Below are 246,123 nucleotides of genomic sequence, written 5' to 3'. Positions count from 1 at the left end.
AGGGAGTGAATCATTGAACGGAAGATCATCCTCTCTGTCTCTCCTCTCTGTATATCTGACTTGCAATAAAAATAAAATAAATCTTAAAAAAGAAATAATAAGGGAAAAATAATAAGACTTCAGGAATGAGGTCATCTTCACAAATAATGAGGCATGAATAATAATGAATATCACTTAGCAAACGTTTCAGCTGCCCCAAGGCCAGGTGTTGTGAGAAACTCTCCACTATTAATGTCCCAGCTGCCGGCACGCACCTCATACAGCTGGTGCCTCTACCGTACCCAGAGACAGGGAAACTGAGGCACGGAGGCTAGAAGGGCTGCAGCCGGAGCAGCAGAAACCCCACTGCTGACTCCGAGCTTTTCCTTGTTTAAAGATTTATTTATTTAATGGGGGTGGGAGGACGACAGACCGAAAGATCTTCCATCTGCTGGTTCACTCCCCAAATGGCCACAAAAGACAGAGCTGGCTGGAGCCGGCAGCTTCTTCTGGGTCTCCTACGTGCACGCAGGGACTTAGGCCGTGCTTTGCTGCTCCCCCAGGCCTTAAGCAGAAAGCTGGATGGGAAGTGGAACAGCCGGACACAACCCGCCACACATGTGGCATGCCTGCCCTAGGACACAGCACTGGCCTGTGTTCTGCCCCAGGGCACAGAGGAGGCGGTGGGAGCGAAGGGGGCGGAGCTTGGCACCTGGTGCCTGGCGGTGACCTGGCTCAGGGCAGTCGGTGCAACCAGGACAAACCTTGGAGCCTTGGGGACCGGCTGTTTGCCTGAGGAGAAGGCAGCTTCCCACAGAGTCCCAGCGCCCCAACACCTGGGGAGAGGGTGGCCTCGCCCTTCGCGATCCTTCCCCACCCCAGGATCTCTAGAGAGGTGAGGACAGCAGGGGATCCCCACTGGGGACTTCACCTCCCCAAACATCCCCTCCCGACTAACCGGAGGTGCAGCTCTGTCTCACGAACAAAGGACTGGGACATGGATACCCAGCCACAAAACAGGCAGCTCACAAAACAGGCATTTCTGGCTGCATCGGTGAGAAGCAGGGGGAGGCGGTTTTGTGAGCAGCATTTACAGTGCGCAGGCGTGCAATGCAGGTCTCGCGGCTCCAGCCGCGCTTCCAAACTCAGAGCCTGGGTGGCCGCCCACGTCTCCCCACCCTGCTGCCGGCCCTCTGCTGTCTCGTCCAAGCCTTGGGGGCCGTCAAACAGCAATGTGCTTAGTGAGTAGTTAGTTCCACACCCTCAGGTTTAGGCAATGACAGACACGTGGGAAGGAGCCTCCCTCTCGACCTGCAGAATCCGGGTGGGCGCCTGGGGACCCCAGATGGTGCGTTGCTAGGGGGAGGGCAGAGCCGACAGTGGCCTCCATCGGCCACTGAGATGAAAATGGATGGATGGATGGATGTTGTGTTAACCCTTTCACTGCGGAGGTGTCGAGGTTGGGGATCTGTACCCCAGGAGCTCCCAGCCTCCTTGGGGAACGGGGGTGGCTGTGAAACGAACTGCTGTCTATGGGGTATTCAGTCCAGCCTAGGTTGACTTTGTAGAAAATATGTATTCATTTCCTAGTGAGAGAGAGAAGTCTTCTACCTGCTGGTTCACTCCCCAGATGGCCACAGCTCCTGGGGCTGGGCCAGGCGGACCCAGGTGCCCCAGCTAGCTCTCCCAGTGGGGCAGCTAAGCTGAGCTGTCTTCTGCAGAATGGGGAGTGGCCCCCCACAGGGAGAGGAGAGGATGAGCAGACAGGTGCAGTAGTTTGGAGCCAGATGGGGTGCGGGGGTGAGTGGAGCTGGGCTAACTTCCCCAGCTGGCCCTGATGGCCTGGGAAAGGCAGCAGGAGTTGACCCAAGGGTCTGGGCCCCTGTACCCACACGAGAGACCCACACGGGGCTCCTAGCGTTGGCCTGGCTGTTGTAGCCATCTGGGGAGTGAGACCAAGGGCCAGAGGCAGATTACCACTACCCAGGCCCTGCAGCAGCCCCTCCCAGTGCCCAGCTAGCCCTGCCCCTGGCAGCGCAGCTCTGGTCACTACAGCAGGAAGGAGGCCTCGGTGTTGCTGGCCAGCAGAGCTGACCTCAGCTGTCCGGGCTTGGCTAATGCTCCCTGCACCAGATGCGGCCAGGTAAGAGCGGTTTTCAAAGTTGCTTGAGACAGACGACCCGTCAGGGGCCACTGCCCAATTTACCATTTCCTGACATAAAAAGCCCTGCCAGTTCCCATCTGATTGGCCTTTTAATGAGTGTCCTTTAAGGAGCAAAAGTAAAACTTGACGACTGGAGAGGGGGGTATAGGGCAGGGAGGAAGGGTGGTGGAGGTTACAGAAGGAAGGGGGCCCAGGTGGAGCCTCACACCTGCCCAGGCATTAGCTAGGAGCATCTGGGGGCAGCCCAGGCCTGAGGGCTGACCAGGCCAGGGCCTCCTTCCAGAGACAGGGAGCAGAGACCCCAGGCCTCACAACACAGCCACTCCCGCATTCTGACCCTGGACCCAGAGCCCAGCAATCCATTCTTGGCGCTGTAAAAGTGGCTTGTGGTGACACATGGCACTTGGGCCTCATGAAGAAGCTGCCATCATTACAAGACACAGAGGAGGCAGGGACTTGGCCAGGGCCACCCAGCTCAAAAACAGCAGGGACGGGCTTGGGCGCAACCACCCTGAAGAAGCCACAATACAGAAAAGAGGCCTGCTTAGCCCCGGCTGTGGGACACACGTGACATCCTCTTGGCTGGGCCTCCTGGCTAATCATGGCAGGGCAGGTGGTGTCAGCAGGAGCAGGTGAGATGGCGGACCATATGGGGAGACAAGGCAGGAGTAGAGGAGATGGGGAGATCATGATGGAAATGGGGTTGGTATAGGTGAGATGGGGAGAGACAATACGTGAATGAATGAATGAATGAATGCGTGGATAAGAATTCCCAAAACCCACCTCTCCCTGGTCCATTCCCCTATCATCAAACAACATTTGGCCCCCACATTGCACCATTACCCCACTCCTTCAACCAAGGCTAGCCTGTGACTGACACATCCTTGGCTGAGAGGATATGAAGAAGTGAGAGGTCATGTCACCTCCCCCAGCTCCCTCTGCCCACACCAGGCTGCCTGGGGAGGATGGCACAGCCTCTGAGCTTCGATGAGGCTGCCCTGTACCACCATGCCCCAGTCTCGAACCTGTGGCCCAGAACTACAAACCGCATCACCACCCATGGTGGGGAGTAGATGACACTCTACCCCAGCCAGACTCTGTGGGTGAAGGGGTAGATGGGGCAGTCACCAACCCAGATGCCAGCAGCCACTCCACTCGGGAGCATCTCCTGGTGAGCTGGGGGCTTGAGAGCCCTAAGAACCCAGGGGATGGGCCACAGGACTGGAGGCCATCTCTCGGGGGTGGGCACCTCTGGATTGAATGCCTGCTCTGCGCACCGGCTGATGGAGAGAACAGGGCAGGGCAGCAGCAGGCAGGAACCATCCCTGGGACCTATGGCCCAGGCCACCAAGACAAGGACCACCGGGGGTACTCGCTGTCGACCTCTGTGACCCCTCACCCAAAGTGGGTTCCAAGAATCCCCACCTGGTGGACAAGGAGCTGAGGGACAAGGTGGTGGCCACAAAGTGGGAGACGCAGGATTGAACTGGCTGCTGTGTGACGGCAGTAGGCACACAGCCTTTACCCTGCAGCACGCATGCTCTGAGTGATGGCCTCTCACTGGGGCACAGCAGCCAGTGGCTATGTTGGCAGTGCCCGGCACAACATGGGCATACCCTGTGCATTCTGATGGGCAGGTGCCCACCGTGCCAACAGATGGAGTCCATGAGGCATTCACGGTCTAGTTCACACTCCCACAGGCAGTCACGGCAAAAATAGCCATCGCATTTGAGCAAAGTTACAGCAGAAAGCAGAGCCCAACCTCAAGTGAAGGCTTTCTTGCAATTTTTTTATAGATGTTTATTTCTTTTTATTGGAAAGGTAGATATTCAGAGAGAAGGAGAGACAGAAAGATCTTCCATCCACTGGTTCACTCCCCAAGTGGCCACAATGGCTGGAGCTGAACCGATCCAAAACCAAGAGCCAGAATCTCCTCTGGGCCTCCCACAAAGTCCCAAGGCCTTGGGCCGCCCTTGGCTGCTCTCCCAATCCACAGGCAGGGAGCTGAAAGGCAAGTGGAGCAGCCGGGATACAACCCAGCACCCATATGGCATCCTGGTGCATGCAACACAAGGACTTCAGCCACTAGGTTAGCATGCCAGGCCCCAAGTGAAGGTTTTTGAGAGAAGCAGCAGCCTAAAGCAGTAGAACCCAGCCCCAGCCAAAACTGTAGCCCCGAGCTGATGTCATAGCAGGTGCATGTTCACAAGCTGCTCTGGGTATTGCTGGCTCATTATAATCAGTTACGAGACTGGGAAATGTCCCCAGGGAGGAGCCAGGGCGCCCAGCGTATCAGAGAGGACTGTCCCAGGGTGAGGTGCGTGGTGTGACACAGTGATAGTTAAGTTAGAGAAGAGTAAACCTCAACGGCGCTGAGCAGGTGACAGTGCTGGGGTTCAGACTACATTTCCATGGCCCCCGGTACTGATTCTCGGGGAATCTTTGCGAGGATTCGTGTCATGATTGCCCCAAACTCAGCCCAGGTGTAGACAAAGAAAACTTAGAAAGCAAGGCAAAACCCCGGAATTACCAGCCCTGACTTGGTCCTGTGATGTAGAGAACCTGGAGGAGAGGAACTGAGTGCGTCATGCAGTGGGAGTAGAAGGAACCTTCTAGACCATGTTCCTTTCCATGGGTCAAGCACGGAGCTGAAGTCAAGCGTCATACAGGGAAAGAAAGGCAGGGGCCCACATGCGCCTGCCAAGACAAGAACAGGAGGGGAGGTGTTCTATTGGCTTCCAGCTTACCTGTTGGTAAGGGAAGCATGGCCACTCTGAACACCAGGGGGTGGCTGGACAGGTGCCCTGGACACCTGGCAGGTGTGACAATAGACATCCTGAGTGGGGGGCAGTGCAGGAGTGCAGCGAGCCAGCAGGGCAGTAGGGGAGACCCTGTAGCAGAGGAGGCGAGAGCCTGCTGGTCCCCACCAGAGGACATGCTGGTCCCAGTGGCTGGCAGAACAAGAGCACCGGGCAGCAGAGAGCAGGTCTGGTCAGAGCCAGGCCCGAAGAACTTCTCAGAGCTCGAAGACACCACACAGCACCCAATGCTGCGCCTGGATCTCAGGCCGCCCACCCCACCCAGGGGTGCTGGGAGGTGGGATTGGAGGCCCAGAGGCTGCTGACGAGGGTCGGCTCTGCAGGGTAAGTGGCCCCGAGAACTGGAGTGAGAGAAGGCCCAGAGGCAGGGCTGCAGCAAGGGCTGAGAAAGGCAAGGCCAGAGGGAACATGGGGGCAGAGCAAGAGGGCTGGGGGAAGGTGAGGCAGACTGCGGGGGCCAGGGGGTCATGGGAAGGAAGACAAGTCAGGAAGAAGGTGGCCATGACGGGCCATGACGGACAAGGACAGGATGGGCTAGGGGACCACCTGGGCTGGGGGTGGGGTCCCCGTGTCATAATTCAAGGTGGGGGGTCTCCTGATGTGCAGACTGGGGTGCCCAGACAGACTTCATCCACTGCTCACCTCCCAGGGACAGCTGGGGAGCCAGGCACGTGTCCAGCCGCTCCCCGGGGAGGCGGATGGTCACTCCGACTCACCCGCAGACCTGAGCAAGCACTACGCTGCTGCATGGCCACGAATGCTCCATCGTCAGGGTGCCTGTCACGTGGGCCTAAGTGTATTTCCAGCCTCATTCACCATCACGCTCCAGAGGCTTACTGCACCATGCCCGGAGAGGTGCCAGCCAGCACCCTGGTTCTGCATCAGGGCATCAAGGCAGGCAGAGGCACAAAGGGGTCCCTGCACTTCTGCGGGCCTTTGTTCTGTTTTTCTGCCAGGAAGGAGGCTGGGGAGCACCTCCCACCCTGGGATTCCTCCGTGGGATCCGAGCAGGCTGCTCTGTGCCTTGCTGCCGCTGGCACACACCTGGGAACCCGCGGGATGTGTCTGTCTTCCCAGCTGCTTCCCAGCCAGAGCCCCGTGGCGGTGCTGCGCAGGAAAGACAGGATGGCACGCTACGCTCTGCTCCCCAGCTAAAGCAGCTGCCAACACCTCACAGACAGCATCGTGTTTAGTAGCTAGCCAGCTGGCCGGCCGGCGTTTGCATTCCAGGTGCTTCGCTCTTCCCAGCCCTCGTGACACACTGAAGATTCCTGCGCAAACACAGCTGCCTCTTCGAGACATCCTTGACAGACTTGACAATCCCTCTGCCCGGCGGTGATGGAGGCCTGGCAGCCCTGCCCCCCTCAGGGCTCTATAAATAGAGGGTGAGGTGTGCGCACACAGAACTGCTCAGCTGAACAGAGCTGCTGGCACCTTCCCCCAGCCCCAGGGCTTGCCTCTACTCAGGGGATGGCACCCCTTTCCTGTGTCCTCATACCCCCAGGGAGGCTCCAGGAGCTGGCAGGGCCCGAGCTGGGGCCTCCCTGTGCACCTGCTAACTGGAACGTGTGCACAGAGTCTCCCCTTCCATCAGCCTTTCCCTCCAGACTACCGGGGTGGGGGGAGCATTCTCATTCATTCTGCACGGCTGTGGTGAGGTGTCCCCCCGACTTCCAGTGTGAGTAGGATGTGTCCCTGAGTCACTCCAAGTCCAGAAAAGGTGACAGAACCCAGGCCAGACAAGGACCCACAGGCAGCTTGGTGCCTCCTCTCAACTGAGCCCAGGTAATATCAGCCAAGCCTTCCCTGACTCGCCAGTGCGTGAGAGGTGCCCGCAGTGCCCAGGCCACTGAGCTTTAAGCACTGGGTGAGCCCATGTTGCTCCAGTGTGCTCCCAGCTGTCTTTCGAATGTGAAATTGAGAACAACTGGTGTGACTGATCACCCCAAAGATGAGTGTGCTGGGGAGTAGCTTTGTCAGCAGGAGGGGGTGTCCCATTGCATGGAGCCATGCCCTTATCTTCCTCAGGCTCCCTAGCGAGTAGTCACCCCTACTATTTACCTGTATGGTTATACATGGAGCCCAGTGAGCTCGGTGCCCGAGGAAATCGGTCAATGCCAGGTTTGGGGCTGGAGCCTTGGCGTCCTTGACAACAGGTGCTGACCAGCGGGTCGCTAGGACTGCACACAGTCAGGAAGTGCAGCCTTAGAGCTGCCCTCGGTTCCCCATCCCCCCCCACCGTGGACAAAGTGGACCTGCACAGGTGCTCAAGTGACAACCTGTTCTTCCGCAAAGTTCCGAGGAGCAGGACCTCAAGGAGTGAGACTTCCAGGGGCACCCAGGCCTTCGGACACTGCACAGCTGCCTGCTGCCCCTCCCCTGACCCTGACCGCTCTCTCTCTCTCCTGCCTCCTCGCCTGACCCCAACATCTCTTCCCCCAGCACAACCCTTGCTGTGGCTTTGATCAATCACCTAGGAAAATAAATGTTCGCCTAGGGAGCTGACTCCTCAATCACCTGGAGGATCAATACTCGGCTATGCGCCTATGGAGCAGAGATCAATTTCCTACCAGCCATCGCTAAGCAACCGGAAGCACCCACACTGTCCTCACTCAGCAAGGTTGGGGCACGGGGACCCAGGGAGACACAGGTGAAGAGGGGCTTGCTGCACTTCAGACGCTGGCTTGAGGCAAAGCACCAGCACAAATCCCTCTATGGTAAGCCCTTTCCGATACCCAGAGAGGGGCGTCCTGTGGTGAACACCCACATTCTCATCACCAGCTCTTGAAAAAAGGCTATTTGCTTATTTGATATGGGGAGAGGGAACAAGAGAGAGAGTTTGACCCCCTGGTCCATTGCTCCATAGACCTGCGACAGCCAGATTAAAGCCCAGAACCTGGAGTTCCACGCAGGTGGCGCACACAGATGGCAGGGACCCAAGTCGTCAGGCCGTCAGCGCCTGCTTTCTGAGGCAGGAAACCCAACCAGCCACTCTGAGACACAGGTTCCCAAGCAGCAACTTAACCTACTATGCCACAACACTTACTCCCAAGAAAGTGCTCCATTTTTGTGTGTAATGTAGAATACACCCAGTCAGCATTCGCCCTTTTCTTAGGGTTTGTTTGAATCAGGATGTGGACGCGTCTCAAACACCGCAGCCAGAGGTGCCTGCGGTCCTCCTGCTTTTGCAACTGTGTATCTGTTGGTGGGAACGACTGTCCCAGAGCCAATGCCACAGCCTGGGTGCTCCAACTGGGGGTGTAGTTTCTTGGGTTCCTCCGCCCCTGGTTTCCCTGGAGGGAGGGAGGGAGGCCTGGAGCTTGGTCAGCTCTGGGCCTGGTGTGGTGGCGACAGCCTTCTCGGTGCGCGGGAGGCCGCCTGCCCATCCCACTCCTGACCACTCCTGATTGTTCCGCAGGGGCCTGGCTGCACAGAGCGGATGGGGGAGTGTGCACCACAGGGGGTGGCCAAGCTTCATGTCTGTGACGTGCCAGGTGCCTGTCGGATCCCAATGGGAAGATGGTCACAGTGATCGGCAGCATTTCTGTGGACAAGAAGCTTCTAACCCGTTAACTCCAGGCCAACAAGTAGGTATGGTTCAGCCCGCGTTTGGGACAAGGGTGGGGGGTGCGGCAAAGGCTCCCGCCCACCCGCACCTGCCTCGGGAGCCAGCGTGTTCCTGTTCCAAGGGGCAGGGAGGACTACCACTCTGTGTTTCGACTCTGACCCTGGGGAGTTCTCCGAGCTGCCGCGGGCGTCCCATGAGGTCAAAGCCAACGTCAGCTCTGCACCTGGCGGGGTCTACTCAGTGCTGTTAGAACCACAGTCCCAGAATCCGGCGTATCCGTGGAGACCATGCAGGCACAAAATGCCTAAACACCGCTAAATTGCCTCAAAGCTTTTCTGGTTTTTGTTAATTAACTGAAGTCATTTTGCAATAATCCCTCCAGCCTGTGTGTTCAAACAGGAATCTGTTCTGGACTAAATTCTGGCACCCTTCCTCCAGTTCTAGGGAATGAAACATGAGCGTCCAGTCCCACACAGAGTTGGTGGGGCCTCGGACGATCTGAAAAAACACACGGGCTGGCACTGTAGCAGAGTGGTACTGCCACTGCCTGTGACTCGAGCATCCCATGTAGGCACTGGTTCGAGTCCTGGCTGCTCCACTTCCAATCCAGCTTCTTACTGATGTATCTAGGAATACAGCAGAGGGAGGCTCGCGCAGGGGAGACTGGGTGAAGCCCTGGCTGCATGCTGGCCATTGCGGTCACTTGGGGAGTGGACCAGTCGGGGGACTTCCTGACTTTGCTGAGGCCCCACCAGATGGAAGCAAGCATTAGAAGCATTGCATTAGCTCCTGACACACTTTCTGCCCGCATCCCCACGAGGTGGCTGTAAGAAACTGTGAACATGGTGGTTCCAAGCGCTTCCCGCTTGCAGGCTGTGAAGGCAGAAGCCAGGCCCCTCTCCCCTCCACCTGGCCCCCACACACATGCAAACGGGGTCCCCAAAAGCCATGTTCCCACGTGCCACGGAAACCACATGCTTCCCGGCACTACGAGACAGTGGGGCCACACTCCCTCTGCAGACACACTCTCATGGTACTTCCCGCAACCATCCACCCACCTGCTCATTTCTGAGCCCCACACATCCTCTCAAGCTGGCAGATCTCACCCCGTTTGAAGTCCAAGGTTATCAGCAGGTGCATGATCTCATCCCCCCAGTGCCCCTCCGGACCTGAGCGGTGCTGGGGACAGGGTCTCCAGGGCAGGAGAGAAGCTCCACTGGGCCGGTCCCTGCCCCCATCACTACTGCGGGTGAGCTCGGCAGAGGACCAGCCTAGGACATCACCATCTTGATGGGCAGGGTGCAAAGGCCAACTGTACTGCTTACAACACTTGTCTGCCCTCCGGAGACCTGGAGGTGCCCGCCCAGGCTTGCTGCCCCTTGGGGAGCGGACTCCTCAGACAATGGCCAGGCTCCCTCCTGGAGTCCTGGTCCATGGGGTGGGGGTGGGCTCTGTGCTGGACCTCAATCCTTGCCCTCCACCTGGCCCCTCCCACACATGAGATGGTCCCAGCTGAGCCACGAGGGCTGGTGCATTGGGCAGAGGTGGCGACAGAGGAACCATCTGGAGAGAAACAGCAGCATGAACAAAAGCAGCTGGGAGGAAAGCACAACGCCTCCCAGCCTCCTCAGGCGGAGCAGGGGTTATACCCTGGACCCCACAAATCCCAGGATGGCCACCCTAAGCATGACAGCTGCCTCCCAGGAACCCCAAGGAGGTAAACGCAGCCCAAGCCCAAGCATTCGGCACCTGCCAAGGCTGCTGTGGCCAACAGCAAGCAAACCCAGTGTCCCAGGTGGAGGCTGCAGCGGCACTGGGCTGTACAGTCCTCTCCTCTCTGACCAAGGGAATCAGAACTCCCGGGTGGAGATGGGGAGAGCCTTTCCCTCAGGGCCCCCCAAGCAGGAGCTTTGCAACCCTGGCCACTGCCCAGGCCGCTGCAGAGTCCCTAAGCTGCAGCTGGGCGGCAGGATCCCAGAAGCCCTGAGGTGAGGAGAAGGCCCAGCTGAGGCTGAGCTCCAGCCCTGGCCATGCCAGGAGTGCTCAGGGCATTGGACGCCTCTGAAGCACTAGGAAGAAGCTGCGAGAGATGCTTGGGACAGGCCGCGCAAGGAAGAGCCCCCTCCTTGATGACCAGTTCCCTGCCGGGCTGAGCCATCTTAAGTGGCAAGGACAAGGCTGGCGCCAGTCCTGGCCACCTGCATGTGTGCACACACAGCACCAGAAACTGGGGCTGCCTCCCCGCCCGGTCAGGCACTTGGAGGCCAGGGTCCAGGGCCCTAAGGTCAGGCCTGCCTGCATCCCCTTGCTGCCCAGGAGCCCCTCCCGAGGCTTAAGGAAACAAGGACATGGAGCCACAGGGCGCTTTGGGGATGGACCATGGGGACCCCCACCTGCTGGAGGCAGCCGGGCCAGGCTCATACGAGGTCTCTGCAGCCGAGAGAACCAGGCGCTCCCCGCTCTCCAGCCTCACACCTGGGCCCCTCCGCTCTCTGCCTCCCTGGCTATAACATGGGGGCCAGAGAAACAGCACCCCCAGTGTGGTCTTGAACCAAATGGCCTAACCCAGGTCGTGCACGGCCATAGCCCTGAGCCCTCTCTGATGATCGGTCTAAGTTCTTCTCCCTGGGTTCACGGGAGAACTTGGCAAAGACAATGTCTTCCTTTCTCTCCTGCCTTGGTTCTCAGGCTCCTGGCACCGCTTCTCCAGGCCTCTGCGCCCTTCCAGGCCGGCTTCCCAGGGACACCATAAGCACCTCCCACTGTCTAGCTCTGCCCCTCCTCAGAGCGCTCCTCACCACACACACATACACACCACGAAGCAAAGCCACAGGCATCCCACTCATGACCTTGTTGGTGAGGAGAGTGCTCCCCGCTGGGGCTCTGGGATGACGCCTCCACCTGCGGCACAGGGCGAGGCCAGCTCACAGCCCCAGGGAGGGACAGAAGGAGACCTGGGAGTGGGAGGGTGGGGACAGAACCGGACAGCAGTGGGGACAACACTGGGAGACACTCAGGCTGCATGGCTGGGAGGTCTGGGTTGGAGCAGTGGGAGACGGAGCCCAAGAGGTGGGCACAGGACGGCATTCCTGGGCCAGCAGCCCCGCGGGTCAGAGACCCTGCCCCCAGGCCTCTTTTCAAGATCATGGGCAACAGGCTGAGGCAAGCTACATGGGCCCGCAGAGGAGGCACAAAGGGCAGGTTCTGGACAGCTAGTATCCCCCTTGCACTGCCCCCATCATGTGGCCACCGTGTCTCCCTTGGTGGCCCCTCATCTGTGCCTCCCTTGGCTGTATACACATGTGTTCATGTGAGTCCATGTGCCTATGTGTGCATGTATGCTTGCATCTCTTTGAAGGGCCGCATGTGCCCTCTTGTCCACGTGTGTCTGCTACTGTCCCTACAGCCCCTCAGAGCCTGCCCTCCCAGACCCCCACTCTCGGACGCCCTCAGGGAGACCCCCGCGCAGCTCTGCTGAGGGTGGAGGGCAGGCAGGCGGCGCCCCCAGGTTTACATCTGCTCTGGCTGCGGATCAGGAGCACCCTCGCGCCCTGCAGCACAGGTCGAGCACTGCCCTCAGGGCGTGCGGGGCGCCAGAACAATGAGGCTTGGCTTCAGGCCCGCTCCTGAGCGCACCACCAGGGCCCAGGGGTCCACTACCCGCATCACCGGTTTTCTCGGGGCTGCACCTGCCGGCTCCGCGCGGTGCCCGCAGCGCCCCCTGGTGGCGACCCACAGTGTGACCAGCAGCGGGAGGGGGCAGCGGATCACCCTCTCCTGGCCTCTGCTCTCAGGGTCGCAGCCTGCTCTGCCTCACACAGGGCCCTAGCAACGACCTAAGGACCTGCCTCAGCTTCTAGCAGGACCACCTGGGGTCCGAATCTGCAGAAGACACTGGAGATTCAGATGGAAATAGGAATGTAGCAATACACAGGAAGGATATGCAAAGCATGCAGAAGCCAGGACGAAAACCGCACGCCAGGGGCCCGGTGTGGTAGCCTAAAGTCCTCGCCTTGCATGCGCCAGGATCCCATATGGGAGCCAGTTCTAATCCCAGCCGTCCCCTTCCCATCCAGCTCCCTGCATGTGGCCTGGGAAAGCAGTTGAGGACAGCCCAAAGCCTTGGGACCCTGCACCCGTGTGGGAGACCCGGAAGCAGTTCTTGGCTCCTGGCTTCGGATCAGCACAGCTCCGGCCATTGCAGCCACTTGGGGAGTGAAACATCAGACGGAAGATCCTTCTCTCTGTCTCCTCCTCTCTGTATATCTGACTTTCTAACAAAAATAAATAAATCTTTAAAAAAAAAATAAAAAGAAAGAAAAACAAAAGAAAGAACCACCCAGCAGGAACCTCCGGGCTGAGGCAGTGTGCCCCCACACCCGCACTCATGGAGGCCCACTCTGTCTCAGGACAGACCACTCAGCTCAAAGCCCCCAGTCCCAGGGCTACTCGAGTTGTCACTCGAGTGTCTCAGCAGTGGGACTGTAGAACCAGTTCCCGCTGGCACGGAAGATGACCAGATGTCCAGGACTGGGGCAAAACCACTGTCAGCAGCGTGTCATGAAAAATGCAAATAACGAGTCGGCGCTGCAGCACCGCAGGCTGAGCCTCTGCCAGGGCACTGGGATCCCATGGGGGTGCTGGTTAGAGTCCTGGCTACTCCACCTCCCATCCAGCTCCCTGCTTAGGGCTTGGGAGAGCAGCAGAAGACGGTTCAAGTGCTTGGACCCCTGCACTCACACGGGAGACCCGGATGAAGCACCTGACACCTGGCTTCAGATTGGCTCAGCTCCAACCGTTGAGGCTATTTGGGGAGTGAACCAGCGGATGGAAGATTCTATGTGCCTCTCTCTGTAACTCTGCCTTTCAAAAGAAAGGAAGAGAAAAGAAAAAACAAAAGGAAAGAAGAAAAAACAATTGATTAAAAATTCAGAGCCAGCCAGGCCTCCAAATGCGCACGTGACTGCTGAGTTGTCCTCTGGCTGTGCCCGGAGTGGCAGCGCTTGGCTGGGTGGGTGACGGTCACAGCTCTGCCCTCAGGGGCATCAGCTGGATCACCTGAGATCCAATCCTGTGGGAGGAGGACTACCTGGACACGCCACGGACACGGATAAATCAATCATGACTACTTTTCTTTCTGTGACCTGGGACACCGGTTAAGCTGCACCATCACACGCCTAGGGGCGAAGGAGACAGCGGCCTTTGTCGGGGTGTCTAGCCTGCACCCACAGGTGCCCACAGGCTGCTCCTTGGAAGCCTCGTGGGCCCAGCTCCCTCCCAGCCGCAGCCCCAGCTTCCCCGTCCCTCAGGCCTCTCGGCACAGCCCCCTCCCCTTAAGGCTGCTGCTGGGAATGGACTCGGTGCTGGAGCCTTGGAGTACGACCTTAAGCTAGACCCCCCTCCCCAGCCTCACATCCTGTCCGAGGCCCCCAGATCCGGGCCTCCCGGGCTGCCAGCTGCCAGCTCAGCCATGAACTCGCAGTGCCCTTGGAGCCCCTGCGGAGACAGCATTTTTCATTCTCTGCCAAGCTGAAGCCAGGGGCTGCTCCGATACTGTGCTCCTTCTCATCTGTGACACGAATGCAATTTGTGCACAGTGAAATACAGCTATACCAAGTATGCACTTTGGCGAGTGTGACAAATATACCTCCAATATACCGCACACCATGACCACAGAGAGCATTGTCCTCGTTCCAGAAAGTTCCCTCACGCCCCCCTCCCCACAGGCGACTATCATTCCTCCGTATTCCGTGCTACGGGAAGCCGGGTCACCCAGAGCAGACCCTGCTGAAAGCCAAGTCATTATCTCCCAGCAATTTGAATTTGGATGAAGTCTAGTTACCAGAGAAGATTCTAGATCGGAAATCTTCATGTCAGAATTTAAAATGGCCCAAGTAAACCTTGTCTGCCTTCCCTCCTCCCACTGTGGGGTTACAAGACCCTGTTCTATATGGAAAACAGCATAAGGAGCTCTGAGCTTTGAGCTGTTCCCAGGGGCACCAGGTAGAGTGGCAGGCCCTGGGATCCAGCGTCAACCCACGGCCTTTCTTCCTCTCTGTCTCCTCCTCTCTGTATATCTGACTTTGTAATAAAAATAAATAAATCTTTTAAAAAAAAAAGAATCCACGGCCTTGAGTCCAGGCTGCTCCACTTCCCAGCCAGCTCCCTGCTAATGTATTTGGGAAAGCAGTGGAGGGCGGCCCAAGTGCTTGGCCCTGCCCATGGAGGAGATTCCAGTGAAGCTCCTGGCTCCTGGCTGCTGCCTGGCCCAGCTCTGGCCATGGCGACCATTTGGGGAGTGAAGCAGCAGACGGAAGATCTCTGTCTCTCTCACTGCATTTCAGATAAAAAAGAAATTATACATATATAAAAATATACATGTTTATATACATATATATAATCAACAGAGCTACGATCTCACTGCACCTCACCGGACTGATTGCTGAGGTCCCTAGGCCTGGGGGTGCACAGCTGTGGGGCCTCCAGGCCCAACGCTCTGCAGTTCCCAATGTGTCCTCCAGGCCCGGGCTCAACAAAACCGGGAGGACTGTGAGGTCAGCTGTGCTCACCCAGCCACCCTCACCTCACACCCAGCCAGCCTCACACCCCACCCGCCCGGACTCACCCGGAGCCTTTGTCCAGGGTGCCACGGTCTCTCCCGCCCTCTAGTGGTGACAACGCTCCTTGCAAGGAGCAAGTTTCAGAACACAAAGGATTCCTGGCCCCACATGGGCGGTTACTGACCCACCACATGGACCTGTCCCCTGCACCTTACAAAGAAGGCCATGGGGCTAACGGACAGCGACTGGGAGGCAGGACTGGAAATTCGGTTCTGGATCCCGGGTGCCCACCCTAAACCCCCAGGCCGCAGGGCCGTGGACGGGACGCTGTGCCCTGGGGTGGGTTGACTCGCCCTAACCCTAACCCCTTCCCTGTCCACAGCACGGTAGCCATGGTCTGGAGTCATCTCAGGGACAGACATCACATCAGGGCTCAGATGTGTGCTGGGAGCTAGGGACTACCCAGCCATGCTTGGTGCAGCGTCAGCCTGGAGACCACAGACTGGACTTGACTCCAACAACTTGCGGCAAAGTTCCCACGAGTCCCTGGGCTCCCACAGCCTGTGTCCGGCCCGCCCCAGGGCCAGGCGCTCTGGAGAGCAGTAGGCTGTGCAGGGCAGCAGGAGGCCACAGGCTCTTCCCCTTCCTGCTGGGAAGGCAAGGATGGAGAGGCAGGGTGGTGCTGTCAGAGGAGGGAGAGCCGGTGTGCCGGTCTGGGGACATCTCAGGCCTGCCTCGGGGCCCAGAGGGGAAGGCAGAGGTGAGGAAGGGGGCCAGGGCTCAGACCCCCACCGGAAGCAGGTGGACGTGGCGGGGACACGGGGAGCAGCAGTCACCACGGCGATGTCGGGGTGCAGGAGCGCTAAGTCACCATCAGTCACCTGTAATCAGGGTCAAGGGCGAGGCCGTACTCCGAGCCCTCGTGCCACGTGCCCTGTCCTTCCTCCAGGGCCAAGCACCCAAACCCGACCGTGACGGGGTGAGGGCACCAGGCAGCTTGGGAACACGAGCTGGCCTCGAGGGAGGTAGCATCCCCTTAGCCCTTGCTGCTCTATTCTTTGGCCCACCTACTCCTGGAGCAGCTGATCCAGGGTAACTGACAATGGACAGGGACTTCCTGGCTGCAGGCTGGGGAGACCAAGAACAGGGACCAGGACCTGACGCGGCCGTTCTCGCTGCTTCCTGCCACGGTGGAAGGTAGGGCCCGAGAGGGGACGACGGGCGGCCCAAGCTGGCCCTCCTACCCGCCCCTCCCTCACCAACAGCTTGGCTGGGAACAGGGGGCTTCCCCTGGGTGACTCCCAACCCCAGCTTCACAGGGAGGCAGCGGTGAGACTCAAGTGACCAAGTCCCTGTCCTCACGCGGGGGACCAGAGCTGAGCTCCTGGCTTCCAGCTGCAGCTCCCGCAAGGGAGCCCCTTCTGAGCTCCATCGCTGGCAGGGACAGAACTCCCCAGCAGGCGCTGATGGCGACCCTCGGGAAAAGAAAAATAGCCTAACCACACAGGATGGGGACTGGCGCTGTGGAGTAGCAGGTTGACACCTCTGCCTGCTGCGCCAGCATCCCATACAGGCAGCTGTGCACCATCAGGTTGCTCCACTTGGCTGCAGTTCCCTGCTGATGCTCCTGGGACGGCAGCAGAGGGCGGCCCGAGGGCTTGGGGCTCTGCACCCCACATACAAAAGCCAAATCTCACTCCCTCTATAACTAGGCTTTCCAAACAAAGCAGTCTTTATAAAACTAAAATATAATTTGGCTTTGCTCACAGGCCCTGTCCCGTGGAACGTCACAACAACAGCACACGGCGGCCTCGAACCGGGCCTGTGCGTCCAGCCCTGGAGGACGCCCCGTCCTGCAGCTCCAGCCGTCGGGTCCAGCTGCCGGCCTTCTAGGACGTCTGACCTGGCAACGCCCTGGGAACCCCGTGCGAGGCCCAGCCACGGGAGCCGCAGCAACTGCACGGAGCTGCTCCGTTCACAGGCCCGAGCCTGTCCATCTCTCTGTCGGCTGCGGCCCCTTTAAGACCGCCTGGGAGGACTCGGATTCGAGGCGGAGGGCGCTCCTCTAGCCGCCGTCTCTGTGGTGAGCACCCATTTCCGCCGGATGTGCTTGCTCGGAGCCGCTTCCGCCCGGGCCTGAAGGAAGAGAGTGGAAGGCGAAGCACGCGGTTGTCGGGGTACGGGCAGGTGTCGGGGGACGTCGGGGGCGTCCGGGCCGGCCTCTCCCGGCTGCCAGTCAGCCGCGACCCCGGGGCTGCGAGGGGCGGGGTGTCCTGGGGACCCGCGTCCTTCTAATCCGCACGTGTCCTGCGCTTCCCGGGGACCCCGGGAGGCGAGGAGTAGGGGCTGCAGGTGGGTGACCCAGGGGCTGCAGGTGCGTGGGTTGGGGTGCTGGACCTGGCCCTGGGGGCTGCAGGTGGGTGACCCGGGGGCTGCAGGTGCGTGGGTTGGGGTGCTGGACCTGGCCCTGGAGGCTGCAGGTGGGTGACCCGGGGGGTAGGTGCTGGACCTGGCCCTGGAGGCTGCATGTGGGTGACCCGGGGGGTAGGTGCTGGACCTGGCCCTGGGGGCTGCAGGTGGGTGACCCGGGGGGTAGGTGCTGGACCTGGCCCCGGGGGCTGCAGGTGGGTGGCCTGGGGTGCCATGTCTGGCTACAGGGGCTGCAGGTGGGTGAGCAGGGGCGGCCCTGGGATGGGCAGCAGGCACGGTGGGGTGGGATGGTCTGGGAACCGGCTCCTGTGTCGTTGCACCTGCCGGCGGTGGGCGCAGCACCGATACCAGGCAGCCCGACCCTGACCTAAAGTGAAGGCCCAGGGCGACGACAGCCCCAGGGTTGACTTTGCAGTAAACAGGTGTGAGCATTCTAGCAGCCGCTTGATGGTCATGTATTATACTGCAAACAGGCCACGCACACACAGCACTGCACGCAGGCTCCATGCTCGCCACACATGACAAAGTACCTGGGCTCTACTTAGCAATGCTTTGGCTGGGCACCCAGTCAGGCATCCTGGTTCGGGGTGAGCGGGGTGGCCATGGCCTTGCTTGTGGGGATACAAGGTCCCGTGCTTGCCCTGACAGGGTGCGGGTGGCCTGGTGGGTGCAGCTGGGCGGGGTCCAGGCTGGCCACCCGCGCCATCGGGGTTCACCTGAGCATCTGCCTCTCGGCCCCTGGATAGTGGGATGCTGTTGGGGTTAAAATGGGTCCCTGCCAGGACCTGAAGTTGCCCTCAGATGCAGTATGCGGTGTGACAGACTGCAGTCATTTCTTATTTGAAAGGCAGACCCCACCGTGGTGAGGGGTCCCTGTGCTGTGTGGGCCTTGCAGTCTGTCAACAGTGTGTGAGTATGTGGTTCCAGTGTGCCCGGCTGGGGGCGGCATCACATGGGAAAGGGGCTGGCATGGGCCCCCCCCCCCACCATGTGGCTCAGCACCCCAGGAGGTGTGCCCCCGGGGCCTCAGGCCAGCCTGCCGGGAACAGGGCCTGGTGCTGTGAGCATCTCACCTGGGTTCCCGCAGCATGTCCGATCCAGCTCCCAGCCTGTGTGTCTGGGAAAGCGGTGGAGGGTGGTTGGAGGGCTGGCCACCCATGGAGGGGACCCAGCTGGAGCCGCTGGTCACAGGCTGCAGCTTGGCCCTGGCCTGGTGCCCACAGCTGTTCAGAGAGAACCAGTGGGTGTTAGACCTCTTTCCCTCTGTCCGCTACCACTTCTTCCGCTGGTTCTGTTGTACTGTTTCAGACAGGAAAGAAGGGAGAGGCCATGAGATCCCATCATTGCTGCACCCGCGACGGGCTTAGATGACCCGTGCATGCCCAGCCATTGGGGTGCTGAGAGAGGTGCCCAGACATCACGGGGCAGTCCACAGTCCCCAGCTGGCCCCTGCCGGTCGTCCATTTGCTGCGTCCTGGGGCAGTGGGGGTGGGGTGTCAGTCCCCACAGCCCGTCTAAGGCTGCAGGGCAGAGGGCAGTCCAGGTGTGAGAGTCCCGCTGCCTGGATTTGCTGCACAGCTCCTGGTCAGGCTTCCTGAGACTGCAGCTCCAGGAGGCAGCCTCGATGGCTCAAGGGAGGGACGGCCCTGGCTTCCCGGCCCCAGCCTGGCCCACGGGACTGGGCTGCCCTCTACCTCACACGCTCGGGAGGCATCAGCATGGCTGTCCTGCATGGGTCTGGATGAGTCTTCCTGTTGCTCTGGCCCACAGACCAGAGCTTCCAGAGCAGGAGGCCTGTCCCTAGGAGATGGGAGACTCTCCGGAGGAGCAGGAAGGCTGTGATTCAGGGTAAAGATTGCTGTGGAACAGCCCCTGCCCCCTGCACAAGGGCTGAGCTTCCCTCTCTGTCCACTAGAGGGCGTCCTCCGCCTGACTGCCTTCCCCTTGCTCGGCAGCAGTGAGCTCACCAAGGCCTCCTTCGGCTGCATGGCCCAGCTGCAGGTGCTCCGTCCCATGTGGGGCTCTGTCCATGTGGGTGCTGAGCCTGGGCACTGCATGGAGCGGCTGGCTGCCCCCAGGAGGCAGGCACATGGGCACGCTCAAGCCCAGTGCCCACGGCAGGGCATATGTCGGGAAAGGTCTTCCATGTGGTAGATGCAGCTCTGAGCAGAGAAGCCTCACTCGCAGTGGTGGACCTGCTCGCCAGGCTCCCAGCCAGCTTCCTGTGTTCCTGGGGGCACTCAGCCACGACCCTCCTTTGGGGTTGGGAGGAGATGCCACAATTCCAGGAAGATCCAGTGCCATCTGCAAAGCCAGCTTGGCTTCAGTCCCTGAGTGGGCCCGGTGGGGGAGTGCCAGGGAAGCGAGTTGGTCACCAGGGGGTTCTGTGCACTCTGGGGACCTCGGCAGCTCTCTGATTTTTATTGGAAAGTCAGATATACAGAGGAGAAGAGACAGAGAGGAAGATTTGCCGTCCGATGATTCACTCCCCAAGTGGCCGCAACAGCCGGAGCTGAGCCAATCCGAAGCCAGGAGCTGCTTCTGGGTCTCCCATGTGGCTGCAGGGTGCCAGATCTTTGGGCCATCCTCAACTGCACAAGCAGGGAGCTGGATGGGAAGCAGGGCCACCAGAATTGGAACCGGCGCCCATGTGGGATCCCGGGCGTGCAAGGCGAGGACTTTAACCACTACACTATCGTGCCGGGCCCTTGACCAGCATCTTCTATCCACATGTCTGCAACAGTCATGGGCTGGGCGAAGCAACTGGGAGCCAGGGGTTCCGTCCAGTTGTCCCTCATAGGTGGCTGGCACCACGTACTAGGGCTGTCCCCTGCTGCTTGCCAGGACACACAAAGCAGGAAGCTAGGATGGGAGGGGCTGAGACTCGAACCTGGGCTCTTAGCTAGGCCTCCAGGGCCGCAGCTAGGCTGGTAAGTGCAGTGTCCACCAGGCGCCCCGCAGCTTCCAGGGGTTTGCAGTGCTGTTGGGCTGGGCTCGCTGGGTGACTGCATGGAGCAATCGCTCGGCCCAGGCACACATCAGCTGCCGTGCAGGGACATGTTGAAAAACTGTTAAGGGTGCAGTGGGGGAAGGGAGCCCCTGGGCCCCATGGGTAACGGTCAGGAAGTGCTGGCTTTGGGGTGTGTCCTAAGACGGTGACAGGAGGGACTTAGGGGGCCTTTGGTGCCTCTCGGGAGTGGGCAGCTCCTGGTTCCTCTTGTCTCCTTTGTGGGGTGTGGTTTGTTCTGCTCTGCTGGCACAGGTGTGTCTTACACCCGGGCGGTGGTGTTTCTCACTCCTGCTCTGTCTGAACCACAGGTCCTGGGGTACACACATCCCAAGAGGCGTCCAGATGCAACTTGCTGACCTTGCGCCTGGAGGCTGCCCAGCACGGTGACAGCAACGACCGCTCGCCGGAGCCCTGCCCCTGCGAGTGTTCCGCCGGGCTGGCGGGCATGCCCCATCAGTACTGACACCATCAGCAGGAAGGCGGCAGAGTGTGCTGTGAAGCAGGCACTGTCGTGGTGAAGACATGAAACACAAGGCATGTTTCCTGGTGGGGTTTCCGTGTTAGGTGTGTGGCTAGAGCTAGTTGGCTCCTTCAGGGCCATGGTGCCAGGGTGGGGGACCTGGCGGCCGCCTGGCAGCTGGCTGTGTAATGGGCACAGCCTCACCCTCTCCAGAGACGTGGAAGGCAGAGAGCTGCAGGGGCCCAGCTGTCTTCCCTAGGGGGGGGCTGGGGGCAAGGGCCCCAGGTTCACGGCTGGTCCTGGCCTCTCTGCAGCGCTTCGCTTCTGATCCCCATTGCCGGACAAGGAAAGGCATGAGGACAGTCCGGGCCTGCAGCTGCTGTTTAACCTAAATAGCACACACTGGTTCACAGGCTGAGTGGTTGCTGGAATGTTATTTTCAAGAGATTTCTTCCACTAGCTGCTTCAGCCTGGGCCCCACATTGTAGGAGCTCAGCCCGAGACTCCCGCGGGGGTGGCCCGACCGCTGCTGCTGAGCTGTCCCTGGCTGCCCCCCAGCGCAGTGGGGAGCTGAGGCGGCAGGCTGCCCTCCGGAGCGCGGCGACCCCGGGAGGTGGCCATGTGCCCTGCAGCCTCCCCGTGCCTGTCGGTGTTCCTTCCGGAGCTTCCTCTTGTCCGCCCTCCCTGGGCTGTTTCTCAGATGGGTGAAAAAAGATGTGGCTAGCAGGGCTACGGGCGTGTGCAGGCCCGGGGCCACAGCAGGCCAGGCCCAAAGTGTGCTTCAGGATGGGGTGCCGTAGGGGATCATGGGCTTCTTCCAGGAGTACAGTTCTGCTCTGACAAGAGAAAGAAAATGAAACCAAGCCAGGTATGTGAGTGAAGGCTGAGTCTTCATGCCAGGCTGCACAGTAGACATTGCTGGGGGCGCCGCACCTCAGGGTGGAGCAGAAAAGCAGGGCCTACAGCACCTGTGTCCCCCAGAATTGACTGCTGTGCTTCCGCCCCAGCTCCGTGTTGATGCACCTGGGCGAGCAGCAGAGCATGGCCCAAGCACTTGGGCCCCTGCATCCGCGTGGACGCCCAGATCTGGCTCCTGGCTGGCCCGGTGTTGGCCTTTGCAGCCTAGGAGTGAACCAACACATGGAAGACCTCTTTCTTCTCTAAGCCTGACTTAAGAAAGAAACCGCTGGCCCAGAACCTGACCGCAGAGGGACGGGAGCTGCTTTCCCAGAAAACGCCTTCCCGCTCCTCTTGGGAGAAGTCCTGAATTAGCGTGGGCAGGGCCTCTGCGCTGCCTGGCTCTGGCTCCCAGCAGGGAAAGGGACGGTCATTCCCAGGGCAGCACTAGGGGTCTGCATTTCTCATGCTGCTGTCGTGGGGCCCGCACTGTGAGGGCTCCGAGCTCTGGTTCCCCGTAAGGCCAGCCTACTTGGTCACACACACACTGATTCTTGTGTTGAGATTGGTTGGTATTTTGGAGACCGAATGAGAGGGTGTCCTTCCTCGCACGGCCGGGCTGCAGCCCAGAGCCGGAGCCTCGCCCACCCCCTGGTGGTAGGAGGCTGCACCGGAAACAACCCGCAGGGCCACAGCACCCACTCGCATGACTGCTTGTGGTCTCGCATGGGGAGCAGGCTGGCTTCTCCACATTGCGGCCAAGAGGCCTTTTATAACATCCTAAAACAACCTGTGTGTGCGTGGTAAGACCGGAGTCGTGTGTAGAGGACGTAAAGATGGCCCAGGAAAACCTCTCGGCATATTTTGGGAGAAAGGGAGCCATTTTGTTATTGGGGACCCTGAAACCAGCTGTCCCGCTTGGCCACGTGGGGATACGGTCCATGCCTTGGGTCGTGGCCCTCCTGCCTTGCCCTGGAGAACACACACGGGCGGGCAGATGTCCGGGCGGTGATTGCCAGCCAGCCCTGGTGCCCGAGACCCCAGGCACGCGTTCCTGCTCAGGACTCCCACGTTCCTCCCACGTTTCTCCGTGGGGCGGGGAATGGGGAGGAGTTCCCCGTGGTTTCTCTTTAAAGATTCCTTTATTTGAGTTGGCCCTGACGGGCTGGGCTGGGCCTGGCTGGAGTCGGGGACCAGGAACTCCATCCAGGTCTTCCACTGCTCTAGACACGTCAACAGGAGCTGGATCACACATGGGGCTTCTGGGACTCCAACCAGCCCCCCGGGCTCCGAGCGTCACAGGCAGCAGCTTCACGAGCTACGCTACAGCCCTGGCCCCACTTGGTGGTGGTTTGTTTTTTCTCAATATTTATTTAGTGCAAAGTCAGATACACAGAGAGGAAGATCTTGCGTCTGTTGATTCATTCTCCAAGTGGCTGCAATGGTCAGAGCTTTGCTGAGCTGAAGCCAGGAGCCAGGAACTTCGTCCAGGTCTCCCATGCAGGTGCAGGGTCCCAAGGCTTTGGGCCATCCTCAACTGCTTTCCCAGGCCACAAGCAGGGAGCTGGATGGGAAGCGTTGCCCAGTGGGACCAGCACGGTTGTCTTGTGATTGCCCTGTCAGCCACGGCAGGCGGACAGGCCCAGCCCCACCATCAGTCACTGTGGGACTCTCAAGTTCAAAACCTTTTCAGGTGCAAGCCCAGGAAGGTAGCATTTCCACAGAAGGGAAGCTTCCTGGTTGTGCCTGAGCCCCTCCCCACCCGGTGCCCAAGGAGATAACCTTGAGATGTTAACCTTCAGCACAGGGCAGCCGGCTTAGCAAAGAGAAGTTCTGTTTGAACTTCAGATTAACACATAATCCTGCATGCCAAATTAAGTGAAGGGCAGAGGAGTGTGTGGGGAAGGGGAAGTCCCCGTCCTGGACCCCACAAACCACACTTCTGCTGCCAGTGGAGGGCCTGGCACTGAGCACCGCGTCTCCAAGCTGCTGGCTCGCTCCTGTCCCCAGTGGGCCACCTCCCTTAGTTGTGACCCTGAGGGGCTACCTGTGCCACGACCCTCGCCCAGGAGGGCAGCCCCTGCTCAGGTGGCCCTGTTCTGTCCCTGGCTTCCCCACCTTACATGGAAGGTGACTGGTGGGGGCTAGAAAAGGCGAGAAGCAGCTCTGGAAAATGCCAGAAAGGCCTGGAAGCAGGAGTCCCAGCCAAGACCTTGGAGTGGCCTGGCCCCGACTCTGACCCCCGTCCTTGAAGAGGACACGCCCTTATCGGGCGGCTAAAAGTGGCCAGTTATCATCTCTGTTTGTCCTTAACACAGTCTCCACCTGGTAAATTGAATCTGGGCCTGGTGTGTGTGTTGGAGGAAGGGGTGGGCAAGGGGGCTGGTGCCCTGTGCCCGTCAGAGCAGGGACCCTCCCCAAGGCCATCTGTGTGTGTGTGTCGCTTCTGTTGCCTCTTGTGGGCCCTGGCGAGGGGTGCACCCGCCCCTTGGTGCGTCCCCCTCCCCCAGGTCGAAGCTGGAGCCAGGCCCAATAAAACTAAATCTTTTAAAAATTGTACCTGGGGCTTGTGGTCAGCGTGGAGGCTTAACAAGCTCACCCTCCTGTGGTGCCATACATGTTCCAGCTTCAGTCCCAGCTGCTCCAGCCCTCAGGCGACTTCCAGGCGGCACATCACAGTGGAAGGTGAAGGTCACAGGAGAGCTTGGGCTGAGAGGTTCCGCAAACCGCTGCCCCTGGCCGTCCTTGCAGGGAGGGCCTCTGCCCACAGCTCCTGGGAGCATGACCCTTGGGGGTTGGCATTCCTGTCAGTGTTGTCGCTTTTTAAAAAGATGTATTAATTTTGGGGCCTGGCGCGGTAGCCTAGCAGCTAAAATCGTCACCTTGAATGCACCAGCATCCCATATGGGCGCTGGTTCTAATCCCACCAGCCCCGCTTCCCATCCAGCTCGCTGCTTGGGACCCTACACCCATGTGGGAGACCTGGAAGAAGTTTCTGACTCCTGGTTTCTGAGCGGCTCAGCTCCAGCTGGGCCATTGTGGCCACTTGGGGAGTGAATTAGAGGACAGAAGATCTCTGTCTCTCCACTCTGTGTCTGACTTTCCAATGAAAATTTAAGAAATTTATTTATTTTTATTGGAAAATCAGATTTACAGACAGGAGAGACAGAGAAAGGTCTTACATTGATGGTTCACTCCCCAAGTGGCCGCAACAGCCAGAGCTGTGCCAATCCGAAGACTCCTGCTCCCGAGGTCTTGGACCCTCCTCGACTGCTTTCCCAGGCCACAAGCAGGGAGCTGCATGGGAAGCGGGGCTGTTGGGATTAGAACCAGCGCCCATGTGGGATCTCGGCATGTGCAAGGCAAGGATATAATCACTAGGCTATCGTGCCGGATCCTGTGCCTACATTTTTGCCAGCAGTGGCAGAATGCACTGGAATTGGCTTGCTCAGAGCATACTGAGTCTCCTGCACTGGCGTGCTCCATGAGTCTTGGTGAGGAACCCAGTCATGGGAACTGGGGGTAGGCCAGCTGCTTTGCTCCCCAGCAGAGAGGTGTGGGCCTGTGTGCGTGGCTTGCACGCAGTCGCCCAAGGATAATGCCCCAGAGGGGTTACCGGGGGCACAGAACCCCTGCAGGACACAGCCCCCAGCCTAGGCTGTCAGGTTACAGGGAAAGGAATGAGTCAGGGGCACCAGAAGGAGACAGTTGGTCCCAAGGGTGGGAGAATCCTGGCCCTTCCAATAGCCCTGGAGTGGTGCCAGGAAAAGCTACTTGAGGTGGGTGTCGAGGGGTGGCCAGGAGCCAGCCCCAGCCATGACCTGGACACCCTGCCCCACAGACCTGCCTGTGTGCACAGAGCTGCCCTGTGCATCCCGGTACTCCTCCAGGCCAGCCGGCCACTGAGACACAAAGTCGGCTAAGGGGAGGACGGCACAGCCGCATGGTGGGAGGAGATGTGCCCAAGCCTCGCGGGCTGCGTCCCCTGTCGGGCAGCAGCCAAGGCCCCCAAGCCTTTACACCCTGCCTGCGTCCCCTGTTGGGCAGGAGCTGAGGCCCCCAAGCCCCCGCACCCTGCGTCCCCCGTCAAGCAGGAGCAAGCAGCCAAGGCCCCCAAGCCCCTACACCCTGCCTGTGTCCCCCGTTGGGCAGGAGCCGAGGCCTCCAAGCTCCCACACCCTGCGTTCCCCCGTCAAGCAGGGGCCGGAGCTGAGGCCCGCAGTGCCCTGCGCACTGTGTCCCCCATCAGGCAGGAGCCAACGCCCCAGTCCCTGTCGGGCAAGCAGGGCTGCCCACCTGCTGATCTCTCCTCAGCATTTCTGGGAGAAGGGTCTGCCATATCAGAACAGGAGTTTGTTCTGCTCCAACGCCTTGCTGCCTTTGAAACCGATCTCTTCCCAGCTCAGCAGGACACTGTTCTGGGGAATGAGGTGCTGCCCACTTCTAGGATACAAAATAAAACCTAGTAAGAACTTGTAAAAAAAAATTAAAGATCTTATATTTATTTGAAAGAGCTACTGAGAGAGAAAGAAGGATCTTCCATCTGCTGATTGACTCCCCAGATGGTCCAGGAACCAGAGCTGATCAAACTGAAAAAGCCAGGAGTTCATTCTGGTGTCCCACAAGGCTGGCAGGTGCTCAAGGCCTTGTGCCGACCACTGCTACTTTCCCAGGCCATCAGCGGGGAGCTGGGTTGGAAGTGGAGCAGTGGGGATTTGAACCGGTGCCCATATGGGATGCTGATGTCGGTGGTTTTACCCTCGGTGCCACCACACTGGGCCTGTTGAGCTCTCCCTTGCCGTCAGCTTTGTCCCTGCCAGGGGCTGTGTTCCTGCCACCCACGGGCACACGGCCGGAAGCTGAGAATGGCAGTGTCTCGGAGGCAGGCTTTCCTGTGTCATCTCATGCTCTGTGCTCCCTAGAAGTCCTCCCGGGCCCACATAGCCACAGACGGTCCTGGAGGGGAGGCCGGTTAGGCCTATTGGTCACCTTGGCGGTGCTGCCTGCCAGGACAGCCCTGCACACCTCCTGCGGACACACGCTTCCCATGTGGAAGCTCCTAGGCCGAAGCAGAGTCCGCTCTCCCCGTGGTCTTTGCATAGCCAGACCCCCTTTCCTGGGCACTATCAGGGGGCACAGCACCTGAATGCCTCCACAAACACATCTGCAATAGAGTTCAGAGGGCCGGGTGTGGTGGCCTAGCGGCTAAAGTACTTGCTTTGCACACACCAAGATCCCATATGGACGCCGGTTCTAATCCCAGCGGCTCCACTTCCCAGCCAGCTCCCTGCTTGTGGCCTGGGAAAGCAGTCGAGGACGGCCCAAAGCCTAGGGACCCTGCACCCGCATGGAAGACCTGGAGAAGGATCTGGGCTCCTGGCTTCAGACTGACTCGGTTCTGGCCATTGCGCTTACTTGGGGAGTGAATCATCGCATGGAGGATCCTCCTCTCTGTCTCTCCTCCTCTCTGTGTATCTTTCTCTCTTTCTTTGTTTTTCTTTCTCTCTCTTTCGTTCATTCGTTATTGTTGTTGGGCTGGCAGCACGGTGGCTTAGTGGCTGAAGTCCTCACCTTGAACATGCCGGGATCCCATATGGGCGCCGGTTCTAATCCCGGCAGCTCCACTTCCCATCCAGCTCCCTGCTTGTGGCCTGGCAAAGCAGTTGAGGACGGCCCAAAGCCTTGGGACCCTGCACCCGCGTGGGAGACCTGGAGGGAGGTTCCTGGCTCCTGGCTTCGGATCGGCACGCAGAACTGGCTGTTGCGCTCACTTGGGGATTGAATCATCGGACGGAAGATCTTCCTCTCTGTCTTTCCTCCTCTCTGTATATCTGACTTTGTAATAAAAAATAAAATATTTTTTTTTAAAAAGTTATTGGAAAGTCAGATATATAGAGACGTAGCAACTTAAGTTGATGTCTGCGACACCGACATCCTTCATTAGAGCTCAGGAGTCCTGGCTGCTCCGCTTGTGGTCCAGCTCCCTGCTGATGCGTCCCAGAGAACAGCAGAAGATGGCCCAGAGGCGGGGTGGTGGGCTGCCACCCCCTGGGAACCCCAAGTGGACCAGCAGATGGAAATGTCCTTCTGTAACTGCCTTTCAAATAAAGAAATCCCTAGAGGGTAGTGAGAAAAAAAAAGTGAAGCTCTTGAGTCTGCCGCTTGAGGAGTGTGACAGAGGCAGACTTGTGCAGCAGAGCCTGGTGCCCGTGGGCAGTCGCCTTGACCAGGCTGTAAGTGTGTCCTCTGCCTGCCCTTGCCGCCCCTCCCTGTAGAGAGCCTGGCTGCCAGGGAGACAGGGAAGGGGACAATCGCCCCTGAAGACGGAGCACTGGTGACATGGCCTGAGGATCCACTCCCACCCCAACCCCGCCTGCCCAGATCAGGCTGTCCACCCTCAGGAAGTCCCAGTAGCCCTTCCGGGAGGCTGCAGGCCACTGCCACGTAGGAACCCCCGGCTCAGTTCCGGATTGCAGAGCGGCTTCCTTGCTTAGCCTCTGGGTGTCGCTGCAGAGCTGCCCCTTCCCCGCTCCTGCCCGTGACGTCCTGCGTGTGGGGTCTTACCCCGTGGCAGGGCCTGAGCAGCCGCGTGCAGCCCCAAGCCTTGGCAGCCAAGTCTGGGGAAGTGTGCTGCCTGAGAAGCCTGAACTTCTTTGCGGCAAGATAAACATATCCCTCAACCCTGTCTTTCCCGTGAACTGTCCACAGCTGTCTTCAGTGGAAGCCTGGGGTCACTGACCTGGCATCTCCGTCCAGGCCACGTCCCCCTGCGAGTCGCCACAACGCACAGAACACAGGGAGGGGCCGGCTCGGTGACACAGTAGGTAAAGCGCTGGTATCCCATGTGGGTACCGGTTCGAGCCCCGGGGCTTCCACTTCCGATCCAGCTCCCTGGTGTCGCACCTGGGGACAGCAGTAGAAGATGGCGCCATGTCTATCCCAACCTGCCCCTTGCGGGTGAAACTCCTGCCTCCAGCCCAGCCCAGCTCTGGCTGCTGCAGCATTTAGGCAGTGAGCTAGATGACGAAGATTTCTCTGTTTCTGCAACTCTGGTTTCCAACTGAAAACACACACACGAAGAGGAAGCAGGTCACCACCTCCCAAGTGGAAAGAAACAGAAGTCAGCAGTGGGCGGGGCCTGCGGAGAGAGATTCTGAGTGCCCAGGAGGTGGCCGGGCTGCTGGCGTGTTCACCACTCAGTAAGGCCCGTCTCCGAGGCCGTCCACCATATGATGGAGAGCAGACGGCGACATTAACTGTCCTGTAGGAGGCCACGTCCATTCCGCCCCTGGGGCTGTGAGTTGAGAGTGGTACCTGGGGAACCAGTGAATGAAACCAGCTGTGATGACCAGAGAAGAGGTGTAAACAAAGCCAGGGCCTGAACCCGGGGCTGGTGGACTTTAGCTGAAGAGCCCAGGGCCGGGGCGGAAGGAGCTGGAGGTGGGAGACAGCGAAGCTGAGGCTCTGGGGGGAGAAGTGGACAGGACCACACGGACAGCCCCACCCCTGGGCCAGAGTAAACCCAGCGCCTTCTGCTTCTGTCCCCCATCGCCCCGGTTCTCGAAGTCTCATCTGTGCAAATGTGACTTTCCTGGGAAGCCGGGAATTCCAAGGGCCTTTAAAAAAAAGATGTATTTACTTTTATTGGAAAGGCAGATATACAGAGAGGAGGAGAGACAGAGAGGAAGATCTTCTGTCCTATGATTCACTCCCCAAGTGAGCGCAACGGCTGGTACTGCGCCGATCCGAAGCCAGGAACTTCTTCCAGGTCTCCCATGTGGGTGCAGGGTCCCAAGGCTTTGGGCCATCCTCGACTGCTTTGCCAGGCCACAGGCAGGGAGCTGGATGATAAGCGGGGCCGCCAGGACATGAACTGGCACCCATATGGGATCCTGGTGCGTTCAAGGCGAGGACCCTAACCACTATGCTATTGCACCGGGCCAAGGGCCATTTTATCAGTCCCAGGGTGTCCCAACAGCCCAAGCCAGGTTATGTCTCACAGAGTCAGGGTCACAGGATGGCAACAGTGACCTGGTCTCCCTAGCACACTCTGGTGATCCCAGGGCCCTCCCTGATGCTGGGGCAGGTAGCTGTCAGGAGCTGAGCTGTGCCCCCACCCCATCACCTCGCCCTCCTCCGCCTGCTGCCCAGGTCTCTCTGGGACAGGCATGTCCAGAGCTGCCCAGCCTCCTCTTCCCTTTGTCCTTGAGGTCTCTGAATGGGTCACCTTGAAGGCCACATTCCTTCCAAGAGTGAAAGTGGGTGTTGCTAATAGTCACCTTTGGTCTGTTGTCATTAACCGAGACTATCTCTGCGGCTGCTGGGACCGTCTCTGTCGTCCTAATGACAGGGGCCGGGGAAGGAAGGACTGTGTGACTCATGGTGAAGGCACCGTCTCCACCCAGCTCCCTCTGAGCCTAGCACAGGCAAGTGACAGCTCACGCTTTCCCGTTACGTAACTCCTGGATGCCACCAAGTTCAGAGCGTCCCCAGCCACCGGCCCAGCCAGTGCCGTCTAGCACCGGGGAGAGACCGGATCCCCACCAAATGAGATCTCGCTTCCCCAAAGTCAAGGTTGTAATTGGCCTCCCAGAAGCCGCCTTCCCATAATTGTTGTAATGTGCGTGCGGGCAGGGCACTCGGGAACGGACTATTTTTAACTGCTGTTTGCATCACCTCTGTACAGAGTTCCTGAGTTTGTACGCAGGGGGCGTAGGTTTGATTGGCAGGTAACCCGGGGACTGCCTGGAGCATCCCCCAGCTGCCCTTTGCCACGTCCTCAGCGAGTCCCCGGAGCCACCCTCACATCCGGGACAGTGGGGCTCAGCCAGCAGCCACAGTCCAGGAGGCACCCCAGGCTCCCGTCCCATTTTGGGAAAACACACTGGGCTCTTTCAGGTGTGGGAAAAATGAGGGTCAAATCACCCAGGATTCTCTAAGCAAGAAACACAGGAGGTAGAAACGAGACAGGAGCTGAGCAGGTGAAAAAACCCACTCTGGTTTCTCTGCGTCATCCCCACAGCTCAGCTTCCAATGGCAGGAGGTGGGAGCGGGGTTCTGCCGCTGGCACCCCTGCCGCGGCAGGCACAGCAGGCTCCTCCCCTCGGCCCACTCTGACCCCATCACCTGCAGACGTGGTTCTCTGTCCCCTCTGACAACACCCCCTCACCCCATACAGTGACCAGTACACACCACTCTGGAACTTCTTACCAACCAGCTACAGAGTGGGGTGCCCACGATCTCCTCTTTGGGCTCCAGGAACTCACTGGAGCGCCTCAGGGCACCCAAGGAGGCATGGTGAAGGACACCACAGAGGCTGCAGGTGGGGGGAGCAGAAGGTGTTGGGGGGATGAGTGGGGTGGAGCCTCTGTCTCCTGAGGCGTTCTCCCTCCAGGGCCTCTGTCCTCCCAGGCCCTGGGCTGGAGGGGGGTTGCAGTCCCCGTGTGTGAGTGTGGCTGACTGTGGAAGTGTCATTGGGCCAAGGTTTGTGGATGGGGCACCCAACACCTGTTCAGTCTTCTCAGCTCTCCCACACAGCATTCCTGCCTCCTGGGCTTGGGGTGGGGCCCCTTTCAGGGACGGAGGGGCGTGTCTCAGGAACTCCTATCCAAGTAGGGGCGAGAATGGGCAGGTGACAGGAGGGCAGGAACCGGGTCAGTCACATCCATGTCACCCTCCGGTGGCTTGGGCCACAGTTAAGGGTCAAGGGGCTGGCAACGGCTGACACTGTTGCGTGGGACACTGCCATGCCATTTCCCAGTGTCTGGTTTGAGTTCCAGCCACTCCAGCTCCCTGCTCAAACAGCTGGCCAGGCAGCAGGCGACAGCCCTAGTACTGGGGTCCCTGGAAGGAGTTGCTGGCTCTCACCTTTGGCCTGGCCCAACCCTGGCCAGTGCAGGCATTTAGGGAGTACCCAGAAGATGAAGATCTCTCTGTCTACCCCACCTTTGCACTAAACAAATAAATCTTAAAACAAACAAACAAAAACCCTGATATCAGCTCTGCCAGAACAAGCAGTAGCATTTCTTGTACTCACCCACAGGATAGCAAGTATGTAATTGATGCAATACTTTACTCAGAGGGTGTGCCAAACACCCTCTGTAATTGTGGGTTATTTATCCTGTCCTGCTTAAGAGGCGGGCGGGCAGCCTGGCTTGCCTAGTGGGGCCCTCACGCGCCGGCAGTTCATGCTCTGGCTGCACACGTAATCCGCGGCTTACATAAACGGCCCGAGCTGACACCCACCAGCTCCAGCCACCCTGCAGACAGGGCTCAGAGCATAATTAATGGCTTCGCGTGTTCGCTTAGCACAGGGACTACAGGGACCTGACCTTGGTCTGACCTCCCCACTCTCCCAGCACCTTTCCACTTGGTTAGTTTCACTGAGTTACCCTTGACATGAGATTGGGGTTAAGGAGGAGGGCCTTCTTAAAACGAAGGTAGCAAGGAGGGCCTGTTAGCCACTCAAGAACAAGTAGGGACTTTTTTTTTTTCCTTTTGAAGTTGACACATAGTAACTGGACGTGTTCACAGGATAAGCTGAAGGCCATCTCCTGCTGCTTTCCCTGACTGGATCGGAACTGAACTTGGCACCCTGTAGGCTGCTGGTACTGCAGGTGGTGGCTTAATGCCCTACCCACAGCACCCAGCCCCCAGGTCATGTTTCTGTGCTGAAAAGCCAACACTTAGGATCGGAATACGGAGTGCAGAAGCGTCAGAACCCCGGGGGAGCCTCCCTGTGGTCTCAGTCCCAGCAGGCATGGGGGATGCAGGGGGGACTGTGTGGTGTTCAGGAGGGTCCAGCTGCAGAGGTGGTTGGCTGCACAACAGGTGGCCAGCTCCCAGAGGGGACAGTACCAAGTAGGAACACATGTTGGCAGTGATGGAGAGACCAGCTGCCCTAGTGTGACGGGCATGCACCAAAACATCACACTGAGGGTGGGCAGGTGGCACAGTGGTGCCCACCCCCACATCAGGGTGTCTGGGTTGGACTGAGTTCCAACTCTGCTTCTGACTCCCACTTCCTGTAACGTGTACCCCGGGAGGCGGCAGGTTAGGAGCTCAACCCTGGTTTCTGTCGCCTGTCTGGGGAGTGAACCAGTGAGAACTTCCCCTCTCTCCCTCTCTTACTCTGCCTTTCAAATAAATATTAAAAGAAACAAAGGAAAGGAAAGAGAAAAACAACTCAAATCCAGTGCAATGGCTCACAGGTGGTGGCTAATCCTGCACTTCCAAGTGCCAGCATCCCATATGGATGCTAGTCCCGGCTACCCCACTTCCCATCCAGCTCCCTGCTTGTGGCCTGGGAAAGCCTTGAGACCCTGCACCCACGTGGGAGATGCAGAAGAAGCTGCTGGCTCCTGGCTTTGGATCGGCTCAGCTCAGGCCATTGTGGCCACTTGGGGAATGAACTAGCGGATGGAGGATCTTTCTCTCCTTCTCTCTGTAAATCTGACTTTCCAATAAAAATAAATACATCTTATTTAAAAAAAGAAAACCAACTTAAAAACAGCCTTTTTTAAAATTTCAAATCATAACGGGGACCTTTGGGAACACCCCGCCCCCTATTGTGTTAATGAACTCCTCTATTAGAATCTCTTCGGCTCATCCTGGAAAGCAGTTGTAGCATGAAAAGCCCCCGTATGTTTCTGCCCTGGGAGCATCGGGCAGTGCGTGGGTCCCTCCTGGCATCCGCGGGTGCTGCAGGGTCACTGTGGCAGCTATTGAATGGGGCTCCCAGGGTGGCTCGCAGCCACGAGCCTATCAAGCTCAGAATGCCGTGAAAGGCACGGCGCCGTGCTACCAGAACGCGCTGCAGACTTGGTGAGCACGCAAGGGCCTAGTTGGCCAAGGCAGATGGAATGGTCTGAGTGCCCTGGGCGCAGCGTGGTGTCTGAGGGTTGCATAGAGGCTGAGGGCGTGTGGAGGCAGCCTGGGTTTTACTGACTTTGTAGCTGTCACTCTGTCGCTCCTATGCCACACTCACTCACAGGCTGCCAACAAGGGTGGCAAAATCCAGAAGACAGAGTCGCTGTCACCTGCCAGAGAGCAAGGTGGACTCTACCTGCCGCAAAGGCTGCTGGGGTGTGAGAAAGAGAGAACGTGAAGAAAATGAAAGGAAGGAGACTTTCCCATTTTTTTTTTTTAAGATTTATTTATTTTTATTGGAAAGGCAGATATACAGAGAGGCAGAGAGGAAGATCTTCCATCCGATGGTTCGCTCCCCGAATGGCTGCACTGGCCCAGCTGAATCAGCTGAGCTGATCAGAAGCCAGGAGCCAGGAGCCAGGAGCCTCTTTCCGGGTCTCCCACGCAGGTGCAGGGTTCCAAGGCTTTGGGCCGTCCTCGACTGCTCTCCCAGGCCACAGACAGGGAGCTGGATGGGAAGTGGGCTGCCAGGATTAGAACTGGCACCCGTATGGGATCCTGGGGCACTCAAGGCAAGGACTTTAGCCACTAGGCCACCATGCCAGGCCCAGATGTTCCATAAGTGCCTTTCATTTTATGCAGCACCCCAAGACTGTACTCCAGTGCACAGGTTCCAAAGTCAGTTTCAGGCTTATTTATTTGTTCCTTCTCCTGCCCTGTGACGTCATGCGGGGGGCATTTGGGAGCTATGATGTGAACCTCAGAACACTCAGTGGACGAGGGTGAAGGAACTGAAGAGCCCTTGGCACGTGCTCTTTGAAAACATAGCACTCAACACACTCCCACGGTTCACACGGAGTTATGGCTCACGAAGGGCTGGTTGGCCCCACTCACCTGAGGGTCATCCAGCACTCACTGTCCTGAGCTGGGTGCCCCCTGCTCACATCACATTTCCTTGGATGGGGTGATATGTGTGTGGTAGGTGACGTTTCAACATGCAGATCTTGAAGCAGTGAGCCAGGACAAAAATGTCAAGCAGAAAAATAGTGAATGAGGGCAGGAGAACTCACTGTGCTCCCAGACCTGCATTGTGAAATTTGTTCACTTTATATAAAGATAACATTTTAATATATATTTTTAAAAAGCGGTGAATGCAACAGAAGTAGCCCGGTGAGCGTGGTAGATAGCGTGTTGGGCCCAGAGCCTCCGCCCTGGAAGGAAGCTGCTGACCTGCTCTGTGTCTCTGCGATTCCCCCGTGACGCAGGCCGGCTGGGAGCTCCTCCGCACCCCGTGAAATTGCCGAGTGACAAAGGGCACCGTTTCTGTTCCCAGGAGGAGCCGTTACCAGGTTGTTACTGACTAAACAGTGTCCAGGGTTTAGATGCCCACGGAGAGAGGGAGTGCCTGCTGTTCTCAAGGCTGAGTGAACTATGCCCCAGGTCCCCTGGGTGTGCCACATGCTCAGGATGCCCATTCGGGCTTCCCCAAATGTTCCCCTGAATAGTGAAGGGCCTGCTCCCCGGAGGAGCCCTCTGTACAGCCAAGCATGTCACTGGGTCTCCAGGAGCACGGGAGCCTGGCCCTGGTGGCTGAGGACAACAACATCCTGGTTTTTGGACTCTTTCTGAGGTCCACCAGGGGACTGGCAGGCCGGCTCGGCTCCTCCTTCAGCCTCCTGGGCAGGAGTGAGGGCCAGCAGGGTCCAGAAGGCCGAGCTTGTCCAGGTCTCTTCCTCGCTACATGCATCTGAAAGTTCAACCTAGGACAGGTTGTCAGTGCATGAGAAAGAAATGGCACCTGTGTTGGACATGCCACTGTCCCCTAAACCGGACGGTGTCACCACAGTGCACACAGTACCCACTCTGTGTTAGCTATTAGAAGTGAGTCGGCGGCTGCATCAGGTGCTGGGGGGGCAGGGGGAAGGGAAGGAAGGGGGTTGTGTACATGTGCTTTTCACGGGCAAAGACCACTGTATGTCACAGCAAGGGCCTTACACCTCCATGGTGTTTGACGGCACAGGGGGTACCTGGAGTGACCACCCCCTGCAGTGAGCAGGAGCATACCCCTCCCTCACCTACAGGGGCCTGAATGTGGTCCCCTGCAAGTTGTGTCCAGTTCCTAACTCCCAGTCTCGGTTGAAGGGGTTTGGAACATAGTCCTTGAAGATGTACTTAGGGACCTTGGGACCTTTGTTGAGTTTAGAGCAAATCCTCCATCCAGCTGACTGGTGGCTTTAGAAGAGATAGGGGGAGGGATGTGGCACCCAAGGACACGCAGGGGAGACAGCAGGTGCAAGGGCGATACGCCAAGCAGCACCCGAGCCTCCAGGAAGGGTTCTCTCCTGGACCCCCTGGTTTTCTTTCTTTTTTTTTTTTTTTTCAGATTTATTTTTATTACAAAGTCAGATATACACAGAGGAGGAGAAACAGGAAGATCTTCCTTCTGATGATTCAATCCCCAAGTGAGCCGCAACGGGCCGGTGCGTGCCAACCCGATGCCGGGAACCAGGAACCTCTTCCAGGTCTCCCACGTGGGTGCAGGGTCCCAGTGCTCTGGGCTGTCCTCGATGCTTTCCCAGGCCACAAGCAGGGAGCTGGATGGAAGTGGAGCTGCCGGGATTAGAACCAGCGTCCATATGGGATCCCGGTGTGTTCAAGGCGAGGACTTTAGCCGCTAGGCCATGCCGCCGGGCCCTACCCCCTGGTTTTCACCTTTAGAACTCTGCATGTGGGCCCGGCACAATAGCTTAATGGTTAAGGTCCTTGCCTTGAACACCCCAGGATCCCATATGGACGCTGGTTCTAATCCCGGCAGCTCCACTTCCATCCAGCTCCCTGCTTGTGGCCTGGGAAAGCAGTCGAGGACAGCCCAAAGCCTTGGGATCCTGGACCCGTGTGGGAGACCCGGAAAGAGGTTCCTGACTCCTGGCTTCTGATCAGCGCAGCATCGGCTGTTGCGCTCACTTGGGGAGTGAATCATCGGACGGAAGATCTTCCTCTCTTCCTCTCTGTACATCTGCCTTTCCAATAAAATAAATAAATCTTACAAAAAAAAGGAACGCTACATGTTTCTGATGCCGGAAGCTGCCCAGCCAGTGAGGACTTGCCACCATGACTGCAGAGGCCAAGTACAGCTTCCTGAGCCTGGCAGGTGGCCAGAAGGCACCTGCCTGGTCCCTGCTGTTCCTGTGTCCCTGTGGGTTGAAGGGAAGGTCAAACAGGCTCCTGGCTCCGTGGCAGTGCATTCCTGCAGGTGCAGTAGGACCCCTTGGGCGTCCTGCAGGCACAGGGCCCAGACCTGGACACGTGCACACAGCACCTGACCAGAAGCTGCGCCTGGGAGGCAGAGTGGCAGGCAGACTCCCTTGGGGGATGGATTATGCATTCCCACTGGGGCGTTTTCAAGTTGAGTGAACTTGCTGAGCTTAGAAGGGACTCAGAGACTGCTGTGCCCAGCTGAACGAGCCAGGCGACCCCTCAGCATGTCCTTTGCACCCACGGGCCTCACAATTCTGGACGGTGGGTTACCGGGAAAGATCCCCTCACCTCCATCACCTGCTTCAACACAGGAGAGAAATGGTCATTCAGTCGTATTTTCCTATTGTTCTGTTGAGCGAGTTTCATGTCGTTTTTCTGCTTGGGGGAATTTAAGATGGGGATTGGTTCAGCTAAATATAGCGGCTGATGCTGGTACCCAACTTGTGGGGTGGGCAGGATGACAATGCTAATCTATGCACATAGAACATTCTGGAGGCAGAACTGTAGGAAGTAGGCACAAAGAACCCAAGCCTTTAGCCTGCTTATTCAGAGACATTCTCGTATCAAGTGCAACGCCCCAGTGGTGTGCATCTTCCAACACCAAATTCCACCAAAATCCTGTTTTGTTTGTTTTTTGAGGAGAAAAACCCTCAGAGCTGCTTTGGGCTTCCAGGCCCTGCTGAGGGGAGAAGGAACAAGAGAGTTCAGGCACGCCACTGGGGCCCGTGGCTCTCCTGCGTGCCCTGGTCTCTCTCGCACCCCCACTCCGAGCCTGCCTTGCTTCCACTCCTGTGATGTCGCGAACTTCTCAGCTTCTGCCTGCCCCTACACCCCCAGCGACCCCCAAGGCCGTGCAAAGTTCAGTGGTGACGCCAGGGCTGCAGAAGCCATTGCCACGTCCCCCCATCAGGTGAATCCTGGGTTGGGGGTGTTCGTGGAGAGAAGCTGCTGGAGCTAAGGCAGGTGCCAGCAGGCTGTTGGCACTCCTCGGTGGTGTCGCCAGAGGCTGCTAGAGGGAGAGCAATTGCAGCCTCAGGCTCCTAATGCAAACTTGGCTGAGCGATGCCAAGGAACCGGAGGGCTTCGCTGGATGCCAGGACTGCACAGCCTCTGCCCACAAGGCTTCTGATAGGTGGGGCCTTGAGCAGCACCTCCACTGCACATACACCACAGGCCGGTGGCGTGGCCCAGGCTGAGCCACCATTTGCCATGCTGGCACCCCACACTGGCATGCCGACTGCTCTGCTTCTGATCCAGCTCCCGGCTGGTGCACCTGGGGAGGCAGCAGGTGGCAGCCCAAGCCCGTGGGCCCCTGTGAGACCTGCATGCTGCAGTTCTGGCCTCCTGGCTCTGGCCTGGCCCAGCTCTGGCTGTTGCAGGCATTTCCGGAATGAACTAGAAGATGGCAGATCTCTCTCTTCCTCACTCATTTTCTATTCTGCCTTTTGAACAATAAGACAAAAAGAAAATGTTCACACTGCAAAGGGCACACTCTGGTGCTTGGGAGGCCAGGGAAGCTGCACAGAGGGCTAAGCCTCTGCCCACAGTGCCGGTACCCCCATGGGCACCTGCACAATTAATGCTAATGTACCTGGAAAATCAGCAGAAGCTGGCTCAAGTCCCTGGGCCCTACGTGAGGAACCCGGAAGCTCCTGGCTCCTGCCTTGGACCTGGTTGTTGGCAACCATTTGGGGAGTGAACCAGCAGATGGAAGATCTCTGTTTCTCTATAACTCTCTTTCCAAATAAGTTAAAACAAAACCACAAACCAACTCTGGTGAGAGGACTGGCTGTACAGAGAGGAGGTGGGAGGACTGCCGTCCCACTCTGTCCCATGTGCGCCCCGCACACACAGGCTGTGTCGCAGCCGGGACCTTCCCTTTCTCCATCCTGTCCCTCACCAGCACAGCCTGTGGTCGGTGCGGATGCTGGTGCTCCCGCACCCTCGTTGGGACACCACTGACTCTCACCTTGTGGGAGCCTGAAACCACTCTCCATTTAAGTCCTGCTCCCTGGCCTGGGTCCTTGGTTCCTTGTCTGGGGACCCTCTCCTGGCTCTCCTCCACACTGCCCCAGCACGCTCCCTCTCGCTAGACCATGGCGAACTCTGCAGTTCTTCCGAATGCTGCCCTGGGGTGTGTGTCCATGGTCCCACACCAGCACTCGTCCTGGAGGGCCGGGATGACTCCACTGGGGCCTGGGTTTCATCTTTGGCTACGCCCCCCTGTCCCCATCACCGGCTCCCCTGCCAGCTCTCTCCCAGTCTGATTTCTACCTTGGCATGTTCCCCTGGCTTTCCTGCCAGCAACTCAAGATACAGCCAGCCAACCTGTATGGAGACATTGTTATAGCTGTTACTAGTATGTGTCCACTGCTGCTGGCTTAGTAAGAGAACTCATCCTTCTGTACTGGGTACTGGGCACTGGAACTTAGGCTGTGTGTCGCTGCCCCCGCCCCTTGTGATTAGGTGTGGTCATGTGGCCGAGTTCAGCCAACACAGGGTCAGGGGACCCATGCGCCTGCATGTGACTTCCAAGGACAGGAGGGGAGAACTCCTGGTACCCCTGCCTGGGTGCTAGCTGGCTGTGAGCAGAATGTACACGGTGACACTGGGCAAAGAAGGAACTGCCAGCACTCCGTGCTGTGCAACTCAGGAAGTCCTAGTTCGGCAAGAGTACACTGTGAACCAGGAACCAGCCTCGCTGTTTGCCTCGGGAAATCCACAGAAGAGAATCTGTTCTCACAAAAGATCACTGCTCTTGGCAAAGGAGCCCCAGCTTGGATGACAGATTGCTCAAATGCAGCAAACGGCTGCTACTCGGCCTTGGCCCGGCCTTGGCAGTGTAGCACTCAGATGCCTTTTGAAAACTGCTTATTGATCCAAAAGGCAGAAGGATAGAAGAGAAAGAGAGATAGCTTTTATTTCCTGGGCCCCTCTGCAAACGGCCTGAACAGCCAGGGACTCCATCCGGGGTCTGCCCTGTGGATGCCAAGGCTTCAGGTGCCTAGGCCGTTTGCCACTGCTTTCCCAAGCGCCTCAGTAGGAAGCTGAAATGGACGTGAGCCAGCTGGTGCTTCGATATGGGTTGTCATTTTATTTGAACAAATGCAATTACAGCCATTTGGGGAGTGAACCAGCAGATAGAAGATTTCTTCTCTCTCTGCAAAATTTACTTTCCAAATAAATCCCTAAAAATTTAGTATGGAGAGCCTGAAGGAGATGCACCAGAGGGCAGAACAGTCCAGCAACTATTACCTCAGGCCCAAGCTGCCATCCTCCTCCCTTTCTCCATCTGGGTTATTTACTGAAAGCCAGTTACTGAGAGAGAGAGAAGCATTGGTTAATTCCCTCACTGACTGCCATGGCCGGGGCTGGGCCGGCTTGGCGCACCAGCGGGTCTCCCACACATGGCAGGGTCCCGAGCCTCCCGGCCGTATGTGCTGCTTCCTCAGCTGCGTGAGCAGGGAGCTGGATCGGAACCGGAACTCCAGCCAGTGCTCACAGGAGGTACTGGGTCACAGGCTGTGCCCCAGCCCCTAGGGCACACATACCTCCAGCCTCAGCCAAGCTGGATTGTTTTGGGCTAATCCTAGACAGCCCATTATTTCACCCAAAAACATTTCATTCAGCCTGTGTCCTGAAAGATAATGCTTCTTTTAAAAAGTGGGCCTGGCAGGACAGCTCAGTGACTAAATCCTCACTTTGTACATGCTGTGACTGTGGCCCCGGCTGTTCTACTTCCTACCCAGCTCCCTGCCTGTGGCCTGGGAGCGCAGTGGAGGACGGCCCAAAGCCTTGGGACCCTGCACCTGGTGAGAGATCTAGAAGAGACTCCTGGCTCCTGGCTCCTGGCTTCGGATCAGCTTAGCTCTGGCAGTTGTGGCTGCTTGTGGAGTGAATCAGTGGACGGAAGATCTTCTTCTCTGTCTCTCCTCCTCTCTGTATGTCTTTCTAACAAAAATAAAATAAATCTTAAAAAAATTTAATCATTGCTAAAGGTTACTGAATACTTTGTTCAAAGCAATGCCATTCAAATTTCTTTTTCACCACTTTTAATGGAAGGATAATGTACAAGGGAGAAAAAAAACCCGCTGTACACTACTGTCAAACGAATTTCCTCATCTTCTTAAACTACGGATCAGCCCTTCTCCTCAGGTTCCCTTGGAATTCGCTTGCAAGGAATGTGGATCTGCCAGTGGTATCTGGTGCGTGCACGTGTGGCCACCCAGGGCGACTCAGGCCCGTGCAAGCAGCGACCCGACCGCTATGGTGACCAGACCGTGTCCCCGGCCTTGGCTCCCCACGCAGTTTTCAGGTGCCCGCGAGCCCACGGGGCAGCCCCCACGAGCGCCCCTCCGGCGGCGGGGCAGGCCCAGCGCACACGCCCGGAGACACGTGGCCCGGGGCGAGGAGGAGGTGGCCGCCGCGCTGTGTCCACCCGGCCAGGCCCGGCTGGCCAGGACAGCGCAGGGAGGGAGCCGGCTGCTCTGAGGCGCCCACGACCCCCGAGGAGGTGCGGGGTCGTCGCCCGGGCCCGGCCTTCCCACTCGGCCACGCGCGTAGCCCTCCGCCTCCACCTCTGAGCGCCACTCCAGGAGCCACGCCCCCGCTCACCCCGCCCCGTGACGCACGGCGTGGGCGGAGCCACCGCGCCTCGCCGCTCCAGCTGCCTCGAGCCACGGCCGCCGTCGACCCGGAGCTCCTCCCACGCGCTGTCGATCAGGGGCCCGCGCACGCGCGACGCGGCCGCAGTGCCCTGGCCCTCCCCTCCCCCCGCCCGCTGGGCCGCGCCCGCGCATGCGCGCCGCCCCGCCCTCGCCGTCACCCGTAACAACCACGGGTGCCCGGGCCTCGCCCCTCCGCGCTCCCGCCTCAGCCCGGAACCCGCGGGCGAGCGGCGGCGGCGGCAGCCCGGCGAGGGGAGGGCGACGGCCGCGCGGAGCCGCCGGCATGAGCGAGCCCTGCCGCCCCGCGCGCCAGGCCGGGCCTTTCTGAGTAGAGGTAGGCACGCGGGTCGCCCCCGGGACGCTCGGCCGGCCGTCGGCCGCCTCCCCTCCCCGGGCCGCTCTCCCCGGGCCGGCTGGGGGCCCCGAGCCGGCGGGTGGGGCGCCCCTGGGGCTGGCGGATGGCTCGAGCCCGATTGTCCGGCAATAGAGGATGCCGCCCGTCCCTGTGGGCGCCTCTCTGGACCAGAGCATCCCTGAGCCGGGAGCTGGCTGGGGTCCGGAAGCCTTGGGATGCCGACGGCTTGCCGGGACCGGACCCCCTCCTCCCAAGTTGATTGTCCCCGGTTAGATGTTTGGAGAGATGTTGGACTCCCCTGTTGGAACGGTGGAATGTGGCCGCCGGGGCGTGTCGGTCCGGGAATCCCAGATGGAAGGCTCCCGGCTGGCCGGGAGTTCTTCCTCCCGACTTTACAGCTGCAGGTCTTGGAGGATCGTTTGGCCCTGCAACGGGGCGGCGAGTTCATGGTCTGTCTGAGGTCCCCGGACTTGACTCCCCAAGCAGTTTTCTGGCTGTCGGAGGAGGGGGTTGCCAGCACAACCCCACCTTCTCTGAGAGCCGTGCCAGGGAGAGCTCCAGATCGGCCTCAAGGGCCCTACACTCTAGAGAGAGGAATTCTGAGCCCATAACATGGGGGTGTTTGTTCTGGTGTGGCAGCCAGCCGTCGGCTCCTGTGATCGATGGCTCCCTGGATGAAGGGTGGAATAGCCTTGCTCCCCGGTTACCCTGCCTGGGACAGGCTCCCTGGATTTCTTTCTTTTTCTTCTTCGCGACTTTGAAGTGGGGGAATCAGCATGTTTTCTAGAAGATGTCCTTTGGCGCTGGCCCCTGGAGCGTGGTTGGGAGCCTGCAGGAGTGCGGGGCTGGTGGAGTGTAGACTGTTGTGCTGTCGCAGCCAGTGGGGGCTGGAAGTTTCGGAGGAGCCAAAGAACTTGGGCTTCCTGCCCCACTGAGGGAGAGTTCCCCGAAGCTGAGCTGTGCGCAGCTAGAAAACAGGAAACGGCTCAAGGTTCCTCCAAAGGCAGCTGTGGAAAAGTACGCTGTGCTGTGGCATGCCCCGGTGTCTTGGTTCCTCCCCTCCCCATTTTCATTTTTGTATTCCCCAGAACTAACCTCTCCACATCTTAGGAGTTCCTATTTGGCTGCTGGTGGAAATGGCTGGCGAGAACATGATGGAAGCCCTGGTCCTGGGATGGGATGGTTGATTGGGAAAGACCGCCGGTCATCTGGCCCAGGCAGTAGCCAGAGCCCTCTGCTCTTGGGCCTGCCCGTCCCTGTGGCCCTCTGCCTTTGGTCCTGGCTGCACTCCTGTGGTCCTCCGCCCTCCAGCCTCAGACTCTGGTCCTGGCTGCACCCCTGTGGTCCTCCGCCCTCCAGCCTCAGACTCTGGTCCTGGCTGCACCCTGTGGCCCTCCGCCCTCAGGCCCATGTACCCCTGTGGTCCTCCGCCCTCCACCCTCAGACTCTGGTCCTGGCTGCACCCTGTGGCCCTCCGCCCTCAGGCCCATGCACCCCTGTGGCCCTCTGCCCTCAGGCCCATGCACCCCTGTGGTCCTCCAGCTGTAGGCCTGGCTGTGCCCCTGTTCCCCCTGTTCCCCCTGTTCCCTGCCTTTCTTCCTCCTGTCCCTGTGGATGCGCGTGTCACCCTTTCAGTCCGTGTGCGACCTGGCATGCCTTTGTGCCATGGTAGGACGTGTTCATGCCTGCTCAGTCGTTCTGTAGCTAACTGCTCATGTGTGCTTGTGTTTCACAGGTGTGAAGGCACTGCTGGGAGTTACAATCATGGTGCAAAAATACCAGTCCCCGGTGAGGGTGTATAAACACCCCTTTGAGTTAATTATGGCTGTAAGTACCCCACGTTTCCGGTTACTCTTGGCTTCTTTTCTGAGCATTGGAGTTGGATCTGTAAGCCCAGCCTTGCTGTTACTCTGTTTTCATGCTTAGAAGCGTTACCTGGAATGTATCAGACATTTTAAACATTGAAGCTTGTGAAAGCTGAAATCTGCTTGCTTGTTTTTGAAAACTGCCCCATGTTTGTGTTGATTGTCTCTAAAATGCAGAAGTAGCGTTGACGCAACACTTCCTGTTGGTTTTGCTGTCTCCTTTTTCTGCTTGTTACTGTAGAAAAGGGATGTGGAGGTGGGTTTCTTGGGGTGCTGTGTTTCCATGAGCACCCTGCTGATGGGTGTCCTGGGACGGACTCTTCACCTTAGTCAGGGCTCTGTTGAGTAAGTTTTTCCTCCAGTGTAAAATCCGTGAGTCACATGGGAATTCCACCAGTGGGGTGGCTGAAGACTGTCTTTGTGGATGTCGCTTGGCTCAGTATGGCCAAAAATAGGTCTTTTACTAGCTGCAAACCAAGACTGCAGGCCATTGTTAGATTCGTGTGGGGAATTTGTACCTTCTCAGTGTGGCTGTGGAGGGACAGGCCCCACACACGTCATGCCACGGCTCCACCAGGCAGCCAGGCGGAAGCGTGTCACAAGGAAGAGGCACAGGCTGGTGCAGGGCTGTGATGGCCCTGGGGGAGGCCTCTGGCCCTGCCCTCAGGCCCTTCACTCTCACCCTGTCTGGACTGTTAGCCAGTCTCTTCCTGGTGTAGACAGGAGCTCAGAGCCCATGCGCCTGTCTGCTCCTGCTTGGTGTGGGAAGGGTCTCCGTCAAAGGTGATGAAAAAAGCCCAGAAAGACAATCATGCCTTGTAAATCAGAGGGTTTTTTGTTTTGTTTGTTTTTAAGTCTGATTTGTATACAGCCAGTGGCGGGTTGGTCTGTGTGCAGTGTGGTCTGACAAACCAGCGACCCCGCTGGCTCTGTCAAGGTGTACAGAGTACAGAGGTTCCCCTGCAGCAGGTGGGAGGTGTGTGTGTGTGTGCATGCATGTGCGTGTATGTTCCTTTAAGGTGTCCTGGGGCCCCCCAAGCATGTTTGGCCAGCGCTGCTCTGTGCTTCCTGCTCCTGACTGGAGAGGCTGTTTCCGGTTGGCACACCGTCTCTGCTGCTTTTGGCTTTTGCTCCTCGTATGGAGCACTCCAGAGGGCTTGAAAAGGAGTTTTGTATGCGGGACGCATGTGGCGTGACAGGAATCGCACACAGGAGGAATTCTGGCCAGGCTGGGCTGGGTTCCAAGAGCCCAGTGAGGAGGCCGGTTCCTGGCACGCGGGGTGCAGCCGCAGTTGTCCTGGGGCCTCACTCAGCAGTGAGGCTCTGCCTGGCTCCTGTCACCCCTCCCCCGTGGGGCGTTTGCTTGTTGCATTCTTTCAGTTTCTAAGGGAGCAATTCACATTCTGATTCCTTCCCGTCCCAGGCTGGGCTGGGGTGCAGGGGTGATGCCTGACCCTGCTAACCTAGAAGGCCTGCCGAGTTGGGTGCCCGAGTTGGGTGTGAGGGGAAGGCAGTGCCCTGGAAGTGGAGGTAGCTGTGGCCCCTGCTGCCCTGCCTCGCTACTAGCTTCGATTGTGTGAAGGTGCTTAAGACATGGCAGTGACACATGCCGGGAGAGCAAGGGCTGTTTCGGTGTGAAAGTTGAAATAGTGAAAATGTATGTCGCGAAAAGTGCTGCCTGGGTCTCAGAATTTTTGGTACCAAATTAAACTTATTTGTGATTTTCTTTCCCATGAACCTTGTGAGGTGCTCATCTATTCCAAACCTGTGAGTCCCGCCTTGCCTGTCTTGCACGTGAATTGACAGAGAACTTGGAATTGGCCCTCAGGGCCACCCGCTGCCCTTCATGGCTCTCAGACTGCCCTTTGAGGCAGTGTTGCGCTTTCTTTCCACAGCCTCAGCGTCAGTGGTGTTTACTGGGAAGGTGGGCTGTGTTTCCCCCAAACGTCGCCTTTGCAGAGCTGGAATGCGGCTGCTGACCTCTGTGCGGTGGCGTTGCCCGCACTGTCATTGTGTTGTGTGCCAACCTCAGAGTGCACTGCGCCGTTTTCTGCTTGAGGGAGGAGCACAGAGCCCTAGCATCAGGCTGGGACTGGCCCCTCGCGCTCATCCTGTCGGTTCAAGCAGGAACCCTGGCTCCAGGGAGACATTTGTGCCACCCTGGGCAGGAACATGTGTCTGTGGAAGGCAGAGCCGGCGACAGGAGGCAGCCCTGGCGGGTGTGGGTGGTGCTCAAGGCTGGAGCGGCTGTGTGGGTCCTGTGACTGAGAGAAAAACCTCACTGCCTGCAGTGCTCCTGCCTCTGTGTGTGTGTGTGTCTGTTCTCAAAAGACTTGTCTGTTTGAAAGAGTTAACAGAGAGAGGGGAGAACTTTCATCTCCTTACTCCCCGGATGTGGCCGCACAGCAAGGGCTGGGCCAGGCTGTTGCCAGGAGCCTCTTCTGAGTCTCCCTCATTGGTACAGGGGCTCAAGTGCTTGGAGCATCTTCTGTTGTTTTTCTCATGCCATTAGCAGGGCACCGGATAAAATTGGAGCAGCCAGGACCTGAGCTGGTGCCCATCTGGCTGGCAAGTAGCAACTCTGCCTGTACCCAGCACTGTATGCCCCTGACCCTCCTTTTTTTTTTTTTTAAGGCCCGTGTATTTTAACCAAGAGTTTCATTGTCGGGGCAGGCATGGTGGCACAGAGGGTTAAGCTGCCTCTTGAGATGCCTGCGTCTTACATTGTAGGGTGTGGGTTCACATCCTGTCACTGGCTGCTCTTCAGCGTCCTGCTGTGGTTCTGGGAGGTGCAGGTGACCGTGAGAGACCCAGATGGAGCGGTTGGCTCCTGGCTTCCGCCTGGCCCAGATTGCACTGCCTGTTGGGGGTGTTTGGGGTGTGAATGGAGTGTGAATGGGAGAATGGAGATTTCTCTCTTTCCCACTTAATCACTCTACTTGTTCAGACAAAGGTTTCACTGTAGTTTAATTTTTTTTTAAAGATTATTTTTATTGGAAAGTGAGATTAACAGAGAGTAGGAGTGACGGAGAGAAAGATCTTCCATCCGTCGGTTGACTCCCTAAGTGGCCACAACAATGGGAGTTGAGCTGATCCAAAGCCAGGAGCCAGGAGCTTCTTCTGGATCTCCCACAGGGTGCAGGGTCCCGAGGCTTTGAGTTGTCTTCTGCTCTGCCAGCCACAAGCAGGGAGCTGGGTGGGAAGCCGGGCCACCGGGATTAGAACTGGCGCCCATACGGGATCCCGATGGATGCAAGGCGAGGACTTTAGCCAGTAGGCTACTGTGCCAGGCCCAGTTTCACTGTAGCTTAGAATTGCCCGGAAATTGTAGGTAAAACTGTTGGTGTGTACATGGCTTCCCAGGACACACGTGACAGGAATTCGTTGTATCATTGCATTTTACATTAAGTATGTTCACTGCATTTCACCTGATTTAGTGAAAATTGCAATTTGTCTTGGGATAATAGCATTAAAAAGTCACCCTAAAAGTTTCATTTAGTCCTTTGGACTAAAGAAGGGTGTTTCTATACTCCAGATGGGATCCCGATGGCCTGCCGGCGGGCACTGGCGACTTGAACAGGACTCAGACACGCACGTAAGAGTGGAGCAGGGGCCAGAAATGAACATGAGAGTGCTGTGGCGCGCGAGACAGGAGAGCTTCGAACTCCTGCTCTGCTCTGTGTGTGTCCTAAGACATGCCTGGAGGCTCTGGGCCCTGGAGAGACCTTGAAGCACCTGGTCTCAGCCCGCAGCCTCTCCTGGGCTGATCTGCTGTGGCTTGCCGGCAGGAGAAGGGATCTAGGGGAGAGCCTGCTGGCTGGAGTGTCTTTCGTGATGCCAGGAGGGTTTCTGGGCAGGAGGCAGAGCTCTGAGTGCTGCACTCCGTGGTTGTGGGCTTTCAGACAGATATTGTGGGGCAGCCCTGCCCCCGCACCAATGGCCCCTTCATAAAGGACTGAAGTGAGGGAACCCAGAGGAGACCCAGTGGGCATGGGCAGGGAGGGGGTGCCTGGCTAGTACCCGTCAGGGCAGCACCCGAGGTCCTAGCTGTTACTGCTCCGACCCCCCTTTTGTATACCCCAGAACTCACCCCCTGAGCAGTGCGCCCCTGCCTGTCTGCCGTCACAGGGCAGCGCTGCTCCGTCCTCTTTCCCTGGTCTCCCTGAGCCTTCGCCCTGTCTCCCGCAGCCTGTGCAGCGCACGTGCAGTCACACACCCCTGTCCTCTCTGCTCTCGGCCACCATCACAGCCCAGGTCCTGTGTCCTGTCGCCTGGGCCTTTGCCTGCTTGGCTCTTCGACTCCATCGGGCTGTAGTTCCATCTCAGACATGTGGAGCCCTCACGTCTCTCTCTGCGCTCCCTTGGGCTGCCCGTGACTGGTGCCCTGGAGGTGCCCTGTGGGTCCCACTGCTTCCCTTGGACGCCGTCTTCGGCAGGTGCCACTCCTGGGCGCCTAGGCTTCTGCTTGGAGTTCTGAGTGTGGCTGTCCGAGCCCTGGCTGTCCCCACCCAGAGCCAGGGTCAGCACACAGGAGGGGTGTGTGCATGTGTGTGTATGTGCGGCGCCAGCTGCACACATGAGGACGGGCTGCTGGGGCTGCTGGAAGCGGAGGGCTCGACCCTGGAACTCTGTCCTGGTTTCTGACGGAGCTTTCTGTTTCCTGCTTGGAAGAGAAGCAGTTCTGCTTTCAGTTAACCCTTGCCTCCCCTTGAAGCAAAGTCCTTTTGGGAGGAAGGATTGGCAGATTTCTTTTCACATCTTTCTAAATCACGCGCCCTCCTGCTGGTAGACCCCGTGATTGCTGCTTTAGTTGTGTGCTTTCTGGGTTGAGTAACTGGGGACCCACTTGCCAGCGCATGATTGCTGATTAAATGCTTCGGTACAGTAAGCTTGCATTTGGCCCGCCTCATCTTCCTGCTTTATTTTGTTTGCTGCTTTTGTTGTCTGGCCTCACAGGCAAGTTTCCTTTCGGCTCAGGCGTCTCCTGTCTTCCCGCAGACAAGATGAAAGGAAGAGGAGGCAGTGGGTACCCCAAGCTTGGGTGTGAATCTAGCCTGCCCCAGGCCAGCTTTGTAGCATGGTAGCCAGCAGGTGAGGGTGCTGTGCTCCCCCCACCCCCTGTACCCCACATGTGAGGTGAAAGGACTCCATTTGTAAATCAAGGATCCTGCTAGGATTCCCTCTGTGTCTTTGTGATCGGGTGTTTATTCAGGCTTTATTTCATCCGTTCCATGGGGGCTGGCAGGAAAGCTGTGTGTGTCTGCAGGGAGGAAGGGGTGGGAGGGTGGAGCCTGCCCTGTGTGTGTTGGAGAAGTCTGGTCCTGGTGCAGAGAGGCTGCACCGAGCAGAATCCGAGGGCGGGAAAGCGGCCCACCGAGGTGTTCTTGGAACAAAGCCGCCCCTCGTGCAGCTCTTTCCAAACTGTTTCTGCTTGTTGGGAGCAGGGAGCACCTGCTGGAGCCTGTCCCCACATTAGCCTCTCTCTGTGTGTATCTGGCACTGGCCTGCCTGCCGGAAGTCCTCCTGGACACCTCCCATTCCCTACCTAAGAAGCAGGCGCCACTATTCGCCCGTGGCTCTGTCCCCTCGGGTTCAGTGCCGTGTGCACAGTTGCCAGTGCTGCGTTCGTGAGCCTAAGGGTTTTCATTCCGTCTTTTATCTTTGTACAGCTCACCCTTCCCGCTTACCCCACATCTGGTCCTGGCCCTTCCTGGATCTGATTCTGGCGCCCAAGCCTCCCAGGCTCTGTGTGAAATGGGCGCACATGCTTTCATAGAGTTGCTGTTAGATCCTCAACAGGCTTCTTTCTCAGATAAACAGGCTATTTTAGGGGTAGCCAGCTTAAAGGGGGAGCTTAGGGGGTGGGTGCCAAGACGGAGCAGGGTGAGCAGCATCATCCCAGGTGTCTGATACCACTTCAGGTCCTGGCTGTGTCACTTCCAGTCCGGATCTCTGCTGAGGCGCCCCCAGGAAGCCTCGGGTTCTGTTCCCCACGGGAGCCCCGAGGGAGCTCCTGGGTTCCGCTTGGCTGTTCTGTTAGAGGAGTGAGGCAGTAGATGGAAGATCGATATTCTCTGTTTCTAAAGTCTGCCTTCAAATAAATAAATGAATTGAAAAAAAGAAAACAAAAACAAAAGGCAAGCCAATCTGTTCAAGTCTGGAAGTGAAGGAGAAAGCTGCAGTTTCTGGAAGCGAGGTCCCCATCAGTCCTTGGGGGGAAATTGGGCTCCTTTGAAAAGTCAAACTGATGCCAGCGTGGAGGTGTCTGTCTTCAGTGAGCCGGGATGAGATGAATCAGCCCTGTTGTGTTGGCTGTCCTTGTACACGCTCTGTGCAGAGGCGGGCCTCGGCACCCCACCGCCCCTCTGCCCTGTGCAGAGGCGGGCCTCGGCACCCCACCGCCCCTATGCCCTGTGCAGAGCCGTGCCTCGGCGCCCCACCGCCCCTCCGCCCTGTGCAGAGGCGGGCCTCGGCACCCCACCGCCCCTATGCCCTGTCCCTTCTGGGTGGCTTTTTACTTGTTACTGCGAGCATCGCAACTGTTGAGCACTGTGCCTGGACCTCTTTTTTTTTTTTTAAGAAAGATTTTTATTTCAAAGAGTTGAAAGAGAAGGAGAGATAGGGCAAGAGGCCTTCTGTCACTGGCTCCCTCTCCAAGTGGCTGCAGTGGCCTGGCACATACCTGTCTCCAGCCAGGTTTTCCGTGTTGAGTGTGGGAGAGCGGGGAGGCCCGAGTGCTTGGGCCATCTTGCGCTGCCATCCCAGGCTCATTAGCAGGGATCTGGGTGGAAGTGGGGCAGCTGGGGTGTGAACCAGGACACAAGTGGGATGCTGCCATTGAGGCAGCAACTTAACCCGTCATGCCAAGTGTTGGTTCTTGATTTTTATAATTTATTGATTTGAAAGGCAGACTGAGAGTGAAGGAAGGAGGGAGGGGGAGAGAGGGAGTGTGTGTGTGTGTGTGTGAGAGAGAGAGAGAGAGTTGTCTGCTATCCCATGGCTTACTTGCTCAATGGCTGCAGCAGCTGGGGCTAGGCCAGACTGCAACCAGGAACCTGGAATCCATCTGGTCTCCCCAGCACTTGGGCCTCCTTCAGCTGCCCTCCCAGGTGCCTTAGCAGGGAGCTGGATCAGAAGTGGAGCAGCCGGAGGCAGAACTGGCACGCTGGTGCAGGTGCCACACTGCCAACTGCTGCCTGACCTCCTGCACCGCAGAACCAGCCCTCTGAAAAAACAGACCAAATGACCCGAAACAGTTTACAAAAACTCAGAAACTTATCATACCATGTCATGGACAAATCCAGGCACGCACACTGGGATGGCACAGCAAGTGCCAGATTCGGCGTGAGCCGTGAGTGGTGCAGGGTGTTTGCTTCTGTTCTCTGCCTTCCCCTCCCCGTTCATTCACCGCTGTGGTCTTCAGTGAGTTCTCACAGCGAAGAGCCTTGCGCTTTAACGGGGCCGCTGTTACCGCCTCTGACAGGTGCGGATCTGCCCGCCATCCTCGGATCTGGGAGTCTGCTGCTGGAAGGCCCTTGTGCCGCGTTTTTGTGTTTGTGGGTCCTCTAGCTGCTGGTATTGTTCTTCCCTTATGCCTCCTTTCACACCGTTGGTTTGTTAGGGAAACTGGGTCATTTGTCCTGTTGGGTCACCTTAACCTTTCTCTGGCTTAATTGTTCAGCACGGCAGACAGGCGCCGACCTCGATTCTGACCGTCCCTGCTGTCGCGGGTGTTAGCGGACCAAGGTGGGAGGGACAGTTAAAGCTGACTGTTCCCTCTGTGTCCCCAGCATGATTCTAGGTACTTGGGAGTTGCAAATAAAATGCAAATTATTTTTTCCTCCAAATCAAACTAGGACATCCTATTTATAGCTACTTACAAGCCCACGGCGTTGGCCCTCCTATTTTGTCCTGAGAGCGCTTGAGAGGGATTAATTTATGGGCAGGGTTTCTCTGTGACACACGCAGCAGGTATGTCACATCCGCCCGGGACAGGGGCCGCTGAGCGGGCGGGTAGGGGGTGGCCTGTGTGTCCCCTCGAGCCTCGTCTCTGCCCTGTCCCATGCTGCTCTAGGGGCGCTGGGTGAGGCTGGTGGGGGCGCTCCCACAGAAATCTATCATGAGAGGGTTCTAGAGGGCAGTGCTCTAAGTCCCTCCATCTTTTGTTTTCTTGGGGGGGTGGTGAGCTCAAAACATTATATTGAAGAATCTGTGAGGGTGGAGAACTTGGAGTGACCCTGACAGACCAGCCTGGGTCTTCCTAGCGCCGTAGTCCCCGCTGTCTTGTTTAACCTGAGCCCAGTGACCAAGAAGGTTCCTGTGTTTCTAGTGAAATTGGTTCACCTGTTGCAGCAGAAGCCTGTGGTGCGTGGCAGCCCTTGTGAAGGGCGCTGTGTGATGTTAGGACTAGCCCTGTGTAACACTTTTTATGGGATTAGGTATTATAACTGTTATATAGGCGGGTTTTAAGACATTTATGGAAAATGGAATTAAAAGGTGTTTTTTTTTTTTTATTGGAAAGTCAGAGATACGAAGAGGAGGAGAGACAGAGAGGAAGATCTCTGCCCATTGATTCATTCCCCAGTGGGAAGTGGGGCCACCGGGATTAGAACCTGCGTCCATATGAGATCCTGGCACTTGCAAAACAAGGACTTTAGCCACTAGGCCACCACGCCGGGCCCAAGGTGGTGTATTTTGCGTTAACTGTTTGAAGCCCCTTCATTCGTACCTTCACGTGTCCCGAGTCTGTTCTGTTGAGGAGCCTGCCCTGTGTCACAGCCCTGCCCCACCGTGCAGCTTGTCCTTGTTGCGCGTCCCGTCTGCAGAGGCCTCGGCTGTCTGCTTAGATGGCTGCCCTTTTGGCTCCCTTCTCTTCGGCTCTCTGGATTCTGTCTCCCCGACTTCCTTGCCTTCCTCACCACAGATGGCCCATCCTCTCCTTGTGTCCCTTGGTTGTACACCTCGTGCTTCCTGGCCATGCTAGGTGTTCGGATTTGCAACCCATGCTCCCCATCTCTGGCCTCTGTGCCTGGGCATCTGCGTTGAGGCCTGGGGCTTAAGCTGTCCCTGGCAGACCCTAGAGCCTAGAGCTGCGGGCACAGACGCCGCTGGGGAGCTGGGAGTCGAAGCTGTGTGTGCAGTGAGAGACAGGGCCCAGGCCCTGGGCCATCCTCTGCTGCGCTCCCAGGTGCATTGGCAGGGAGCTGGGTCAGGAGTGGAGCAGCCGGGACTCGAACCAATGCCTCTATGGGATGCTGGTGTTGCATGAAGTGGCCTAGTGTGCTGCGCCGCAGCGCCAGCTCCACAGAGCCCCCTGTGCCCCTCATACTCGCCTCTGCAGTTGGGCTTTCCACACGTGCTCCTCAGTCTTGCTCTGTTTCATCTCTTGCTGTTCTGCAGCCATCATCTTCCCAGGCTTTTGTGGCCTTTCCACGCACCTGCCTGGGAATCCTTCCCTTCCTTCTCCCCTGCTGCTGGTCTGGGAGTTCCCTTTCTGCTCAGAGGACGCCGTGAGGCCCTTTGTTTCCCTGATCATTCCACTCCATAGTGTGTATGTCCCTGCGCTATGAGGACCTTGCTTTGTAACCTAAATTTGTATGAAGGCCTCAGAACTAGGTTTTGTCTCAAGAATAAGCAATTCTTGGGGCTGGTGCTGTGGCATAGTGAGTCAAGCCATTGCCTGCAGTGCCAGCATCCCATATGGATGCTGGTTTGTATCTTGGTTGCTCTACTTACAATTCAGCTTCCTGCCTCCGAAAGTAGTGAAGGATGCCCAAAGTGCCTAGGTCCTGGCACCCAACTGGGAGACCCAGAAGGCGGTGGTCTTGGCTCCTGGCTTCAGCCTGACCCAACCCTGGCCATTGCAGCCAGTTGTGGAGTGAAGCAGCAGATGGATCTCTGTCTCTTCCTCTGTGTAACTCTGCCAGTCAGATAGATCTTTAAAGAGATTTAAAAATCTTCCATCTTATGATTCACTCCCCAAGTGACCACAATGGCCGGAGCTGAGCCAATCTGAAGCCAGGAGCCGAAGGAAGGTGGACCAGTGTTTGGCATGGGGCTTCCACGTCCAAGTGCCTGGGTTCAGGTCTGAGCGTCCTGTTGCTGTGCACCCTGGCGTGTCAGCTGATGGCACGTGTAGTTAGATTCCTGGCACCTGAGTGGGAGACCGGGAGCAACTCCTGGCCTGGAGGATGCCTGGGCCAGCCCTGGATGTGGAGACCTCTGGGGAGTGATGCATGGGAGAGCTGTCTCTCTCTGACTTTCAAGTAAACTTCCTAAACAGATCACTGCAAATGAAAGCCGGTTTCCAGAAGCGTGGGTTCCTTACAGGGCTGTGTGACCGGCCCGGTGTGTGTTGTGCGTTTCTGTGAGATGTGTGACTGCCCTGGACGGACGCTGTAGGCTAGCACTCTGTTGCTGTGGGGTGGTGGACCCGAGGTTTTTAGTGGCACCAAGATTCTGTTCACAGCATGTATTTCCTTCAGCTTCTCTGCCTCAGTGTGGCTTTGTTGCTGGTTTTCAGTAGGGTGACCTCAGGTGTGCAGTTATTCCTTGGGGTGGTACAGCATGCAGAACACCATCACGCTGATTCCCATTTGTAAGCAGCGAGGTGATGGGAAGAGCCTTCCCGCGTTGGGTGGCTGTCACCGCTGGCTGCAGAGCTCTCGCACTGTCACTAAAACACTGTCCCCCTTGAACACTGACAGCAGCCCTGCCCACTGGCTGCCAGTCACTCCTCCCTCCCCACCCTTCATTGTGAAACACAGGGACACACAGGGACAGATGGTCCATCCAGATGGCCACAGCAGCCAGGGCTGGACCATGAGGAAGCCAGGGGCCCGGAACTCCGGCCGGGTCCCCCCGTGGGTGGCAGGGACATGGGTACTGGAGCCTTTGTCTGCCTGCCGGGGGTGTACATTGGCAGGAAGTTGGCTCAGAAGCAGAGCTGGTACCTCCACTGAGCACTCCGTAGTGGAGGTGGGCAGACACCCGTGCCAGTGCCTGCTGCCATCGCTTCTGTCTGTGCGAATCCTCATGTGAGCAGAATCATGTAGTGTTTGCCCTTTGCCACTGGGGTTCTGCACTCTGTTGTGTCTGCATTCCGGTGTGTGTTAGTATGTCTTCCAGGCTGGCTGGTGTTGGCTGCTTGGAGAGGTACTGCTTTCTCGGCCAGCTGACGGACGCCTGGCCCGCTTCCTCTGCTCTGTGGTCTGTACCTTGTGTTCTTCAGGTTTTTATGTGAGAGGCGCAGAAAGACTGAGAGTTGCATCCCCAGACTGTCCAGTGCTGCTCTGGCCTGGGCCGCCCTGGCTTGTGGAGGTGTGGGTGTGAACCCAGGACGGGGCCACACGCCTCTGCACCCTCACGTGTGCGGGTACGGATTGCATGCTGGCTGCAGCCTGGCGGAGCACTGCCCCCGTCCACGGGGGAGGCCAGGTCCTTTTTGTGCGTGGCTTCCCTAAGCTAGCGGCTGCAGTCCCTGGACGCTAGGTGCTTCTCTCAAGTCTATGTGCATCTGCACTGGGGAAAGGCAGTGAGTCACGCCAGGCCCAAGCTGCTTGGCAGAGGAGTGTGCCACGCTGCGATTCTGTCGTTGGAGATCTGTAGGTACCGTCTGCTGGGTGTCAGAGTAACGTGTAAGGGTTAGAATGCGTTTGAGAATCCTGGCAGGTTTTGGATTTTTCTGGATCCATTTAGCACCATGTGATTGCCCCTTTTTTTTTTTTTTTTTAAGTAGAGGTATTATCAAGCAATCCCTTTTTAAAAAGCTTTTAAAAAGTTATATATTTTTATTTATATTTATTGGAAAGGCAGATTTACAGAGAGGAGGAGAGACAGAGAGAGGGCTTTCATCCACTGGCTCACACTCCCCAAATGCCCAGTCACAACAGCCAGCACTGAGCTAGGAGCCAGGAGCTTCTTCTGGATCCCCCTTGTGGGTACCGGTGCCCAAAAACTTGGGCCATCCTCTACTGCTTTCCCAGGATATAAGAAAGCTTGATCAGAAGTCGAGCAGCAAGGCACAAACTGGTGTGCGTGCATTCCAGGCAGTGGATGAGCATGGTATACCACTGCGTTAGCCCCTCCCAAAAGTTTATTTTGTTAATGTGAAAGAAAGACAGCAGGAAAGAGCCAGCCTCCGTCTACTGTTTCACACCCCACATGTCCATGAAACCAGGAGCCAGAAACTCATTCTGAGTCTCCTATGTGAGCGGCAAGTGCTCAGGAACCCGAGCTGCCCCGGCTCCCTGCAGGCGCACAGGAGCAGGAAGCTAGCTCAGAATGGCACCGTGGCGCGGGATGCGGGTGTCCCAGGCGCTGTGCGGTTGTGTGAGATGCAGGGTCCAACCCCTGAACCGCCAGCAGAAAGAAGGCCTTTTGTAGCGCATTGTGTGTGTTTGCCCAGGGTTATGTATTTATAGAGTGGAAAGCATTGGTCGTTCAAAGTTTATTGATAGAGACAAGATACCTTGAGAATGAAATCTGTGTGTGACTGAGCAGTGTCCTCCTCCCAGGGTCTGGTGCCTGGGCCTCCTTTCAGCAGTTGACAGTGCTGACCCTGGCCGCACAGCTTGGGTTTGCTTTGTGTTTATTTATGAGTGCCAAGTAATGCTTCTTTAATGACTAACAGCAGATGCAAAAATATCAGAAGTGGAATTAATATACAAGTGGTGTGTCTGAGCCAAACATAGCCCATGTTCCTTGGTGGCCAGATGGAGAGCTGTGCAGAGGCTGGACTGCAGCTGAGTGCTGGGCGCCGGACGTCAGCCGGGCTCCGCGCCGTGGGGCCAGCCACACGGTCCCAGCTTCATGTTGAGGGGGAGTTTGTCCTCAAAACTTGCTCTTCCCCATTATGTGTATGCTGTCAGCTTGAATGGTATCATTGGACAGCAGAGGGCTGTGGAGGTGGCCACGGCAGAGCCTGCTGCGTGTTCACGACCTGACCAGCCACAGCCTGCAACCCCAGTGCTATGTGAAACCTCCCATGAGGTTGAGAGGGGCAAGGGGCAGCTGCTGCCTCAGCTTGTTGGCTGCCGGCCCCAAAGCACTCCAGGCAGTGACCTGTGAGGCCAGCGTGTCCATCCTCTGTGTGGAAATGAACACGTGTGTTGGCTGTGTTGTCACCTTGCAGTGTGAGGGCTCAAGCTTGTGTCTGGAGTCTTGTGATCATGGAGTGCTTTGAAAGCGATGTTCTAATCCTCAGATGACAAAGGTGCTTCAGAGCGCGTGCACAGTGTGTCTCATGCAGCCTGTCGGCAAATCCTGGGTGGGGCCACCTTCGTAGTTGTCACCCCTCTCCTTCTGGGGTGTCACTGGGCAAGGGTTTCTATGATGTGGAATATATGAAGCTACTTTTGCGTTTTATTGGGGCGCTGTTGGTGGACCAGATAGCCCCTCTGGTACAGCTGGGGAAGATTTCCCTAAGATGTCTCCTGGGGAGGGTTGGGCGCCGCCTGCAAGGTTATTGGATGTAGTCGGTACTAATTTTTGTTTAAAGATGCATTTATTTGAAAGGCAGAGTATAGAAAGGGAGGGAAGGAGAAGGGAGGGAGAGAGAAAGCGAGAGAGATTTTTCCCTCCACTGGTTTATTCCCCAGTGGCTGCCCAGCTGGGTCTGGGCCAGGCTGAAACCCAGAGCCGGCGCTCCCTCTGCGTCTCCGCTGGACTCAGGGTCCCGAGGACTTGGACCTCTTCCTCTGCTGTCCTAGGCACAGTGTTCGGGAGCTGAATTGGAAGTGGAGCAGCCTGGTCTTGAACAGGCACCCATACGGTGATAGCTTAACAAGCTGTGTCACAAGGCCAGTCCTGTGGTGGGATTTGGATGTGTTGGCGCTGGGCTGCCTCTAGCCCCTGCTTTTATGGTCACCCAGGTTTCTTTATTCAGACCCTGTCACCACGAGGTCTCATGTCGCCTGGCTAACCTGATGCTCAGCAGGTGTCCAGAGGGGGTGGGGCAAGGTGGCAGCCCCTGGTGTTTCCTGGAAGTGTGTGTGTCTGCCGTGTGCACAGCTGGCGCTCTGTAGGAGCCGCTCCAGGGCAGCAGCTCTGTTACTTGCTTTGTTTGTCCTATTGTTACCCGGTGGTCATCCCTGAGCTGCCATGGGCTGCATGGAAGCCACCGTCCAGCAGGCCCCGCGTCCCAGACTTGATCATGGCCTGCCTTGTTCGAGGCTGTTGATGGCTGTCCTGGCTCTGAACAGGGCTAGCCCTGTGAAGGACTGCCCGACTGCCCCCACCTCTGTCCACCTGCTCTGCTCCGGCCGCTGTCGTGCAGGGCAGCTGTGGGGACACCATCCCTGGCTTCTGCAGCCAGAGAGCTGTGCCTCCTGCGCTGCTGCCTGCCCTGCTGGCTCAGGTCTCAGCCCAGAAGACAGCACTGGTGGGGTGGTGGTGGACAGCGGGCACCGGGCGCAGAGTCTGTGGGAATGCGGAATTGGAGACCGTTTGTGGGCAGCGGCGGTGCTGGTTCTGGCTGAGGGTGTGTGTGATGGAGCAGGACTGTGCAGAAGGCCTGCTGGGCAGCGACAGGTGCCTGTGTGCATCTTCAGGGCCTTTGTTCCCGGACTTGACTGCTTTGTCTCTTAGACTGTGTTTCTTCCTTCTTTGGATAACGGAATGCTGTTACCATGAAGCCTGGGGTCAGGGCCACCTGTAACCGGCAAAGTGTCAGAGAACGCGTCGTGTCCAGCCCCTTCTCGGCTTTGTTGATTTTGTAAAAATTCTTTTCCCAACTTGAGTCATGTTCTGCCCATGGCCCAGTTGTGGCTCCCAGCAGCTGATATAAGGCTTACCTAACTGACAGGTTGGATAACCCACGAGGCTTTGGGCCATAAAGGGAGTCCTCCACTCTGCTGCCTCTAACTTCTTCTGTTCTTTTCTTTGCCTCGGGGGAGGACGGAGGCCTGGCTGCTCCTAGCTGGTTTATACACTGAGCTTTGGCACGCTGACATCTGCGTTTTGAGGGTCATTGTTAGGACATGTGAGCGTTAGGTGGTGCGTTCTCAAAGTATAGTACAGGGCCCCGGCGGCATGGCCTAGCTGCTAAAGTCCTTGCCTTAAACGCACCGGGATCCCATATGGGCGCCAGTTGTAATCCCGGGAGCCCCGCTTTGCATCCAGCTCCCTGCTTGTGGCGTGAGAAAGTAGTGGAGGACGACCCAAAGCCTTGGGACCCTGCACCCGCGTGGGAAACCTGGAAGAGGTTCCTGGTTCCTGACTTCGGATTGGTGCGCACCTGCCGTTGTGCTCACTTGGGGAGTGAATCATCGGACGGAAGATCTTCCTCTCTGTCCCTCCTCCTCTCTGTATATCTGACTTTGTAATAAAAATAAATAAATCTTTAAAAAAAAGTATAGTACAAAGACAAATGTCTGCTTTTCAGCAGTCTGCATGAGAAAGGTTCCCTCTTGTGAGCTCGCATGGCTCCTGGTCTGTGGAGCATATGCTGTGTGCTTGCTGCTGGGCCCTCCCTCCTGTCCGAGTGGCCTGTGTGTGGTGTGGAACCGAGGCCATGTTTGCGGTGGCTTGAGTGGCCTTGCGGCAATGCTGTGGGGTGAAGAGCTGCAGGAAGTGCAGTGCAGTGCGCTTGCCTGGCTGGTCTCGGGGCAGTCTGGGAGTGCAGCCCGCTCCTCTCGTCCTGGAGGTCAGCTCCGGGACGGTCCTGACTGTGGGGATGGGCCTGGTGCCACGTCAGCTCCCCCAGGATGAGGAGCAGCACTGTGTCAGAGCACATGCCTGGGAGCCCAGGGGTCAGGGACAGCTGATTTGGTGCCTGCCTTTCCCCCAAGTCTGGAGCTGCTGGTGTCGTTTCCGGGACGGGCCTCGTCCTCTGAGGCCAGCTCCTGGTGGGGACTCAGGGCCTGCCATGGAGGGGAGTCTCACTGTGTTAGGCAGTTTTTGATCCTATGGAGTCTCCGGGCGGCCCCCCTGCCCCTCCGGATCTGTGTTGCTGTAGAGCTGCTGCTGATTTCTGATTTTTTAAAAAAGACTTGTTTACTTTTATTGGAAAGTCAGATTTACAAAGAGGAGAGACAGAGAGAACTCTTCCATTTGCTGGTTCACTCCTCCCCATGTGGTCACAACGGCTGGAGCTGCGCCAATCCAAAGCCAGGAGCCAGGAACTTCCTCCAGGTCTTCCACGTGGGTTCAGGGTCCCAAGGCTTTGACCCGTCCTCAACTGCTTTGCCACGCCACAATCAGGGAGCTGGATGGGAAGTGGAACAGCTGGGGCACAAACCAGCACACGTATGGGATCCTGGTGCGTGCAAAGTGAAGACTTCAGCCACTAGGCTATGCCACTGGGCCCGATAATCTGCTTGTTAAGCAAATTGCATGGTTTACATCTGGTGCCTTCTCCCTGGTACCCGCCTGCCGATCTTGGCAAGTGCATCATGTTCACCCACCCTTACACTTTCTTATAAATAAATAATTCTGCTTACTTAAGGATGGAGTAAAAATAATTTCCCCTGAAGTGTGTTATTTTTTTCAAATGGTTACAAATGCTTTTCTTTTTGCCTTCAAGATTTATTTGAAAGGCAGAGCCCTGGCAGTAAGGGGGAGCTGGATATTCCATCCACTGCTTTACTTTTCAAATGGCTGCACCAGCCCAGGTAGGACCAGGAGCTCCTCCAGCTGGGTCTCCCACGGTGGGCTCAGGGACTCAGGCTGCTTCTGCTGCCTTCCCAGGTATGTCAACAGGGAGCTGGAGGCAAGTGGAGCGACTGGCACGCGACGGCAGTATATCCTGCTAAGCCACAGTGCTGGCTCCCACAGATGCTCTGCACTGCATTGGCCTTGAGGCATTGTGGAGAAGTTCCTGAGACCCCAGGCTTGCGGTGGCCTCCTGACAGCTCCATGTGACAGTACCTGAGGCTAGACGAGCAGAGCTGGCCACTGATCATCTGTGGACAGCAAACAAGTTGGAGCGCTGACACTTCTGGCCGTTTTCTGCGATGCCAGTCAGTCTTGATCTTTTAGAAATACAACAGATGATTGGACAAATGTGGATCTTTTCTTATTTTATTTTAAAGATTTATGTGTTTGGGCCCGGCATGGTACCTAGTGGCTGAAGTCTTCGCCTTACATGCGCCAGGATCCTATATGGGTGCTGGTTTGTGTCCCTGGCTGCTCTACTTCCCATCCAGCTCCCTGCCTGAGGCCTGGGAAAGCAGTCGAGGACGGACCAAAGTCTTGCACCCACGTGGGAGACCTGGAGGAGGTTCCTGGCTCCTGGCTTTGGATTGGCTCAGCTTCGGCCATTGTGGCCACTTGGGGAGTTAGCCAGCGGATGGAAGATCTTTCTGTCTCTCCTTGTTTCTGTAAATCTGCCTTTCTAAAAATAAATAAATAAAAATAAAAAAGATTTATGTGTTTATTTGTTAGAGTTATAGAGAGGAAGAGACAGAGGCAGACCCCCACACACTCACACAGAAGCTTCTATCTTAATGGGCAAGGCTGAGGCCAGGAGCCAAGGAATCGCTCTGGGCCTTGCACGTGGGTGCAGGGACCCAAGCACGTGGGTCATCTTCTACTGCTTTTCCAGACATAGGTAGTATTAGCCGGATCAGAAGTGAAGCATCTGGTCCTGAGCTGTCACTCCAGTATGGGATGAGGCAGGGGTTCCCCGTGCTGTGCCACAACACTGGCTCCTCACAAGTTTCTAATTGACACACAGTAATTGTATATGTTTATGGGGTGCAGGTAGACCAACCATGTTGTGATCACATCAGAGTAACTGACCAGTTGCCTCAGGCAGAGCGTAGATCATCCCCTTGTCTTGGGTCAGGAACTTTGTTTTTTTTCCTTAAATTTCATCTATCTATCTGTCTATCTATCTATTTATTTATTTTAAGATTATTTATTTGGGCCCGGCGGCGTGGCCTAGCGGCTAAAGTCCTTGCCTTGAACGCCCCGGGATCCCATATGGGCACCGGTTCTAATCCCGGCAGCTCTACTTCCCATCCAGCTCCCTGCCTGTGGCCTGGGAAAGCAGGAGAGGACAGCCCAAAGCTTTGGGACCCTGCACCCGCGTGGGAGACCCGGAAGAGGTTCCTGGTTCCTGGCATCGGATTGGCGCGCACCAGCCATTGCGGCTCACTTGGGGAGTGAATCATCGGACGGAAGATCTTCCTCTCTGTCTCTCCTCCTCTCTGTATATCCGGCTTTCCAACAATAATAAATCTTTAAAAAAAAAAAAGATTATTTATATATTTTTATTGGGAAGTCAGATACACAGAAAGGAAGATCTTCCATGCACTGACTCACCCCCCACGTGGCTGCAACAGCCAGAGTTGAGCTGACTTGAAGCCAGGAATCAGGAACCTCTTCCAGGTCTCCCACATGGGTCAGATAATACAGATATACAGATATAAAGCCATCCTCGACTGCTTTCCCAGGCCACAGGCAGGGAGCTGGATGGGAAGTGGGCTGCTGGGATTAGAACTGGCGCCGATATGGGATCCTGGCATATGCAAGGCAAGGACTTTAGCCATTAGGCTACTGTGCCAGACTTGAGATTTATTTATTTTTATCATAAAGACAGATCAAATTTATGGAGAGAGGGAAAGACAGAAAGACCTCTGTCTGCTGGTTTACTGCTCAAGTGGCTGAGATGGCCAGAATTGAGCTGATTTGAAGCCAGGGTCCCAAGGCTTTTGGTCGTCTGGCTTTCCCAGGCCACAAACAGGGAGCTAGATGGAAAGTGGAGCAGTCTGGACACAAACTGATGCCCATATGGCATCCCAGTGCATACAAGGCTGGGACTTAGCCCCTGAGCCATCGTGCCGGGCTCAGGAACAGTCCTGTTAGGACCTGCGCCTGGCCTACGTGCAGAATAACATCAAAACCAGAACTGTGTGTCCTGAGGGTGCTCGGGTGGCCTAGTTCCCTGCCTTCCCCGGCTGCCCCTTTGTTCCTGTGCGCTGGCTTCAGGGAGGGCTTCCTGTGGCTAACCTTTGTTTTGGGTTGAGCGTTGTTGATGGCAGACAGCCTGGAAGTGACTGGAGCTGTACCTCTCACCCCCAGGAGGAGACAGCTGTCAGCAGTGTTGGTGTGGAGCTGTGGGTTGTGTTGCCAGCCGCGGCTGCCGGGGCCCTGCCTGTTGGAATGAAGTCAGGCACAGTTGGGATATTATTAGCTGGAATTGGTGTTTGTAAGTTCTTTAGGGGACCAGTTGAGATGCAACAGGTTATGACACCGTTACCTGTGACATCAGCATCCCATATAAACACAGGTTCAAGTCCCAGCTGCTCAGCTTCGCATCCAGCTCCCTGCCCGTGGCCTGGGAAAACAGTCGAGGACGGCCCAAAGCCTTGGGACCCTGCACCCATGTGAGAGACACAGAAGGAACTCCTGGCTCCTGACTTCAGATCGGCGCAGCTCCAGCTGTTGTGGCTGCTAGGGGAGTGAGTCAATGGACAGAAGATCTTCCTCTCTGTATATCTGACTTTCCAATTAAAAAAAAAAAACCCTGTCGGAGCCAAGAATGCAAAAAAGAGATTTTTGAGAGACATCATTTCCTAGCCGTGTTGCCCGGTCTCTTCCCTCTGCATAGTGGTGTGTGGGAGTGGAGGCTTTACCAGGAACACGGCTGACTGTGGGCAGGGCCATCGGCAGGGCACTGTTCTGATGGGAGGCAGTCCGCAGCGCATGGACATGGACCTGTTGCGGTGTGTGGTGCGTGAGCACACCTCTGTCGTCTGCCTCCTGCCTGCCTCCCCGTCGTCTTCCTCGCTGTGCCGCTTCCACATGGGAGCCCTGGCTTCTGGCCTGGGCCCATGGCAGGCACGTGGGTTGGGTCATGAGTTTTCCAGGTGAGACGTTACTGCTGGAAGATCACAGAGCTTGAGGCTTCCTGAGGTGAAGTTAATAATTTAAACTTCCAACACATTTGAACCTGAAGGAAATGGCTGTGAGGAGAGGCAGGAGGTTTTATGGATTCCATGCTGGTTTTGGTAGAGCCCGTGTGTTTCTTGTTTGGGTGTTCTGGTGTGCCCTTGTAGAAGTGATGGCTTTGTTACCCTGCAGCCCAGCAGCCGAGGAGGGTGACTCTGGCCCAGATGTGGCACTTGCCTGCCGTCACCACACAGGCTCTTCAACAAATGTCACTTGTCCACCCCTAAGATGGGGCTGTCTGTAGTATCTGAGTAAGTGACGAATGCTCAGTCAACTGGGTTACAGGTTTTCTTGAAGAGGGCTTGGGTTTTTGTGATTTTTAATTTTCATAAGCAGCTGATGAAGTATGGGTGATGTGCCGTTTTCCTAAGTAGTGGGCGGGTGGGCGGCGGCAGCCCACCGGGCACCCTGCTTGCTGCTCTTGTTGGCTTGCCGCTTACCTGCCTGGGCTCCGCCTGCGGGAGCCGCCTGTGCAGCGACCCAGCCGGCCACTCTGCTCTCTCCACTTGACCTCACTGGAGCTCATCCAGGCTTCACCCCCTCAGCAGTTTTGGATTTAGGTTGCTTTTGGTTTTTTCTTTCCTAAGGTTGTTTATCTTTTAAAGAATGCATGTTTCCTATTTGCATATGGTCTCCCAGCAGGGGTGCCCCTGCCTGCGCTTGGGGCGCCCTCCACATCCCTGGCAGGGGCACCTGGCAGAGCCCTCCTCCCAGCCTGCATTCTGCAGGGTTTCTCAGTATCAGGCTTGGCTGTTGCTGTGGCTCACCCGCAGTTGGCCTCCGCCTCCTGCTCCGCCTCCTGCTCCGCCTTCCTCCGACTGTCAACTTGCCTGAGTCTCTCCAAAATGGAAGAGTTCTCTCCCTGCTTCTCTCTCTCCCTCTCCCTCCCCACTCCCTCCTTCCATCCCTCTCTCCCCTCTCTCTCCCTCTCCCTCCACGCTCTCCCTTTCTCTCTCCCTCCCTCAGCTTCTCCCTCCCTCAGCTTCTCCCTCCCTCAGCTTCTCCCTCTCCCTCCCCTCTCCCTCTTCCCCTCCCTTTCTATCCCTGTCTCTCCTTCCCTCCCTCCTTTTCTCTCTCTCTCGCTCCCCCCCTGGGTTGCTGGGGCTAGGCCATTGTAATGCAGGGTCTCCCAGCATGGTTGGCAGGGATTTCTGGTACTCGACCATCTTTCACAGCTTTTCGGAGCAAGGAGCAAGGAGAGAGAGAAGAGAGGGTAAAGAGGGTGAAGCAGGGGACTGGATCAGAAGCAGAGGACCAGAACGCGCTGGCAGTGCAGGTGGCATTGTGCCTGCCTTGCCGCAGTGCTGGCCCCTGCCGTCGCGGCAGTCACTGAAGCACAGGATGAAGGCTCAGATGGGCCCTGGTTGCCTCATGCATTTTCTTGATTGTTAAACAGTTGTACCTTTGTTCATTGGCAGCAACCAAGAGTTACACCACAGTTCCTTCAGTGCTCAGGGTGAAACCCAGTGTGTCTGTAGCTGAGGAGCCATGGCCAGCAGGAGCCGGCCTGCTCTGTTGGCGGTGCGGGGCCCAAGCCCACTGCCAGGCAGCTTCTGTTGTGGGAGTTTCTTTGAGCCAGGCTCTCCTGGCAGGGGGCAGCATACCAGCCCTTGCCCCTCCAGGGGATGCCTGCGCTGCAGATTGCTGGTCTCTGTACAGCGCTGTCTTTTACCATGTTGGAATTGCATAGAGAGGCTGGTTAAAAAGGGAAGGCCTAGCGACACACTTCCAAGTCACAGGCTCAGAAATCTTGAAAAGAGAAGGAGTGGGTGTAGGAAGGTTTTGAAAGAGCGGGGATGGGGGCAGCTTGCTTTCCAGCGACTTGAAGCCTGTGTGGTCTCCATTGTGACCGCACAATTGCTGTGTTAGAGCAGAGGGAGTGATTACAGTTCTTTCCCTTAGAAAGTTTTTTCCTTTAAAAAGGAAAAGAGCTCCCCTCCCCTCCTCAGAGGAGTACATTCGATTCAGCCTTTTTAGGGTTTTGCGTTTGCTGAGTATTGGATGTGGTTAGGAAGTGGGCACATGATACTACGGAGAAGGTGGCTAACCCTAAAGTGACCCCGGCCAAAGCTGAACATGGCTCTTATGAGGTTCTCCCAGCCCCCAACCCCCCTTTATTTATTTTTTAAAGATTTATTTATTTGATTACAAAGTCAGATATACAGAGAGGAGAGACAGAGAGGAAGATCTTCCGTCCGATGATTCACTCCCCAAGTGAGCCGCAACGGCTGGTGCGTGCCGATCTGAAGCCAGGAACCAGGAACCTCTTCTGGGTCTCCCACACGGGTGCAGGGTCCCAAAGCTTTGGGCTGTCCTCGACTGCTTTCCCAGGCCACAAGCAGGGAGCTGGATGGGAAGTAGAGCTGCTGGGATTAGAACCGGTGCCCATATGGGATCCCGGGGCATTCAAGGCAAGGACTTTAGCCACTAGGCCACGCCGCCTGGCCCCCCCCCCCCCCCCGCTTTCTTTTAAAGATTTGTTTTGGGGGCTGTGCTGTGGGTAAAGCCGCAATCTGTGATGACAGCATCCTTTATGGACCCTGGTTCTAGTCCCGGCTGCTCCACTTCTGATCCAGCTCTCTGCTAAGGGACCTGCAAAAGCAGCAGCAGCGGAGGATGGCCCACTTCCTCGGGCTCCTGCCCCAGTATGGTTGACCCAGAAGAAGCTCCTGGCTTTGGACAGCCCAGCTCCAGCTGTTGGGGCTATTTAGTAAATGAACCAGTGGATGGAAGACCTCTCTCAGATTTGTGTGTGTGTGTGTGTGTGTGTGTGTGTGTGTGTGTGTGTGTGTGTAAGTGTATGAGAGAGACTCTTCCATCCATTGGTTAACTCCATCAGCGGCCACACTGACCAGGGGCTGCACCTGGATCTGCCACGTGGTCGCCGGGACCCAGGCACATTCGTAGGAGCTGGATTGGAATAAAACAGCTTGGATTCAAAGCAGCGTCCATGTGGGATGTTGGCATTACAGGCAGCGGCCTTACCTGCCGTGCCACAGTGCCAGCCCCTACTTACTCCCGATTCACAGGTCAGAACTGGGAGCCTAGCGGTGTGGAGGCCCAGATGCTGGTCTCTAAGAAGGTGCTCTGGATGCCTGTGTCTGAACCGAGCAGTGTGTTGTGCAGTGAGGCCCCTGAGGAAGCTGGGAGAGGCCTGGAGTCTGATGCTCCATGTGTCAAACATGGCAGCTGCGTGCAGGAGGTGTGGAGATGACGGTTGCTTTCTGACTTGTGCCGGCCCCTGTAGGCTGTGGCTCGGTGCAGTGAAAGCGCACGCTGCCCACTGAAGCTCTTCTTGTTCTCATGATTTCCCAAGCTTGCATTTGGGGAAATTCTGTCTGAAGAAAAGTACAAGAATATAAACAGCACCTTCTTCATTCCACCTGGGTGAGCAGCACACACTTCGCACACGCTCACACACAGTCCCCTACGCCGGGAGCCAGGGTCCCATCCAGGTCCCTCCTTAGGCCATGCCTTGTTGCCTCTGGGGGCCCTGGCAGAGAGCAGCCAGGGAGCTCACAGTCTCTGATGGGAGGAGCAGGCACCCCCGATGCTGTGTCCTCAGGCCTGGGGTGAGCCTTCCTGTGGTGTGGGCTCTGCAGGGTCAGAGTGGTGGTGAATGTATTCTGGACAGGCACGCCCCCCAGGAGCCCAGTGTCCTGCCATGAGGGGCATAGATCAGCAGGTGGGCAGTGTAACAACATCTGACTGGCAGATGGGCTGAGCAGGGGGGGTTGCCTCCTTCCAGGTTAATGTTCTGAGGATGGCACTGGGGTTGACCCTCCCCCTCCTTCCCTGCGCCCTGAAGAGGCGGGGCTGGCTGCCTGCTCCTGGGCAGGTGCTCAGTGCTCACAGGGACTTGGCTATGGCCCCCCACACCCCTCTCAGCCACGGTACTCTCATCTGGCCCTCACCCCGTACCCTCCCCTACTCCCTACTCCCCCTGTTCCTCCTCCTCCCATCTACACTCTCCCCTGCCCCGTGTCCTCACCTGCTCCTCCCGTTCTCCCCCGACCCTCATCTGCACCCTCCCCCGCGCCCTCCACTGCCCTTACATGCCTCCATTTCAGCTAGGAGTCACTGCTCGTAACACTGTCCCCTGCTGTCCCTCCAGGCTCTGGCTACATGAGTGTCTGCTGTCCCCACCGTCTCCCCGTGCCCCCCAGGGGTGTGGTGACAGCTCTGCCGACCTCATGTTCCCGTGCTCAGATGTGCAGGCAGGCCACGTGAGCAGCAGACAGCTCCCAGAAGGAAGATTTTCTGGAGAGTAGCCTGGAAGCCGCTTGTGCTTGGCTGGAGGTGAAACCAGCATCAGTTATGCTGTTGTCATTCAGCTTTTCCGTGCTTCCTTAAATCTGTCTTGTGAGTCACTTAAGGTAGAAGTCACTGTCCTGTCCTCACCGGGCTCTTAGGCCAGGAGTGTGCCTGCCACCTCAGTGGCCAGCCCGAGCTGCCCTCGGCTCGCTCCTGCAGCTGGGCCCTGGGAGCCGCTGGGAGCGGAGCTTTCCGGGTGGCCGTGTGTAGACAGCATGTGCAGGTTGGGGGTGGGGGGTGCGGCTCTCCATCTGGCTGCCTAAGCCTTAATGACACCTAGAGGTTTTTTTTTTTTTTAAAGATTTATTCATTTTTATTACAGCCAGATATACACAGAAGAAGAGAGACAGAGAGGAAGATCTTCCGTCTGATGATTCATTCCCCAAGTGAGCGCAACGGCCAGTTCTGCATGCCGATCCGATGCCGGGAACCAGGAACCTCTTCCGGGTCTCTCACACGGGTGCAGTGTCCCAATGCATTGGGCCGTCCTCGACTGCTTTCCCAGGCCACAAGCAGGGAGCTGGATGGGAAGTGGAGCTGCCAGGATTAGAACCAGCGCCCATATGGGATCCCGGCGCGTTCAAGGCGAGGACTTTAGCCGCTAGGTCACGCTGCCGGGCCCACCACCTAGAGTTTTGACAAGCTATATGGTGCCTTGCTTTTTAATTAAGCTTTTCTTGTTTTTTATTTATTTTTTTTTCTTTTATTTCTAAGCTTTTCTTGTTTTTAGATAATTATAGAACCACAACATACCCATTCACAAGTTGAATGTCCCTTATCCTATCCTTATCCTGCTCAGGCAGCAGGAGCCTCAGGGCTTCCTGTTCTTGGTGCTCTGGGAGGGGGAGAGGAGGTGTCTCCCAGTGTCCCTGGTAATGGTCCCTGTCTCTTCCGTCCCCGCCCTGCGTGTCCTAGCGACTGCTGGTCACACTGAGTTTCTGTGCCTGGATTTCTGGGACCCCAGGGGCAATGGAGAGCATTTGGCCAGCACAGTTCTCAGGTTCGTCCTGGGTGGCTGAAGGCTGGGCCCCTTGTCGTTCACTGCCTGGGGCTGGGCTGAGCGAAGCTGCCAGGATGCTAGCCTGAGGTTTTGGGGGACCCCCTCGGTGATGAAGACCTTGCACCACGCAGGGTGGTGTTTCGGTTTAAGGTTTAAGACCACTGGCCGCTCCTTGGCTTTCTCGAGTGGTCTGCCGTGGCCTGCCAGTCCAGCCCCGTGTCGCAGCCCGTGTGCCGGGAGCCCCCTGCAGCTGCGTGCCATCGACTGACCGGTCCTGCGTCTGCGCCGTGCTCAGGCACCTGCGGGTCTCCATCTTCATGTTTCCTAATTGGATTTTAAAACATTATTCAAAACATTATTTAAAATTATGGGGCCCGGCGGCGTGGCCTAGCGGCTAAAGTCCTCGCCTTGAAAGTCCCGGGATCCCATATGGGCGCCGGTTCTAATCCTGGCAGCTCCACTTCCCATCCAGCTCCCTGCTTGTGGCCTGGGAAAGCAGTCAAGGACGGCCCAAGGATTTGGGACACTGCACCCACGTGGGAGACCCGGAAGAGGTTCCTGGTTCCTGGCTTCGGATTGGCGCGCAACGGCCCGTTGCGGCTCACTTGGGGAGTGAAACATCGGATGGAAGATATTCCTCTCTGTCTCTCCTCTCTGTATATCTGACTTTGTAATAAAATAAATAAATCTTTAAAAAAATTATGATAAAACACATACAATTTTACCATTTTTTAAAGATTTATTTATTTGAAAGGCACAGTGATATGAGAGAAAGAATCTTCCACCCTCTGGTTCCCTCTCTAAATAGGACCAGGCGGGAGCCAGGAAGCAGGCACTACATCTAGTCTCCCATGTGGGTGTCAGGGCCCAGGTACTTGGTCCATCTTCTGCCACTCACCCAGGCATGTTGGCAGGGAGCTAGATGGGCAGTGGAGCAGCCAGGCCTTGAACCAGCGCCCCACTGTGGAGGCACTGGAAGCCTCGGCTCCTCTCGCTGTGCCAGCGTGCCGGCTGTCCCATTGCTTGTCTCTGTCTGTGCCGTTGTGTGTGCCGTGTGGGTCTGGGTGTTGGTCTGGTGACAGTCCTATGGGAACCCGCCGGTGTGAGCGTTGTCCCTGTGGGTGAGCCTAACCGCTGGCGTGAGCACGTCCTCTCGGCTGACTTCCAGAAGCCTGCTCGCTGATCTAGCTGCTTTGCTTTTCCAAGTACACTTTAAAATAATGTCATTCATAGCTACAAAAAAAAAAAAAAAGAAAAGCAAAAACTTACTGGGATTTTGGTTGGAATGACAGTGAACTAGCCATGGGAAGAGTTGACACCTTTCAGTCTGTGGGCATCAGGTCTCTCCTTTCCTTTTAAATGGTGCTTGTTTGAGAGACTGGGAGGCAGAGAGAGCACGCGTCCTCTGGACAGTGCCAGGCTGCTCTGAAGCTCGGCCCCTCTGCAGCGTGGGTGCAGGCCCTGCTCGGCCTCCCCAAGTCTGCACAGCAGGTGGCCGGTGGGCTTTGCGGCTGGCGAGTGGACGGGGAGCTGTTTCTGGGAGCAGCGTCTGGCAGCTGTCAAGCGGCTCCTTGTCCATTTTCTGCTTTTTCTGTTTGTGCGCACAGGCCTATGAAAGGAGGTTCCCGACCTGTCCCCTCATCCCCATGTTCGTGGACAGCGACACTGTGAATGAGTTTAAGAGCGAAGACGGGGCCATCCACGTCATCGAGAGGCGCTGCAAGCTGGACGTCGACGCCCCCCGGCTGCTGAAGAAGGTGCCTGGCTTCGGTTGAGGGGCTGCCACCCCCGCCGGCTGCCATGGCAACGGGCATCGCTAACAGGCTCCTCTCTTTCTGTTTTCAAGATTGCAGGAGTTGATTATGTTTATTTTGTCCAGAAAAACTCCCTGAATGCCCGGGAACGCACTTTGCACATTGAGGCCCATAACGAAACGTTTTCGAATCGCGTCATCATCAATGAGCACTGCTGCTACACTGTGAGTGACCGTGGCGATGCAGGCCTTGGGCGGGCAGGGCTGTCTGTGGAGGAGGGCCCTCGGCCACAGGCCTGCAGCTCGTGCCCATGCAGGCTGCTGACCCCCTCCACAGGCCGCTGCCACTGTCCCAGTCAGTCCCCTGGTGGTGCTGCAGAGGGACCGCCATGCTGGGTGCTGGGGGCATCCGTCTTGCCGCTGCACCACCTCCAGCAGGAACGGCTGTCACTAGACCCTTCCTGAACCTCCTACCAGCTCTTTGCACTCAGCCTCCCCCTGCCACAGCATGTCCCCCCACCAGGGCTCATGTGCTCCCCAGAGTTGCCTCACACCGCTTCTCAGCCCAAAGCCATACAGCCTTGTTTCCTCAGGGGACAAGCCCCAAGTCCTCGGTGTGGCCCATGGAACCCCGTTCTTACCCAGTCACTTCTCTGCTGTCCCTTTGCTCTCGTGCATGGTCTGTGGCCTTCCGCTGCCGGGGCCAGGTTGGCTGTCCCCATCTCCTCCCGCCCCGACTGCAGGGGCCAGCTTGGACCCTTGGTGGATTTTGTTTTTCTTTAAATCAAGATTTACTTATGTGTTTGAAAAGCAGAGTTAAAGAAAGGGGAGAAGAGACATGAAACAATTTTCCACCTGCTGGTTCACTCCTTAAATGGCCGTAACAGTCTGAGCTGGGCCAGGCTAAAGCCAGGAGCCAGGAACTTCATCCGGGTATCCTCCATGGGCAGGGTCTAGTGCATGGGGCCCTCCTCCACTGCTTCGCCAGGTGTATTAGCAGGAAGCTGGAGGGCAGGTGGAGCCGCCAGGACTCTAAAACTGGCCCCAGTTGGGGTGTCAGCCGTGATTTTTTTTCTTTCAAAGATTTATTTATTTATTGGAAAGGCAGATTTACAGAGAGGAGAGACAGAAAGATCTTCTATCTGCTGGTTTATTCCCCGCATGGCTTCAACAGCTGAAGCTAATCCAAAGCCAGGAACTTCTGGGTCTCCCACGTGGGTGCAGGGTCCCCAGGCTTTGGGCTGTCCTCACTGCTTTCCCAGGCCACTTGCAGGGAGCTGGATGGGAAGTGGAGCAGCTGGGACGTGAACCAGCTCCCGTATGGGATGCCGCATTTGGAGGTGGAGGATTAGCCAACTGAGCCATTACATTGGCTCCTGGGTCTTTTGAATCTTGGCCCAGCTTCCTTTTTTCCAGTGACTGTGTCATTGACCTGCTACGTCTGTGCCTGGTCATCTGTCGACCTGCTAGGCTGGAAGCACAGGCGAGCCAGGGCTCTGTCCGATTCAGAAAGAAGAGACGTTGGGTGGAGGAGTGGAGCTGGGGTGCAGGTGGAGCGCTCCTTTTCGAGTTACTGTGTGATTTCCTGGAGAAGCCACAGGGAGGCTTCCCCTGCATGTGTGTCCTTCCGGTCAGTGGTGGGTCTTGGGTCAGGCTGGTCAGTGAGCGTGCCTTCTCTCCGTCTGCAGGTTCACCCCGAAAATGAAGACTGGACTTGCTTTGAACAGTCTGCGAGTTTAGATATTAAATCTTTCTTTGGGTTTGAAAGTACTGTAGAAAAAATCGCAATGAAGCAGTATACCAGCAACATTAAAAAGGTGACTTGGCCTTGGGCTGCTGCGGGCAGGAGTCTCTGAGTCACCCTGTGTCACAGTGTTTGGGGGGTGGGCTGGGGCTCTCCTGGAGAGAGAGGATGCCAGCAGTTTCTTGAAGAGGAGACACTTTGAATCCCAGCCCGTGCCTCATCCTCATGTGTCGGGGTTCAGATGATGGGGCTCTCCTGGCTGTGCCTCATCCTCATGTGTCGGGGTTCAGATGATGGGGATCTCCTGGCTGTGGCCGACTCTACCAGATGGCAGCGTCTTACCGCGCGGCTCATGGGGTGCCCCGCCTCGGGTGGTTAGTTTGCCCTTCCGGGAGAGCCTAGTGCAGTTGGTGCCATCCCCTGTTGGTCAAGTGGCAGCAGTGTGGGTTAAGATGCTCTCAGAAGGCTGGCTGGGGGCACGGCCATGCTGGCGAGTGCTGGATTGGTGTGGGTAGGGTTCAGGTGGTTCCGTGACACTTCATCTGTAGTGTTTGCCAGTGCACGGGGCAGGCCTCGTTTCTTCTGGGGTTCTCTGAGTGTGTAGAGGACAGGCGATCCGGGTGCTGCTGGGTGCTCACCTCCAGGTGGTCCTGCAGGGCAAAGAAATCATTGAGTACTACCTGCGGCAGCTGGAGGAGGAGGGCATCACCTTCGTGCCGCGCTGGACCCCGCCTTCCGTCACGCCTTCCGCAGACACGTTGGCAAGCAGAACGCCAGCAGTGGCCACGGCTGCTGTCACCCCAGATGCCGTCCTCAAAGAGGGGCTGTGCAGCGAGGCCTCCAGCACCCCTGGCGGGGGGCCCGAGACCCCTGCGGGAACTCCTGACGGTAAGGCAGAGGCTGCTGCCTTCTTAGGGTGGGCTTGCCCCGCCACCACCTGACCTGACGGTGACACACAGAGAAGGACCGCCTGCTAGCTCGCGTTCAGCAGTGCCTTCTGTAAGGCCAGGGACTCTCCCTGTCAGGGAGGGGGTGTCTCGAATGGATGGGAAATAGCAGCTCTTCCACCCCCGTTCCAGCACTAGCAGACTCATCATTGGCTCGCTGTCTCGTAGGCCGTTCCGAGCTCTGGGTTGATTCTGCTCTGAAATCCGTTCTGAGCGGATCCGTTTGGTTAGGAAAGGCTTGCAGTCCACGTATTTATGGATGAGCTGAGGCCCAGAGAGGCCTGCCTGCATAGGGAGTCCCCGCTGTAAAGCACTGAAAACAAGCCCACCACTGGGAGATTTTAAAAACACACTTAGTCGTTTATTTGAAAGACATAGAAAGAGACATTCCATCTGCTGGCTCACCCCCAGATGACTACAATAGCTGGGGTCAGCCCAAGCTCAGGCAGGAGCCAGGAGCCCCATCCTGGTCTCTGACTTGGGTGGCAGGGGGCCAGGCACTTGAGTCTTTTTTTTAAAGACTTATTTATTTTTATTGGAAAACAGGTAAGATTTTATGGAGAGAAAGAGATAGAAATCTTCTGTCTGCTGGTTCACTCCCCAACTGGCCACAGTGGCCGGAGCTGAGCTGACCTGAAGCCAGCAGCTTCTTCCCGGTCTCCTACCTGGTGGGCCGTCCTCAACAGCTTCCCCAGGCCACAAGCAGGGAGCTGGATGGGGAGTGGGGCTGCCAGGATATGAACTGGCACCCATGTGGGATCTGGCACTTTCAGGATGAGAACTTAACCATTGAGCCGTCATGCTGGACCCACTTGGGTCATCTTCTGCGACCCTCCCAGGTCATGAGTAGGGAGCTGATTAGAAGCAGAACAGCCTCTTAGTGTGTAGACATTCTAAATGCAACCAGCCCTCTGATGTGGATGCTGGTCTCCCAAGGCACAGTTTGATGTGCTGTGCTGTCGCGCAGGCCCCAGGAATGGCCAGCTGGGCCCTGTGTGTGCTGGCCTCCTTTGTGACATGTGGTGCTGACCTGTGCTGATCCCTGTGACCCCTGTGCACAGTGGCTCTATTTGCAGTGAACGGAGGTGCGTTTGGTTGGCTAAGACCCAAGTTTCCCAGGTAGAGGTCACTGGAAGGTCATCTAGAATGGGCCGGGGGCCGGCCATGGCGGTCTGGAGTCTGACCCCCAGGGGCTGTGGCCGTGGCCAGTCTGGAGTCTGACTCCAGGGCCCATGGCCGTGGCTGGTCCAGAGTCTGACCCCCAGGGCTTGTGGCCGTGGCTGGTCTGCAGTCTGACCCCAGGGCCCGTGGCCGTGGCCGGTCTGCAGTCTGACCCCCAGGGCCCGTGGCCGTGGCCGGTCTGCAGTCTGACCCCAGGGGCCGTGGCCGTGGCCAGTCTGGAATCTGACCCCAGGGCTCATGGCCATTTCGGTCTGGGAGTCTGACCCCAGGGCCTGTGGCCATGACCAGTCTGGAATCTGACCCCAGGGCCTGTGGCCGTGACCAGTCTGGAATCTGACCCCAGGGCCTGTGGCCGTGACCAGTCTGCAGTCTGACCCCAGGGCCTGTGGCCGTGACCAGTCTGCAGTCTGACCCGAGGACCCGTGGCCGTGGCCGGTCATTGTTTTCTTCTCACTTTATTTTTTAAGTTGCTTTAACATTTGTGCATGTTTGTGCAGTTGTTTGGGGCACAGAGCCGTATCCTGCCCCATCTGTGCAGGTGCCCAGTGAGACCAGGTGGCCAGCCTGCTGTCTCCTGGGTGGTTGTCACTGCAGACAGAGCCACCCGTCAGCTGGGGACCCTGCATGGTTCCTGAGCAGGCTTGGGAAGTGCCCGGTGGCCGCCCTGCTGCCGCCTACACCACCATCTTCTCTGTGTTGTAGACAAGCTGGATGCGGACTACATCAAGAGGTACCTGGGCGACCTGACCCCGCTGCAGGAGAGCTGCCTCATCAGACTGCGCCAGTGGCTGCAGGAGACCCACAAGGGCAAAGTGAGTTGCAGCCCAGCCCAGGGCTCTCTGGTCCTGGGCACGTACCCAGGTCCACACTGCGGGCCACAGCCCAGGCGTCCTTCCCTCTCAACAGCTAGGACAGGCTGGCGAGTCTGCGGCCTGGGTGGCAAGTCCTGTGCCCTCCCGCACACGATCAGCTGCTCTCCCCCAGGTGCTGGTGGCTGCCATTGTGTCCAGGCCGCACACGGGCTGCCATGTTTGCCCCCTGAGGCAAGTCTGCTTTTAACGCCTGTGTTTGATGTGGGAGAACACTGAGGTCCAGGCCCCAGTTTGGCCATTGCTAGCATCAGGATTTGAACCCAGGCCCTTCGGTTCCAGAGCCCACCTTCTTTTTTTTTTTTTTTTTTTGTTTAAGATTTATCTTTATTGGAAAGCCGGATATACAGAGAGGAAGATCTTCCGTCCAATGATTCACTCCCCAAGTGAGCCACAACGGGCCGGTGCGCGCCAATCCGAAGCCGGGAACCTGGAACCTCTTCCGGGTCTCCCACACGGGTGCAGGGTCCCAATGCATTGGGCCGTCCTCGACTGCTTTCCCAGGCCACAAGCAGGGAGCTGGATGGGAAGTGGAGCTGCCGGGATTAGAACCGGCGCCCATATGGGATCCCGGGACTTTCAAGGCGAGGACTTTAGCCGCTAGGCCACGCCGCCGGGCCCAAGCCCACCTTCTTCTTAACCACCTCCGTATAGCTGGGCCTGTGGGCTTTGCCTTGGGCATCCAGGGCTGGGCCGGCCACGTGTCAGCTCACATCTTAGTCCCCCAGGCCCAGCTGCCCATCCACATGAGCCACATGTGGCACCTGGTGCCATGAAGATGCGGAACCCGCCCACGCCTTGCTGTCTGCCCAACAGCCTGTTCTCTGATCTGGAGAAGGCTCTGGAGCATCAGCAAGGCTGCCAGAAACACAGTATTTCGTGTTCTGGGTTTTTTACCTTTTTAATCAAGATTTATTTATTTGTTTATTTGAAAGGCAGAGTGACAGGTGGAGAGGGACAGAGAGATCTTCCGTCCATGGATTCGTTCCCCAGATGCCTTTCATCTCCAGGCTAGGCCAGGCCATGGCCAGGAGCCAGGAGTTCCACGAGCCTCCCACTTGGGTGGCAGAGGCCCGGGTCCTTGCAGCCTCCTCCCCCTTCCGCTCAGGCGCATCGCAGGAAGCTGGATTAGAAGCAGAATGGTGTTTGGTGACTGGGAGTGGGTGTTGTGCCTGGTGGCTCACCCACTGTGCCACACCGCCCTGGAGCGTCACCTTTATGGTCTTGTCTGTGTGCGCGGTGGTGCCCAGAGCGGCATAAGCACCGGAGCCTCAGGAGTTCATGACCACCTCTTTTTTTAAAAGATTTGGTTATTTTTATTGGAAAGGCAAATACACAGAGAGGAAGAGAGAGGGGGGAAGATCTTCCATCCACTTATTCATTCCGTAGGCGGCCACCATGGCTGGAGCTAAGCTGATCTGAAGCCAGGAACCCGGAGCGTTTTCTGGGTCTCCCATGCAGGTTCAAGGTCCCAAGGTCACAAGCAGGGAGCTGGATGGGAAGTGGGGCCACTGGGATTAGAACCGGTGCCCAAATGGGATCCCAGCGCATCCAGGGGAGGACTTTAGTTGCCAGACTACTACACAGGCCCTGTTTATCTTTTTTATTGGAAAAGCAGATTTATAGAGAGAAGGAGAGATAGGGTGGTCTTCCATCCTCAAGCTGGGCCAGTCCAAAGCCAGGAGCCGGGAGCTGCTTCTGGGTTTCCTCTGTGTGTGCAGGGACCTAAGCCCTTGGGCTGTCCTCTGCTGCTTTCCCAGGCCACAAGCAGGGAGCTGGAGGAGAAGTGGAGCAGCTGGGACTCGAACTGGCGCCTGTGTGGAGTACTGGCACTGCAGGTGGTGGCTTTACCCACCATGCCACAGCACATGCAATAACAAGGCTCCCTGGTGGTAGGAAGTGGGAGTTTTAGGAGTCTGATTGCCTTAGCAACTTTGAACGTTGCCTGGAAACCTTTTGTTTTCTTGTTAGATTCCCAAAGATGAGCACATTCTACGATTTCTTCGCGCGCGGGACTTTAACATCGACAAAGCCAGGGAGATTCTTTGCCAGTCTCTGACGTGGCGGAAGCAGCACCAAGTGGACTACATCCTGGACACCTGGCACCCCCCGCAGGTCCTGCAGGACTACTACGCAGGAGGCTGGCACCACCACGACAAAGGTAGCGTCTGCCTCGGAACTGTCCACGCCTCGCTCTGTGCCACCAAAGGTGCCAGAGACCTCTGCACTGGGTGGGGTTGGCAGGGCCCTAGGGCATGTGCCCTCCTGCCTTATGTGGGGGCAGATCCCATCCCCACCATGACAGCAGCAGCCTGTGCTGTCCTGGGCATGCCTCTCTGTCCTCGAGCGGGGAGGGCAGGGGCTGGGGGGTGCAGTTTTTTCCCATAGCACAGTGCTAGGCCACAGAGGACTCACTTCTTGCCGTGGCGTGCTGCTGGGCAACAGAGGGCCGTCACAGGGACAGAGCCTGTTTTGTGCTCAGCTCTGCAAGCGTTGGTCCTGCTCGGAGACTCAGCAGAGCCAGGCCCCGGGGGCTGTGCGGCCTGTCCACCACAGGGGGAGATTGCAGAGCCGTCTGGCAGGAAGCCGTTGTGTCGGCATTCGTGCTGACTCCCTGCTCAGACCAGCAGTGTACAGCGTGGAGGCCGAGCGGGATGGGTGTCCGGGAATCGGGACGGCTCCCCGCTCTGCTTGCTTTGCTTTCCTGACTTGAACCTCTCCACATCACCCACTGCTCTATTTGAGCTGGAAGCCTGTGATTGGCATTCACTCCTCTGGGATGCATCCCTTAAAGGGCTACATACCTTGGTAGCAAGACCCAGCAGTGTTCAAGACTGGCAGACATCCTTGCTGTCTGTCGCCACCCTGTGGTGGACGACGCCCAGTGCAGTGCTGTCCAGCCCCCTGCCTGCTGGCACAGAGTAGCAGGAACTGGCCAGCACTGACCCTCATTGGCCATGTGGCTCGCTAGCCCAGGGTAAAGGCAGGTGGCTGTGAATGAGCTGGGTCCTCTCAGGCTCGCCCCGGGAGAGCTGCTAGGAAGCAGAGCCAGCGTGGGCCAGCCTGGGGATTTTAGATTTCCACACTCTTCACACTTATCTTGATCCTTAGGGTGGAAGTTGGAAGAGGTTGGCTTTTTAGAAATCTTGAGTTATTTATGTTTATTTCAAAGTCAGATGTACAGAGAGGAGGAGAGACAGAGAGGAAGATCTTCCATCCAGTGGTTCACTCCCCAAGTGAGCGTAACAACCAGTGCTGAGCTGATCCAAAGCCAGGAGCCTGGGAGCCGCCTCCAGGTCTCCCACGCGGGTGCAGGGTCGCAAGGTTTTGAGCCGTCCTCGACTGCTCTCCCAGGCCACAAGCAGGGAGCTGGATGGGAAGCAGGGCTGCTGGGATTGGAACTGGCGCCCATATGGGATCCTGGCACGTCCAAGACGAGGGCCCCAGCTGCCAGGCTACCACGCCGGGTCCTTGGCATTAACTTTTTAGGAACCTATAAAATGAAAAATAATTCTTTGTCTAAGGAAAGAGATTTTAAAAGCACTGCATTCACAAAAAAAGTGTCTGTAGAATCTGTCCATCTGTGGTTTAACCCCCCGTGGCTCCAGGAACTCCCAGCTCATTTCCTGGGGAGGCAGCAGGGGACGGCCCAAGGACCCCCCACCCACGAGGGAGAGCTGAGTGGAGTTCATGGCTCTTGGCTTTGGGGAGTGAACCAGCAGGTGGGAGGTTCTCTCTCTCCCTCTCCCTCCCTCTTTCTTGCTCCTGCTTGCTTTTCATACCCATGCTCAGTTTGTCTGCGTGGGTGCTGTGCTGTTGCTCACTGCCAGCAGGCAGCTCCTGTGTGGAGCACAGAGGCTCCTGGCAGTGGCTCTGAGCGTGTTCCTCTGTGGCCCCGCCCCGCCCCCAGGTAGTTCTGCTTCCTTGCATGGACGCGGTCCGGTGCCCCGCAGCTCCCCCGGGGCTCCTGCTCATGCTGTCTCTCTTCCCTCCTGCAGACGGGCGGCCGCTGTACGTGCTGCGGCTGGGCCAGATGGACACCAAGGGCTTGGTGAGAGCCCTGGGCGAGGAGGCCCTGCTGAGATACGTGAGTGTGTGCCAACGGCTCCGCGCGGCTCGCTGCTGGAGGGACTGGCGCGTTAGCATGGCCCCACACGTCATGAGTGGGTGTCGCCTTTGTCATTAGGAAAGAAGCTCTGTTGAGATATTCTCAAGATTTCAGAAGAGGGCACACGAGTTGGGACAGTGATTCTCACAGTGTTGGCCTCAATACAACACTGAATGCATTGGGGTACACCCCCACACTTGGGCCAGTGCTCTCCCCACCTTCCTCCCACGCTGCCCACCCGGGCTCCTCCCAGCCAGTGCCCTGTCCCCCACAGCCACCCCTGTGCTGGCAGCTACATCGCCCCCCTCCTGAAAACATGGCCCTTCAATGTAAAGTTTGTAGTAGATGCAAACCTTAAAAGGCATAGCTACAGCCCCTGCCCCGCCAGTGGCGGTTCCTAGTGTGTGCTGTTAGGGTCTCTGTGGGCTGCCCCCGGTACACGGAGGCCTGGGGGGCCTCTCCTGGAGGCTGTCGGGCTTCCCCAGCCCGTGCGCAACATCCGCTCTGAGATGGACCCTTCTGAGGGCTGCTGCGTGGAGTGCAGTGTCCCCATGCTGGGCGCTTCTCTCTGCTGTGTCCCCCCCCACATGCTTGTCCTGGGGACAGGGCCCTGCTCTGTGTCCTCCCTGCTCAGCTGCAGCTCCCTTGAGCCTGGCCTCGTGTGGGTGGCCGCCGCCTTCCCTTGGGGGTGTAGGTGCGCGTGGCTGCGGGGAGCCCTGGTGCTGAGTGTGCACGGCCTTCCTGTGCCCAGGTGCTGTCCATCAATGAAGAAGGCCTGCGTCGCTGTGAGGACAACACCAAGGTCTTCGGCCGGCCCATCAGGTGGGTGCAGGAGAGTCACTGGTTTCGCTTTTTCTCTTTTTTGCATTTATTTATTTGAAAGGCAAAGGAACACAGAGGATCACACAGAGATCTTGCATCTGCTGGCTCACTTCCCAAGTGGCTGCAGTGGCCTGTGCTAGGCCGGGCTCTTTCGTGAGCCCCGTGCTGGTCTCCCCCGTGGGTGCAGGGGCCCGAGCTCTTGAGCCGTCTCCCACTGCCTTCCCAGGAGCTGGCTTGCTGGTGGAGCAGCTGGGCTTGAACTGGTGCTGACGGGGGCTGGGTGCACCGGCAGAAGCACTGTGCCCAAGCCCAGAGCCGGCCTGCCTGTCAGGGTGCTGGCGCTCAGTGGCTCAGCCTCCCGAGGGCCCAGAGGCACAGTTTGCTTCTCACACGCACCAACAGTTACTCAGTATTCCTGATGCATACTGTGGCTGTGCCCAGCTGTCCTGAAGACGTGACGAAGAGGGGACGGTGCTGGGAGGCCGTCAGACCCCTGCCAGGCCATGGGCTTCCAGGGCTTTTTATTGGCTCCTGTGTTCACAGCTCCTGCGACACCCCTGACTCAGTCAGTCTTTGCGGTGTACACCAAAGTACCTATGCGGTGTCTGCTGCCAGGGAGCAGGTCAGGCTGGGGCTGGTGTCAGGAAGCTGTCCGGAGGCCCTGTCCCCCAGAGCCTGGAGGGCTTTGCACAAGCAGCCAGAACTCAGTCCACAGCCCTTGTGCATGCTGGGCAATGGCCAGCTGTGTATATCGAAGTGAGAGAGGTGCAGGACAGGTGGCCGAGTGCCTGCTGGCTGCTGGACGAGACCCCTGTGCCCCGCTGCAGCTCCTGGACCTGCCTGGTGGACCTGGAGGGGCTGAACATGCGCCACCTGTGGCGGCCGGGGGTCAAGGCCCTGCTGCGTATCATCGAGGTGGTGGAGGCCAACTACCCGGAGACGCTCGGCCGCCTGCTCATCCTCCGTGCGCCCCGCGTCTTCCCCGTCCTCTGGACCCTGGTGAGTCCGCAGGTGGAGTGCAGTAGCTGGGGGCCACTCGGAAGGCACCTGCGTTTGTACCCTTGGCCCTGACCCTAGGTCTGCATGCAGAGGCAGTGTTCTTCAGAGAAGCAACATGCAAGGTCTCTGTCCCCGACGCTGAGCGTCTGTCGATCCCTGGCCCTGCCTCCTGCTCCAGCAACCCCCCTTTTTTTCTCTTTTTATTTGAAAGGTGCAGAGAGACAGATGGGGTAACCCCTCTGTTGACTTAACCCTCAAATGCTCACAGCAGCTAAGTCTAGGCCAGGCTAATGCCAGAGCCCAGAATCCATGCCAGGTGTCTTGTGTGGTGGGCTGGGAGCAAGCGTTTGGGTCCTCCCCCTATTGCCCCACCCCAGGCTGCAGGAGGCTGGGTGGGAGGTTGTGCAGTCAGGCTCAAACGAGGATCCTGGGTGTAGGTGGTGTCCGACACCTACCCCACCCTGCGCCGGCAGTTGGCACAGAGGGTACCATGGGGGACACCCACCCATCCTGTGGGTCGGGAGTCGCTGGCGGTCAGCACAGGGGTACGATGGCGGTGCTTCCTGCTTCCTTACAGGTCAGCCCGTTCATTGATGACAACACCAGGAGGAAGTTCCTCATTTACGCAGGCAATGACTACCAGGGGCCCGGAGGTCTGCTGGACTACATCGACAAGGAGATCATCCCAGACTTCCTGAGCGGGGAGTGCATGGTACGGGGCGGCCGAGAGCCGCTGCCTGCTGCCTGGCATGGGTTGGGGGTGGCGATCGGAATGTTTTGTTGGCTGCCACCCCTCCAGTACCAGCCGACACCAAGTGTAACTGCTGAGGGTGCCCGCGGTGCCATTGCTTCGTTGTGCGGGCAATTCCCTAATGCAGGCTTGTTCCGGAATCTGATGGAACTGTCGCTGTTACCCGCACAGCTCCGTGGGACCCATCGGTGGCTGTCAGAGCAGCTGCGTGCTGTGAAGTGCCTGCTTCTCTGCCTGGACAGTATGGGCTTAAGAGTAGGAGTCGCCAGGTCGTCATGCAGACCCTCACGTGCCCTGTTCTGGTGGGAGTCAGAGCGCAGAGCTGGGGGCCCACAGCCCTCACACCCACCCACCTAGCGGGACGGTTGAGGAGGCCACAGCAGGCAGTGGATGCCCACGGGACTTGCCCTGTAGTTCTGTGGCCACGCAAGGGTTAGAGAACCCAGAAGCCAGCAAGGGGCAGCCCATGGGGCATCAGATTTACAGAAAGAAGTGGCAGGCCTGGTCCCAGGGTAGTGTCCCGTGCCGGGAGAGAGGGGAGGATGGCGCACAACTTGCAGCCCGGCCCCTCAATGGCACTGGGACTCTGAGCAGCTGGCAGACCTGCCCAGGCTCCCTCTGGTGCAGTTAGAATCAGGATGGGGGAGATGGTGCTCGTGGAAGCCACACCCACGTGCGACTACCCTAGACCCAATGCCTCCCTCTTGTGTCACTGCCCCCAGGAGTGGTGCCTCCCTGCTGTGCCATCCCCCTCCCCCCCCCAGAGTGGTGCCTCCCTGCTGTGCCATGCCCTCCCCCCCACCAGAGGGGTGCCTCCCTGCTGTGCCCTGCCCTCCAGTGACTGCTGGGGTTTATGCCCTGGGAGAGATGGTCAGCCCAGCCACTTAGGATGGGGATGACTTGATCGGTTTCAGGCCGAGTCTGCAGGAAGTTCTCCGTGTTGGACGGCTGGGGATGGAAAGCTCTCATTGGCCTTGGCTTCCAGTGAGGCCACACGCGTTGATGCTTTTTATTCTAACGAAGGGGAGTGGCAGGGCGAGTGCGCTCATCCTGCGGCTCACTCCCTGAGTATCTGTACTAGGTGGCTCTGAGCGAGACCAAGGCCAGGAGCCAGGAACTGCATCCCACCCGGACCGTGTTCTGGCACTTTCCCAGGGGCGTTGGCAGGGAGCTCGATTGGAAGGGGAGCAGCTGGTAACGGATGCTGGCATCATGGGTGGCAGGGTAACTGGCTCTGCCAATGCCAGCTCCCAGTTCTGTCTCTCGACTAATTTCCTGTTGCAACACAGAATGCCAAAGCTGTTCATAACAGGATTTTTCTTAGCATGTTCCCCTTTACAGTGCAGTAGGAATACTTCTGCAGGCTCTTACCTAAACCAGCCTTGCCGAGTCCGGTGTCTTGAGCGTGGGTGTGAGTTCTTGGATAGACCAGCTTCAGCTTGTGCCTGATAGACACGTGTGTGCATGCGGTGCAGGGAGCAGGCGACTGTGCTTGGTGTTCCTCTGCCCACGGCTCGGGGGCCTGGCATTGGTGCCTGGTGCCGCCTGCGCTCCGTTTGGGATCCGCAGGGCTGCTCTGCGGGCCCAGCTTTCACTGCCTTGTCTGTTTCAGTGTGAGGTGCCGGAGGGCGGCCTGGTCCCCAAGTCTCTGTACCGGACGGCAGAGGAGCTGGAGAACGAGGACCTGAAGCTATGGACAGAGACCATCTACCAGTCCGCCAGCGTCTTCAAGGGAGCCCCGCACGAGGTACCTTTCCCCCCAGTGCTCCCCCATCCCCATGCCGGGTCTGCTGTGGCTGAGGGAGCCCCACGCGAGGTATCTGACCCCGTCCCCTCCCATCCCCATGCTGGTCAGGCATTGGGGCATTGCCGACACCGGCCTCGCTCGGAGACGGGGGGCGCAAGACTGGGTGAGGCCGGCAGGGGCCTCTGACTGCACGCCCTTGATTCAGGCGACAGCAGATCTGGCTCTGGGGGAGGGTCTTTCTACTTCAAATTCAGTTTCTTTTTCTCTGTATCTCTCTCTTTTGAAAGATTGATTTATTTGTGAGGCAGTTAGAAAGAAAGGTCTTCCATTTACTTGTCCGCTTCCCAAATGGCCACAACTGCCAGGCTGAAGCCAGGAGCCAGGAGTGTCTTCTGGGTCTCCCACATGGGAGCTGGGGCCCAAGCATGTGGAGCACCCTCTGCTGCTGTCCCAGGGCACAAGCAGGAACTGGATGGGAAGTGGAGCAGCCAGGACACGAACTGGCGCCTTATGGGATCCCAGCGAAGACTGAGCCGCTGAGCCACTAGGCCAGGCCTGTGCTTTCCTAGGCTTGTGTGGGTCTCTCCTGTGCCTGACTGGCACAGTGCCGTGCTCACAGGTGCACCACGATGGACGCCAAGGACATGGCCTGTGTAACCTTTCAGACCCTCTGTCCGGGGCCTGTGGCTGAGAGTTCCACTGTGGGCCCACAGCAAGGCTGAGCCCAAGGGTGCTGTCTGCGCTGGGCGGAGCAGGTCTCAGGACGGTTGTGCCCAGAGTCACCCGCTGTTCCCAGGTGGGAATGTGGGTTGCTTTATTTGGTTTGGGTGGCTGGTTTTTTTTCTTTTTGATTTTTTTGTCTTAAAGATTTATCTCTTTAAAAGATAGAGTGGTAAAGAAAAGCAACAGAGACAGAGGTTTTATCCACTGGTTAACCCACCAAGTGGTTGCAGTTGCCAGGGCGTGGCCAGGCCAAAGCCAGGAGCTTTATGTGTGTCTTCCTGGTAGGTGCAGGGGCCCAGTGACGGTGGCCATCTTCTGCTGCACTCGCGGGAAGTGGGTTGGAACTAGAACCAGAACCCATATGGAATGCTGGCATTACGGCAGCAGCTTAACCCACTGTACCACAGTGCCGGCCCCTTGGATGGGACTTGTGTGCTTCCTGATACTGGTTTAAGGAAATTCCAAAGTGGCACTTGGTGGTGAAGGGTCCGTAATGGACTTAGGAGAAGAGGGTGGCCTGGAGGGGCATGCTGGGTTGTGTATTTATTCATTCACTTGAAAAGTAACAGGGGGTGGGCCTGGTACAGTAGCCTAGTAGGTGAAGGCCTCACTTTGCACACGCCAGAATCTCATATGGACACTGGTTAGTATCTCAGCTGCTCCACTTCCCACCCAGCTCCCTGCCTATGGCCTGGGAAAGCAGTCGAGGACGGCCCAGAGCCTTGGGACCCTGAACCTGTGTGGGAGATCAGAAAGAGGCTCTAGGCTCCTGGCTTTGGATCCGGCTGGCTGTTGTGACCACTTGGGGAGTGAACCACTGGATGGAAGATCTTTCTCTCTCTTCTCTGTAAATCTGACTTTCCAATAAAAATAAATAAATCTTTAAAAGAAAAGAACAAGAGAAACTGGCTTAACCCCCTCTGCCCTAGAACAGGCCCCCAATTGGTTTGGCTGTTTTTGCATCTGGAAGGCGGATTGTCAGGGGGCTGGCTGTCCCTCCTGGCCTGCTCCCCAGGCACCCTGGCAGGAAGCTGGGTTGGTAATGGAGCAATGGGGACTTGCTCCGATATGGGGTGCTGGTGGCAAAGCAGTGGCTTAACCCACTGTCCCCCACCCGCCGGTACGTGGAAGCTTTGCGAGCAGCCCCGCAGAGGGATGGCACAGCTCGGCCTCTGGCTTCCGGGGTGGGGAGTATGCTGTTCACGGGCGCTGTGGTCCTGCTTTACCTCCCCTCGTCACTCCCACACCTTGGATTCAAGGTCAGGTGTGAGACCTGCACCCCTGCCCCGTCAGCCAGCACTTCCGCTGCCATCCCACCCGCGAGGACTGCTGTTGAGCCAGCGTGGACCTCCTGCTCCCCGTGTCCAGCCCTCCCCTTTCCACCCCTCGGCGCCATGGGCTCGGCTTCCAGGGCCCTGCAGTGCCCCCAGCATCCACTGAGCCCCTGGGGACAGCCTCACAGGCACTCCGATGTGTGTGACAAGGTCGAGCCCGCTAGAATGCCATCTGACGATGGTATGTGGGTCCCTGTGCAGACCACAAGAGTACAGGTAGTGGAGTGTGGCTCATAGCTTTGCAGGGACCACTCATTGAAGGGAGGAAAAGGGGGTGCGAGGCCAGGATGGCTAAGAGCTCGGGGGCGGATGTGTTCCCTGTGTCGGTCAGGTTACGAGGGCCTGAAGCAGCCACTCTGTAAGAGGCCGGCTTTGTCTCCTGTGGGATCTGTGGTCGCCTATGGGTGACTAGAGAGTAGGAGTGCCTGTCTGCTCAGGAACCTGCCGTCCTTACAGTGCCAGGTGCTGCCCACCTGCCACCCAGCTACCCCACCACCTCGCTTGGCCCAGCATGTTTTCTGCCCTATTGGTACTGACTCAAGTAGTGCGTGATGCAGGACACACTGCGATTGCTCCTGCCCTGCCTGGTGGCAGAGAGCCGAGGGCAGCAGGCCAGCCCCCTCCAGGGGGCCCGGCTTGTGCACCTGTCGGCTGACACAGCTGCTTCTTCCAGATCCTAATTCAGATCGTGGACGCCGCCTCTGTGATCACGTGGGACTTTGACGTGTGCAAAGGGGACATTGTCTTCAACATCTATCACTCCAAGAGATCGCCACAGCCACCCAAAAAGGACTCCCTGGGCGCCCACAGCATCACCTGTCCTGGCGGGAACAACGTGCAGCTCATAGACAGGCTGTGGCAGCTGGGCCGGGACTACAGCATGGTGGAATCGCCCCTGGTGTGCAAAGAGGGCGAGAGTGTTCAGGTACAGTGGCAGCTGGCAGCCCGTGCTCCTTCCCGGCCTGTGCCGCTCCTGCCCGTGTCCGGCCGCAGTCCTCAGGACAGCATGTGAGCGCCAGGGGAAGGGCCCGGCCCAGCCTCCCCTGTAACGGGCGTGGCAGGAGGGCAGAGGCCTTGCAGGCACCCACCGCAGGGCTATTGGAGACTGCTGTGTGTCGTCCTCCAGAGAAGAGTGCCCTGAATAGCCACGGGAGGCAGGGGGACAGACCCTAGGGGACCCTGAGCACTCATGGTCAGCTTTCTGTCAGCGCCCACTCCTGCCCCAGCCCGTGCCCCACAGCCTCCCCCGTGCTGTGGCCTCCACAGGCGGTGGCACTCTGCCGCCTTGACAGTCTCCAAGCAGCAGCCCAGGAGGCTTGCGGTCCTAGATACAGCCCGAGGGAGTGTTTCTATCCTGTTTTTACAGCCAAGGGCATTTCAGAGCTGTCGCAGTCTCTGCACAATGGCTGAGTGGGAGCTTTAGAGCCACGTCTGGGCAGCCAAGTATAGGTGGGGATGGGTGGTCCAGCCCCGGGGCCTCTGCCAGTCCTGTCAGGTACCTGCGTGCCCAGGCGAGCGGCTCAGGAGACACGGCCCCTCCAGCGCCAGCCGGCGAGACCTCATCCCCAGGTGGCCAGTCCGTGGGAAGAGGTCGGGCTGGGCCTGTTGGGAGGACAAACACCCATAGCAGTGACTGTGAACGCAGCCAGAGCGCTGGCAAGGCCTGTTCTGGGGGGCTGGCAAGGAGGTGTCCCCACCAACGAAACGTCCCTTGTCGCAGGGCTCCCACGTGACCCGGTGGCCGGGCTTCTACATCCTGCAGTGGAAGTTCCACAGCATGCCAGCCTGCGCCACTACCAACCTGCCCCGTGTGGACGATGTGCTGGCATCCTTGCAGGTGTCCTCCCACAAGTGCAAGGTCATGTACTACACGGAAGTGATCGGCTCGGAGGACTTCAGGTACTGGCCGCCCACGGTGCAGCAGGGGGCACTGTGGGACCGGGTGAGGGCCGGGCGAGATGGCGGCTCAGGGACTGCCCGGGCGTGGTGGGAGAGGGTGGGACAGGGCCACGCCGGTGACTGTCCCCACTTGGCAGCGCTGAGGGGCAGTGTGCGGGGGCACAGGAAGGCAAGCTGGGCAGGTGCACAGTGCCCGGGCTGGGCCTCACGCTCGGCCCCGGCTGGCTCTTTGCAGAGGCTCGATGACCAGCCTGGAGTCCAGCCATAGCGGCTTCTCACAGCTGAGCGCCACCACCACATCCTCCAGCCAGTCGCACTCTAGCTCCGTGGTTTCCAGGTAGTGGTGCGACGCCCGTCGAGTGCACCGGGGCCAGCCGGCCGGCGGCTACGTCGTGCCCTCCTCTCGCCCTCTAGATAGCAAGTAGCTGTTGAGGCTGTCAGTGTAGCCATTGACGCCGAGACTGCGGCGGGCAGTTGTGCCTCCAACCCTCACCCCACGTAGCCATAGACTGCCATGCCCACAGTCTGCAGCCGGAGCCCAGGGGTGCTCCGTCGGGGGAAGCTGCGGGGAGCCTGTGGAGGGACTCCCGTGCCAGGCCCGGGTGTTGGTGCAAGCGTGTCCCAGCCAGCTCCGCCGTCTCCGCCTCCCCCAGCCGTGCCAGCCTCCTGCACGAGTCCTCACCAGGGTCCCTGCGGGAGCCCGCCACCCAAGGGGGGGGCGCTAATGGTTCCAGAAGGGTTCTTGTCCCCCCTACACACACACACACCAGGAAATCAGCGCCATCATTAAATGTCACTTCCTCTGTCCTCCTTTTTCAGTACTTTGGTGTTTTTCTGGAGCAGGGCTTTCTGAGCCTGACCCTGGGCGGAGGGGACTCTCCCCTTGTCCCGTGTGGGGCTCTCCCTGCACCCAGGCCACCAGCTGTGCTGGCTGCAACAGCCGTGCTTGCTGTGGGGGGGCTTACCTGGCAGACCACGGCTGGGAGGGGCCGTGTGCGTGTGCACGTGTGTGTGGTTGTGCGGTGCTGGGGCAGGCAGTATGCATGACGCGGGGCAAGGAGGGGGCTGTCCGCTGAGCGAGTCAGCATTTCTCCTGAGTGGCTGTCAGGCCTGCTCTGGTCAGCTTTCTGTACGGGAAAAGCATGTTGTCTGTGGGTATGTCCAGAGGTCTAGGAGTGGTGGTCTCTGCTGAGGACAGGGTGATGTGTGGGAGTGTGAGGGATGAGGGCGAGTGTGTGGGAGTATGGATGCATGTGGGGTGTGGGTGCGTGTGGGGGTGTGGGTGCGTGTGGGGGTATGTCTTCATGGGGGTGTGGGTGCATGTGAGGTGTGGGTGCGTGTGGGAGTGTGGGTGCGTGTGGGAGTGTGGGTGCGTGTGGGAGTGTGGGTGCGTGTGGGAGTGTGGATGCGTGTGGGGTGTGGGTGCGTGTGGGGTGTGGGTGCGTGTGGGGTGTGGGTGTGTGTGGGGTGTGGATGCGTGTAGGGTGTGGGTGCGTGTGGGGGTGTGTCTTCATGGGAATGTGTCTTCATGGAGGTGTGGATGCGTGTGGGGGTGTGGATGCGTGTGGGGGTGGAGGTGAGTGTTGGGGACGCGGCAGAATTTGTACCGTGAAGGTGGTACCAGACCCTGGCCGCTGTGACAGGCCTCCTCCCCTCTGGGGGGCACCGGAGAGTGTGCGCAGGCCGTGTGTGTCCTGTGGGGGACTGGGTGGGCCCAGACACTTGTGCCCTTGGCACCTGCGTGGTGGAGCGCGTGGGCCCTCTGGGCTGGCCGGCTTCCGGGTGTTGCCTTTCAGAGGCCGGCCACGTGCGAGGGGTGTCGGCACTAAATCTACTGTGTGGCTTCCAGTCAGTGCTTCTGTCTCCCACGATAAGGACCTGAAGTCGGTCCCCTCTCTCTTTCTGTCTCTTTCTCTCTCTCTCTGTCTCAGATGGCGATTTTGCTGACAGCTGCCAAGGAAATGCTCCACTCAACAGTCCTCATGTGCCCGAGATGTTTCTAGAACTGTTTTGACTTACAGCCATGCCCCTACCCCCAGGCTGAAGATCTGCCCTTGTCAGTGGGTGGGTCCCCACCCAGAGAGAGTGAGGCACCCTTAGGAGAGCAGGCTCAGCGGTGCCCCGCCTTTGGGCGTCCTTCAACCTGGCGGTCACTCCCCTTTCCAGTTCTCCAGAGTTTTTGGGCTATCCCCTCCCAAGTTAATGATTTGCATATCGGATTCTGTAAATGTTTTGTAAACCTCTTACCTCACTCTTGGTAATACAATACTGATAGTCTTTAAAAGATTTTTTTATTGTTACTGATAATAAATGTGAAGCTATTTAAAGAAAAGGCCCCGTCTTCTCATTGTGAAAGGCACCGGCTTCTCAGAAGGCTGGTACATGGGAGCTGGTGGCCACAGCGAAAGCCCAGGACTTGTCACCCCTGTGCCATGCCTGCAACAGCCAGAGCTGAGCTAGACCTGCCACAAGGGATGCGGGCAGCCCCCAAGGCAGCTCAGCCCAGTGCTCTGGCGCCCGCCCCGCAAGTCTGGCTGGCGTGATGTGCAGCCTGCACTTCCCTCTTAGTGAAGTGGGTCGCTTTCCTCAGGTGCCTCAGGAAGGAAAACAGGTACAGGCCTGTCCAGTTTGCCGTGGCTTACGTTTGGGCCTGCTTGTGGCCCGTGGCGTGAGCCCGCCCAGTTTGCCTGTGGCCCGTGGCGTGAGCCCGCCCAGTTTGCCTGTGGCCCGTGGCGTGAGCCCGCCCAGTTTGCCTGTGGTCCGTGGCGTGAGCCCGCCCAGTTTGCCTGTGGCCCGTGGCGTGAGCCCGCCCAGTTTGCCTGTGGCCCGTGGTGTGAGCCCGCCCAGTTTGCCATGGCCTAGGGCCCAGGACACCCACAGGAGAACTGCCTGGGCGGAGCACAGCACCGACTAGCCAGAGGCTCTGAGCAGCCAAGCGCCCGCCGCTGCCTCCCCTGCAGGGGCTGCAGGGCTGTTTGCTGGTTGGGTCCTGCCGAGTGGGACTGTCTGACACCTTTGTCCGTGGGCAGTCAGGATGGGTCATTTCCTCACCCACAGTAGCTGCATGGCATTTCCTTTTTTCTTTTTCATTTTGTTGGCAAGAGACAGAACGTTCTATCCAGCGTTTCACTCCTCATGTCCGCGGCTGCCAGGATCAGGCTGGCCAAAGCCAGGAGCCCAGACCTTCCTGTCCAGCTCTCCCCTGTGGGCGGCGGAGCATCACGGACCTGGGCCATCCCCTGCCCCCTCCCACGGTGGCACTACAGGGGCAGGAATGGGGAGTGGGCTGCAGAGACCTTACCGCATGGCAGTGTCACCCAGCCACCTGCTGAGGACCCAGCCTGCCGCTGGGGCGGAGGGCAGGCCTGCAGGGTCTCCCTCTCCTGCTGGGTGTGTCTACTTCGGTGATGTGGGACACCAAGGGGGTCGTGAACATCCTCCCCAGATAGAAGGTTCCCGACGGCATCTGCCTGCCATCCTGCCCCAGCCCCAGGCAGCTGTGGTCTTGGCAGAGCACTGGCCCAGCCTTGCAGCAGAATGCCTTCCGGCTCTGGGGTTAATGACAGATGCCCGCAGTAATGGTGTCTTTGAACTCCAGGATAGAAGTTAGGGCTTTGGGAAGCAAGGGATTCTGGGAAGGTGGCCATGGCATCCCACCTACAGACAACTACATCACGAATCACAAAACCTGTGGAACAGTCAGGTCTGCACTTTGGGGAGGGGTAAGCTTTATTTTACTTATTTGAAAGACAGCTGGAGCTGGTGTTGTGGTAGAGTGGATCAAGTGATCCAGTGCCATGCTGACATCCTGTGCGGGTGCCAGCTTGAGTTCAGACTACTGCCCTTTGTAACACCTTCCTGCCGTTGGCCTGGGCAGACAGCGGAGAATGACGGCCCAGGGCTCTGGCCCAGCTTGTTAGGGAGGCCAGGGACCAGGATGTGGTGTTGCAGACAGATGGGGAGAGCTGCTCCCAGGCCGGCCTCCCACCGCCTCTGTTGCCACAGCCCTGCCTGACATAACCAGATACCTGCCACCATGCCTGCAGCCCAGCTGGAGCTTCTGTTGGGCGTCTGGCTCCAGACCCCGACTTCCTGAACGTATAGACCCAGGAAGGCAGCAGCCATTGCTCCAGTGGTTGGGCTGCCGTCACCGGGGACCCAGATGGTGCTCCCGGCTCTGGCCATGGCGGCATATGAGGAGCAGGCCAGCTGCTGGGACCTCTGTCTCCTTGTCTCCTGTGCCTTTCACATAAACAGGAAGAAACAAATACACGCCAGCTCGTGTTCCGTGTGGGTTCAGCCATTGCCTTTTGTTGTTGCTGCCGTTTTGTTTTTAAGATTTTATTTTCATTGGCAAGACAGATTTACAGAGAAGAGAGACAGAGAAAGATCTTCCATCTGCTGGTTCGCTCTCCACATGGCCATAATGGCTGGAGCTGAGCCGATGTGAAGCCAGGAGCTAGAAGCTTCTAAGTCTTCCACGTGGGTGCAGGGTCTCAGGACCTGGGCCGTCCTCCACTGCTTTCCCAGGCCTCCAAGCAGAGAGCTGGATAGGAAGTGGAGCTGCCGGGACACAAAGAGGCACCCGCATAGGGTCTCTGTACTTGCAAGGGAAGGATAAGCCAATTGAGCCACTGTCAGGTCCTGCCTTTGGTCTTAAAATGGGGTACAGTCTTTGTGGCACAGGCCACACTGCTGTGGCACTCACATGTATGGGGCGCCTGGAATTGGCTCCTAGCTCTACTTCTCGTCCAGCTCTCTGCTCATGGACCAGGCAGTTAGGCCCCTGGCACCGTGCCAGTGACCTGGTGGAGCGCTCTGCTCCTGGCTTCACTCCGGCCCAGTTCCCACCTCTTGTAGGCATTTGGGGAGCAAACCCACAGGTGGAAGATCTTTCTCACACTTTCCTGTGAGCCGACTCTCCCTAGCCCAGAACCCCAAATGCAGAGGATGAGATGGGGTAACAGGAGTTTTTGCTGAGGGGGTGGCAGCACCCCCCTCCTCCTGTGAGCTCAGGCCCATGGGTACTGTCAGCCCAGTAGCCTGCATAAGGCTGCTGGCTTTTCCTAGGGCAGCAATGCTGTAAGCCCGCTGGGGAGCTGGTGGGGAACCGGGAGCTCCTGCTCTAACTAGTGGGGACCCAGGGCCTGGTCGCCCAGCCCACCCATCCCCACAGACTCAGGCTGCCTCCTGGAGGGAAGAGCCAGGCCCAGACCACCTCTGCCTGGGAGGACTCACTACTTCTAGAAGGTTTCAAGGCCAGCTGGGGGGAGCCAATCCCTGAATCTGCCCACCTTGGCTTGCCTGGGCTGCCCTGCTCACTGGTGGAGGGCTGACTGGGGTGTGGGTGAGGTTGTGGTCCTCCCCTCCACACCATCCCTGCTTGCTTCCCATCTCTGCCCAAGACCCAGTAAGTGACCTTGAGTGCCAGCCCTTTGCTGGGCCTGGGGGCAGTGAGGGGAGCTGCCAGGAAGGCCATAGCTGGCTGGAGAAGTGGGCTGTCTCCTGCCAGTCTGCCTGGGCCTGGGAATGACAGATGGGCCCTGCTGTGAGGGCCTCAACCGTCCTGACTGGTTCACAGACATGGAGTTGCGGCTGAACCCGGAGGAATTAATTTATTGTTATCGATCATCAACTGAAGGGCTGAGACTGGGCCTTCTGGTCCTTAAAGCGCTTGTTGATTGTCAAGCGATTGGAGTTGCCAAGCCACCAGCTAGCCAAACTGCCCACCGGCCAAGCCACCCGCTAGCCAAGCCGCCTGCTGACCAAGGCACCAGCTGGTCCCAGGCAGTCAGGACACACCCCCTCCCTTGCTGCGCTTGGTTTTGCTCTTGCCAGCTTCCCTGTACCTCCTGCTCCTGTGGCTGTTCCTGGCGCACACAGCCTAGGTGTGATCAGCACTGTCGCCCACCGCATACAGGGCCTTGCAAAGCATGTGGCATGTGCGTGCGTGACGGCTCCTCTCCCATCTGCCTCCCTTGGCTGAGGCCAGGCGCCTCCCAGAAGCCCAGGGTCCTGGCTCCAAACAGTTAGGAGCCAGTGCAGGGGTGGGTGCTGTGGCTGCCTCACAGCATGGCAGAGGAGGGGCCGGCTGCTGGCAGGGCACCCTAGTGGAAACCATTTGTCAGGAGGGGTGCCCCTGCCTGGTGACCCCGTCCAGGGCTCCACCATCTCCACCCCGCTGGGACCATTCATCCAGCACGGGAACCTGCAGACACACCCAAATCTTGCCAAGCAGCGCCATGCCCGGGCAACTGCTGATGTCATTTCTGTGTGAGAGAGCAAGGTGGTTGTTTTCATTTATGTGTCTGCAAGGCAAAGACCCAGAAGAGTGGGAGAGAACACTTCCATTCGCTGCTTCGTTACCCGGATGGCTGCAACGGCCAAGACTGAGACTGTTCAAACCCAGGAGCCAGGAATGCCATCCGGGTCCCCCACGCGGGTGCAGAGGCCAGGCACTTGGGCCGTTTGCTGCCTTCCCAGGAACGTCAGCAGGGAGCTGGATCAGAAGTGGAGAAGCCAGGACCTTTATCGGTGCTCTGATACGAGATGCGGGCGTTGCAGGCAGAGGCTTCCCACACTGCGCCATGACACCGGTCTGGGTGTGTGTGCAGAAAACCAGCTGCTGGATGCACAGCCAAGGCGTGCCTGGCTGCGTTGGGTGGCACCTGGAGGCACCATCCTTTTCCTTCATGGCCGCAGCCGGGCATGAGCCAGCCCCCTTCTCCACATGTCCACCCATGCCTGGCGCTGTCACTGAACTGTGTGCACGTGGCTGGGGGCACTGCCGTGTTGTGTTTCCAGTGTGCAGTACCACACATCCTGTGGCTGCTGTCTGCCCTTGCCCGTTGGCCCAGGATGGCTGCTGGCATCAACAGGTGACAGCTTGACTTGCTGCGCCACCTGGCCATTCCTCCCCCACTGCACGGAGTGTGTCTTGTGTCCCATCTCGGACATGGCGTGGTTGTCTGCAGCCAGGACTCGGCCTGCAGGCTGGAGAGAGGAGGTGGGAGGTCAGAGGTCAGGGGAGGGGCGGTCAGGTCCTGCTCCCAGCTAGCTTAGCCCCTTGAGCCCTCCCACTGCCCACACGGTGGGAGACCTGCCTGAAGTCCTGGTGTGAACCAGGGTACAAGAGCTGCCATGTTAGAGCTGTTGGCCCCTCAGGGTGCCCCCCAGACCCAGCAGGGGGCACAAGACTCCAGGTGTCTTCCCTGTTCCTATGGGTTCCAGTGCTGAGGCTGGTGGTCCTGGTGTCCCCTTGCCTGCTCACGGCCGCCACGCCCTACTCCCTTTCCCACGTGCCCCCCCCCTCCTTCGCTGCCTCCCCAGCCACTGCTGTGGGCAGGGAGCTCTGGGTTATGACTGGCTCAGCTTGGGGTGCGCAGGCTGGAGCCCAGAAGGCCCTGACCTCTGCTCATCTGGACATGTTCTCTGCTCTTCGCTGGGGCCCCAGTCTTGTGAGGCTTTGTGGGAAGGGGAGGGGGGATTGGAGATCAAAAGCTCCTAGCAGGAAGCCAGACTCCCACCAGCTCCCGGCTCAACCCCAGACTCCCAATGGCCCCCCTTTCCTGCCCACTGTGCTCAGCGGGGGCCCGAGCCCACAGGTCAGATCCCAGCAGTCACTTGTGGTCCCTCACGCAGGGGCCCAGCTCACCCCGCTCCCTGCTGTGCGAGGCCCTGGGCAGAAGCTGGAGGGGCTCCAGAGGTAACTACGCGCATGCATGCACACACACTGCGGTTTCTACCCACCCAGGCTCGCCTGAGCCACCTGCTGTTGGGGCCGTGGGATCAGCTGACATCTGTGTTTCCGGTACCTGGTGTGGGATTCACCGGGCTCCAGGAACCCGGTGGCCGGGCTCCAGTCCTGCAGGCCCACTCTGAGTGGGGATTCCACATCACCCTCCAGATCACCCTGGGTGAAACCCAGCTTGTACCTTCAGCCAGTGCCACCCACAGGCTCTGCCACCAGGCCTCTGCCCCTGCACCTGGACTCGCGTGGGGACAGATTCCGGGGTTGGAGGGGGTATCCTGCTGGATGGGGCAGAGCCCGTGTGTTGTCATCACCAGGAGGCTGCCAGTACAAGGCCTGGGGAGACCCAGTGCTGATGCCAGGCAGCAGCCTTCCTGCTAGGAGCGGGTGAAAGGCTAGGGCGCTAGCCGGGACACCCTGCCCACCTCCCGCGGCAGGCTGCTAGGTCACTGAGCTTGGCCGGAGCCTGGCAGGTGGAGTGCTGACCACACAGTGGAAGGGGCATGGGAGAGAGGGGATGCCACGTGACTCCCCAAGTCCCCTCATGCTGCCCCATCCCCTGCACGTGGGCCTCTCACTCCTACAACATGGATGTCCCGAGTTGGAACAGCAGGCTTCATGGAAATTTTCAGGCATATGGGGAAGAAGGGCGAGCAAGCGAGGCGGGCGCCCTGTACCGCCTGTGAGCACTTGCTAACACTGGGCCACATTTGCTTCATCTGCTGTGTTTTGTTATTTTTTTTTCTGAATTATTCTCAAGGAAGTTACTGTCTTCGTGGCATTTCCCCCAAAATATTTTTAAGACATTTGCTTTTAAAGCACTGTATGTCCTTTTTGTTTTTAAAGGTTTGTTTTTGAAAGGCACGGTTAAAGAGAGGAAATACAGAGACGAAAACCTTCCATACAGAGAGATCTGCCATCCACTAGTTCACTCCCTAAATGGCAGCAACTGCCAGAGCTGAGCCGATCCGAAGCCAGGAGCCAGGAGCTTTTTCCAGGTCTTCCACACAGGTGCAGGGTCCCAAGGGTTTGGGCCATCCCCGACGGCCTTCCCAGGCCCCAGGCAGGGAGTTGGATGGGAAGCAGGTTGAATCTACATGAACGACAGGTGGAAGCTTAGCCTATTATGCCACAATTCTGGCCCCCCAGGAATCCTTCTGAAAGGAGAGACCGAATTGCTCATGGATCCCTCTGCTCCTGAGGGACTCCCCCAGCAGTGTTACACCCCACTGCCGCCTTCCACCCTGCCTCCCAGGTAGGAAGTTAGCTAAGCCTTCTTCCAACAAAGTTTAGCTCATCTTTTGTTTTCTGATTATCATATGGACTCATGGCTTTTTATGCTCCTGACAGGTTCAAAATCATTATTCTTTTTCTAAGAATATTTTTTTAAAGATTTATTTATTGTTATTACGAAGTCAGATATACAGAGAGGAGGAGAGACAGAGAGGAAGATCTTTCATCCAATGATTCACTCCCCAAGTGAGCGCAACGGCCGGTGCTGCACCGATCTGGAGCCAGGGAACCAGGAACCTCTTCCGGGTCTCCCAAGCAGGTGCAGGGTCCCAAAGCTTTGGGCCTTCCTCAACTGCTTTCCCAGGCCACAAGCAGGGAGCTGGATGGGAAGTGGAGCTGCCGGGATTAGAACCAGTGCCCATATGGGATCCCGGCGCATTCAAGGCGAGGATTTTAGCCGCTAGGCCACGCCACCAAGCCCTTTTGCTAAGAATACTTGTTTGAGAGTTAAAGCAATGGGCCAACACAGCACCCAGCTGCTGTCCCTCCACACTCCCACAACCTGGGTTGAGCTTGCGGACTTCCTTACACACAGTGTGGCTGCCGGGGGCCAGCTGTGTGCCCAGCTCTGAGACCTGCTGGTCTGACAGGGGCCTGGGTAGGGCACTGCTCCCACCGGCTGTTTCACAGGTGACAGTGCCACCTGCTGGAGGCTGCATGTCTGCGCACTGGGCTGGTTGCCGTGGCTCTGGGGTCTGTACCCCAAGCTCTCCCTACCGCCTCTGGTGTGTCCTGAGGCTGGGAGCCAAAACCGCTGGTGCAGGGTCCCGGGGCTTCCGGCCTTGTTCTAGTGCTTTCCAAGCCACAGGCAGGGAAGTGGAGCAGCCGGGTTATGAACCGGAGCCCATATGGGATCTCGGGCAGGGAAGGTGAGAACTGAGTCACTGAGCCATCGCACCAGGCCTGGATCTACTAATTCTTTAGTGTGCGTCACTGAATTCCCAAGTGCTTGGAGATTTTCCTGTGGTCTTTTAAATTGATTTTTAAAAAAAGACTTACTGGGCCCGGCAAAGTCAGCTGTACAGAGAGGAGAGACAGTGATTAAGATCTTCCTTCTGCTGGTTCTTGAACCTGTGCGGTCTCCCACGTGGATGCAGGAGCCCATGCACTTGGGGTTGTCTCTCATTGTTTTTCCAGGTGCATTAGCACGGAGCTGGAGCAGCTGGAACTCAAACCAGTGCCCAGAGGGGATAGTGGTGCCACAGGCGGAGGCTTACACCACAGCGCTGGTCTCCAGTTTGCTTCTCAGCTAACTCTGCCCATCTCTGCCTTCTAATTGGCAGGTAAGGCATGTCCGCCATCTTCCGGTTTTCAGTTCATTTCATCGGGTCTCCTGTCTTGCTGGTTCTGCCTGGCTCAGCTGGAGGTCAGTGGGAATCCTAGCGATCACTAAGAAAGAAGCTTTTCCTGGGAGGAGGGGTCCTGGGAGCAGCAGGCCCAGCGGGGACGGTCACCTTCATGGGATGCCTACCTGTGCATGCTCAGACCAGCCTGGGGAACCCCACCAGGGGCATCCATTGCTCAGCTGGGCGGTGCTGGGAGGCAAAACAGCACCTCACCCACGCCCTAGGGCCCTAACTGCGGAGTGTGCGCCCCTGGGAGCAAAGGCGAGGCTGCAGACCTGGGGCCAGGAAGCATTTCCTGGGGAAACAGAGGACCTGGCCCTGCGGAGTCAGTTCTACTGGACACTGAGGCTAGCAGCTTCTCTCAAGCCTTCAGTACCCCCTGCTTGCGGCAGTGGGCACTATGGGTCCTGTTGGAGCCCGGGCTGACCCTCAGCTGGGGAAACCTGCAGAAGCCCTGCCCCAGCCCCTCTCTCCTGTATGGTATCCCCCAAAGGGATGCCAGATCACTTGAGGTCAGCCTGTTTCCAGACCCTGGGCAGGCTGGGTATGGAGGATGCTCACAGGCCACCTCTGCTGGCACAGAAGCTTGCTGTGTCCAAGGGCTAAGTCAGCGCCAGTGGCCAAGCATGCCCTGAGCCACTGGGTCACCCCCCTGCAGGGAGGGGCCTCCACTCTGGAAGAGCCCTCACCCCAGTTCCTGGGACTTGGGAGGCACTTGGACGCAGACACAGCAGGTGTGCACTGGGTGTAGACAACGGGGGGGGGGAGGGGTATTGGGAGTCCTGAAGTAGGCCACAGGAGCTGGGAGCGAGTAGGTGGGTAGCCGTCAGGGGCAGCAGTCAGGCTCCAAGCCACAGAGGGGCGCCCTCCTGCCTCTTATGTGCGGTGGGATGAGACAACCGTGAATCTAGGGTGGGCGGTGGGAAGGGGGCTGGGCAGGTATTCAGGAATGGGAGTAGGGGTGGGTGTTTCCCCTGTCCCAAGCCAAGAGGGGAGTCCCCAGTGAACTGCCCAGAGTAGGGTGCCCGATGGGGCCCAGGATGCCCGGTGGGGCTCTGCCTGCCCACCTGTCTCCATCTCCGTATTTTCCCTCCTTGTCCTGGATGCAGCTTTGCTACAAAGTGTGCCGGTGTGAGCAGATGCTTGCTTGTCCTGTGGGCCTCTTTGGGTTTGGAAAAATCTCAGCAGTGGGGCCTGGGATGTGATACAACAGGTTGAGTTACTCCACAGTGCCGGCATACCACAGGGGTGCTGCTTCAAGTCCCGGCTGCTCCACTTTCCATCCAGCTCCATGCTAATGGCCTGGGAAATTAGCAAAGGATGGCTCAGGTGCTTGGGCCCCTGAGCCCACACGGAGACCCAGGAGAGCCTTGCTCTGACCAGGCCTGCTGTGGTGGGCATCGGGGAGTGAACCAACACTTGGGAGATTGGTTCATGCACTTCTTTTCTTTTTTAAATTAAAAAAAAAAATGTTTTAAATTGGAAAGTCAGATATACAGACAGAAGGAGAGACAGAGAGAAAGATCTGCCATTTGCTGGTTCACTCCTGAAGTGGCAGCAATGGCCAGAGCTGAGCCGATCTGAAGGCCAAAGCCAGGAGCTTTCTCCAGGTCTCCCACGCGGGTGCAGGGTCCCAAGGCTTTGGGCTGTCCTCGACTGCTTTCCCAGGCCACAGGCAGGGAGCTGGATGGGAAGTGGGGCAGCCAAGATATGAACTGGTGTCCTTATGGGATTCTGGTGCACGCAAAGTGAGGACTTTAGCCACTAGGCTATCACTCCTGTTCTTCCTGCATTTAAGCCAGTTCTTGTCTGACAACTGCTTGTTGGCTTTGATGACCCAAAGTACATTTATTCTGCAGCCACAGTGGAATTCTCCCATCAGGCTCCTGTCATGGGGTCTGAGGTACTCTTTGTTAACAAGCACATGTGTGTGCTGGGCGTAAGGCATGTGAATTGGCTCACCATGCTCACCTGCACTCCATTTCAGTCCTGGGTCTTCTCCCTCTCCTCACCCAGAACAAGTCTATGACCTGCCTCCCAGGGAGTCCTGGGACACCCCTTACCCCAGCCGGGATCAGCAGCTGCAGCTCCCCATCCTGGTCCCAGCAGGTGCACAGCTGATTGCCCCGCCCCCACGCTGCGCAGAGCTGGGCCTCATTTCTCATGCCTGTCACATAAAGATGGTTATCTGAGTATTTAATTTATCATTATGGCCCTATCTTTTAATTTTCTCTCTTTGAAGTTGACCTGTGTTTGCTGTGCGGGGTGACTTGAAAGTAGAAGACGGCATTTTCTGATGCTTTAAGTATTTGCTTTTATTGGAAGGCCATTAAACTTAGAAACTCAGTGTAATTTGGCAACTTCTTGGAATGCAATGGGTTTGAAGGTTAATTTTTCAAACAAAATCTCAGCAAACTGACCCCAACCGAGCTCAGCTGAGGGCTGTCCCTGCCACCCTGGCCCCTGACCTGCCAATCACACACCAGCTAGGAAGAACCCCTGCTCCCCCTTGACAACCACAGGAAACAGAACATCCTACGGGATACATTGTGTCACTGTGTGTCACTTTGTATCTACTGGGAGCCACGCTGCGAACCTGCGTGGAACCTGCGTGAACCTGCGTGTTAGGATCCAACTCCCTGCTAATGTGTCTTGTGCTTGGGCCCTGCCACTCATGTGGGACACCCGGATGGAGTTTCAGGCTTCTTGCTTTGAACTGACCCAGACCTGGCCACTGTGGGCATCTGGGGAGTGAACCAGGGGATGGCAGATCTGTCTCTCTCTGTGTCTGCCTTTCAGATAAATAAGTAAATCTTTAAAAACGAAACAAAAGCTGAGGCCTCCAGATGGGGTGGCTAGGTTTTTATTTTGTCAGGAGTGTATATATATATATATATATATATATATATATATATTTTTTTTTTTTTTTCCCCCAAAGGATATTTATTTCAAAGGCAGAGTTACAAGAGAGAATCTCCCAGCTACTGCTTCTCTCTCCAGATGGCAGCAATGGTCAGGAGTCAGGAGTTTTAGCTCTCCCATGTGGTGCAGGAACCCAAGCTCTTGGGTGGTAGATTCCAGTACAGAGGGAAGGCTTCCCCTGCCAGCTGCTGGTGGGCTCCTCGGACCAGACCTCCCAGGGGGGCAGCAGATAGAGTGAACGCAGCAAGAGGGTGGGAGTGGGCCTGGCGCAGTAGCCTAGCAGCCAAAGTCCTCGCCTTGAACGCACCAGGATCCCATATGGGCGCCGGTTCTAATCCCGGCAGCCCCTCTTCCCATCCAACTTCCTGCTTGTGACCTGGGAGAGCAGTCAAGGACGGTCCAAAGCCTTGGGACCCTGCACCTGCTTGGGAGACCTGGAAGAAGCTCCTGGCTCCTGGCTTTGGATCGCTCCAGCTGTGGCTGTTGTGACCACTGAGGGAGTGAACCAGCAGATGAAGCACCTCTTTCTTTTATCTGGCTTCCTCCTCTCTCTGTAACTGTGCCTTTCAAATCATTCAATCAATCTTAGGTGCTGCTGAGGTGGCAGCCAGGTGCCAGCTTTGGAGGGCACCTGTGGACTCAGCTCCTGGCGCAGTCTCCTGGAGGGGGAGCAGCCTCCCAGGGCTGGGGGGTGGGGAGGCCAGCAGGAAGTGAGCCAGCGGAGGCTGGCAGGCCATGGCGAAGGCTTCCCCTGCCAGCTGCTGTGGGCAACCTGACAGATCCCTGAGGTGCACAGCCTGCTGTGGCAGCGGCTGCTCTTCCACCCATGTGCCCATGTGCCTGTGGGCAGACAGGAGTGGAAAGTTCTGGATCAGATACGGTGGACGAAGCTGCATGCCCAGAAGCCTGGCTGCAGCGTGTGGACTAAAGGCTCTGAGAGGGCATGTGCCAGAGAGACCCATCATGGCTGGCTCAGTGCGTCCACGCAACCTGACTGCTGTAGGACAATGAGACCTGGCTACATCAGGCTCCTGGACGCTGCCGGCAGGTCCACCACACGATGCTCATGTCCATCTTTCAGGAGCTCCGCTGGGGTCTCCCACAGGGTGGCAGGGGCCCAAGCACTGGGACCATCAGCCGGGAGGCAGCTGTTTTAAAGTGGGCAGGCTTTTGGCACCCTTACCATGAAACGCCACCTGTGTGTGGTGCCGTGACACCTGCTGGGCCTCCACTGGCTGCAAAGCCGGGGAGCTCCTCTCTTTCCTGTTGCCATGGGTATTGGTTCACAGGGATCCCGGGCTCAGCACCAGGCTGCAGGCACCCTCCATACTCATGTCCCAACCCGCCTGGTTGCCCGGCTGATGGCCCTTCCCCAGGGCCCCCGGCAGCCCTGGCCCTCCTCCTGCTTGACTCTGCCCACAAGATTCCTGCAGCTGCTCCACCACACTGTACACCACCTGCCAGAGAGCTCTTCCGGGGTGCACCGGGGCCTCCTGGACACAGTATGCCCAGACCCTCCCACCCCCACTGCGAGGGTGGCCGCTGCCTCTGTGCCCGGCCCCCACCTGCTGTCGGACCGCTTCCCCTGAGTCATCTGCACCTCGCCCCCTCTCCGCCCCCGGCCACAGCTGGTCCCAGCAACCGGGGATTGATTCTATCTCTGGAACGTTGCTTGGGGACATGCACACCTCTCTGCCTCCCCCAGTTTGGTCCACAGCACTGGCATTTCCTCTAGGCTGCAGGCACATCCCGTGTCTGCTGGGGGGCTGGCCACTCAGCCTGCCCTCTCTGACTCTTCCCTGGTAGTTCTTGAATAAGACAAGCCTTTGGCAAGGCGTAGGTCTCGGGCAGGGGGAAGGGACTGCGGGCTCCAGCCACAGGCCCTCTGCACAGCAAGGCTGTCCTTTATATCTCCTGGTTCCTGACCACAGGCTCCCCAGAACGACCAGAAGGGAGCCCCTGTACCCTCACTGCACCTGCCTCGCCTTTAGCTCAGGCGTCCTTTAAAGCAGAAGTACTATGGCTGGTGCTGTGGCACAGGAGGCTCAGCCTTGGCCCGCAGCACCAGCATCTCACATGGACACCAGTTCAAGTCCTGGCTGCTCCATTTGTAATACAGTTCCCTGCTAATGGCCTAGTGCTTGGGCTCTTGTACCCACGTGGGAGACCCAGAAGCTTCCTGGCCCGGCCCTGGCTGTTGCAGCCATTTGGGGAATAAAAGAACAGGTGAACAGGTGGAAGCTTGCTCTGTGTAACTATGCCTTTTAAATGATAAATAAATATAATAATAATAACAATAACACAGAGGCCCTCCATCCCCAGGTACTACATACACATATTCAAAACATCCACGTGGGCCTGGCGTAGTAGCCTAGTGGCTAAAGTCCTCATCTTGCATATTCCTGGATCCCATATTGATATGGTTCATGTCCCAGCAGCTCCACTTCACTTCTGGCTCCCTGCTTGTGGCCTAGGAAAACAGTACAGGACAGCCCAGGGCCTTGGGACCCTGCACCCATGTGAGAGACCCGGAAGAGCTCCTGGCTCCTGACTTTAGATCGGCTCAGCTCCAGGCCTTGCAGCCACTTGGTGAGTGAACCAGCAGTCGGAAGATCTTTCTATCTCTCCTTCATTCTATTTATCTGACTTTCCAATAAAAAAAATAGTAAATATATTTTTAAAAGATTTATTTATTTTTATTGGAAAGGCAGATATATAGAGAGGAGGAGAGACAGAGAGGAAGATCTTCCGTCCGATGGTTCACTCCCCTAGCGGCCGCAATGGCTGGAGCTGAGCTGATCCGAAACCAGGAGCTTCTTCCAGGTCTCCCACGTGTGGGCAGGGTCCCAAAGCTTTGGGCCGTCCTCGACTGCTTTCCCAGGAAGCTGGATGGGAAGTGGAGCAGCCGGGACTTGGACTACAACGCCAGCCCCTGTAGGTCACCTTACACCCTTGAACTTGGAACATCTGCAAGTGTGGAGGCCTGGGGCGGGTGAGGTGGTGGGTGGCATCTGCTTTCCTCACCCAGCCCTGGAAACTGCTTCCACCTGCATCTGTTGGTGACAATCAACTGGGCCCCACTCCACTTCAAAGGGAGCAGACACAGGTCCTCCCCAGGGACTCAAAGACTCAGGGGGATGGTGAGCTCTGCCCCCCGGCCCCCGGCTAGCATGGCTGAGCCCCAACTCAGTACACGTGTAGGGGTGAGGGGCTGCAAGGCCTGCGCCTCGAGGCCGCTGCCCAGGGGACTGGGGGAGGTGCGTCCCAAGTCCTGCCCTCTGTGTGCTGGCCCTGTCCTCCCGGTCACCCTTCCCAGCCGCCTGGGAAACCAGAGTTTGCAACGCAGCAGCCCTGTTTCCTCTGGAAGGTTGAGTAGCGTCTCATTTCCTCTTGCCCTCCTCGCAACAGCCTGAGATTTTGAAGAACTTGGGAGGGGCTGGCAGACCAGCCCTGCTGTCTGTCCGGGACTCCAGCATCCCGAGCCGTGGCTCAAGTCGCTGCACTGAGATGCTGGCCCCTGAAGGACACATTTCAGAGGGACGCAGATCCGCGGAGAGCTGCCCGCTGTCACCTATGGGTCCCTGGCCTCGGTGCTCCTCCCTCCCTCTCTCTCTCCATCTCTCCTCTCTGCATATCTGACTTTCCAATAAAAATAAATCAATCTTGGGCCCAGCAGGGAGCTGGATGGTAAGTGGAGTTGCCGGGATAGAACCAGCGCCCATTTGGGATCCGGGTGGATGCAAAGTGAGGACTTTAGGCACTAGGCTACCACGCTGGGTCCCTTTAAAAAATAAATAAATACAATTAAAACCATTTGAGACCGAGCATTGGGCTTAGCAATGAAGATGCAGGTTAAGAAGCCCTGGGGCCCCGTGGGAAGGCCTGGGTTCAAGTCCCACCTCTGAATCCTGACCAACGGAGCAGCAAGTACTTAGGGAAGTTTCCAGTTCCTGGCTTCAGCCCAGCCCCGGCCTCACAGACAGCTGGGGCTCCAGCAGGTGCGGGGGCTTGTAGACCCCTCTCTCCTCTTTGCCTTTCCAACAGTAAACCAATACTGCTGTACTGGGGATGTTTTCCATAAGGAAACCTTGTTAAGTCCCTGCCTGTCCCCAGCTGGCCATGGACGTAGCAGGGCCCCCGCGTCCTCAGCCTCTCTTAGGCTGACCGGAGATGACCGGCTGGACAACAAGTCTATTTCACGAGGCCCTGCCCCGTTACCACACCAAGCGGGGGCTCCTAAGGGTCCTTGTCTGTTCCACGCAGCCGTTGCACCCAGGCCCGCCACTCCGGGCGCCCCCTCCTCCGGCTTCCACCTGGTCGGCCGCCCCGCCCCGGCCCGACTCCGGACAAGGAAGTGGCCGCCGGCGACTCCCGGGACGAACCACTCGCGCCAGGGGATAGGGGGTGTGGCGGGCGGCTGCTGGCCGAGGACGCGTGGACGCCGATGGCGACTCGGCAGCCGGGGTCGCCCAGCGCGGGGCGAGGCTCGCGTGGGCGCGTCGCGGGGGGCGCGGCGTCCAGGCGGTGGGCTCGGCAGGTGCCGCGCGGCGTCGGGCTCGGGGAGGCGGGACCGGGCGCACCTCGACGGGGCGGGGCGGCGCGCCGTTCTCCTCCCACCCGGGCCCGGGCTGGCCGACCTGGGAGCCCTCGGCCCGCGGCCTCGCCGCCACACAGTCCAGGAGCGGCAGCCGGGCGGCACCATGAAGAAGTCGTACTCAGGTGGGTGCGCGCCCGTCCCCGCCCCGCGCTCCTCACCTGAGCCGGGCGGTTCGCGCTCCGGACAGGCGTTGGCGCGCGGGGTGCGCTCCCCACGGCCCGGGGCGGGGGGCATTGAAGGCGCCGAACCCCAACCCCGGCGCCCCGGGCTTCCCGCCGAGCTCCGAGCGTGCGGGGCCTGGGGAGTCCGGCGCCCGAGCCCTCTGACCCCTGCGCGGCCGGTCCCCTCTTCGCCACACTCTCCTCTCCCCCGCCACCCCGACCTTGGCCGAGACTGTGGCTCTGGTAGACGCTCCCGACCCCTGGCCCTCCCTGCCTCCTTGCCCCCTGGCCCAGGGCACAGCCGGGGGAATCGCTGACTCTGCAAGGTCGGGGTACTCCGGGGCCCCGCACGCGTCTGCGCCTGGCAGGGTGGGGGCTGGGAGGAGGGCTCTTGGGCTCAGCCTCCCGGGCGGGGGCGGGGACGGGGTGGTTGCGGGGTTCCGCTGGCGGTGGCTTCTCTCCCAGTCAGTCCTTTACAGAGAGATCTGCGAAGGGGGAGGGAAGCAGGTGTTTCATTGGCGAGGGTCCCAGCACAGCTCGACTCATCTTTGGGTCTCAGGATGCCAGCCCTGCGGGCACCCTAAGTGCCCAGAATACATCCGGAGGCTCCTTTAGGAGGAAGGAAGGCCCGTTTCACAGATGGGCAGACTGAGGCTGCTGGGCGGGGGTCTCATTCTCTGCGGTGTCCTTTACCTGCTGTCTCCTTGCTTGCTGGATCCAGGCCAGCTGCTCTGTCCTCCTGGGCTCTCCAGCAACCCACCCGGGCCTGCTCTTCTTTCTCCCACACCCCCGACCTGGCTCCTGTGTCTCTCAGCCTGTTTGGACGCTCTGCCAAGCCTAGGGCCCGTGAATGAACTGCTGATAAGAGTACGGGATCATGGGACTGGGTCGGGGCTGGCCAGGTCATCTGAAATGGCCATCCTCCTGTCCTGGGGCCTGTTGGTTTCTTCCAGCTTCCCACACTGGGACAGACCCAGCCCCACTTCCCCTCAGATGCCCTGCTGGCCGTGGGCCTTGGGCGTCCTTCGCCGGAGCTGGGCTCTGTGTTCCCATGCCGTGCTCGGGGAGGGGAGGGGGCTGCCAGGTGGCACCGGCTCTGGCTGGGCCCTCGGCCTCCCTCCTCCCCAGCATGCTCCAAATACTTGGGATGGTTGCGGGCACCTGCCGTGCACAGCCCCTTCTCTGGGTCTCCAGCCGCCCACCCACTAGGGTGGGGTGCCCTGGGTTCCTTATTCTTGGGGGTGTCTGAGTCCATTGTAGTGCTGAGGAGGCCCTGGCTCCCATCCCAGGGGCCTCTGCAACGGGCTGAGGTCCCTGAGCATGGTTCCTGAGCTCTTCTGGGCAAATTCGGAATTTCAAAAGACCCAGCCTGGTACGTGTGAGTGCGTGTGGGAGGTGGACGCCCAGTTGCACAGCGACCTCTCCGGCTGCCCGTGTTTACCGAGAGGGGCAGGGCCCCTTCCTAGGATGGGGAGCTGCAGGGTCCGGGCCACTTCTGTGCGGTTCTGGCTCCTGGCAGTGGTCCAGCGAGGGGCTGGGGGTGCTGGGAAAGCTGGCCCAGTGAGAAGGGCTGGTCGGGCTCCGGGCTCCATGTCCCTGCTCTGAACGGGGTCCCTCGCCCAGGTAGCCATCTGTGCAGTGAGAGGGAGGGGTGGGAGGCAGGGGAGGATACAGCTGTGGGGTGCCTCCTTTGTCCCCCTAGATTGAGTGGGATTATTGTTTGTGGGCCTACTTATGGGATGGGAATAAATGGTGCAGTTAGGGTGTCGTGCCTGGAGCCCCGTTGAAAAGGGGCGTCCTGTCCATTTGCTCCAGGGTGCTGTCAGGGACTCGGGTATAGGTGAGGCCCCCAGCCTCTCGGGGCTGCCTCCATTGTCCAAAGGGTTGTGGTGGGAGGGAGGGCTTGAGGAGTGAGAAGTCGGGACTAAATGCAGTCTTTGCAGGTGGGGAAACGAAGCAAAGACCCAAATGGGACTGGGCACCTGGGCGGATGGGCTCCGTTCTCTCTGGGCCTTTCCCTGTCGCTCCAGTGGGCAGGGCTGATGGCAGTGTGTCTCTGGTTAAGGCAGCAGTGGGCTTGGGGCCGCCGCCCCCCACTGTGAGGCCTGTCCTGCAGGTGCCTGTCTGTGGAGGCTACATTGCGCTGAGTGAGTGACTGAGTGAGCTCCCCACTGGCCTGGGGCTTCTGTGGGAGGCCACTTCCTGGCGGTGGTGACTCCTGCTGGGAGGGAGGCTGTGCACCCCCATCTCTAAGGAAGCAGCCCAAGTGGGAGGAAGGGGTCACATCCGTGGCTCCCTGGCAGCTCTGCCGAGCAGGGGACAGGGTGGGGAGGCTTTCTGTCCCTTCTCCCAGCTACACGCCTGCTCGGCCAGCCTCTTTCCTGCTCACGCCCCAGCTTGTCTGCCTTGGCATGTTCAGGGGACTTGGGCTGCACAGGAGCAGCCACCGTGGGCACCTCCTCCTGAGTCTGTCGTGCCTGTCCCTGTCCCCCAAGTGTGATCGAGGAGGCAGGGGCGCACTCAGACAACTTGCCCTGGACCACAGTCACCTGCCCATTGTGGGCTATGCGGTGGCCACCTGCCTGTCCTAGCTCTATCTGGGACAGGTGTGGGGAACAGGGGATCCCTGTGGAGGAGCAGAGATGTGGAGTGCCTGTCCAGGGGGCCTTGGATTGAGGAAACAGGTGCCCCGCTGGCCAGCTGAGCCCTGGGCCTGCCTTCTGCTGACTCCTGCTCGGTGTGGGTGGGGCTGAGGCAGCCCTTGTGTGCGTGCTGGTGCCCGTGTGTGGCTTGCTGTGATGGGCGTGATAAGGAAGGTTCTACACACATCCACGTGAAACCAGCCCAGGGCGGTGGGCCCAGTTCCTGGGGGGCCGGGCGGGTGGAAGGCACAGAGAGAGAGAGAGGCCCCCAGGGCCCTTGAGATGGGCGTCCTGGGTGGGGAGGGCGGCCCCAGGCCAGGAGCCGCTGCCTGTTTGTTGGGCTATTGCCTTGGAAACGTCCTGGGTCTGGGCTGTTGCCAGGGGATTTATGGGGACCAGCGGGTGTTGCTGGCGGTTGAAGTCCCCTGGGGCCTGTGCAGAGTGCACAGGTGACCGTGAGAGGCCCCAGTGACTGTCCAACACCAGAGTCACATGACCTGGATTGGGCTGTGGTGGGTCCCGGCTCTGGCTGTGGTGGGGAGCTGCTGTGGTGTTGGGCACGGAATCAGGACAGTTGAGACTGGATGCCCTGCAGTGCCCTGTATCAGGCTGCTGGTTCCCTGTCCCCAGCCCTGCTGGGGCAGCCCTGCTGAGCTCGGGGCAGTGTCTCTCTGTGGTGCCAGCCTGCTCGTGCTCCTTGTGGGAAGTCAGCTGGACCCTGCCAAGTACCCGTCCCTGGCCACAAGCTCTGTGCCCAGCCCCCTCTTCTTCAGCCTTATTACCCTGGCCTCACCCTGGGCCCTGGGGTCCACTTGCAGCCCTGTGAAGGAGTGCACTGATCACTCCTGGCGCAGCAGGTGGCGGCCCCTGGCGCCTTGCTTGGTGGTGGCCTCTAGGCAGCTGGCGACAACCGAGCTTTGTTCGGGCCTGAGCTGACCTGGTTCTGTGGAGCGTGACTGTTGGCAGCCTGGGCAGGAAACGGGAGTGGCGCTGGGCAGTGTGTAAGCCGATCCTGGCTGCAGGTTACTGGGTGGGGTTTAGACCCGGCTGCCCGCCCTCGCTGGTGGGAACCCCAATCCGGGGCACCCCTGGGGGCACTGGGTGTGGGGGCCAGGAGAATCTGCTGGGGTGGCTGGCTCGCTGCCACCCTACCTGGACTGAAGTTCCGGAGAGGTGTATCTGCCATCCAGATACACCTGCCATCCAGAGGCCAGTGTCCTTGCTCCTGCCACTCCATGTAGGCTGTGGCCAAGACCTGGGAGACGGGTGGGGGTGGGGACAGCCATGGCAGAGGAGGAAGTCCCCGAGGGCTGTGCCCGGGCACCTGGCGGGTCCTTGCTGGGCCAGGCGTGTCGGGGCAGTGGCTGACAGGAGCAGAGCCAGCTGCCTGCCAGGTCTGAGCGGGACTCCATGCGAGTGTGGTTACTGGGCAGGGCGGGCTGAGGCAGAGCTGGCAGGCTGCCCCCCGCCCCGGGCCCCGTGTGGCACCCAGGGGCCTCCTTCCACACAGCCCCGGTCCCATCCAGAACCAGATCCCAGCGGGTATAACCCAAGCCATTTTGAAGTGGGTTTGAGCCAGCCGCTGCCGGCTGCTCGCCTGCGGGGGACTCCTGCCGACAGAACTGAGGGGGTCCTCTGGCAAGAACGACACACTGGTGCTTGTGTGACTGACTCTGGGGACTCTGCGTCACAGGTGTGTCAGGGGGCTGTTGCTCCGATGTGACTGTGGGGGTCACCAGGGCCTGGGCGGACCCAGGGGCGCACGGGCCTGGGGAGGAGGAAGCGAGGCAAGCCTTCCACAGCCTCCCGGCAGCCGCAGCCCCAGGCGTGTGGCCAGTGAGTCATCCTAGGCGGCAGAGCTTCCAGGCAGCCCGGGCTGAGTGTTTCACCTGCGGGGCCTGGACTGGCCTTTGGGAAACGCCTCCCAGGGCGTACCAGCCCCTTTGCCCTGGTTCTGCAGTGTTATCTGTCGCCGAGCCACGGGAGCAAGGAGCAAGCCAGCAAGCCCAGCCCCCGTGGGCTCTGGGCGTGTTCCCCTGGGCACCGGTGGCCACGTGCATCCCGTGTGTTCCCAGACGTGCGGGCCCCATAACACCGTGCCATTCCGTGCCCGAGTTCGGGTGGTAGGCGTGGCTTCCATCTTCATGCCTTCCGCTGTCTGGAAGTTTCCTTAACCGTTTTCTTTTCTCTTTTTTTTTTCCTTAACCCTTTTCTTAGCAGCTCCTGGAGGTGTCCTTGCGGCCCTGGCCATGGTGAGCTGGCCGTGCCACCAGACACTCTCTTTAACCCTAGCACTTGAGTTCTTACAATACAGTGACCGCTGGGTTCTGTAGATAAACACCTCAGAGAATTACTCAAGTGAGAGACCCGGTCGGTCCCTTGTCCTGCCTTCCCCGGGCTTGTGGCTGGAGTGTGTTACAGCCTGTGTGTCAGGCAGCTAGAAGTCACTTCTGTGGCGCCCAGGGTCTCTCCTTCCCACCACCTGTTCCTCACCCCCTGGCAGGTGCCTGTGTACCCTAGTGGGCGCCTTCTGCATACAGGCCTGAATGCCTGGTTGGGAGACAGGCTGGCGCTGGTGGTGCCGCCTGCTTCTCCGTGCTCACTGTCAGGCTGGCTAATTGGGCAGCAGCTTCTTGAACACACAGGCTGGTCAGCAGTGCTGGCTTCCGGGCCACCCTGCGTTTGAGGGGCCCCTCCCTACCCCCACCCCGGGCCTCTGTCTACTTGTCAGGACCTCTCGCTCCTGCACAGCCCTGGGTTATGAACCGGTGGCCTGGAAATGCCGAGTGGGTGACTTGGGGACCCAAGGGCCTCCCTTGGCTGACGGCCTCTCTCCTGCTTACCCACTCCACCTGCCCCGCCTTGTCCTGGGCATTGTTTGGGCTCGAAGTTGTGCTGGGCCCTAACCAGGAGCCAGAAACCCCCAGAGGGTTGGGAAGTGAGGGAGGAGTGAGGCTGGCAGCGGGGCTCCGGCCACGTCAGCTCTTCACCTGTATGACATGACGAGTCATCCTGGGCTGCGGAGCGGAGCGGCATGTGTGCGGGGGTCTCTTTCTCCAATTCTCCAATCAAATTAACATGTATTAAAAAAAATGTCCCTCTAACCCGTGTTGTAAGTCACAGACTCCAGAAAAGTGACATCGTTCTTTCTTCAATCTACTATTTCTTGTGCCTCGGAAGGGATTTTCCCGTTGGGTTTTTGGGGCTCACTGCTTTCTGGGATGGCCTTGCCATATCGTTTGCTGTCAACACACTGGGCGTTAATTCTCCTTCTTGCTCCATCCAAATGCCGTTTTGGCTCTGGGTACTCAGGAGGCATCTGTAAACGGAGGTTCACCCAGACTGTGTGACGCCACTACAGTTTCTGGTCCAAACCCAGAATTTTGAGAAGTTCTGTTTCCCATGATTCGAAAAAGAATGGGAAAAGTGCTGGGCATTTGGAGCTGTGTTTTTTTTTAAATAATTACTTATTTTTTATTACAAAGTCAGATATACAGAGAGAAGGAGAGACAGAGAGGAAGATCTTCCGTCCGATGATTCACTCCCCAAGTGACTGCAACAGCCGGTGCTGCGCCAGTCAGAAGCCAGGATCCAGGAACTTCTTCCAGGTCTCCCACGCGGAAGCAGGGTTCCAAGGCTTTGGTTCATCCTCGACTGCTTTCCCAGGCCACAAGCAGGGAGCTGGATGGGAAGTGGCGCTGCTGGGATTAGAACCAGCGCCCATATGGGATCCCGGGACGTTCAAGGTGAGAACTTTAGCCGCTAGGCCACGCCGCCGGGCCCATAGAGCTGTGTTTTCATGGTGAACGTGCATTAGACTCTGTGTGTGGATACTGCACTCTGCTCCCACCCGGATAAACTGGTCTCTGATATGCCTTCCTTGCGAGGCCCTGCAAGGGCCCAGGCGACTGCTGCGGGCCCGACGCTGAAGCTGCACCTCTGGTGCGTGGCCTTGTTCCCCATGTGCTGCTGGCTCCGTGCGTCTCAGGCCTTGCCTTCCCCGGCGCCAGGCACCGCAGGACGCGGTCACGTCTGATGACTTTGGAATCTGCACGGGAGGTGGAGTGGGAACAACTGGCGCTTCTGCATCTCACTTCCACCTTGGGAGACAGGGCATGGCCAGGCTGCATGCGGAAGTCGTGGGATCCATGTCGCCAGGCCAAATATCTCCCCTTCTTAGCTCCTGCTTGGCATGAGTCCCCGCCTGCCAGCAGCCCAGCCTGACTGCCTGCCCCAGGAAAAAGGGAGGTGGATGGGAGGCCAGCGGGAGGCGGCAGCCAATTGTAACCAATTGCGTTCAGCTTCAGCTTTTCTGCATGGTGCAAGCTTTGCTAAAACCAGACCTTTCCAGAGGCTGGAGAGGGGAGCCCACCAGGAAGGAGGGGAGCTCTCAGTTGGGCATGTGCAGCAGGGAGCCCTGTGTTTCCTGTAGGCATGACTTCTTTCCAAGTTCTGTAGCCAGCACTGGGACCCAGCAGTGAATGGACACTCTGCTCTTCCTTGGGACTTCTGCTCCGTTGAGGCAGGGTGACAGGACACAGGCTGTCAGTCTGTCAACAGTGCTGAATACCAAGTGAACAGTTAGGAAGAGTGATCCATATGAGCTCAGCGTGGTGGGCTAGCTGCTAAAGTCCTCGCCTTGAACGTGACCCGGGATCCCGTATGGGTGCCGGTTCTAATCCCGGCAGCTCCACCTCCCAGCCAGCTCCCTGCTTGTGGCCTGGGAAAGCAGTCGAAGACAGCCCCAATGCCTTGGTACCCTGCACCCACATGGGAGACCTGGAGGAAAGTTCCTGACTCCTGGCTTCGGATCGGTGTAGCACTGGCCTTTGTGGTCACTTGGGGAGTGAATCATTGAACAGATTTTCCTCTGTCTCTTCTCCTTTCTGTATAACTGACTGCAATAAAAATAAATAAATCTTTTTTTTTTTTTTTTCATCTTAGAAGGTTTATTCCAGCAGGGCAGGAACGGGATGGGGTGGTAGGAGAGCAGTAGGAAAAAAGGGGAGAGGAAGCACCTGGGGCCCCTTACATTCAGGTGAGCCCGCTAGGCGTGGGGGGCGGGATTGGGAGGGATGAGGGCAGGCCCCAGGGGATTGGTGCCTGCAGGTGAATGCCTAGGGTTGATTGGCGAGTGGGCGGGGTTGGGAGATGGGGGTGGGATTCTCAGGCGAAACGCCATGTCACGTCTGATTGGTGGACGGGCAGAATTACGCGAATTTCGTGAGCGGTGAGGAAGAGGAAATGGCGCCTGGTCCAGGGTGGGGTATTTGAATAACTCGTTACATTCCTCCCTTTTGTTTTATATAAGGGAAAAGGGGGAGTGTTGTCTATGGCTTCTTCAAGCTGAGTTTTCTCTTGGCAGTGGTTGCAGCCTGGTGGGAGGAATGGGAGGTGGAGGGATGCTCCTAATCCTGCAAAAGAAATGGGTTAATGGTTTGATTAGAAAAAAAAATTTCTACATTTGAGTGGAGGACACGGGAATGGGGGAGGGGTTACTAAGAGTCCTTTTGAAAAGGTGGCTGGAGTTCTCTTTCTCTTAGGCAAAATAAATAAATCTTAAAAAAAAAATAGTGATCCGTGGGAGAGTGAGCAGCGGCTGCTTTGAGGTTGGCTTGTTTATCTGAAAGGAATGAGCCAGCAAGCGAGTGAGTGAGTGTGTTTCCATCCTCTGGTCCACTCCCCAAGTGGCTGCAATGGCAGGACCTAAACGAGAGTGTCGCCAGGAGCCGGGAACTCCATCCTGTACCCACAGGGCCCAAGCACTTGGGCCATTGTCTGCTGCTTTCCTAGGTGCAATCAGGGGAGCTGATTGCAAGGTGGAGCAGCTGGGACTTGCACCTTTAGCACAGCGCAGGCCCCGAGCCATGGCTGCTCTGGATGGGGTCAGGTGAGGGGTCTCGGGGAAGGTGACAGCCACGCTGGGGTCCAGGAGACAGGACAGGGCCAGCCGTGCAGAGATTCGGCTGATCCTAGGAGGGGCAGCAGGCCAGAGAAGGTGAGGGTACACAGGAGACTGGGGTGTGTGTCGGCTTTGCATCTGCACACAGTGTCCTGTGCATCCTAAGCCGACAACGTGACGCCACACACCCCGGGAATTCCAGGGTTGCTGTTGGTGGCAGAAGGTCAGAGTCATGAGAGCTGAGGCATCCCCATGGGCTGGACCAAGGTCCAGGGTCCAGGGCCCGTGGTCCCAGAAGCAGCAGCTATTGGAGAAGGGACCCTGGAGGGGGTGGCTCCATTGTTCACTGCCGCCTGGGGGAGCTTGAGCCGGCAGGCACCCATGGTGGGCGGGGAGCTTCCTGTTAGCTCTCACCATCCTCACTTGCCCCCACACCCAGCCTAGGTGACATGGTGCTGGTCGCCTTACGAATCATTGGTGGCTTTTGTGACACGCAGGTCTAACTGGGTGTCTGTGTCTCCCTCGTGACTGTGGGTAGGAAGACCCGAAACCCAGACCCTCGCTGCCACGCTTGGAGTGAGCAAGGGTGCTGGGACACATAGGTGCCTGGGCGGTTGTTGCATGAACCATTTTGTCAATGTGGAAACTGAGGATTCGTGAGCCAAAATGAAAAATCCCTGGGACAGTGAGAGCTGGAATATCCGCACCCAGATCCCTGTCCCTCTGTGACCCGTGTCACTCCCCAGATGTCCCCAACCCAACCCCACGCAGTGGTGGGGCAGGCAGCTTGCTTCTCAGCTGCACTTGGAGTTGGCAGGCAGAGCCCCTGACCTTGAGGCCGAGGCTCAGGTCAGGTGCCGAGGACAGCCCAGGGCACCCCTGGGGAACTTGCCTTTGCCCACAATGTCAGGCGTGGCCATCCGGGGCTGGACTGTTCTGTATCTCCCCGGCTGTGCACACCTCACGCTTCCGCTGCAGCCAAGGTCTCAGTAAGAGGGGATACCATCCCCCTGGCCCCAAGTGGTTTGGCTGTGGGAGATAAGCCTGGAATGCGACTCGGCTTTTTGCACCCACCCGGTGACTTCGACTTTGATCAGGTTTAGCACTCACAGCAAACAAGCCCCGCTGGGCTGGGGGGATTGTGCCATGCCACCTGGAGCCCCTCCCCCAGCTCAGGTCCTCCCTGCCCTGGGAGGCAAAGCTGCTTGCAAGCAAGGGGTCCCGGGATCCCTCTGACCCCTGCTCTTTCCCCAGGGGTGGGCGGCTCTCCCCTGAGTTTCAGGAAGAAATGTCTTGATTGGAGATGGATGTTCACGATCAGTGAGGAGACAGTGGGCGCGTGGCCCAGGCCCATGAGTGGGCGTCTCAGGGCAGAACCAGGATGTGCTGGTGTACCTGGCCATGACCTGGAGCCCAGGGGCCTGGGCCACGTGAGAACCCGAGGGGCTGGAGCAGCCATAGGCAACCGCCATAGGGAGATGCAGTGCCTGGAGTCCGTTGGGACGGAGCCTGGTGAGGCACTTGACCTTGTGGCTTCCAGGGCTCCACCCTAACAGGGCTGGAGGGAGAAGGCGTTCCTGTCGGCAGATGACATGTGTCTCTGAGCCGCAGGCTCCCCATCTCGTACGCAGAGAGTGGGCGCCTGGGCTACTGGGCCTAGTAGGGGCGTGGCACCTGCTGGAGCTCGGGGGCCACATCTGGTTGAAACAGGAGCACCCATTTTCTTGTCTTGGGCCATCTCCTTTCTGTCCTTTTTTTAAAAATGATGATTACATGGTTGACCAGGGTAGGAAGGATGGAGGATTTGGGAAAAGTGGGTGAAATCATTGTTTTCAAATTCTCCATTTCTTGTTTCTGGGGAAAGGGGAGAGATAAAGGGGGAAGCCACAGCCAGCCTCCCAAATGTCCCAGGACTCAGGGATGGGGAACCACCACCCAGTATCAACCCAGGGTCCTGGCACAGTGCATGTCCTGAGGGTTCTGACCAAGTGGTTTGGCTAGTTCTGCAATGCTGTCGATGTCGCCGTTCCAGGGGGAGGCAGCCCTCCCAGTGTCCACTGGCCGACACAGTCCGCCTCCAGTTTCCATTCAGCCACATTTGTGCTGTCATCGCTTGCTGGGGTAGTTGTCCGGTTTGCTCCGTTCTCCTTCCTCTCCGATGGTGCCAAATGGGCTGTCCTATTCTCCATGGGTGTCAGGGTCGGCGTTCACTGCTTCGCCTTTTTCACTCGCCCGCAGGTTGTAGGTTGAAGGACCAGGGCCAGCTGACCCAAGCCCTACCGGATCCCCCACCCCTGGGGTTTCTGCTCTTTTTTTGAGAAATCTTTTTTTAAAGGTTGATTTTTGAAAAGTTGGAGTTCCAGGGCAGGGGAAGGCAGAGAGAGATTTCCCGTCCATTGGTTCAATGCCCAAATGGTTTCAACAGCCTGGGCCAGGCCAGGCTGAAGCCAGGAGCCAGGAGCTTCCTCCATGTGGGTGCAGGAGCCCAAGGACTTGACCATCCACTTGGACCATTCCCAGGAGCACCAGCAGGGAGCTGGGTGGAAAGTAGAGCAGCTGGGACTCGAACCAGCACATGTGGAGGATGTTGGCCTGGGGCTGGTCTCCCTCGGCTCTGAGGGCTAGCTTTTCCCTCTGTCTGGTGCCTCTCAGGGCAGGGCCTGGGCTTCCTGCCTTCCGCTGTCGCTTGTCTCCTCAAGACCGACTTTTTGGTGTTTTCTGCAGACGACCTTGGCCGGGTTGTTCACACGGGAGGGATGTTCACGGGTGCCCTTGGTTGGGGAGGGTCGTGGTATGTGTTGACCTCCGAGTTGCCCACGCATGTTTGTCCCTGGCCCGGGGCTTCTGAACTCTTTGAGTAGGTCTTTCCCTGGCTCAGATGAGCAGGCAGCCCCTGGGGAGGCTCTGGGAACCCCTAAACGCCTCTGGATCACTGGAATTTCCCATCTTCCCCTGGTGTGCCCCCCACCGCCAAAGGGATGGGGACAGGCACCAAACGGGCAGCCTTGATCGGTCAGGCCAGCAGCACCCAGGGGCCTTGGTTCTGACTTGGTGTGTCCAAACGTGTCAGCCAAGCTCTGTGCATGGTTAATTATAGAGCCCCGGAGCCCAGGCTGGCGGTCGTGGCTGGCGTGGCATAATAATAGGATAATCTGGTATGATGATTATAATGATATGACGGTCATATTTGTGATGAGTGTTTGTGTGGGGCACTGTGCTGAGGGCAGACGGAGAGCTGAGGCGTGGAATGCGGGACCCCCCAGTTAGCGTGAGGGGGAGAACAGGATTTGAACTGGACTCCAACCTCAGGGCCCACACCCCGCTGTCTCCTTGGCTTCTGGAATGGCGGCGATCCTGCCCAGGATGGCTCCAGGCAGCTCCATGGCGCGTCATCCCGCTGCTTCCGAGTGTGTTTTATTTTAAAATCCCATAAAAATAGCACAGCTCTCAGCTGGAACGGCTGTGTCTTCAGATGCCTCTGGGGCACTTCCAGCTGCTGCTTCGCTGGACTCAGAACCGGCCCGCCCGGGTTCTTGGGCTCCTGTCCGCTGGTCCTGTTCACCCAGCATGCTGGCAACTGCTCTGTACCAGGGCTGCCTGGCACCTGGCACCCCAGAAGTCCACGTTGTGTTCTGTGTGTCTGCCCCGGGGTTGGGGTGAGAGTAACGACTCTGGCGCCTGGGGGCTGTGGCAGAGGTGCGTGTCCAGCCACCCCGGGGGAGGACAGCTCAGTTCGTGTCCCTGGCAGCCCCCACGGAGACGGCTTCCTGGCCGGAAGTGACTCAGCGTGCAGGAAGCTAGGGCCCCTGCCCCTGGGCGGGCTGGCCGATCCTCACCCCGTGGTGTTTCCACGGATGACGGACGGGGCTGCCCTTGCTGGCTGCTGTCCACACAGCTGAGCTCGGAGCAGTCCATGGGGGAGGGGTGTGGAATTGGGGGCAGGTGTTGATCCTGGATCACTCTGTGAGGTCAGGGGTGTGGTGGGGGACATGAACCTCCCATACTCAGCCCCTGCCCCAGCAGCCTTGGGGGCCAAGTGCTGTCACTTCCCCGTCCTCCCACATCGAGGGCTGTGGTCAGTCCCTTGGTCTCCTCAGGGTGAGTTGGAATCCCTGGGCTCCCTGGAGGGGTCTGTGTGGCTCAGCCGTCTGCAGGCCCCCATCCCCCTTTGTGTGGGCTCCCTGGGCTCCCTGGAGGGCTCTGTGTGGCTCAGCTATCTGCAGAGGCCCCCTGTTGTGTGGGATCACAGCAGAGACTAGTGGAGGTGGGACTCTGTCGGAGGAATCGGCAGCTGTGTGGCCTTGAGCAATTTTCTCATCACTCCAGCCTCACTTTTCTGCTCTGTGAAATGGACACAGCAGTGTCTGCCTTCTGGGGAACGCTGAGCTAAGTGACACAGGGCATGGGCAAGCAGCTGCAGCCTGGGGGAGCCCTGTCATGTGGGGTCAGGAGGTGTTGCTACAGTATCCCCCAAGGTGTCTGTGGGGTCCTGGGCTGCCTCCTGGAAGCCTCCCTGCTCACCACTGACCCGGGAGCCTTGTACCACCTGCCTTTCCGGCCGTGTGGCTTTACATGGGGGTGACTGGGGACAGGTGTTGGGTTTACCTGACTGTGGCCCCAGGCTGAGACAATAGCAGGCCCTTGAGGGATGAGGAACTGTGCCCATCCGGGTGCCAGGTTCTCTGCCAAGCCTGGGGCTGGGGCTTGTGTGTGCATCTGAGGAAGGGAGACGTGTCGGTCCTCTTACCTCCACTCCGGAACCTTGCAAAGCTGTGTTGTGTCTAGCCTGAGAAGTGGGTTTATGTGATGGATGGGTGGGCGAATCCCAGAGGATAGCCGGGTGGGTGAAGCCAGCGCCAGCGTGGGTGTTCAGATGCCGGGAGGACCTGCAGGGTTGGTCTAGTCAGGGCTGGGGGCTAGCTCAGGGTGTCCCTGCAGCCCCACGGACGGTGGTGGCGTGGTGATACCTGGCAGGGCACCACTGGGGCTCTGTGACCTGGCAGCTGCAGGGCCGCCTCCTGCCGCTCCTCTGGCTGCTCGCCCGGGATCAGCACGTTGGCAGATCCCCTCCAGCTGGGACTCGCCCGCGGTGGGGCGTGAGCCGGCAGAGAGGGCACGTGTGGCACGAGGCGGCCCTTCTCTGGGCTCCCGCCCATCCTGTGTAGCCTCACCCTGCCCTGCAGGCAGGAGCCTGGGCCAGGAGGGCCTCCGGTTCCCAGGTCTGGGGCCAGGCTGCCAGGGGTACGAGGTGCTGGCACGTGCCTGGCCGGTCCACAGCCTCTCTCTCCACCATGTCATGGTGTCTTGAATGTGGCAGCTCAGCCCAGATTGGAACTGGGTGGACTTGGGTTCGTCCTGGGCTCGGCCAGCTCCCACGTGGCCGGAGAAGGTCCCTGCTGGTGGTCAGCACCCTCCCACACAGGAGCGGCAGAAGGGGTGGTGCTGGGCTGAGTGTGGAAGGCTTGGCCCAGTGCCAGGGTCTGGGTGGGTGGCTGATGGTGCTGGATTTCCCGGACAGAGCAGGGCCTCTGACCCCAGAAGAACCCTTACCCCCATCCACCTGCAGGGAGAGCCCCAGTGGCTTGGCATGACCTCTGCACTTTGTCTCTCTCCTAGGAGTCACCCGGACCTCCAGCGGCCGGCTCCGGAGGCTGGGAGACCCCTCAGGCCCAGGTAAGTGGCTTAATCAGCCGCAATCCACCAGGCTCCGAGCCCTACTTGTTGTCCAACAAAGATGGCCCCGGATGCAGGGCCTTCCGAGCCGGCTAGCGCCATCCGCGTGTGGGTGGAGGCTACCTACCTCTGGCAGCTACCTGCGTGGAGGGCAGGGGACACGGGACATGGCGCCAAGGGAGGGGCCACTCAGCTCTCTCTGGGGTACGTCGCAGGTGTCTGGCAGCCCTGCTAGACGGAGGATGCGCCTGGCACAGGTGGCGCTTGTTACCTGGGCTCACAGACTGGAACTCTGGGTGCATCAGCAGGGAGGGGACTGAGGTTCCGAGCTCTTCCCCTCTGCCCAGAAGGAATGCTCAGGGCCAGCACAGGCCGGCCAAGGGGCTCCAGCAGCCGCGGAGGACCCCTGGACCTGGCCCAGGCTGGTTGCTGCAGGCTCTGCTGTCCCAGAGCCCGTCCTGTGCTGTGCTAGGTGACCAGGCTGGGCCGAGGGGACAAGTGTGTCATAGAGAAGGTAGGAGCTGCTCCCTCGGGGAGCAGGCCTGTGAGAGGAGGAGGTAAGAGTCAGAGAAGGGTCATCAGGGCTCAGGGCTGCCGCTGGCCCTCCTCAGGCCACCCCATCCCCTGCCCAACCTGTCTGGGTGCTATGCTGGGCTGCTGGAAATACTGTTTGCATTGTCCACGGGATGACTGCCCATGTGAAATACAAGGGTGGTGCTGTGGCACAGCAGTCTAATCCTCTGTCCTTGGTGCCTCATCCAATGTGGGTGCTGGTCTGAGTCCTGGCTGCTCTGCTTCCCATCCAGCTCTCTGCTAATGGCCTGAGGAAGCAGCAGAAGATGGCCCAAGTCCTTGAGCCCCAGCACACACATGGGAGACTGAGTATGGAGCTTGTAACTTTTGGCTTTGGTGTGGTGCCTCTCTCTGTCTCAGCCTCTGCCTTTTATACAAATAAGTGAATCTTTTCAACAAGACGGTAAAGTTTGAGAGGCAGAGAGCGGAGCGCGTGCGCATGGGCATGCACGCACAGTGGGGGCTCCCACCCACTGGTCACTGGGCAGCTGGAAGTGGGACTGGGCTGCGGACAGGACTTGGAGCCTGGGCCGGGTCCAGGCCTCCCAGCTACTCAAGTCCTCACCTGCTGCCTGCTAGGTACACACTGGCAGGAAGCTGGAGTTGGGTACCCTGACATGGACACGGCATCTTAGCTGGTGTTTTAACTGCTAAGCCATGTGCACTCCTGGAGTACAAAATGTAGCGTATGTTAGACATTTGTTCGTTTGCATAGAATTATTTACTCTTGGTTGACCTCCACCAAATAGTGACAAGCGACTGTGAGACGGACAGTACTGGGGCCCTTCCTGCCAGCCACCTGGGAACCCAGGGTCCTGCTCCTCAGGTGCCCCCCGAAACTCCTGAGCTCCTTGTTCTGGGCTGGGGCCCCTGTTGAGGACAGCGGGGGTGGCAGTGGTGTTGGCATGCTGGCATGTGGGAGATGAGCAGACTGCAGGCGTGTGAGCGTGTGGGAGGTCCCTGTGGTGCAGGGCGGGTCTGGGTGTAGGAGAGGAGGGTGCCGCAGGGGGCGATGAGTGACTCAACGCCTGCTGTGGTTCCTGCGCGCCTCGCCCCTCGCAGCCTCGTGGGGCGCCAACCACAGATGCCCCCGCTGCATGCCTGTGTCTGGGAGCCTGCGTCCAGGGCCGGCCTGCTCGTGGGCTGGGCTTTTGGGGAGCTCCTGGTTCTGGGAGCCACGGGGCCTCGGGACACCCCGAGGCTGTGGGGACACAGTTCTCTGCTGGCAGCCGCTCCCTCATGCCCGCCCGGCCAGTTCTGTGCCGTCAGCACTTGGCAGCGTAAGGCATAATTTGCCGAGCCTTGAGCTGCCGGCCTGGGGTCTGAGTCTCGCGGGGTTGCCTGCTGACACATGCAGTCCAGCCCCAGCTGCCCCGTCTCAGACATGTGGCTTCCCTGCTGACAGGTCCAGGGTCGGGGGGCAGTTCTTGGCCAGACCCCATGCCTCCATGTGACCCTGTCTCCTCTCCTGGATGCTGAAGGAGCCCCTTGTGGCTCTTGCTCTGTGGCTACCCTGGGGCAGGTGGGGCTGAGCCCCCATGGGACCCTCTGCACCCCGCCCCTCCTCCGTGGTAGGGTGGGGGGGTCACATGCGTGCTGAATGGGGTGGCCTGGAATGCACCCTGCCTTGCCACGTGTGTTGTTGGCAGCACGCCAGGGCTGTCCTGCTGCCACGCCTGCTCACACGGGAGCCCTGGATGGTCACCCATGCAGGCCCATGTGTTTGCTTTGTTCTGAGCACATTTTGGGAGAGACCAAGTCTGCCCCTCTGGCCCACGGGTGGGCTGTGATGGGGGTTCCTTGCTATAGCTGCTACTGGGAGCATTTTTACACGCATGTACATATGTTTCCCCGGTGAATCAGACTGGCCACAGGGATGCCTACCTCCCCCGTGTTGCCACAGCACCCACGTGGACAGTTTCCGGTTTGTTCTGCACGTACTCAGTTGCTAATTGTCCCAGCGTGGGGCAGTTTCCGGCTGACCTTTGCCCTGGTTCCCACAGTGCACACGCAGTCCCCTGGGTCATGCCCGAGCTTTCCCACCTCTGCTGGATTACGAGAGCCTTGTCCTTCTGAATGCCCACATCCGGTTAGCTGTGGTCTTGCCCCTCCTCACCCCGTACCTCTGGGGCCCACGATCCCACACTCACTTGAATCCTGCTCCCTCCGCCCTAGAATCTCAGATTGTGTCCTGGTCTGGAAATGGGGACTTTGCCGATTAGGACGGCCCAGTAACCAGGGCACAGGGAGGAGGGGGCCCGGTGAAGGCAGAGCTGGGGCAGGGAGTGCCTGGGAGGGTCAAGGCCAGACCTTCCCTGGGGCTCTCGGTGGGAGCGGCTTTGGCCAGCACCTTGACTTTGGCCATCCCGCTGTGGAGGCAGGCCAGTTCTGCAGTCAGGTGTTCTGTGGCAGTGTCCCCAGCACCCTGCCCACTCCCTGGAGGCCCTGCTGTCTCTACTAGAGCCTGCTGGTTTGGTGGCCATGTCCCCAGAGGTACAGGGGGTGGGGCTGCCAGTCACCCCTGCATCTGGGGCACTGCCTGTACCTGCCTGTGCACAGCTCAGCAATGAAGCTAATGGCCCAGTGCCCTGTGTCCAGCACTGGAAGACACCCCCAGATTTCGCTTGCACTGAACGTCACCATCCTTGTCCGTTGATACCTCAGCCTTCCCACTCCCCCTCGAGCAAAGTCTCGGCCCCCACAATACCTTGGGGTTACTGAGATCTCGTCAGCTCCCCTCTCCCCCGACCCATGCTGTGTCCCTTGGATGGGCCACCTGAGACTTGGGTCATGCGCTGGTCAGGCCTCCCTTTGCTGACCCCAGGTGGTCCCTGTCCCCCTCACCGTTCCTCTGCAGACCCCTGCACATTCAGAGGATGATTACCAAGTCCCTCCTCGGTGCAGGTGATGGAGGGCACTAGGTTACTGACCGCACACCTGGTTGCACCCTTGGCCCACCCCTTTTCCAAGCCCTGGGTCCCTGGTTGGGGAGAGGTGGCTGATGGCACTCCCCCATCCAGACCATCCCTGCCAGCTCCTGTCCCTGCCCTCTGCCACACTGCTGGGCTCCAGAATAACGTTGAGGCCCCCACCTGTCACACCCCGGTCGGTCGGCAGCTGCGTTAGGCTGGGCCGCCTTCATGGCACGTGGGGCAGTCAGCATGGCTGCAGGCTTGGGAGGAGAATCCTGGGCATGGGCTGGGGGATGGGCTGGGCACTGGTTGGGAGGAGGGGTCTTAGCCTTTCTTTGTCTCTGGGGAAGGAATACACAGAGGGTGAGTAGGGAGGGGAGCGGGGAGAGGCAGCCACAGCACACAGCTGCGTGTCACCTCGGCAGGTCTCTGCAGTCGCTGGCTTGGCTCACCTTGGTGTGGGGAAGCCTCTGCTCGGTTGTCCATCCAGCAAACACGAGTGGTCAGCACCAAGCAAGACAGAGGGTGGGGTCTGTATGTGAGGTGAGAGACGCCAGCTTGTGGCGGGGAGACTGTGGCGCCCTGGGCCGACCGGACCCCTGTATCTGTACACCCGGATCGAGCTGAGCAGCCCGGGGGGGTTGTGCCGTGCCAGCTCTGGCTCCAGGCAGGCTGCAGGCGGCGATGCGTGCACGTGTGGGCCCCATCTCAGTTCCAAATGGAGCTGGATTGGCTCCCGTGGCAGGCCGGCTAAGGCTGCTGGCAGCGTCGAGCCCCTCAGCAGCCTCCAGGGCAGGGAGTAGCATGTTTTCTTAGGAGCAGCCGAAGCTCACGGCGTCGGCCTGGGGCTCTTGAGGCCGGAGGGTCTCGGACTGCTGCCCGCCCGGCTGGCAGGTACAGTAGCCGTGGCTGCCATGGCCGCACAGGGTCAGCGGGAGGTCTTGGCGCACCGAGCTGCTTTGGTTTTTTGTTCAGGGAAGCAGACACGAGTGGTGGGATCTTGGGGTGAACAGAAAGTGAACAGAATGGCTGTTGGTAGCTTTTGGGGCCTCATGGAGCCCTGGGTCGGGGAGGGACAGCGGGTCAGGGTGGGAAGGCCACCGCAACCCAAGGCACCAGTCAGCGTCCTTCGGCCAGGGTCCCCACTCTGCGTGCCAGGGCACGCACCAGGAGCAAGGCAGTGGCCGACCCAGGAGCCTCCTCTTCCATGGTCCTTGCTGTCTCCAATAGTATCACCCCTCCCCCACCTGCTGGGCAGAGAGCTCAGGTCACCCCGAGGTCACTGAGCACTTTTGAAAAAAATATATGCTTTTACTTGAAAGAGAGAATCAGCCCCCTGGCTCACCCCCGCAAATGCCCTCACAAGCCAGGGCTGGGCAGGCTGCATCCTGGAGCCTTGAACCCACTCCGGTCTGCCACGTGGGTGGCGGGGGCCCAGGTGCTGTCCCTTGCTGCCTCCCAGGGTGTGTTTTAGCGGGAAGCCAGCTCAGAAGCAGAGCTGGGACTTGAACCAGTCTCTCTATGTGGGCTGCAGGTGTTCAAGGCTGCATCTGATTCAAATGCTTGTCCCACCAGGCAGGTTCTGTCCCCTCCCCGCTGAGTGCATGGCACTGCCAGGATTTGGGCTTCAAATTATCCCTTGCTTGGGCCAGAAATCTTGGATTTTGGGGCATGGTGAAGAGATGGACCTGGAACCAAACTCTGCCATGAAGCGCCCAAGGTCAGGGCTGCCAGCCACTGCACCAGCCCCACAGGGAATCTGGGGTGCTAGGTGCACGAGGCGCCCCTCTGCCACAGCCCAGTCCCTCCCCCAGCCGCTCCTGGCCGGCTGGACCGTGCTGGAAGCTGGTGTTTGGATGAATCGGATTGATTCGTCCTGATTTTTTTTTTCCCTGTGGTGACTGAACATGAAGGTAGTGGCATTTCCAATCAGAAAAAACAAAAAGGAAAGTTTTTTTTCAAAATCAGAAGAAGTAAACAACCCCAAACCCTCTGTGGTCCGCGCTGTGAGCAGTCAGGGGAGCTGATGGTGTTAGAAGGAAGAGCAGTGGAGAGCGGAGTGCGGGGCCCAGGCCTGACTGGGTGTCTGGCTGTGCCTTGGCCTTGTCCCCTCGTGGTCCCAGAGGCCCTGAGCTAGCCGTGTTTCCTCAGAAGGCTGCTGGCCTCCGTGCTCTTCCCCTCCCAGCTGCCTCACACTCCTCGGCTTGCGGCCCCACCCCTGCCGCTGGCGGGCAGCGCCGGGCTCCTCCTCTGCGCGTGCCCATGTGCAACCTCTGCCTCGCAGGCTAGCTAATCCAAGATGCTATTCCCAGCTTGGGGGCCTTCCTGGATGTACAGGGGCAGACCCCCCACAAATCTGGCAGCATTTGCAGGTATGGGATGGGGGCACTGTTGGCCCCCAGTGCCACAGACCCCCCCTCCCAGGGAGATCCCCCTCCAACCCTGCACCAAGCCATCTTTTACCGCTTTTCCCAGGCGCATTTTCAAGAAGCTAGATTGGAAGTGGAGCAGCCAGGACTTGAAGCTGTGCCCTGGTGGATGCCGGGTTCACAGGCAGCAGCTTTGCTTGCTGTTCCAAGCCTCTGCCTGTGCAGGGCTGTTTGTAGACCTTGCCTGGGCACAGGTCCTTGGCACGCCTGTCATGCAGAGGCCCCCTGAGGTGAACATGTGCATGGGGGCAGGGAGGGGCCCCGAGGTGGGGCAGAGCAGCAGGCAGCCTCCCCCTTTCCTGAGAAGCTGGAAATCAGGACTTGGCGTCTTCCTGTTGGCACAGACACATGGGTTCCTTAAGTAGGACCAGGCGCCTGCGGCCGCCACGGGCCTGGGTCTTCAGGTCAGACTGAATCCTTGAGGGGCAGAGTGCCCCTCCCCCACAACTCTCCATGGCCCACCCACTTTCTCTGCTGCTGACACCCTGAGGCTGGCTGGGTGCCGGTGGGCACCTCCCAGGTGACCAGCAGGCAGCAGCCGCTGAGCCCCCGGCCCAGCCCAGCCCTGTGGTTCCCAGGGAGGCGCTGAGTGTGGGGAATGTGCAACCAGAGGCTGTGCCCCTCCCAGGGGACAACGAGGCTGTACTGACTCATGCCTGTGTGGCAGGAATCTTCCAGGAAGTCTCCCTCCCGGCTCCCGGGGTGGGGACAGCAGCTCCGCGTGTCACCGCGGGCTAACGGACAATTGCTCAGGGTTCATCCTGGGGAGGTGCTTCTAGAACCTTCTCTCGGGCCACCAGCCTCCCGTGTGTCCAGTCAGTGAGACGAGGCAGGCGCGCCAGGAGCCAAACTTTTGGAGCGTTCCAACCCGAGGATATCACCACATCCCGGGCCGGGGAGAAATGAAAGGCTTTGGAAGTCGCCAGGAATTTGACTCTGCGAGTTGGTTTCTGAGCGGCTGAGTTAAGTGTCTCCAAGTGGATATTAAAACGGAGCAGCGGCGGGGGCTGGAGGGGGTGGGGAGAGGAGGCCACGCCGTCCCGCCGGAAGCCACACGCCGGACCTCGGCAGCCAGCGCAGGGAGCACCAGGCGGTTGTCCCCGTGCGCACGGGAGGACTCTGGGGGCTGCCGGGTCCCCTTGAGTCCCATCCCAGCTCCGTCTTCCTGCCTGCTCGCTCCTTCCGCCCGATTTGAGGACGCAATGCTACTTGATTGCGGCTACACATGAGCAGCACATGGAAATGTGGTAATTTGGATACATTTGTGATTGCAACAGATTGAAGGCATTAGACCAAAGAGTGTCTCCCGAGGAGGAGGAGGAGAGAGGGCGACAGGGGTGAGAAGGGGGAGGACTCCTGTGAGCAGGCAACGCCAGGACGCCCGCGCTGCAGCCCAGCGGCTCCATAGGAATGGAGAGGGACCGGATCGCAGGTAGGCGGACGCTGCCACTGCCCCAGATGGGGAGCCCCTGCTCCTCACGCACCCCCATCCCTGACCCTGGAGTTTGATCCAGGCTGCAAGGGAACAACCCCCAAGGGTCACTTGCACTGGTTTCTGTGGGAGTTTTTCTTCTGCACTGTTCCAGGTTTGGGCCACACAACCGTTCCAACAGCCCCACGCTGTGGACGCGAGCCCAGCCCACCTTCCCTGGTACCGTAATGATGCTCACCTCCTCTTGCCCCCTCCCCCATGTCACTCCGTGTCCTCCCCAACCCACGCCATGGCCACCGTGCACACTGCTCAGACGCATGGCTCGGGGTGAGGGCGGGGCGCCCTGCGCCTGGCGCTGGAACCTAGTGAGGTTTGTGCACCCTGTGGTCAGGGCTTTGCTGCCAGCCGGAGTCCAGCTTCAAGGGCACCTCGGTCTCCTCCCCAAGTTGGCGTTTCTGGCCCTCCCTAGCTGTTGATTATAGAGACGGGGGCTCCCAGTGCCCAGAGGAAGCATGTGTGCGTGGGTGCGCACGCGCCTACGCATGCATGCACGTGTGGACGCGCGCGTCCATCTGGGCCTCGGCAGGAGTGGACATGCGCCCAGAGGGGCGGAAGCATGAATAGATGGGTTAGCAACTTGCTTGGCTTGTATTTCTCATTAAGACAGGCACCTCTGTGAGTCAGGTGCAGGGCTGCGCGCTGTGGGCTCTGCTGGTGGCCTGGGGTGACACGTGGGCTACTGCGGGGCTGCCCTGTCTGTTATTGCCACTGCGTGAGTGGTCGTGATCCTCTAAGGGACTGGGGAAGAGAAGCCCACCTCTGTGGATCTTCTGTAAAACACACCCCCCCGCCCCCGTGCTGCTCCTGGGGCCACTTGGATTCCAGAAGTGACATCAGGGCTTGGGTGGCAGCCCCGGAGAGAGGAAGTACCTGGGGTCCTGCTGATAGAATATGTTTGTGTGTGCGTGTGTGTGCGTGTCCACGTGTGTGCAGAGGTGAACACACACACAGGCACAGCAGTCAGACCCCAGTAAGGGGGACGGCTGTGCAGAGGGCCGGAAAGCCCATTTGTCAGCTTGGAGCTCAGGGGCAAGGACCCGCTGGGAATTACTGGCTGCTGAGAGAGAGACCCTCACAGACAGACTACCTTGCAGGCATGTCCCTCTGCTGGGCTGGTGGTGGGGCAGCGGGGTGGGCCTTGGACAGCCTCGGGTCTGACCTGAGGGAGGCTGAAGCAATGGGCACCTTTGGGACCTCCTGCGGTGGTTAGATTCAGGAGTTTAGCACAAGGTGCTGCAGAACTGGCCGGCCCCTGTGCCTCACGCTGCCGTGCCCTCGGGCATACCCCTCCCCATGCTCTCGTGCCTGTCCTGTTGGGTTGCGGTGTCTTTCTGTCCAACCTCAGTGTGTGAAGCTGTAGGATGGGAATGAATGCGCTGGCCAACCCGGAGTCACGCCTGCACCTTGCTGGGTGGGGGGGGTGGGGGGCAGCCCGGTCTCCCTTGCTGCCAAGCACAGGCGAGGGGCAGCAGGGCCCCGAGGCAGTGTCCTCTGCAGGATGGGCTGTTGGGCAGGCCTGGGCTATGGCAGGCTCCCTCACACCGGCCTGGGTCCTCTACCCCTCCACCAGGCAGCACCCATACCCACCTGCTCATACGAGGAGGCTGCCCACGACAGATGCTCCACGCTGGCTTCTAGATGTGCTGCTGATGCTCTTGCTGGCTCCTGGGCAGGTAGCTGTGTCCCCAGGGCTGCCCAGGATTGGTGGGAGGGCTATGGGCCTGCTCTGAGAGGCCACGCCAGTGGAGTGAGCCCAGCCTGGGGCAGGCGCAGCCCCTGGGAGCCCTGGGACCCACACCCTGCTCCCGCGCCAGGGCCTGGGGCTCCACACTTGGCTGCCTGGGGAGGATGCTCCCGGCCGGGGATTGTCCGCAGGGCCAGTGGTACTGCGAGGCACTGACTGACTGACCGGGGCTGGGGAGGCCACATCTCCCTGCGGGGTTGGAGTTTTCTGGCTGGGCTCCGTGGCTTCTGCAGCTGTAGCGGGTTCTATCTTGTTCCAAGGGCTTGCATCGTAGCAGGGAATAGTCTGCTGGGGAACTTTCCACCAGGGACTGTTGCTCAGCCCAGCGGGCCCTGGTGCGGGAGGCGGGGCTGGCCAAGTCAGGCCAGGGCAGGCTGTGGGGGCCTGATTTCCGGAAGCCAGAAGCCCTCGATGGAAGGCGGGCTGGCTGGCGTGCCTTGGCTTGCGGCTGCACCTCCCCAGCCTCCGCCCCTCTCCCGGGACCCCAATCTTCCTCTGCCTCTCCCTGATGCTGACACTGGGACCTGGAGGAAGACCACAGTGCAAGACCCTTCCCATGCTTATGTGTGCCAAGATTTTGATCCCCAAAGCGGTCATGTTCACAGGCCTGGGTGTGCGTGTGACCATGGCAGGGGGAGGGCACCCCCACTCACACTGGCCTCCCGTGGGCTTCCATGTGGCCGTCTGTTTGCATGACCCCGTCTCTCAGCCCCCAGCAAGATTCCAGAAACCACTGGGAGCTTGTCCCGCTGCCCTCTCTCCTGGCCCCTCACCCAGTGGTGGGGAGGCTGAGGCAGAGGCGTGCCAACCAGCCGTCCATCTGCCTGGCGGATCTGAGGACCGACTGTGTGCACTTGACACAGTTGTGAGTTAGACGGCCACGCACTGCGAGACTGGGGCCCTCTGGGTCACTGAGGCCATTGTGCTTTGAGGGCGTGGGCGCCTGGAGATGCTTTATATAAAATTCATGGTGGGGGCTTGCGTTGTGGTGTGGTGGGGCAAGCCACTGCCTGCCTTTAACACTGGCCATCCAAACCCGGAGAGCCGGTTTGAGTCCTGGCTATTCCTGTTCCGACCCGGCTCCCTGCTCCCTGCTAAGGCCCCGGAAAAGGCATTGGAGGACAGCCCAAGTGTCCACCCACATAGGAGAGCCGCGTGAAGTTCCTGGCTTCAGCCTGGCCCAGCCCTTGGGAGCCTGAGCTGAGTGCAAGCACAGCGGGTTTGTTTGTGTGACCAGCTCGTTTTGGGGGGCACTGTGTCCGCTGGGTTCACCCATGCGGGCTGATCCAGAATTCTCATCCTGGAACATCCAGTGTGGGACCCCTGCGTTGAGGGGTGCTGCCACCTGCTGACTGTTGCAGGTAACGCCGTCACGATCCTGGGTGTTGGTCCCTGTCAGTTCTGGTTGGTGCCCAGAAGGGGTCGCTGCATTCTGGGTCTTTCTGAGGAGCTGTTTTGTTTCGTTTTTAAGATCTATTTTTTTTTCTTAAAGATTTATTTATTTTTATTAGAAAGTCAGATATACAGAGAGGAGAGACAGAGAGGAACCTCTTCCGTCCGATGATTCAGTCCCCAAGTGAGCGCAACGGCTGGTGCGCGCCGATCCGAAGCCGGGAACCAGGAACCTCTTCCGGGTCTCCCACATGGGTGCAGGGTCCCAAGGCTTTGGGCCGTCCTCGACTGCTTTCCCAGGCCACAAGCAGGGAGCTGGATGGGAAGTGGAGTAGTGGGGACTTGAACCAGTGCTGACGTGGGAAGCAGGCATGGCAGGTCTGTTAACCTCTGCCCCACACCATCAGCCCCTGGGGCTGCCCGGTAGCCTCCCCCGTGTCTGCTGGCCGTGTTCCCAGCAGCAGTGCACAATGTCAACCTCCCCTCCTCATTTCACCCGCTTCGTCTTCTCTCGGTGGCGATGGCAGTCCTGCCGTCTGTGAGGGCAGAGTGAGTGTCCCTTCCCAGTGGCCTCCTGTGCCAGGCCCTCGGCCTCTCTGTGGTGGCCCCCTGCGTGCCCCTGGGAGAGGGGGTCCATCAGGCCCTTGGCCTCCCTGCTGGCCGCGGGTGTTCCCTGTGTGCCCGGGCAGGGACTCTTGTCCTGCAGACACTGTTCCTGCACAGCCTGCCTTCTCCCGGTCCAGGCCAGGCTGTGGGGATGTGGCCTTGTCCCACGTGCAGTTGGCAGATGTCCGCCCCCAGCCCGGGACGCGCCTCGCTGCTTCTACTGAAGTTGGGTCACCTGTGTTCCCCACTGATACTCCTGCGGCCGAGCCAGCGTTTCCAACTTTGCCACAGCCTTCCCTTCCGACCCAGGACAAGGAACATGGCTGCTGAGCCGCGCACAGGAAAGCCCAGGCCTGCTCCCCCTGGGCTGGCGGGGGCAGTGCCCAGCTGCAGCCCTGGTTGCCAGACGGGGCAGGGTGGGCTCCCAGCCTCCATGCCTTCCCGTGCATCAGGGCGTGGGTGGGGCACAGCACCCATTGCCTGCCCCCAGCCGTGCTTCTCTCGACCTTGTGTCCACAAGCGGCCATCCTCGTGGCCTCCCTGGACGTGGACACTCGTGTGGAACTCACTGGGACTGTGGCCCTGAGCTTTCCACCTTCAGGGCGTGGCCAGCTGCCCTGAGCGGGAGCCAGGCAGGCTCGGCAGCCCTATCTTTGCCTCCTGGCACTCGTCACCCAGGAAGTGCCTGCCCTGTGCACTCGCTCACATCCTTCTCCCTGCCCCGGCCACCCCTCGCCTGCCAGTCACACTCCCGTCACTCGTTCCCTTCACCCCTGCGGCCTCCCACCTTTGATGTGCGCTTTGCCCGCTCCCGGGATTTGGGCCTTTGGCTTGCTGCCCCCACCCCTGGCCCCACCTTGCATGTTGTACACATGGGAACTCCCCGGGCTGAGCCATGCACCCCTTAGAACTACTGCCCAAGTGTTGCCAAGCAATGGGGAAACATGCTGGGCCCAGGCCACTCCATGGGGTCCTGTGGGTGTGGGGGCCTAAGTGCATCTGCAGTGGAGGGTGGGGAGACATCCTGGGAGCCCAGCTGCCCCCTATCCCCGTGGCCTCGCTGGTGCGGACAGGCCAGGGACCTCTGGCCCCACTGGACACAGCGGCCCCAGCTCACCTGGCCCCACTGGACACAGCGGCCCCGGCTCACCTGGCGCGTGGCGGTCAGGGTCCTGCCAGCTGCAGGCCAGGGCTTACTGAGGTCTTGCTAGGCACTGGACAGCTCCGTGTATTCCGCCTCTGGCAAGGAGTGAGACACGGCCCCTGGTCACTGTGAACCGGCCAGCCAGCAGCTGTTCTGAAGTCGGGGCCAGGAGGCGTCGGACAACAGGGGGCCAGATGCTGGGGGTGCCTGGGGCATGAGACTAAGGGGAGACCCACCTGGGAGATGGCAGGGACATAGAATGACCGGAAGGAGCAGCTAGGCTTAGGGGACAGCAGGCGCAGAGGCCCTGAGGGGGCAGCTGGAGTGGCCAGAGGGCGTGGCTAAGGAGGCGACACGAGGTCACTGGGGACATGCACTTGTCCTTCTGTGTGACCTCAGTGGCCGGGAGTGGCTCTTCTGGGTGGGTGGCCCCGTGGTTGGAAAGGCCGCAGGCTAGATGATGTGGTGGCCAGCCCTGCCCAGCCCGCCCAGCCCTACCCTGCCTTGGAGGCCACTGTCTGGGTGCACTTGGGTCAGGCACAGGTCGGACCCATCGGAGCCTGGAGTCTTGCTCCTGGGCGCCCGGTGGCACATGCTTTGGCCTGCCATCGCCCTGAGCCCTCCCCCCCGACCAGCCATTGGGGCTCCTCCCTCACCATGGGCCCTTGGCTCTGGGTTGCTCTCATGGTTCTTGGAGCTTGGGGCAGCAGGAGGAGCTGTGCCCCACGGTGGGAGCCCAGCCAGGGCCCTGGGGAAAGCCAGGTGGGCAGGGTGGCGGTGCCCCCCCAGCCCTGGCCTCCCTGCCTGAGGCCTCCAGGACTGGCCCCTGCAACCATGCTGCTGCCCAGCCCTGTGCATGCTGCCCTGAGAGCTTGGGCAAGAGGCTGTGGCTGAGCGGGCGTTGGGGAGCGGGTGCCTGATCCCACACAACAGATGTTTGGTTGAAGCCCCCAGCCCCACATGGAAAGTTCTGGGGGCTGGGGCACATGAGAGCAGACAGGTGCTCAAGCAGCCAGGGGTAGTTCATCCTTTCTGCCTGTCTGTCCATCTATCCCCCAGGGTCCCCATACCCTGCCCTGGTGTAGGGGTCTGGTTCCTGGGGTGGGAGGCCAGTGTTCTGGACCACCCAAGGCGGGTGTCTAAGGATGGCCTTGGGGTCATTGTGTCCCGGCAGCTTCACACGGAGGGGGTGGGCTAGTGCTGGTGAGGGTCCGCCTCCCTGGTTGCAGTTTGCCGCTGCCCAGCAGGTGGCGGTGCAGGTCCTCGCAGCGCGACCACCCTCCCAGCCTTGGCGGGAAGCGGGAGAACCGAACCCCCCACCCCCCATCCGGCTTGGTGGGCGAGCCCTTGCGGTCCCCTCCGGACTGGGGGGCACGGCTGGACCTCGGACCTCCACCCTGGCCGAGATCAGAAAGGCAGGAAGGAAGGAGCGAGCTGTCTCCCGGACCTTGTTTCTGTTGTTTTGTTTTGTTTTGTTTTGTTTGCCTCAGAAACTTTTCTATCCTGCCTCTCTGTTGAGACATCCAGAAAAGGCGGTGGAGGGGGCCGTGTGCCCACCACCCCCTCCTGTCCCTGACCCCAGCCCTCTCAGGTTGAGTGACAGATGGTTGCCCCGCTCATGCGTCTACTGGGGCTGGAGTGGGAGATCTCGCTTTCAGTGAGGTTTAGTCATGTCCCCATGAGTGAGCCTTTGTTCCTGTACAAGCCTGTGGGCGCCAGAGCTGGCCTTCCCTGGGTAGAGACCCAGATGTGGGAAGCAAGCTGCCATCCGGGTCTTGCAAGGAGCTGCTAGGGGCCAGCACTGTGGTCCAGCTGGTTAAGCTGCCACCTGCAACACCCATGTCCCACGTGGGTTCCAGTTCTAGTCCTGGCTGCTCCACTTCCCATCCAGCTTCCTGCTGGCGCACCTGGGAAAGCAGGGCCGGAATGCCCAAGTGCTTGGGCTCCTGCACCCATGGGGGATCTGGTGAAGTTTCCAGCTCCTGGCTTTGGCCGAGCCAAATTTTTAAACAAAATTTTACAAAAAAAGAAAAGAAACTGCCCCCTAGTGGCCATGCCTTCCCACTGGCCTCCTGGCTGTCTGTACCCTTGCGCTGTCCCTCTGGCATGGCTGTGTGGTGTGTCCTCCTGAGGCTGCCACGTGTGTGCTGGGTGGCCTGGCCACAGTCATACCCTTTCCACGCCCAGGGACTTGCAGGTCCTGCACCCGGCAGGGTCACTGGGGCTGCAGCCAGGGAGCTGCATGACCCCCGGGGAGCGGACACTTGTTTGCTGTGGCTCTGCAGGCTGCACAATCCGAGGCTGCGGGCCTCGCCTGTAGAGGCTGTCCTGCTGGCTCAGCCCGCGGTGCAGGTGCAAGGCGCGAGGGCAGGACCGCCTGTGGAGGGGGTAGGCAGCGAGCACACCGTTTTGGCAGGAAGCATCCTTCAGTAAGGGTGCCCTGCTCACATTTTCTGTTCCATCCCCGTGGAGCTGGTGTGTGCCACCCTTCTGGCCCGGGGCTGGTTCTTGGTGGTCCCCGGGAAGCCTACTTAGCTTTGTTAGCCCTTTGGGTTTTGGCTGTGTAGGCTCAGTTGATGATGTCACAGGTCCCTGGTGATGATGTTACAGGCTGCTGGTGACGATGCAAGTCACCCGTGATGACATCACAGGTCCTGGTGATGACATCACAAACCTTGGCGATGACACCACAGGCACCTGGTGATGAACTCCACCTCCAGCCTCCTCTCCCTGCAGACTGAGAAGTCAGGTGGCGGGTCCGCCGTCCTAATCTCAGGGTTGTTGGCCGCAGAAACAGCTGCCTGCTCTCAGTCCGGCCTGCGGAGTACACGGGCGGGGTGTTAGGAGCTTGTTTCCTGCGGTGTTGCGACGTGAGGCCTCGCTGCTCTCGGTGACTCGGTGTCTGGGACCCGCACGGTCCCAGCTGTTGTCCAGTTGTTGTTGCCAGGTGATTTGTGAATCCTGGCGGGGCCCCAGCGAAAAGCCGGAGTCAGTGGGGTGGAGGGGATGAAGCGGTGGAGGTAATGGCAGAAGGTCAGGGAATGAAAAACAGAAAAGCAAAGTCAAAAGTTGTTTCTTTAAAAATGATCCACAGCTGGATAAACCTACCATGAGAAAGAGATGGAGAACTTAAATTCCTGGCTGTGGCTGGCACCATGGTATAGCAGGCTAATCCTCCGCCTCCCGTAGGGGTACTGCTTCACGGCCCTGCTGCTGCACTTCCCATCCAGCTCCCTGCCTGTGGCCTGGGAAAGCAGCCGAGGACGGCCCAAAGCCTTGGGACCCTGCACCCACGTGGGAGACCTGGAGGAGGCTCCTGGCTCCTAGCTTCGGATCGGCTCAACTCCAGCCGTTGCAGCTGTTTGGGGAGTGAATCATCGGACAGAAGATCTTTTTCTCTGTCTCTCCTCCTCTCTGTATATTTGACTTTGCAGTAAAAATAAATCTTAAAAAAATAAGTAAGGAAGCTGACAAGTCATAGCTCTAATTTTTAAAAGATCATTGATTTATTACTGGAAAGTCAGATTTACAGAGAGGAAGATCTTCCATCTTCTGGTTCGTTCCCCAAGTGGCTATAACAGCTGGAGCTGAGCTGATCCGAAGCCAGGAGCTTCTTCCAGGTCTCCCACAGGGTACAGGGTCCCAAGGCTTTGGGCTGTCCTTGACTGCTCTCCCAGGCCACAGCAGGGAGCTGGATGGGAAGTGGAGCAGCTGAGATGTTAACCAGCACCCATATGGGGTCCCGGCACTTGCAGGAGGAGTATTAGCCAGTTGAGACATCATGCTGGCCCCAAGTTCTCTCTGTTAAATGAATTGTGTAATTAAAAAGCAAACAAGCAAATTGCAGTAGGTAAACTGAATTTCTGGATTCTGTGAGCTACTCTGGCAAATGACTGAACCTGAAGAGCAGACGTGAGGTCTTCCGGTGGTAGCCAGCAAGACGTACGCACACGACTGTGGGCACCACATGTAAACACACACATCTGCACACGTGCACACAGCACGAGTGTAGGTAAGCACAGTACACACCTGCACATGTACCTGCACACACATGTATGTGGGCATCTACACACACGTGAGTATACATTGCGTATGCATGTGTGTACCTAATGCATGTGTGTGTGTACACCTGCCATACAGAGAAGCAGTTACTGCCCACGGGCTGCAGGACAGGGCATGAGAAGAGGGCTGTGCCCACACTGTGCAGCAGGCCTTGTCAGGGAACAAGCGGCCTGGTGGCAGAGCTGTTCTCGCCTGGAGCTGGGGAGAGGACGGGTCAGTCGCAGTAGCTTAGTGGGCACCTGGGGAACTCAGGAGGTTGTATGGGAAGGCTGGAACGGTCTCTAGGAGCTGTCCCAGAGGTCTGAGTGGGCTCCTAGCCCTGGCAGCCATGATGGAGAGGGGAAGGAGGCAGCCTGGAGCCAGGGAGGAGCGGCTTCCCTGCAAGGCCCGCATGCTCTCAGGGCCGTCATGCTCGAGGCTCACATGCCCTCAGGCAGGGCCGCCCCCGTGCACGAGGCCCAGCCCCACCACCCGTGTCCACCGTCCACTAACGTAGAACAGGTCTGTGCAGGTGGGCTTAGCACTGAGCCTTGTCCCGGCTGCTTCGGGGGCAGCCTCTGGTCGCTGGTTTCAGACCTTTCTTCTTCCCTGGGCCTGGCTTCTGTGCTCCTGACATTGTACAGTTTCACTTGGGATGTCTCTCCTTGAAGACTCGTGGGTGGCTTGTAAGGGTGTTTTCCACAGCTCTTCTGGAACCTTCTAAGGGCCACCAGCACTTGATGTCATTGCCGTCTTTCAGCACGTGAGTCGCGAGACTGGAAGGGGCGGAGCTGGTGAAGGTGCTGCTGTCCCGCAGGAGCGTGTGTCGTCTGTGGCTCTGTAGCTGTGGGCTGCATCCCGTGGTTTGCATTGTCAGCCCAGTAAAGCTTCGGGCACTCCGGCAGGGTGGGGAGCAAAGGGGAAGGAGGGAGGGAAGGACAGACAGAGATAGCCATCTTCCATCCCCACATGGCCACAGCAGCCAGGGCTGCACCAGGCTGAAGCCAGGAGCCAGCATCCCCATCCGGGTCTCCCACGTGGGAGGGAGAGGTTCAAGTCCTTGTGCTTCTGCTGCTTTCCGAGGTGCATCAGCAGGAGCGGGATCAGAAGTGGGGCAGCTGGGACTTGAACCAGCAAAGCTCAGGAATGGGATGCTGTGTGGCCTGCTGTAGCTTAGCCCTTGGCGTCACAATGTTGCCCCCTTATTGAAGTGTTTGGAGTTCTCTGCAGGGAGCCTGGACACAGAGAGCCCAAAGCACAGTGCCCCTGACCGTGGCTGCTGGGCAGTGGGGACCGCCAGAGCTGCCTCCAGGAGGGTGTAAGCTCAGAGATCTGAGTCCTGCGGTGTGACATTCCTAACATGGGTGACTGTGGTGCCGATCGTCTTTGGCTGGAGCTGGGCAGGGGCCGCCTGCTGGGCTGTGTGTGCGGACTGCAGCCCAGCACGCCTGGACTCAGCCTGTGGAAGCTTTGGTTGCCTGTCCTGCACACGGGGCTGTTCAGCCTCCAACTGACTGGCTGGGCTGACTGGGAGGTGGCCTTGCCATCCCCATTGAGACAAAGAGGGACCCCCCCAAAACAGAGCCCTTCATCTTCTCCAAGCTGATCCTCCCCAGGCCGCAGGGGGTGGCCCTGAGGGACTGGCATTGGCGGGGATCAGCTGAGTGTGTCTGGCTGAGTGTGTTGGTGAGGGTCCCGCCACACCACCCCTACAAAGAAGCCTGCTGCTGTCTGCCTGTGCTGGGCCCGAGGACGCCCTGGCTTCTCTTCACCCTGCCCACAGTGTGTGTGTGTGTGTGTGTGTGCACGCACGTGTGTGGTGCACACCCCCATGCAGAGGAAGTGAGGCACGGCCAGCTCTGAGGTTGGGGTCCGGCCGGCAGTGGGCAGGAAATGGGTGTGGAGGACAGGAACAGGGCCGCGCGCACCTGGGAGGGGCGCTGGCGGGATGCAGGGACCCGCACCTGGAGGGACGCTGGCAGGGAAGCAAAGACCCGCTGGCCGAGGTGGGGCCTGCTGGCGGGGAAGAAGGGAGTGATTTCTGCTGTAGGGGCCATGGGGACATACATGTGCGTGCAGTGCACACACCTGCCTGCATGTCCATGTGTGGGCATGTGTGTGCTCAGCTTGCATGTCCACCGTTGGGTTCTCCTGACTGCCAGAGAGAATTTCCGCAGCCTCGCCCCTTTCTCGGGCTGCCCTCAGTCCCTTCCTTGGACGGTGCACTCCGGGTGTACAAGCACACCCACAGGCGGATACACACACAGACACAGGCACACACACACTCAGATAATATGCACACACTGACACACACACTCCCATATACACACTCGGAGACACGCACCTACTGCTGTACACACAGTCGCACACACAGACACTCGCGGGAGTCAGGGCCCAGCGCTCCTGGGGGTCACCCCTGGGCCTGGCAGGAAGCTGGGCTCTGGGAAATGGCCGCCCCACCTTTGGCACCGATTCATGTTTTTGTTGCTGTGCGTGGAAGGGAGCCGAAAGTGTGGTGGGGATGGGGCGGCTCTGGCCACTGGAGCCCCAAGCATCAAGGTGCCTAGGCTCCCCGGAGCCTCAGCGACCTGTGTGGCCAGGGGTCTCCTGAGGTCAGGGGCAGCTACACTGAAGAGTTGGACCTGTCCTTGTGGGTGAACCATGGCCAGCTGGCGACCAAGGCCCTTCCCCGGCATCCCGAGGCCTGGCCAAGATCAGAGAGGGGAGGAAATGACGCAATCAGGGGCCTTGGCTGCTGCCCAGCCCAGCGCCCACTCGGTGGCCTGAGAGTGAACAGGGTAGAGGGCTGGGCCCGCAGGTGCTGGGCCCGCCACGGGGGTTGGCCCTGCAGTGGGGCGTGGGAAAATCCACGCTGCCGGCCAGTGTGTGCTGCTGTCGGGGCAGAGACAGTGCTGCTGGCAACGTCCAGGCCGGAATCACAGGGGACTCAGCCTCGGGCTTCAAGCAGGGCCGGCGTTTTCTCTTGTGGTTCTGGAGACTGTCTTGATCTGAATGTGGTTAGGCTGTTGTCCTCTGCGCTGGAGGAGTCTGGAGGCATCCCAGGCCTGCTCAGTGCCTGGCTACATCATGTCCTCCAGGGAGTCCCATCAGTTACAGGATTTAGGGCTCGCTCTACCCCAGCACACCCTGTGCGTCCCTCAATCATAGCTTGTGGCCCTGTGGGGTTGGGGCTTGACCGTGTCTTTTAGGGACTCACAACTCCATGCGTTGCAGGTGCCCTTGGCAGAGGTGGCTCTCCATAGTTCAGTCTTGATGGAGCAGGTACATAAGGGAGTGTGCTGAGTGGGCTGGAGGAGCTGCAGGGCTGGGGCTGAGGGGTTCAGGGAGGAGTTGGGGGGCAGAGGCGGGGCTAGGGGTGTAGGCAGGTCCTGGGAATGCAGGGAGGGACTGGGGAGTTCACGGAGGGGCTGACAGAGGTGTATGGAGGGGCTGGGGGTGCAAAGGAGCACGCTGACTCCTGAAATGGGACTACTGGGGACCTGGAGGGTGACGGGAGGTGACCCAGGACAGTGCTCCTGGTCCTGTTTGCAATGTGTAGCCGTAGAGCAGGCAGTTTCACAGCAGTGCGCTCCCCGAGCCTGGGGGACATTGTCCAGGGAGGCAGGAGTCCTGCTCATATCCTCAGGTTGCTGTTCTCAGACAGCTTGGAGGTCCAGTGGGGGGACGCTGGGGACACACGTCCCCTCTGCCAGTCCTCGCCTGCCCGCCTGTCAGGCCTTGTCTTTAGGCAGTCCCTGCCCTGTGTCATGGCCTGCATGTGCTCCCCCTGGGAACACAGCCTCACTCAGTGGACCAGGAGCCTGGACATCGCAGTGGAACACCATGCCCAGTGCCGGATGGGCTGTGGGGTCAGCACACGCAGAAGGACACACGTGCGTGCTTATGTCAGGCCCATGTACACGTATGCGTGTGAACGTGTCCCTGGGGGGTTTGAAGGCAGCGACAGGCCGTGAGGTCCTTAGAACGAGGGCCTAGCCGCAGCTGCTCCTCCTGTCCTGAGTGGAATGCCAGTGGAGTCCCCACAGAGCCGTGTCCCAGTGCGTGTGTGCCATGTTGCTGTGCGCACGTCTTCTGCTTCCGGCACCTTGGCGGACGTCCAGCGCCTCTGTTGCACCTGGTGCTGGCCTGAGCGCTTGAGGAACATGAATGTGCTCTCATCTGATGATGACCCCGTGTGCTTGGCTGTGACACCTGGTCTCGTAGGGTGGTGGGCCGAGGCCTCCAAGGGAAAAGGCACAGCCCAGTGTGAGTCTCAGGCACTCGACATGGTGTGAAGTGTGGCTGGCCCTGGCCGGGTTCTGGGTTGACTGTGAGCACCAAAGAAGCCTCAGGCTTTGGTCAGGTAGAAGTCCCACCCACCCCTCAGTGCCTTGGATTGGGCTGGAGTCCCCTCCATAGCCAGGGGGAGGGGCTCAAGGACCCTCGATGGTCCCCAGAGTTCATGGGTCAGGTTTAGGGCCGCTCCGTGGAACCTTCTCAGAATGAAGTCACTGTGGGGTCAGGTGAGGCAGCGGTAGCCTCCCGCTGACTGTAGTGGCTCCATCCAACACCTGTGGGGCCTGCGCTCCTTCCTGCCCCTCCCTGTTCCCCTGCAGGCAGGTCCAGGCTGACGTCTCTTGTCACACGCCTGGCCCCAAGCCTTTGATCCCAGTCCCTGATGCTGCCACCACTTCCGCCCAGGCTGGGCAGGACGGAGCCGCTGGCCCAATCGAGTCAGGGTGTGTCCAGAGGCCTGGAGACCGAGGTCCTTCTGGCATGGCAGGCTGTGTGGTCAGCTGGCCTCGTTGGGGATACACTGAGTGAATGGGCCTGCTCTGTCTGCTGGCCCAGCCGAGGGCCCATGTACAGTCCCTGTGCTGAGTGTGCCCAGCTGCTCTTTAGGCGCTGGTGGCCCTGGGGACAGTGGTGCCGCTCTCGAGGCGGCTGGGCACCCCTGCGGCCACATGCCTGGCTGCCTGTGGCCACTCACTGGTATCTTGGGCTGGCTGTGATTCGGTGCTACTCCCCCGCCCCGCACTATTCCGGGGATGGAGACCTTGAGCCCCAGGGGCCGCCTGCTCCCAAGCCTTCCCAGGAAGGATTCTGTGAGCAGCCACACCGGCCATCCTGAGGCCTTCCCTGGGCTCCTCCCATGTGTGTACACATGTATGAATGAGTACATGGGAGTGTGCATGTCTGTGTATGCACCTACATGCATGTGTTGTCGGGGTGGGGGGTAGCCTCGTGTCTCAGGAGAAAGTCAGTACTTGGTCATCTGGCCAGGGCACCTGTGACCCTGGGGGTCAGTCCCAGGGCTGGGGCTCCCCTCCTGGGTGGAGCCCCTGAAGGCTGTGTCCTTGGCTGACAGAGGCCAGCAGCTCTGGCTGCTACTGTGGGGGAAGCTTTTCCGTTTGCTCTGGTGGTCAAAGGTACGGGCGAGGGTCCCGAGGCAGCAATGGCACTTATACCAGAACCTGTGGGCAGCTTCTGTCCCTGCCCCATTCCTTCCTCCTGGCTCGTGGGTTGCCTGCCTGCCACCAGTTGGGGTTGGGCGCAGCAGCCTTGGGTGGGGGCTCAGGCTTGGGAGTGCAGGACAGGGGATGTGGGGAGCCGAGCCAGAACATGGGGGTTGCCTTGGGCCATGCGTGCTGAGGTTCTCAGCGCCCGGGAAGGAGCCCCTGCTGGCCACGCTGGCCAAGCGCTCTGGGATGGGGGTGAGCAGAGGGCGCTGCATCCTTCCTGACACACAGTGCCGTGGGAGGCAGGCTGTGGGGAGCACTGTGTCCAGCCTTTTCATCTGGCTTCTCCCACCCTTGGCTTGGCACCCTTCCTTCTGCCCATGGACCATCTGCTGTCTCTTTTCTTTCTTTTTTAAAAAGAGATTTTATTTATCTATAAGGCAGAGTTCTACAGAGACAGGAGAGACAGAACGCTTCTATCTGCTGGTTTATTCCTCAGCTGGCCTTGACGGCCAGGGCAGGGTCAGCCTAAAGCCAGGAGCCAGGGGCTTCTTACAGGGGTCTAGTCTCCCACTGCTTTCCCAGGCTCCTTAGCAGGGAGCTGGATGGGAAGCAGCAACTAGGACTGGAACTGGTGCCCATATGGGATGCCACGGTGCTGGCCCTGGTCCATCTCGACTTACTTGTGACGTATTTCAGAGCAGTCACCTGACACTTCTGGATGGTCATCAGATCTTCTATTTACACGTGCTGTCCTGTCCCGCCCCAACTCTGTGTTCACCGGGGATGAATGAGGGCAGCCCTTAGGCCCTGGAGGCCGCAGGTCCAGTTCCTGCCCCTGTGATACCAGGGGGGTAGAGGAGAGCTGTCCCTACGGAGCGGGAGGAACTATGTGGGGGTGCCGCTGAAGGGCACATTTACTCGGGTGCAGACATTGGGGTTCTTTGTTGTTGTTTTTGTTTTAAAGATTTGTTTATTGGAAAGGCAGATTTACAGAGAGAAGGAGAGACAGAGAAAAAGATTTTTCCGTCTGCTGGTTAACTCCCCAAGAAGCCACATTGGCCAGAACTGAGACACTAAGCCAGAAGTCAGGGACGGATGCTGGGTTTCTCTAAGTGTTCACACTCCTGGTCAGACCTCTCTGCTGCTGGCCCACGCACGGGCCTGCTCACGACTGGGGACACCTGCCTCTGTGTCTGCTTTCCCCTCCCACCCCCACACCAGGGCAGAGGGGCAGTGCCAGACCAGTTCTGTGGCTGTGCAGTCAAGACCAACCAGAGCCAGGCCCCAGGGCCCCATCTGGGAATGTCCCCACCCTATTCCCGAAGGTGAGAAATTTCTCTGTGTTGGGGAACAGCTGTGTGCAGGCTTGGCCCATCTGGCTCACAAGCCTGTGAAGCGAGAACGTGGGTGGGTGCCATTCGCTGCTGTGCCCGGCGGCCAGGCGCCCACGTCCTTGAGGCCAACACAGAGCCTGCTCCCCACTGGCTATGCCCTCACTGTGCCTCTGCGGAGGGCACCAGCAGGCAGGCAGACACAGGCGCACTTGCACGGTAGGAGGGTCAGGCCTCCAAGAGCATACAGCCTGTGTTGGGAGACCCTGGGGCCCTGGGGAAGGAAGACCGCCTGAGGCTGTCGCCCGTATCCCATCTCCCCCCTCCACCCCCAGCCCTGAGCAGAACCTGGAAGCCTGACCTTATCTTTGAGTCCCAAGGATGTGCTGCCACAGGTGGAAAGGTGGTGTTGGCCCCACAGGCCTTGGCCTTGCCTTGCATGTACTCTGTCTGAATTTGCCCATCTGCTGCCTGTTGGCACAGTCTCCCATGCCCTGGGCTGGTCCCCAGAGGGGTAGGGGTGTGGCTGCTCGGGTCCCTGGTAAGTCCCCTCTGTCCTCCCTGCCTGTCAGTCTCCCCACACTGAGCTCAGCCAGCGCCCGCCTGCTGTCTGGCGTGGCCCAGCAGGCCAGTGACTCACACCAGGGACAGACTAGGCCAGGGGATGCGGGGCCCCGAGCAACCCATTCAGCCTGAGGGTGCCTGGCACATGGGGTGCAGCTGGCTGCTGGCTGGCTCCCAGCATGGCTCAGGGTCTGGGGGCGGGTTCTCTTCCCCATCACCAGATTGTACCCCCACTCCGCCTGCCTCCCTCCCCCGTGGAGCGTCCTGTTCCCAGGCTGCCTCTCTAGAACAGAGATGGGAGTCGCCATGGGGCTGGGGTACATCTGGTGCCACAAGACCATTGTCTTTAAACAGGGGTCACCTGTTTAAAGCCAAACCAAAGGCGAAGTGTGATGGCACTGGCACTGGCAGGGTTGGGGGAGGTCTGAGGTGGGTGTTGGGAGCTAGTGCCACGTAAGGACTCAGGTGGGACTGTGGCCAACAGGCCCTCAGAGAGGGACAAGGCTCCCTGCCTTCCCTCTTCCCTCTCCTTCTTAGAATCTTCTTGTTTCTGCCTGCTGGAGCTTGGGGTGGGAAGGGTAGAGGTGACAGCGGGCATCGCCCCCAGAGCAGGGACAGCATGACCCCTCCCCCAGGGTCCACTGCAGTGACTCCATGGATGAACACTTCCCTCTCTGCTTGGGTTCTGTCGTCCGTGCTGACGTGGGGCTGGGCTGAGGCAGGCTGGTGACTCAGCCTTGGTGCTCACACTGCGGTGGCAGCATGTGGCCTGCCACCCTGGGTGCTTGCTGGGGTGAGGGAGCTGGGCTGGAGTGCCAGCCAGGACACTGCGGGGCTCTGGGAACAGCCTGTGCTGCCCAGGCAGACGGTGGCTCAGCCAGGTCCCCGGGCCACCCGGGGTGAGGTGTCTGCAGCTGGTACAGCTGGAGGGAGATGCCAGCCGCGGCCTTTGTCATTGGCTGCCTAGAGGGGGTACAGCCAATCCTGGGCTCACCACTCCTGCTTTGTTCTGTGTGTTCCTGGCAGATCCCTGGGGAGGGGGACAGAGGCTGTTTGTCCCCAGAAGCCAGCATGGAGTGACCCTCATCACCTCTGTGCACCTGCAGCCTCAGAGGGCCAGATGCCAAGTTGGAGGGGGGCAGGGTGGAGGAGGAACTAGGGCATGGGCCTATGGTCAGCAAGCCACCATGAGCCCTCCTGCTGCCTCGCTGCTTGAGGCTGTAACACACAGAAGCTGCTGGGCGCATCCTAGACCTTGGACCTGACCAGTCAGGGCTCACTGGACGTGCAGATAAACAAGCAACTCCCAGATCATTGAGCTGGGGGTCTGCTCAAGTGGGGCCAGCTGGAGTGTCACAGCTTCCACCTGTGGTCCCCCCGCTCTGCTGGCCACCCAGCACTGCCTCCCCCCACACACACCCATCATTCCCTCGGGTTTGTGGTCACTGCTGAGGTCACCTTTATGGGTGAAACTGAAAGGAGCAGGTCTGAGGATTCCTGGTCAGGACCAGAACGGCCGGGGAACTCCAGGCTGAATCAGCCCTGGGCAGTGAGGCTCACAGTGTGTGTGGGGGGGAGTTGGGGGCTGGGGACTTGGAGCCGAGCCTAAAGTTGGGTCCGCTGCTCTGTGACTCAGAAGTCTGACTTTACAAGACAAACACTCTGTTTAGAACCCTCCCTGGAGATCAGAGCCTGCCACTGCTATGCTTCAGAGGTGGCAGGCAGGGTGGGGCCAGGGTGTGTGTGCTGGGCAACTCCCTCACGTGCTGCTGGGGCTGCCCGGGGCAGTGGTGAAGGCCCTGGACCCCAGCTTGGGACTCTGGGCTTGTCGCAGCAGGTCTGGTCCGTGCAGGGGCTGGCGGGTGTGTAACGAGTCTGTGTAAGTTCTGAACAGCCTCCCTGACCCTACAGGCTGAGTTTGCCTGCTTGGTGGGGGTCAGCTTTGTGTCCTGCCCAGGAAGCTGCATGCCATCACTGTACAGGGCTGGACTGGAACTGGGGGACAATGTGTGCTGTCTGTCTGCAGGCAGGAGGTGGTGGGGAGAAGTGGGTGGCGGCCAGAGTATAGCAGAGCTGTCCAGGTCTAGTGAGGGGCCTAGGACAGTGACAGCAGCTGTCTGCCTCTGTGTGGGGGCTGAGGGGGGACAGACAGCATCCAGCAGTCAGGGAGCCAGAAGCCAAGCCGGCAGCACGGGCAGACCTGCAACGGAGGAGAGCTATGGGAAAGGGGCCAGACACGTGATGTTGGTTGTTAAACAAATTACCCACCTAATGGGTAAAAACGTGTGTTCCAACGAATCAGCCTAATGTGATAAATGACATATAGACCACATATTTTACATATAATCTATTTTGTGAGTTATCTTAAAATGTATGTTTTGATGCTGGTGCCGTGGCATGCTGGTTAGGCTGTGACCTGCAGTGCCAGCAGCTCTGTAGCAACTCCATTTCCCATCAGCTGCAATGGAGGATGGCCCAAGTGCTTGGGACCCTGTGCCCACGTGGGAGACCCGGAGAGCCTCCTAGCTTCAGCCTGGCCTGGACATCTGGGGAGTGAGCCAGTGGACGGGGCAGTGCTCCTGTCTCTGTAACCATCTCTAGCAAATAAGTCTTTTTTTTTTCTTTTTTAAAAAAAGAGGCTTAAAAATTAAATTATGTTTTAAAAAACACGTAAAACAAGAAATGGATTATCATTTAGAATTAAGCGAGAGGAAATCCCTATACTCTTTAGCAGTTCCAGTTCTGGTTCCAGACCCCCAAGAGTTAAAAGCAGGGAGCTAGGCAGGTGTGTGTGCCTGCGTGCCCACTGCTGTGCCATTCATGCCAGCCAGACCTGGGGGCTGCTCCATGTCCGCTGAGGGCTGAAGGCACAGACCCCATGTGCTGCCAGGACAGTGGAGCCTTGGTCAGCTTCTACGGGAAGGAAACTCTGGCGCTCCACTCCCTGGGGGACCCCGAGGCCGCCAAGGAGCGCAGCTGTGCGTTCTGCTTCCTGCACTTCCTGGAGAGGTCAGATGGGTCGAAGCAGAAGGCAGGACGGGGCTGCCTGGCGGGGACGAAGGATCGGGAGTTCAGACTGTCTCCTGTGGACAGTTTCCATCGGAGGAGACCAGATGTTCTGGCAGTGACTGCTGGTGGTGGTGGTGGGCACACACTGAGGTGCCTACTCGCTGTCACCTTAGCTGCTCAGCTAGCTGCATTTTGAAGTTTATTTGAAAGGCAGAATTACAGAAAGAGGGAGACAGAGCTATGGAGAGATCTTCCATCTGTTGGTTCATTCTCCAAATGCCTGCAACAGGTGAGGCTGGGCCAGACCCAAGCCAGGAATCGAATTCCGTGACGGTCTCCCATATGCATAGACGGGGCGGAGGGGGGAGTCCTGGAACTGTCACCTGGGATGTTCCTTGGGTGGGCACTGGCAAGAGGCTGGATTGGGAGTGGAGCTGAGACTTGATATCAGGTGCTCCAAAATGAGATGCTGGCATGCCACGCAGCAGTTTAGCATGCTGTGCCACAATGCCTGTCCCTAGAATTCTACCAAGTTTCATTTTATTTGAAACATGCAACACACACACACGCACACACACACTCATTCCCTAAATGACCAGAGCTGGGCCAAGTTGAAGGCAGGAGCCCAGAATTCAACCTGGATCATCTCCCATGTGGGTGGCAAAGACCCACGTACCTGAGCCCTCACCTGAGCCTCCCTGGGTTCGCATGAGGAGGAAGCTGAATTGTAAGCAGACTGGGAACTCCAATAAGGGACATCTCCAGCAGGGTCCTAACTGCTGAGCCAAACACCTGCTCTGTTAGCCATTTCACTATGATAAAAATGTGTTGCTTCATTGGGGGAAAATGCTACATTTTATATAATATGAATTACTTGCAAGGGAGTCTATTTAAAGTGGAAGCAATACTTGCACTTCTAGGATGCTGCTACATTTGGAAACTCTGTGTCCACTGCTACTGCTCTTCACAGTCCTGACTGGGGTGTGGGACCCCAGGCAGCCCAGGGTGTCAGATGGGGGCGGGGAAGAGAGGGTGAGGATGTTAGCTTGCCGGTGGGCGGAGGGCTTGCTCAGGCTGCAGGGTGAGGGAGAGAGGATCTGAAGATGGTTCCCACAATGTGAATGTGGTGCCGCTCACTGAGATGGGGGCTGGGGAGCCTGGGGTGCTGGGGCTGGTCTGGCAGCTGAGCAAGGTCCTGCTGTGTGCCAGGCCCATGTGGAGGTGAGCCCCAAGGCCTCTGGCCTTCTGAAACTGTTGCCTGCAAGGATGTGGCCTGGCGGTGGCTCTGTGGGGCTGGCTCAGAGCCACGGCCCAGCCTGTGTTCCCTGGGCTCGCTCCCCCCAGGGCTGTACCTGGGCGCTCCCAGGTCACAGATGATGCTGGCCTGCCCGGTGGCCATTTCCGCCCATCCGTTTCCTCCCTCCCTTTCCCATGCTCTGGGAGGCTTTGTCCATCCGTCCATCATGGCCGGGACAGCCTGCCTCTCCTATGACGGAACAGGCCTGCCTTAGGCTTGTTGACGTGTCCCTACCTAGTCCATCACATGAGAACTCACGGTCCCTGCAAGGTAGCCACCTTCAGGCAGTGTTGGCTTCCCATACCCGCCTGTGTGCCGTGTCCCTCCGGCTTCAGTTGGAGCTTGGTGCCTTCCTTGCTGTCTTCTAGGGACACTGGTCACTGGGTTTAGGCCCCCTAGGCTGCCTTCTGAGGTTCCAGTGGACAAGTCTCCTTCTGGGATCTCCATTCAACCACAGGTCCCGTGTACCTCTGAGGCAGGTGAGCCCTTCTCTTGGGTCCTTGGAAGGACGGTGCCATTGCAGCTTATGGTGGCCTCATTCCTTGTCCCTTGCCAGCTTGGAGCTCCCTCCTGCTGTGGCTTGTCAGCTTGCCCAGGGCCCTCTCAGGCCTGGGAGAGGAGGAGGGTCCTGGAGGGGACCCAGCACCTGGGTGAGGAGAGGACAGCCTTGGGGGGATGGAGGCCGGCTGGGAGCCAGGGTGTCTATGGGAAAGGAGTGCGCCACAGTCTTGTCCCCCAGCTTGGACCAGGGAACCGGGTGGGCAGGGAAGGGCCCAGCTGTTTCCCATCATCTCTGAAGACGGAAAAGCAAAGAGGAAACAAGTGATGTCCAGTTGGAGCCGCTGGTTAGCTCCAAGGGTGGGCTTCCTGGCAGAAGCATCCCCACGGCCAGGATGGGTTTCCTGAGGGAGCATGGCACTTCTTACCTGCAGGGAAGGGAAACAGCTGTGGGGGGCTGGCTCAGGGTGAGCCAGGCACGCGTGGGGACTCTCTCTGGCCTTGGGGTCCCCTCCCTTCCACCATGGCCCTCTGGTTCCCACACACAGCATTGCAGGCACCCTGAAAGCAAGCTCCAGTGGGCTTGGCTCAGTTGTGTGTGTGTCGAGAAGGAATGCAGTGAGTGGACTCTGGGCCGATCTGGGGCTGCTGGGGAGAGCCATTGTGTACCCATGGCCACCCTTGCCAGGTGCTAATGGTGAAGGCATTGTGGCCAGGCTGGATGTTGGCCCGGGGACTGGCACTTGCTGGGGTTGGGTTTCTCAGGGACTGACTGCCCCCCAACCCCATGCATGTATGCATGCATGCGCACGTGCACTCACACACACACACCCCTGCAGGGTGGACAGGAGGCCTCGGGGTGCCACTGCCGACAGCACTAGCTCCCCGGGTGGACCAATGAGGGTGTGCACACGCCTGAAATGTCTGTGGTTTTGCAGTTCCCGGTCCACAAACTCATTGGGTCGAAAATAGTTGCAAACATCCCAAGCATGAGGGCGGGAGCGACCACGATGCTGGAAGAAGGAAGGGTTTGAATCTTTGCGGCAGTCCGGGCAGCAGCCCAGCGCGCCAAGGGCCCCAGGGCCTCCCGGACTCCCGGCCCATTTGGGATCTCTCAGAAACTCAGGGGAGTGGCAGTGACCTGGGCAGATGAGAGGGGGCCCTCCCAGGCCACACAGGCTGGGTGGGTGGGGCTGGGCCCTGGCTCAGAGGCAGGAGGAGGGTAGCTGGCCTGGCAAGGGTGAATGCAGGAAGCCCTCCTGGATTGCAGGTGCTGCACCTGGTGGGTGTGGGTCCGTCCTTGTGTTCAGCCCCTGGGACTGGCCTGCCTGGGAGGCCTGCACGGAAACACCCCCCCCCACGCCCCAGGTGGGGTCAGCAGCTTCCCTTCTCCCCACTTCCTTGTTCCAGATTTTCCTTCTCTGTACCAGGGGCCGGCCCAGCTCGGTCTCCCGGAAAACCCTGACTGAAAAGGTGGCCATGGTCCCTGGCTCTTTCCGTGGGTGTGCCCTCCCGGTCCTCCCCTCTCTCTGCCCCCACCTCTCTCTGGCCCCATGCCTTCATTCCCTCTGCAGCCTGCAGGCCGGGGATTGAGTCGGGGAGAAGAGTCCTGCCGGCCCACCGAGCCGTGCGGTAAGCATCCCTTGCAGGGGCTGCGTGCGCACGAACAAGGCAGCGGCGGCAGCAAACTTTGTTTGCCTGCATCAATAAAACCTCCCGCAGGAGGAACCCGCGCCCCGGGAGGGGAGGGTTCCCGGTCCTCTGGTGCCCGCCCCGCGGCCCCGGCCCGGCCTCCACATCCGCCCACATCTGGCCACAGCGGGGCGTCGGGGGGAGGGGCCCAGCCGCGTCCGACGCCACCGCCGCTGTGGTCCGCGAGGGTGCGGAGGGGGCGTTGGGGTCGGGCGCTCACGACTGGCCTGTGCCCCCCACCCCCGTTCCACGCGCGTGCGGCCACCGGGGCCCCAGCCCCCAGCCCCCAGGCTCGGCCTTGACGGGCGGCCGCGGCAGCCAGTGCGCGCGACGGGGAGGCCGGGCCGCGGGTGCGGGAACCTGATCCGCCCGGGCGGCGGGGGCGGAGCGGGGGCGGCCGCGCGGGGAGGGGCCGGCGCCCGCCTTTCCTCCCCCATTCATTCAGCCGCTCCTGGGGGCCGCGGGGCTCCGGCGGCGAGCTCTGCACGGCGCCCCGAGCCAGCGCGCAGGGCCCCGGGCCGCCCGGGGGCGCTTCCTCGCCGCCGCCCTCCGACTCACTCTGCCCACCAGCCACCATGTCCGACCCCGCGGTCAACGCGCAGCTGGACGGGATCATTTCGGACTTCGAAGGTGGGCCATGAACGCGTAGCGGGGAGGACCCTCTGGGCGGGCCTGGCGCGGGAACCCCCCTCCCCAACACCCGAGGGACACCCTCCCCCCCCCCCCCCGCCGACACCGAGGCGCACGTCCTCCACCCCCGTCCCCATGGCACAGCACCGGGCATCGCCTACGTGGAGGACCCGAGTCTGGGGACCCTCGGGGACGACTTCCCGCACGGGACCCCGCGCTCGCTGCCCGGGCTTCCTTCCTTTTATTGTTGTTTGTGTTTGGCGGGCGCAGGGGCGGGAGAGGGTACCCGCGACATCTGGGGCGCGCAGTTTCCCTCTCGGAAGCCACCGCTCGCTCCGCCCGCGCCCCTCGGCGGCTCTGGAGGCCCGGAGGCCGGCTGGCGAGTTCTTGCCAGGCCCCAGGGCCGAATGGGCTGCCCTGTCCTGCCCCGGTGGCCGACTCTCCCCTCCCCCACGCCAGAGCCGCGGGTTGGGGCGGAACCGAATCCGGGCCGAGGCGGGCCGCCACGCCCGGGCGGACGCGGCCTCGCGGCCCAGAGGCGGCAGGACGGCCGTGACCCCCCATTCTCATCTGCTCTCCCTCCGTGGAGTTGGGCCTGCCTGTGTACGGGCAGGGACAGCGGTCTGGCTCTCTCTCCTCTAAAAAGTGTTTGTCAAGAGTGCTGAGACATGGGAGCGTCTCGCGTGGAGCGGAGCGTGGGGCTGGCGTGCGCTCCCCGGTCGGTGTGCGCGCGCGTCTGTCCTCGTGACCACCGCGCGGCGGGGGCTCCGCGTCCTGCGTCCTGGGGAGTGGATACAGCGCCGGCCAGGGAAGCGCACACAATGGTCTCGGGCACTGCTGGGGCCGCGTTACCGAGGGGCGGGCCTGCCTCTGCCTGTCGGCACCGGGAGCCCCCGCCCCTTGGAGGGGCTTGCAGGCAACCCCGATGGGCGGGGAGGCAGAGAGGCCGGACTGGAGGGAGTTCCAGGTGCCCGCTTCGCCGTGCCCTCAGCGGCTGCGCCTGGGCAGGGAGCCCCAGACCACTGCCCCCATGGTCACTGGAATGGGGTTCAGAGCCTTGGCGGAGGTTCTGAGGGGCGGGCAGTGTCTGGTGCAGCGGCTGGCTTGAGCTGGGCGAAGCCTGAAGCTTCACCTCAGAACCTGGACTTTGTCCTCTCAGCGGGGGCGTGCGTGGAAAGCCCCAGGGTGGCCTCCAGTGCTTTCCATCCAGAACCAGGAGAGCCCTAGTGGGCAGGGCTGTGCCCCTTCCCCTCTTCTTGGGGTAAGGCTGTCCTGGAGTCTTCTTAGCTGCATCTCCTCCTCATTGCCCTGGGGGGGCATGCCTCAGATCCTTGCCAGCTGCCCCCCTTCAGATTGCAGGCTCTGTGTGGCTGGCGCAGGCACTGAGCTGGCTCTGGCATTCTGGGGAGGAAAGCTGGGGTCTCATTGGCAGCCCTGGACCAGCGGGGGCACTGTGTGTGTGTGCGCCCCTGCCTGGAGGGACAGCTGGGCTGCCTCCCTGGCCGGCTGGCTTCTTGACCTCTGATGGAGCCCCAAACAATGGCCTCATTGAGACTGTCCTGCTGTAGCAGTGGGCAGCCCTGTGGCTCCAATGGGGAAGAGTTCTGTCTTGGGGAGTAGGGCGCGCCGTGTGTGTCACTCTCTTCACCCCATTGTCTGTCCTGTAAAGGGGCCTTGGACTGAACCCAGAGCCATTCCCTGGGCTCCTCCAGTGCACACGTGTGCACACATGTGCATGTGCCAGCCATCTGTGTGCTGACATGTGCATGTGGCTCTGTGCACCACCCCTGTGAGCTCAGCAAGGTGCCCCTCCCTGGTGCTCTGTGAGCTTGGGGACGGTGTGTCTGTGGGAGCTGGCAGCCTTGGCTGGACACGGGGCCCCAGGAGGGTGGGGAGGAGAGCCTGCTGTCGCCCACAGCTTCCACAGCAGGGCAGGGAAAGGTCAGCATTGGCTGAGGGGAGCCGCTGTGACCGAGCAGGCTGGCCTTGAGGGGGAGCAGGAATCCGTTTGCAGGAGGGAGGAGAGTATTGAGGTCAGGGGCAGCGGGGGCGGCCTGAGGGAACTGGCCTGGGAAGGGACACTGGGGCGCCAGGAGAGGCGAGCCTTGCCAGCCCGGGGCTGGGAGTGAAGGAACTGCAGCCTGTGTCCTGGGCGTCCACCTGGTGCTAGGTAGGTGGGACAGGAGGGGAGGGGAAGGAAGCAGCTATTCTTAGCTGCACAGGTCGGATGGGGAATGGGGTCCTGGGGCCCGAGGCTGGGAGGGCGGGTGGCCTTCCTAAAACCCCTGGCTGGGGCTGAGCCGCAGTGGCTCGGACAGACAGGTGGAGCAGCCAGGGATGGGGGGCGGGGGGTGAGTGTTTTGGGGACGTTTGGGGAAGGATTGGGGGTTTGTTGGGTGGGGCCCAGGTTGGAGCAGTGGACTGTCGGGGTATGCATGGCACAGTCAGGACCCTTGCTACTGTCCTATGCCCTGCCCGAGGGCATCCTCCCCTCCCTGGACGCTCCTTATCCCCTCTGCTCCCCCGCTGTGCCCCTCACCTGGGTTCTCTGCTCGGGTTGGCTCTGGGTTCAGTACATCTGGCTGTGCTCTGTCTGTTGGGGTCTCCTGGGACTCACACGGCGCTTGGTCGCCCTTTGAGGCTGGTCTTGGTCTCTGGGGCGCTGCAGAGCCGCTTCTCCTCCCCAGACCTGTTTAGTGTTTTTGCCGATGCAGCATTGAGAGCTTCGGTTCGCGCATAGATATTCCTGGAGTTGGCCATGGCAGCCACCCCGTCCTTGTCGCTTTCTCTGCGTTGGAGTGGCAAGAAGGGTGGCCCTTGCGTCGGTGGAGGTCTTGTCAGTTGGTTCTTTCACGGATGCAGCCAAATCCCTTATCGCTAACATGATTACAGCTCCACACTGTGTAGCAGAAGCCGCCCCCTTGCCCGCCGCAGCCCACTCTTGGCTCAAGCCAGAGCTACACGTCCAGGAGGAAAGCTAGAAGTCGGAGTGCAGGTGTTCAGATCCCGAACTGGGGAGCAGGGGCAGACACCTGGTGGTAGGGGGACCTTGCAGCTGAATCCTGAAGTTTGTCTTCCACCCCAACACACACAGCATAGCAGAGTGTGCTGGGGGATTCCTCGTGGGAGGGGATCACACAGACACGTCCAGGACAAGGACACAGGAGCTGGTGCCAGTGACAGAGCTGGTCATGACCATTGCTGCGGCTGCTCCCGCTCTCCACCCTGCACCGGATGCCCCTGACTGGAGAGGAGAGGGCCGTGGGGCTGAGTTTCAGGTGTGTGTGCCAGCACCACCTACATGGTGCTGCGAGTCCAGCGCCATGGACGGACATCTACTGCCTCCTGATCAGCTTTGCACCTGGGCTGGGGGTCCCCGGACAGGGAATCTGGAGGGGCAGGAGCAAGAGCCGGCTGCCCCTCTGGGGGCGGGGTATTGGCCCTTGAGGGGAGACTGGCCTACTGGGTTTGTGTGTGTTCTGCGTAGGGAAGCTGTGTGGTTCTGGGGAAGTTTCTGCCCCCGCCCCAGTTTCTTCTGTGTTAAGGGGATGTATCAGCAGCTCCAGTCTGTTGGGACATTCTGAGATGCCATCAGCAGCACCCAGCCCAAGACCTGGGTGGCAGGTGGTCCCAGGCAAGGGCCCGTCCATCCCACTGTGGGACAGAGCTGGTCGGGCCCCTGCCAGGCCCCCGTTTCCCTGGGTGGGGGTTCCCTCGGTTCAGCGGGGGATCCTCTTGCCCTCTTGCTGGCTGGTAGTCTGCCTGGGGCGTGCAGTGCTCTGCATTCCCTTGCTGAGGCCCAGCCCCCTGCTGCCTAGGAGCGTCACACATGGATGGGCCACGTGCCCAGTGTCGGGTCAAGTGCTCATGGTGACCCAGGCACGTGCTGTGTGGCTGAACTGTGGAGATGGTGGCGGGACCTCGATTGACCATACTGGCTGGCTGTCCACGGGGAGTTGGGTCAGGCAGGGGTACCTGTTGGCACCTACTCAAGTGTGGTGCAGTGGCCTCACAGCCAGACCAGTGGAGCGAACAAGGGCAGACAAGACCAACGCTGGCTAGGCCACGTGCTCGCCTGGGCTCGGCACTGGAGCACACCACACCACCAGGGGCATGGGGAACCTGGACCAGGGTGGAGGTCATGGGGTCACTGACTTGGTGCTGGAAAAAGGAGCTGCCCGGGGGCCTGATCCCCTGGGGTCAGCAACAGGTGTACACGTGGGAGCGGTGGGGAGAAGCAGGCTGGCGTCACCCAGGAAGTACAGTCAAGGCCATGGTGCTCTTCTCTTGTGGGAGCCAGGGACTTCCTGGCCTGTCGACCCCAAACCCCACCTTTTTGTGGGGCTGGTCCAGGCACCCTTCTGCTATGGGCAGGTCTGTGAGTGCCTGTGAGAGGCCCTCCGCCATGGGACTGTGGTTGGTGGGGGTTTGGCCTCAAGTGGCATTATTGTTTTTTTTTTTTCCTGTTGGTTTTTGGAAAGCCAGAGTGCCGGGCTCCCTGCTCCTTCTGGGCAAGGCAGCTGTCTCTGTAGCACCCTCCTGCTTTTTCCCAAATTTGGAGGCCCTTGGGGCTGCCGTGCAGCTGCGTGCAGGGGATCTGCCTTGAGCCCGGCCTGGCCGCCCAAGGGTGTGCCTTCCCTCCAGACCCGCAACCCCCACACTTGGGCCCTGGACACCCTGCCCCAGGGGCGCAGTGCTGGGCTCAGGCCATTTGGTTTGGTCTGAACAGAGCTCAGAGACTCCAGGCGGGCAGTCCAGAAGTTTCTGACGTGTTGTTTTCCGAAGTGCTGCCAGTGCCAGACGCTCAAATGGGAGACGAGAGGAAGAACCGGGTTGTAGTGGGCAGCACATTCGTGGAGCACCCCCAGAGACCCAGCCTGCTGCAGCTCCCTGGGGAGGGCCAGGACCAAGTCCCCTCCCTGCCTGGCTGCCCCTCAGTCTCCCTTAGACCCTCTGTTGACCTTTGCCCTCAGTGCAGACATCTAATGGGGAGGCTGCTTCCCTGCCTGGCAGTGCCTTCCATGCACCCCGGGGCTCAGAGCTCTTGCCTGCTGGGCTCTGGCCTTGCTTTGCCAGGGCCCTTCTGGGCAGGACATGAAATGAAGGTTTGTGGTCCCCAGTCGCCAGCAGCTCGGCCACACTGGGATCTCCAGACAGGACACCCCCTCCCCCCCAGTGCAGGGAGCAGGCTCCCAGCAGGGACGTCAGGCCCTGCCTTCCACGTGGGTGGGCAGTTTCCCTGGGAGGGGCAGGCCAGCCCCCACCCTGTGTCCTCTGGGGACCGATGTTATCTACAACAACACAGGACAAGTTTTCCTGGCTGCAGACCAGGCCTGGAAGGGCCCAGTTCCCTGCCGTCCCCTGCTGTCCCCTGCCTCTGTCCGCATGCTGGACATGAGTTGGGTTTGGAGTTTTTCCTTTAGTTCCACATGAAAGATTAGAATCCCTCTGCCCAGCACCCCCTGCCCACATCCCATGGGGTGGCTGCGGTGGAGGACGGCCAGGGTCCTTGTATGCACCAGAAACTCCCAGACGGGCAAGCTGGGGGCGACTGCCACCTCCCCCATGTGTTTGTCCAGCAGCTGGCTGTGGGTGACAGCTGGGTGCCAGCCCTGTTTGAGGCACTGAGCCTCCCCCAACCCCTCACCCTAATGCCCCTAGTAGACAGGGAAGAATTCTGCCCAAGAGGCCTGTATTGGAGTTTGCTGGGCAGGCTCTCCGGGTGTTTGATCTGTGTCAGAGCCCCCTGGGTGCCCACACCTGGCTCAGGTGCCCTGGGCACAGAGGCCGGCAGTGAAGAAAGGGCAGTGCCTGTGTGAGTGACAGACAGCCTGGAGGGGGAGATTTGTCCTGGGAGAGAGGGTGGCTTTGGGATCCCCCTCTAGCATCACAGGTTGCCTGAAATAGGCTGGGGTGCACCCCAGTGTCGATGGGGGGCCCAGCCGTGTGAGGGATCCAGTTCCGGGTGGGATTTGTTGTTGATTTGGGGAAACTGGAGAAATGGCTGCTTGGCTTCCCCCCAAATGACTAAAGAATGGTGGTAGGAGTTGGGTGAGGACCTGGCTGCCTCCTTGGGACTGCAAGGAGGGGTTGCCGTGGGGGCTCTCAGGGGGCTCTCAGGGGGCTCTCGGGCCTTCACGCCTGTCCTGAGTTTACAGGATGGCTCCAGCAAACAGCTGCCCTGGAGGCAGCTGTCGCTCAGCCTCCTCCCTCCCTCTTGCATGCTTTGTCTCTGACCCAAATCCCAGCCCTTCCAGCTGTTTCCCTCAGGCCCCGTCCCTGACAGAGCATGGATTTTTTTTTATAGCCACTTTTCTTCATCAAGCACCTACTGCGTGTCAGCCAAGCCCTGGCTGTGTGCTGCCTCTGCCAGTTGTCTTAGTCATCCCCCAGCCTCACTCCTGGGCCTCGCTGGCCCCAGAGGGGAGCTGGACCCCTGTGAGGGCAGCTGGGGTGCTGAGCCTGGCTTAGGGACCACATCTCTGGGGCCCGCGGGCAGGAGGTGCCAGTACCTGTCACCCAGGCACAGAGGGGAGGGAATCTGGGGGCAGCACTGCGTCTTCTGTCGCACCATCGCCACATCCGTGCAGTGAGGACCAGGGTGAGTCGCTGTGGGTGCAGGAAATGTTGACGGCTGCAGATTCTAACCCTTTTCAGACTTCCGTGTGCCAGGCAGGATGTAAGGCCCTGGCGGGGAGGGCGGGCAGGCGACAGCAGTGACTAAGCCAGGCTCCTGCCCGAGTGGGGAGACTGTTGGCTGCCCTGCAGCAGAGCCTCCTGACTGTTCCCTGCAGCAGGTGCATGAAGCCAAAGCAGGGGACACAGCGTAGGACCTGGGCATGGGATGGCCACACCGCTTATCACACAGGCCCCCCAGCTGGAACTGGACACTGTTCTATAAGGACTGCCTGGGAGTTGGGGGCAGCCCTGGGGTCTCGGGACCTAGAAGTACTGGCAGGGTCGGGGAGCAGGTCCAGGCTATGAGATGTGCATGTGTGGGGGAACACACCCTTGGGGTTGCTGTGTAAACCCCCCAGGTCTAAGGAGCAGGTACTGGGCAGGCTGGTGAAGGGTGGTTATGGGGTGTGGGTTTACAGCGATGCCTCCCCACTGTGTTCCCATGGTTTGTAAAACATGGTGTGCCTTCCTTTCACAAGGAGGGCCCAAGAGTGGTACACCTGATTTTTGTTTTTAAGGATTTACTTTTGTTGGAAAGTCAGACATACACCTCATTCGCAGCTGACCCCGCCCCATGCAGACAGGCCACACCCCCTCCACATCTGGCCCCGCCTCATCCGCAGCAGGCCATGCCCATCCACGACTGGCCCTGCCCCATTTGCGGCAGGTCACGCCCACTCACATCGGCCACGCCCACAACGGCTGCACTGCCTGGTCTTGGGAATGGCTGTGTCCAGCAGTAAGCGGCCTGAGAGCTGCTGCCCGACCTTGTCATGGTCCCCATGGAGTGACCGTGCTCTGGCTGGAAGGGACCTCCCAGTCCAGCCCTTCCTGTTCCTCACCAGGAAACTGGGGCCGGAGGGGTCACCTGCGTGGTGGCTGGGGTGGGGTGTAGATGGAACAGTCTTCCCTCTTAGTTAAGAAGGGCCTCTCTCTCCCCCCACGGCTCTTCCTGTCCCCTTCCTGTCCCCTTTCTGGCTGGGGGCTCAGCTCCCCGCTGGACATTTCTGGATACCTGAGGATTGGAATTCTGACATTATTAAATTACTGAGAGAGGGGAGCTCTCCCATCCACTGGTCCACTCCACAAATGGCCACAGCCAGCAGGGTCAGGCTGCAGCCAGGAGCCAGGAGCTTCTCCGGGTTCCCCATGTCGGGGCAGAGGCCCAAGCACTTGTCTTGTCTTCAGCTGTCTTCCCGGTTCACGAGCAGGGAGCAGAACTGGAACTGCAACAGCCGGGACTCACACTGGCACCCCTAGGGGAAGCTGATATTGCATAACCTGCTAGGCCACAGCACCCATTCCTTGTCCCTCTTTGTACCCACTGTCCGCTGCAGCTGCTGGGGCTAGCTGCCAGGGGCTTCCCAGGGTGAGATGGTGGGTGGCAGGCAGAGCACAGGTCATGCTTCTGAACGGTGGGTGGGTGCTTGCACCCAGGGGTCGGAGCGTTGGGCTGACTCATGCCAGGGGCTGGGGCTGTGGCTGAGCAGGATCTTTGGGGCCACAGTGGGTCACTGTTAGTTGCTGCTGAGTTCTCTAGGCTTGGGTGAGTAGGGTGGGTGTGGGGCAAGAGCAGTCCTGGATGTTTCGAGCCTGGTGGCTGTGTCTGCCCATGGTGTGGGGGCCAGCCCCTCTGCTGCCTGAGTGGTTGTGAATGTTGGGGAAGCCAGGAGCCCTCCCGGTCTAGTCTTCAGGTACAGTCCCACAGGTGCTGGTGGCCGCTGCCTGCCCTGGGGACGTGCCTGGAGGTGGAGGACAGCCCAGTGCTTGCCATTCGGGGTTGGAGGCCAGCCTCCTCCCTCCTGCACCTGCCCCGCTGGCTTTCTCTGTCCAGTTGGCTTGTTCTGGCCCCTCTCTCTGCAGGTGGAGATTCTACTCTGTGTGGTGTGGGTGTGGCTTCTGGGGCTGGCGGTGGCAGAAGCCCAGGCTCCCACTTGGCCCAGAGCCACACACATTTTGCTCCCTCGGGTTCCAGGGAGCTGGAGGAGCTCACTGAACTGGGGGAGTTTCTTTAGGGGTTTGGTGTCTCCCAGGAGTGTCTCCGATTGGCTCAGCCTCTGTGGCCTCTCCCATGTGGCAAGCCCCTCCCTGCCTTTGCAAAACCCCTGGAGGAGGATTTACTCTGGCCTCCCAGACTTGGCGAGCGATGAGGTTTCACACAAGGCCTGTGCGGTCCATACCCTGAGCGTTGGGTCACGTCCCTGAGCACTGGCCCCCAACCCCCCTTCCTGGGCGGGAGGCCTGGGGGGCTGCTGGCTGTTGGGTGTTACTTTTTGACCGCAGCCTCAACTCTGCTCCCAGGGGTCACCGGCCCCTGTAATTAGGCTGCAGCCCACAGCCCTGGGGGGGGGGGCCCCTCTGCCAGTGTGATTAATGGAGACCTCCACCTGGCCAGGTGCCCCCTGGTGCTAGGGTGGGCTTCTTGTGTTACATTTTTCGAGTGCTTTCCACATTGCCCCCAGCAGGTGGGTGGGAAAAGGTGGGGGTGGGAGGGCTCTGCCTGGGCACACTAAGAATGACCGCCTCCTCCAGGACGGCTTAGGGCTTGGAGGAGGACCAGGGAACTGGACCCTGCACCGACCCCAGTCTCACCCCGTGGAGCAAATCCTGGCTGACGCTTTCTCCGTGCCTGTCCCTGGCAGGGCAACCACCCTCCATGGGAGTCCTTAGGTAGCTGTGCGCAGGCGTGGCCTCTTTAAATGGGAGCAGTATGCAGGGCAGAGGGGATGGTGGTGGCGATATGGGGGAACAGGGTCACTAGGAGTAGTCGGGGTAGGAGGTAGGGGTGGGTAGTTAGGGCAACCGGGAGACCCTGCTTTGGTGTGGGGTGCAGGGGCTGCACTCTGACCCCCAGCCAGACACACAAGCCTCCGCGTAGGGGTGGGGGTGTGGGGCTGAAACTCACAAAGCCGCCCCCTTGGGGTCTGTGTGGCCCGCGGGAGCTGGTCCTGTCTGAAACTGGCCGCCTCCTGAGCCATTTCTCAGGGAACCTTTGACCCCGGGGAGTGTCTGATCCCTTACGCAGCCGCAGCCGACCACTTGGCCCACAGCAGGAGGTGCCCCAGTGCATGGTGCCTGCCATTCTTTAGGGTTCTGAACACCATCGCCACCCCGAACCCTGGCTGGAATGGTGCTAGCCACAACCAGGGCTGGCGGCTGTGTGCCAGAGCCCCAGGGACTGCTCGTGAGGGAGAGAGGCGCTGTGGGGCACCTGACGTGGCCTGGGTAGTTGCTGAAAGGCATGGCCTCTGGGCTCCTGGTGCATGTTACTGTGGGAGCAGCTTGGGGGCCAGCCAGGATGCAGTGGCTTAAGCGACAGACTGGGGGATACGGGCTGTGCAGGGGTCGAGGAGGGCTGAGGGGGCGGGGCTCCCCTTCTCAGAACTGGTGAGTCATGGCAGGAAGTGGCTTCAGAAGCCGCAGAGCCCTGAAGATGAAGGGGCTGACGCTGCAGGCTCGGGCCGCCTTCTCTCATCCACTGTCCTCCGTCTGCATCTCCTGGGACAGCTGTTGGGGTGGGGTGGGGGGCTTGCAGTAGCAGGACCACATCTGCTCTCAGAGTCCGAGGCCAGGCTGTGGGCAGAGAAGGTTCCCTCCGGAGCCGGGCTCTGGGCGCGTGGTCTGTGGTGGTCGCCATCAGGCCACAGCATCCTTGGCTGGCGTCCTCCATCCCTCTTTTCCTCATCCCCATGTGGGTGGCATTGTCACAGATTCAGGGCTGGTCCTAAGGCGAGTGGTCCTAAGTGTGAGCCCCTCAGGCCTCCTGCGAGGTCCTGGTGCCAAGTGGTGGCTTGTTCATTGCCTCTGAAAAGGAGCATTTGCATATTCCAAGGCAGAGCGAGATATTCCATCCACTGGTCCGTCCCCAGCTTTGGCTGGGCTGGGTCTCCCACGTGGGTGGCAAGGACCCACGTGCTGTGCTGCCGCCTGCTGCCTTCCAGGTGTGCAGGAGCTGGGAATGGAACCCACGTCCTCTGAAATGGGACATGAACGTTCCATTTGGTGGTTTAGCCTCCGCGCCAAACGCCTGGCCCCAGAGTTGGAACTGAGACCTGCCATTCTGGAATCCTGTTGGCTGGGCACGCCCATGCCTCGTGCCTCTGGTGGGGTCAGACTCTACTTGCTGCGAGGTGGCCCGAGGGCTTTCTTCAGGGGAACAGGAGGCATGGGGCCCAAGGGCTGGCTGCTGGCACTCCGAGTCTGGAAGGAATGTGGTGGGCAGCTGTGCCCGAGGCTGCGCAGAGGTCCCTACTAGGGGCTTGCTGGACGATCTGGGAAATCCAGTCACCGGGTAGGAGCTGGGTCTGGTCATTCCAAGATGAACAGGAGCCCTGGGGCACCTGTGACGGAGGGAAGAAAGCGTCCTTCCAGTACCCAAGCAGAGGCCTCCTCCCACTGGAGGGCAGGAGGCCCCAGGCTTGCCTTGGCTGGACAAGTTGCCCTGGCTCTAGAGATAACCCCCACCCGCCAGTGCCCGTGACAAGGGCAGTGTTCTTAGGGCCACCAGCCCGGACAGTATTCTCAAGGACGTCGTGTCTGGTCCTCTGCCCCTGCACATGGTTCTGGGGGGATGGTTCAGCCACTTGCTCCTAACTTTGGGAACCTAGATGGACCCCTGGGTAGCTTGTGGTAGGCTTTGAGATGCAGTGTAACCCTCAGCCTGTGTGTGTGTGTGTGTGTGTGTGTGTGTGTGTGTGACTCTCAGCCTCAGGCTAGCCTGGACTGGCTAGAGCCCTTTACCACCCTGGCCTCCCCTTCTTGAACTGGAGCCCTGGACAGAAGAGGCCGGTGCTGGAGACAGTTTGTTCACCTGCCACTGCCCAGCCCTCTGCAGGCTTGCCAGAGAGGGAGAGGTGAGCGAGTCCTTGCTCTGTCTGCCCAAGCCCTCCCAGGTGTGTGGAGGCTGTGGCCGGGGGCCCTCCGAGGAGGGGAGCCTCCTCTCCTTCAAGCTTTTGCCTTTTTCCTCTGTTGCCTGCTGACCCACCGGACCCCCTCACCCCCCACCGCTCCAAGCATCTATTTTTAAGTGCTTCCTTTTGGGCTGTTTTGCTTCCTGCAAGCAGTGCCCGCCCCATCAGCAGCTACGTGGTCCTCTGTGTACTACCAGGTCCCAAGACCATCTTCCTCGGTCCCACCCAGCAGTCCCTGGCCTGGGGGACTGCAGATCCTGCCCCTGGGAGTACAGCTGTTGGCTCTTTCTGCCTGCCAGGCACGGGCACCAGGCTAAGCCCTGGGCAGATGGCAGAGGTAGACAGGCCACACCTGCCAGTGTGTACACCCACCACAGGGTGACTGTCCCTCCCACAGGGTGACTGCTGCGTGCAGGGCCTGTCCCAGATGCCCCCTTGTGCCAACAGCTACAGGTGACACTGCGAGAGGTAGGGTGCCAAGGCACCAAGAAGTGTTCTGTGCCCGTGGAACTTGCTGCCATCCCTGAAGCCAGGCACACGGTGTGGAGAGCACAGCTGTTCTCCAACCATTGCCCTGTGGCCTCTGGATGTCCCCAGACCCGGTCCTGCTGCTGTGGTGGTGGTAGCCAGGCCCCTTGCCTTTGAAGGATTTGCCCACTAGGTCGGGATTACTTGCTGCGGTAGATGGAGCTGCCATCATTTCCGGGAAGAAGGGACAGGAGTCCCCACAGCCAGGCCTGGCCACCTGACAGCTCCTTCTCTGGGCCAATGTCGGTGCCAGGACCAGGTCCTGAGAGCGGTGAGGGAGGTGGGCCCAGGGGGCGTGGCTCTCCCTGGGACTGGAGGTCACTGCTGCTTAGGGCCGGGTCTGCCCTCCTGTCCTGAGTCTTGGAGCGGAAGGGTTCCCTGTGTTCACAGAGCAGGGAGCAAGCAGGGATCTCCTTGGTGCCGATTGCTTGGGCTCCCCAGCCCCTGACCCGGTGCTGGGGCAGCCCTGTTGGTCCAGGGCCAAGCTGCCCATTGCTGCCTCCCTGCTGCTACAGCAGGAGACTGGCTTGACCGGCATTCCTGGCGCCAGAGCTTGACCCCAAGCTGCAGCTGCAGTGTGTGTTGGGGGAGCAGGGGACCTCCTGTGGGAGCCATACATGGGTTTGTTTTCACCTTGGTCTTTTCACTTGTCCCAGGCTAGAGCCGGGACCCTGAGCCCCAGCGTTGCACCGGGAAGTGCTCCCCTTTGGTTTCAGGGGCCGGGAGAGTCTTGCAGGCAGCCTAAACAATGGCTCCTTGTGCGGCATGCATTCCTCCCTAAGCTGCTGGCCACTGGGGCTCAGCCCCGGTGGGCACTGCAGGCGAGGGGGCGTGGCTATCCCTGGGACTGGAGGTCACTGCTGCTTAGGGGTGGGTCTGCCCTCCTGTCCTGAGTCTCGGAGCAGAAGGGGACCTGAAAATGTTTCCAGGGACAGAGTGGGGGTGCCGTGGGGGGAGGGCCAGGGGCCGAGGGACTCATGCCCCCTCCCTCTAGCTTTGTATAAGCTGATTGCTGTGGCCTCTGGGTGGTGCTGGTAGCAGTGCCTGCCAGAGAGGAACAGCCACCGCCGTCGCAGTCCCGCCACCTGAGGGTCGTGAGATTCAGATCTTGCACACCTGCTGTATGCCGTGTCTCAGTATGTTCCCTTGTCAAGAAATGGGAGGCCAGTGACCACGCTGACCGTGACCGTGATTCTTGTGCTGTCCTCTCTCCGCCTCTGACCGCCTCCCTGGGAGAGGAGCTGATTGCTGAGGCCAGTGAGGTGGGGGTGGCCCCTGGGCCTCCTCCCAGCTTTGGGGCTGGTGGGGACCCTCCATACACACCTGCATGTGTCCCCCGGCTGTGTCAATTCCCTATAGACAGAGGAGGCAGCTGCCCAGTGCTGCCACAGAAGACCACTCACTCCTGCCAGTGCGGCTGCCAGCTGACACGCTCAGGGTCCATCTGGCTGGCTGCTTGGGTGGGGCGGGGGCGATGAGTCACGTGGAAACACCTGCTCCCCACTGTGGGGCGGGGGGGAGGGCTCCTTGCTGGGAAGGCGAGGGGACTGCCTGGGAGTGCAGGCTCTGGAGTGGGGATGGGGGCGTGCCCGAGGACCCTGTCTTGCTGTTGCTGCTGGGAACTCTGGGCGAGGTGGCTGTGCCCAGAGCTCCGTCTGCAAACCCTGCCTTGGAGACCGCCACTCGTCACTGGCGAACATTCCCGGTAAAGCTTGGCAGTGTTAACTCCCCTGGGATGTCTCCCACCGTGTGGGCTGGGGGCAGGGAAGGGCTGTGAATCCAGGAAGGGACGGGTGTGGGTGTGGGGGCTGGAGCCCTCCTTGCTCAGGACCCAGCAGGAACAGGGTGGGCATGCCCAGCGTGCCCAGCAGCTCTTCCCACTGGCCTCAGGGTGCAGGCTTCAGGGGGCACTGGGCAGTCACTGTGGTCCTGGCAAGTGGTGACTCCCTGCCTGGTTGTCTCTGCCACGCCATAGCCTTGGGGAAAGGTGAGGGACTTTGTCCCATCCTATGTTTGCCAAAGGACAGTATCAAGGGCTTAGAGGGACCTCCAGGGGTGCCAAGTCCAGATAAGCATCTTGGGGATCTTCTACCCTCTGCCTGCCACCTGCCCCTTGGCTGCCCAGCCTCTGGTCTCTTGGCAGAGGGAAGAATGAGGTCTTGGCTGGGGACGAGCTGGGAAGGACCCTGCCACGTGGGCCCTGCCTGCTCGCGCTGTGGGAGCGCACAGCTGGTTTTCATTGGCTTGTGGTTGTCGGGACTGCGGGCAGGGCGCTGCCTGGGTGGGGGTTGGGGGTGTGATCAGGCAGGGATGGCAGCGTGGCTGGGTGGGGACACTGTGCTCCAGGGTATGTGTGTGTGAGTGGGGAGGGGTGCGTGCCTGGGAGTTCTGGAGAGTGCGGACGAGGTGGGGCTTCTGAGTACAGCCTGGGTCAGGGTCCAGACAGTGCCTCTGAGTACAGCCTGGTCAGGGTCCAGACAGTGAGGTGGTAGGAGTGAGCACCACTGTCTGGCTCTGCCTCTCTCTCTTTCTTTTAAATGTCTATTTTGTTTATTTGAAAGGCAGAGAGAGAGGAGAGACAGGCAGATCTTTCATTTGCTGGTTCACTCCTAAAATGATTGCGACGGCCACAGCTGGGCTGCTCCAAAGCCAGGAACAGAGAGCTTCCTCCAGGTCCCCCAATGTGGGTACAGGGCCCAAGTACTTGGGCCACCTCTGCTGCTTTATCATGCTGTAAATGGAGCTGGATCAGAAGTAGGGCAGCTGGGATGTGAACCAGTGCCCATATGGATGCCATCGTCACAGGTGGCAGCTTTGCCTGCTGTGCCACCAGGCTGGCCCCCTGACTGTGTCTGGTAATTCGTGGTTGCCCCTCTCCCTGCTTTGGGTGCCCACTGTGATGGGACAGTAGGGAGTGGAGAATGACGCAGGCACAGATGTGACTGGACACAAAGCAGGGCCCCAGTGACAGCTGTCAGTCATTGCTGCGGTGGTTCTGATGGGTGGGGTGGTGGTTGTCTCTGGGGCCTGGCTGGCGGCGGCCTTGAGTGGATGTGAGGGGCGAAGAAGCCGGGAAGGGTGAGGGCAGATCGAAGGCTGCCTGGACTCAGAGTCTGCTGCGGGTGTGGTGAGGGGAGGCCGTGCTGTCCTCCCTGGCCCTGGCCTCAGGCTGCTCCATGTCCCATAGAAGGGAGGGAGTTCCCTTGGGCCCTCGTTGCACATCCAGGCAGCACCCTGGGGTGTCCACCAGCTGGCTGACCACTCACCACGACCTCCTCTCTTTTTCAGCCTTGAAAAGATCATTTGAGGTTGAGGAGGTCGAGACACCCAACTCCACCCCACCCCGGAGGGTCCAGACGCCCCTGCTCCGGGCCACCGTGGCCAGCTCCACCCAGAAGTTCCAGGACCTGGGCGTGAAGAACTCGGAGCCGGGAGCCCGCCATGGAGACGCCCTGAGCCAGCGCTCGCCCAAGCCTTCCCTGCGGAGGGTGGAGCTGTCGGGGCCCAAGGCCGCGGAGCCCGTGTCACGGCGCACTGAGCTCTCCATCGACATCTCATCCAAGCAGGTGGAGAACTCCAGTGTCGCTGTGGCCACCGGGCCGGCCCGCTTCGGGCTCAAGCGGGCTGAGGCACTGGGCCACAAGACACCGGAGCCTGCCCCACGGAGAACGGAAATCACCCTCGTCAAGCCCCAGGAGCCTGCCCACCGCAGGATGGAGCCCCCTGCCTCCAAGATCCCCGACACTGACGTGGCCCCCAAGAGGGTCGAGATTCAGGTGCCCAAGCCAGCAGAGGCACCCACATCCCCCGTTCCGCCCCAGATCCTGGAGAATTCAGAGCCTGCCCCTGGGTCTCCGCTGCAAAGCAGGCTGGAGCCAAAGCCCCAGCCCCCTGTGGCTGAGGCCCCACCCAGGAACCCGGAGGGTGAGTGGCCAGCATGTGTCCGCGTGCACGTGTACAGGCACACACAAACCACACACACACCACACACACACACAGTCTTCCTTGATGGCCTGGGTGTGGGAGGGACCGGCCGACAGGGCTGGGTATCGAAGCTCTGAGCAGGTGGTGACACCAAGGGGCATGCCAGGAAAGCTTTGCAAAGGGTCTTGGGCTGCAGGGTTCTCTTGACTGGTCAGCGAGTCCTAGTTAGACCTCGGCGGTGTTGGGCGGGCCATGAGCACCCAGCTTGAAGAATTGGGTGTCCTGCAGGAACCCAGCTGGCTGGTGTGCAGACCCATGGGTGGGAGGAGGCCCCTGGGCAGAGCAGCTCACCCGCCCAGGGGCTGTCCTGGCTGGAGAGGTATTGAAGGCTACCTGGAAGGGACTCAGGCAGGGAAGGAAGGGGCTGTACCCCTCCTGGCTGTGTACTGGGGCCTCCCTCTTCACAGGGGTGGCAGTGAGCAGACCAGAAAGCACGGGGATTGCCTTGGGCTGTGGACACTGGTGTACTCAGAGTCCCTGGAAGGAGCCCCTGATGGCCAGCCAGAGGGGCACTGGAGGGGGCAAGCGAAGGGCTCCACATTGTTCTCGGGGCCTTCAGTCTGGAGCTGGAGTGTTTGCAGGGATCTCCTCCATAGAGTGTCGCCTGCTGCCCCTCAGTGCGTACATCAGCTGGGCACAGGGGCACGCAAATATGTGGGACGCAGCCATCTTGGGCGCGGGGCTGGATGCCTGCTTCCCGTTTTAGGAGTTTGCAAGTGTGTGGCTCCGTGTATGGAAAACATCCACGTGATTGTGTGGCTGCCATGACCCTGCGTCTCTGAAATGGTTCCATCTGTCGCCGCAACACTCTGGTTTCTGTTTCCCTCCCCTCCTCAGCCCTCTGCTGCGCTCTCTGTTGGGAATATTTGGAATCCCCTGGGGCCTTGGTGTCAGTGGGGTTCCAGCTCTTCACGCTGAGCAGTGTCCTGCAGGCCTGTGCTCGCAGTGGCAGGCTCCTTCGTCAGGCTGCGTGGTACTCCATCCGATGCCGAGATGTTGGCCAGCACGTGGGCTGCTTCCGCCCTCTGGCTGTGCTGGACAGCATGGAGTGTACGTGGCCATCTGCTCTCGGATTCTCGTGTTTCTGCTTCCAAGTTCTTCTGCTTATACCATTTGGATGAGATGTGGTTGGTGGAATTGGGCCCTGGGAGGGTGTGGGGCCCTGAACAGGTGGAGGTGCACGGATCAGCGTTCCTCGTGTGCGCCGTGCGCTGTGGCTTAGGCACTTGTGTCTGACCTGGCGCCAGTGGGGTTGTCTCTTCCACCGTGGTCTGCCTGTGGTGCAGTGCCTTCCTGGGAGAACCGACGTGTCGCACCCCTCCCAGGATGCGGTGTTCGGGCTGTGTTGGGGCCACGGGGAGGTGGTGCTGGCCCTGGGGTTGGGGCAGGGAGATCGCCCCACTCGAGGAGGCTGCCCTGGGGACACACATCCTGGGGGCGCTCTGTTCACTCTCATTCTTGCATCTGAGGCCTCACTGTTGTTCTGGGGGAAGGGGCGGCCAAGAGCTGGGTCCTGGGGCTGGGATGTGTCTGGGTCCAGGGCTGTGGGTGCTACCTGTGTCCTCTCAGTACAGCCCCACCTAGGTCCGGCTCTGCCCAGCTCACACCTGCACCTTGGGGTCTCCCACTTCTTCATCCCTGACACACACCGCCCTGTGTGTCTTGCCTCCTTTGTGGACTTCTGGGCGCCCCTGGGAGCCCTGCGCCCTGCTGCCCTCCCGAGAGCGTGGAGCAGCCTGCTCGCTCTGGCCCCTGGGCTGTATTCTGTCTCCCTCATGTTTGCTCACGTGGGAGTTACTGGCGTGTGAGCCTCCTTCCCGCTACTGGACTTTTTCCTTTTTCAGGAGCGATGGGGACCCAGCTGGCTGTGGGGTGTGGGTGGGGACTGTGAGATCTGAGATGCGTGCGGGGTTCTCCAAGTCCCTTGTACTAGAGGACGGGTCCCTGAACTCACCCTCCCTGACCTTCATCCCCACTTCTTTCTTGGGCTGTGGATGGGTGCGGCCTCACCTCCTCCCCCACCCCCCGTAGGTACCCCCTGGGGAGGGGCTGGGCAGCAGCACCCACAGGCCGGGCTGCTGGCTCAGGTCCCTGGCAGCCACCCCTCTGACCATGCAGCGTCCCCAGCCAAGTCTCTCAGAGGCTGCCTTATAAGGTGGGGGTGCGTGCCACTCTGGGTGCTTCTGAGAGCCCAGTCCCTCCCAAGCTGAGTCTGCCAAGCCAGGCAGGGATGGTGGGGTAGGGGGAGTGTTTGGGGTGAGCCCTGCAACTGTTTGGACACTCCAGTGCCCAGATGGGCCTCGGATGCTCTGTGGCGCCGCCGTGGGCTGCATGTGGGCCTGGCCAGGGCGGGGGGCGACCTGGGGATGTGGTCCAGTCAAGATTTCTCTGCGAATGTTCTGGAAATGCTCCTGCTTGCCCATGGAAGCGCGGGGGGTCAGGCCTCAAGCCCCAGTGGACAGCATGGCTCTCTTCTGTGAGGTGTGACCTGAGAGATTCCCTGGGGCCTGTCTGTGTTAGGTCCCGGGTGGGGGAAGGTGGTCTGCAAAGTAGGGAGTGGTAATCCAAGCCCGTGGCTCCCTGGGGAGCCAAGCAGAGGCTGTGGCTGATGGAAGCACCCGCCCGTGCAGGGACCGCGCCAGGCCCACACCCACAGCCAGGATTGTTCTAGACACTCTGGGTGGGGCTCCGAGGGACTGGGAGAGGAGGGGGAAGGGCCCCTTGGTGGAGCTCCCTGTTCAGTTTATAGGACGCGTACACTTGTAAGGTCCACTCCCTGGTGGCAGGTGGGCAGTGGGATGTGGCAGGTGTCTGGTGAGGGAGCCAAAAGGAGAGTTGCAGGTGCTGCCCTGAGCCCTTTGGCCCCCACGGTTGCAGCAGGAGGTCCCCCACCTGCAGATGGCATGGCTAAGTCCTGTGGGATTTTTCGGGGGCAGCAAAAACAGATCCTGCATTTTGGGCCCAGGACCAAGAGCTCCACCCATGACCCACCGGCAGCCCAGCTGTCTGCCAGGGCCAGCTCTGTGGAGAGCAAGGGGACCCAGGAATGCACCAGCAGCTGTGGAATACCTTAAATAGAGCCCTGGAGGCTGCAGCTGCCTGCCTGGATGCAGCTCCACCCCCTGCGGCTGCGTGGGCTGGGCCCTGGTCACGCGGGTGAGGCCCCGCCTCTGGGTACCTCCTTGGGTGATGGAGCTCTGCCTGCAGCAGGGCGACTACCCGGAACCTGGGTACCCCCCCCCCCCCGCGCTGCCCCTGGAGATGCGCCCCTGGGTGTGTTCTACTCTGAAGGGACAGACTCAGGGTTCCCGCCTGGTGCCCTGAAATGGCTCTGGCTGACAGCCCTGTGGGGTGACCTGTGGGGCCACCTGTGGCTGCATGTCTGAGGGCCGTGGGCATGAGACCTCCCAGGTCCCTGTTGGCTCTGATGCCCGAGTAGAAGCATGGATGAAAGGAGATTGGTTGATCTAGGGGCTGGGGCTGTGGTGTTGCAAGTTAAGCTGCTGCCTGTGATGCCAGCATGCCATATGGGCACTAGTTCGAGTCCTAGCTGCTCCACTTCCGATCCAGCTCCCTGCTGCTGTGCCTCAACAAACAACAGAGGATGGCCCAAGTGCTTGGGCTCCTGAACCCACATGGGAGACTTGAAAGAAGCTTCAGTCTGGCCCAGTGCTGGCTGTTGGCGGCCATCTGGCAAGTGACCCCAGTGAATGGAAGATCCCTCTTTGCAACTCAAAATAAGTGAATAGATCTTTAAAAAAAAAAAAAGAAAAAAGAAAAGAACCACACACACAGTCCTTTTGGTTGGGAGAGCAGAGCTGAGCACCCCGCCTTGGTCGTCCCCAGCCCTACCCTCTGCTGCTGCCAGGAGCTCCTCCTGGGTCCCAGACTCTGAGGACAGCAGCAAGGTGGGCCCTGGACCCACTGAGTGGCTTGCAGAGGGGCTGCGACCTGTCTGTGATGGCACCACACCTGACCAAGCTGGTGGAAGACGCTCCTTCTGGCTGGCCTGGTTCACGGCTCGGACCCAGAAAGGGTCCCGGAGACCCAGTTCTGTTCTCCCTGCTGCTTGTCCCAAGTGGCTGCCAAGGCTGCACAGACACGGGTCGTGGTGTGCCAGACTGCCCTGGGCGAAGTGCGGGTTAGGTGCTGTCCCTGCCAGGCTGGGGACTCTACCCACATTCTGGGCAGCACCGTCCGCAGTGCCGGGCCCTCCAGGCCCTCCAGGTCCCGTCCTGTCCCCCTGGGCGCTGCTGGCCCCTGTGGGCTCTTCTCCCTCCTACCACTCACTTTCCCTGATGCCCTTTTTCTTTCCTTTTTTGTAGTTTTTTTTTAGAAAAAAGATTTATTTATTTATTTTTGCAAAGTCCAATATGCAGAGAGGTGGAGAGACAGAGAGGAAGCTCTTCCGTCTAGTGATTCACTCCCCAAGTGGCCACAACGGCCGGAGCTGAGCCGATCCAAAGCCAGGAGCCAGGAGCTTCCTCCAGGTCTCCCATGTGGGTGCAGGGTCCCGAGGCTTTGGGCCATCCTCGACTGCTTTCCCAAGCCACAAGCAGGGAGCTGGGTAGGAAGCAGGGCCTCCGGAATTAGAACCAGTGCCCATATGGGATCCTGGTGCTTTCAAGGCGGGGACTTTAGCTGTTAGGCCACTGCGCTGGCCCATCTTTATGGTAATTTTTTGAAAGATACATTTAATCTTCCATCCCACTGATTGACTCTCCTAGTGGCCCTAATGGCCAGATCTCAGCTGATCTGAAGCCAGGAGCCAGGATCTTCTAGGTTTCCTGCATGCCCCATGGCCATTGCCAGGTAATAAAAGATAAAGACCAGGTGACCTTGGAGAAGCCAGCCTATCTCTCTCGCTGCCCCCCTTCAGGGCGGGGAGCGGTGGGGAGGGCGGCCCAGTGTGTGATTGGCCCTGCGTGCTGTGTGTGTTGGTCACTTAGGGCTCAGCAGAGATGAGCACCCCATCCTGGGGACCCCGGGATCTGGTGGGTTTTGGGATGAGGATCGCTTGGTGGGTGAGATCTGGGCTGGTATTCTGAAAACCAGATTCTACCTCCATCTCCAGGACGAGGACTCAGCCACCTGCGTCCCTCTCACAACTGCGTCCAAGACCAACACAGCCCCGCCATGATCTACCTGCCCACTAGGGCCAGTGACCAGCGAAGCCTGGTGGAACACCCCTGCGCGCGCGCACACACGCACACACGCACACGTCTGTGGTTGTGGGATTGGCCCTAAGGGGAGGACTTTGTGTCGAAGAGGAACACGTGCATACAAAATGTGGACCTGTGTTCCCAAAGTGACCAGGTGCTTAGCACAGCAGTTCTGCGTCCCTCAGCAACACCCGCACCCCACAGCAGTGAGGGAAAGCAGCAGAGGATGGCTCACATGCTTGGGCCCCTGCACCCATGCAGGAGACCCAGACCTGGCTCCTACAGCAGCCGAGCCTCGGCCGTGCTGAAGACAGGAGCCGTAACTGAGACCCGAGTGCCCATGTAGGTGGTCCTCTCCTGCCTCCCGTGTGCATGCCAGCAGGAAGCTAGAGTTGGCAGCAGAACTGGGCTTGGCCCAGGCCCTCTAATACCCAAGTGCCGTCTTAGCTGCTATGTCGGATGCCTGCCCCTGGTTTGTCTGAGAACCTGTGTCCTAGCTGGGCTGGCGTTTGCCCCCAGTTGTTCCCTGAGAGGCTCACCTATAGGATTTTCTTCATAGTGTTCAAGGCTCATATTGTCAGTTTTTTTTTTTTTTACCTGTGGCGTCCGTGTCTAGCTTAGAAACCTTCTAGAAAATTCCACCTATCTTGCCTTCTAGCACTGATTCTTTTTAAGTGTTTTTGGTTTTGTTTTGCTTTGTTTCTGTTTGAGAAGTACAGTTACAGAGAGGGAGTGAGACATCTTCCATCCATTGGTTCACTCCCCCAAGTGGCTGTAACAGCTGGAGCTGAGCTGATCAGAAGCCAGGAGCTTTTTCCAGGTCTCCCGCATGGGTGCAGGGGCCCAACCACTTGGGCCATCCGACACTGCCTTCCCAGACATATTAGAAGGGAACTGAATTGAAAATGGAGTAACCAGGATTCGAACCAGTGCCCATATGGGATGCTGGCGTTGCTGGTACTGGCTTAACTTACCCTCCTTCTAGTACTTCTGTGGGTTTTGTTTGTATAAACTGGGATCTTATGGTTGCAATATGCCTGGCTTTGTGCAGTGTGTCCCTGGAGTGGGCGTGGCCCAGGGCTGCATGTGGGTGCAGAGGTGCGCGCGTGCCGTGAGGGTTGCACTGCCCATAGCAGAAGCCATTGAACGCATTGCTTGTCTCCTCCCTGCGCTGAGAGCAACACAGCCATCTCTGGGGAATCCACCGGCCAGCTGAGCCTCGCTCTGCTGTGAGTCTTGGACTTGAAGCCCCCGCAGAGCCAGGACAGGATTCCCACAAAGCCGCAGGGTGAGGTGCTGGCTGCGGCTGGCTGGCCTTTTGCTTCCACAGAAGGGAATTCCTTCCTGTTCCTTCCAACAGCATCGCTGAGATGTGGCTCACAGCCCTGCAGCCTGCGCCAGGTGGGCAGCTCAGCTCCCTTGCACCCCCCATCCTGCTACACAGGACTGCCCTGGCTGTTGAGCACACTCAGTGTTGTGCGGCCCCCATCACCACAGCTCTTTTTAGAAGATGGTCACAGGGCCTGGCGCGGTAGCCTAGTGGCGAGCCTGTGGACCTGGCATCGTGGCTCAGCAGCTCTGGTTCCAGTCCAGTTCCCTGTTGCTGTGCCTGCCAGCGGCCCTGGGTAGAGGGGTAGAGCTCCCGGCCGGCCCAGCCTCAGCTGTTGTGGCTTTGGATGGAATGAAGCAGCGGATAGATCTCTCTCCCTCTCTCTTATTCCTTCCTCCCTCCCTGTCACTCTGCCTTTTAAAATAAACTCTTCTTACAAAGCAGACCAACCTGCTTAGCAAGCCACACCTTGTCCTTTGCCAGCTCTGCCATGTGGTTTTGTATCTGGATGTGTAGTATGGCCACTGTGCTGGGCATGTTTGTAAGGTGCACTGTATAGTAGCCCGTGTCACAGTTCCTCTCCCACGCACCACTGGACAACGTCCCACAGACCCCACTGTGTTTACCCACTCATTCACTGTTGATGTCTGGGTTGTCACCCCCAACCTGGCTGTTCAAATTAAGTCAGAGGCGGGTGTTGTAGTGTCGTGGGTGAAGCCACCACTTGCAGTGCTGGCCTCCTATATGGGTGTTGGTCATGTCCTGGCTGCTCCACTTTTGATCCAGCTTCCAGCTAATGCGCCAGGGAAAGCAGTGAAGAATGCCCGAAGTGTCTGAGTCCCTGCCACCCGCGCTGGAGACCCAGAGGAAGCTCCTGGCTGCTGGCTTTGGTTGTGGCCACTCGGGGGATGAGCCAGTGAATGCAAGATCATTGGTTCTCTCTTTTCTGGAATCCTGACTTTCAAATAAATAAGCAAATCTTATTTGAAAGTTATTTATTTTGCTTCAAAGAATTACAGATGGAGAGAGAAAGAAGCGGGAGAAGGATCTTCCATCCACTGGTTCATCCCGTGGGTGGCTGCAGTGGCCCAAAGCCGGGAGCCAGGAGCTTCTTCCGGGTCTCCCACGGGGCTGCAGGGGCCCAAGCACTTGGGCCATCCACTGCTGCTTTCCCAGGTCAGAAGCAGGGAGCTTGCAGGGATACGAACTGGCACCCATATTGGATGCTGGGCTACAGGTGGAAGATTAGCTTGATATGACACTGCACTGGCCCCAGTAAATCTAATTTAAAAATCAATGTAAATTAAATCCAAATAGGGAAATCCTAGTCGTTCCCTATGCGACAGTTGCCACGAGCGGCCGTGCGGGACCTGCCGGCTGCCACACGGGATGGGGCTGGGCTGAACGCGGCTCCTGGGACACAGCCAGCATCCCTGTGTAAGCAGAATGTTGAGCAGGGTTTCTGCGAAGACCCCGCGCCAGAGTGTTTGTTTATTCAAGAAACGTTGAGAGCCGCCAAGTGCCAGGCCTGGTCTGGAAGCTTGTCTGTGTGTGCTGGTGGGGCTCAGACGATGCACAGGGCAAGCAAGGGACAGGGGTGGGACGGGGTGGAGCAGCCTGGGCCCTGGGCAGGGGGCTGAGGAGAGCGTGTGTGGGGAGCCAGGGCATGGCAGTTCCCAGGGAAAGAGTGGGAGGTCCCTGCTCACCAATCTGCCGGAAGTTGCAGGGTTCAGGGACACGCCCCAGGGGAAGTCAGGCAACAAGGAAACAAAACAAAACAACCTCGCACAATGATCAGTGACGGGACATGTGAAGACAGGACCTAGCCCTGCACCTGCCAAGCCTTCCTTTTGGCCCTAGTTGAAGGGGGCTGATGAGGCCTGACCTAGCACCTGCAGAGGGGGCACCCTGGCTGCAGCAGGTGGTGCAGAGGGCGGGGCGAGACAGCAGTGTTCCCTGTGTGACAGGCTCTTGCAGCTGGCACCCTGGGGACTTGTTGCTGCATGGTTGGCACCGGGTCAGGGCACAGCCCCTCTGAGTGGTGTGGGACAGGCAGGGATGGGCATCCCACCACCTCCACCCTCCCAGACTCCAGAGGGAGGCAAAGCAGCCTGGGAGCTCTGACGTCTCCCGAGAAGCTGTGGTGGCCAAGGCAGCACCAGCTGTGTGCGTGACAGAATGGCCCAGGGCCAGTTGCCACTGGGAGCTGACCTGGTCATGGCGGGGTGCAGGTGGCAAGACCATGCCAGTTCTGCTCCCCCTTAAAGCACAGAAGAGCGTGACTGCCCTGGCCCACTCTACAGCTTCCCGGTGCTGGGATGGCAGCCCCAAGGATGTGTCCTACTGGGCAGGTCAGAGACCCAGGCACAGACGGGCAGACTGGTCCAGAGCCACAGGGCCAGAACCCGCACTGCGGCAGTCGGAGCCCCGGTCCCGTCTCTACACAAAGGATATCTGGTAACCCCGGGAAGGTGAGGGCTGGTACTCTGTGTGTGACACACAGGAGCAAACCGCGGTGATGGGGGGCTGCACATTGACCCCACAGGGTATAGGAGCTGAAGACTAGGGCCCTGTCAGGGGAGCAGGCAGCCCGCGTGTCACTCTTGGGTGCCTGGCTGGGAGAAGCCAGTCCCTGGTTGGGAGGGGCCGCGGTCCTGAGCTCAGGGGCCCCACCCTCGGGGCTGTGTGACCTAGATGTGTGTATGTGAGAGAGAGATGTGGTCATGTATGTGAGATAAACACGATCATGTGTGTGTATAACATGACCGGGTATGTGATCACGTGTATGTGTGACATAGTTGGCAGGTCCCTGTATCTGCAAAGTAAGAACTGTCCTTACACCAGCTTTCCTGAGCCCCCTGCCCACCCATTTCCCAGACTAGAAGGCCAAGGCCCCAAGCTTGCCAGCCACCTCCCTGACCCCACAGCTGTCACAGGTCTCCCAGAGAGGCAGGTGACTGGGAAGCCCTGCCCCTGCCTCCCCGAGTGAACACAGAGCCCCTGCGGGACCCTTCCTGGAATCCCCCTCCTGGGTTGGATGCTTGGGAGCCTGGGACCTTCTGGCTCCTGAGACAGGCAGGAGAAGCCCAGTCAGAAAGGAGAGCTCCACTCGTCCCCCAGCCCCTCACTTGAGGCCCAGCCCACAGGACCTGGGCGGCGTGGGTCTGTGCCCTCCTGCCGGGGAGGGGCCCACAGGACCTGGGCGGCGTGGGTCTGTGCCCTCCTGCCGGGGAGGGGCCCACAGGACCTGGGCGGCGTGGGTCTGTGCCCTCCTGCCGCGGAGGGGCCCACAGGACCTGGGCGGCGTGGGTCTGTGCCCTCCTGCTGGGGAGGGGCCCACAGGACCTGGGCGGCGGGTCTGTGCCCTCCTGCCGGGGAGGGCCATGTGAGCTGTTAGGCCTGTCTCTGGTTTTGTTCCTTGTGCTTAGGAGGGGGTTACTGCGTGTGGCAGAGGGGGAAGACCCATTCTTTCCCTAGAGTTCGCTCTGCCTCTGCCAGGGGCCAGTGGGATGTGGGCAAGCCCAGTCCTGAGACCCTGTTGCCCAGCACTTTCTGGGTGCCAGGCTGCTGGGAACATCAGAGAAGCTGGGGCGACTCCATCTCTCCCACTGCCTTGGGCCCGGCAGCACAGCCTGGCCTGCAGTGAGGGGGTGGGGGTGGCTTCCAGGGAGTTCAGTAGTCAGGGTTGCTCATTTCCGGTCCCCACCCCCACCCCCATGCTAGGCCTGCAGAGTTCTGGCTGGGGGTTGGAGGTGGAGAAAGCTGAGAGCGGTGTGGGGGGCAGGTGGACCCTGGAAAGCGTTCCCCACCCCAGGGAGCCAGGCCTGTAGTCAGGCCAGCCGATGGGGAAGCTGACCCCAGAGGGGGTCGGCCCTGTCCCCACTGCACTGCCCCTAGCCCTCATCTGCCATCTGTCGCTCTGCGGCCAGCAACCTAGCAGGGCTGCCTCTGCCGGTCCTGAGTCCCGCCCCCTCTCCCCCGACTCCTGTGAGGCTGGGCCAGAGATCCCACACTCCGGGCACCCTGCGGAGCTGTGAGTACACCATAGGGACATCTGGTGGCCACCCCGCCTCACCCTGCTTCCTGACCCTGCCAGGGGTCTTGTTGCTGGACATATTACCCCCCACATGGGGGAGGAACCTCCCAGGAGGGGTGGCTTCCTCTTGTAGGAGTGGGAGCTAGGGCTGCTGGTTGCCCCTCCCCCACCCCCTCCCCGACCACGTGGCCTGCACGGGGCGGGCCCCTTCCTGGAGCTTTTCCAGGGAGCCACTGACACATTTGGCCTCAATTATTTGTGTTTGAGAAGGAATGAAAGGAGAGTCAGAAGGTGGCGGGGAAGGGGACCTGGAGTCGGGCAGGTCCAAAGGAGGGGGCAAGAAGCAGGTGGCTGGGGGAGGTCCCTTGGAGGGACAAGGGCCTGGGTACTCCTCCCCCTCCCCCTAGCCGAGTGGGTGTGTCTGCTTCTGGAACCAGCCTGAGGGACCAAGTGTTGCATTCATCACAAGTGACCACTTAGCGCACACTTGAGGGCTGTGGGCTGGACTTAGGGAGAGGGAGCTTGGTACCCAGCCTCAGGCCGCATGGCTGGCAGGGGCCATCACCCAGAGCCCAGGGCCCCTTGAGGGTGGTCTGAGGTGCTCACCCACTGCTGAGCTGTTGGGGCCCTGAGTCGTATAGGCCCCTGAGTCAGACGGCCTGCGGGGCCTGTATGGTTGTTAGCTCTGTGACCCCCACATGGGATCTCGCTGCTTCTGAGTCACTTTGTGGCTGTGCACTGGGCTGAGGGGCAGCTTCCAGGGGCGTTTCAGAAGCACGGTCCGAGAGCCTGGACTGGGGTGCTGGTGGACAGGGGGCTTTACTGGACCCCTCAGTGCAGATGCAGACCCAGCCTTTGGAAGGAGGGACTGGGGGCAGCCGGGGTCGGGGTCCAGATGCCTGCCCATGTGGGCTCCGTGCTACTCCTGGCTACATAACCAGCACTTGTACAGAGCCGGTGAGCTCGCACAACTACGTGTAGGACGGCTCCTTTCCCGCGTGCAAAGTGGCCATGCCGCTGTCCAGCTCCTGGGCCACCTCAGGCTGCTCCTGGGCCCTGCCAAGAGCCGTAGGCCTGAGGCCTGGGAAGACGGGCCTAGCTGCGGCCAGGAGGGTACGCCAACCGGAGGCTGGGTGTGCAGCTGAGGGGCAGCGCAGGAAGCTGGCTGCTCAGCCCTTGACCCGCACCTGCAGGCTGCACAGGCCCATGGGGTAACCTGACCGTGTGGCCTCCTGTGCTTACACTGGTGACCTGCACGTTTTGTAGGGAGCTAAGAAGGGGAAACCCCTACATCACCCACCTGTGTGTGCCTCAGTGTTTAGCTTCTGCTCCTGGAACAAAGCCATGTGCCATGTGAGATGACTGAAGGTGGCCCAGTCGTGCCTGATGCTGGCTGCGTGGCCCTGGTGTAGCCAGGCCATAAGGGATGGGGGAACTGGTAGGAGACCCAGGAAGCTGCAGGTGGAGGGCTGGGGGCGTGGGTGTGGCCAGAGAGCAGGGTGCTGGACCCTGGTGGGAGTCACCCCAGCCAGCACCAGCCCCCAGCCTCTCCAATGCGGGCACTGCACCCGCCATCCCCACCCCATGCGGGGCCTCCGGAGTTTGGCAGTCATCCTTCATGCACACTTGGGAGTCCTGGAGATGCCACTTCCAAATAGGGTCCTGGGTCCCTGCAGGCCGTCCCTCTGCCTGGGCTGTCCTGCCTTGGAGCTGGCTGCCAGCCTGGGCACCAGGGGGAGGGCACACTGCCATCTGCTGGTCTGCTCCCCAAATGCCCACACAGCTGGAGCTGGGCCAGGAGCCAGGAGCTGCCTCTGGGTCCCCACGTGGGTGGCAGGGACCCAAGCACTTGAGCTGTCTCCCTCTGCTTTTCCCAGGCACGTTAGCTGGGAGTTGGCACTGGCGGTGGAGGCGGAACTTGACCCCGGCATTTGCAAGCACTCGCTGGAAATGCTGTGCTAGGTGCCGCCCTGCTAGGCAACTTCTGAGTGGGGAATCTGGTCACTCGCAGCCTCACCACGTCCTGAGTACTTGAAGAGGTGGTTCTTCTTCTTTGTTTTGTTTTATTCAGTTAATTTTTGGTCCAGTACCATGGCTCAAGTGGCTAATCTTCCACCTGCAAGCGCCAATATCCCGAATAGGTGCTGGTTCAAGTCCCGGCTTTTCCATTTCTCATCCAGCTCTCTGTTTATAGCCTGGGAAAGCAGTGGAGGATGGCCCAAAGCCTTGAGACCCCGTACCCATGTGGGAGACCTGGAAGAGGCTCCTGGATCCTGGCTTCAGATTGGCTCAGCTCTGGCCATCTCGGCCATTTGGGGAGTGAATCAACAGATGGAAAATCTTTCTCTGTGTCTCCTTCTTTCTGTAACTTTGCCTTTCCAATAAAAAAACAATCTTTAAAAAAAATGTATTTTTTATTGGAAAGGCAGAATTTTAGGGAAAGAAAGGATGGGCCCCCAGAGGCCCAGCCGACGCCATGAGAGTCACGGTCCAGAGTGTGGGCTCTGAGCCCTGTGCACTTGGGGTCTGGTTGTCACCCAGGTGTGACTTTGGCACCTTCTGGAACACTCGGCATCCTTGTGGCCTGTGTCACGAGCTGGGCAGGTGTCAGCCATGCCCACAAGGCCCCCAGGTCCACTGCAGGAGGCTGTGTTGCTGTGTCCTCACCTCGTGGCCCAGAGTGGTCAGGGTGCTGCCCTCGGGCCACAATGCAGGAAGCTGTTGGGAGCCTGGGACAGTCAGAGGAGAGGGCCTTTTGGACCAGCATCTATTGAAGTTTAATTTTATTTATTTAAAGAGCAGAGAGAGAGGGGTCTTTGTCCATTGGTTCACTGCCCAAAAGGCCTGAATGACCAGGGTTAAGCCAGGTCAAAGCCAGGAGCTGGAATTCCGTCTAGGTCTCCCACGTGGGTGGCAGGGCCCACGCACACAGGCCATTCTCTGCTGCTCTCCCAGGTGCATCAGGAGGGAGCTGGATCGGACCAGTGCTGGGCTTCGGAACACTGACCTTGCATGCAGTGGCTTAATACGCTGTGTCACAGGTGACCTAGGAAGCTGAATCGGGGAGTCGCCCCTTCCCCCGTTCTGATTTCTGTGGTTTCAGCTCAGTGCGCTCGCTCGTCGGCTGATCTTGGCTCTTTGAGGAGTAAGACCTCACTGAGTCCGGAACTTCTGCTCCAGGAAGTTGTAACACCCGTTTTCCTTTGCTTATGACTGTTGTTAACTTGCTGACTGAGCCTAGCTTACAAAGTTACTGTGTGAGCCTAGGCCTGGGGCAAGCGTGGCTGCAGCATCCACGAAGGCCCTCGCGGCTAAGGGGGAACGGCCCCTCTGTGCCCCCAGAGTAAGCTGTCCTGGTAGCCCTCTCTGCCCTGCACCTGCTTAGGGATGAGCCTGTTTGAGTCTCCTGTGGCCAAAGCCAGCTCTCCAAGGGGGGTTGGGGAGACTGTGCCAATGCCGTGAGCACCCACGCCTCACTGCCTGCTGGCTCCCAGGGGCTGCCTGGCAGACCCAGGCTGTGAGCTGTGGCAGTGGCCACACAGGCTGTGTACCTCTCCTGGTGGACCCGGGAGAGGCCAGGCGGCCCTAAAGATGCTTTTCAGTTTTTGGGCTGTGGTTGGGGGACCTGTTTGGGGACAGTTTCCTTGCTGGAACCCATGGTTCACGGGCTAAAAGGCACTGGGCACTCGACAGGACCAGTGGGCGTTTGGGGAGGACGACCCAGGGGCTCAGTCAGCAGGGCTGATGCAGACACTAGCCCTTTGGGTGGAGAGCCTCTGTAAGATTCTTCTCCTCCACCCCCACCCTGCACCCTGTGGACAGGACCGTGGGGATTGGTGGATGGTAGCCGATAGGGGGCCTCTGGGGCTTGCTCTGATGTGGCTCATCGTGGGGGTTGGTCCCAGCAGAGGAGGTCACAGCCAACCTTCTCACCTGTGGGTGGAGTAGGCACCAGAGGAGGGGAACCATCACTGCAGGGACGGGAGCTGGTCCTGGCGGGCTGCCCTGTAAGTTGCCGTTCTCCCAGCACACCTCTGTGGGTTTTTTGGGGGGGTGGAAGGCAGCCTCCCTCCGCCCCAGCCATGGCTGTTCAGTAGGGGGCAGTGGAGGTCTTGGCAGCATTGGAGGGCACTTGGCTGGTGGAAGTCCCTATCCTCCCTGCGACACCTGCCCGGGGTTGTCACGATGCCCGCCTGGCAGTGGCTCATGTAGAGCAGTGTTGACACAAACCCTGGCTGACCCCCCAGGCTCCTGGCTGACCCCCCAGGCTCGCTGCAGTGGTCACGGATGCCTGGCCTGGGGAAGGAAGTGACCTCGCAGCTGGGGCCCCAGGAGTGCCCCCACACCCATATCCTGCTCAGGGGGGCTTCTACACCACGTGAGAGGCACTGGTCATGTTTGGGGTCTCCTGTCTATGTTTCCCTCACATGTGAGCTTAATACAAATACTTTCTCTTTTTTTAAGATTTATTTATTTTTATTAGAAAGTCAGGTATACAGAGAGGAGGAGAGACAGAGAGGAAGATCTTCCATCCGATGATTCACTCCCCAAGTGAGCTGCAATGGCTGGAACTGAGCCGATCTGGAGCCAGGAGCCTCTTCCCGGTCTCCTGCATGGGTTGGGCCATCCTTGACTGCTTTCCCAGGCCACAAGCAGTGAGCTGGATGGGAGGCGGGCCCGCTGGGATTAGAACCGGTGCCCATATGGGATCCCTGCGTGTGCAAGGGGAGGTCTTTAGCTGCTAGGCTACCATGCCGGGCCCGAATAATTTCTTTTTAAAAACGAAATGAGATCAGATGTGAATTTCTGTATACTTAGTACAAAATGGCTTTTCAGGAAAGCGATAAGGAAATGTGGGCCCAGCGGGTTAAGCTGCAGCCAGCTACACAGTTTCAAGTCTCAGCTGCTCCGCTTCAGCGCCTGCTGGTGCGCTGGGAAGGCTGTTAGGTTCCTGCAGGTGCTCAGGCCCTGCCACCCATGTGGGAGACCCAGACAGAGCTCCAGGCACCTTCTTCAGGCCTGGCCATTTAGGGAGTAAAGCACTGCCTGGGAGATCTCTGTCTCTCCATTTGTCACTCTGCCTTTCAGATAAATGTTTACATAAATCTTAAAAAAAAAAGAAAGAAAAGAAAAAGATGCTAGGCACCACCAGTGCCCTGGCTTGCTGACTCAGAGCTGCCCCCTGTGGTCCTGCTCTGGAAGCTTCCCTGGGCTCCAAGAAGGGGACAGTGCAGGGATGGGGGTGGGGATGGGGCCTGGTGACATTTGCTAGCCACAGAAGAGAAACAGCAGATCTAAAACAGAACTCCAAGCAGTTCTGAGGGGGATTTCGATTCTGCTGTAAGGCACAGGGCATCCCACACTGAGCAGGCTCTGGAGTTTGGGGAAAAAGAGGCTGGGTGGGCTGCTTGAGGGGCCAGCTGCCATGTGCAGAGCTCCTGGCACCTGGCCTGTTTGTTGTCCAGCTGACATGTGGCACCTGAGTGTCAGGCCGCAATAGGAATGGACAGTGTCCCAGGTGCTCTCTGTCCAGCCCACACGCCTGGCCTGGCCTCACCGGAAGCAACAGCTACGTCCCACGGCCATGATCGCCTCACTTTCCAGGAGCCAGGAGGAGGGGCGAGGGTTGGAGGGACAGGGCTGGGGTTGCCAGCTGCCTGGGGCCAGGCTGTGGCCAGTGAGATGCTTGCATGCTGTGTCCTCCTGTGGCCTGGGGACAGGCCAGGAGCTCTGGGGACTTACCAGTGCAGTCTTGTGGCCTCCCAAACCCTGATGCTGTGCCTCACTGACATGGGAGATGCTGAGCTGCAACCAGGAGGGCCCGGGGAGTTTTCCGTGCTGCCTGCTTGTCCAAGGTGCTGGACCTGGCCTTGTGAGCTGGCCCTCTGTGGGGCATCCCCCGACTCACGCAGCTGAGGCACCATGTGTAAGGTCCAGTTGCCCAGCAACAACGCTGTTCCACTTCTGCTGTTCCGCTTTTGTGGCTGCAGCCATGCCGCCCGGGCACTGGGCTGGTTTAGACGCTGGCTCCCAACTCCCTTAGCTCCTCACCACTGCAGGGCACCCAGGGGTGTGTGTGTGCGGAGGCCAGATCTCCACTGGCCTTAGGTCCCTCACCCAGGAGCTGGCCCTGGCCCTGCAGCCTGTGGACAGTCCAGTGAGCATTCTGCGATGTGCTGTATGTGTGTATGCGTGAGAGAGAGCGAGCGAGTGAGCCGCTCACCTTCCGTTGGGCTGGGGTCCAGCTCGCCCGATGCTGGCCACCGGTGGGCAGGAAGGAGTTAACCGCGGCTCCCGCTTCCGGGCCCCTGCCTGCTCTCCCAGGGAAAGGGCAGGAACAAGCGGCCTTATCTCGGCAGGAAGGGGTGGGTGGGGGGTGCGGGAGCTCATCACACAGGGCCTGCGTCTGCCGTGCAGCTGTTCAGCGAGCCAGGATGGGATGAGTGTGGGATTCATTACGGGGATTTGGCAGAGCCCTCACTTTCTCCCGGGAGACGGCATGGGGGCTGGGTCCAGGAGGTGGAGCAGGCCTGGGCTGCAGCCAGCGAGGCGGGGGTGTCAGCTCAAGCCCCTCCCTTCCACCAGTGGGGGAGCCGGCCCTGCCCTGAGACCCTGCGCCAGGAAGTGGGCCCTGCTGGAGGGAGCAGCCTGGCCCCTGGCCCCTGCCACCTACGGCCTCCTGTGGTGCTGCATGGGCCGGCAGAAGGGCCAGGCGCAGCCGCCAGGGGGCGCCAGGGCAGCAGTCTGGGGACAGGGTATGGGTGGGCCTGGAGGCTCCGCAGAGCTGGGGGTGCTGCCCCCCAGGGTCCGCCCCCCAGTTGACTGAGGCGGGGACAAGTCCAGAGGCACAGGGACTTCCCCAAGGCTGCCCAGCAGGCCAAGCGGGGCCAGGCTGCCGTCCCCGGTCCATCGGCACTCCTCCTGTTGGTGCCTCCTGGGCCTCGCAGATACTGTTGGTCTGACCCTGCCCCACCCCGGGGACCTCCCACGGGGAAGTGGCTCCCTGTGTTCTTGGGGGACCCACAGAAGGGGGTGCTAAGGAGGTACCTCAGCCCTGGGGAGGGTGTGGCTACTCTGTTCTCCTAAGTCTGTGGTCAGCAGGCTGCCAAATGGCTCCAGCCACTGCCTGTCTGGGGCAACCTGGGTGAACCCCAGGGGTACCCAGGAGTGGTGCTGAGGGCTGCCAGCCTACAGTACCATGGGGAGGAGCAGGGTGGAGGCTGTGACCCTGCGTTCATGTGCCGCCCCCTGGAAGGCTTCCAGGGGGAGCTGAAGGTGAGGCCAGTTCTCAGGTTCCATGGTTATAGAAGACGGCAGGGGGTGCTGTGGCCACATTGCCTCGTCCCCTCTGTGCACGACAGCCACATCCCAGCCGGGACCTGGACCTGGGACGGGGGATCGGCTGTAGGAGGACCCTCCGAGATGCCCATGCCCGAGGGGTTGTGTGAGGGCACGTGGTGGAGGCACCCAGTACAGGGAGCACACTGAGGTTGCTGACAACCTGCCTAAACACCACGCGCAGTACGGAGGGCCTGGCCCCAAGGCCTTACTCTATTGTCCCACTCCCTGCTAAAGCACCTGGGAAGGCTACAGGGGTTGGCCAAAGTGCGTGGACCCCGGGAGGCCTGGAGGAGGCTCCTGGCTTCAGACCAGACCAGCTCCGGCCGCTGCGGCCATTTGGAGAGTGAACCAACAGATGGAAGATCTCTGCTTTCTCACTGTCTCTCCCTTCTCTCTCTGTTGTAACTTTGTGTTTCCATGAAGGATAAAATGTGTCTTGAAAAGGCATTAAGAGGCAAAGAGAGAGACTCCTCTATCTGCCAGTTGCTGCTGGGCCCAGCTGAGGCAGAGGCCGGAACCCCATCCGGGGCTCACTCCGCTGTGGGTACTTCTTTGTCAGCAGGATGCTGGGCTTGGGGGCCAGAGCTGGGAGCCTGGCAGCCTTGCCCCTCCCCACAGCCCCTCGCTGAAGTGCAGGGAGCACCTGCAGGCTTCCCGGCGTCTCCTTTCCTCCCTGGTGAGGTGGAGCCAGAACAGGAAGAACCATGCATGTGGAACAGCACGAGGGCCTCTGATGGCCGCCAGAGCAGGCAGACGGCCTGTGACCTACCTCTCCTCGGCTCCCCTCGGCTTGGCCAGAGGGATGTGGCCCAGCAGGGGAGCAGCAGTGGGTCCAGCACTTCCTGACCCTGCGCTTGGCTGTAAGGCCATTTTCTTTTCTTTTTTAGATTTATCTATCTATCGCTTCTCAGCCTTTTGGCTAAGATTAAGTGTAGATTTATCTATTTGATCTTTTACCCTCTGATTCACTCCTCAGGTGGCTGCAGCAGCCAGGGCTGGTCTAGGCTGACACAGGAGCCAGGAGCTTCCTCTGGGTCTCCCACAGGGATGCAGGGGCCCAAGTACTTGAGGCATCCTCTGTTGCCTTCCCAGGCCCTAAGCAGAGAGCTGAATCAGAAATGGAACAGCCAGGACTCGAACCTGTGCTGCTGGTGAACTTAGCCCCACCTCGCCTTCCTCCTGTGCCTTTAAAGGTCTGTCCAGGGACTTGAAGTGCCTGAAGCTCCTCCTCTGCCTTCCCCCAAGCTCTGCTGCTGGAGAGGGAACAGGGAATGGCCACAGGGCTCTGCAGGTTAAAAGAAATTGCCCCTGCCGCTCTGGGGAGTTTAACCCTGCCCCTGTGGCCTCCAGGCTGCCACGCCATTCAGTAGCAACCCCATCCCATCCCATCCCTGCCCTGCCCTAGCCCCACCCCTGCCCCGTCCCTCAGTGGGCCAGGGGCCCCTTGGCTCTCTGAAGTCCTTTTCTCAGGCTTCCCCAAGGCCATTAGCAGGGAGCTAGATGAGAGCCGAGCGGCCAGGACTCCAGCTGGCGCTCTCACACGCAGTGCCATCACGTCAGCCCACCTGTGGCTGCTGCCTGCAGAGTTTCACCCAGCCCACTTCCCCGAAAAGCCCAGGAACGCCCTGCATTTTCTTCTCCCACCACCCACCACCAGCCGCCAAACCTCAGCTCCCCACAGCTCCAAGCTGTTCCCTGTTCGGCTCCAAACCCTGCCTTCTTGGCGGCCCGCATTTGCGCAGGGCTCAGTTGCAGGCCGGGGGAGGGTTGAGGAGGTGTGAGCATCCCCTGGGAGCTGCAGGTTTTGTGGCTGAGTTTCGGATCCTACCTTTGTGTCAGACAAGAGCGTGTGGCCCTGGGGCACGGTAGGGCTGTGCTGGCAAGGCTGGCTGGCTGGCTGGCTGGGACTGGGAAGGGCTGGGCTGGGCTGGGCTGGAGGTGCAGGGCTGGATTGGGTGCCTGGGGCTAGTGTTGGCTGCTGACTGGAAGTCACACTTTAGGTGAAGATACCATCACATAATTTCATTGCTTATGAAGATAGCTTATCAAGAGGAAGGAAAAAGTGAATTAGCGGGTGTCTGCTAAATGGAGGAGGTGCTCTTAGAAAAAAGGAAGTGAGGCTGGGGCCTTGTCCCCTGAGCTCCACCCAGGTCTTGGTACCTAGGAAGTTGGGGGGGTTCTCCAAGTCTGGATGAGAAGATATGGTCCTTCTGATGAGGGCGGGTGTCCGGAGGGCTTCCTGGAGGTGGGGACATTTTCCAGAGGGAGACTGATGAGGGGCCTGGGTGGAATATGGGGTTCTTGAACAAGAGCGGGAATATATGCCTGATGTCAGGGGTCTCCAGGGCCAGGGAAAATTTTCTACTTTGGCTTCTAAGGCCTGTGGGGCAGGAGTGACCTGGTGGGGAGGGGTTAGCTGGCAGGGTGGGCTGACAGGCCATTGTGGGGTGAGACAGGAAGTCCCAGCAGGAAGGAATTTGGAAGCACCAGGAAGACACTGGGGGCAGGGGTGGTGGGAGGACTGGGGAGGGGCGCTGGTGTGAACTGGAGAGTGGAGGAGGGACGCGGAGATCCCTGGGAGCTGTCTAGAAGAGAGCAGGGCCCGGGAAAGGGCTGCCCAGGTCAGGAAGGATTCTCTTGGGGAGGCGGGGATGGTGAAGGAGGCAGTTTTAACAGTGAGATGTCCAGGGTGAAGCAGCACGTGGGTAGAGGAGCCAGGAGCCACCAGGTAGACCAGCTGTTCAGAGTGAGCGCGCGTCAGCTGGGGGAGGGACTGGAGGCAGGAGGAACCTGTGTGACCCAGGCCCCCTCTCCTGCCCACAGCATGACCCTTAGAGTGTGTGACACTGTGGACGCCGCTGGCCACCACACACACACTGTGGGGTCCCGTCGGGGGTCCAGAGAGGGAGGAGGGAGGGATATTTGTCTTGGCCTTGACTGGCAGGGGCATCTTGGGGGTGTTGCCCGGGACGGGCAGGCAGGCTGGACACTGGCCACAGCCTGGCTTTGTGTGGTGCAGGAGTTTGGCAGGTGTTGCAGGATGGGTGCATGAACAGGAGGGGGGCCACACCCCTGCTTGACTGGGTGCAGGGCAGGGGCCAGCCTCCCAGGATCCTCTGCTATCAGCTGGCTCAGGATGGGGAGCCCCTGCCATGCCCCAGGGAGTGCCAGAGCAGAACCCTGCTGCTGTAGAACATGCCCAGACACCCTGCTTGCAGTGGGCGCTGCTCACGGACAGGTGGGCAAGTGTGGGACACCCAGGTGCCCCCCATCAGCACGGGGACCACTCGTGTGGGTCGGGCTCCACGTGTGCCAGAAGCTGCAGCCTTGGGGATGGGGGTTGGGGGGCCTTTCAGCCTCTGGGAGCGCGGCCTTTGTGAGTTGACCCCCAGCCCTGCAAAGCGTGGGTGCCTAGGCGGCACTGAGCAGCCGCAGCCTTGGTCTCTGCCACCATCATCATGGGTACCTGTCCTCCTTGGTCAGGTCTTGCTCCATCTTGCCCTCCTTGGTCACTGGCGATTATCTTTTGCCGTTGAGGGTGAGGATGGTTATGTGGGCTTTGTGCAGGAGAAAGGCCACGGCAATCCTGCATGTGGTCCAGGATGCAGAATCCACTGCCAGCTGCCTGGGTGCTTCTACAGTGTGGTGAACCTGCCACACTGCCTTGCGCCAATAGGCTGTCTTCACCCCAAGCTGAAACCCCTACCCATGAGGGGGCCACTTCTCACGTTCACTCCCCTCGCCCTTAGCTGCCACGGTCTTTCTGTCTCCGCAAATTCCTTCATAACAAGCGTGGTTCCGTGTGGCTGTTAAATAAACAGACGCAGGCAAGCAGAGTTCCTGGAAGACGCTCCGTGCAAGGTGATGTTAGGGTGTTGCTTGAAGCTGCTCGGGGGCTCAACACCTTGCCCTCCCTTCTTGGGGGTCTCCTGCCTGCGGATCTCATGGGACCCACCGTTCTCTTCCCTGGCTCTGCAGGTGGCCCCACAGGCTGGTGGCTGGCTTCAGGCTGGGCTGTGTACCTGTGTGTGAGCCCCACACCTACTACCTTTGCAGTGAGAACACAGGGCAGGCTAGTATATTAGAAACTCCGCTGCTTTATTGTAACAGATTGATTTGAAAGGCACAAAGAGAGCTTCCATCCGCTTCCCAGATGCCTGCAACAGTCAAGGCTGGGCCCAGAGCCCTATCCGGGTCTCCCATGTGGTGCAGGTCCCAAGGCTTCGGGCCGTCCTCGACTGCTTTCCCCAGGCCACAAGCAGGGAGCTGGATGGGAAGTGGAGTAGTGGGGACTTGAACCAGCACCCAAATGGAATGCCAGTGTCACAGGTAGTGGCTTAACCCAATGTGCCACCTTGCCGGCCCCAAAGCTCTGCCCCCTCTATATAAGGAGCCCAGGGGCTGGTGTTGTGGTGCCCCCTTGGTTAGGCCACTGCCTGCAGTGCCACTATCCCATACAGGCACAATTATTCAAGTCCTGGCTGTTCCACCTCCAGCAGCCAGTGTACCTAGAAAAGCAGATGGTCCTGGAGCCTTGTGGGAGACCCAGATAGCCTTCGCAGCTCAGTCTGGCATAGACTCAGCACTGCAGCCTCTGGCGGATGAAGATTCTCTGTTATTTTGCCTTTCAGATAAAGAGTAAGGAGCCACGGGTGTGGCAATGCTGCCAGCCACGTATTTTGGGGTCACCGTGTGGCCCCTGGGCTGTGTCCAGCCATCTGTACATGTGGTTCATAGATGCAGTGCTGGAACCCACGTATGGACTCAAGATACTAGGATCCCAGGATCCAGCCATGACCGCCCCACGCACACACTCCGTGTGCAGCTGTGGGCCTCACACGGCTCTCATACATCCAGCATGTAGCTGGCACAGACTGAGCCAAGCTGCAGGTGGACAGTGCACACGTGTTCTCCTATAAGAGTCCGGCGCAGAGCAACCCTGCCCTGTGTGTGCTGCTGCACTCTGAACAAGCCAGCGGTTTGTGGGCCACTCCCACAGCCCCGGGATGCTGCAGGTCAGCCCTCGGATGTGGCCTCTGGCCACCATCAGGCGATGCGGTGAATACCAGATGTCCGGGGCTGCTGCTGCCTACACAGTCACTTCTTTTGTTTTGAAATCAGGGAAGGAGTGTGCGCTGAAACAATGCACAGTACAGTGTAGCAGCAGGGTGCAAGTCCTGAGTCCATAGCAGGTCCTGGTGTCACACTTGTACCCAGGCGCTGGGCAGCACGGCAGGTGTTGTATCAGCAATGCCACGCACCTGTGATGGCGTGCTGCCTCCTGTGCTGCGTGGTGTGAGCTTGTTTTGTTTTTAAGATGTATTGATTTTTTTGTTTAATATTTATTATTATTGGAAAGCCGGATATACAGAGAGGAGGAGAGACAGAGAGGAAGATCTTCCATCCGATGTTTCACTCCCCAAGTGAGCCGCAATGGGCCGGTGCGCGCCGATCCAAAGCCAGGAACCAGGAACCTCTTCCGGGTCTCCCATGCGGGTGCAGGGTCCCAATGCATTGGGCCGTCCTCAACTGCTTTCCCAGGCCACAAGCAGGGAGCTGGATGGGAAGTGGAGCTGCCGGGATTAGAACCGGCGCCCATATGGGATCCCGGGGCGTTCAAGGCGAGGACTTTAGCCGCTAGGCCACGCCGCCGGGCCCGATGTATTGATTTTTTAAAAAGATTTGTTTTTATTGGAAAGGCAGATTAGAGTTATGGACAGGAGAGACAGAAAGATTTTCCATCCACTAGTTCACTTCCCAAATGGCTGCAACAGCTAGAACTGAACCAATCAGGAGCCAGGAACCTGTTCCGGTTTCCAACCTGAATGCAGGGTCCCAAGGCTTTGGGCTGTCCTCGGCTGCTTTCCCAGGCCATAGGCAGGGAGCTGGATGGGAAGTGGAGCTGCCAGGACACCGGTGCCCATTTGAGATCCCAGGGCCCAGGATTTTTTTTTTCCTTTAATATTCATTTATTCATTAATTACATTGCATTACATGACACAATTTCATAGGTACTGGGATTCCCCCCCCTTCACCCCAAACCCTTCCCCCATCATGAATTCCTTCACCTTGATGCATAACCACAGCTCAAGTTCCGTTGAGATTCCCTAATTAAAAGTTTACACCATACAGAGTCCAGCATCCCACTTGTCCAGTTCAAGTTCAACGGCCTCTTAGGGAGGCAGGGCCCAGGATTTATTGACTTCTGCATGAAAGGCCAAGTTTCAGAGAGAGAAGCAGAGGCAGAGGTCTTCCCCAGAGGGCTGCGACAGCCGGAGCGGGCCTGCCAGGAGCTTCTTCCAGGTTCCCCATGTGGGTGCAGGGGCTTCAGCGCTGGAGCCATCCTCGCTGCTTTCCCAGGTGCATTAGCAGGGAGCTGCATCTGAAGGGAGCAGCAGGGACTCGAACCGGGGCCCAGATGCCAGTACTGGGGGAGATTTTACTTGCTACGCCATGACGCTAGCCTGGTAGGAATTTTCATCCCAGTTGTACTCTTACATGCTCTGAGGGGTGTGCGTGTGTGTGTGTGTGTGTGTGTGTGTGTGTGTGTGTATACAGGCGCGCATGCTCTATGGATACCAAGATGTCCTCTTGTGGGGTGTGGCTGGGTTAGATTCATCATTCCCTGTTGCTTCTTCTGCATGACCATGGGATGCTGCCGATTGCAACTCCAGCTGTTTCTGCTGGAGGGTTGCTCAGGCTCCGGTGGTCACTACCTGCCCGGCCAGGAGCCCAAAGGAAGGGGACTTGGTGGGGGCAGGGCGGATGACCCAGTGACATGGTGGGACTGAATGTGCTTGAGGTGCAGAAGGCTGGGGACGCAGGCTGTGAAGAGGAGCCCCAGGCGCTCTTCCCCGGAAATCATGCCCTGGTGAGAAAGAACATGGTAGGTGTTTCCTGTGCCAGGCTTACTGGGATAGGGGGGGTGGTGTCTGCTTTGTACAGACCTTGAGTGTGGGGGGGTGGCCAGAGGCTGTGGGTGTGCATGTCCCCAGGGCCTGGACCACCTGAGTCCACCAGTGAACTCCTCTCAAAGCAGAACCCACCAGTGTGTGAGCTGGCCTGGCTCCCAGTTGGCCAGGCCCATCCGTGCCTGGGAGTGACTCACTTGGGGTCAGAGGCCATGACACTAGATGGTTCTGGCAGATCCCAGCCTCTAGGCCAGGCCCCAGCAAGGTCAGAGCCTTCCTCTGGGGACCCCCTCCCCCGCTGCCCATCCCTGCCCAGTCTCCTGGAGGAGGAGGAGGAAGGGGCTGGATGAATCACGGGTCAGGCCCCCAGGGGCCAGAGAGGCAGGGCCAGAATTGTCTGGAGGCTACAAGAAGAGGAGCAGAGGGTGAGCTCCCAGCCGCCCCCCAGCTCCTGCTCTCTCCTGCACCCCTCTGCCCCTACCCAGCTGTTGGGAAATTTCTAGCAGAGGCAGCGGGGCTGTGGGAGGCTCCAGGGGTGTCCTGAGCGAGATCCCAGGACAAGGCCATCACCCGAGTGGGGCGTGGCCCGCGGTGCTTCCTAGCACATGTTTCTGGTAGGACTTAACGCCTGGGGGAGTTGGATGCACCCTTATCAGACTCTGGGCGTGGGCAGCTTGGCTTCTCTGCTTCTACTGGCTGCACCCCCAGGGACCAGGGCACTTCCTCCGGCCCGCCTGGAGCCGTGGTGGCCCCAAGTCGGGGCCAGCGGAGTCTCCCACGCGCGCCCCCCCCCCCCAGCAGCCTCCCTTGGAGCCTCCCTCCCAGGCTGGGCTCCTCGAGGCCGTCGCGCTCCCCTCCCTACCTCGCCCCGCACTCTGGGAGGCTCCTTGTTCCGCGGCCACAAAGCCCCTTTGATCCTCTGCTCGGCTCGGAGCCATGTGACCCGGTGGGCGGGCCGCGGCTCTGGGCGTCCAGCGCGCCAGCCGACTGCTCTCCGCTGCTGGGTGAGTCCTCGCTCTTTGTTCTTCCAAGTCCTGCACGTCCTGGCTCGGGGGCCTCCAGGTGCTGCTGCCCTATCTCCACCCTCCCACCCCTCCGCGGCCACCAGGGCGGGGAGCCGCGCCCCAGGGGCCAGGGCCTGGGCGGGCAGCGCGGCTCCGCGTCTCTCTTGGAGAGGGACGGCGGAGAGCGCGGGCTCCACGCGGGGACCAGATTTTCGGTCCGGGGAGTGGAAGAAAGGGTCTTTGTGTGGGCACAGTGCTGGCTCTGTAAACATTTGGTCACCCCTCTTGTGGAGTGCTCAGACCGACTGCGCCTCCCTTTTGGCGGGGGGGCTTTCCAGACTTCCCAGACCAGCCCGGGTCTTTCAGGTGGCTCAGGTGACCCACCCCAGGGTGACTGGCTTGGGGCTGGGCTTGCACAGGGACCATGTATGCCGGCGTGCCCTGAAGGGCAAGGCTGTGCCTGCGATCCTGCAGGGCAGGGAGGGGGCTGGCTGTAGCTTGGGGTGTCCAAAGCCTCCAGGTGCTCAGGGAGCAAGGCCCTCCCTGAAACCCCATCGCGGTAGTCCCCGGGGCTGACTCAGCTTCCTGGCCACCAGGGCTCAGCCCCTGTCAATACCATCTGCCTGTGGCTCTGACGCAGGACTGGAGAGCCACTCTGCTCACCCCAGAAGTTTGAAATCCCTCTCCTGCCCTCCTGCCACCCCAGGGAGCAGTTGCTGTGCAGGGGCTTCTGATGGGTGGCCGCGGGCCACGGGGTCAGCACCTGTGGGACCTGCAGTTTGGAGGAAGCCTGGGAGGAACCGTTGGTCACTGTGTCCTTCACCTTGAAGCGTATTGGGGTGACCATGGTGTGCTTGTGTCCTTACGGCCAGTTGATCTCTGTGGCGGGGGTCGGGGGAGGTCTTGCATCTGCGGGGTGTGGCGTCTGGGTGTTCAGGAAGCAGCAAGAACTCCCAGTCCCTGGGAGCACGGGGCAGTCATGCCTCACTCCATCTTGGGTCTCTAGTGAGTGACCTTTTTAGGGTCTCTGCCACCATGCCATCTGACCCACTGGGAGGGCCTTCCCAGGTACTGAGGGGAGCTTCCAAGATGGAGGAGTCCCTTGGGGAAGGCAGGTGTGGGGGGGTTGGAGGTCTTCCTGGGACCTGGTGTCCTCCCCTGGCACCAGCTTTGCCGCTCTTGGTCTGGAGTTCATTCACCCCGTTCTGTCTGCCGTCCATTTGGGGGCTGGTTGAACTCTCCACCCCCGCCCAGCCTCCCAGCCACCATTGCGTTGCGAGTCTCCCAGCTAGCTTCCTGTTGCGGCACGGCTGAGCTGTTCACAGTTGCTCTGGGGGTGCACTGCCATGGAAGGGGCCCGTCCTGGCCTCGCCCCCAGCGCCCTGCTTCCCTGGCCATGTCAAAGGGCACAGGGCTCCCCTCTCGGTTTCCGTTATCTGATGCCCCTGCACGCCTTAGGCCGTGTTCCCACAGCTCCCCGGAAGTCTCTGCCTTCCTCACCCTCATTCCCCCATGTGTGAATACAACACTGTATGTTAATACAACCGGGGAAAAACAGGTGTTTGGGCCCACCCCAGGGGTGGCAGTGGACCCCCTCCCCTAAGCTTTCCAGCCCCCTGGGTGGGTTCTGTCCGCCCCCCTGCTTTGATCTCCTAGTGAACACAGCTGGACTGGACAGGCAGGGGCCTGTTCCCTGCAACTTTCCCAAGGTGACATGTGAACCAGTCGATCTGTGCAAGCTTGTTTTATGAGGAGTGGGCTGGGAAGGTGCAGGGTTAATTACAGGCCTGCGGTGGGGGAAGGGGGGTTCTTGGTCACACCTGGTGAGGAAGGAGGGGAGGTTCTGGCACACTATGTCCCCCAGATGGCTCCGGTCCCACCCCCAGGCCCTATTCTGGGGTCCCCAGAGATCAGAGTAGGGAGTCTGTAAGCTGAGGCCTCTGTGGACGGAGTTGGGGTGGTGGGGCTCATCCTCTTGGCAGCTGCCCACTAGGCTCTCTGGCCTGGAAGGGGCATGCAGCGTGACCTGAGCGTTCTGCGTGAGCCTCAGCTGCCCGAGCCCTGGGCTGCCTCGCTGTGGGGGTGAGGGGGGGCAGAACTAATGATAGGCCGCTGGGGTCGCTTCAGCCTGCGGTGGCCCGTGGGGCTGGGGCTCTGGAGGTGCTGGGATTGGGATTCAGGACCTGGAGCTGGGGGTGGAGCTGCACTTGGAACCCCAGCTCCTGACTAGGCTGGTGGAGACTCCTTATTGACCCTGTTCCCTTGCCCTCCCAGCTGGCAGGTCACAAGCTCCCTGTGCAGGTGCCAGGCGCCAGGGGACGTGGGCGCCAGTCGGGCGGTCACTACGGAATCCTTGTCCTTGCCACTGTCCCCCATGGAATGTGGAATGTGCTGGGACCTCCTCCCTCCTCCCCCCAGATCCTCATCTCTTATCTGTAGGCCTTGTTCCAGGGGCTGGTCACCACTGCTGGCTGATAGGCCTTGCCTGACCCTGAATGACCCATAGTGGGCTAGCCTGGTCCACTATGGGCAGGACTTGGGTGTCCTGTGTGCCTAGGGGCCTCCCTGGGGGGTGTCACAGGTGCTGGCTGCATGTGTACCCCAGTAAGCCAGTGGCCATGGCGTGATTTCAGCTTTTTCATGTGGTTTCCTGGGGCCACTGGAGGGAGTTCTGCAGGCCAGGCCAGCTGTCCATCTCAGAGACTGTCTCCGTGGGTGAAGACAGTGGCCTTGGGGATGTGGCCCTGGACCAAGTGGCTCCTTGCCAGCCCCTGCAAGGGGTGGGCTAGGTCTGGTGTGCTATGTGGTGGGCTAGGGCTGTCCCCACTGGGTGTCAGGGGGACCCTGAGACTGACCAGTGTGAGGGCAGGCAGCGACCACTGGAAGGGAGCAGCACTGAGACTGTGGGCTGGCGGCTCCCCTGTGGGCCTTTCAAAACTGCTGGGTGCCTTGCCCGCCTGCTGCCAGCCCTGGGTCCAAGGCAGAGCAGACCACAGTTCCGTTGTCCCTCGAGGCTGTGGCTTCTTCCAGAGTCCCCCAGGACAGACCCCATGGCCAGAGCCCATGCCACTGCCTGCCCCAGTCCTCAGCGAGCAGTGCAGGTGCCTGCTGAGCCCTCGGGGCTGGCACCAGGGGCCTACAGTTGGGTCTTGGAGTCTGGTGACCTGGCTGTGGCCATGTCTGGTGACCTAGGCCTCAGGAGACTTGGACCCCCTGGCATGTCCTCTTTTTGAGTTCTGGAAGCAAACAGAGCCCAGTCCAGGCCCTCCAGAGGCCACCTGAGCCCCTGGAAAGGTGGGTGTGGTCCTAGCCACGACCCTGACAGCAGCAGTCCCCGGGTTGATCTACTCTTTTTTTTTTTTTTTTAATTTTTTTTTTTTTAAGATTTTATTATTATTGGAAAGCCGGATATACAGAGAGGAGGAGAGACAGAGAGGAAGATCTTCCATCCGATGTTTCACTCCCCAAGTGAGCCGCAACGGGCCGGTTCCCAGGCCACAAGCAGGGAGCTGGATGGGAAGTGGAGCTGCCGGGATTAGAACCGGCGCCCATATGGGATCCCGGGGCTTTAGCCTCTAGGCCACGCCGCCGGGCCCTGGTTGATCTACTCTTAAATCGCTGTGTTCTGGCTCTCGCCCCCTGTGTGACAGAGGTGACCGCTGAGGCCAGCAGGCAAGTCCTTTGGGAGTGTCCTTGCTAGAGCAAAAGGGGGGCTTCCTGGGCGCGGTTTGTTAGGGAGTTACTGGAACGGACTTCATTTGCCCAGCTCTGCTGCAGAGCCCCCTGCACCTGCTTGAACTACAGAGTCCCTGTCACCCAAAGCCCCCTCCCCAGGCCGAGGCCCAGCATGAGGCGTGGGGCTGCGCGACGTCCTGCAGCAACATCTTCCTGCCCACCTGGCCCAGGGAGCCCTTGCTGTCCCCCGGCCACTCGCAGGCTCCCTGCCTGGACACTGGACTTCACTCACCGATTCTCAGCTGCCACCTGCCCAAGCTCTGTTCCCTGCCAGGGGACCATGGCAGGGAAACTCATGACCTCTCTCAGTCTCCATCTGGCTAAACAGGGGGGCCTCCTCCCCCCAGGGCTGGGGAGAGGCCCCAGGGTGTTCGTGGTGGGCAGGTGTGAGAGGAGCTGCTGCCCCCCACACTGTGCTGGCCTGCTCCTGGCCACTGGGGACCAAGGTGGAGGTGTGATGGGCTTTGGTGGCGTGGGGGGGCAGCTCAGTGTACCCCGGTCAGGGTGGGTTGACAGAGTTGGGGGGGAGAGGGCCCACGTCTTTTACTGTACTCATTTTTAAAAATGTTTTTGGGCCTGGCACGGTAGCCTAGTGGCTAAAGGCCTTGAACACGCCGGGATCCCATATGGGTGCTGGTTCTAACCCCAGCAGTTGAAGATGACCCAAAGCCTTAGGACCCTGCACCCATGTGGGAGACCCTATAGAGGCTCCTGGCTTCGGATCAGCTCAGCTTCGGCCGTTGCGGCCACTTGGGGAGTGAATCAGTGGACGGAAGATCTTTCTCTCTGTCTTTCCTCTGTATATCTGACTTTACAATGAAAATAAAAAATAAATCTTCCCATTTGACAATTTTTATGTGAAAGGCAGAGTTACAGAGAGGGAGCGGTCTTCCTTGTGCTGACCTACTGCCCTATGGCCGTAGCAGCCAGAGCTGGGCTGACTGGGCCTGCCACATGGGTGTGAGGGCCAAGGCCCTCGGCTGGCCGTCCTCTGCTGCCTTCCCCGGCCCTAAGCAGGGAGCTGGATGGGAAGCAGAGCTGCCGGGACTCAGACCAGTGCCAGTGCTGTCGCCGTCACGGGTGGTGTCTTAACCCTGCTGCGAGGTGGACCCTGCAGGCCCAGCCTCTGCTAAGGGCCTCCCGTGGGGCTGTCTTCGCGGGCGTGGCAGTGTGCTGCTCCACCCCGCTTTGGGTGACCGACACACCCTGGCACTGCCCTTCCCTGTGCGTCCGCTTGAGTGCAGGCTGCCCCACCCCTGCGGAGAGTGGTGCTGGCCGGGCCCAACCTTGAAGCCCCGAGCCCCAGGGAGTCGTGGAGCCTGGCCTTGTGGGTGGGGTGTGCTGGAGCTGATTCTGCGGTTGACAGGCCAGTCTCCTGCTGCCTTGGGGCTTGCTGAGTCAGCGCTGAGTCAGTGCGGGGGTGGGGGTGGGGCACGGAGCTTGCCGTGGCCGGTCCACCTGCCGCTGACTTCTGGCCAGGGCCTGTGCAGGGCCGGCCTGGAGCTGGTCAGGAAGGGGAAGTGAGGGGTTACGTCTGTTTTTGCCCCCAAACCCTGGAGGTAGGCGTGGGTGGGGGTGGGGCTGGTTCTAGTGTGAGAGGAAGAGGAAGTGAGTTTGGTGACCCCACCCCCTGGAGGGGACCTGGGGTCAGGGAGGGACTTTTCTTTCTCACACAGGGTGGTCTGGCCAGGGCCGACTTGAACTTCCCAGGGCTGGAGTCTGGGGTGGGCAGTGCACCACAGGGGGGCTGCCATTGTCCCACAGTGCCACACGGCTTAGAGGCCTGAGTCCATCCCAGCCACACACCCTCTGCCCCTTCGCCCGAGGCACTCAGCCCGGACCCCACTTGGCAGGTCCACCTTGTGTCCTGGCCAGCCCCTCCCCCACCCTCTCACTGGCTCAGGGAGAAATTAGCATGTGAAAGGGGCTCCTTCCCGGAGCTGGGGCTGGGGTGGGTGTGGGCTGGGGGCGTGGGAGCGAGCAGGCTTCCCACCCTCCATCCTCCAGGGTCCCCGGGCCGCCTGCAGGAAGAGCTGCAGCTGGACTGGCTGTTGAGTCCCCCGGTAGGTCAGCCCTGGTGGGGAGGACACGCGCGGTCCTGCGGGGTGGGGGTGGGCACTGCTGGGAGCTTGGGGATCGCTCAGGAGACGCTTGGGAGCCGTGGGGTGGACCAGGTGCTCTGCAGACCATGTGTGGGGCGTGTGGGTCAGCCTGGGGCTGCCTCTGTCCAGCTCGGCCTACTGCATTCCTGGGTAAGGGGGTGACACTTCACCTCGGACATGGGGTGGGGAACTTGCACAAGTCTCAGTGTGTGCATCTGCTTTGTCCACGGTTCCTGGGGTGCTGGCTTCTCTGACTTCTCCCTGCAGGCCTAGCCATTCCCATGTTGGGGGCCCCATGTGTGGCGTGGCCCCCTGAGGTTTTGGGGAGGAGGTGGGGAAGGAGCCCTGTGTGTGCCCAGCAGTTCTGGTGCACAGCCACCTGGGTCAGAGCAGGGGCCGGGAGCTCAACTGGGGACCTGTCTCCGGACTGGGCTGGCTGTCCAGCCTCTGCCCAACTCCCCTCCTGAATGAACCCCCACCCCTGCTTCCACGACCCTTTGCTGAGCAGCTGGAGAGAAGGTGGTGGGTGGAGAGGTAGCGTGCGTCACCGTGTTTGAAGAGCTGCTGGGGCCAGGCCCAGCCTGTGTGGACTTAGGGGAGGTGGGGTGGGACTATGTGGAGGATGTTCTGTGCTAGGTACTGTTGGCACCCTTTCAGCTCTCGCACAGAGAGGTTCCCGACTCCTCTGGCTCACACACAGCATGCTGGGACAGAGCAGGGGTTCCCCACTACCATCTGGAACCTGAGGGGTAGACAGTGGGGGCCCCCTGCTGTGGCTATGGCTGTAGGTGCCCTATACTCCCAAGGGGAGACAGCGGCTAAGAGGAAAAGAAAGGTGGGGTATTGTGGGAATTGGGGTGGGTTGGTGTGGGGGCAGCTGTGACCCCTGACTTGGCAGCTCTCTGCGCAGAACCCCAAGTCAAGGCCTGGAACTCTTGTCTTGGGGCAGGCTGGGGTGCCTAGCCCTTGGGCAGCAGGCAGAGGTTCTGTCAGAGAACGTCCCAGGGGTGACCAGGCAGTGGTCACACCCAGCCTGCCTTTCCCTGGGGGGTGGTCCCTGTGAAGCCAGCCCACCATAAGTCATCTACCTTTTCCAAGGTCCCTAGTTCCCCAGTGGCTCCCTGGGGGAGCGGGCATTCCCACAGCCCAAGCTGGGACTGCCGGCAGGGCCAGAACCTGTCCCAGCACCGGGAGCTGGGCACTGCGGGTGTGGGTGAGGCTATTCGTGATCCCCCTGCGCCCCCAGGGGTAGACTCTTCCCTCTTTCTGCAGCCCCCATCTTTGCAGACTGCCTCGAGATGTCCCTCCTGACTTCCCGCCCCGCCCCCCCCAGCTCTGATGTGATTGCTGCCTGCACAGCCTGCTGGGGGAGAGGAGGGGCTTGGCAGATGTCTGCTGAGAATTTGGGGCTCTCAGCCCCCCCCGGATGGGCGTGGCCACATTTTGGTTCTGCTGGGAGGTTCCTAGGAGTTTGTGGTTGGGGCTGGGGGCGGGGGAGGCAGGGGCCGGTTTCCTGCCACTGTAATGTGCCCCTCCTCCCCCCACCCAATCAGTTGTGGGGGGGAGGGGAGCCTGGAAGTAAGCTGCGAGGCCCCCTAGGCCGGAAGCTAGGGCTCCTCTGCCTTCCCCTGCCACTTCTCAGGAAGTGAAGACTTCGGTCTGCGGGTTGCAGCCTGCAGACCCAGACTGGGCCTGGAGGAGGCGGGCTGCAGAGGAGGGACGGGGAGGGGGCTCTGGAGCTTGGATTTGGTTCAGATTTGCCTTAGCCGACAGGGTTGGCTGGGCAGGGGTGGGAAGCTGGACGCCTGCCTCTCCCTGCTGCCAGGCTGGATGAGGCCTTGCGGGCCAGCAGGGAAAAGGGGCAACCCCTGGCCCCTGGCCAGATGGGGACTGCCCTCCCGGGTGGAGGACAGGGCTGTGGGGGTCAGGTGCAGCCCTGTGCCCCGTGTCTCAGTGTGGAGAGGAAGATGGGGTGGCCACGCCTGCAAAGCCCAGCATCATGCCGCCAGTTCCAGGCAGGAGGAACAGGGCAGGGCCCCGGCTCCGATTTCTGGCATCCTGGCTCCTTGCAGAACTTGGAGGTGCCAAGGGGGCGTGTAGTCGGTTGCCCAGGAACTGCCCAGAGGAGCGTGGGTGCGTCTCAGGATCCAGTTGCTGATGCCTGCTGTGTGGTGGAACTCCGTGGAAGGGAACAGTCCTTCCTGCGTGGGGGTGGCGGCTAGGGCAGGTTTGCGGGGGGTCACACGTGGGGCCAGGCAGCATCGGGGAGCTGACGGGAAGCCCTGGAGACTGAAGCTGGCCTTCCCTCCCGGCCTGCTGCTGCTCAACAGCCCCTTGTTCTCACTGGGGTGGCCCAGCAGCTGGCCAGAGCCTTGCCTGGCCTCCTTTCCCTGCTGCTCAGGGGCCTGGACGCTGTGGGGGAAGAGGTGAGGTACGGGAGGATTCCAAGTGTATGTATGAGCTTCTTTGCACACCTCTCAGGGAGGTGTGTGACACACAAGCCTTACCTGGGAGTCAGGGTGCTGCCGGGGGAGGACTGGGTCTCCAGGCCTCCTGTTTGCGTCCCTGCACCCATGTACACCGGTGTTAAGCCCCCGTCAGCTTTCTGCTCCAGTGCTGGGTCAAGGATCGGTGCTGTGCTGCCGGCCTGCCTTCTCATGTGGCTGTTGGTGGGCCTCTTCCAAGGTCGCCTGCCTCTGCGCATGCCTCGGGCTTGGACACTCACTCTTTCTGCTCTGTCCTTTGAGGCTCCAGTGGATTTTGTCAGCTCAGCTGGGAGTGGCTGCCCGGAGGTGGCATTTTCAGATGAGGATGGGACCCCGCGGGTATTTGGACTGCCACCTGTGCCACCCAGGAGTCTAGGGGCAGGAAGCTGGAGTTGAGGTTTGCAGGCCTCCCTAGTGGGGCCTAGTGCATTGCCTGCTGTGGGTGTTCAATGCACCGGGAGGCTTGCGCAGAGCGCCTGGGATTGGTTTGGGGCACAGGGCCTCAGGTATGCCAGGGTTTGCCCATGTCAGTGCCTTGTCCCCGGAGAGCTGCAGGCAGCCCTGCGGGGGGTGATGGGGCTGGCTGGTGTCGAGCGGGGGCCACACTGCCCAGTGGCCACTGCTGAAAGGCTCCGTGGAACGTAGGTGTCCCCTGATGGGCCCCCGGTGTCCCTAAACGCTTGGGGGGGAGTCCTCTCATCTGGGCGCTCTGGCAGAGCAGCCGGGCAGTGGGGAGGGACGGACTGGAATGCGCACGTGTGCCTGGGCACCTTCTCAGCCATGCCAGGGTGCTTGGGCCACAAAGCAGCACCAGGCTCGGTTTCCTCATGAAGTAGATGGCAGCCTCTGCCCGGAGGGTTCCTGTGTGCCCTGTGTGTTAGGGCAGGGCTAGCCTTGTGACACAGCGGGTTCAAGTCCGGCTGCTTCACCTCCAATCCAGTGCCTTGGGAGAGCAGCCAACGATGGCCCAAGTCCTTGGACCCCTGCCCTCCACATGGGAAACCCGGATGGAGTTCCAGGCTCCTGGCTTCAGCCTCGCCTCGTCCCAGCTGTGGCGGCCATTTGGTGGGGGGACCAGGCAGATGGAAGAATCCTTTTTCTCCTTGTCTTTCCTTCTTCCCTTCTGTAATTCTGCCTTTGAACGAGATAAAACCAACCTTCACCTGGCATGTGGAGAACCCAGGAGAGGTCGACTGTTGGGGCTGGCTTCATTGCTTCTTTTGTTCATTCATTCAGCAGCAGCCACCAGTGCCGCCGCCAGGGCTGTATGTCTCAGCAGTGCTGGGGTGAGTGGGATGGATGAGGTGTCTGGCTTCCTGACCCCGCACCCCACGGGGGAGGCGTGGCTGGAGAAGCCCTAACCTCCTTCCGAGTCTGTGGGGAGAGGCTTGGGAGGGGAGGCTGGCTGGCGGGGAACTGCGGAGGGAGGAACTGCACACTCCCACGGGTTTCCCAGGCCCCTGGGGACCCTGCCAGCAGCAGGGGGAGGGAGAGGGGAAGTGCCGGCCGTCCCGCGGCAGGCCCCTGTGGTCCCAGGGCTCCTTCCTTGAGCCCTGGGCTGGGGAGGGGGTTGGAAAGAAGACAAGCCCCACCTGCTGGAGGTGCCCACGGTTGTGTTTTCTTGTCTTGGAGACTGGCAGGTGGGGCGAGTACGTGCCTGGGAAGCCTGCCCCCTCCCCGTGCCATGCTCATGTGCCTTAGGGTGGCCCTGCTTCCGGTTGAGTTCACCCTAGGCAGCAGTGCAGCCTGCCTTACCCGCAGGCTGAGACGGGGTGTCTGGGGTCAGCAAAGGTCCCTGGCGCTGGCTTGGCCCCAGAGCGGGGATCACCCCGCACGCACACACACACAGGTGCCTCTGCGTGGGGCCGGGAAGGGGCTGCCTTGCTGTTGCTGGCCTGCGGGTGTGGGGGCAGTTGGCGCTGACCCCTGGGTGCTGCTGCCTGCGAGCCAACCTTCCGGAGGACCTTGTGTGCCTGCCCCTGGAGCTGTGAGGAGGAGCTGGCAATGCTCTCCTCCGTCCCTGCGCCCACCCTGCCTCCCACCACCACAAGGGGCAATCCCATTCTGTCATGCTTGGCAGGCCCTGGCTGCGGAAGTCCTGGCGTGGTGCTGGCCTGGCTGCCTTGGACAGCAGCCCTAGGCAGGAGGAGGGAGCGGCTGCTCTGGGCCTGGGTAAGGCCAGGGCTGTCCCTGCCAGGAAGCGGCAGGCAGAGGGGAGTAGCCACCCTGTCCTTCCCTGGGAACCCCCCTGGCTGGCGGGCACCCCCAGATGCAGCTGTGCTAGATGACAGCTACTGTGCTGTGATGGTCAACACTGGGACTCAGCCTGCTGGGGGCTTCCGGGGCACCTCTGGTTTCTAAGCTCCCTCTTGTGCCATTACTCCAACCCAGTGGGTCAGTGGTGCTTATCCCAACCGCCGTCTGACCTCTGTCTCTGTTCTAGAATATTCTGAGCATCCCAGAGAGAGAACCCACACTTATGAAGCCATCCCTCCCTGGCTGCCTCTGCTCAGGCCATCCACGTGGGTTGTATTGGGGGGAGCGTACAGAGGCCAGGGTGGTTGGTGGGGAGATGCTGGCCCCGTTCCCAGGTGGTGGCCAGGCCACAGGTGTCAGGGACCCTCAGGCTCGGGGGACTCCCAGTGGTGTCTTAGGAGCACCCGCTGGGTGGGCCTGGAAGTCAGCACTGTGCAGGAGCTGCTGTGGGCCACGTGGGGCTATTTAAACGGAAATTAAAGTGAGACTAAAAATGCACTTCCTGGCCAGCAGTCCGTATAGAACGAGGCTCAGACACCCTGGCCGCGCACGCACGGCGGGCAAGCCACCGCCCCAGGGCCACCTGCATCTCATAGAGGAGAGCTGATTCAAGTCCCAGCTGCGCTGCTTCCGACCCAGCTTCCTGCTCATGTGCTGGGAGGGCAGCCAAGGGAGGGTGTGGGGTCCTGTCTGCCACGTGGGAGACCCCAATGGGATTTCTGACCCCCAACTTCCTCTTGGCCTATCCCCAGCTGCTGTAGCTTTTTGGGGAGTGAACTGGAGGATGGAAGATCTCTCGCTTGTCACTGTGTTGCGAAGTGAAGTTCACCTGTAAAGGTGGAAGCCAGTCAGCAGATGGCGCAGCCGCTCCGTTCTGCACGTGGGGGGAGATGCTGCCCCCAGAGCCCGGGGTGAAGGGGAGTTCTTGCCACTTGTTCTTGGTGAAAGAGGGCCTCATTCAGAGAATCTGTGGGGCTCGGGGTCCGCTTGATTGAGCACAGCAGCCTGGAAAGAGGAGGGAAGGTTGGCGGACAGGGGCTGTGCCGAGGGACACGCAGCCAGGGAGGACAGCTGGGAAGACGGAGGACAGGTTGGGGCCTACCAGGGCTGGGGGCGTGGAAGAGGCGAGGCTAGCAGGGTAGGGAGCTCAAGTTTCCAGTTTATTTATATCCTTGAATTTTATGTTAAAAATTTAAAAACAAAAACCTTAGGGGTGCCATGGGCATGACTTTGTGACTTTGCAGAGGTGCAGGACACGCAGTGGGTGTACTGTGGTTTCCGGTGCTGGGCTCTTGCAGTGAGCTGCGCTGGTCTTGGCTTGGGGGAGGGTGGGGCAGGAAGCCCCCAGCCCCACACAGATGGGAGCAATTGACGGTCACGTGGGCTAGCTGAGCTGAAGCCACGGGTTCCGGCCAGGTGCGGCTCACTTCTCTGCCGGGGCCTTGTTTAGTTCAGGTTTGGGGGCTGCACTCCTGCGGGCTGCGCTGGGGGGCAGCCTCTAGTGTGTCTTTTACCCCCAGTGGAGGTCGAGAAAACCGTGGACCTGATTGCCTGCTGCTGTGGGGATGGGCTCCTGGTCTGAGGTCCCCCCGCTGACTCCCCTGGCCTGCAGCCTCAGCCACACAGTGTGGCTGCTGAGGCGCCAGCCTCGTGGGGACATGGAATTAAGTCTGTTATGCTCCTGCCCCCAAAAGCCCATGCTGAAGTTCCTAGAGTGGGATAGGGGCAAGGGAGGGGGCCAGATGGGGAAGGGTACTTGGGGGGGAGCCTCAAAGCTCAAGGTGTGCCAGGAAGAGGGGGGCTCTGGCCTGGGACCTGGCCCCCTGAGTCCTTGAGGGTGCCTGGTTGGTCCAGGATAGCTGGTATGAAGGCTGGGTGTTTTAGGATGGAATTTGGCCCCATGACCCCCAGACCTGGGTTTACCTGTGTGTGAGAGGCCCGTGGGCTTAGTACTTGAGTGGACCCTCTGGGTTCTAGGAGCTTGGGGCTGCAGAAGGCAGGTCAGGACATGGCCTGTGAGATGTCCTCACTGTCCCGGGGACTCCTGGGCGAGGCAGTTGGTCATCTGCAAGTGGTCTCGAAGGTCAGGACCACCTACCTGTGGACCAGCCCCTCACCCCGACCTCTGCTCCTCCCCAGCCCCCGAGGCAGCTCCCAGCTGCGCTGTGGACATGGCCGACACCCCCAGAGATACAGCGTTCAAGCAGGCGCCCGCGTCCCGGAGCGAGAAGGCGCCTGTGGACTTCGGTTACGTGGGCATCGATTCCATCCTGGAACAGATGCGCCGGAAGGCCATGAGGCAGGGCTTCGAGTTCAACATCATGGTGGTTGGTGAGTGCCCGGCCCCCGGCCACGCCCTGGGCTGTGTCTTCCTATCTGTGACCTGAGAGGAGCTGGCGTGCTGTGGCGTGACGTGGCGTGTGGGAGAGATGTGTGCATGAAATGAACGTGTGTGTGAGCTGTGTGTTGTAGAAAAGTTGTATATGTGAGGGGTGTGGTGTGTGTGAGCTGTATGTGTATGTGGGGGTGTTATATATGTGAGTGTGTGTGAGTGCACCCCACCCTCATCCTGTCCAGGGAGGTCTGACCCTTGCTTCCCCCCACCAGCAGCATGGACACTGCCCACAAGTGGCCAGTGTATGGCCTACCGTGTGTGACATGAGCCCGTCTGATGCTCACGTGGCCACACACAAGACAGGGCTTTTCTCCTGTGGGTGGGGACCCCGGGGCGCAGGGAGGTGGAGGGTTCGCCCAGAGCCACTGCTGGACCCGAGGCCGTCCCACATCGGCTGCGGCCTGCTGACATCCCCGGAGCTGTGTCCCCAGCGGCCAGTGTCAGGGGACCTTGCAGCAAGCACAGAGGGGTGCGGGACACTTGGACATCACCCAGACCTGGCTGCCTCCTGCTCCCCTGACCCTGTGCTGCGACCCCCTCCACAGGGCAGAGTGGCCTGGGCAAGTCCACCCTCATCAACACGCTCTTCAAGTCTAAGATCAGCCGTAAGTCGGTGCAGCCGGCCGCCGAGGAGCGCATCCCCAAGACAGTGGAGATAAAATCCATCACACACGGTAGGTGCTGGACCGGGGTTGGGGGGAGGGTGGGGACAGGGGCCTGGCTGCTGGGGGAAGACAGGGCCATGGCTGCATTGACTGGGGTGGTGCAGGGGCTGCTCCTACCTGGCCAGCCTGCTCGGGGGCGTGCCCTGGTCACCCCGCGAACAGGCTGTGCTGTGTTTTCTGTAGATATTGAGGAGAAGGGTGTCCGCATGAAGCTGACGGTGATCGACACGCCAGGGTTTGGGGACCACATCAACAATGAGAACTGGTGAGGGCCCCCCAGAAATGCTGGGCCTAGCTGGAGCTAGGTGGGGGCCCTGCCCCACCCCTGGGTCCCAGGTCGGCCTATTCTGGAGTTCAGAGGGTGGACCAGGGTAGAGGTGGGAGGGAGCCCCGGGGATGGGACACACACGGGGGCACCACCCCGTGGCCCGGGTTGAGAGGCCCCCCAGCACAGGCTGAGCCTGCTGTCCCCACAGCTGGCAGCCCATCATGAAGTTCATTAACGACCAGTACGAGAAGTACCTGCAGGAGGAGGTCAACATTAACCGCAAGAAGCGCATCCCGGACACGCGTGTGCACTGCTGCCTCTACTTCATCCCGGCCACCGGCCACTCGTACGTCCCCTCGGGGCCTGGCTGGGGGGAGGGGAGGGCCAGGCAGGCCGGGCCGGGTCAGTGTGGCCTGGCTGCCCCCAGCTCTGTCTGGGCTGAGGGTTAGATATGGCACCACGAGGGCAAGCCCAGGTCCTGCGGCTGCCCCCGGAGCCGGAGCCTCACTCCCCCGGCTGTCTTCCTCCCCACCCTGTCGCCTCTGCCTGGCTGGCGTGTCCCATCCTCGTCCTGGGCCCTGGGGCCTCCGCCCGCCCAGCTGCCCCTGGTTGACACGGCTCTGCCTCAGTCTCAGGCCGCTGGACATCGAGTTCATGAAGCGCCTGAGCAAGGTGGTCAATATCGTCCCAGTCATTGCCAAGGCCGACACGCTGACCCTGGAGGAGAGGGTCTACTTCAAGCAGCGGGTAGGGCCCTGCCGCTGGGGTTTGGTGGGCCCTACGTCAGGGAAGGGTGGGGCTGGGGGCACCCTTCCATCCCCTGGGACCCCTTGCTGGGGTCTGTTCTTGCAGAGTCCCCAGGTGGGGCTCCTGGAGTGGGGGATGCATGATAGGTGAGCGAGGGCAGGGCTCCTGGGTCCAAGTCCCCAAGTTCCATGCTGCCCACGGGGTGGGTTGTCAGGGATTTTTGCAGCATGCTTAGGCCAGGACGGGCCTCCGTGGGGTGGGGGCTTCAGGATAGAGGGACAGGAATGTGCTAGGGGACGGACAGGCTGGCAGATCACACAGGACCTGGGTAGGGGCACAGCTTGTCCTTAGTCCCTCCCTGCCTCCCCCACCCGCAGATCACCGCGGACCTGCTGTCCAATGGCATCGACGTGTACCCCCAGAAGGAGTTCGACGAGGACGCCGAGGACCGGCTAGTGAACGAGAAGTTCCGGGTGGGTGGCTGCAGCTCATCCTGCTGAGTATCCCCATTTCCTGCTGAAGGGCTTGCACTGGGACCGGGGAGAGTGAAGTCCAGGGGGCAGAATGGCCTGGCTGAGTGACCAACACTGCCCGCCTCCCACACCCCCCACCAGGAGATGATCCCGTTTGCCGTGGTGGGCAGTGACCATGAGTACCAGGTGAATGGCAAGCGGATCCTTGGGAGGAAGACCAAGTGGGGCACCATCGAAGGTACAGCAGGGCGGGTGGGGTGGGGGTGGAGGACCCCCGGTGCCCGCTGCGTCGTGGCTGGCGCTGGCATCCCTGTGGCTCTGATCACACCGCCCAGCCTCCCCACCGCTGTGGCTCCCTAGGTCCTGAGTCCAGCTGGTGTGGCTCAGTCTCCTACTGAGATGTTTACCCCTGCCAAGACCCCTGTCCACACAGGGTCCCAGGAGCCGGGCCTGCGCAGGGTTTGCAGGGATCTGAAATGGGCACCGTGCTAAAACACCCCAAAACCCATTTAGGGAGCATGGTCGCTCTGAGGAGGTGGTCCTCCCAGTCTGTTCCCTGGGCACCCCCTCTTCCATTTCAGTTAGTTGGGGGGTATTAGGAGGGAGACTTGGGGAGCAGCTGATTGGCTCTCTGCTGCTGCCCCCTGGTGGCAAACTGTGGGCACTGCAGACAGCCTGGAAAGGAAGTGACCAGGAAACGGAAAGTGTTGCATCTTTCCGGCTGCCCAGTGTCCTGGATCCCAGAGCCTTCCCTTCCCAGCGGCTGGGACTCACCTGCAGGGCGCAGCTGCCCAAGGGCCATCTCCAGGGCTGCACTGGGCAGGGGGCAGGGCGTGCTGGCTAAGGGCAGGCTCCTCCGCACCCTGGTGACATTGAACCTCCTTCTTTGCCCTTTAGTGGAGAACACCACACACTGTGAGTTTGCCTACCTGCGTGACCTCCTCATCAGGTGAGAGAACGGCAGTGCCCGGAGCTGGGGCTGAGAGGCAGGGCCTTTGGGGGGCTGTGGCCAGGGGAGTGTCATCCCAAGCAGGGGAAGCCGTGCAGGGGTGGGAAGGGCAGTGACCGCCAACCCACCCCTGACCTGCCCTAGGCTCCTCCTTGGGTTCTTGGAAGCCAGAGCAGGAACAGGGCAGTGGGTGGAGCTTGGGGAGGGGCAGGTCCCAGACAGGCCTTGGCCGGGCAGGCAGGTGGCTGCCAGGAGCCCCGGGGGTGGACTGTGGTGTGGAGGTGCAGCAGGGCATGTGTCAGGAGGAGGTGGGACACACGAGTGTGCACGCTGCCCAGGCCCGCCTGGCCCTCTGCCCATGCGTGGCTCCTGCTGAGCCTGCTTTGGGCAGGTGGGGCCCTCTGCCTCCCTCAGCTGATGGTCACCCGCAGCCTCCACCCTCGGCTGGGCATGGGCTCGCCCAGGCAGCCCCTGACGGACACACGCCCTCCGCCCTCGGCTGGGCATGGGCTCGCCCAGGCAGCCCCTGACGGACACACGCCCTCCTCCCTGCAGGACCCACATGCAGAACATTAAAGACATCACAAGCAGCATCCACTTCGAGGCGTACCGCGTGCGGCGCCTCAGCGAGACCCACGGCACCACGGCCAACGGCGTGGAGGAGAAGGAGCCGGAAGCCCCGGAGATGTAGACGCCTCCCCCCGGCCCTCCCCTCCCTCCCCTGCTGCCAGGCTCCACCTGTCCTGGCTGAGCCTCCCTCCTGGGGCAGGGGGAAGGATGGACCAGGACCCTCCCGCCCCTGCCCTACCCACACACCCAAGCTGCCAGTAGCCCCGTCGGCCACGGCCCCTGGCAGCCACCGTGCCCTGTCCGTCCTGAGCAGAAAGTGCCTTGACCGCAGCTGTCCTCCCCAGACAAGCCCGTCCACCCAGACCCCATGGCCGGTGAGATGGGGGTGGTCTCTTCTCTCCCTCCGCCCCCGTCCTGAGGCCCCTCTCTTGACTGCCTGTGTGGCTGGTATACTGGCTCTGAGAATGACACAGCGGGGACAGAGACACCCCCACTCTGGTTCTGGCTGGTCGGTCCCCACTGATGAGGGGGTAGAGCTAAGGGGCTGCTCGGAGGAAAGTGGGGGAGTGGGGCGTGGCTTGGGGCTGTCCAAGGACTGCAGCTCCCCTCACCCACAGACCCGCTCCTGTCTCTGTGTCCTTGGGTCATGTCAGCGCCCTGTGGGCACCCTGCTTCTCACCCCTTCCTGGCCCGGGCAGGTGGGAGTCCATGGGGCCCTTCTTGTCCTAGCCGGGCACCTGCACCCCATCAGACACCTCCAGAGGGCGCCCTCCGCAGCCATCCGCATCGGGAGGCCAGCAGAGGCCGGCCTGGCCTCGCCTACCTGACCAAAGCGGCTTGCTTGCTCTGTTCCTGGGGGACTGTCCCATGAGGCCTGGCCAGCTGCGCGGGCCCTGTGGCTGCTGCAGCCCAGCAGGCGTGCGTGGGGAGCCCATTGGCGCAAGCAGCTCTGGGAAGCCCCCCTTCGCCGATCCCCTCCGTGGAGCAGTTTACTTGCCGACTTGCCAAGTTTTTGCCAAAACCAAGATTCTGCAGTCCATGGCCAGCCCTGGTTTGGGGGTCCCCCTTGCTTTCCCTCCCTGGGGGTGGGGGTTGGCAGCAGCCCAAGGGGGCGGCTTCGCTCTCCTGCTCTGTAGCCAGATGTTTCAAGAAAAAGTTTGTCCTGTGAGGCCCTGCCCCACAGCGGCCTCCACTCTGTGCCTCCTGAGAAATCTGACTCTTTTTGTATAAAAAAAAAAAAAAAGCGTTGAAATTGTATTTCCTGAAATAAATGTTTCCAATGCAAGGGGCCCCTGGAGGTGTTAGTCTCTCGTCAGCCTCTCTGGGCGCAGTTCTCTTGGCCTGGGCAGCTGCAGGGGTGAAGGCTGAGGGGCTGGCTGGGCTGGATCCCCGGGGGTGGGAGTTGGGTGCGTCCAGCTGCCCGTCAGTGCCTGCTGGGAATGTCTGCACGTCGGATTTCAGTCTTGGGTGGACCACCGTACCTGGTGGTGGTTTCGTGTGGCTGTAGAGGTGGGTTGGAGGTGAGGGCAGGGCTGGGACCCCCGAGGCATCCCCAGGTGTGACAAGTGACTGCAAAGGATGGGCTTGAAACCATAGGAACAGGTTCTCCCTGCAGACGTCCAGGCCTGGGGGCCATGCCCCCACCCCCAGCCTCTGTCGCCTTCCTGTTCCCCCTCGTGCGCGGGGTGCACCCCTGGAGAGACCCTGCCAAGTTCCTGACCTCAATGGGGTCATCACTCAGCCCTCTGTCCCCCTGCCTGCCGTCTCCGGGGGTCGGTGGGCCAGCCCTGGGCTGAGGTCTGCTCCTACCCCTGGGCTTCGCGGCTGCCCCAGGCATGGGGGAAGGGAGTTTACCTTGTCTCTTCCTGCCTCAAGGCCAGCCCCCCTCCCTGCCCACCCTCATCTCTCCCCCACCCAGAGAACCAGGACTGTCGGTCAGTTTGGGGCCTGGAAGAGGGGCTTCCAAGGCTGTGGGACTTGAGCACAGTCAAAACCAGGCAGGCCCTTGGTGAGGTGGACGATGTGGCCACCCCAGGTAGGCCCAGCGCCCGCCACCGCCCTGAGCCGCGCCTGCCACCAGGTACCACCTCCTCGCTCACCCCACCCGGTGTTTCCTTAAGAGGCCAGCCGTGGCAGGGGAGGGCTGGGGTCTCCTGCCAGGTCTCTCCACGTTTATAAACGTTGATTTGTTTATTTGAGAAACTGAGTGACAGGCAGAGAGCGAGACCTCGAAGCACAGGGGCTGCGCCCCCGAAGCCAGGGGCTCTGCTGTGTCTCCCTCGAGGGTGACCGTCTTCACTGTCTTCCAAGGTGCGTTAGCAGGACCTGCATCGGCCGGGACTCTGCCAGTTGAAATGCTGGAGACGCGAGGTCCGCTTGACCTATTGTGCTGTGTTCGTCACTCCAAATGGCTGTGGGGCTGGGGCTGGGCCAGGCTGAAGCCAGGAGCTCCATGTACAGGGACCCAAGCCCATCCGCCACGGCTTTCCCAGGCCGTTAGCAGGAGCTGGATGGGAAGTGGAGTAGCCGGGACTTAAACTGATGCTGTAACTTGCTGTGTAATGCTGGCGCCTTGCTCATTTGTCAGGAGTCCACACCAGGCTCTGGGCTGACTTCAGTGTGCGGCTGAGGCATTGGACGGTGTGGGTGGGGGCTGGGGACTCATGGGCTCACCCCAGCAAGTGGGGCCACCCAGGTAGGTTCCTGGGAGCCCCAGAGCTCCACACCAACCTTCCCCTCTGCTTTCCACACCCTGTCCTGCAGTGGGGCAGGGCTGGGGCCGGCAGGAGAGGCCCAGGAAGCAGAAACAGCTGGATGGGGGACGCTGGTCCAGTGTATTCCTTGTGAAGTGGCCGAGCCTTGGGGTGTCTCCCTGGGAACTCCCTGGCTGGGCTGGGCAGCAGACCCCAGGCTCCCCGCTCTGCTGAGATGGGCGACTGCCCACTGTGCATGCTGCAGCCAGACTACATGCGTGTGGGAGCTGGAGGCAATTTAAAAAGTATGTTTGTGGGCCCGGCACGGTAGCCTGGAAGCTAAAGTCCCTGCACTGCATGTGCAGGATTTCCATATAGGCTCCAGTTTGTGTCCTGGCAGCCCCACTTCCCATCCAGCTCCCTGCTTGTGGCTTGGGAAAACTGGAGGACGGCCCAAAGCGTTGGGACCCTGCACCCATGTGGGAGACCTGAAAGAAGCTCCTGGCTCCTGGCTTCAGATTGGCTCAGCTCTGGCTATTGCAGCCACTTGGGGAGTGAATCAACAGACAGAAGGTTTTCTTCTCTGTCTTTCTTCCTCTTTGTGTATCTGCCTTTCCAATAAAAACAAATCTTAAAAAAAAAAAAAAGGGGTGTGTGCAAGCATTGGCTGTTCTGGGTTTTCTGAGATGAAGCTCAGATCTGCGTTGTTCTGATAACCCGTGCCAGTTCTGCCCGTGGGAATTTTCCTGTGATGAGGGTTTGAGAGCAGGGTTTGCCAGTGCTATGTGCTCTACCCTGGAGCTTCCAGCAGCTTCCACATCGGAGGCCTGAGCATCCCTGTGTGAGCAGGGGCTGGGGGTCCCTCCTGGTGGGAGGGGGCCACTGGCAGGATGGACGGGGTGGCCCAGGAGTGGCCCAGCCGGCTCTGGCACCCAACTAGCAGGCTTGCCCCCTCCGCCTCGTGCCCTCAGGGCAGCAGGCAGGTGCTGTCCAGCGCAGGTGCCTGTCCAGGTTGCACACCGAGGACAGGGTGGCTGGCGGCGCCTGCTGGATCTCTTGCAGCGTTAGAGGGAGTTGACCTCGGAGCTGCCATGGGGACAACAGTCTCAGGGACCACCTGCTGGAGGCCACTCTGCCCACACCCAGTGGCTTCCAAGTCCCCATGGGCTGTGCGGCTGCTTCCACACATTGTCCCAGCACTGCTTGTCCCCTCTGGGCAGTTGGAGGGTGGAATTCACCACTGGAAAACCTGAATCTTGCTAGCTGACTCCATCCTGACTTCTCCTGGGGCCCCGTGGTTCCCCCACACTCAGCACCCAGTGAGCTTCCCCAGGAGCGTTCTGGCTTGTGTGGGCTCCAGATCAGTGCCAGATCCACGCTGTGTGCACACGCCTTGCCGTCTGCTGGGGCCCATGGAGCTTGAGTCACTTGTAAGGACCTGAGGCTCGCCACAGCCGGCCACTGCAGGAGGGACACCCAGCAGAGCCAGGGGACCCCCAGCCCCTGCTCACACTCAAGGGGCTTCATTCAGCCTCCAGCTTCTCCCTGAGGGAGCTGAGTGTGGTGTTTGTAATTATACACGCTTTCAGTGTGTCCAGCTCACCTGCTGGTCCTACCCTCTTGGGGCTCACACCTGCTGGCAGGGACACACAGGCTCTCCTTCCTGCCTTCTGCCTGTGCAGGGGGTGCTGCCCTCGGTCTGCGTCCAGGCATTCGTGGGGCATTCTCTTTGCTCTCCCTCCGAAAGCCTGTGGTCTCCCAAGGCCAGAGGCTGGTACTGTCAGGGTCTTCAGGTTGTGCCAGTCTTGGCAGAGTTGCCACAGACTGTCACGGATACCCTCAGCAGACAGCTCTGAGAGGAAGAGGCGAGAGCCAGGCCCTGGGGAGTGAGAAAGGTGCCACAGGTAAGTCAGACACAGTGGCAAGTGCCGGGAGGGTCGCCAGCAAACACCCCAGGAGACACCCTGGGCGCTGCAAGAAAGCCCGGTGGGGCCCCCTAGAGGCAAGGGGGCGGAGCTCACCTCTGGGGATAGGATTCCAGAGAACTTTCTGGAATGCGTGAACTTTGTGGAATGACTGGCTTCTGGCTTGTGTGGCTTGTCTGTTAAACCTCACTGAATCATGCCCTCTCACAGCGGGTCAAAGGTGAATGATAGAACTCTAGGAAGGCTGGTGGCACTTTTCTCAAGAATGATTGATGCGAGAGAGACACCGCATCCACCTGCTGAGTGCCCGGATGTCAGATTGAAAAATTGTTGGACCTTTACATTTCCTAATCAAGAGAGAGGGGCTCCCATCTGTCGGTTTGCTCCCTAGCTTCCCACACCCACCAGGACTCCATCCAGGCCGCCCGCGTAGGGGACAGGGAGCGTCCCATCCTGCACACCCTTGGCACGCAGCTGGCGACATTTGCAGAATGGCGCCACCAGCTGGCTTCGCAGACGTTGTGGGGTCTGCACCATGTGCACACACCTTCCTATATGCTAGGTCCCCAGGGAGCCTGGGTGGCCGGTATCCCTAAGCCCTCAGGCTCGCAACAGCTGACACCCACAGCACCTGGCCCGTGGTGATCACCATGGACCTGCTAGGACAGGGCTGGGCTGGGCAAGGCTGGTGCCACAAGCTGTGTCCGGCTCTCCCATGGGGCTGCAGGGTCCCAAGCGCCTGAGCCATCCCTCACTGCATCCCCGGGCGCGTTGGAAGGGAGCTGGATGGGAAGAGGAGCAGCCGGGACATGAGGACCATCGGGCCGTTTTGTCAGGAGAACATTGTCACGTGTGCTTCAAGAAGCGAAGCTGAACGCAGCGTCACGCTGGGCTCCTCTCACTTCCTTTCACACAGCCTGCCGGTGACGATATGGACAATATTGTCAGCAATGGTCACTGGAAAAAAGAAACGCATGCCATGAAAATGTCAGTGCAGGGCTGGCCCGGCTGGTTAAGCTGCCATATGATGTGGGCATCTTGTCCTGGAGTCCCGGCTGCTCCACTTTCCATCCAGCTTCCTGCTAACGCACCTGGGAAAGCAGCAGGGGACGGCCCAAGTGCTGGGGCCCCGCACCCACAAGAGAGACCCAATAGAGCTCCAGACTCCTGACTTCCACCTTGTCCAGCTGCAGCCCAAACGGAAAGCCAAGTGATACCCACATGGGGCTCTGCAGCTCCGCCCACCACCCAGGCCCCACCCGTCCCACCCTGCAGGGTGGTCCTCCAGCTGATGACTGGGCGTCTCAGCGCCACCTTTTAGCTCCCCTGAGCTCCAGTCTGCCAACCCTTCCCAGCAAGCTGGGGGCTGGGGCTCAGGCCAGCTGTGCTTGAACGCCCTTCCTGACAGGGAGAGGAGCTGGTGCCCACCCCCGCAGTCTTCCCACTCTGCAGCATTATGATGGAGTGCTGCCCCCCAGAACCTCCCCATTGGCAGTGAGCCTGTAGGCTTACAGTCTTGTACAAGCCACCCCTATTCCTCCACCCCCACCCCTGCACTGCCAGCAGCTCCTCCCCCAGCTCCGCCCCGTGGGGTCACAGCACAGCCCCTGCCACCACCTCTCCTGCCTCCTGCGTGGGTCTTCAAGTGATTAATTAATATCACATTCATCAGAGCTTAATTGGTGCTCTTATAATAGATAAGGATATATAAAAAAAACCACGCCAAGAGGGCAGTGACGGGCTGGGCTAATGAGCTCTCCAGACGTGTGCCAGGGCACAGGTGGGGGTGCTCCCTGCAGGTGCGAGGGTGGGCATGGCCAGGACTCCTCCCCTCCCCACTTGGACCCCTGCTCACCCTGCTGAGTGGAGGTGGTGGGGGAGGGACAAGGCAGGTCCCCGGGGTCCACACAAGCCTTCCACAGAGTGAGTCCCCTCAGGATGCCCCCTGCTCTGCTGTGCTCTGCTTGGAGCTATGAGTCCCAGTGGAGAGGCGGGTCAGGGCTTCTTGCTCCAATCCCGGGTGTCTCTTGGCATCTTTGCTGGAGTTTCCACCAAAGCAGGACTGACTTGGGTGTGGCGCTAGGCACCGCAGGAGCAGCACGTGGTCTAGTGGCCGTGGTCACCCCTGCACCCTGGGGGGAGGCCCCTCCTCCCTCTGCCCCAGGCCATGTCCCCAGGCCATGCCACGTACCAGGTGCCCCCCCTGCCCCCTTTCGCATCCCTGTCTTGCGTTCTGGGCTGGCCATGCCCAAGAGTGACAACCACACCAGGTTGCTGCAGGTGCAGCTCCCTCTGCTCTGGGCTCTGCTGGACAGTGGGCTGGACAGAAAGGCGGAAGATGATCTCAGAAAGCTGGTGACACATGCCAGGTTGGCCCCAGCCTGCTGCCTCCACCCTGGGCTGTTGAGGGCCAGGGCAGCCCCTGCTTGTCCACTCCCGTGGGCTCGGCCACACTGCTGTCACTAACCTCAATCCTGACATTCTCCTTCAGCTGGAGCTTTCTGGAACATTCTCTCTGCCCTTGAGGCAAGTTTATCTGTGATAAAAAAAAAAGATTTATGTATTTATTATTTATTTTTTAATTTTTAAAGATTTATTTATTTTATTACAAAGTCAGATATACAGAGAGGAGGAGAGACAGAGAGGAAGATCTTCCATCCTATGTTTCACTCCCCAAGTGAGCCGCAACGGCCGGTGCTGTGCCGAACCAATGCTGGGAACCAGGAACCTCTTCCAGGTCTCCCACGCGGGTGCAGGCTCCCAAAGCTTTGGGCCATCCTCTCCTGCTTTCCCAGGCCACAAGCAGGGAGCTGGATGGGAAGTGGAGCTGCCGGGATTAGAACCGGCACCCATATGGGATCCTGGGGTATTCAAGGCGAGGACTTTAGCTGCTAGGCCACACCGCCGGGCCTGATTTATTTATTTTTATTGGAAAATCAGATATACAGAGAGGAGGAGGAGAGACAGAGAGGAAGATCTTCCATATGCTGATTCACTCCTCAAGTGGCCGCAATGGCTGGAGTTCAACTGATCCAAAGCCAGGAGCTTCTTCTGGGTCTCCCACACGGGTGCAGGGTCCCAAGGCTTTGGGCCTTCCTCTACTGCTTTCCCAGGCCACAGGCAGGGAGCTGGACAGGAAGCGGAGCTGCTGTGACATGAACTGGTTCCCATATGGGATCCCAGTTCATGGAAGGCAAGGACTTTAGGCACTAGGCTACTGTGCTGGGCCCTCAGAGTGGCAGCTTCTCCCAAGGCCTTACAACAGGTCAGGCCATGGCCCTGTGTATGGGCGGAACCTGAGGCAGGCCAAGAGGGCAGAACCAGGGGCTAAGTCCTCCTGCAGGTTGGGCATTCAGAGAGGTTGGGTGAGCCGAGGAGTGAGACCTTGGGAGGAACTGGCCCCTGATGCCCAAGAGCTACGGGAGTTGCTGGGAGCTGGAGAGGGGCAGACAGAGCAGGGGGCAGTGCAGCGTTTGCCTCTTGGGCTCGGCTGTCTTGGCAGGAAGGGCGGGGTGGCTGGGCCAGGGGACCCCGGCTCTCCGTCCTTCCCTCACCAGATCGTGGCTGGGGTTTTGCCAACCATGAGCGAGCGACACTCTGTCCTCTGTGACTCGAGCAGGAACCTCGAGTGCACTGTCCCGTGCTGAGAGGCGACCACCCCTGGCACTCGGTCCTTGGCTCCCAGCACGGCCCAAGGGGCTGGAGTGTGGGGTGTGGGGCTCGGGTGTGGGCTGCCACATGCTCCATAAATCTATATTACGGTGACATGCGAGCGTGCCAACGGCTATGAGAATTAATTCCTCATCCTAAACATTATTATATGGCTTTTAAAACGAATTGACTCACGGTCGGACTTTCTGGTCAGGGCCATTACTAGCAATTAGAGTCATCACATCGCACTGAGAACATGCGCTCTGCCGGCCGGTTAGCAGCCCACGCTGGCCTGGCCGCGGCTGGTGTGGAACTGCCAAAGGACCGGGTGGGTGGGGGTGCCGCCAGCCTCCACGGCTGGGGGCTCGTCTTGGTGCCCCTGAATGGCCAGTTTCTCAGACCTCTTTCTCTTTCCAAGTGCCCAGGATCCTTGCAAACATCACGAGGGACACACCATGGCCGTACCGGTTCTGGCACCTGCACCTGGTAGGAGGAAGGTGTTCTTGCCCTGGGAATTTAGTGGAAGGTGGCCCAAGTGCTTGAGCCCCTGCACCCACGCAGGAGACCTGGCAGAAGCTCCTGGCTTCAGATCAGCTCAGCTCTGGCCATTGTGGACACTTGGGAGAGTGAACCAGCAGATGGAAGATCTCTCTTTCCTTCTATCTGTAACTCTGACTTTCCAGTAAAAATAAATAAATCTAAGAGAATAAAAAGGTTTTAGCATCACTTCTTGGCCTTTTGGCTGAGCTCAAGTGTATTAAAGAAGTACTACTCTGGGGTGTACATGGGGCCTGGCGGCTCAGACGCTAAGTCAGAAGCCCCGGTTCCACACGGAGGACATGGGGCTGACACCCCTGACTCCAGCTCCTTGCTGACGCCCTGGGAGATGGCCCCAGTGGTTCCAGGGCTGGGATCCCTGCCGCTCAGGTGAGATTTCCTAGAGGCCAGTGGGTCTCTTCCATGAAGTCATCATGTTGGCTTCAGGAGCTGCCGAGGAAGTCCACGGGGGTCGTCCAGGGCAGGGCATGCAGCTGGACGAGGGTGAGAGGCATGTCTGTGTTTGAGCCCCACAGCGCCACGTCGCAGCCGATGCCTGACTTTGCAACAGGGTTCTGACTGTGACACAAGGAGCTGAGATGAGGAGACAGTTTGGTGGGACCCCTAGGGAGCACTGGGTGCTCCTGCAGCTCAGTGGAGTGGGTCCATGGCCCACTAGTGTGAAAGAGGCGCATCTTTGGGGTGGGGCCACCTAGTAGGACAGAATCTGCAGTTAGCAGGTGGGCTGCTCGTGGGAACACCACCCGTCATGAGCACACACACGCACATGTGGTGGTGGTAGAAATTTTCTGCGGCTATAGGGCCAGCGCTGTGACACAGTGGGTTAAGCTGCAGCCTGGCAGAAGATGCCAGAACCCGTCCTAGGGAGCCTAAACCCCAGAGATGGAGGACTGCGCCTCCATGCTGGGGAGAATGTCTTTGGCACCCCAACATCCCAAGATCCCAAGTACCCCAAGAAAGTGGGGTAATTGCACTGAGCAGCCACAGGGTGGCAGTGTGGACTCTGAGCTCTGTGTGCTGCTGGACTGTCCCCCCACATACTCAGGTGCCCCTGGCAGCCCCCTGGGGCCCGGAGGTGGGGTGGGAGCTCAAAGGGGGCTCCCTTAATCCAATCACCCTGCCCTCAGAGCCGACTGTTCCCACTGCTCTCAGCTCGGGCCGTTTCCGTTGTGCAGGGGTGGGCTTTGGCGTGCTTATTAGCTGGGCTGGGAACACGCTGATAAAAAGTTAATTTCTATTTGCCGTTGTTAGGTAATTGGCTGAACATGAAAGCAATTAAATATTAAAACATACAAACAAATAACCAAGTCGCTGTAATTAGCCCAAGTTTGATCGCTGTCGGCTTCACTTAGGAAGAGGTGACGTGGCTCAGCAGGTGACATTTCAATATCCCAGGCTTCACTGTCGCCCTTGTCTTCCGAGGACACCAAATAATGTGCTGAGAATTTAATTAACGCCAGCCGTAAATCAGCAGTGGCAACAGGGAAGTGACAGCCACAGGTTGCCACGAGCAGGGTCCACAGCAGCATGTTAATGAAGCCTTTGCCTGTGGCAATCCTGCGGGTTCCTGGGGGCTTCCTGGCGGCTGGCCTGGTGGGGAGTTCTCCCCCTTGCAGCTAAGGGATGCAGCTGGGACACGGCAGCAGGAGAGGGGCCTGGCTTTCCACAGACACTCCCGGTAACCTTGCCAGCAGCAGGTGTGGTGGGTGGGATGTCCTGGGTGCTCAGGGGCCCAGTGCAGACAGAAGCAGACACCCACAAGGCACCATGAGCCCGCCCTGGGTCCCGCATTCACCTCCGATGAGCCCTTGACCGGCAGGGCCTGCCCCTCTCCTGCCCTCGCTGGGCAAGGGGACTCTGTCAGCCAGTGAACAGCTGGCAGCTGGGGGCAGGGAGAGCCTCCATGCACGTCGTGGTTTTGTGCCACTGCCTGTATTTCAGGTCCATGTGGTCCCCTCCTGCCCTGGGAGTGGGAATGAGGCCAAGGAGCCGTGCTTGGGCCCCCGGGCCATGCTGTAATCTTTTCAGTCCCTGGCACTTGCTCCTGAAGCCACAGGCCACAGATTCTCTCTATTGGCTCCCTAGACTGATGGTGGGCAACTCTTCTAGACAATCAGGAGCGCCCAAGAATGGGATGTCAGTTGCAAGCAGATTCTGTATTGAGGAGGATGTCTGTCTTCCAGAATGTTCCAGAGTGCTCCCTCTCCTGTGCCTCAGGGAGGAGATCAGGTCTGCAAAGAGGTTGCGCAGGCTGTCTCAGCACACTGTGGTGACTTGGAGGCAGCCATGCTGGGGACAGGAAGGGCAGAGCTTCTGCCTCATGCTCCAAGCCTGGACCCGCAGGCCTTCCAGAGGGAGTGACCCGGGCTGCCTGCGTGCAGGATGCCCCACACGCTGAGCTGGCCCTGGACACGCACAGGCTCACGGGCATCAGAAGGGCCGAGCAGCCCTGAGGTGTCCTGCTCAGCGCCGGCTTCATCTCTGCCCATCCCAGGCCAGAGGTGGGCTCACAGGCCCTGGAGACAGGTCGGACGGTGGAGGAGAGAGCTGGGTGCCATGGCCGCCACCGCACTGCCGAGTTCCAGGTGTGGGGCACTGGAGGCCATCAGGAGCAGACTGTCCCACCCCAGGCCGGAGCGTGGCAGCCTGCTGAGACCCCGAGGCACAGGGACAGTGCTGGGTTCAGGCTGGCATGGCTGCTGTGGAGTCAGTACTCTCCCAACAGGACAGGGCCTCGCGGGTGCATCTGCTGCTGGCCTGGCACCCATCTGGGAGACCCTCGCCGTGACCCTGACAGGTGACTCAGAGCGAGAGGCTGACAGCCTCCAATGGGCGGTGGGTGTGGGCCAGCCCCAGCAGCCTGTCTGGAGGGTGTGCGTGGAGTGGACACATGGGGCACCTGGTGGTGTGGCCTCGTGGTAAAGCCACTGCCTGTGATGCCAGCATCTCGTCTGACAGCCAGTTCAAGTCCTGGCTGTTCCACTTCCCATCTGGCTCCCTGCCAAAGCAGGGATGCCCGGGCAGCTTGGCTGAGGCCACAGGCTGGGCTGGCAGGGTGGGTCAGCGTGTGGATTGGCCGGCGGAGCCTTCCTCCTAGTGGAAGACCCTGCAGCTGTACTGCCCCTAACCTCCAGGAAGCTGAGCCTTCTAGAAGTCTCTTCTTCCTCTTTCCTTGTCTTGAAGCTTCCGTTTGTGTAGGTTTTCAAGCATAATTTCGGAGTGTGGGGTGCATGTGGCCCCTGCAGGATGACCAGGCCCCCAGGGCTTGGCCAGGGCTCCCCCGACACCTGCCGGGATGGGGGTGGGGGGAGGGCCCGCCCACTGACCTGCACAATTGTCTGCTTAAAGGTTTATTGGAAAGGCAGAATTGCAGAGAGACAAAGAAAGATCTTTCTGCTGGTTCACTTCCCAAGCAGCCGCAGTGGAGGGCTGGGCCAAGTCAAATCCCAAAGCAGGGGCTGGGAGCTTCTTCCAGGTCTCCGAGCACGTGGGCCCCCTTTGCCTGCTGACTGCCATCCGGAGTCAGTCCTGTTGGTTATTTAAAGCAGTTGGAGTTCTAGTTCATACGTTATTACGATATTGTCATGATATTATTGCGCGCAGCTAATTCCCGCAGCCCGGTTCTTTATGGTGAGCTGAAAACACCAGACGCAACGAGGTATCTTAGGAGGTTTATTCCAGCGGGGCAGGAACGGACGGGTGGTAGGGAGGCGAGGGGAAAGGGGGAGGAGGAGATGGGGGCAGACCGGAGGGAGGAGAGAGAGCCGCACCTGGGGGCTTTTTTGCCACTCAGGTGAGCCTGCAAGGTGTGGGGCGGGGATTGGGAGGGATTGAGGGCAGGCCCCAGGGGATTGGTGCCCGAGACTGTCACAGGTGATCGCCTAAGACTGATTGGTAAGTGGGCGGAGCTGGGGAAGGGGCTGGGAGATTGGAGTGGGATTCTCAGGTGAAATGGCTGATTGGTGGACGGCTGGACTGGCGTGAATTTCGCGAGCTGTGAGAAAGAGGAAATGGCGCCGGGTCCAGGTTAGGCTACTCGAATAATTCCTTGCAAGTCCCAGGCCTCCAGGATCGGCTAGATGCTCAGCTCCGCCTCCCAGGGCCTCCTGTCCATTTCTATCCACTCGGCCTAGCTCTGATGCACCTGAAGGGCTGGGGTCCAGCTGACCGCTTCCCAGGTGGAGGAGATGGGCTGAGCTGAGCAGCTGCACCCAGGGCAGACTGGGGCTCCCTCTGGGCTGTGAGGCGGGAGGAGGCCACACCATGTGGGGCAGCTCTGTCGGGGTGGGACGGGTTCTGACGGGCAACCTGGCTGAGGACCCATGCAAGGCTTCTGGAGAGAGTTGGCCAGCTCATTAACCCGGAGAATTTTCTAGAAGTTGCTTGGTGCTCCCTGGCTACCACATGGCTTGGGACCTCAACCGTATTCTCTTGAGTCTCAGAGACCTCCCTGGGATTCCAGGGATACAAGTGGAGCACCCCGGAGTAGAGCAGGTACCAGGCTCCAGCCTCTCCTCACCACCCTGCAGTCTTCCTTCCCCTGGCTCCTGGTCAGCGCAGAGCATCACTGCCCCAGAAAACGTCTGGCTTCGGCGTGAGTCAGTCCTTCACTCCTGGAGCAGGGCCCGGCCCGTGGGTCCTGGGTCTGTCACCTGGCCTGTGGGTCCTGGGTTTGTCACCTGGGTCTTGGGGCCTGGGTCTGTCACCTGGCCTGTGGGTCCTGGGTCTGTCGCCTGGGTCTTGGGGCCTGGGTCTGTCACCTGGCCTGTGGGTCCTGGGTCTGTCACCTGGGTCTTGGGGCCTGGCAGCCTTGCCTGGACCTGGGTTTCCACACATGCACCTGCTCTGGGAGGCGTGGGGACCCCACCCCCAGGATGTGGCACTGGGGAGCTGGAGGTAGCAGCTTTATCTTTCCCAGGTGATGTGGAACCATCACCCACCCAGTGCAAGATGCTGTATGGGGCGGGAGGCAGAGGGGACAGTTGGGAGGAAGTGAGGACCCCGGGGCAGGGACGTGGGGGTCTAGGCTATGAGCCCCGCTGCCTGACCCCTGGAGGACACACTGGTCCAGCCCCAGGCAGGCGGGGCATCCATTACTCTAAACTTGAGGCAGCTGCGCCCTGTGCAGGGAGCAGGGCTGCGCAGGCCTGTCTTAAACACACAGAAGTTATTTGTCTTCAGTGACACAGAGGTCAAAGGGCTTTTGACCCCTGTTAGTCGGCTGTGAAGGGGTCACTGGCTTGTTTGCTCTGGAGCCCCAGATGGTCCCAGTGGGGACCGAATCCTGGCTTGCCCGTCATTAGATCTCAGAGCCTGGCCGTGTGTCCCTGTGATGCAGCAAGGCCAGCCAGCACCAAGGAGCTCACGGGGACACCCGCCGCTGCCGAAGTGGGCTCCCTGCTCCTCCAGCAAGGCTGCGAAGCTGTCTTCCCCCCCGGCTCCCTGCTTCTCTCTGCTCACCCCACATTTCTCGCTTGCCCCTGTCCACCGAAACAGTCACTGTGAGAGATGACCCAGAAGGACACGAGCAGGGCGGGGTCGCTCCTCACTCGGGCGGGATCACCTTGCGTGTGGCAGACATGAGGCGAGGACCCTGGGGTAGGCGGGAAATGTGCAGGCCTCTGGCCCCTGTCGCGTGTTAGGAAGGACCACGTAGGTTCCTGTGGGACCATGTGGGACTGCGCAGGCCCAGACGCGACAGAGTGACCAGGTGATGAGGCAGACGACAGGACACAGGCCTTCCTGTTGGTGACGGGCGTGTTCTGCAACTGAGTCAGCTTAGGCTGTTTTAGTTATTTACCTGAAAGATTTATTTATTTTTACTTGAAACAGATTTTACAGAGAGAAGAGAGATGAGAGAAAGATCTTGCATCTGCGGATTCACTCCACAAATTGCCACAACAGCCAGAGCTGAGCCAATCCAGAGCTAAGAGCCATGAGCCTCTTCCGGGTCTCCCATGCAGGTACAGGGTCCCAAGGCTTTGGGCCATCCTTGACTGCTTTCCCAGGCCACAAGCAGGGAGCTGGATGGGAAGTGGAGCAGCCGGGACATGAACTGGTGCCCACATGGGATCGCGGCAACACTTGAAGGGAGAGAATTAGCTGATTGAGCCATTGTGCTGGAGCCAGGGCCCATTTGGGATGCCAGCACTACTGGTGGAGGGCTGGCCTGTATGCCAGCACGCCGGGCCCCTGCTGGAGTAATTGGGGATTTGTATTCTGACGGCACCTTTAGGTAGAGGCGGCACACTGGAGGGCAGCGCCCAGGTTGAGATGGACAACCCTCTGTGCAGCCCCACACCTCCCGGGCTCCCCAGCTGCTCACTCTGCTACTGGGGTTTCTGTTTTTCCCAGGGGTCCAGTACCCCGAGGTCCCAGAGAGAGGCTGCTTCACTCAGCAGTGTGCAACTGAGGCCCAGCTGGCTGCAGGTGGCCTTGGTCTGCCCTTGCCTCGCCGACCATCGCCCACAGCAGGGACGTTTGCCTATCTCCAGTCATTTATCTGTCCTTCCACGTGTCGGGGGAAGGCCCTGCAGTGTTCTTTGAGTTTTGGTGATGATGGGCAAAGCTGCTGTCTCCAGGCGTGTTCAAGAACTGCGAGCATCCACTGTGGATTCCCAGCCCACGGAGCAACAGGAGCCCTGCGGAGAGGTGTCCCGGGTTCCAAAGTGGCTGCTCCATGGGGCGTGTAGACCAGCAACAGCAGCAAATGTGGGAATGGCAGATCTCTCTCTCTCTTTTTAGGATTTATTTATTTTTTATTGGAAAGTCAGATTTGAGAGAGAGAGAGAAAGATCTTCCTTCCACAGGTTCACTCCCCAAGTGGCTGCAACAACTGGAGTTGAGCCGTTATGAAACCAGGAGCCAGGATCCTCCTCTGGGTGTCCCATGCAGGTGCAGGGTCCCGAGGTTCCTGGCCATCCTGTACTGCGTTCCCAGGCCACAAGCAGGGAGTTGGATGGGAAGTGGAGCTGCCGGGATTAGAACCGGCGCCCTTGTGGAATCCTGGTGCATGCGAGGAAAGGATTTAGCCACTAGGCTATCGCCCCGGGGCTCCCCCGGATTTCCCTCTGCTGCCTTCCCAGATGTAGCAGCAAAGAGCTGTCTGGGAAGTGGAGCGACCCCCACAGAGAGGATGCTGGCACCCCCTCTTCTACTTCTGCCCCCGCCCCGCCATTATTGGTGTCCCGCATCTCCAGTGCTGCCATCCACGCATGTCAGGACCCAGACCTGCAGGCGCCCTGGGCTAGGGGAGTGCGCAGCCCGCCTGCTCTGCTGACCCCCACCAAGTGTCCATTAGCCCCTCCAAGGGGAGCCTCCAAATTGATTCCGCTCATCTATGAAAATAGCGGTGGAGTGGGCCGGGGGTGGTCGGGGTGTTGGCTGAGGGAGGGGATGTGGGACTGGGGACCAACCTGGCCCTGCACCCCGCTTCCCGCCCCAGGCAGCGCCCTCCTCCACGCATGCGCCTCCTCATGGGCCTCCCTCTGTCTCCTCGGCAACGGCCGCCCCTGCGACCCCATGTACCCCCTTCACCCAAGGTGATCCCAAACCTAGACAGAGACCGCAGTGTGGAGGTGGGAGGTAGGAAGGCCCGGGAAGCTTCCACGCCAAGATGGCTTCTGGGGACAGGAGGGGCAGGCACGCATGAAGTGGTGACGCCTGGGTTGTGGTCCCATCCCACGGGAGCTGCCCGCCTGCCCGTCTGCCCACACGGCAGCCTGAGGGTTCCACCCCTCCTGCCCTGGCTCAGGTGGCTGGAAGGCCGCCAGGAACAGGCTGGCTCCGCCTGGTGAAGGAGGTCCCCGGCCACCTGCTCAGTCTTTTCTGCATCCCTGGTCTGGCCCCCAGGCGCATGTCCTGGGGAGGACTGGGTTTTGGAGGCCCCCAGACTCCCGTGTCCAGCCTGCACCCGGCAGTGAACTGGGGGTTCTGATGGTGACCCTGTGGAGGGCTGTGACCGGGGGAGGGGGGCAGCCTCTGGAGTCACACGTGCCAATGCCCAATGCCTTGCTTCCTGGGCGGCAGTGATGGCTTAAACCCCGAACTCCTTGCCTCCTGGGTGGTGCTTCTGGCCCAGGGCTGGCTGCTTGGGGCATATGGGCAATGAACCAGCCAGTGGAAGACCTCTCTGTATCTTTCAAATAAAATGAAAGTGAATTTTAAACAATTTAAAAGGAAAACAAATCAAAAAAATACTTGAAAGAAGGGTGTGTGCCCAGTGACAACAGTGATGTGCCAGAATGGGTGTGGACGGGGCCAAGTTTATACATACCATGGGGAGGGGCAGGGCTGGTGGGGAGGGTCCCTCTGCCTCCTGCCCTGGTAAAAGGTGGATTTCTCCAGCCCAGGAGGAGGAGAAGGGGAAGGGCTAAGCCAGGAAGTGACTTGATGTGGCTTTTAAATATTTAATTTATTTGGAAGGCAGAGTGACAGAGGGAGAGACAGAGAAAGATCTTCCGTCCGATGTCTGCTCCTCCAATGGCCATGACAGCCAGGGCTGGGCCAGGCAAGAGCCAGGGGTCTGGAGCCCCACCTGGCAGGGACTCAGCCCCTGGCCGGCCTCTGCTGCCTTCCTAGGTGCCTTAGCTTTGCCGCCCTGCCTCAGTGGGCCTCCCACAGTGCCTGGGCCAACTTTATGTTTCCACAAGGGGCTAGAGAGGCCCCCCTGGGCTGCAGCTGACAGGGTGGGGGAGCCAGAGCGTCTGGCTCCTGGAGTCGGCACTGTTCCACCTCCATCACACGCGGCCAGACCCTTGGGCTGTTTGCTTTGTGCTGTCCAGCTCTCGTACCTGCCACCCTCCCACCAGACGCCCAGCGGGCCACCATCGCAGTCAATACTTGTACCCAGCCACCCGGTTTCTTTGCCAGCATCCTGGGAGGAGGCGTGATAGGCTCAGGTCTGTGGAAGTGGCAGTTAGAAGTTGGAGAGGAGGAGGAACAGGCCCTGGGCCCTAGGCATACCCTGTCTAACTCCTTCCTTTTGAGCAAGGCCCTCTTGTTTCTCCCATTTATAGGGACAGAAATGAGGTCCCCAGGGGTCAAGCTGTAAATAGCAGCCAGGGTGGGACCCCGGCCTGTGGGACCCCGACCCTAACTCTCTTTCCTCCGATTCCTCCATGTGTGCGTGCACTGTTGGTGCTCTGTAGCTGGGCATTGCCTGAGGGTTAAAGCCCCTGGGTACTTCCAAGGTTCTCACCAACGGCTGGCTGAGCTGATCCAAGCTGCCCCCCTTGGGCTCCCAGAGTGGTCGGGGGTGACACTATTAGTTCATGGGAGCTGGTTCCCACCCCTTGGGGAGTGACCCACTTCCTGGAGGCCAGTCAGAGAGAGACAGGCAGGTCCCACCTGCTGCCTTCTGTATCTAGAACCATCAACAGGTGGCTCAGGTCTCGCTGGGGCCTAGAGTTTTGTATTTGCTGCCCGCAGTCACACCTGCAGCCTGTCAGATGGCCCCTGGCCGCTGGGTGACAGGGGCCAGACAGCGCCACGTGGGCACTCTCCTCCCTTGTTATAACTGTTGAAGCCGGAGCCCATGTTCACCTGAGCCTGGCAGTGAACTTGGGGTCAGGGCCTGTGTCTCTCCTGACTTTTATGCTTGCTCCAGCTCTCTGTGCGCAGGGGCCAGGCCTGCCCTGCCAAGTCCTCAGGCTCCAGAGCTGCTCACGAGGCTGCAGAGACCCGGCCGGCAGGGGAGGTCAGGTGTGATGAATGGCCCGGGGGCTCGCAGGCACCCCATGTGTGCTTTATGGCTCGGTCCAGGTAGATCATCCAGCATCCTTATCCCCGGTGCTTTTCCAGTTATGGTGAACAGCAGAGGTGTTATCAGCTTCTAAAAGGTCGTCACGATGGAGGGTCTACGGGGGGGTGGGGGGTGGGAGTTTGGGGAAGAATCCCAGCCTATACAGAATTGTACCACATAATTAAAATTCAAAATAAAAATATATTTAAAAAAAAAAGATAGCGGGTCTGTTTAGGGAGGGGAGTGAGTTACAGTTGGCAGATGGAAGTCTGGACAAGTTTTATGTCCAAGTCGGACCAGGGCTGCCGGTGGGATCCTAAAGGAGGTGCAGACTCACGGGTCACAGGGTCACGGCTGCTGGCATTCACCCTCACTGTTTGTGTGGGCATCTGCTCTTCCACGAAGGCCTGGAAGTGGCGGGTGGCATCCCAGCTGGTCCCGAAGCTGTGGCACCTGTGAGTGACCAAGGTGCTCCCTTGGCAGCTGTTGGCGAAGACCAGTTTACATATGGCCATGCCACCAGTAGGGATGACCTTGGCCTCTGGAAACTGCAGGGAGGGGACACACAGCCTGGCTTAGTGTTTCTGCATGTGTGTTCGGGACTCGGCTGCTTTGGAAGCAGTTGGGGCTCCCGGCGTTCCCCGTGGAGAGAGCTGGGTATTTCACGGGTGAGGTTCAGTCTCCAGGAGTGTCAGATGCACCTGTTGGCGTTTGTCTCCCCCTTTGCAGGTGGGGCACTCTCCGTCTCCTCTAAGCCCCCCCGCCCCCCATGAAGCGAAGAAGACCCTCCATAGCCCAGTCGGAGGCCCCTGGTCTTCAGCCACGCCCACCTACTGCCTGCTGCTGTTTCCAGTGCAGGTAAAGTGGGACACCTACATATGAGGGGTGGTGCCAAACCCAGGTGGGCGCTGCTGGCCACCCTGGCAGTACCCTCACCTGAGTGAGTCCCACACCTGGGGCCGGGTCTGCCTTTCTCAGGGGCCCCTCATGGCCTCCTTCCCAGCTCCTTTTCGGAGATGATTCACGTAGCGGCTTCTGAAAGCGGGCTCTGGGGCCGGGCCGATCAGTGAGCGTGAGCCCGAGGTCTTTGTTTGGAGAGATGCGGGCTGTTTGTGGAGGGAATGTGTGAACTCCCTCTGCTGTGGATGTACCGTGTGAGCATCCCTCTGTACATAGCCTGTCATGGCCAAGCTCCGGCCTGCCGGGACTGCCCAGGCCTGCCCTGTGTACTTACGGCTGGGAGCTGAGATGCACAGTGCCCCAGGGGCTGGGCGGGGTTGGGTGTCGCCATGTGGGCAGCAGGGACGGTGCGGAGTCTCTTGAGAGGGTATCCTGGCTCATTGCCCAGGAGTGCTCCCTGCAGTGTTCCCAAGATGTGCTGCCTGCAAGTGTTGGGGTGCGGGTGCGTTACTGGCGTCTCCTGAGCCTGTCCCCTGCGACTGTCGTTGTAGCATTGATCATGTTTCTTGCTAGCAGGCCCAGGTTCTGCTGGCAGAGTTGTAACTATGGTGCCTTACTGCCTTCTCTTCCCCCTCAACCTTCTCGGACGCCAGTCCTAGAATGCTGCCAGAACACATGGGGCAGGGCAGGGGAATTTGGGAGCACAGCGACTGATTCTCCTCCATCTGTGTTGGATGGGCACAGAGCTGGGCATGAGCAGGTGCCCAGGTACTGTGGAGGCCAGGAGTCAGCTTGAGCCCCTCCCCCTTCCCCAGCCCCTTGGTGTGTTGGCCTGCCCCCCTCATTGGCTTTTGGCTGCCTGGAGGGAGACTGGCTTGGGAGACACGGTGCCCCTGGACTTGGAGTGGCTGCTGGGAGATGTCCTGTGTTCGATACCCAGTTCAAGGCTGGGGGCGGTGGTGACAGCTTTCACCTGGCCTTCCTGTGGGTCACAGCTCCGGCTCCCAGTCTGACCCTGCCTGGAGCAGGCTCTCATCCTTTTGGCTGTTGTGCCTTGGAGGCGACTAGATGGAAGGGACACCCTGTCCCCCTGCCACGCCCCCTCAGCCCCGTAGGGTTCTTTTCCAAGACAAAGAGGTGCTGACTGGGGGTTGTGTATCACTTTGGGGTGATTGTCAGCTTGGAGCACAACAGAGGAAGCAGGTGTTGGCCTGGAATGGCAAAAGCACAGAGCTGAGAGGTCTCACAGGAGGGGGGGCAGAGTCACCATGCCACTTCTCTGCACTCTGGACCTGTCCATCTCGCGGCCTGGGTGATGTTTTATGCTGTCAGGGTGCAAGGTCTTAGGAGAAATAATCACAAACGTTCCCCTGCAGGGACCCTCGTCATCCACACAATGTGAAGCTGATTTGGTGCCTTTCTTGGAAAAGGACCGCAGGCAAGAGAGACAGGGTTCTCCGGGGTGATCGGCTCACAGGGAAGGCGGGAACTCACCCGCAGCACCGAGTGTCCGGGAGACCTCGTGCCTCTGCCATCAGCAGGGTCTGACAGGGCCCCCGCTGCTGGCTGCATGTGACCCTGGCCCTGGCTGCCCACCTAGGCCCGCTGCGTCCTGCCCATCACCCTGCCACGGGGAACAGCCTCAGGCCAGGGTGGCCAGGAGCAGGCAGAGCCTTCAGGCCTCACCATTGACAACAAAAGACAGGCTGCCTCTGGGGAGCCCAGCAAGGTAGTGCCACGTGACCCAGCTGTTCCACAGCAAGGCATGAGTCCCAGGGAACCAGGAGTATGAATTCAAACAAGCATGCATCTACATGGGGCTCACGGCGGCTCTTCCCCACAGCCCAACTGCTCACGGTATGGATGCGGAATGGAATACTATTTAGCCAGGAACAGGAAACAGGGGCTGATAGCTCAAACCATGATGCTGAGGGAAAGAAGCCACATGGCAAGAAATATCTGGAGCAGCCTGCGAGGGTGACAGCAGGTGGCAGGTGCCAGGGCAGGGAGGAGGATGGAGGACACAGGGCACTGTGGAGCTGGACAGAGGTGCTAGTGGCACCAGGTCCTTCCCCGTGACACAGCTTCTTTGCCGCTGGGTGAATGTTATCCTGCTATGCACAGTGCCCAGACATTCAGGGGCTCGCTGCTTCTCCCAGCGCCTGTCCCTCGGCCCCCCGTGCCTCAGACATGGGACTGGGGAGAATTCCAGGTCATCGGTACCTGCCCCCGCCCCAGGTGTGCCCGCCCCCAGGTGTGCCTTTGGGGGTCAGACTGGACAGAGCCGCAGGCTCAGGGTGACGGGAGGCGGTGACGCTAGCTGCATGCATCGCCTGCCCCGTCCAGCGGCTGCCCTGCCCCGTCCAGCAACTCAAATGGCCAGGTGCCTGGCCAGCTGCGAGTTCCCCATGGAGCTGTGGCTCCTCCAGGGCCCCCATAGACCCTGGAACTTTCTGGGCAGTGCTTGGCCCTAGTAGCCTCCAGGTCCTCCTAGCAGGAAGGTGGACAACCCTCGCCCAGCTCTGCCACGTGATTCTCCGTTCCAGCTCAGTGCCTGTGGGCCCCGGAGGCTGATGCTGTGCCTTAATGGGTGAAGCCTGCACTTGCAGCCCCAGAATCTCATATGAGCTGGTTCAAGTCCTGGCTGCTCTGCCTCCAATCCAGCTGCCTGCCTGGCAAAGCAATGTAAGATGGCCAAAGTACTTGGGCTCCTGCACCCAGGTGGGAGACCTGGAAGAAGCTCCTGGCTTTGGGCTGGTCGCAGGTTGTGCACAGCCTTCTGTACATGGACTGCTCAGGTCTGGGAGGCGACCCTTCTCATTGCCCTCTCCCCAGAGGTTCTGTGCACTGGGTCCCCTAAGTCCAAGGTCAGAACAGATGCTGACACTGTCTAGCTTGGCTGGGCAGTGGCCTGGAAAGGACCCTGGTGAGGGACCGGCCGGCTCACCAGGTGCTGAAGGCATGGGTTGTTTGGCCTTGGCCATTCCTGAGGCGACTGTGGCCACCCCAAGCCAGGCACACTTTCCAGTCCTGTGCTGTGTGCGCCCTGATGTTTCTAAGACCCAGAGGAGCAGGATCAGAGAGCCAGAGGGCAGGGAGAGGTGGCCTCCGCCCTGCCAGGCCTGCCAGGAGGCCTTCTTTGCGGAAGCGGCTCTCAAGCGTTAAGGGTTCGTAAGTGCCCTGTCTCCTCTCATCAGCCAGGAAGAGCGAGACCTCCCTGTGAATGCCACCACCCTGGAGCTGGAGGTGCAGGGTGTGGTGGAAATCTTAGCTCATTCTCCTGCTCCTTCCCAGGATGGAAACTCAGGGAAGAATTCCCTGCCTGCCGTCCATCCCCACACTCCCCGCTGCCCATTCTCCGCAGACTCCCAGCCCTGATGAGGCTCCAGAGTTTCTCTGCAGTGGCCTGAAGAGGACCACCTGAGTCTGCACTCCAAGTAGTGGCATGGCCTTGCAAGGGCACGCAGCCCGCCGACGCCCTCGCTGCCGGAAATTGCATTTCCTTGCCAGGTCCTAATCTCGCTGGGCGCAGCTGGCCATAAGTCACTGGTGATAACGTTCTTTATTATGTGCCGTGTTTATGAACTGCGCCTGGAAAGGCAGGATACAGATATGCAGCAATATGCAAACGGATGGGGCGGGGGCGGGGAGCCACTGCTCGTTGCCAGGGCAACGAGGGGGCTATTTCAGCATTGGATTTGGAAAACCGTTTTTCCCTGCGCTGGGTGGACTCTCCCAACCCCCTCCCCGAAGGAATATTTAGGAGTGGATGGCTTCATTTCTTAATGGAAAATGCTTCCGCATTTCCTTGCGCCTCCTTTCAAATGAGTGGGACTGGAGGGGAGGCGTGGTAATCTCGGGATGTTGATCAGCATCCTTGAGTGGAAGGCAAGCTTTCGTTCTGGTGGAAGAAGTGTGAATAATTCACTAATCTTTGCTGATCCTGCCCCTACCCCCAGCCACCTCTGGCTTTTTTTTTTTTTTTTTTTTTCTTTTCCACCTGGAGCAAAATCGCCGAGCTCCGCAGCTCAGCAGACTCTCCAAGCCTGAATTCCAATGAGCTGGTGGCAGCGAAGATGGCTGTGTCTCTGGGTACAGAACCCTCTCGTGGTGCCCACCCTGGATGCCCTGCAGTCCCCTGAAGTGGATTCCCTGAGTGCCCTGCCTGTCCCCTGAGGTGGATTCACCCTTCACGGCCGCTGAGTCAGAGCAGGGCAAGGCAGGTACCCCCCTGGCCCGCACCTTGGTCCTGCCACCTCCATGCTGGGCACACATATTCCTGGGTTTCAACTCAGCTACCTCCTTGCAGCAGGAGCACCAGGAATGGTGGCAGCATCACCCCCTGGGTCCCCTGGGTCAGACACGGAGGGGGCCTAAGCAGCACCTGCTGCCTCCGTGCCCCCCCCGCCCTCCCACCTGGAGGTGCTGTCCCTGCAGTGCCGGGGGTGGCGGGGAGGGGAACATGTCTGGTGCCTGGCTGTTCACTGCCCTGTCTGGGACCGCCACACACCCAGCTGCAGAGTGGTCCACACCAGAAGACTGGAAGCGAGGAAGGGACCCAGGCACTAGCTTCTGCTCTCCAAGCAGCCTCAGCTGCCATCACCCACCTGCTCAGGGTGGCAGCAGGTTGGCTGTCCTGAGATCTGGGGCAGGGGCAGAGAGCTGGCTCAGGGCAACCTTTCCCCTTCTCAGGGTACTCTCCCAGGGGCGCCTGTTGTGGAGCTCTGCTGGCTGGCTTGAGGGGGCATCTTGCAGGGCCACCTGGGTGTTGGGAGATAGGACAGAATTTGTCCTGCGGGGGCGGGGCGACTTGTTCTGTGGCCAGGATGGGGAAGGAGGTCTAGTAGTGACAGGCACCCAGTGTGGCCCCCAGAGGCCCCTCCTGCCTACCCATGGCCAGACAGAAGGCTCCAAAAGATGTCCTTTGTGGCCAATTTGGGGGGAGGTTTTCTATCCAGAGGGCGTGACTGGTGGCCTCCGATGCTGTGAGCCTTCCATGCAGGGGCTGCGACTCTGAGCATCAGACAGTGGTAGGATTCATTCTCTCTCTCTCTCTTTCTCTGTCTCTCTCTCTCTGTCTCTCTCTCTCTCTCTCATGCACTTACCATGGCATACATGCAAGGAACACGCACTCGTGTAGAAAACTCGGGAAGCCCAGAAAAGCAGAGAGGTGAACAAATGAGCCCGGTTTTTCCTGCCTGGAAACCAGAGGCAACCTTGCCCTCCTTTAACTTTCAGTCCACTCTCCTTGCCCTCCTCAAGCTCCTGTGTCTGCTTCTCTGTTCACACTCCTGCTCGTCTCCAGGCTGCTGGTTTTCCGCTAACATCATAACCTGAGCCTTTCCCCATTCCCTTCAACAGTCTTCGACGTATCTTCGTAGGGACTGAGTGCTGTTTTACAGCGTGGGTGCATTGGAGTTGAGCCTGTCAGAGGAGGTGACTTTTCCATGCCTCTCCCAGCTGGGGGCAGTGACAGCTGGTCAGTTTAGCTCCAGGCGGGCCCGGGGTTTGCTCCCAGGGCCTCCATCTGCCATGCTGCAGCTGGAGTTGGATTCAGTGATGACACACCATGGCAGGAGGGGGAAGGTTGCCCCCTGTGGTGGGAGTGTGGCCCACCCGGTCCACGCCACGGGCCTGGAGCCCCTCTGTGCTCTCCCACAAGGATGTCACTGTCCACCTGTTGCTTGGGAAGGCAGAACAGGAGGACCCTGGAGGGCGGGCCCAGGCTGAAGGTGGGGCTGAGAGGCTGCCCTGGCCAGCCACCCACGCAGGGCTCTGTTACTGTGATCTCTGCATTGTTAAACGTTGCATCAGAGCCGGGAGGGTTTAGAAAATGCAGCCATTTGAAAGAGGCAGGGGGAGCCCCTGTGAGCAGAGAGCGGGACTTGGCCTGGGGCAGGTGGCTAGGCTGTGGCCAGGACTGCGGCCTCCAGCTCTGATCCTGATAACTGGTTTGGAATTTATTTTAAAGATTTATTCATTTTCATTTGAAAGCCAGATCTTCCATCCACTGGTTCACTCCCCCAATGGCTGTAATGACCAGAGCTAGGCTGTTCCTAAGCCAGATCTCCCACATGGATGGCAGGGGTCCAAGCATTTGGGGGCCGGCCTTGGCTGCATTAGCAGGGAACTTGCTGCAAAGTGGGGCAGCTGGGATGTGAACCGGCGCCCATATGGGATCCTGGCATCACAGCTGGGATGGCTTTACCTACTATGTCACAGCGCTGACCCTGGAACTTACTTGTTTTGGAAGCGAGGTCTTTCTCAATGAACACAGGCTGCCATCTCCCCTCCTGGGGGCGGGGAGGGGTTCCTTTGCCTGACAGCACGGATCACGGAATGCAGATCGCAACCCACAGACAGTGCAAGGGAATTGCCCGGATGTCCAGAGCCACCAGTGATAGGGCCCCGCCCATCCTTTGGGATGTCTTTGGAAATCTTAATTAGTTCTTGAGAAACAACAAGGATGAATACAGAACAGTGGTGAGCAGAGCGTGGCTGCCACCCCGCCTTGTTCCTCCCACAGCCTCCAGCAGGCTCCCATGCGGTGTCAGTAACCAGTGTGTGTGTGTGTGTGTGTGTGTGTGTGTGTGTGTGTGTGTGTGTGTGTGTGTGTGTGTGTGTGTGTGTGTCTGTGTGTGTTTTAACATGTATTTATTTTTATTTCAAGTCAGATATACAAACAGGAGGAAAGACAGAGAGGAAGATCTTCCATCCGATGATTCACTCCCCAAGTAGCCACAATGGCTGGAGCTGAGCCGATCTGAAGCCGGGAGCCCAGAGCTGCTTCTGGGTCTCCCACACGGGTGCAGGGTCCCAAGGCTTTGGGCCTTCCTCGACTGCTTTCCCAGGCCACAAGCAGGGAGCTGGACAGGAAGCAAGGCTGCAAGGCTGCTGGGACTAGAACTGGTGCCCATATGGGATCCTGGCACGTGCAAGGAGAGGACTTGAGCCGCTAGGCTGTCATGCCGGGCCCCAGTGTGTGTGTTTTTTCCTACACACAATTGGGATCCTGTCTGCTGTTTTAGTGGGTTTTTTTCACCCTTCTATAAAAAATATTGGATAGCTCTATTTACATGTAGATCTGCTCCCACTTTTACTTGTTATTAATTATTTATTTACATTTGCAAGACAGAGAGAGATGTCTTCCATTTGCTGGTTTATTCCTCAAATTCCTGCAATGTCCAGGGTTGGGCAAGGGACTGCACCCCGGTCTCCAATGTGGGTGGCGGGGGTTGGGGCACTGGGTCACTTGCTGCCTCCCAGGGTGCACGTCTTAGCAGGGGAGCTGAGTCAGAAGTGGATGTGCCCAGCACGGAACCCGCAGTTCAGCTGTGACCAGTGTGGGTCAGACCCTGCCTTGACGTGTTAGGCCCTTTTTAAGTAATCCCTGTTGGAAGTGCTGGCGTGTCTCTCCGTGCTTCCCTGGAATCTGCTCGGACAGGAACTCACGGGGAGGGGGGTGTCAGCCACGAAAGCCTCCAGTGCTGCACATGGCAAGTGATGGACCTGGGATTGGTGCTGCTCCTTGGTGCCATGGGCAGCCCCTCCATTCATCTCTGTGCACCTGACTTTTGCTTTTCTGGATTTATTTTGTGCATTTGAGAGGCCAAGTTACAGAGCAAGAGAGAGGAAGAGAGCCTTTCTTTGTGAAGGTGAGTGTGTGTGCATGGTGCGTATGCATGTAGCCATGAGTATGTGCAGTTGTGCATATCTCTGCACATACAAAGACACATGTGCACACACACGCATGCCTACCTGTGTGTATGTATAGACACGCCCGGGTGCATACATGTAGTCATATGCTCATTCACACACCGGTGGACACACCCTTTTCAGCCACACTTCCTGAGCATCGCTGGCGTCCTGGGCTCTGAGGGGTCCTAGGCAGCAGGTGCAGCCGTGCCTGCTGGGGATTAGGTTTCTGTGGTGCCTGAGGCAGCAGAGCAGCTACTGAAGTCCCCCCAGCCAGGAGGCAGAGTGGATGGGAAAGGCTACCAAGTTGCTCCAGCCGGCCGTCACGGGCTCAGCCCGGGGTCAGCTGCTGCTGCCAGCGCACGCGAGGCCCAGGCCTGGGCTCTGCTGCCAGGGAGCTGTCACCCAGACAAGCACGAGAGAGGGGCTCGTTACCTGCAGCTCCTGCTGGCTGCTGCAGGAGAGCACAGGGAATTCTCAAGCGCAGGTGCACACGGTGGGGAGGGGCCTTATTAAAATGCAGCTTCCAGAGCCAGCGTGTGGTGGGTGTGGTCGCTTGGCGGGCATGGTGTGTATGGTGGGCGTGGTATGTGTGGTGGACATGGTGTGTGGTGGACGTGATGGGCATGGTCGTGTGGTGGGTGTGGCGCAGGGTGCCAGCCCCAGCTGGTGACGCAGCATCCCCCATCAGAACAGCAGTTGGAGTCCTGGCTACTCTTCCGGTCCAGCTTGAACCTGATGTACCTGGGCAGGCAGGGGTCATGCTCAGGCCCTGCCCCCATGTGGGAAAATCCGGAGGGAGTCCCTGGCTCCTGGCTTCAGCCTGGTTCCATTTTGGCCTCTGTGTCCCTTTGGAGGCAAGAACCAGTAGTTGGAAGATTTCTCCATTGCTCTGCATTCCTGATAAACAGATACAACGCAGAGCACAAAAACGCAGCTTCCCACTCAGTGCCGGGTGGGGTGGTCTGGGTCCCCCTGAGTTTCCAACCTCTCTGTCCAGGTAAGGCTGGAGCCATTAGTCCTGCCCATCACCTCCGGAAGCTGGGCACAGTTCCAGGACCCCGAAGGTGAGAGGGCAGCCGCCCAGCACCTGAGGGAGCCGGGGAGGACAGAGCCCCGCTGGCTGGAGGCAGCATGTCCAGTCCCGCCCATGCCCATCTCGGGTGACGCCTGCTAATGTGGTCATCAGTACCCACAGCCCAAGTCAGGCTTTCTGTTGGGGTGTTGCCATGCTGCCTCACCGATATTCTACACGAGGAGACTAACTTGGGTGAATTCAATTAAGCATTTGCCTACTGTGACTCTTTCTTCATCGCAAATTGTCTCAGTAAATAATCTTCATCAAAAGTCAGAACCAATCCCCATTAGTTGTTTAGATTAATTAATGGGTCCCCCTGGGGCCACCCAAATGAATTCAATTTGAACGTCAACAACTTGGTGTGGGAGTTTCCCAGGTTGGCGTTAAGACAATATTAAACCTGCAGTAAGTCACATTTAAAATGTTAATTCGGGGAAGATCTCCACTTAGAGCATTTAATTAAATCCTTAAATAAACTGTGCGCAGGCTCCTCAGCAGATGGCTCTGGGTACCCACGGCGGGCGGAGAGCAGCGGCAGCCTTGGGGAGTCCTGGCGCAGGCGCGCGGATAACCAGGGTAGATAGAGCAATAAAAGCGTGTCTTCTTTCCAGTGGGGAGAGCCGCTGTGTGTATACAGCCCGAGCTCAAACTATCACTTAATTAATTAACCCTGGCCTGCCCCAGGATCCCGGCAGCCAGAGCTCAAATGAGTGTCTCTCTCTCTCGACTTCTCTATATTAAATTTTGAGCCCAATACTTACTCCTGAGGAAAACTGAAACAAGTGTAACCAAAGGCATAAAGGAACGAGGCCTTCGTTCCAGAAGGTGGATGGATGGGGATTATGGAGACCCGGGACGAGGCTCTGGGCGAATGTCAGTGGCTCAGGGTGGATTTAGAGTGGCGGGGGAGAAGAAATGACTGTGGAAGACACCGGCTCTGTCCCTGTACCCCCGTCCAGTCCCTGCCCCCCATCTGCAGCGTGTAGGCCCATCGAGTGTCAGCTGAGCCCTCCACTCCATGTTAGCCCCTTCCACGGATGTGGGTACAGAGGTCCCAGACTGGAAGGCAGAGTGGGCCTGGAGTCCATATCCCTGACCTCTGACCTTCCTGCGGGGCGGCTCTGCACCGGCGGCAAGTCCTCCTAGCCAGGCCCTGAGGCTCTGTTTTCCATCCAGCACCTGACCACTGCCTGTGCCCTCCCACTATGTTTTCCAGAGTCTTGCTGGGTTACTGGCTTTCTTGGGAGCCCCCCCCCACCCCGCCTCAGGCATCTGGCCTCAGGCATCTCAGCCACAGACCGGCTGAGTCTGAGCCCTTTGTTGTGGGCTAAGGAGTGCAGGTTCCATGGCAGCCACCCCTAGGCCCCACAAAGGACACACAGGTGCACAAACGAAGCACTGCCGAGCAGTGTCCCTCCGTCCCTGCTTCAGCCTGGGAGCCAGAGGCAAGAATGTCTTGGGGCCTGAAGTTCATCCAGCAGATGAGCATGTGGGGTTGAAGGAGAAGGACCAAGAGCATAGGTGAACCAGACGGGGATGAAGCCTGGGTCCCCTGGCTGGTGGCTGGTCTTGAATTCTCCATGTGACCGCTCTGCAAGCTTGGGGGAGACACCGTGTGCCGCCCAGCAGCAGTGGGTGGTTCATTGTGGCTGGGTCACGGGGCCATATCTCCTCATGCAGGGAGGCCCCAGACCATGCTCCTGCACCGTCCTCTCCACTGCGGGGCGCCCTGTGGCTGTTGGCCACTGCGAGGTTTGGGGGGTCTCAGAAACATGCACAAGGGACTCTAGGTACCTTGTTTTGCAGCCCAGCATCCGGGTGACATCTGCTGTCTGCTGACTTGGTCCGCCATCCGGCTGGGCCGCTGATGGACACAAGGTGTGAAAAGGAGCCAAGAGCCCAGCCACAGCAGTGCCAAGCAGGTGACACCTGTCACTCCAGGGAGCATGGCTCCTGAGACCCCACCGAAGAAGGGCAGGGACCCTGTGGGGGCTGAGACCCCGCCGAGCAGGAGCGGGGACCCTGTGGGGGCTGAGACCCCGCCGAGCAGGAGCGGGGACCCTGTGGGGGCTGCAGGAGAGAATGCCCACTCGGAGGCCTCCCCCAAGTCCCTGGTGTCACAGGGTCCTGGTTCATGGAGGGTGACGGGAGCAAGAAGTACTTAAAACCCTGTGGCCCTGGCCCTGCGGGCGTGGGGCGCTGCCACATGCCGGAGCTGACCTGACACCTCTCAGCAGGTGACCTGGTTTCAGCTGGTGATTCACCTATCTCTCAGTGTCAGAAACACTGCGCGCACCGTGAGCTGAACAAGCAGAGTGTAAGCGGGGTGCAGATTAATGGGGTTTTAATATCCCTGACTTAATCACTCCTTTCTGCCGCACCGTGGGCAACATGATGTAGCAGCTAATTATTTTTTTTTAACCATGATGGGATCTTTCCTAATCAATTTTATATTTAACACGAATGAAGGGAGAGCAGTGATGAATGAAAGAATAAATCTTGGCAAACAGGTGCAGCAAGCGATCAGTTAGAAATACGGCTGAAGGTTTTTTTTTTTTTTCTTTTCTTTTTTTCTTCTATTACCAAGTCTTCAGGGGAGGAATAGGATTTGGTTAAGCCCCTTGCATCCTGGGAAAAGGGACCTGGTTGAAGGTTTAAGAAAGCATTGGTTGGAAAGGCATGATTGTCTTGGTCACAGGAGGCAGCAGTGTGGCCTTGGGGACAGGTGAGTGCCGCACACTCCATGGCTGCCCCACTGGATCTGGTGAACGGCACGCCAAGGCCACCGGTACCCTCTTCCTGGTTGCTTAGTCCCTGTGGGAGCCGGGGAGGCCCACACCGGGGCCTTGGGAGCTTGTCGATTCCGAGAGCCGGGTCTCCCAGGTCCGTCCACTCACACGTTGGGCTGTTCTCCCCCTCTGCATCCACGCCTGAGCCATCCTCCACCACTGCCATCAGCAGGGAGCTGGATCAGAACAAGAGCGTCTGAGATGCAACTCAGCTGCCCGAACGGGATGCCAGCATTACAGGCAGCCACGTAGCTCACCGTGCCACAATCACAGCCCCAGCAGTTTCATCAAATATAATTTTGGGGCAGGCATTCAGCTTAGCAGCCTCACTTCCCACGTCCAGGGGCTGGTGTTCGATTCCTGGCTCTGCCCCCGCCAGTGCAGACTTCAGGATAGGGGTTGGAGGATGGTGCTGCTGGCCCGAGCACCACATGGCAGGCCTGATCTGAGTTCTGGTGATCTGGGCAAGTGAGGCTGTGGACGGCGTCTCCGTGTTTGAGGATAACAGATTAGGAGGCTCGGCTCTCTTGCAGCTCCCACATTCTGTGCAACTTCAGCTTGTAGCTCAGCCTTCCCCCCAGGGCCGGGGGAGGGGTGCTGGGCAGGGGCTGGCACCATCAATTCTGTCAGTGCCTGTCCCGGGCGCACCCAGGAGGTTGCTCTCATGGCTGCCTTGGTCAAAGTCCCTGCCTCTTCCCGGGTGCCCGTCCGGGGGAGGGGAGGACAGGGCAGCCAGAGGACCGCCCATCCCCCACGCCTGGAGGAGGGGGTCCCTAAGCCCAGCAGGAATTCTCTCTGATTCATTTTCTCCCTCGGTTTACAGGAAATTGGTTCCATGTGTGCTCAGGGAGGCCGCTCCTCCCCCCAGCCTGAGCACCGTGTGAAGTCCAAGGACTTACCCTCTCCTTGCCTGTTCCCCCTCCCCCCTGCCTTGCTGGGGTCCCCTGTGGGGCCAGCTCTGTGCTCACAGCTGTGCTGGGCCGTGCTTGACCTCCCCCGCAGGATCCCCTGGGCTGCGTCACTGCAGTGGGGTTCTGGAGGACTCAGAGGGGAAGCCTGCTCCGGCCCTGGCTCCCCTTCCCTCTGACCCGAGCGTCTCGCCAAGCAGACCGCTGCCCTGTCAAGGGTACGGGAGGCAGAGAAGAGACTGCGGGCGAGTCTAGCCCAGCTCCTCTCTCTCCGATGCCCTTAGGCCTCGGTGGTCCCATCTGTCGATTGGAAACAGCCCAGGGTTTGGGGACTGTCTCCTGTGCTTCCAGTCTCAGCGAAGCAGGTTCGGGTGTGGCCCCACTCAGTCCCGGAGCGCATCTCGGCTGCAGCCCCTGTTCCTGGGTCGCACTTCGGCCCAGCAGCCAGCCACTTCCCTCACTGCTGGTTAAGCCACAAGGAAGGCTTGGCGCAGAGGTGTCTGCCGAGCACCATGGGTCACTCTTGGCTACTTTCAGCCCAATCCCATGCTTAGCAGTGTGCTGCCCTCCCCGCTCCCGCCCCAGTGCCCTTGTTTGTGAAATCCCTCTTGGTTTGTGGCTGGTGCTGTGGCATACACATCTGTGGCACCAGCATCTCATATGGGCTCCGGTTCGAGTCCCAGCTGCTCCACTTCTGATCCAGCTTGCTGCTAATGCACCCCGGAAAGCAACAGAGAGTGACCCAAGTGCTTGGGCCCCTGCCCCCACATGGGAGACCCAGGTGGAGCGCCTGGCTCCTGGATTTGGCCTGGGCTGTGGCCATCTGTCCCATCTATCCCACTGTTATTGGGATAACAGTGTTGCCTCTCTGTCCCTCTCTGTCCATTGGAAAGACAGGTGGGAGGTGGGGAGAGAGGGGGAGGAAAATGGCCAGTTGAGAGGACAGTCCCATCCTACGCAGCAGATCAGCAAGTGCGACCCCTCTCATGCTGGGGTGTTCAGGTTGGCTCTCACGCATGGAGCCTGGTGCAGTAGGAGCCCACCCAGGTCCCTACCGTAGAGGACATGAACCATGAGGGTGAGGCAGGACCCAGACCCCAAGCGATCAGTGGGGTGGGCCCAGGGGGCTGTGTGAACAAAGGCCAGGGAGACTGGACAATGGGGCTGTTTGCAAATATAGGATCTCCATGTGGAGCAAGGGATGCTGGGATAGCTACCAAGGCCTCTGGGCCCCCTGGGGAGCTTGCACTGGCTGCTGAGGGCGGTCCCCCCATGGCCAGCTGGACAGGCAAGGATCATACCCCAGCTGGCCCAGGCCCCACAGACCTGCAAATAGAGGGAGCTTGAGAGCAAGTGCACAGCACATATATGCACACATCCCATGTGCGGCACTCATGTACATATGAGCACACATACATTCACACACATGCACACACACGAAGCATGTACACCCGACATGAACACAGTGCAAGCACACACACACAACACAGGCACGTACATGTGTGCACACATACCCATGCTCACCCCCTCATACATGCACACACAGGCTTGTCACGTGCTTCTACACACACACAGGCACGCACCCACAAACAGCTGAGGCTCTGCGCCCTTAGCCCCCCAGGCCCTCTCCGACACGTGTCTGTCCGCGGTCTGATGCCTGATCCGGCTGAGCCCTTTGCCATGTTTACAAAGGAGACCTTGTGCCAGCCTGGTGGGCCCGAGTCTCAGCTGGTATTTAACACAGAGCAGCAAAGTTCCGGTTTTGGCTGTGTAAGATTTGCCTGAGAAGGGGTAGGGGTGTTTAATTATGCACAGAGGGGTTCACAGTCAACATATGCCAGGGTAATTGCTGGCTCCTGGTGCTGCGGGTGGCCCCAGGGGAGCCTAGCTAATTTGAATACCCAGCCTGATAAGAATGTAATTAGTCAGGGACTGGCAAGAGCCTGGGCGGGCCTTGCTCAAGTCAGCTACAGCCTGCCCACTGGGGCTGCAGAAGTTTGATTCTCCGCATGGTACCTTGCAGAAGGATCAGCCCTTACCTCCCCTGGGGGCCCAGACTCCTGCCCAGGGATTCTTTGACAAAAGCTTGAATTGGGTCAAGGTCAAACTCCAGGTTCAGGCAGTGACCTTTGCCCTTGCCATAGGCACCTGTTGGAGGGGGTCACTTCCTGGGGCTGAGTCCTGCTGTTTTCTGGGATTTACTGGGGTTTATGCTGAGGTGGGGGGGAGAGGGAGGAAGCTTTGTCTGCTGGCTGAGAGGAGGGCAGCCCGGGGCTGCTGTGGCGCTAAGACTCCGAGTGGCTCTGGGAACCGTAGCCACCGGCAGGAGTGAGCAGGAGGCTGCCTCACGCTGGCTTATGGTCAGATTTCTCTTTAAAATTTACTTGAAAGGCAGAGTTACAGAGAAAGGAAGTGACAGAGAGATGTTCCATCTGTAGGTTACTCCCCAAATAGCTGCTGTCAGGTTGTTGTTATTATTACTTTATTTTGATGATCTTTACATAGTTGATCGATCGGGGTACGAAGGGTCAAGGGCTACAGGAAAGTGGGTGAGACCATTGTTTCTGTTAGGTTTTAATGTCCTTAAACTTCTTACGTTCTCACATGTAGCTAATTCCCGCAGCCAGTCGTCACCTTAAGCCGAAAACATCAGACGTGCGTGACAAGGTACTTCAGGAGGTTTTATTCTAGCAGGGTAGGAACAGGATGAGGTTGGTGGCAGAGTGAAGGAGAGAGAGGGGGCACATCTGGGGGCCCATTTATGTCACTCAGCTGAACCCACAAGGTGTGTGTGTGGGGGGGTGCGATTGGGAGGGACTGCAGGCAGGCCCCAAGGGATGGGTGTCTGTCACAAGTGATTGCCTGAAGGATGATTGGTAAGTGGGGGGGACTGGGGAAGGGGCTGTGAGAGATTGGTGGGTGGGGTTCTCAGGTAGGACGCTGGACCAGCACGAATTTCATGTGTGTGAGAAGGAAGCCGTACCAGTCCAGGGTGGCATGGTCTCAGCATCGGGAGCAGTATCCACTCCTCACAGCTGCAATGGCTGATTGGAAACCTGAAAATTCTTCCAGGTCTCCCACGTGGGTGCAGGAGCCCAAGGTTTTGAGCCGTCCTCCACGGCTTTCCCAGGCCACAAGCAGGCCCAAGTCAAAGGAACCCGTTGAGACCCCTTCCGCCATGGAGGCAGGCAGGCAGATGTCTGCAAGTTGGCCCTGTCCAACATGGTGAGGTCCTGTGTGGGGCAAAAGGCTGTCCTGTCCCCTGAGGTTACCTGGAAGCTTCTGAGCTGGGACTTGGCTCCTCATGGCTGCATGGCAGTGCCCAGGCTACATCCCACAGCCTCTGCAGTCACACCAGTTCCTTCTCCCGACATGTCTCCTGTGTGCGGATGTGTGCCCATCCTACCGGGTGGTCAGTGTGCTGGGCAGGGGCTAGAGGGAACGCAGCTGCTTTAGTGAGGGTAGAACATTCTGGAAATGGGATGAGTGGGTGTTGCCCGGCTATTGGCAGGGCTGAGTCAGAAGGGCCCAAAGCCACGCTCTGGAATTGTTTTTCCCCTGAGTCACAGAGGGACCCTGGTCCAAGGTTCAAGGGGTCAGCCTCCTCTGTCCCTGAGGACTTGGGACACTTGGGGTCCCAGGGACACAGCTGGGTTAGCAGAGCCTGACCCATGTGAATGCTGTGGACCAGACATGGTCATGACGCCTGCTCCACTAACAGGAGGGTAGCTGAGTGGGACAGGATCAGAGCTGGAGGGGTGGGTGGGGAGCTGGGGCAGCTCACAGATGCGGGGCAGGGCCTCTACACCCTGCACCCCTCTTAGCTCCCCTGTGAGGCAGCCCCTTCTCCAGGCCCCCAAGGAGGTGTTTCTGGATAATCAAGGACTGGGGCCCAGCAGCTCCTGCCAGCACAGCCAAGCGCAGATGCCAGTGCAGTGGGTTGCCATGGCGACCAGCCCAGAGAGCTTCCCCAGCACAAGGCAGTTTCTGACTCCGCCCAGGCCCTGCGCCAAACACAGCTTGGGGGTGGGAGAGAAACAGCGGGGTTCCCCCCATTGGGAGGGGGATAAGCAGTGGGGGTGGAGGAGGGGACTGCGTGCATCCCTTGTAGACCAAGCCTGACGCTGCAGCAAGGATCATGGTGGGTGGGTGAAGGGGGGGAGGGTGGCACTGCACCCAGACCGTGGGATCTGCAGGAGTCATTTGGGGGTGAGGGTGGGTCGCACAATAGCTGTGGTTCTGTCCTGGGGCCCGGGACATGGATGAAATTTCTCTGCCTTTGGGACCGTGTCCAGAGGTGATTCCCTACGGGGTGAAGATCCTTACTGGGGCCGGGGAGTGGGAGCGGCATCTGTAGCGCTGAACAGCAGCAGGGAAGCCCAGATTGGAGTTGGCACTTACATCGTGCTCTGGGCCCTGCCAGCCAAGCCGACTTACACTGAGTGCCCACTGGGGCCACAGGAGGAAACCAGGAGGGTGGCATGTGTCCTGGGGGCTCCCTGGCTAGCCTCTGTCCACACGGGAAGCAGCAGTGCAGTGGGGGTGGAGGCCAGAAGCTGTCCTGTCA

General features: G+C 59.5%; 2 protein-coding genes and 1 non-coding gene across 9 annotated transcripts; all 3 read left to right on the top strand.

The window, feature by feature from the left end:
* The first annotated feature begins 17,807 nt into the window (after positions 1–17,807).
* Positions 17,808–17,995, top strand: LOC118759721 (small Cajal body-specific RNA 16). The gene has a single exon (XR_004996374.2). It is a non-coding gene; the product is annotated as a small Cajal body-specific RNA 16 (non-coding RNA).
* Positions 17,996–41,859: 23,864 nt separating this feature from the next.
* SEC14L1 (SEC14 like lipid binding 1) lies at positions 41,860–90,317 on the top strand. Of its 3 annotated transcripts, none has more exons than XM_058675428.1 (17): positions 41,860–42,014; positions 43,771–43,862; positions 70,715–70,864; positions 70,987–71,085; positions 72,549–72,677; positions 73,261–73,492; positions 75,436–75,545; positions 77,574–77,763; positions 79,601–79,689; positions 80,462–80,532; positions 81,360–81,531; positions 82,109–82,243; positions 83,895–84,029; positions 86,760–87,011; positions 87,807–87,985; positions 88,221–88,322; positions 89,917–90,317. In XM_058675428.1, the coding sequence occupies exons 2-17, from the start codon at positions 43,800–43,802 to the stop codon at positions 89,930–89,932; spliced, it is 2,124 nt and encodes a 707-aa protein (XP_058531411.1). In that variant the 5' UTR covers positions 41,860–42,014; positions 43,771–43,799; the 3' UTR covers positions 89,933–90,317. The 3 variants fall into 3 exon arrangements, with proteins under 3 accessions (XP_058531411.1, XP_058531410.1, XP_058531412.1); XM_058675427.1 differs by having other exon boundaries at positions 70,954–71,085; XM_058675429.1 differs by lacking the exon at positions 43,771–43,862 and having other exon boundaries at positions 41,865–42,014; positions 70,954–71,085.
* A 15,600-nt stretch (positions 90,318–105,917) lies between these two features.
* On the top strand, positions 105,918–210,491 carry SEPTIN9 (septin 9). 5 transcript variants are annotated; one of them, XM_058675355.1, is made up of 12 exons: positions 105,918–106,015; positions 120,215–120,271; positions 166,492–167,127; positions 205,690–205,881; positions 206,491–206,619; positions 206,794–206,875; positions 207,087–207,224; positions 207,508–207,625; positions 208,003–208,098; positions 208,240–208,336; positions 208,996–209,047; positions 209,603–210,491. In XM_058675355.1, exons 1-12 carry the CDS (start codon positions 105,997–105,999, stop codon positions 209,736–209,738), a joined length of 1,752 nt encoding a protein of 583 aa, XP_058531338.1. In that variant the 5' UTR covers positions 105,918–105,996; the 3' UTR covers positions 209,739–210,491. The 5 variants fall into 5 exon arrangements, with proteins under 5 accessions (XP_058531338.1, XP_058531339.1, XP_058531340.1 ...); XM_058675356.1 differs by lacking the exons at positions 105,918–106,015; positions 120,215–120,271 and adding an exon at positions 127,581–127,617; XM_058675357.1 differs by lacking the exons at positions 105,918–106,015; positions 120,215–120,271 and adding an exon at positions 150,787–151,087.
* The last annotated feature ends 35,632 nt before the right edge of the window (positions 210,492–246,123 follow it).

Source organism: Ochotona princeps, chromosome 17 (assembly GCF_030435755.1).
Source record: "Ochotona princeps isolate mOchPri1 chromosome 17, mOchPri1.hap1, whole genome shotgun sequence".
NCBI lineage: Eukaryota > Metazoa > Chordata > Mammalia > Lagomorpha > Ochotonidae > Ochotona > Ochotona princeps.
The sequence above is the reverse complement of the archived record's forward strand: the minus strand, read 5'-3'. Positions and strand labels throughout refer to the sequence as shown.

Coding starts and splice junctions, on each gene's coding strand:
- SEC14L1 (XM_058675427.1), top strand. CDS start 43,800: ATGGTGCAAAAATACCAGTCCCCGGTGAGGGTGTATAAACACCCCTTT. Junction 72,678..73,260: donor ATACCAGCAACATTAAAAAG/GTGACTTGGCCT, acceptor GTGGTCCTGCAG/GGCAAAGAAATCATTGAGTA. Junction 80,533..81,359: donor GTCTTCGGCCGGCCCATCAG/GTGGGTGCAGGA, acceptor GCCCCGCTGCAG/CTCCTGGACCTGCCTGGTGG.
- SEPTIN9 (XM_058675355.1), top strand. Junction 205,882..206,490: donor GTTCAACATCATGGTGGTTG/GTGAGTGCCCGG, acceptor CCCCCTCCACAG/GGCAGAGTGGCCTGGGCAAG. Junction 206,876..207,086: donor CACATCAACAATGAGAACTG/GTGAGGGCCCCC, acceptor CTGTCCCCACAG/CTGGCAGCCCATCATGAAGT.